This window comes from Copadichromis virginalis, linkage group LG1, assembly GCF_057382275.1.
Source record: "Copadichromis virginalis isolate Kocher_CV1m ecotype Utaka linkage group LG1, C_Virginalis_male_GT1.1, whole genome shotgun sequence".
Lineage (NCBI taxonomy): Eukaryota > Metazoa > Chordata > Actinopteri > Cichliformes > Cichlidae > Copadichromis > Copadichromis virginalis.
In genome coordinates, this window is record NC_140618.1 from 32,642,398 (window position 1) to 32,930,755 (window position 288,358).

Genomic DNA, 288,358 nt, shown 5'->3' on the forward strand with positions numbered 1-288,358 from the left:
ATTAATATGAATAGACATCTGACTATTTTACAGGATAGACAATATAAACATATTTAAAATTAAAGGAATTTGAAATGTACATTGTGCCTTGGTTTCGTGTCTGGAAGAGTCCTGTCTCAGTCAATTATAGATGATGTGAGAGGGCGGGTGTGTGTGTTTAGGGCACGGATGGACGGATGGCTTGGGGATAGAAGCTCCTCTTGAGTCTCTCTGTCCTTGCCCGGAAGATGCGGAACCTTCTACCAGATTGCAGAAGTTGGAACAGTTTGTTGCCAGGATGGGACGGGTCCTTCAGTATCTGCGCTGCTCTAGTCCGGCATCTCCTGGTGTAGGTGTCCTGAAGCGGGGGGAGAGCAATCCTGCAGCAGCGTTCTGCTGTACGGATCACTCTCTGGAGAGCTTTTTGGTCCTTCACACAGCTGTTCCCAAACCACGATGTCATGTTCTGTGTGAGGATGCTCTCCACAGCGCCTGTATAGAAAATCCTGAGGATCTTTGGAGAGACCCTGAACTTCCTCAGTTGTCGTAGGTGATACAGGCGCTGCCTAGCCTTTTTGGTCGGGACCTGAATGTGGGCAGCCCATGTCAGGTCTGAGGAGATGTGGACACCAAGATACTTGAAGGACTGCACCCTCTCCACTGGAGCTCCATTGATGATAATGGGCTTGTAGTCTCTGTGCTGACTCCTTCTGAAGTCCACCACCAGCTCCTTGGTCTTGCCGACGTTCAGCTGGAGGTGGTTGTCCTGGCACCACGATGCCAGATTCTTCACTTCATCCATGTAGGCCGCCTCATCGTTGTTGGATATGGCACCCAACACCACTGTGTCGTCAGCAAACTTCACAATGGTGTTGGAGCCATGGGTGGCCACACAGTCTGAAGTGTAGAGGGAGTAGAGCAGTGGCGAGAGGACACATCCCTGAGGTGCTCCTGTGTTGATGGTGATGCTGTTGGAGAAGCACCTGCCCACCCTCACCACCTGAGTTCTGCCAGTGAGGAAGTCCAACACCCATGCACACAGACGGCTGTTAAGTCCCAGATCCCTGAGCTTTGTGAACAGTCTGCAGGGCACTATTGTGTTAAACGCTGAACTGTAATCAACAAACAGCATTCGCACATAGTTACCCTGTTTCTTGTCCACGTGGCTGAGAGTGGTGTGTAGGACGTGGGCGATGGCATCCTCTGTGGATCTGTTGGATCTGTAGGCGAACTGCAGCGGATCTGTGGTGTCTGGGATGGAGGAGGAGATGATGTTCTTCAGCAGCCTCTCAAACACCTTCATTACTACCGAGGTCAGTGCAACTGGCCGGTAATCGTTCAGGGATGAGGGTTTGCTGTTCTTGGGCACAGGGATGATGGTGGATCTTTTGAAGCATGTGGGGACCACAGACTTCGCCAGGGACTCGTTGAAGATGTAAGTGAACACACCTGCTAGCTGGTCAGCACAGCAGCACAGCAGACGGCCGGTGATGCCGTTTGGCCCCGCCGCTTTCCTTGTGTTCACTCTCCTCAGTGCCGCTCGGACGTCATGCTCCGCGATGCTGGTCACCGGTCTCTCGCTGATGACATCACCGTCCTCGGTAGTCAGGCGGTAGATAGCATTAGCCGCCTGGCTAACCTCGAAACGGGCGTAGAACTGATTCAGCTCGTTGGTGAATGCAGAGTCAGCGTTGATCAGCGCAGTGTCCCTGGCTTTGTAGTCCGTAATGGTGCGTAGTCCATGCCACATACTCCGTGTGTCGCCCTGGTGGAAGTGGGACTCCACACGTTCCCGGTACCGGCGTTTGGCATCTCTCACCGCACGCCGTATGAGGCCGCTTTGTAGGCGCTCATATCGCCAGTGGCGAGACCCGCGTTGTAGGAGGCGGTCCTGGCGTTTACTGCAGTGCGGATTGATCTGTCCATCCACGGTTTCTGGTTTGGGAATGTGGTGACTCTCGCAGTGGGGATAATCTCCTCCGCTAGCATATTGACGAAGCATACTGCTACTTCCGTAAACTCGTTGATGTCGACTGCGCATGCTCTGAACATGTCCCAGTCGACGTCGTTGAGTGCGTCCTGTAGCGTAGCTTCTGATTGGGCAGTCCACCATTTTACCTCCCTCGTGGTCACGTCCTCCCTCCGTATGCTTTGTTTATACTGGGGGATGAGGAAGATGGCGTTGTGGTCAGACTTCCCAAAAGCTGGGTGTGAGACAGCTTTGTAGCCCTGCTTGTATGGCGTGTAGCAGTGATCCAAAATTCGATCCCCTCTCGTTGGACACGAGACATGCTGGTAAAAGTTTGGCATGGCTTGTCTGAGGTTCGCTTTGTTAAAGTCTCCTGCTACAATGAGGGCTGCGCCCGGGTCCTTGTTTTGAAGCGAGCTCAGCACATCATGTAATTCGGACAAAGCCATACCTGTGTCCGCTTGGGGTGGGATGTAGACCGCCGTGGCGATGACCGAGGTGAACTCACGGGGCAGATAGAAAGGGCGGCACTTAATGCTCAGGAACTCCAGATGTGGCGAGCAGCCGCTGGAGAGAGTAGAAATGCTCCTGGCATCACACCACTTTCTGTTTACCATGAAACACACTCCCCCACCTTTGGTTTTGTTCGACTCTGCCGTTCTGTCAGCGCGGAGCACAAAGAATGAATCCGACGGAGTTACGGCCTGGTCCGGCACGGTGGGGGTCAGCCATGTCTCCGTGAAGCACAGAATGTTGCAGTCCCTCATGTCACGTTGGAAGGTGACCCTTGCTCTTAGGTCGTCGAGCTTGTTCTCCATGGATTGTACATTGGCCAGTAGGATACTGGGCAGTGGTGCGCGATGCGCCTGCTGTCTCAGTCTGTTCCTAATACCAACGCGTTTCCCCCGGCGCTTCTTTGTTCTGCGCCTCGGATGAGCGGCCCGTCCTTTGTTGTTCTCCGCGCCGCGTAGAATCTCTGACGGCCAGGAAGGGTCAGGTTTAAAAGTGTCCAAGATTAGATGTGCAACCTTGGCACCGATGTTTACAAGTGATCCGCTGTCATAAACTATAAGACTAGAGGATTTTGGGATGAAAACCAGAGCAAAAAATAGGTAAAAAACAAGAAAAGTAGATAGTCGGAGCGGAGTGGTCAGGAAGGCGTCTGGACGTGGCCACGCCATCTCTGTCCAAAATGTGAACGTTGGCATCCTCGAAAGAGTGTCCTTTATCCTTAAGATGCAGATGAACAGCTGAGTCTTATCCTGTGGAGGTGGCTCTTCTGTGTTGTGCCATGCGCTTGTGAAGTGGCTGTTTGGTTTCTCCAATGTAGAGGTCTGGGCATTCCTCGCTGCACTGTACAGCATACACCACATTGTTAAGTCTGTGTTTTGGCGTTTTGTCTTTCGGGTGAACCAGTTTTTGTCTGAGCGTGTTGCTGGGTCTGAAATACACCGGGATGTCATGCTTGGAGAAAACCCTCCTGAGTTTTTCTGAGACACCAGCTACATAGGGGATGACAATGATCTCAGGCCCTTTTGTTTCAACTGTAACTAAGCATCTATAGTTGTATATTTTATAAAGCCCAGATCATTTCCTGCTGTGCACTGCAGTTCTGTTCAAATATTAGTCACACCAAAGTAAATAATGCATATAATATGGTGCATTTTCAGCCATGGATTACAAAAGTGCTTGGTATATTTACAGCAGCAGGCTGTACTAACTAAGTGAAAATAAATTTCAAGGAGACTTCTTATGACGTGTGCTGACACTAAGGAAAATACATTGTGGAATATATCTGGTTTTGTCCTTTAATCTGACCAAAATTATCCCTGCATGTGTGTTGTATATACTGTTAACATGTCAATGTTTAATCATTTTCCAGCAGTTGAAGCCATTTCTGATGCTCTAACTACACACAGTCATACACAAGATCAAATCATTTTCTTTCAATATGTCTCTACAGCTGCCGTCTATCTTGAAACCATCTTAAATGGAAGTTGCTTTTGCTACCTCTCTGTAGGCGACACAGCACATGTGTCATGGAGAGCACCAGCACCCGGAGGACACAACAGGAGCAATTACACTTAACTCTTGGCATTTGAGTGACAAGGAAACTGATTCAGAAATAACTCGTAGCACAGAGCGCTGTGAAGTACAAATATCTTTGCTTAAAGGCAGTTTTAAGGTAGCTGAGCCAAAACAACAAGCATGTTGAGTTACTATTTTACACAGAAACTCTTCTTGTTAAAGAATTTCAGTGGGCTTCAATACAACAGTCTGCTTTCTAAGACCAACACAGCATGCTAACTGGATAAGATCAGACAGTTCTGCTTTAATATTGTACCAACTTTTCATTGCATGTTCTGCTGATGAGACCGTATTGTAAACAATGGATTTGAAAAATGGATTATATATAATCTCGCTCTCACCCCTGCTGCAGAGGCTGGTATGCGCATGTTCCTCAAGCTCTGGTTCTTTACCAGAGGCCTGGGAGTTTGAGTGTTCTGTACAGTATCTTAGCTGAAGCCACTCTTCAGGTTTCTGGATTTCACCTCCTAATACTCCTATTACCACTGGGATCACTTTGGACTTTACCTTCTACATGTGCTCCAGTTGTTCCTTCAGCCCCTGTTATTTCTCTTTTTTCTTGTGCTCCTTCTTCCACATCTATCAAAACTGTGTCAGTGGTCATCTTCTCCTTGCCAACCAGCGCTATGTCTGGTTGGATCAGCTACTACTGTCTAGAACTTGAAGTCCGACAGGATCTTATTGCTGTTGTTCTCAACCACCTTTGGTCTCGTCTCGTCTCCCATTGGGACTTGGGGACTTCTGGTCCATATGCAGCACAGATATTTCTGTACATTACCCCTACAACTATGTTGTGTGTCTCAGTGTATGCAGTCCCTGCTTGCATTTTACATCCTGCTGTGTGTTGGATAATCTCCAGGGAACCTCTGCACAGTCTGAAACTTGGGTCCTGTCAGCTGTGGTGATCTGGTACTTAGGGGCTGTTCTTGTGCTGCCCCAGAGTCTCTGTGCTGTCCTTTAAGCTTGCCTTTTCTAGCCACTGATAGGATTTCTTGATATTAGCTACTTCCTCTATCTGTTGATGGGGCCCCATGTAAGGGTTGGTTGTCCATGATTAGTCTCTCATCTTCCTGTTCAAAATCACCATCTGTCTTCAGCTGCCTGAGGCATTTTTGAGGCAGCTTATCCCAGGAGGATATCTTTTATCATAATGTATTTACAGAAGCTCCAGATCTGGGATTTTGGATTTTTGGACAATCGCTAATTTTCATTCCCTTTCTTTCTGCTGATCATAGAACCTCAGGGTGTTGGACTCTGGGTGAAGATCTTTGTACACCATGAGGAGTTTTTGTGTCATAACATCAGTGGCATCTATCTCCTCCTGCAGCCAGCTTCTTATTCCAGCTGTCTGTCTGCTGACAGCTAGGGCATACGTATTGATACCTTGGATCTTCCTACTGTTCAGCCAGCTTCTCAGCACCTGCTTTAATTTCTGGGGGTATTTGACTGTGGCAGACCTTCACAAATTTTTGTGTTCCTGTTGATTTGCAGGATACCCAGGCAGTACTAGTTGTTCCTTATATCTGCTATTCTGCCTTCTGGTAGCACCACCCATTCATTCATTCTCACCATACCTCTCTTTACAATCATTCAGCTACACTTATCCAGTTGAAGTGACATCCCAATTTTCTGATCCTGGTGAGGTGGAGCTGTGAGTCAATGTTTTGCTCAATCCAGAAATACAGGTTGATGGCATCCATGTACCAGGGGTGGCTGATGGTCACTCCTGTATCGGTATCGTTATCCACTATTAGTGTTGGACTGGCTTAGAAGGGTTGTTTATTTGTGTTTAAGGGTTATTTGTGCTACCATGGATCATGGAGCGCTGTCAGCTTCTTCACCCAGTAATAATGGATTATTTCTGCCATCTTTCAGTATTGCTTAGTTTCAGTTCTTGGTGTGTCTGTCCTTTTGCTGTGCATCCCTTTGTAGCTGAGAGTATACCCTGGATGGATCTGAAAGTACCGGGACATTTATCCTCTTGGCCTCTGCTTCTCTTGTACATCTAGTCTAGTGACCAGACGTATGAGTCTTTGTTTGGCAGTTTCTAAAGCCTCAGTAGTAGACATCTGAGTGTATTTGTTTTTCATCCAGGATCTCTATCTCTCATGCTACTCTTCTGCATCTCACTTAACTGACTAACGTCCTTCCGAGTTTTACTGATTTTGGCTTCAGGCCTTCTTCTTCACAGGGGGCTTCCTCTGCCTGAATCCTTAATCTTATACTCAAGGGCTTCTGGGATTACTGTTAGAGTGGTATTTATGAGCTCACTGGTTTCAGTGATACTGGTATTGGGGATTGTGCATCGCTTCTGAAGGGACTGTCAGTGAGTGCAGAGTCCTGCACTTGTTTGGGTGGCTACCTTGAGTCTGACCACAATCTGCATTTGTCATTGCAGGTAGTTGAGCATTGTGTAATTCAGTTCCACTGCGCTCTTCTTCCAGGGTTGGCACATTATTTCAGAACTTCTCGCTGTTGTTGCCACTGTACTGTATCACAGTTTTATCTTGACATTACTGCACTGAGCTATCCGATATCAAACAAAATTAGAAGCAGCCCCCTTCTCTGGTGGCAGCACACAGAAACAAATACAGTAAAAACTTTAAATTATGAATAACAATAAAAACAACTCTAAAAATACCAAAGTATACAAGTATACAAAGTTTGCTTTGTATTATTGCACTCAGTACTTGAAGGTAAAGACTTGTTAACATACTGGACAGGCAACAATCACAATCAACACGCAAAATTATAATTTCCTTGTCTTTTGAAAGTTTTTAAAACATGTTTAATATCATAATTATGTGAACTGGTACTCTAAGCACTACAGTATTTACACAAAAGTCAACATACATACACGCAGACATGCTAGTATACATAATTTGGCCTGAAGTCACAATAAGCCATTGTGTTTCCACAACACAGTTACACATTTTTTGTTTGTCCCAGCTGTTCTGGTGTCAGTTTTATTCCCTGCTTCCCTTTGTGTGTGTATGTCTCTTTTTCAGATGCTGACATTTCCCACCTGTCCACCAGCCACCCCCATTGTGTTTTCTCTTGTGCCTGACTTCCCGCACAGCTGGTACCCCTCTCCTCTGCTGTGTCTCAATCACTTATTATATGCTAATCCTAAATGTGTTTAGATTAGGTAGTGGTTAGCATGGGATAAAATGGTGGAAAAACAGAAGGATGTTAAGCTCTCTGCCAAAGAGTAACGAGTGTGTATTTGTGACCATGTTGCGTTTAGTAGTACAATTGAGAAATGGAGTAAGAGTTCTTATCTTTCTTTTTTTTATTGCATAAAAATCTGTCATTTGTTTATATTCCTGAATTTTAATTTTGATTCAGAGGAGGCTCAGGTGTATGGTGTTTCATAAATAAAAGCGAGCAACAGAGCAAGGCTACAATATCAAAGTGCTCAAAACAATAATCATCAAAGGAATCTTGACTCATGATAGTAAAAATCTGTATTGCATATCCTGAATACCACAGCATCGCTCAGCATTGTTGCAATACAGAAGCATCCGCTCATGGTCACATTTTTTGCCCTTTTCCAAATGAATGCTTCCTTGAAGAAAATATAACATGACATTGACTTACATTTACTCCAACAGCCGCCACAGTGACTGCATTCAAAGCCAGCAGAGAACCTGAGTTACAATAGGTTAAAACATTTGCAGGAAATATGTGATAGCATCATCAAGAAGAATGTTTCATGTTTACATGGTGGGTGATTGTTCAGTTATGGCAAAATGCAAATATTCAATATTTGTTTTCACTCTTTCATTTACTGTTAGAAGATAATGTTTGGTGGGTAATGTAGCCGGTCTGCCATTAAGTTGTAATGTTATCAAGCTGCTCGAAGCAGTTAATGTTTTGTTTGTTTGTTTTTTAAACAATTTAGGCTGTCAGTTTAATAGACTCGTTCATATGAATTTTCTTGTAACAACCTCTTGCATCAGAGTCATATACAGCAAATATGTTGCTACTTTCTGGTTTCCTGTACCTCTGTCCAGAAGGTGATATTTTAGGTAATGCTTGCAAGCGTATCTGTCATTCTGGGGGGTCATGTTAACAATCCATAATCTGGGTTACGTCCGCCACGGTCTTCAAGGTGACCTTAACATGATTACTTGGTTGACAAGTAACAAAAAAACTTTTAAACTATGATTCTTACAATTATAAATATTACCAATATATAGAAATTCCCTTCTAAAAATTTGAAATAGCATGTTGATATGAAGGTCAAAGTGATTATAGTGCAATATAGAACTATTTCAATCTATGTTTCTATTGACATTTATGTTTGTAATGACAACATTTAGGGCATCAAGGGAATGTTATATGGGGATTCTAAGGTTCACGTTACTTTGGACCCCTGACCTCTTCAACGTCAAATAACCTTTCATTAAGTCATTTCATTTGCATCCAATGTTTCACATCTGCCTTTCTTTCAAGTTAACCTCAAAATGCATTCTATCTTCAAAGAAAGTATTCCCAAGAGAAATTCAACGAGCTGCTAAGTTTATTCTAAATATACTGTAGTGTTGTTTAATGAGCTCAAGTCTTTCATGTTCAGGTACTTATAGTAAATACTTATTATTCATAAACATCCTGTCATGCTACTGGATTTTTACAGTAAATTATTTAAAGTATGTACAAAAAGAACAAACAAAACAATACTATTAAATAGGGCTGCACGATTTTGCATAAAATGAGAATCACGATTTTTTGGCTTAGAATTGAGATCACGATTCTCTTTTCCAGTATAAATATTTATTGCACTTATTAACTGCACATCAACTTCGTAACAGTTGAGACTGAACATAAAAACAATAAATAAACATAAAAACAACAAATGTCTCACGTTTTGTCGTTACCGCAAAATGTTGTACTGCTTGAAATTCCGTCTCCACCGTTGCTCGACGCTGCGTGTATAGAGCAGGTAGTGCAACAATAAAAAAATAGTTGCGGGACGGCACTGTGTAGCGTTTGTCTAGGGTGTTCATCATTTTCCTAAATCCCTCGTTTTGCACAGTGTTGATGGGAGCCATATATTTGGTCAGGTGATAAGTAATAGCCTCCGTAATTTCTTTGTGCCTGTGGGAGTTCGACGGGTATAGGGAAGCGCTGTATAAGGTTCCCGTTATTGATGTTTGGGTGGTTGACCGGGATGGATTTTCTCCTGTCACTTTCTCGTCATCCCTGACGTGCTCTCCGTTGTTTTTTCCCTGCTAATTTTAGCATCACACGGCACAGCTTCTGTATCACGTGGTATAAGGCTCCGCCCTTGTCATTTGTTGAGCAGTAAGCGTGAGCGCTTGTTTTCATGCAGATTACGTCCCGGATCAAAATGCGGTACAATCGTCGTCATCTTTTTTTTTTTTTTTTAATCGTTGTCATTTGGAAATGAGATCGCACATAAGTATGAATCGAGATCGTGATTTTCTAAAGATTAATCGTGCAGCCCTACTATTAAAAGTGAATATTGGTGGAAGAGTGAGCTTGGCAGAGGTTTGCACTCTCAAAGTGGTTCTTGTTTGGTATGAAATAAGGAGGGACAAGCCTCATCTGGCCATAAAACTGCCTGCCAGTCAACTGTCCAATTTTGTCTGAGCCTCTGAAAATGGGGTATTAAGTATTGAATTTCTGTAATTCCTAATCACCTTATGCAATGCTCTTGCCAAAACCCTTAAATAAAGCTAAAATTCTGCACTTCAGTCACATGTTGAGTGTTTTCTTTAATAACCACTGTGGTGGTGTACAGAGGCAAAATCACTAAAAATGTGTAAATATTCAGAAACTTATGGACGAGACTGTAGCTACTTACCAACAAGCTAGCTATGAAGATGATAAAGCCACCTCATACAAGTATTCAAATGCCTCCATGGGCAATGGCAAATGGCACAGAATGGCACAACACCAACGTTTGCTATCAACATTTTGGTAAAGGTGTTTACAGTACATCCTTTTACTGTCACATTTGCAATACTGTATTGTATTCTATCTGTAAAAGCTGCATTTCTCTATGTTGTTATGAGTGGATGGGGTTGAAAATAGGATCCAAAATAAAGAACAGCAGGCAGACAGCCAGAATGAATAAACAAAAGTAAACTTTAATAAAAACTTACTTGGGAAGTTATAAAAGGAGATGGCAGGAAAAACAACTATAAGTCCAAAAGAAAGAAAGAAGTAGTAATCTGATGAATAAAGAGCATAAGTCCGAAAGGTTAACCAAACACTCCAGCAGAGAGTAAAGAGACTATGAGACGCAATAGCATGTCGAGATGAGCTGACAAATGAAAAAGGATAAAGTTTAGAGTATATACACAGATAAAAAGGTTAACGACGGATAAAAAGGTTAACCACAGATAAAAAGGTTAACGACAGAACAAAATTTGAGCAAAAAGAAGCAAAAATAATAAACCAAAGTAAAACAAAGTGCCAACAAAGAGTGAGACCTCACACACAGAAAAACAGGGTTTTCTGTTTTGAATTTATAGGTGCCAACATCCCCTGAATTGGATAAGTAGTTAAGAAAATGAATGGATGGATGTATTGCAAAATTCTTGGACATGGTAATAAATCTACAATGAATGAAAACTGAATAATTTATAATAAACTACATGTCTAAATTATCTCGGATAAAGATCATTTACACCCATGTTGAAAGTAAGCTGTACTGAGATGTTTTGCACAGCAGAATTTTGTTCACTTCCTGGCATGCACACAGATTTACGACAGAGACATGGGGAACATGGGGAGATACAGTATCTCCAGAGCTGGGATGCAGTTCATCACGTCGCAGAGAGCCTAGAGAGCCTGATAATGGGGAGATGTATGGGTCTGTATATGTGGGAAGTTTTGTGTCTGTGTGTAAGAATGAGAGAAGATGAGGCAGAACTAAAACATGGTGTTCTGATGAACTGTGGGAATAACAATGGAAGAATTATATTTGTGACCGTGATGCCGTGTCTGGCTCTGCTCACAGTTAAGTCTGATTAACCCCTGTTACTTTCTTTTCTCTCTCTTTCTTTGTCTTTTTTTGATCTTGAGATCGAAGCGCAGACCCTTCATGATCTGCGGGTCCTCTGCAATCTTAAATAATAACAGCCCTCTGAAACGATGGCAGATCGGTTACAATCAGTTTGTCACTTTTATTGTTAAAGATTGAACATCAAATTTAGACCATTCCTGCAGAAAGTTGGTTAAATGGAGCTGTTTTTACTTTTGTTGTTGTAGCTTGGTATGGTACTTTACTAAATGTAGAATGTCTGCAACTAAGAAAATTATAACATTGATTTGTTTTTTCTTTTCTCTCTTTTTTTTTTTGCCAGGCTGCCTCTTTGGCCACTTGGACACCTCAGTGCTCTTTGGCATTGGTCCTGCTTTGCCTGTGTCACAGCAATAGTGAGATTAAACCTATCCAAACAGTGACTAAACGCAAAACTAAACCAGGAACAACAAACGCAAACAGTGCGAGGAAAAAACAACAGAAAAGATCACAGCCATGCAAATTACCCCGCAGTCGCTCCATCTGCCTTCATATGTGTGCTTAAATCAAGTATTTTAAACATGAGTTCTCATTATACAGCAAACACCGGAATAATGTTCATAGATGCACTCGAGGAAGAGCAATGTAGCTTCTCTTGTTATAATTTTACCGCATGTGACGACAGTAACTAAAGCTAATCAGGTAATGTTTCGAGTCATTCCCGTACCCTTTAGTGCTTTGACTGTTTGATCTTGTCACCCCATTGTTGTTTGCCAGAGTCCTTGATCTCATCATTATTAGTGCCTGCATGCAAATCACACGCAACCCACTTCCTCTTGTGTGGTGGGGGTGGCAGTCTGTACAAATGTGATAACTTCCGGTTGGTGGGTCTTACATACATAATAGTTTAATTTTTTTTATGTGTTCCAGTGCTGTTCCCTCACTGGCGTATGCACACTGCGAGGGATACACCAACTTTTGTTCTTCAATTGCAGGCAAAAGCGACAAGCATTTCTCAGGCTGCATTCAGGAGAGCCTTTGGAAGGGGACAGCCTTGTCATATCTGGTAAAGAAACACAGACTTCAAAGGATGCAGCCCTGAATGGGGCCACAGACAGCATGTGTACGAGAGCATCAGTGCACAGTGACGCACGCGGTGTAGACATTATTAATTGGGTTACATCATAAAACGTACAACACGAACACGTCTTCACGCATTATATGTTGTGGCTTCATTACTAAGGTCTTTACATGAATGGGCTTTGTCACTGATCATTTGTTTATAAAGCCATCGAGGGATGGAGCCCATTTTCTTTATGTGTTTATATTACTCATAAATATGGAGGACAATAAAGTCTGAGATCCCATGACTAATTTCAACTGACTGGGCTGAACGCTTGGACAGACTGTTTGGAAAGACTATCTGTGGAGTACCCTGCGGAGACATTTCAACCTTATGTAACTACTTCTAAGTTCAACATATTTATGACCAGGAAGATGAGTCTACTGGAAACTGTTTGTATTCCACTGGTAATCTTTTTAAATGTTCTCTCTGTTCTCGCTCTCCCCCCCACACACACACACACACACTTTTTTGTGTGTGTGTATTTGTGATCATTAGTTGGTTACAGTGCAATATTATTTCTTGTCTTCTCACTGCAAACTAAATTACCAGTTGCTGTTTTCTCAGCTGGGTGCCTGGGACAACAACAAAAAAAGAATCCCCTTTTCTAATCTGGATATGCCTGAGTGAATAACAATAGCTTTCTGACTGCCCTCTGGTGTCAACTTCAGTAGGAGGAGGGTGTCTTTTCTTTGAGGGGATTCAGTCTTCCAAATTGGTTGTTGAACATGAGTAACAATAACCAAAATTTTAATATTATTTGCTCACAAGAGTACAAAAAAGAAATAAAAATTAAAAGAAATTATGCAACATGACTGCATTAGGTGATGTGGAGTTGGAGTGTCCTCCGTTGATCATGTTGAATTCAGGTTGTTATTTACATTCAAAAATGCAAGTAGGTGTTATATTTTTTTAATGCAGCAAAATCTTTTGTCTTTTTCGCTTAAAAAATGATTTTGCTGACTAATTGATAATCCAGATCTCATTACTTTTGCAATGACTAAGCATCTCTAAGTGTTGCCATTTTTGCTTTTAAATAGAAATTCAATATTTTATTTCCTCCGCACAATAAAATGCACATTGGAATGATGACATTTAGAATAATTGCCCTTTTTTATTATGAACAAAATCTCAAATGTAGCAGTGGCATCTAACAGCAAGACCCAGTTAGAATTGTTTTAATATCTACCTGTCAACAGATCCTGTCATCACGTGGATGCCACTGGACTCCTATTAAAATCTGCAGTGGGGGACTTGTTTCTTCCTCCTTGCACTTTCTTAGTCAAGGTCACAGCTAAAAATGAATGAGTAACAGGCTAACTTTGTCAAACTAAGCTCCATGTATAAGAGTTTTCAATTAGCCTAACACCAGTGTTATTTTAGCTCATGTAAAGCAAGTAACATCCACATGTTCATAGAAATTTTAAGCTGCAGTAGATCGTATTATTCCAGTTTAAGAAGGTGATAATAGTAATACGGTCTCTCTTGTCAGTTGTTAAAAGCTATTTCATATTTTGTGCACTCTGGTCTGAGTGGATGAAAGAAAGAGATAAGAAGAGGATATCAAAAGGTGAAAAACCTAATAAAAACACACACTGGTGCACACAGTGCAGCGATGTTTAGTAGTTTCAATGGTGGTGTGGGGAACAGGTGTGCAGAGGAGAGCTCTGTATAGCTCCCAAACACCAATGACTTTCACACAATGACTGCTAATGTTAAACTTCAAACTGGCAGTTTAATGATGGAAAATGACTGAGGCTGAATGCCTCTTCAAACAATGGAAGGAAATTCTACGCACTTCTTAACACATTAATTCAGCCAATCAAGTGGTTTCTTTGCAGAAAAGGGGTTGGAGACACGTTTCGCACACACTGCTCATTACACATTTGTTCCAGTAGGCGTCTGTGTGTATGTGTAATAAAACAGGTTACTGAGGTCACATCCTAACCTGCCAATATAGCAATCGCATCATATACTGACAATATGAAATGATTAGCGCTGAATGAGACCTCTGGCCTTTATATGATACTGAATGCTCACCCGCTGTCGATAGAGACATTTAGGGAATCTGCAAAAAAGAAGAAGCCATCACATACCCATCTATCTATTCTGCGGCTTATCCAATTCAAGGTCGTTGGGCGGCTGGAAGCTATCCCAGGCAAAAAAAACAAGGTACACCCTGGACAGGTCACAGAGCTAACTCAAAGAGACAGACAACCATTTGCATTCACACTAACACCTATGGCCAGTTTAGAGTTTAGGATCACCAACCTAACCCCACTCAGTGCATGTCTTTGGACTATGGAAAGAAGGCAGAGAGAACCCACGTAAATATGGCGGAGAACATGCGAACTCCGGCCAGATGATGGATTCAAACCCAGGAACTTCTAGCTGTGAGGCAACAGTGCTAACCTGCCCTAGCTTCCTACCCTCAACCCCAACTGGTCACAAATCACTGCCCCTCCCCTCCCCTGGTTTTGCTGGAAGTTCTCTTATGTCAAAAGGGAATTTTTCCTTCCCAGTGTCACCAAGTGCATGCTCACAGATGATTCTATGATTGCTGGGGTTTTCTTAGTATTATTGTAGGGTATTTACCTTACAATATAAAGTGCCTTGAAGCGACTGTTGAATTGAACGAAATATAAACAACAACTTTAGTTGCTGTCTAATAATTTAATATCGATATGAAAAGACCTTTGAATGAAACGGGTTCCTTCTAATTTATATCGTGTGGTCACCCTTTTGTTTACACATTTGTTCAGTCTCTGCTACTTAAAGTGATTTATTATGCAGAAGTGAAACTCCATTAACATGTAAACTTAAGGTGCGAGGTGTCCTGATGTGCTTTGTTAAGAAGTTCTGGCCCAGCTGGACACGCGCGCATAAATGAACAGTGGCAGTTTCATTAACGTCGTTATAAAGCCAACTCTACTTTTAATAGAAATGCGTGTCACTGTTTTGCAGAGATGGTTTAATCCAAAGCTCGTCGCGCGACTGTGATGGAGTTCGCCAGGTTCAGATTGTTTTAAGCAGTTCGCATTACAGTAAATAGTCTGAACAGCTGGCGGCTCGCAGCGCACCGCCTGGCGACAGCTCTCCAAGCTGATAAGTGCCCTGAAAGTAGCAAGGGAGGGGTTCCATTGAAGGCTGGGACTCGCCATATCCTCGACAACCCGGAGAGCTGTAAAGTTAAATTAAAGAAACCCCGCTGGTGATCTGGAGCATTAATAACTTAGTTTATGTTACAGTTTTATGTGCCTTGGTGCGATCGGGCGCGCAACAGAAGGTGAGCGCACATGGGCGAACATTTGTCCGTTTGAGTCAGTGACCGAAAAAAATAACTGTGAAAAAAAAAGTTAAGCCAGCGACAGAAGACTAACGGGAGGCTATAATGTCTAATTCTTCCGACCCTCGTCAGGAGAACACACGGAGGGGTTCTGGTTTGGCACGTGGAAAAAGACCACCGGATCTGGAGCTGTCAGAAATTACTTTTAGTGAGCCCGAAACAGGGACACCTGTGGGCAACAACACGTTTTGTGAAAGGGACAAAATGCCAGAGGACGGGTGTACCCCCAACGATATACCTCCCGTTCACCTCCACCCTTATTTTTCTCATCCCCGGATGTCTGTGCGGATGTCGGTGTACAGCACCGGGGTTCGTCCAGTCCTCACCCGAACCTACATCCAAGGGCGCGTGTATAATTTTCTGGAAAGGCCGTCTGGCTGGAAATGCTTCGTGTATCACTTCACAGTGTGAGTGTTTTTATTTTCCTAATCACCCAGATCCACTGGGTATTCAAGGGCATAATTGCAACTCTAAGATCCTAATTAAACAGGGAGTTAATTGCTCATGTAGAGCCTTGGAAGTCCTCACTACAAAGAACTGTTAATCCTATGAATTTTATAAAGATGCTACACAGATATCGCAGCACAACCGGAGGTCCCTTTAGGAACATTATATGGATATTTTAGTCTTACCGTGGCAGATTTTTAAAAAATGCATGTAATTCATCACAGACAAGAGAGTCTTGGACAAAACAAGCCTTCACAGGAGGAGTATAGGAATATTATACAGATCTTTCATTTGGGAGACTATTTTCCTCAGCACCAGTGGGCATTTAATTTTGCAGAACAGTTTATGTGCAGCAAAGAGGTGTTTTGTATTCAGCAAGCCTCTGACAAGAGAACTTTAAAAACCAATTCAGCCCAGCAGGAAATGTTTCAGTGTTTTCCCTTCCTGACAGCATGATCGGTATGAAGGACTACCTTTTATAAAAACATAAAAGTGGGGTTTATCAAGTGTGGCTCAGGTTATATGGGATAAAGTACCACTGTCATGAAAATTAGAAAACTGATACTTTGTCTTTCTTGGCAAATGAAATGTTGTTACTGAGGATAAATACTGTACACCACTGATATCATGCTATCTTTGTGTTTCTTTCGTTATTTTTCTAAGTGTAACCCATGTCCAGTAAACTCACAGTCTGATATATCCAAGATGGAGAGTTCAGGCCCAGGTTTAGGAATGTGGATCTCCGAGCACAACCCCACCGTGTGCTGTCTGTCCCCACTTGCTGGCACTGATAGCAGGCAGCTAAACTTGGCAGCATGTGTGCTTTAGAGGAGGTAGTGGCCCTGTCTGGCAGTGCCACCCGGTGACCCTGTGGTGTCGGAGGTGATGCAGGGGAACTCGGCCTGTCAGAGCGGCTTACTCTCAGTGGCTCAAAGGGAGCAAAGGCAAACACAGTGCAACTCAAACATGTTAAAACATTACTGAGAATGAGTTGACACTGTAAAGTTAGTACTGTACAATTATAGGAAAATCTTGCAATGGTGTCTCAAGAAGGCAAAATCACAGGGGTTTGATGAGATTAGGTTACATGTGCAGGTGATCATTTTGGAAAACTGGGTTACGAGGTTTCCGCTCTCCTGACATTTTTTTTTCAAATTGAGAAATTCTTATTTGTTGGGTTTTTTTGTTGTTGTTGTCTGGGTTTTCTTTTTGCATGTAAAAGAAAAGATGTAAAAGTAAATGCAGGGCATCATAATACTCTGGGGATCACTGCGAGAGTCACACTGTACTTTGTATTCTGAAATTTGTACTAAATATAGTGATGTGCAAGCAGAATAATCACTTTCACCTTTCTAACTGTGTCCCTGTTAGCAGTGTACATGGTCAAAGGTAAACAAAGGAGAAACTGCCACGATTGGGAGATGGAGGGAGTCTTTTTTTCAGGACATAAAGGCAATTCGATGGCACCCTTTAATGGCAAAAATATTCTTAGTGCCGCACATACAGATTCAGCTTTTTGAAAAATGGAGTACATTTGAAGATATTCAAAACGATTAGATTAGATTAGATTAGATCATTAGGTTTAATATGGTGGCGTATTGTTGTGCATTTAAGACAGAGCTTTATTGCTACTATGAGAGCAGCAGGTGCTTGCTGTAAGTATAGTGTGTAACCATGCAGCAGGTTTTTAGTGTCAGCTTAGTACCTTGTTTTGCAAATGTTTGAGTGGGAGAAAGGCAGTTAGGAACAAGTACCGCCTTATCACTGACCCAGAACTCAAACACCAGAGTGACCCAAAGCCTTATCAGAAGCGCGTGTGTGTGTGTGCGCGTGCGCGCAGGTGAATGCATATGTAAGTCAGTTTAGTGATATAGCATGCTTTAAGGGTCTGAGGAATGTTTCATTATGTTTAAAAAGAAAGGGCCCATGCATTTCCTTTGAAATGATCATAAAATATACTTAGCTATTGGAAAGAAAGCCTCGCTCCACATATTGCTTTTCTTGTAGCACCACATTTAAAACGAGTCTTGAGTGCCACAGTAAACTCAGCATTGTGTTATGAAGCCATTCCACATGCTGGTGATGGATCAATCAACTGGGAAATGAAGAGAAAAATCAAATGAAAAGTGTTTGTTTTTTCAGACTAACTAGCAGAGGATGTTCAGTCAAAGACAACTTTAATAAGAAGATTTAATAAGAAGAGACATCAAGTTATTCTTTTCAATTAAGCAACTTTTTTTCCCTCCAGTTTAGATGGAGCTAAGATCTAAGTTACCCAGTGAAGCACATACACAAGACTACTCATCATCTAGGAGCTGGTATCTCTGAACTATTAACCCTAACCCGATATCGGCCAAAGTTTTGGCTGAGTTTTCTTTATAGTTTTCTTTTTCTTTTGATTGATTTATCTCTGTTTTATTGCGGGGGGTTTCATGGTACGTGACAGCTGAATGAAAGAGCTAGTTATATGGTCAGCAGCATTGCTACTCTTATCCTTTCCCCCACTTTGTCTCTACACTCGCTGCACAACAGACTGCAAGTGAATGTGTCCATCAATAATAGATAGGAGCAAAGCTTTGAGCTTTTGTTTAGAGTTCAGTGGTGCCTATGTAGCTTAGCCGATGTATTATTTTGTCCGTTGCTACACCAAGCCCACGGGTGCCAGACAGCAACACAGAGCCTGTATTATCTATAGGCCTGGAGGTCAAGGAAGTGAAATATGATGGTGCAGTTATAGTGGAGAGGGACTGACAAGTTAGATAGTCTCCGATGAATATAAAGAAAGCAGAAGTGTATGCTCAGCATACCGAGTGTGTATGTTTACAGGGATTTCAAATGCTCTGAAATAATTTAAGCGGCGCTTCACTGACAAATTACAACCATTAGCATAACAGAGTGTATGGTTTGGAAAGTTTGATGTTCAGCTGTGTTTCTTTTGATCTTCTCTTTAACTGCCTCTGTCACAGATTAGCATAAAGTCTGACAAATTACACTATGTTCTTACCGGTGAACATTTTGACCTTTTTTGTGTAATGTGGCTCGCTCTTCCTCGATGTATTTACTTCCATTTTTACAGGCAGCAGTCTGAAGATGTCGTTTTGAAGAGTCAGCTTACTGTGCTGCATTATCTACTTGTTCGGTCCTTTCAGACAAGACAAGCTGCTTTAGCTGTGTTATGCACCAGCCCTGAGCAGGTTTCTCCTCAGTCTTTTATCTGTGTTGATGTGTGGCGTGCACATTCATGCCTGTGTGTGCGTGTGTGTCTGTGTCTGTGTTTAAGCTAAACACAGACACACACAGGGGGTTATTTCGATTCCTGGCCAGTCTTCAATGAACTGAAGCTGTAGCGTGTGGCGATAAGGGTTTTCGTGGTGCAAACACTGACTGGAAACTGTAACTCTCCACATGTAAAGTTTCCATACAGGAGTGTTTTCACATTGGAACAAGACAATGAATATTTAGGGCTGTGGTGGCTTTGGAGGTGATGGGGTGAGTTCATGTAGCTTCAGGTTTCACTCGCCACTAAAGCTGCAGTGTCCCTGATATGAGTCTGGATTGTACTTAGTGCCAACTTTGGCACCTAAAGTAGATTAGACTAATAAAATTGGGGTTTTTTTCTTTTCCTTTTCTTTCTTTTTTTGTTGGTCGTTTTATTTTACATTTTTCAATCATCTAAGCATTTTACAGCTCCAGCTGTCACCATATTTGTGTACAGTTAAATTAGTTACAGCTGTCATTCTTATATAGCCGGGAGTATAGAAACAACTGAGGTGTTGTTTTTCTCGCACATACGTACACACACATACACAGTGTCTATGTGTGCACTGCAGTGATACAACAGATGGACTCTCTGCAGTAAATGTAGTTAGCATTGTAATTTCCAAACTCTACAGCATTATAGCTGCTGAAGGTTCTCTATGTCGAAGAGCAGCAACTCATTTAGAAGAAGACTCACTTATTCACAGATGTTGTCACCGAGGTCAGCGTTGGTAACATTATACAGTGATATTTCCTTAGTAAACAAGAGAAATTTCAGTGGGGTCCTGCAATTAATCCTGGAACTTGGAGCTATGTGAAGGTTAATCAGCTGAAAGTAACGTCATCCAAATAACCTGATAATGTTATCTCTCTAAATGTCACAGGACTAGCTGCATGTTTGCAGGTTGTCTCGGTTTTGGTTTAATTTGTAGATTAGGTAGCTCATATGTCACTTTCATCCAAGTGGTAACTTCAAACAGCATTACTCTTAGCCCTCCTCCGAAAGAAAGAAACACTTACTACATTTGCAGTTTGCCTTAAATAAATAATTAAATTAAACTTTTTCTTTTTATCTTTGAAAGATTTTTATTTCACCTGTTTAGTTATATAAAAAGTAAATTTTTTAAGTGATGTTGTTTGTATTCATGTTGCTTTCCGTGTGAAAAACGGGTAATTATTCACTATAATTCTGTAGCTGTTTGGTTAAGTAACATACACATATCCACTTGTAAATCTGCTTTTCCCAAAAGAAACAAAAATCACACATAATCTGGTGTTCTTTAACATGTGTACAATGTAGATATGTTAAAGATATGTGCAAAGCTTTTTTGTTTTATTGGGGTTTTTTGATCAGTGAGCCACTTAACACTGACCTATGATTCATTCAGGTATAACCTAACTCACTGGATCAAGCAGTTTTGAGTTTACACACACGTTAGCAGACAGCCCATTTTAAAATGTATCTTTAGGCACTCTCTTACTTGCAGCCTGTCACAAAAGCACAGATAATTCTTTCCTTGAATCTAAAATAAATAAATAAATAAATAAAATGCCAAGAACAGCACAGTTTGACAGGCATAAAATAGCATTTTTGTACCAACAGGGTGATTCCCAAAGAGCTATTGGCCAAAATCTTGGCACATCTCAGCATTGTGTACAGAGTGTCCTTCAAAAAATCAAAGGAAACTGGACAAGTGGAGGACAAAAGAAGAGGCAGCCCTCAAAGAAACCATCTGCAACAGATGAACATTATAAGAAAGTCGTGTACTTGGAAAAATTGAGAAAAAAAAAATCTAGCAATGACCTGACACAAGACCTGAGAGATGTATCTGGCCCTTCATTTGATCCATTTGAAGCCTCATCAGAAATAGTCTCATTGGAAAAGCAGCTGTCAAGAAGCTATTCTTAAAGAAAGAAAACAGGGAGAAAAGGCTGAGGTACACGAAAACTGGACTGAAAATCAGTGGCAATAGGGCTTAAGGAGGGATGAACACTATCAGTCATGGATAGGCTTCCTCAGAGCCCAGAGCTAAACAATACTTGAAGCAGTGTTGGGTTGTCTTGAGAGAGAATGGAACAAAAGGCACCCAACGTCCAAAGAATAGCTTTGAATGTCCTTCAAGAAGCCTGGAGAGGTATTCCTGAACACTAAGAAATTGCAAAAAAAAACTTGCTTAAGAGAGTTCAGGCTGTGTTTAAGATTAAAGGTAATCATAACTCTGTTGACTTCCAGGCTTGTTAGAATTGTACAAACTCTGTTTTTCCCATGTATGTTTGCAGAGACACAGCAATACATTTGTGTCTGAGTTAGTCGTCAAAGTTTTCTTCTGTCTGACGGCAGGCAAAAACACTGACATTGAAACAAGAATCCATTCAGAAGTTTTGCCCTTTATCAGCAACATTCCATTCCCAAGGTAACGGAAATGAAAAGCCAATCATTTTAACCTTGGCCCTCCTGGCAACTTTTCGGCGAAGTATCGCATGACAGTTCTGTTAAGCTGCCAAAGTGCGAGTACACTGCTCGGTAACACGGCCGTGGCATCACTGGTGACATCATAATGAAGTGAAAGAGGACAGTAAAATACTATCTTAACTGTGGTGTCATATGGGATCAGAGATATGACTAGAAACTGTGTTTAACTCTGGTTCTCAGCAATGCACCCTGTGATTTAAAAGTAGATCATATGTGATGAGCAGCTGTTGAATTATTGGCTAAAGAATTGCAATGCTTAACACTAGCATTACTTGAGCTCTGTAAGCTGAGGTTACTGCAGTACTGCAATGATAAAAATTTAAAACACGAACGTCTGTCTTGTTGGACTGAAGCACATGTGAGAAGGTTATGGGTTTGAAAATGGTTTATCACTTATATTACAGTTAGTCCTGCTTTTCCACCTTCCTTTAATGTCGTCAAATTAAACAAAACCTTTCCCTTTGACTTTTATGAACAGCAGAGGGAAAAAATCAATAAAATTGATGTTATGTTACAAGGTACTGTGTAGACTTTTTAAATAAAGTCTGCTCTTTTCTTTCAAATAACAAAAACATTGTTAGAATTTAATCTCAAGGTCACATGGGTAGTAGGTTTTTGGTTTAGTGTCACAGCAGTTTAAAGCTTTATATCAACAATATATATTACTCAAGTAGTATGAGGAGTTTCAGACATCTCATTGTTTCTGCATTTGAAATGCTTGTGACCTTGAGAGGGATAAGGAGAATGTTAAAGAGCAATTTCATGTTTGTTGATACTGCTTGTGGGTTGTGTGCAAACCAGTGTTCCTATTATTTGACAAGTTTATCATGTGCTTTGCATTCATATGGTTGAGTTCAAAAGGTTCCTACTATTTCCTCCAGAGGGCTGTCCTTGAATGTTTTCTCAGATTCAATCAAATACTTTTCATGGTAAAAATACAACATAATGCCATGCTGTCTGGAACCTTCTTTTTTTTTGTAAGGTTGTTCAGAAGCTTAAACCCAAAGCAGACACCAAAGCTGACTGAATTTTTGCAGCTTAAATCAAAGTGTGAACTGCTGACATAAATATGAGGTGAGGTATTGAAAAATGGAGTGAGGATTTTGCAGTTACATGTCTTGACTGACAATTTATGCAAACTTTTGACTTAGGGAAAATAAAACTGATTGATAGTGAATATCCATTTGGCTAGTAGTATGCAATTGGATGTTATAAAAAATTATGGTGCTATGTATGAACTGTATTGTAAAACTTCATAAAACCTTTTAATCAAGATTAATGTATGTTCTCTTTCATTCTCTGCAGATTTCTGATAGTTTTGGCCTGTTTGATCCTCAGTGTTCTCTCTACCATTCAGCAGTACCAGGCCCTGGCGCATACAACACTCTTCTGGGTGGTGAGTGTTCAATTTTAAAATTAAGAAAAGGAACAACTGAGATTTTCTTAAAGAACATTGGTTTGTGCCTGGTTTGTTGTTATTTGGGTTTTTTCTTGTGTATAGAGCTTTACATAGCGTGGACAACAAATTTTACAATAGCTTTAATATTTCATCCAGAAGGTACCCCTGTCCGATGCTGGAACCGCCTCAACTGTTTAGACAAACAGTGGCTTTACTCTGAGCTCCTCCAAAATGACCAAGCGTCTCACCCTATCTCCAAGCAATGGTCAAGACATCCGATTCTTGTATCTCAGATATTATTTTTTTGGTCATAGCTCACAGCTTATGCCCATAGGCAAGGATAGGAATGTTACCAAGTAGATGAGTTAAAGTATCTCTGTGTAGACTGTGTAGACATTAACATCTTTAAATATACCTTGTCATTATATAAAATTTTAGTGATACTGACAAGAAATTTTCATAATTACGTGACATTTTTTTATATTGTGTCTGTTTATGTAAAAGCAAAAAAGGTCCTTTAGTAGCCATTGTGATTATGACAATAGAGACAGACTGAGTCAGATACTGTATTCTGCAGGTGATTAGTTGTTTGCTGTTCTTTTCCCTTTTATCAGTTAATGTTTATTTCATCTAACCATGGCCATTCCATGACCTTAGCTTAGAGTGAGGCCTATAAATAATGCAGCATTCTCATGCTGTAATCTCCTCTGAAGTGCTGAAGGCTCAGTTACCACCTTTTAATACATAATCAAACCAACCAGGACACAGTGACTGAAGATACCACGGGGGAAGAAAGAATTAATACTATGGATTCCAAAAAAAGATCTGTTTGCACATAATCATAAAGAAGGTGTTTGCTAGATGCTCAGTGACCCAGCGAGTACTAGAGGGACTACTCTCTCTAGAGGTACCAAAGTTTATGACATAAAAACAATCTGATTTTGTTCCTGATGGTCTGCTGTAAGCTTCAAGTAGGCATACAAGGAATAAAAAAGGAGTCACTGTGGAACAGGAGGTCCTGCTACCGTACCTCATGTTGTGCTATAATAACCACACACATCCACAGGTACAGTCACGGCCACAATTCACATTTCATTTGACAACAGAAATGAGTCATTGGGCTCATAAGCAGGGGGCTACGAAACAGGTTTGCAATTATTTTATGAATATATTGTTTGCTGTATTGAATTCACTGACAGTTTCCAAGGTCCTCGTGTCAAATCTGCTGTGCCGTATGACCAGACAAACTACCAAATACACGTCACAACAACACTTTCAAGCAATTACTGACAGTATCGGGATCTTCATGCTTGATGGTTGCAGTGATCCACGAAAGGTAGCAATGTGCGAGTACAAGATAAGGAAAAGAAGACAGTTCTAAAAAAATGTATGGATATATTTTTTAAGGTTGTAGACTTACTTGTTAGGCTGTAAAGATATGCAGGGTGCGTTTGCCAAGAAATGCTGAATCTAAACTGGTTTTGTGTATTTTTAATTATCCTGATCAGCAGTCTGTGACCCACTTGTTTCTGAAAGACGGAAGAAGTGTGACCGAGGTTTAAAAGAATACAAATCAAAAGCAAGATTCACCTCTTTTTCTCACAGCCTGTCCTCCCTTTTGAGTCTCCTCATCCGATCTTTTATATGACTTCTATCATCTGCTCGGCACCTTTGTTTTGTCTCTTTGTGTTGGCCTACGTAACACAAACAAGCCCAATTGGGATGCAGAAGGCTTCTGTTCTTTGCTAAACAGCTGTCTTTAAATCAGTTTTTAAAAATGATGATGGTGCAATTAACAGTAAATGGTAAATGGCCTGTATTTATATAGCGCTTTACTAGTCCCTAAGGACCCCAAAGCGCTTTACATATCCAGTCATCCACCCATTCACGCACACATTCACACACTGGTGATGGCAAGCTACATTGTAGCCACAGCCACCCTGGGGCGCACTGACAGAGGCGAGGCTGCTGGACACTGGCGCCACCGGGCCCTCTGACCACCACCAGTAGGGAACGGGTGAGGTGTCTTGCCCAAGGACACAACGACCGAGACTGTCCAAGCCGGGGCTCGAACCGGCAACCTTCCGATTACAAGGCGAACTCCCAACTCTTGAGCCACGATCACCCTCAGTGACCGAGTTACGATGTATATTTTGATTTTGTCTGTGCGATGTGATACGTGGATAAAGCACTGTCTAAATGTCAAGCTTGATGCTTGCGGCTAAACTAACGGTTCGTTCTGTTTCTCACCCACTCCACGCACCAATTGATTCAGGTGCAGAGCAGAATTTCATTGATGAGTCCCTCGCTCAAGAATTAAAACTAAACACTAAACCACTGCCACACTCACTCCAAGTTACCGCCCTCAGTGGGCAGCGTCTCCCGGATATCACCCGTATTACTGAGCCAATATCATTAACCCTCTCTGGTAATCATTCTGAGATGTTGCAGTTATTTGTGTTTAAGGCTAGTCACCACTAGTCTTAGGGTTCCCCTGGTTATGCCAACACAACCCAGTCCTGGATTGGAGGAAGTAAAGCATTCTAGGGTGGGGAGAGGAATGTCATATGTCTTGTCTAAAAGCCGCAACTCCACCCGCGAACCCTCAGAGTAACCCCCCACCATCAGAGTCACCCGATCTCTCATCTGTGCCCTCAGTCTATCACGATCTTAAGCAGGTTTTTTGTAAAGATAGAGCACGTTCTCATTCCCCTCACCGGCCGTACGACTGCGGAATTGATCTTCTCCCAGACGCCCCATTTCCTACCAGCCGATTATACAGTCTTTCACAGCCTGAACGGAACAGCATGGAAAAGTACATTAACGAGTCGCTCGCCGCAGGTCTGATTCGCCCGTCATCATCCCCTGTTGCGGCGGGGTTCTTTTTTGTTGCTAAGAAGGACAAGAGCTTACGGCTGTGCATAGATTATCGAGGCCTCAACAATATCACCACCAAAAACAAATACCCAATACCACTACTGATATCACCCTATGAACTGCTCCAAGGGGCCACAGTTTTTACAAAGCTGGATCTGCGTAACGCGTACCATCTGGTTAGGATACAAGAGGGGGATGAATGGAAGACGGCTTTTAACACATACTTGGGCCATTTTGAGTACCTCGTTATGCCGTTTGGTCTAACCAATGCCCCAGCTGTGTTCCAGGCTTTTGTCAATGACGTGCTCCGAAACGTCCTTAACCACTTTGTGTTCATCTAACTTGACGACATTCTCATCTTTTCACGCTCCGTCTCTGAACATGAACGTCCGGCTGGTTTTGCAACGTCTTCTCAAGAACTGTCTCTTCATGAAAGGTGAGAAGTGTGAATTTCATGTGACCACCGTTTCATTCCTGGGCTACATCATTGAACAGGGTAATCTCAGGCCCGACCCAGCTAAGGTCCAAGCTGTCAATAATTGGCCCGTCCCGACAAACCGCAAGCAAATCCAAAGTTTCCTGGGTTTTGCTCATTTCTACAGACGATTCATCCGTGACTACAGTAAGCTTGCTCTCCCACTAACTCGTCTCACATCTCCCAAGGTTCCCTTCTGCTGGAAGGAGTCAGCACAAAGGGATTTCAGCCTCCTGAAGGCTCGTTTCTCCTCCACACCCATCCTGGTTCAACCTGACCTCGGCCTGCAGTTTGTCGTGGAGGTGGATGCCTCGGACACAGGGGTGGGGGCCATTCTATCCCAGCAACAGAAGGGTAAGCTCCATCCCTGTGCCTTCTACTCTCGCCGTCTCTCATCTACTGAACAAAATTATGACGTTGGGGACAGGGAACTGTTAGCCATTAAGCTCGCTCTAGAGGAATGGCGTCCCTGGCTGGAGGGTGCTGCCCAGCCGTTTGTAGTTTGGACAGACCATAAAAATTTGGAATATATCCGTTCAGCGAAGCGGCTTAATGCCCACCAGGCTAGGTGGGCCCTGTTTTTCACAAGATTTCAGTTTACTATAACCTACAGGCCAGGTTCCCGCAACACCAAACCCGACGCTCTCTCTCGTCAATTCACTGCCTCTGAGGAGACTGCTCGAGACTCTCCCATCATTCCCCCCTCGTGTGTCATTGGGGCCCTGACGTAGGAGGTTAGGAGGTTGAACCAGCCATTAGGGGGGCCCAACGAACAGAACCAGACCCAGGAACTGGTCCTCCTGGACTACTCTTTGTGCCCTTCAAGAAGCCTGGAGAGGTGTTAATCAGTCAACCTCTGGTCTCCTTCAGCCCCTGCCTACGCCAAGCCGCCCCTGGTCCCACATCGCTGTCGATTTCATCACGGGATTGCCACCTTCGTCAGGTAACTCTGTCATTCTATCATTGATCGTTTTTCTAAAGCAGCTCACTTTGTTGCCCTTCCCAAGCTTCCCACGGCCCTGGAAACCGCCCAGCTCCTGATGAACCACGTCTTCCGTCTCCATGGAATTCCGGTGGATATAATCTCAGACAACGGTCCGCAATTCACGTCTCGTGTGTGGAAGGAGTTCTGTTCCTCCCTGGGAGCTCAGGTCAGTCTTTCCTCTGGCTTTCACCCGCAGACTAAGGGTCAAACAGAGCGAGCCAATCAGGAGCTTGAGGCGGCCCTCCGATGCGTGGCCTCCACCCATCAGACCACCTGGAGCAAGCAGCTCCTTTGGATTGAGTACTCCCACAATAGCCTCACCTCCTCGGCCACCAGAGTGTCCCCTTTTGAGGCGTCTCTGGGTTTCCACCACCTCTGTTTGCCGCTGTAGAGGGTGAGCATTTCGTACCTTCTGTCCAGCAGCACATCCAAAGGTGTTGGCGCGCTTGGAGGACCACACGGGCTGCCCTTCTCCGCACAGCTGAGCAGAACAAGTGCCTGGCGGACCGCCATGGGACCCCGGCACCAGTTTATGCACCCAGACAAAAGGTTTGGCTGTCGACCAGATTCATTCCGCTTAGAGCTGAGTCTAAGAAACTGTCTCCTATCTTTATTGGTCCCTTTGTGATTGACTCTCTGGTGAACCCGGTGTCGGTCCATCTTAAGCTGCCCTGAAACATGCGGATCCACAATGTTTTTCACGTCTCTCAAGTGAAGCCCTGTCTTTCCAGCCCCCTGTGCCCTCCTTCCAGGCCCGCCCGGGTCATCGATGGCCATCTGGCCTTCACCATCTCGCGCATCATAGATGTCAAGCGCAGGGTGCGTGGTTTGCAGTACCTTGTGGATTGGGAGGGCTACGGAATGGAGGAGCGGTCTTGGATCCCACGTGCGGCCCTTCTGGACAGGAACATGGTGCGGGCGTTCCATGACGCTCATCCTGAGAAGCCTGGGGGTCGCGGGGAGGCTCCCGTTGGGGGGGAGGGGGGTACTGTCACGGCCTGGAGGTTCAGCTGGTCGCTGATTCTCTCCCCCCCAGGGCGGAACTTGTTATGGGTTCACCCCCTCGGAGGAGGAAACACCTGTGCCTCATCAGTGTGGATGGCATTTAAGCCAGGAAGCAACGGCTGTTCTTCGCTGGATCGTTGTGAGAATCGCGTCAGTGAAAGTCGAGCGTCTAGCAAGTGTTTTTCCATGTAGTTGTGTGTTTGGGATCTAACGAGCATTTCTTTGTGTGCAGACCCTCTGGACTATTTTCCCTGGTGTCCCCTGAGTGACGAGTGTCCGAGTGGATTCATGTTTGGAGAGAGACAAGAGTATTCACCTGGATTTCCCCCGGAGCCCTGCCCCTCTCACCTTTTGTAGATAGCACTGCCTCACACCTTTTGTATATACACTCATTGGACATTGCTCATTAATAAATTCTCTTGTGTGCATCAATCCCTGGAGTCCAGTGCGTGAGTCCACCTTGTACACCGTGACAGTTAGAGTAAACAGATGTTTCATTTTGACCATTTTTTTGTTTTGAAACCCCAAATGTCAGTGTGTGCTGTTTAAAAAACAACAACAATCTATTTCATTTATTGATGGCCCTGACCGCTGCATTACAAAAAAAACAACAACAAAAAACATTTTAGGGACAGTTTTGCTCATACTTGTGATGGCTGCACTTACAGCCACACAGTGGTAATATCACCATGTTAGTGTAGAGGCTTATAAGTAATATTGCATTCACATTTCTTTCTTTAAATATAGGAATTTATTTACAGGACAATAAATAACTGGTTTTGGTTTAGAATTCATTCACATATCCACATAACGCTGCATTCTAAAATAAGTGCGCACATTTTAGTTTACACTGTTATGTATGATTAATCTTTTGTTTTCTGAGTTACCTTAGTTGCAGCTGTTCCAGTCCCTTGATTAAGGAGCCAAGAGGTGGAAAAGGGGCGGAGCGAGCTTTAAAGGAAGGCTACAAATTGGTTCACGCCATAACTCGGGACCATGGGGGGGAATTGGAGTTCATTATGTTTGGTTTAGTTAGGTTTTGTGTGTTTTACCCCTTTTCCTGTTTTTGTGGGCTGATCAGCCACTATTTAAGTTTCTCCTTTGTCTCGTTAAGTTAGGTCAGTTTGTTTGAGTTATCAGTTGTGTTGTCAACTTTGAGTAGAGTTTTGTTAGTTTGACCTCTTTTATGGGCCCAAGATTTTGATTCTTTTTGCATGAGTTAACCAATTATGTTTTTTGGGTTAAATAAAAAAATCATTTTTTGGACTTTAACCTGTGCCTAAGTTTCCTTCACTGCTCGGTCCATCACAAGTGGTGTCAGGAGTGGGATCAGCAGTTGAAGGCACAGGATTTTTTTTTTCTCTTTTTTTTTCCCCTCTTCACTCATCAAGCCATGCACAGAATGGGAAGGAGTGGCAGAGGAGCAAAAGGAGATTGTCAAAACCAGCCAGTTGGAGTTGTAGAGCAAGTAGAAGGAGGAGAGGAAAATGGAGCCTCTGGAGGGGTGGATAGTACTGAGAGCCAAGGTAAGGAGCCGACAATGTCAGAACTGATTTCCATGCTTCGTTCTCATATGGGTCAGCAGGAGGCCCAGGAAGCAAGAAGAAGGGAGGAGTTTACCCGCCAGGAACAGCGCTTTAGAGCACTGCAACATCAGTTTCAGCTGTTGCAGGTAGAAGTGCAAGCTCGTACCTCCCTGGTCCCTGAGCCTCAAATGGAGGTCTCTGAGCCTCAAATGGAGGAACCTGAACAACCAGAGGTAGAGTCCTTTGAAGAGGAGGATCCTCCCTGTGCTGGCTCCAGTAATGAGCAAATACATCCTCAGTCAGGTCAGTCTCGCTTTTATGAACCCAGGCTGGAAAAATTGACAGAGGAGGATGATATTGAACATTTTTTAACAACATTTGAACGCATGGCTGTAGTTTGCCGGTGGCAAAAAATGGACTGGGTTTTTCATCTGATTCCTTTACTCACTGGCAAAGCAAGAGGTGCGTATGTTCATATGGATATGGATGACTCTCTAGACTATGACAAAGTGAAAGCAGCTATCCTTCAAAAATATGACATTAATCCTGAGACATATAGACTGAGATTCCGTTCACTGGAGGTAAAACCTGATGAGAATCCAAAAGAACTATATGCAAGATTGAAAGAGTTATATGAGAAGTGGGTGAAGCCAAAAGGAAAAACGGTGCATGAGGTTAGTGAAATATTAATTTTAGAACAATACTTGAGAATGCTGTCTCCTGAGTTACAGATATGGATTAAAGAACGCAATCCAAACTCTGCAGCGGCGGCTGCAGAGCTAGCTGATGTGTTTGTGGCAGCACGGAGAAAAGGACAGCCATGGAGCCACACAGCATGGAAAATGAGAGATGGTTCAAAATCTGTCCCTCACTACCAGAAAGCAGGGGTGAGTAAACCTCCAAAGAGCCAGTCTGTCAATATGCCGTCAAGACCTCCACCCAAGACTGTGATTTGTTATTTGTGTGGGATGGAGGGCCACACAAAACCTATGTGCCCAAAGAATGCTACAAAAATAACGCAGATGTGTTTTGTGCCCCGACAAAGTGTGGAGCCTAAAGTGGAGTTTGAGAATGGTTTCAAAATGACCTTAGTTGAGGTTGATGGGAAACCATTAAAGGCCCTTGTTGACTCAGGAAGTACTCAGACTCTTGTGCACCAAGACTTTGTACCCGCAAATAAAGTTAATGTGGAGACAATCCCTGTTCGCTGCATTCATGGAGATGAGAGATCATATCCAACAGCAGATCTGTACATCAAGGTACAAGGACAAACGTATATTCTAAATATTGGTGTTGCAGAGAATCTGCCATTTCCAGTAGTGCTGGGTCGAGATCTGCCTGTGTTGTTTGACTTGCTGAATCCTAGTTATACATGCAATGTTGCAGTAACAAGAGCTCAAGCTAAGAAGAAAGAGGAGTCCCTACACCCACTCCGTGCCTTGCCCTTCTATGATGCGGACATAGAGACTGCACCCGGGAAGTCTCGTAAGTCACGTGGACAGAGAAGGCAAGAGAAGTTTCTACATACTGCTGTTCGAGAAGCTCCTAGCACAGAGCCTGAGTTACCTTTGGGTTTCAAAATCCCTGTTAATATTATTGAAATGCAACATGACGATCCATCTCTAACATCTCTGTTCCAGAAAGCTGCAGAGAGGAACCAAGGAACTAAGCAAGATTTGAACAGCAGGGGGGAGTTTCTGCTGAAAGATGGCATTCTGTATCGTCAGCAGGGTTCAGCATTGCAGTTGGTGGTTCCTACAGCAGTCCAGAAGGTGGTGCTCTCCTTGGGACACTCCATTCCATGGGCTGGCCACTTGGGAAAGCACAAAACCATGGCCCGCATTAGAAAATATTTTTATTGGCCTGGTGTGCGCTCGGATGTAACACTGTTCTGTAAAAGCTGCCCTCAGTGCCAGAAGTCTTCTCTTAAAATCCCCTCCAGAGCTCCTCTCCAGTCTCTACCAATTATCAGCACTCCATTTGAACGGCTAGGAATGGACATTGTTGGTCCTCTAGAAAGGAGCAAGGCAGGCAACCGTTACATGCTGGTTGTGACAGATTACGCTACAAAGTATCCAGAGGTCTTTCCTTTGAGATCAATAAAAGCCAAAGCAGTCGCCCTCTGTCTCATACAGTTCTTCTCAAGGGTTGGTTTTCCTCGTGAGATTCTTACTGACCGTGGCACTAACTTTATGTCCACTTTGTTGAAGCAGGTGTACCAGCTCCTTGGGATTAAGAGCCTGAGGACAACGCCATACCACCCTCAGACAGATGGCCTAACAGAGCGCTTCAATCAGACTCTGAAACAAATGTTACGCAAATTTGTCAATGAAACTGGTACAGACTGGGATCAGTGGCTGCCCTACCTCCTCTTTGCATATAGAGAAGTACCCCAGGCTTCTACAGGTTTTTCACCTTTCGAACTATTGTATGGCCATGAGGTACGAGGCCCCTTGTCTCTTCTAAGGGAGACTTGGGAGGGTGACCAAGAAAGATCACAGGCTGTCAATGTTGTCTCTTATGTTGTCCAGATGCGGGAACGGTTGGAGAAGATGACGGAGCTGGCCCAAGCCCACAAAGCGGAAGCACAGCAGCACCAGAAGGCCTGGTACGACCAGTCAGCTCGGCAAAGATCCTTCAGTCCTGGTGAGAAGGTGCTGGTGCTTCTTCCAAGTGATGACAGTAAGCTGTTAGCAAAGTGGCAAGGGCCATATGAGGTCCAAAAGAAACTTGGACAAACAACCTATAAGGTCGCTATTCCAGATCAGCCCCGCTCCAGCAGAGTACTGCACATTAACCTGCTTAAGGAATGGGTGGAGAGACCAAAAGCAGATGTCTTTCTGATCCGGGAGGTTTCGGAGGAGGAGGAAGTGGATGATCAGTATCTGCCAAAACCCACTCCTCAGGACCTGGATCTAAACCATCTTCCTGAGGAAAGACAGGCTCAGGTGAGAAACCTGTGTAAATTAGATGTGTTCAGTGAAAATCCTGGTAGAACGGACATTGTGGAACATGACATTGTGTTGAAAGATGGAGCTTCTGTGAGGAGAATGAGTTACAGGATACCTGAGCGTCTACTGATCCCGTTGAAAGAGGAGATCGACCTGATGTTCTCACTAGGAATCATTGAAGCCTCGAAGAGCGAGTGGTGCCACCCGGTGGTCCTGGTGCCAAAGAAGGATGGCAGTATCCGTTTCTGCATAGACTTCAGGTACCTGAATGCAATATCACAATTTGATTCATATCCAACTCCCCGCATTGATGACATGGTTGAGCGTCTTGGGAAGGCCAGATACCTGACAACAATAGACCTCTGCAAGGGTTATTGGCAGGTACCACTGACTAAGCGCTCAAAAGAGCTGACTGCTTTCCGGACCCCGTGGGGCTTGTTCCAGTTTAAAGTCATGCCCTTTGGACTGCATGGTGCCCCGGCAACATTCCAGAGACTGATGGACCAGATACTGTCTGACATGTCTGATTTTGCTGCAGCCTACCTTGATGACATAGTGATTTTTAGTTCTACCTGGGAAGAACACCTGAAACACCTGGAGAAGGTATTGGGGCGTCTTCAGTCTGCAGGGTTGACTGTTAATCCAGCTAAGTGTGCCATTGCCAAGGCTGAAACTGAGTACCTTGGGTTTGTGATTGGAAATGGAGTAATAAAACCTCAAGTCAATAAGGTCACCGCCATAGAATCCTGTCCTTTGCCAGAGACCAGAAAACAGCTGAGATCATTTTTAGGTATGGCAGGATTCTATCATCGGTTTATCCCTCATTTCTCCGCCAGGGCAGCTCTTCTGACGGATCTGACTGGTGCCCGAAGTCCCAATAAGATCACCTGGACAGAGGAGGCTAAGATGGCTTTTCAGGACCTACGACAATCTCTGAGTAAGAGCCCAGTCTTGCACAGCCCTGATTTTGAGAGAAATTTCATTCTTCAGACTGATGCCTCAGAGAGAGGATTGGGAGCTGTTCTGTTACAGGGACCGCCTGGAGAGCGTCATCCAGTGGCCTTCATCAGCCGAAAGCTGTTTCCGAGGGAAGTGCGATACTCAACCATCGAGAAGGAGGGACTTGCCATCAAATGGGCCCTGGACTCCTTTAGGTATTATCTTCTCGGACGGGAGTTCATATTGGAAACAGACCACAAGGCTCTTCAATGGATAGAGAGAATGAAGGACACAAATGGAAGGATCACGCGATGGTACCTTGCAATCCAGCCATTCCGGTTCACCATCAACCACATCCCCGGCAAGGATAACTGCACTGCAGACTGTCTCTCTCGCTGTCCCAGGGAGAGATCTGAAGAGGGGGAGTGTGTGATGGCTGCACTTACAGCCACACAGTGGTAATATCACCATGTTAGTGTAGAGGCTTATAAGTAATATTGCATTCACATTTCTTTCTTTAAATATAGGAATTTATTTACAGGACAATAAATAACTGGTTTTGGTTTAGAATTCATTCACATATCCACATAACGCTGCATTCTAAAATAAGTGCGCACATTTTAGTTTACACTGTTATGTATGATTAATCTTTTGTTTTCTGAGTTACCTTAGTTGCAGCTGTTCCAGTCCCTTGATTAAGGAGCCAAGAGGTGGAAAAGGGGTGGAGCGAGCTTTAAAGGAAGGCTACAAATTGGTTCACGCCATAACTCGGGACCATGGGGGGGAATTGGAGTTCATTATGTTTGGTTTAGTTAGGTTTTGTGTGTTTTACCCCTTTTCCTGTTTTTGTGGGCTGATCAGCCACTATTTAAGTTTCTCCTTTGTCTCGTTAAGTTAGGTCAGTTTGTTTGAGTTATCAGTTGTGTTGTCAACTTTGAGTAGAGTTTTGTTAGTTTGACCTCTTTTATGGGCCCAAGATTTTGATTCTTTTTGCATGAGTTAACCAATTATGTTTTTTGGGTTAAATAAAAAAATCATTTTTTGGACTTTAACCTGTGCCTAAGTTTCCTTCACTGCTCGGTCCATCACATACTATATAAGTGACTTTTCTACAAACAATTTCAGTGTGTCCCGCTGGCCTAAGAGGGCAAAAGCGCCTCCTCTAAAATCAATAGTAAATGAGATCAACTTAACCCCGAGACACCAGCAGCTGAGCACAGAGGAGCTGTCTGGGTGATGAGTGAGTCACTCAAGCTTGGATAAAAGAAAACCTAAAGAAAGGATAAAAAGGATTTTGAGGAGGACTGGAGCGTGCCACATGTGACAAGTTCACCTTGGCCTGAGGATAATGGGATAAAATAGTCATGGTGGGTCATGAGTCGGCACATCTCAAATCCTACAGGTTTATTTTCTGCTTCATATACAGGGCTGCTGTGTGTTCTTCTGTTTAAAAGTCAGACTTGTAATTTAAAAAAGAAACCAAAAAAGTCTGAAAGTCTTTTATTAATAAATACTATGGTATCATCAAATATACATGCATTTTATTGCAACCTGTTTTTCTGCCTTAGGTTCACCCTCTGGAGATATTTAATCTTCTTATTCTTCTCTTCTACACAGATAATGAATAATTAATATTTGCTGCTAAAATCTCAAACATTCATCTCTTCCATCCTGCATCCCTGAGGGACTGTTTTGTACTTTGTGCTTTCTAGTTTAGAGATTTGCTCTGACCCTGCTACTCTTTCATTCTTTCCTCCCCCACCACTGAAGCCTCTCCTTTGTCTTGTTTCTTTCTTCCTGTATGCTCAAGGTTAACAGAAACCTCTCTGTTCTTTAGTTGGAGATGGAGCTTTGGCTGGCACTGTGTAGTAGTGTTTTTGGCCAGATGCTTGGCGGTTTGCCCAAAGGATTCACATTCTCAAAAGAATTTGTTTATTTCTTTTTGGATCCAGAGCACCGTGACCTATTTAAAGTATAGCTGCATTGTTTTTGAGTGTGTCAAAGTGCAAAGGAATTCAGGCAATCTAAGCTGGCTGACCTGGAATTTCACTAATGGAGACCAGTAACTCATCCTTCAGTGTAGATTACTATTAAATAGATTTGGGGGGGGGGGGGGGGGTGGACACCAAAGGGTGGGATCTCAGCCTGGTTGGGGGGCTCCTTGGCCTCCCTCCTGCTGTGTGCCCAGCCCGGAGGCTGCGGTCTGTGACCGGCTCCCGGTGCAGACGGCTCTCTGTTATAATGTTTCCTCACTTGGCTCATGCGAGCCCAGCCCAATTTTTACTCTTTAAGTGTGCGCGTGTGTGTATGTGTGTGTGGGTGGGGGTGGGGGGATATATGTGTATTGAGAGTGTGGGGAGTGAGTTGGAGGGTGGGGTGGGCTGCTTTTAACTATGTAAAGCACTTTGTGCTACATTTTTTCTGTATGAAAAGTGCTTTATAAATAAAGATTGATTGATTGATTGATTGATTGATATAGTGAGAGTCTAACATAAGGGAACGAGGCAGGAATGAGAATCAGTGATTTGTCTCGGTCAAAAGAAATCTTGCATTGAGGACTTCAGGGAAGGACCCTCAGCGTGGAGACAATGATTTCAGGAGGTGTTTTCGATTTGTTGTCACCCCCCCTTGTGGTTCTCATAATAAGACAAAAAGGATGGAAGAAGCAGAGTTGGGTGGGTTTGTAGGGGTGAGGGATTTGAGAGGAGTGAGATCTAGCGTAGCAGCGGGGCTAGGCACGAGAAGCTGGATGAGAATGAGGATTGATCTTTGCCACCTTTTTTTCGCTTGTTCACCCCCCCCCCCCCCCCCCCCATTTCCCCATTTTCCCTTCTGTAAATAGCTTCCTTGTCAAAATGTGCTGCATTGTTTTCTTCTAAATAAAAAACAGACAGCTGTGTTTAGGTTCGATTTCTGACCAAAGGACGCATCCTTAAGGTCTTGTAAACAAAAAACGATAAATTCCTAATCTTAACTAATAATTGTTTGCAAAATTATTTTTCTCTCTAAATTCCGAAAACCACATCGTCTTAGCTCACGTCTTATCTACTCTGTGACTGATGGCATGTTGTCACCTGTCAGTGAAATAGAGTAAAACCACTGTCAGTATTCTGTGCACACTGAAAAAAATGCAATAGGGTGGTTGTTGAATTTGCATAGAATTACTTCATATATCCAGCATGACTAATTTAAATTTCACATCTAAACATATTTTTGTCTTTTAATTTTCACATATTCTTTAAGAATATTCATTCTTTTAGAACAAATCATGTTGAAAAGAAACAAGTTAGTCGTGTTTTATCCTCAAGCTCCGCCCCCTGGAAAGGAAAAATCGGCTGCACTGTCCGCCATTTTTGTCTCTCGCTTTGGAAAATCTACTACCATCTGGAGTTTTACACTTGAAGGTAAATAAGATTTTAAAGCTAACACACCAGTGAGAAAGAGTGTAGACCCTTTATATATGTGGACTTTTACTGGGGTGTTGTTATTTTACAGGTATGTGGGCTGTTTATCGAAAACCATGAAAGGCTAATGTTAGGCTCCAGTTAGCTAATGGTAACCGAAATTATGCGATAAGCAAATTAGTAATTAACATATATAATGTGAGTTAATATTGTTTGTATATTCTTTCAGTCTAAATTAACAGACTATTACAAACTTGCATCGGTGTCTGTAGTAAGTGGTGGTACCTGCAGTGTCTTAACCATTAAACAAGCTAATGTAGGGCTGGGATATGACTAGTTTGTTGAAACATGTCTGCTGCCAATGTGACTGCTCACACACGGTAACATTACCAGCACATAGCCACAGCCGCTATAAACATGCTGAAAGGTCAATCTAGCTTCTGTAGTCAGCAGCTGGAAGACTCAACACAGACCCAAGATTCAGTGTAACGGTTATCTAAATGTTGTGTGTCCTGTTTGTAAGCCCAGAAAAAGAAAGTAAATAAAATGACGACCTTGAGCTTCAAGCTAATGTAAGCGTAATGCTATAGCATAAAGCGACTAATGCAATGATGACGTTGTTAAATTAGTAAAAATACAGTAAATATATCCAACATAAATCATTTATCTTTTTGGTCTAAACATAATTAAGTGTCACGCCTTTCACTTGTTTTAGAAGGATGTTCAGTCTTTTAAAACCAGTCATATCAAAATAACAGAAAATAGTTATGTTTTCTGTTGAAACTCCACCCCCCCCCCCAGGGTGTGTTCTGCGAGGGAAAATTCACTGTGGCGGTCCGCCATTTTTTGTCTTCGCTTAGTTTACGTTTGGTGCTGAGCTTTACTTTGTCGCGGTAAACTGAAAACTACATGTTTGAGAGGAAACGAAGAGAACATCCATTAGATGGGGAAGTTTTTCTCATGAATTGCTGTTGAGCAACATAATGTAAAAAACAAGTCATTCCTTAAGTTAACTAACGATAATGCTAGCTTAAGCTGCGGGACAATATTATGTGCATTAGCTTTTTTTCAGTGTGTGCCCAGTCACATTCGCTTGTTTTTTCTCAGTGAATACAGACTAACAAACTCGTGTCCATTTAGTTAACTGGTTGTACCTAAAATGTTTTAGTTAAACAGTTAAATAAGCTAGTTTGCCATGGGGTGGGCTGTGTTGGGGGGGGGGGGGGGGGGTCTTCACTAAAGTCGGTTTATTTAGGGCATGACACCTATGCAGTACTCATTAGGAGAGGAAGTGCATGACGTGGGGCTTTATTTCATGTTCTGGGGCAGTGAATGTAATGTACTGATAACATGTTAAAGACACACAAAAACCCAACAAATTGTTTTAACTGATTTATAGAGAGACTGAGAGGAGGGCTTAAAGAGATAAAAATAATGACGATAGAAATATGTTAAATTTATTTTTTCTGTATCGATATATGGTGCTTATCCCTGCTGAAGGGCAGATTGGTGTTGCTTCAGAACAATTCTCTAGCGCTGTTACGTAGAGGTGTTACAGTTAAGGTTTTAATAACATTATTTTATTTACTAGTGAAGATTTGCATATGTTATCTCACATTCTGTAAGGTAAATTTTCTGGAGAAGTCAAATTAACTAATTTAACTAAGTATTAATGAAAGACCTTGATGTGTATATGACAATAATAGATGTAGTTTCTGGGTCATTTGGCAGAACTGCAAAATGGCCAGAAGGAGGCAACTGCTGTGGTTGCAAACAGGCTTTGGGTGGTATGGAAGTAAGGGCAACTATGGAACTGCTCAGCAACATGGGACCCATAGCTAATAAATAGTAATATGACAAAAAATAACAACTTTGTGTGGATGTAACCTTGTGAGATTTGAGATTTTGACAGCATTTTTATGTGACAACTTCTCTTTTTAGATAAATGCAGAGTTTAAGCGCATTACCACCATGCCACTGCAGTCCAGATTACTCTCGCAGATAGATGTGCTATCTGACAAACTAATAAAGGTCTTCAAAAGGCGAGGAGGACAAATAGGAAGAAGACTTCAGAACATTCTGGAGCCCACGGCCCAGGTAAGAAAAAAATTAATTTGTGTATACACTTTAGGGAAAATAATAATTTTAACAAAATGCTGCTTGTCACTCTATGCCAGGAGTATGTTGAAAATCACCTGGGATTTTCACAATTTACCATGGGTGCGTTTTTTTTTTTCTTCTTTTACCTGCATTAGAACTATGTGTGGAGTTCATAGTTGAACACCTCTCTATGCTCTGACAGTATTCTGCTTCTTTGCATGGAGATTTCACTTCAGAAATGCATTACCTTTTTGAGCATTCTGAGGACTCAAATCACATGCTGTAATGAATCCATTTTTGTTCACCTAATGTGTTAATGTTAACATTTTTTGGAATAGTGACACAGATTAAAATAAGATTTGGTATAATGTTCTTTGACCAGTGTTCTGTTTAATTAAATTTTGGAATTCTGCATTTTCTAGGCCACAGATGAAGCCATTATCCAACGATCTAATAAGGAAACAACCATGGGAATTTACATCATAAAGTCAAGAGATGTCAATAGCAGCCCTGAGGACATCCGGATAGTCCTTGAAGGCCAGAGAGTCTGGCAGGATTTGGATAACTATACCCTAGCAGCTGCAATGCTGTTTGGACTAATGTACACTTTGAACCTCACCTACCCACTGGAAAAGTATACCTTCGAGGTATTATAGAAACTGGTTATGGAGCTCAAAAGGAACAGCCTTTCAAAGAAGGCCCAGGTTTTCAGGACCAGACTGTACGATTGAACAGTTTTCCAGTTATGATGTGGGAACAACATGTTTACCTCTTCGAATATGTACCATCCTTTCTTTTAAGCCAGCACTAGTAAAGTTGCAGTACATAGTGAAACTTATTTTTCTGGCACTTTTCAACTCGGGGCCTTTATTACTGCAGTTTTCACTTTTCAAGCCATGGCTCTTTTAAAAAAAAATTAAAACTTTGAATGTCCATTTTTCTCAATGGAAATGGTGCCTTGCACCAATTTCACCAGTTTGCAATTTTTTTCCCAAGGTGCACCACTACAAACAGATTGCATCGTCTAGTATTAGTGATTGTGATGTTTAGTGATAGAAGCAAGCCAATACTAATCAGTTTAGGTCTCTTGGTTGTGTGCCTGTGGGTTATAATGTTATTTTAAGTCTCTTCTTTGTGTCATTTTAATAATTACACCCCTGTTGCCATATTACCTTATGGCTCTTACATTTAAAAAACTATTTTTTACATAAGCGCGATGTCATAAGGCCCCACAATGTTGAATTCAACTTACAGAAGATAACTTTGAGGAATGTTGTGGAATGTTTTTCAAGAGATGCATTGTACAAATATGACTCATGTATATTTTGGAAGCCTGAATTGAAAGTCCGTTGTTACAACTGTGTAGTATTTTCAAAAATACAGGTCATTGTTCAAAAATGTTTTGCTTATTTCTTTGATTGAAGACAAAGTGTACAGTACATACAGTAAGATCAGCCTTAATTTAGTTTTATTTATTGAACACTCAATTATATATTAGATTATATATTATATATTAGAAATTTGTTATAAAATAAAATAAGCTTACCATAAAATAATCTTGTCAATATAACATATAGTAGTCCAGTACAATTAACACAAAAAGTTCATGTCTGATAAACAAGTGGTTTCTACTGTATAAATATTTGACCGGAATGAAAAACATAACAACAACATAAAAAAGTCATGTTCATGTTACCAGAAAAATGTGTGCAGGTATAACATAAAAAACTAAGGTTAACCAAACATAGCTTAATTTCGTGCAACCGATTACAATAATTTTTTTACGTTTATCCCACTGATTATTTTTTTCAGTGCATCTATCAGCTGTCTATAACACTGTTGTCACGTGCAGACACAAGACACAAACACTAAAAAAAATTGCTCTGCAGTACCCGAGGTAAAGAAAACTTTTAACTCAAGCTCCACGATTCACACCAGAGCTTTTGATGTAGAAATCCTTGCTGCAAAATTAAATACTTTAACATTTTACATATTAGCTTCCAGGAACACACTTTAGCATATTAATAATCCAATTTTCATTTTACAAGGTTTACATTTTTAGCTCAAATAATGAAAACAGCTCCAAAAGCTCTGAGATTTCGCCCTTAAAACACAATTTGCTCATCCAAAAAAAAAGAAAAGGAAAAAAAAAACTAAGGAAAGGTTAGTGATTTACTGTCAGACAGCTGCTATCCTGAGACGTGGAGTTTATTGTTGCCCCATCAGTGCCGTCCACATAGTCTGAGAACCGCTGGGTTACACAAGCAATGTAGCTTTTAATGATAAGTATATCTTAAATATGTTGATAGGCTGCTTTTAGGCTTTGCTAGCTTTAGACCAGATTAGTTCCTACAATAGATGGTAAAAAGTTACCATTGTTATACGCCCCACTGCTTTTTGCGCCACCATTTTGAAGCCTTTAAGTTTGCAACTTCCGTTTTAGCATCTTGATTTTTTTAAACTGGGTGAACCACATTTGACAAGGAAATGTGGCTAAGAGTAGCACTGGCTGCTAATTTGGTTAGCAAGGTGCATTGACAGGCTAATACTCAAAGATCTTAAAGAAATTTGGACTTACCTATCACATAAAGGTACTAGGACACTAAACAAGCATAACTTTAAGCCATAATACATTTTAAATGGGTTATTAAACTATAACTGCTTTGCTATTATCACAAAGAGGGAACTTAGCTTAAGAGAACGCAATAGTAAACATTTTTCTGACACAATGTGACAAGAGGCGCAGGTCTGACTGTGGGATAGGACTTCTAACTGAAAATTCCTTAGCCAGTGAGCCAGTGTCATACTATAGCTAATCACCATTTTAAAACATAGTATGACTGAGAGTTACAAAACAGACTGAACCTGTTATTCTGTAACACCCATAATCACTGACTGAGAACATCAGCTCAACAGCAAAGTGTATACAGTAGTGCGGTCAGAAAGCTGTTTTCAGTTAGTGTTCAGATACAGTATGACTTTAAGGCATTTTCACATTGGCTATTTTTCTAGCTCTGAAACTGTGTCAATGCTTGGATTTAATTATTTGGGGCAAGCTGCAAATTATATTCACGAAACTTTCACATTGGCTAATTAGTCAGTATAACCTAAGAAACTGTCACTGGGCTACCAGCTGCTATGAGTTTTCTCTCCTCTACACTGTCATTGTAGACAACTAAGCTAGGCTAACAAGCTGCTGGCTGTAGCTTCACTGTACAGAAAAATGAGTGGAACTTCAGATAAAATCAAATATCTTTTCTAGAATGTTTAAGTTTTTGTTCTATTAAAAGAAAAATATCAAAATGGATAGTTTGCCTTCCTCTTTAAAACCACCTTAATCCTTGGGTAACATTTGCATGTGAGCAGCTAATGTAGCTTCAAGCTGCCACAATCAGCAGTAATGGGTGGGCTACAGAGGTCTTATAACCTACTTTTTTTCTCACTGTACACCTCCAGATTTTCATCAAATCCCAGCTGATGCTGACTCAAGTACTCAAGTCACTCTGAAATATATCAGATCTTATACGACTCTCTCCGGAGATAGAAAGACTTTATGTAACATTGCTCACATATATATTCTTCAAGATTTAATAACTTGGATGCGTAAAATAATCAAAATCCAGTTTCAAAATCAACTAAATAGAGATAAAGATTATTGAACCACCTGTCAGAAAGCACACATACCTTATTTTATCGGGTACATTAAATTATTTTAACAGCTGACTCAAATCAATGATGTGATACAAATAGGAAGTAGCAAATGGAGTATGCACAGAATGAAAATGAATATTTGACAAATTGGAAGTGTTATCAGGTTTATCTTGGTCATTAATAAAATTTTATCCATATTATTTGTAACACAAACATTGTTTTAGTCAAAGCAGCTGTTCAGCCGTTTTTGGACCGAACATCCTGCAGCAGCATCTGATGTTTGTTTTTTTCTGCCTCCCTCCCTCTCCCTCATTTGTCTGACAGGAGATTGTCCTTGTGGTGTTCTTCGGTGTGGAATATTTTGTCCGCCTTTGGTCAGCAGGCTGCCGCAGTAAATATGTTGGCATCTGGGGCCGACTACGCTTTGCCAGGAAGCCAATATCTGTTATAGGTAGCAACACAACCCCCGTGCACACACACACACACACACACACACACACACACACACACACACACACACACACATATCTTTACACATGCATGCTGACAGACGTATCACTCCCCACCCACGCACAAAATTTAAACAATATCTGTAATATACCCTGAGCTTTATCCCAAAATGAGATATTTAAGACAAATTCAGCATGAAATTAAAACTGTCACTGCAATATTTCTTCCACCTTCAGCTTGTTATTCTTAAATTTGATGCCTCCAGGTGTTTTTTTTTAATATGTTGCAACGAAAATTAGTATTAATAATGTTTGTAACCCGTCTAAGCTAAATTGATTAATAGAATCATTCTGAAATGAAAACTGATGATAATTTCCTAAAATAACACTTTCTGTACTTTCTTCTTTGACCCCCACCGTCCCACCCCACCCCCATATGGAGAACAACACTTCTTCATTTCTTGTTGTATTAACATCATAATCATGAGTGTAAAATTATTCACATTATATACGTTATTGGTTATGGCATATGTAGGCTTAAGACCCCTCATTCTCTATTAATGCAGATCTGATTGTAGTTGTTGCTTCGATAATTGTGCTGTCAGTGGGCTCCAAAGGCCAGGTCTTTGCAACCTCTGCTGTAAGGTAAGAGACTGTGTCTAGTATGTACAAGCAGAAACTTTGTGGCTATAAGTATGAAGATGCTTTCTGTACCTCTGGCCTCGATAACATAACTATGTGCCCCTGCACAAAGCCAGATCCATAATGAATGATTTCATCAGTTTGGGGTGAAAGTTTGTAGCCATGACTGTAAGAACGCACTACACCTCTGGGATTAATCGCTGAACTGCAAGCCAGGCCTATTGCTCACTGCTCTGATAGGGAGAAAATTAGACGAGTTTGCTCTAACATTTGTAAACGTCGAAAGTCTTTACATAGGAATGGAGACCATTTATGATATATGTGATAAAGATGCACACATGCTTTAGGTATCCAAATATTTCTAGCCTTATTGTGTGTACATGAATATTAACATTCAATTGCTGTGCAGAATAATATCTGCATATAAACACTTTCTCTTTTCCTTTTCCTTTTTTTAATTGACCAGAGGGATTCGCTTTCTGCAAATCCTGCGTATGCTCCACGTTGACCGACAGGGAGGAACGTGGCGTCTCCTGGGCTCAGTTGTCTTCATCCATCGGCAGGTACACAATCACTCCTTTAAAGGCTTCAAATTAGATTTTACGTCCAGAACTATTACCACCACCAGAGCTTCGGAGCATTATTAGTTATCTGCCAGCTTTCTGTCAGGGGATTATGCCAAGGATAGTCTGTCCTCTTCATGTTTTATTTTTCCTTTCTATGCGGTATAAAGAGAAGGTCCTCACATGGGAATACCTCATACAGTTAAATGAGTATTCAGCCGAGAACCACAACAAAAGCGCCACTGCGTAATAGCTTGGGTTTTTGGGATATAGGCTCATCTGCTGGAGAGGGCCATGTCTTTCTCTAGGGTATCATTCAGCTGAGACACAGAGGTGGACATGATTAGCCCCAGTGGTCACAGTAGTTGTCCTTAGTGTCAGTATAAAAAGAGAGAGTGATGAGCAGGGGATCAAGGATGTTACTCATCCAGTACCACCTACCATGCTTTCTTGTATTGGCCTTGGCTGATTTTGCTTGCAGCTGAAGCTGGTTATCATCAGCCACTGACCTCTGCTATGAATGTCAGCACAGGGACATATTGGGGCATTTTCAAATCTGATTTCTGACTGGCTGTAGAAAGCACTTTAGCTTGAAGGTAAAAAAAAAAATGGTGAAGTTTGGAATGTACTTGTTATTGAAGGAGATTGCAGTATCTATCACAGCTGATATGGCTAGGGGATGAGTTCTTGTTAATCTGCTAAGTTCTGTTTCCTTAGAAACCTCCTTTGTGTTGCATGCTGTGCTCCTAATTAACCGATTGTTTTAAAAGGTCATATTCACCTTCTCATGGTTAGCTCAGCTAAATTACTATTGAATAAAAACAAATATACACACAAATATACCATCTGCAGTGAAAACTTCAACCCAAGAGTGTTGTGCTGCATCTGACTAATTTTGAGGAAGTAACATTTCTTACAAAGCAAGAAAAGGTTTACAGAGATAATGAACATAGTTTATGCAGTCCATCTACAGTTACTTAGGGGGACTGAGACAATGGGATAGTTTGTTTGTTTGTTTTCAAATGTATGCAATCAAGATGTTATTGTTTTTGGTTTATTTCAAGGGTTTAACAAAAGTGTTGCATTAACCTTCTAGCAATTAAAGTCAAGTATACAGAATTATATATATTTCTAAACAGTTCCTAACAGACAAGCAGTTTCATGGTCAAGTCAGGATACTTTCCTGATTATTCTATGGCAAATTATGCAGATGAAAGATCTGGACTTGATTTCAAGTGATGAAATCAGCTGTCCACTGGAACATTCAGAGATCCTATTTTTTTTTTTTTTTTTTTTTTTTGGAGGCTTTTGCTATTTAATTTTTTAATAAACAACCTATATGAACACAAATAAACCAAAATAAACAAATAATCAAAAATAAACAAACGGGTGAACCATCTAGTGTGTGTATATATATATATATATATATATATACACATAACAGTTCAAAAATATGGCATACATAATTACAGAGATTCAAACAAAATCGGGTCTCCTTGACAAAATGTAATGTTTCCATTTATCCCAAATATCACTAAATATGTCATATTGGAGTCTATTAATGAAGGTAATTCTTTCCATTTTAAACATCCCATAAACAATCTCATACCAGTCATTTAGTGATGGAATTTTCACACTAAGCCATTTCTTGGTAATAGTCTTACGGGCAGCCAGACTCAGAATACCATACAACAGCTTGGACATTTTATCTACATTCACTGAGTATAAATATCCAAACAAAAGTTCATCCCAATTAAAAGGAAGTTGCATACTAAAAATAATCTGTAACTCAGAATGAATCGATACCCAAAAAGTGTTGATCAATGGGCAAGACCAAAACAAGGAAGTGTTTTATTTCTTAGGCCCCACAGTTTCTCCAGCAGCTAGAGTGATTAGAATAATGTTTACTTTGTGCAGGAGTAATAAAAAAGGAACATTCAGAGATCCAAGGATCAAAAGTGGTGCATTCTTTAAAAGAATGAATGCATCGGCCAGCTCAGCAATAACAAAGTGCCAGGACGACAACGGAAGACGACTAAAGTAGACGATCACAGTATTCTTTCCACCTTCACAACATCTGGCCAAAATGCCTTCATGACTGCACATTTTTATATCAAAAGTTTCTAACAAAGTGCAAACCGCTGGTTGCAATCCAAAAAAGGAAAGTCAGATTAGACTTCTAAAGGAAATTGACAAGATCTGGGGAAAAATAAATCCTTGGACAGATGAAACTAAGATTAACTGGTATCAGAATGATGGCAAGAGAAACAAATTGAGAAATAAGTGAACAGCTCAGAAGCTTATTACAAATCTGAAAGATATCACATCATCTGTCAAACATGGGTGAAGGTAATATTGCACAGGCATGTGTGGCTGTCAGTGGAACCAAGTCAGTGTTTATCAATGATGTAACTGGTGAAAGAAGCGCTTGCAAATGTTCTCTACTCAGCTAAATCCTGCAAATTGATTGTATGGCACGTGAGACTACAAATAGACAACAACCCAAAGAAAGCTGCAAAACTTTCTCAAGACAAAGAAATTCAACTGACAGGTGAGTCACCTGATCTCGACCGAACACAGCATGCTTTTCACTTACTGAAGGCAAAACTGAAAGCAGAGAGATCCACAAACAAATAGGAACTGAAGACTGCTGCAGTAAAGGCCCGACAGGGCATCTCAAGGGAGGAAACAGCATTTAGTGATGTTCATGGGTTTTAGACTTCAAGCCGTCATTCAAAGGATTTTCATCCGTGTACTGAAAACAATCACGAGATTTAAAATTACCCATGTTCATTTGACCAATTAGTTTTGAGCCCTGAAAATAGAAAACTGTGTATAAAAATGACAGTAATTTCTAAACAGTTAATGCAAATGTTTTGTTATGCCCCCTGAACTAAAGCTGAAAGACTGCACTTGAATCCCATCTTGATTGTTTGATTTAAAGTCCAGTGTGATGGTGTTCAGAGGGAAAACTACAAAAAAATGTGTCACTGTGGACCTAACTATAAATCGTGGCTTTCTTTGTCTTTCTTAATCCTTTTAATCATCTTGTAACTTCCCCACCCCCCAAATTTGCATAGAATACACCTACAGCACGCAAAACCATGTGGGACTTATTTCAGGTTTTCTCAATTTTCCAAACCCTGCTAGCTGAGAGTGACAAGCCTTCACTGATGTAGACCATTTAAGGGTTTCACTGCCCAATTCCACTCACACACTGGCTGGGCTGTTCCTAAATAGACTCTGAAAGGAGAGGATGAGTGTGAGACTGACTCTAGGAGAGGCCTGGCTAAATTCAGTCCTGATTGCAGGCATCAGAAGTCATCATGTGTAACATAGAGGGAGCTGTTCCATGAGAACCACACTCATCACATCCATGCTTTATTTTTGTTTCACCTCGCACTGCAGCCACTGTTGGTATAGTTCTCATATCTTCTGCTAAGGCTCTACACAACTCCAACAGCCGTGAGGGAAATACATTGTGTACTCTCACAACAGCCAGTGCAGTAGGGTTCAAGTTGCCATCAACCAGCTGGTCTCTGGTGTATTGTATATAATATATGTTCCTTTGTGAGTTTCTTGGTGTTATACAGAGCAGGAATATTTTGCTCCGCTAGACTCTCGCATAAACGCATGAAAGTGCAGCCCCCTCTGTGTTAACAGCTGGAGTTTTTAAAGTCAATGGAGTTTCATTCACTCCAATCAGTATCCAATCCTTGTGTTATAACGGCATTTACATACACACACAGTGGCATTCTAGTGCCTGTGGCTCTAAACACAATTTGCACAGTTGCTCCTGGCTGATACTGGCAGATGGGAGGCACACATCTCGTGAATGTGTTTGCCAGGTCACAGTGACAGCAACACATCTACTAAACCTCAGGTAGCAGCTCAAGGAAAATGTACCTGAATGCGTTAAAAGCTGTTATTTCCAAGAATCAAGTTGCTAGCAGTACGGATGACTTGAAGGTGTTATAGAGGCTCTGTCAGGTGTTTACTAGCAAAGGTCTGATGCCCAGAAACATTCCCAAAAACAATGTGTGATGAAATGAGGAAATGCAGGTGCAAATGTGGACTACTGGGAGATTGTAAGCACCGTTTGTTTAGAGCAATGTAAGGCTAGGATGCTTACATCTGCTGCTGCTTCTCTGTGTCGCAATCTCAGAGTGACAGTTTTGGGCTGAGACACGAATAAAATTTTCACTTATCAGGTAGCGCTCTGGCACTTTGAGTAGTTAAACCCAGTTTAAAATCACGTAGTAGGTGAGTGCACTTAGAGAGCTTTTTCACAAAGCAGTAGTCTAATTACACTCAGACAGGATGAGAGCCCCAAACCCAAGTAGACCTCCTGAGCAAAGTGTAGACAGTTGCTTATTGAATCTGCAACACGATGCTTTATATATATGATAAATACACTGGAAGACATCAGACGTCTGGGTTTCAAAGTAATTTATGATGATTTACCGCACATCTGAATTCAATCAACACCCCTGCGGTGATTACTGATTATTACTGAATTTACTTTCAGTTTAAACTCATTAGCACTTATGGCCCCTTTAAAACTCAAGACATTTTAGTGTTTGCTCCGGCCAAGAATACCATGAGCATTTTAATGGCTTTTCACTTGATCAAAAAAAAAAAAAAAAAAAACACTTATTCTGAATAGAGTCGCACAGTTTTGGTTGAGATAGAGCGTCATAATCAAATTTCAGATGGCAGTTTTCAAATAAGATCCCATCCAATAGATGTTCGATTGAAAGAACTGGTGCCGAAAATTAGCGGCAAAATGACAGGTTGCATGATTAAGAACAGCTTTGCATTCACTTTTGGTTATTGAATGACACAAGCCCGCACAGGCAGCAAAATGCTCCAATGGAAAAGTTTAATCATCATATTTACCCAGCACTCTTACATGAATATTCACATCCATATGTCATGTTATTAGCAAACACAGCCACATCGAGCTACAGGCAGCTGACTGGTAAGCTAGCTGATGCATTTTGCCAGAAAGTATACATAAATTCACACCTCATATTACTTAATATTTTCTCTAACATGGTCACATGTCCGAGTTTGAAATATGTAATGTCTTTGTGCATGTGTATTTCAGGAGCTGATCACAACCTTATACATTGGCTTTTTGAGCCTGATCTTCTCGTCGTACTTTGTCTACCTGGCAGAGAAAGATGCTGTTGACAGCAGTGGCACCACTGGTTTTGGGAACTATGCTGATGCCCTGTGGTGGGGAGTGGTAAGCATTTGTATTACTTATAGTGTATGGCCATAAATCATTGTACACACATTTTTGGGACTCCTGGGACAAAAAGGGAAATGATAATGTCAATTGAAAAAATGAACTGTGAAAGCATATATATGGAGAGAGAGAGAGACTGGCGAGCAGTCATGTTGAAACAGGAAGGGGCCATCCCGTTCCCACAAATTTGTTAACAGTTGGAGCTAAGGGGCTGAGCCCAACTCTTAAAAAACAAAACCTACTTGAGCCAAGTGCACAGACTCATCACTCCAGAGAACACATCTGCACTGCTCTAGGTTCCAGTGGTGGTGTGCTTTACATCGCTGCATCCGACACTTAGAAGCTAAGGCTCAGACTAAGGCATGGATGCAGCTGCTCAGCCATGGAAACCCATTCCCTCTACGCTCCGTTCTTGAGCTAAACGAAGTCCACATGAAGTTTAGAAGGTCTGTAGTAACTGCCTGCAGAAAGTTGGTGACCTCTATGCACTATGCGCGTTCACTGACCTCGCTCTGTGATTTTACGTGGCCTACCACTTTGTGGCTCAGTTGCTGTTGTTGTTGACTGTAGTAGCAAGGAATTTTCATGACTATGACTATTACAGTACCATCCTGAAAATCACTGAGCTCCTGAGTGCGACCCACTCGCTCACAAATGTTTGTAAAAGAAGTCTGTATGTCTTGCTGCTTGATTTTATACACCTGTGGCCGTGCAAGTGATTGGAACACCTAGATTCAATAATTTAGATGGGTGAGTGAATACTTTTGGCAATATAGTGTATGACACACAAAAAAAGGAAAATTATAATAGTCTCTTTGTTGAGTCTTGGGATTTGGCAAGCAGTTATGATGGTTGAAGAAAGTCTCCAGAAAATGAAAGTAAGTTATTGAAATGTTCTCTAAAATGACAGAAACATGAGCAGAGTTTGCCTGGGGCTCTGAGGAAAATTCTGCTAAGGGGGCCCTCCTAATTTACCCATAAGCCATGCACGCTGTGTGAGATTGCCACACAGTCCCACCTGTCAGCACAGTGCAAACAATTTGCTCAATCTGTTCATCTACAATTGAGTATACTTATACAGAAAAGTATGAGCTAAACAAACACGATTTTTTTCACACAGTATATTCTTTACAATCTCAAGATGACACATGAGAATGAAATGCTGCACGAATGACTTTTTGTTTTGTTGTTTTTGTTATCATTTCATATGCACAGCTAAGGAGAATTTATATTCTAATACTGAATCAATTGTAATTGTCAGTCACTGGCTTTGCAAAGAGTTTCCTTTTTTACATGATCACTGTCGAGTTCAGGGTGCTTTTGTGGAGTGCAATCATACTCCTACATTGTATTTTCTGGACTGGCCCTTGCAGAGGCTGCTGCTGTAAAGCATATGTTTCATTTCACGAATGTGCATACGAAGCCATATGGTCACATATGAACACATGTGAAGTGTGAATTGCAGTTTCTAAGCCTTGTCACTTTAGTCAGCCACAAAGACAAAGAACCCAGCCATGGAAATGGTTAACAAGCAACACACAGACATACCAAGAGATGCTCTGTCCAGCTATGTTAGTAAGACAGACAGGCTAGAGGGATTTGCACTACAAGCAAGCACATCAACTTAATGTTAAGGTTATTTGCTGACATTTTTCTTTCTTTCTTTCTTTTTGGAGAAAAACTGGAGAAGCTATGTTATGGAATATTTCAAGCGCTCTTGGGGGCCCTCTGCTGTCCATGGAGCCCTAAGCAAACACTCAGTGTGCTTGTGACCTGATTCAAGCCAGCTCTGTGTGTGCATGTGTGTGTGTGTGGGGGGGGGAGACCTACCAGATTCACCTGTGAATAAGTATCTTTTCGCTGATCTGTGTTATGAGTTATCCCAGTTTTAATCATGTTTGGGATTGTGGTATAAAACATAACCAGAGTGTTCACATCCCTATATGATTCTAACATTATCTCTATGAGTTCTATACTGAGAAACTATAACAGAAGTCATTAATATGAGAATGTCACTGCTTTGCTTTATGGTTCACTTTGCCCCATTATATGCCGTACAGTTCAATATTCAACCCTATGTCAAATTTAGTGATGCAGTTTAGCTGTTTTACAACTGAATAGGATTAAGGACATAAAGTATTCCTTATAATGTAATATATATTATATATAATGTCATAATATTTCCCAAATACAAGAAGATCTGCCAAAGACTTAGATAGACACTCATAAAACTGTGAATTAGCTAAAATACAGCAGCACTTTAGAACATTTGTTCGACTCCACAATGTCACTGAAAGATACATAAAAGGCCTGCTGTAGGACATATCTGGGCATGTAGTATTATCTGTCCGGATTATGATTTTTCCCAATGAGGATGAAATTGTAATGTTTGCATAGAACGTAAAGAACGTGTTTACTCATGTCTGATACACAAAGCCGTGTGAGCAAATAATCTGCACGGTTGCAAAAGCAGCAGCCGGCAGGTTATATCAGCAAGAGTCAGGCCCCAGTAGAGAGCCTTTCAACAGTCTGTCTAGCTGGTGTTGAGAGCACAGTGACCAGTATTTGTTCAAAGTAAGGTGTGCTTTAGATGTTTAAAATTAATTACAAAATATTTTGTCCTTACCTGAGGTGTCCTGGGGTCCTGGGCAACTGCCCAGCGCCCTTTAACTAGAACAGAAACCCGTGTAAAATGTTAGTGAAATTATCCTTAGAAATAACTGTCAAACTGAAATGATCCGAAACAATTCAATTATGATTGTCTTCTGAATTCTGAGATTTGACATTTCTATCCCGGCACAAATAAGATTTTGCAGAAAACCATGACTTGTTGTAAGCTGCTTTTTACCAAGTGAAAGGTCAAATATAGACTGTTTTATCTGTACTACTGATGTTACAGTAGGAGTTGTGTGAAGCCCCTTGGGCAAATCCAGTGGGCTGCTAATACAAACAGCAAAACAAATAGTGCAGAAAACACGGGATGAAAATTTATTTTCAGACAATAAGTCACCACCCACTCGGCCTCATGGAAACTTCAGGGACTCTGATATTAAAAAATGCACGCACACACACATTCTCACACATACACAGCAAAGTCAATAACTTGTCTCAGTATGAAATGAAAGTTGTTGTTGTACACATTAGATCCCATGATTTATTTTTTTTTAAATCTGATTTGGGTCTGCTGTCACACACGCTGAGAGTCAGTTTGGGGTATTTCAGCACATGAAGATGTTATTAAGAGTCCAAGAGGTGAAAAGATCAGAGTTGTAGTTGGAGGATTGGGAAATCAAGGGTCTAATGCACTAAAGACTCAAAGCAGAGAAAGTATTTGGTCAAGTAAAGTCAATAGATAATTGTGGGTTCAGCTGTGGATGTGATGATACAGTTTTTAAACTGTTTGCTAGCAGTACTTTCACTGTTTTTTTGCAACCACACTAGCAAAATGTCTGTACTCTAAAACGACTACTACTGTTTTTGGATCAAGTCAGTGTTGGATACTTTAATGATTTTCTGTACAAATCTAATAACCCCTGTCAGTACCAAGTCATTAGCCCAAACTATCAAGTTAATGCTAATGCTAATGCTAAAGTAAGCTCTGAGCACATGCATGGAAATAGATGTGCAATGAGTAACTCGGTCGATTAGAAAGATTAGAATTTATTAGATTAGATTAGAAAGTGTTGCCCTGGTGCCTGTGTGCCTGAGCTATCCACTCTAATTGGTAGTGTTTAGAGTGTTTATAGCAGTTTGTAGCCTAAGCTTTTTAGGGTTACTTTACACATTGTTCTTTAAAACTTTAGCAGTGTTAAATATTAGCACTCCAGCCTTGATAACACTATGTATATATGTGATAGAAAATAAGGAAAAGCATAATAGGTCCCCTTTAATGATAGGGTAGTGGTTAGAATTAGGGATGCAGTGATAATAAGTCTCCAGAAAGTGCATACAAGTTATAATACTATCCACTGAAATGACTGGAATATGAGCATTGCAGTTTCACAAGAGACATCTGGAGCTCAGCTGTGTTTCCAAAAAAAGTATTATTAGCAGCCTAGTTACTGAAGAGCGAGGAAAAGACGGTATCAAATTGGTATTTGAGTCAGCAGATACTCAAGAGTGTGGTATCAGCAACTGCTCTAGCCTATCTGCAGGGACCACGGATGTACTACTGACTTTGATGATCCCCAGATTTTTCAATCAGTGATGATGATATGTAGTAATGGCGGCCATGTCTCAGGGGACCAGTGGTGTCCTTAAGCAAAATATATGAACCCCAAAATCCAGCTGTGTGTCCAATATAAATACAGAACATAGCACAAAGCAGTTTGTGATACAAACAAACAAAAACAAACAAACAACCTTTATTTGTCACATACACAATTATACAGAGTACAACATGTAGTGAAATTCTTGTGTCCGAGCTGCAGACAGTCTGCAGACATAGTCGCGCCATTCCAGGACTTTTTAGCATGGGGGGTCTAGCCAGGACCTTTACTGGATACCGGGTGGGAATCGAACTTGTGACTCCCGCTCCGAAGGTGTGTAGTTCCCATTTAACTTTTCATCTAGTGCCTCAGGTAATTATTTAAGCTGTCCTATACTTTGGTTTATTAAAAACACATACCCTAGCTGTATATTTTGATGAACGCTAATTATAAAATGCTACTGTCGTCATTATCTTGTCTGTGTTTTTTTTCCCTTTAGGTCACAGTGACAACTATTGGCTATGGAGACAAAGTGCCACAAACCTGGATTGGAAAGACTATTGCTTCCTGTTTCTCAGTCTTTGCCATTTCATTCTTTGCCCTGCCTGCAGTAAGTGCAGTGAGAAATTTCCATCTAACCATATCACTGAGTTGTGCCGTGAGGATTACAGAACAGCAGTGACTTTGCTGAGAAACATAGTAAGTCAGTGAACCCAGTAAAACTGGGTGAAAAATTGGATTAGACAAGTATAGTTTTCCTCATCACTTTTTATATTACCCTTGGTTCAATATTCATAATAAGGTTTATGAAATGTCTCAAATACTTAGAGCCCCAATTATTTACGTTTAGTTCAAGAAATAAAAACGCTTAATCTCCCCATTTAAATCTGCTAATTCCGTGTTTATGAAGGTTAATGGGAAAAAATAAATTATTCTCAACCGAATAGAATCATGAAGGATCTCTCTTTGTTTCTTCCTTCTTTCTCTATCTTTCGGATCGTGCAGCTGCCTGAAAGTGTGTGGTTAAAACTGAATAATGAGAAAAAACTCTGCTATGCTGTTCTTCGCAGGGAATCTTGGGCTCAGGCTTCGCCCTGAAGGTGCAGCAGAAGCAAAGACAAAAACACTTCAACCGACAAATCCCTGCAGCTGCCTGTCTCATTCAGGTATTTGACCAAGAAAATACTCCCAACAGTAGCTCAGTACAGCCGGGGGATTATGCTGTCTCAGAGCTACAGTCTTATTATGGAGACCATCCTTTCATGTAACCTTTTCTTTCTTTTCTTATATGGCAGACATGTTGGCATGAAATTTGTCCTGTCCAACCAACGTATTGCTATTTTTATGCCCCTCCAGACATCGTGGAGATGTTTTGCGGTGGAGAACTTTGATTCTGCCACATTCAAGATGTTTTTGAGAAAAAGATCAAACATCCCTGCCTCTTCTCTATCCACCCCCAAGCCCAAGAAATCGGTTAGTAATCATTTTATAGATTTCTCTGTAACTGCTTCATACACCCGGTTTCCCGTTTATTAGACACAGGCAAAGTGCAACTAATGTAGTCTGAAGCAACACCCCTGCAATACTGTAAATCCTAAATTTACAAAGGTTTCCATGAAGGTTTATGTAGGCTGTTTTTGTTTTTCAGTTATTATGTGCTCACTGTCAAGGCTGTAGTCTGCTGTGCTGCATTGTGTTGCTTTATACTGCAACTTGTTTCTGATGTTTAGACTGCACTCAATGATGCAAATCTGATATCTGATATCGATGCAAAAATACTGGAAACACCATAGTTCTTATGAGAGAGGTCAGTCTTTTCCGACTAGTAATGGCTAACAAATAATAGTAATAATAGAAAAAAATAATAGAAACAAATAAACAGAATTATTGTAAATAATTTCATAAATTAATGTCAGATTGGGTTTCAACCCCCTCACTCACTCTCTACTATCAGACAGGCTTAATCAACTAGTTAGATTTAAGAAAATCATCCATTACTGTAGCATAACAGAATCACAAGACTGGATATCAGATTTTGAAAAGATACACATAAAAACAAACAAGAAACGCCTGACAAGGGGAAAAAAGTCAGCAAGTAAGACAGCCAGAGGCAATTTAATAATGATATTGATTATTCAGCATCTTTGCAACCAACCATACATCTACTAATGCATCTGTTTTTAAATGTTGCTTATGTGCAGTCAGTAACAGTGTTTATTTTGGCCCTCTTTTTAGACTCTGATCCTCCTACTGTATTTCCATGTAATTATCATCAACAGAAATGATAAATTATTTAAATGCTTGACAGCTCCACACTTTTTAAAACAGAGAGTGGCGGTAGAGAAAGGTAGGCAGATTATGAAGATCATTACATCACGTAATTTGGCGACTGATATGCCTTTATGTTTACGAAGGTTTGTTGGCTGCTAAATCTAATTCCGTTTGACAGTTGAGACTTTGGCTGCAAAATCAAAATGTAACTCCAAATGTTTTTCCCACATGGTGAACACGGTTACCTTTTTGTGTCACTCAAGTTGCAGCCAAACACTTCATTGAGCTGTTTGCATTTTCTCGAACAGGTGAAGTTGAGGAAGAAGTTGAAGAGCAGTGACAAGGATAATGGTCCAACTTCCCCCACAGTTCCGAGCATCACCTTCGACTCTGTGTTTGACAGCGGGAGGGAGATGAGTTCAGATGTTTACAGCACTGTTGGCACAGGTACTAAAACCTATTGAAAGAGTGAAGAACAGTTTCTAGAAGAAAACAGACTGATGTTTGTTGCAAGTGTGTAGATATATGGAGTGGTGCCTGTTCTTTCCTTCAAATCAGAATCAATACTCACAGCATCACTTAATGAGTAAAGATTTCATTAGCGCTGCTCAGGTGTCAAACCAAAAATTCTTTCATGATACAGAAAATAGAGAATGTTGAATTTAAACTGCAGATATAAGGCTGTCCACAGCAGGTGAAGAGGACAAAGTCCAAACATTAAAAATAGATGAGCGCATTGCAGGAATATAACGTGAGGTTGCATTGATGAGTATGAACTGCAAGGGTCCTCTGCTGAACTTGTAAAAATCTGCACAACAAACAGTGCTGCTGATTCAATGATGAAGAACTAGGAGTCAAATAAAGAAGGTATTCAAATCAATACTGCATCCTGTCAGTGTCACTTAAGATTATGTTGTGTACTCCAACTACTTTGATGAGTTCACTTTAAATACTTCAAATCAAACCTTTTCTAATAGCTCAGGAGTAGTGCCACCAGCAGGTCAAAGTTTTCCCTTTTCCTTTTCACTGACACTGAATGACTTTTTTACATTATTTTACTTTAATGTATAAATGATAGAAATGTTCCTGAAAACAGCCTGAATCACGAGCTAGACAGTACAATGAAACACTGTCCTTGCATTAGTATTTAAGAGCCATTTGAAACTACTCAACACATCTAACATTAGTCAAATTGAACTAAATGTATTGTGGAGCATGTGGAGCATGCACACTGCATAGCATTGCACAGACACAATTTAATATGCAATTAGATTGTGGCCAACTTTAGCAATCAGCAGTCACCTTAAACCCTTTAATGTTAACGCTCCCATTCTTGTGGTCAGTGTAGTCACAGATTTTCTCATTCAAGGGACTATGTGGCCTTTTAAAGCCTACATACAAACAAATCAGAATGTGAGTTACTTTTCCAAAATATCATATGCCCCACTTTCTAACTTCCTGGTTTACAACATCCTGTCATGGAGAGTGGGGGCTGCAGCCTTTTGGGGCTGAGAATATTTGAGCTGTTCTCATCAAAAAACAAGCTGTGGAACTTTTGCTGAAGTAACATATACTGACTAATTCAATATCATCCTTGAAAATGCCTCTTTCATTTTTTTTCCCCTGTCAGTTCATTTTCCATGTTCATTCATTTCTCTCAGAGTGTATTCCCTAATGTTGTTCTGCTCACCGAGTAGCCTATTTTATACCTTTTCAAAAGATCATCATTATTACTCCTCTCACTGCTGTATGAAGGACATTAATGGATAGCCTGATCTAGTAGACTGACCAACCAAGACACAGGAGAGGATCATCTGTTTACTTTTTCAAGAAGATAAATATGGATAGTTTTAGCACATCCATAATATATAAACATCTAATTGGATGCTACTCTTTTCAGGCCCTCATTATATAACCTCTTTCTTTAACACAATCTGGTAATGTGAAAAGCTGCTTACATGGGTGACTGCAGCACCACCAACACAACAGTGCCAATGGTTTTGCTTTGCACTCACTTCTCAGTACAAGGGGAGAATTTAATTTGCACCATTGTACGGTTCTATGCATGTCTGTGCACTTCACGATCTCTGATGCTACAGGTCTACTGCACATCTTACATTTACAGCATGGTGCTTTTAACACGTCCATTTTTTACTAAGTTGCTACATTGCCATCTGTTGTATGCTTGGGGTGAGGGGATGCAGGCACTGATGCTGGCTCAAGTGCTTAGCTCCTTACAGAGTTGTCAGCTTACACTAAAAGCGTATCCTGTCTTCTGCATTGAACAATTTCATCCCTGCGTTAACCTTGTTGGTTATCTCTGCTGTGTGGGCATTTATTCCTCATAATTCTGTTCACTGGGTATGTGGTTACATAAAATAGATACAAGTCATTATAATTTTGATTGCAAGAGTGGAAAAACTGAAGGAAAGTAATTTTCCATCAGTGTTTTTCAGTTCATAATAAACGGAACTATCAGGTGTATTGCAGATGTGGTATTTCTTTTTACATTTTAAGTCTTTCTGCCTCTTTTTAATTCTCATTGTGCTTCTTCCATTCAACTTAACTGCCTACTTCCTTGCTTGTGTCTTTTTTCTCTTTGTGTTTATGCCTGATTTAGCAGGACTCTACACTCTGGGAGGATGTGGTGAGCTGCATGTTAGTGTCCACATCCTGGTCACGTCCTCTGCCCACTCGCTATCCTCTCCTAATGCTTGTTTTTAACAGCCCATCAAGTCACTTTTTGTCATTGTCAAGTTTTATAACAGCATGCTTTCTTAGTCAGGCACCCATGAGGTAATGAAATGTTGTGTTGTTTTCTTAATGACTAATGACTATGAAAAAGGATTCCAAGTGCCACATTCATTTTTCAGGATAATTAAAGTTAATAATTTATGCTTGTGTTTTCCATCATGTATTCTTCAGATCGCCAGCAGTCCTGGACATCTTTGTCCTCTCTTCAGTTCAGCTCACCACCTCCAGGTAACTTCAGAGCTTAATGTTGTTTTTATGTTACTTTGTTTCCCTTGAAGATACAGTCTGGCGTTCATATAAAAAGTGCACATGGCCAAAGAGATGGCACTCATGAGGTTGTGGATTATTGTTTTGGAGCCTTGAGTTTAGTATTCTGACCTTCGCCATCTTTACTGCTGCTTTCTTGTTAGATTGATGTTAATTATGACCACCAAAAAAAAAGGTTGTGCACAAAATGGACACCTGAGAAAATACACAGCCTACAGAATAGTCGATTCATGGCACCTTCCTGTCTCTCAAAGTGTCCAGGCCCCTAATAATGCAAATAATGCTAATGCCTTAACAATTTAAACCCCTCTACAAATGTCATAAGAAGGAAAATTAGCTAGTGAGGTTTTGTGGTCCTACAACTGCTAACCACGTGATGTTAAGTGGTCCACCATTTTTGATGTGTGACTATGTATAATCAATTCAGCAAGACCTCAGTCACGATGCCCTAGAGACGGTGCACAATAATCTGGCAAGGGAAAAATATGTATTACCAAATAGATCTTGGAGGTTCCTAGCTGTTGCTAGGTCGCAAAGAAGATGCCTGTATGTGATTGCTTTGGTTCCTAACTCCAGTTGCCCACAGTTCGTAGGAAACATGGCAAGTTGTCTGAGACTGCAAACATTTGCCAACTACTCTTCAAATGGGGATGAAACTATAAAAGTGTGACACAAGTGAGGCACAACTCTTACTTTGAAGGGAAATGCCCTCAATTTCCAGTTTGTGTCGAGTTTGTGTTGCACTTTTATAAGTTTTCTTATAAAAGCGAAGGTTTATAGAAAAAATTAGTATCTTTGATGTAAAAGCTGCAGCAATCTTCAACCACACCAAGGAGGTTTTTGGTGCAGCACCTTCTTTATGACCAACTTCACCCAGTGGCATGAAAGCAGCTTCCAGGAACCACTCATCAACTGGATTACACATTTTTCCCTTGTGGTTCCCTTATGATGGAGGAGGCCAACGGTGTGCATATGATGTCATTTGAGAATCCTCTGTAGAGATTGAAGCCTTTTCCCAGAAGAAAAAAATGCATATTTCTGTTGTAAAGTTAGAAATTTGAACATGGATGTCTATTAAGAACTTTTGAAATCGACTTCAAGTGGTCATTCCAGGAACTGCAGATTTTTGGCACTGGGGTGCTGGCTTCATTTTTCAGTTTTAGTTGCAACAAGTTTTGGTTTCATCATGTGTGATGTTACATACAGTTTGAAGTGTTGTTGCCAAGAGGACTAAAGGTCTGATGTGTTTAGATGATATGCAAAGTAATGTTTGGCATTTCATCTAAAAAGCTGCCCAGCAGGGAGTTAAAACATTTTCCTGCATTCTGTTATTGAGAAATATCAGTGTGCTGGTCAGGGCAAGTCTTGTCACCAGATGACAACACCACTTAAGATCATTTGATTTACAGTGCATTTCAAGCAGTGCCATTTAACACCTTTTTTTAATTTTTTTTAATTTCACACATCAAAATCATGAACCTGTTGTGTCATACGTCTCTTAATGGTGCAGTTTCAAAACACTCCAGCGGCAGATTTGGATAATTGAGGGGTTACATTTTGTCTTTCATTTTTTTTAAATTAAATTTTACCATTTTAAAAGACACAAAAAAGTCTCTTTATCCAAGTTTATGTGGCAAAGAACAGAAAGTGCCACCCTGCTGGCATGTTGCATTTGAGAACATCTACATAAAAAAAAAAAAACCCATCTGTGTCTATCCAAACGGAGTTGTTTCCTCTCTTCCCTGTTTTTGCAAGATGACTGTAGCTGTAAATTCAGATCTCTTTTCCCATCTAAATACAGCACTTTTATCATCCTAAACAGAGCTCTGGAGAGTCAAGATCCCAGGTCACATGAGGCCTAATTTTCCCACAGTTCACAAGCCCTCACTAAATCACTAGCGATTCTGAAAGCTACCATAGGAATGTCTTTTTCCCCCCTTTCCACTGTCTTCAGATAATGTTACTTTTAATGCAACATATGGGCATATTATTTTTGTTGTTGGTTATATCAGCATACACAACATTAGTGCATTAAGAGAAATTAGAATACATTTAAATGTGTAAGTAAGTGTAAATCGCAAAACCTGTTTGAACAGGATGTACACAGCGAAACTTTATCTGCAGTGTCACTGCAGACACATATTAATAGCTAAAGTCTAATGAGTGTGTTTCTGGGTGTCTGTGGGTGAACGTGCAGTGAAAAGAAGCCCTGGCCTTTTAGAAGTCCACTCGCCCAGCGCGCTCCAGAGGAACTGCAGCTTTGCAGACGACATGGAGCTGGAGCCAGAGAGAGAGAATGAACTGGCCCCAGCCTCCTCAGTGTCACAGTGAGTTTACCACCATAGGATTCTGTGTTTATGTGTACGTTCGTTTTAATGACCATGACAGGGAAGGTTTTTATGCATTTTGTTTTAGGGTTGTTGTTTTTTTCCCGCTATTTGTAATTAACCTTTGAAATATGCCAAACCCCAGAGGGCTCGTGTCTCTACTGTGTAATGAGTGTGTATCAGGAAAAAAAAATCACTTGCATTTGCCGAGGCACTTGCACAGCTAGAGACTGAGAGTGATATGAGGAAATGAGTGTTAAGTAACTGCAGTGCAATGTGAGTGCACAGTAAGTGAAACAAATGGAGCGACAGTTTTGACCCGTGGGACTTCTTTCTAAACGGAGGAGTAATGATGCAGAGTGGGAAATGCATGCAGCAGCGTTGTTGGCAAAGATCACTCTGTGCTCTGCTGACTTCAAAATACGTAACCAGCTGTTCTCATAGAGCAGCGCCACATCAAATCCCATGCTGCATTGTGCCATTATAAGATACTACTCTTTGTGTTATCCATGACGAGACAACACCAAAAATATGAGAGAAAAAAAACCCCTTGAAGAATGTGTTTCTCTTCACCAGGTTTGTCTTTGATTACACGCTTTGTTACATATTTAACACCAATTTGTCAGTTTTATTTTATTTATAAGACCGGAGAATAGCTCAGTTTAGTCATTGGTACAAATCGTGGTGTATAGATTCTCGCTATGGAATACTTCCCAGGAGTCATATTTCTGCAGCTGCCAGTTCTGACTTTGCAGTGCTATGTTTTGGCAAATTGATAATAATCGAGGTACTGAGACTTTCAACAAAACTGCCAAACATTTGTCCCAAACAAACGAAAATTACACACCCAGTTACCCAGAAGATGGAGCTTTTAAAGTCATAATAAAAGAAAAAAAGTGTGTGAGGCAAAAATGTAAAGCTCAATAGAAACTTTTTTGAAAATCTTTTTCACATTGCATTTTTGTTTATACCAATCACATGAAGCATTTGGAACAGGGGCGATTCTAGGATCAGAGCTTTGGGGGTGCTGAGCACCCAGAGAGCTGCCCAGCCAAGCAAGATAAACTGTACTCGTCACGATGAGACTTCTTCCCTGTCTCTGTCAGTCCCTGCATCCTTAAATGTCTCCAGTTGTCCTGAGTCCTCTCTGACTGTCTCCTTGGTGCATTTAACCCCTGTTCCTCCCTGTCCTCGTCCTCTGTTGTCTTTGTTTCCGTTATCAGTCATCATAATTTTACCATCTCTGTGCAAGTCTGCAAATTTCTTTATTAAATCATAAGATTCTTAAATTCATCAAGTCTCTCTGTGCCTGGGTCCTCGTCACAAAACATGACATCACTGTTTTGTATATTTTAACACAATTGAATCCCCACATTTGTAAAAGAAAAGAAAAACCACTTTTTTAAAGTCTGTAACAAAACCATCAAATCAGATAAAGGTTATTTAAATGCTGCAAATAAAGAATGGATTGGAATAAAAAAAAAAACAACGTTTTAATATCAGTCATTTTCGACATTTCAGCATAAAAATGTCGACAGTACAAAAAGCGGAGTTCATGTGCCTTTAGACCTTTCAAAAAAGCCACAAAAAGCACTCGAGGAATGTTCAACAACCATTATTTGCTTGGGTTTCATATTTTTTAAAGCACAAATTTCTATGATGAAGACAGACTCTGTGGGCTACATTATTGATCACTACTACTAATAAATATAAGGCAGGGGTTTGAAGATACACAAAGTGTAGATTTCAGCTGTTTTTGGAAGTCTTCTCTCTGAGTTCATTACATACCTCGCAGAAGCAGACAGCAGCAAAATGAGTTTTTCCAAAGTTAAAGAATTGCATGTATTATTGCATGTAACCCACCTGTATTTACTTATATGTTATATTATCAATTATTCTCAATGTAGAGACACAGTCAGTCAGAATCCATGTCACCTTAAAAATTTTTATGGATGTTTGCCCCTATTTGAAAAGTCTCCTCATAACTCATAGTGATAATAAAACCATTGGTACAATACTGATCGTAAGAGTAACTTTTTGAACTGTCAAAGCATGACAGCTAATAATAATGAATTATTCATATCAACACTTTACCGAGTTCTTTTGATTCCTCAGAGGCATCCGATGGAAGACAAAACACTGCTCAGTAGACCATTCTAAAAGAATATATGGCACTAATAGTAATCAAAATGCCTTTACTGCATTAAATAGCACATTTAGGTGCTATTTAAATAGCACTGTATATATTAAATAGCACAATCAAGTATCCCCTAACGGCTCCAAAGACATCCTTCTAATCTTGCTAAGGCTTTAATCCGTGGGATTTCATTCCACTTATCAAATTTAGGGTTGTAGATGGTCACCAGTCCATCTACAGGGCTGCCGCAGAGAGAGACAGACAATCATTCATTCTCACAATCATGGCTAATAGGGAATTTAGAAATTCCAATCAACCTAAACCACACGTCTTTGAGAGATGTGATGTACTCAGAAAGAACCTACACATGCATGAGGAGAACATGCAAACGCCACACAGAAACACTCCAGTCAGCTGGTGGATTTGAATTCTGATGTTGACTTAAAAAACTGCCCAACATGTTGCCTGGTGACTCCAGTGGAGTAAAGATCAAAACTTTTGCATCTGCAACACACATATATATGCAGACTAAATGATTGATGTACTCAGACCATGATAATGATCAACATTAATAAAGTTCACTGATGGCTGTTACTACAAAAAAATGAGAGTGAAAAATATGCTTACTCACTTCCTTCAAGCCCTGTAGAATCTCACTTCTCAACACATCAGGTACTTATTTTGAAGCACTGAATATCTAATGTCACCAGGACATTAAAAACTGCATTTATAAAATCACCCATTAAATCTGATAAAAGAAATGAAAAAAATGTTTGCTGACTTTCCCCAAACAGGATTTAAAAAATCTTTTTCCTTTGGGTGCGTTAAGCGTCATGTTTGTCTCGAACCACTAATGTAGCTGACTATTCGTTAAGATCTCTGTTGAACATAAAATGATCATAGTGACTTTGGTTTCTACTGAGGAAGCCTAGAATACGTAGTCCAGCACATAATCCCCTTTAAATCTGTACAGAGTTAATTACTAAGCTTGCTAATAGGTAGACTTGGATGCTTTAGATAGAGCAAGGCTAAGCTCCTCTTTTTATTCTTTGTGCTACGTAAAACAAACTGTCTCTTAATTCCAGTCTTAGATCTCCTCTTTTTAAGTTTAATAAGCTCCATTTCCAAAATATTTAACAATTTCTTTAAGGATTATAACCTTACAGATCCCTAGGATGTTCACATCACAGTGTTCATTGATGGTAGATGAAAATATTAAAGAAACATCTTTGATATTCAAATGCTTCCTTTTTTTCTGAAGAAGTCACAATTTGCCATTAGAGCTAAAAGAAATTTGTCTCACTGCCTGGCTTCTGCTTATATCACTACCACATAATCCTTTTATGATGTAAAATGGATTCTATAATAGTTCAGGAACACATTATTGACGTTTCATAGTGCTAATTTGACAAAATGTTATGAAAGCTGTATGTGAAAATCAGCCCATTGCATTGCCTCTGAAAAGTCCATTATGAGACTCTCACCTACCTTGTTATACACCGGACTTAACAAAGAACTCGCTGCGCTCCCACCTCACATACTCGCTCACTGCTTTTCCAGGGTAATGAGCCTGTTAAGTAATACCTATTTAATAATTCCCACAACATAATAATGGAGGCTAAATGCCCGACAATCACTCTAAGCTTTGTGCTAATGATTTTTCGAGAAATGTGCAGACCTTGAAAATTACCCGCCTTTGTTCTTTCTGTAACTCACCTTCATCACATTCAAAGGAAGACAAGTAATAGAGGAGAGGCTTTTGATGTAGATGGAGCAGTAATAATGAAACTTAATATTTTTGCCTATACTGATAAGAGTTCAGGTATGAAGGTTAATGTCTGCCACGTTCATTCAATTCAGTGAAAGAAGGGGTGTAAACAAGTGTAACAGGTTGAAGTCGACCAACCTTGATGCAAATGTGTTTTTCACAGACTCACAGAGTCTCACCGAAAAGCCATCCGGGTGATCCAGAGAATGCGTTATTTTGTGGCCAAGAGAAATTTCCAGGTAATTATTACAATTTTTTTTAATAGCAAAAAAGAATAATATTCACACATTGGGAAATAATTGATGTTTATGTGCTCTACTTAAAATTGCGTAACCTATCTGCATACTCTGAACACCTGCTAACAGCTTGGTTTCACTAAGCAGTATTTATTCATTTCTAACATTTCAGTAGTTATTAACTAAGTACTGTACTGTTATTTACTGTCACACTGTCACTGTGCAAACATCAAACACAACAAAAGAGATTGGGGAGCAACAATAATACACTTTGCTCCAGGGTCACAGCAAGCAGTGATTCAGCTGAGTTTGCAAATGAGCAGTGGTTCAGCTGAGTTTGCAGATCAGCAGCATCATTATAGTAATAGGTTTTTGAATTGGATGTGGAAAAAAGATGAGTACATCTGGATATGAGTCCTATACTGTATGTTTTTTTTTCTTTTAGATGATGTTAGTAACGCTTTTATGACTTCTCTAATTCTAATCAAAAGCTCAAGCCATGAAACGCTAGCTGTGCCACAAGAAAAAGCTTGTATTGGATTGTTTCTAATGAACAAAAACTGAAGAGACAATCTCAGGATTTTTTTTATTCTGTTTCGGTTGTAAGTTAATGTGGCAGCTATGGCATTTTTGCTTTGCTTTCAAGTATAAAAAAAATTAATTCCACTTCACTTTATGTCCAGCTAACCTCTGTTCAGTGGTTTGTTTGTTTTTTGTTTTTGTACAGGCTTTGTTCTTTATCAGTCAGTCACAATAACATTTCCATGATATTAAATTAATAAAAATTACTGTGTATACAGGATTTACTTTATATCTGGTTTCTAAACCTCACCAAACATCTGTGGAAGAGAAGGAGCACTCTCTTTCTGTTCTAAACTTTTACATTTTGGGGCATAATTTAAAAGAAAATCGTCTGGGCCTTACCAGATCTTTAAATGATTCGAATATAACTTCAGGGGGGAAAAGTGTGACATACCAAACTTTATGATTATTTATTTAACAAAGAACCAAGCCAAAGAAGAAGCCGTGGATGAGAAACTAAGTATACCTCATGATTCAGTACGCTGTAGAACCACCTTCAGCAGCAATAACTTGAAGTAATTGTTTTCTACATGACTTATCAGTCTCTCATGTCATTGTGGGGGAACTTTACAGCATTTTTTACGTCTTTACAACATTTGCAGGCATTCATTCATGCACAGCTCTCTTAAGGCCCCTTTTTTTCTCTGCAATTTCTCTGAGCATTGCACAGCCTGACCTTGGAGTGAATTTGCTGACATGTCCATTCATAGTAACTCTAGAAATTATTTTGTATGTTGTCCATGTGTGAATAATCTTTCTCCCTGTGGAACGATGGACTTAAAATTGTTTTAAAGTGGCCTTGTAACACTTCCCAGATTAATGAGCAGCAACAATTACTTATCTAAGATAAGATCGTTGCTATGGTCTTTCCTCGCTGGCTTCGTATTAACACACTGCTGAATGCTCCAGGGGAGTCATCAAACTTGCTGATGAGCAATAAGACTAGTGCACTAATGTTACCCTTTTAGTTTCTATGAAAGCAGTAAGTGTGTACTTAGATTTTCACACACTGTCTCCTGAATTTTGGCTTAGTTTTTGTTAAAGAAATAATAACAAACATGTCATGTCATGTGTTGTTGTTCACCCGAGACTTGACTTAACTAATTTATTATTTCTATGCCATGAGTAAAACCTTTCTTTTTTTACATAAGTTTCTTTGACAGAATAATTTTCTAAAGAATATCCAGTTTCTGGCATGTAAAGACATTCGTACGGGTTTGATCCTGACAAGACATTTGTAATAAAAGAGATGACGTTTTGATTAAACAATCTGAAACTCTCTGTTGTAGCAAGCTCGTAAACCGTATGATGTGCGAGATGTGATTGAACAGTACTCCCAGGGTCACCTCAATCTCATGGTGCGCATCAAGGAGCTTCAGAGACGGTAAATGGTTTAAATAAGATGAGCTTCATGTGAATTATATCCCCTGAGTACAGCATGGATATATGTGTACAATACTGTCAAAGGCAAAGAGATAAATTTAAAAAAAAAAAAAGAATGGAGAAGATCTAGGAAGATGAAAGGGGAAGTAGAGAGAGTGTGTAAATATTCCTCTAACTTAAGGCTCCCATTGTTTCCCCCAGACTGGACCAGTCTTTAGGGAAGATAACTTTGTTTCAGACAGGTTCAGGTAATGAATCACTCCACTGACTTCTCGAAATACATTACAGCAGCTATGGTACAAACCACAGACCTAATCCTTCTGTCTTGTTATTTACTTGACTGTTGTCTGCCTCTGAAGACCGAGCCAAAGACAAAGGCAACAACTCTATCGGATCCAGACTCAACAGGATGGAGGACAAGGTGGGATTTGTGCAACCTCAGTGGAAAAATACAGTAACACTCACAAGCCTTGTAGAGTTTGAGATTCTTTCTTTTCTTTGTACAAGAGAAAAGTCAAATATTTAATTCCGTCTCCATTTATCTTGCACTATAATTTGAGCTTTTATAGCCATTCACAAGGGTTATCCCAAGAGGATGTTTACAATGACAATTTACAATTCAGTGAACCCTTGAAAATAAACTGCATTTGGGAATTTTCTGGGTAATGCAACAAGAGCTGTCTTTGTTTACTGTAATGTAACATGAGCCACTATGTATGTGTGCACATGTGGCCTCGTTTTTGTTGATTCAAATATAAAACTTTAAGAGCCTGTTCCAGTTCTGTGGCATAAAAAGAGGAACTGTTTGCTTTCATGTATTTCAAAGATGCATCAAAAAAAAGAAAAGAAAAAGGAACACAATGTGCAATTCCCTCCCTGAGTTTTTATATACATCTGTGATTTTTTTCTCTTTGTTATTTGTGATTGGATGAAAAAAAGATCAAACTGCGTCTAAAGCTTTTAAAGAATTTTCATCTCATAATCCTGTAATAAACATCACTTTAGTTTGTGTTTCATAACTGACCATGAAAACTACAATCATTAAAATAATTGGCCCAAACTAACGATGCTGTTTGTGCCACACGGGTTAATTAAAACTTTATGAACAACGTAACCGTAGCTCCTTCGTTTAACAAGTAAACAAACCTAATTTAATTTTAATTACTAAGAGGCACTGTTGGTGTCATAGCTGTCACTTAAATGAATATTTGATTGAACTCTTACAGATAACACACATGGACCAGACTTTGAATCGCATTGTGGAGTCCCTCGCATATCTGCTGGAACAGAAGGATGCTGGTGGCGACGGTGGGGGCGGGTCAAGGCTCGGACCGACCTGTAAAGTCCTCCCCAGCCAGGACAGCCTGCCAAGCTATGACCAGCTATCTTCACCCTCTTTGTATGCCTCCTCCAACACCGCCAGCACAGTGGTCTGCCCCAACCCGCCCCCGAGCACCACTGGCAGTCAGGATGAGAGCTGATGAAACCAATAAGCAAACACCAAGTTTTTCTTCTTTTAGTATAATATAAGATATTTATGATGAATGTCCCAGCAGACCATGGGGAATATGGACATCTGTGAGAGAAAAACAATAATTCAACACTGCAATATCTCTTAAAGATTGCTATTAGATCTTTGTAATTGCCAGGTTTGAGTATTGTACTTAACATTTATTCAGGTTAATGCCAAAAACCCTGCAACTTCAACCTCCATTCTTCCTGTTTAGCATATGCATATGTAGAAATTATAATAATTTGCAGTAACTTTATTACTCTTAGGGGCCTTACATTTCTATATATCACTTGAAAATCCCAAATGAAAGGCTGTTTTCACTGTTTTCCACTTTTTCACTTTTTTGTTAATGTGAAGATTTCCTTTCTCTTTTGACAATAAAATAATGCAGTAATCATAATCATGCCTGTGTGATGTGAAGCAAAAAACTTTCAATGGTTCATGTTTTTATGAGCCAATCCTGTTACAGTCTGAGTTACTTTTTTTCTCAAGCATTATCCTGCAATAGCATATGATTTATTTCAGTAAATCATTTGATTAGGTAGAGGATCAACAGGGGGTTCTCACCCCCTTGGGGGACACACCCCTAGGACTTAAATATGGGGCTCTCCACCCTTTGACCTTATAACTGAAGAAGCTTCTTGAATGAGAGGTCAAACATCTTCAAGCAACTTGAAGAAGTCCAGACGCTTTTCTTTCCAAGCTCTTTAGACTATGTCAGTAGTCTCTCTTCCCCCCAGTGGATGGTAATGGTACTTCAGGTGGGCTGTTGTTGAAAGTGAATTTGTATGCTATGATATGATATGATTACTTTTCTGGCTGATTTCTGATCCTGAATTTGCCTTATATATCCATAATAATGGGGGAAAGTATGTAGAAAGAAAGGGGCTATGACGTGTCATAAGCAATGAGCTAAATTGCAACTAAGGAAAAACATGACCTTTGGCTTATATTATGACCAAAGCTCTAATGAGAGGTTTGGGTGAGCCACAGAAAACATCCAGGTTTCTGAACTGATCATGGGAGTCTTAAATTTAGGAAGTGCTGATTTACATTGTAGCTGACCTTTTTACAGACTTTTTAATCTGCATTAGTTTTTTAATCCGTAAAAGCTTAAGGTGCATATATTGCTTTAGAATCAATTATTATATTATTTTAATTACTATATTGATTACTGAAATTTCAAAGCAAGATCGAATTATTGAGAAAGAAAAATGCAAATAAACTTCCCAAATCTGGAATAAATAAAATATCTTAAAGTCATCACTACCAAGCCTTCTTTGAAATAATACATTAAACTGCATTCATCTTTGAGATTGTTCTTATACATTAATAGGTTTTACTTAAATATATGCCATTATTTACTATACAGTTTCAGTTACTATTTGTTGTTTAGCACAACTTTTGCGTAGCAATAAAAGATTGAACTAATTATTACTGAGTGTCTATGTATTGAGTCTGCTGGCCTCGAGCAATCTCTCACTAAAACCAGTGAGATAAATATTTGAGTTACAGAAAGACATTTTTCTTTTGTAATAGGTATTTTGAAGGAAAAGCAAACAAAAAAAGTCAGTATTTCACACTAAAAATGAAAGCAAATAATCCAACTAAGAGTCCTTGTCTTGAATGTCTGGAGCACCGTTCAAGTCACTGCTTCCACAAGTATTTTGCATCACTCATGTTTTAACACAATGAGGTGGAGCTGTGTGTCGTGTCCTCGCCAGCTTATTGAAACAGTCAAAAGCATGGCTAATACCATGCTCTTTAGACAGCTGACCTTTGAGCGGCAGATGGTGACCTTTTCCCTGCTGACCATCCGTGGGGTGTCCAGGCATTCCTTCATACAAGTACCCATGTGGAGAAAGGGCCCAAATGACCATCTGCCTCTGGTGTGGACAACAATGGGCTGCACCCTCCTAAAGTGTGCTGAGGGTGCTTGGCCTTTGTGGCGATCAGGAAGAGGGTGAGGGGAGAGTTTCATTACAGGGAGGGCGTGGATTGTTTGGGATATTGGAGTAATCTGCGTTATAAACAATCAAACAATACAGAAAGTCATTATGTCCTAAAGCTACAATGAACTGATTTTTTTTTCATGTTTCTTTAGCATCTGCTTAGGTGAGGCAATTTGTAAGGCACATTTCATACAGAAAGAAAAAAGAAATAAAACACTAACATGCTAATTTTGCCAGCAGTTTGCTTCACATCAAAGGATACAATTTCCTCAGATTGTATTTGTTGAGTGATCAAACACAAGTGGAAGTCCTAATGCGTGTCTTTTCTGCAATTTCTTCTACTTTGGACAATTTAATGAAATCCCAATCAGCCAAAAACAAAGCAGTACTCTTTGCAGGATGCTTTTTGTTTTTTGTTTGTTTGTTTTTTAATCAACCTATGGGTCATTATGAAGGAACAGTTCTTATTCTCTCAGCAAAATCACTCTAGAATTGCATGAAACAATCATTGCAGGCTTGTTAGTGACAGTTAAATTCACAGATAATGTACTGATGCTTGTAATGCTTCTCTTTCAGGAATGTAATTACTGCTGGAGTTGGAAACCTGGGAATCCTCTATCCTATGGGAACCTATGGACCCATGGGACAGTTTGCTATTTATTTTTGACACGTTTATTTGAAAAATAAATCCACTGGAACAAAGTGAATGATCATTTGTCTCCCATTCAGAAATAACACAGTTAGCAACGTCACCGAGCCTTTTAAAAGTGTTATTGTCTTTCTTTTTTCTTGCTTGTGTAGCAAGTATGAACAGGTGGCCTTTGGGAAAGTGACATTTGAGCAATCGTAAGGCAAAGTAAGAATAAGCGTAAGTGGTATTGCTTCAGGCACTTGTCAAGGATGATAGCAACTTTGACTATGAACAGGGACTAAGTGAAAATAGAAAAGCCGAGGGAAGACCTGGGGGTGGGGGGGTCGAGGAGTGCCAAAGGCTGATTTGCAGGTGAAATAGATGGCACGCTCTGCTTTGTTGCTATTATCCTGCTCTCAGGCCAGATGGCCTCTTGAAGTTCTTTAGAGCTGAAACCCCAACACTGCAGGAGTGCACATACTTATGCGGGATTTGGCTTTTCTAATGGGCTAATTTGGCAATTACAGTTTATATTAATGGATATAATTTAAAGCCTGACGGCACATTTCTTACAATTGTGATTATGAAATATCTCATAATAGAACCCAGAAAATGCAATTACTCTGAAACAATTTTCTTCTTTGAATTGCTAAACTTACAACCCGAATAGTTTTTTTCTTCTTCTATGACTTCAGAGAGAGAGCGAAAGAGAGAGACTTATTAACCTACTCATCTGTGTCTGCTGCAAAGACAGCAAAAAAACACTAAAGATGTACTCTCTCATAAGACTGCAGTCATATTGAAAAACCAATAATTTAGAAATCTGTTCACCAAAGGGCACGGCTATAAATAGATGAACATTTTAGTGTAAGAAAAAGCAGTCTCGGTGTCTTGCATATAAAGACAAGACTGACAACACGTTTGACAGCCGGAGGATAAAAAGATTAAGCTCTATTCAGTGTCAGCAAACTGTCACAGTGCAAAATGTGGTGGACATTGTTTTGGATATTACCAATCTGTAGTTTTTACATTGTGTATTATTGATGTGCTGCAGTTCTCAATGTATGTCTTAGACAAGTATAGATCTGTAAAGTATTGACTGGCAATCATGCATGAGCTTCTGAATGGCTATGTCTGATTTTATCAAAGAAAGAGTTTTTAGAGATAAAATTCACATTAAAAAGGTTTGATATAGGAGATGATTTGTTACTTTACACGAAAAGTTTCCTGGTGTTAAAAAAAGTCAACAGGCATAAAATGTAATGATCAATAATCACAGTTTATTAAAACTGTAATATGCACAGAAATGTGCTACATATTCATTTTATATAACAATAATGACCTAACAAAATAGTGCTTTTTTTAGAACAAGTTAGATTAGCAGCACGAGTGTATAACAGATTTTTTTAAATGCCAGTGAAGAACATTCATAACATCCATAAATAGAATAAATATTCTAATAAGAGATGCAATCTAAAAAAAAAACAAAAAAACTGCTAAAGAAAAAAAAAGAATAAATAAAATCCACCAACATACAATAAAATAAAATAAAATAATTTGTTGTGGGGATCAAGTCCATGAAAACAAATAGTCATTTTCAGCTGCATGTTCATCTTAAAGTCTTGCGCAGAGCTGCTTCATTAGAACCGACGTGAAAATGATTCGGGATGCTCTTGGCTCTTGTTGTTGTCCTCCTTCTCTTTGCGAAATAATCTGAAAATCGGAGCGCGAGATTGGTCAATATCTTGGCATTACATTTGTCGATAAGCCAACAAACAAAAGCCAACGGGACTCATTTTCCTGTACCTGTGATCCGTGCATTGTCTTTGAGACTGGCTGCCGGTTTGGAGAGCCTGTGGAGCATCTCTTCAGTGGGACTCTTGCGCTTGTTGGTGATGTTGGAGCAGTTCTCCTGGTCGGTCCCTGCGCCGTCTTCGCCGTCGCTCGGCCTGTCCCCACCTGAACGGTGGGCAGCGTCCTTCGGCCGTGCGGCTTCCTCCCACTGAAACCGGCCGGGCAGCGGGGTTTCACACTCGAAGTTAAAATTCCAGCGCCGCCTGTCCTGCTCAATGATCTCCTTAAGCTTCAGCTTCAAGTCCCGGCGCAGCTGGCTGTGGTCCACCGGGCCAAACAAGCTCCTGCAAACAGACTCCCTGCGCCTGGTGGGCTCCATCCTTCAAATGGTTAAGTTTTTGGTGGAGATAGTGGTGGTGCACTCTGCTCTGCTCGATACTTGACGGCAGGTTGATTTAAAGGCTGCAGGGCGCAAAACTTTTTTGTTTGTACACAATGACAAGACTTCTGATTGGCTGTTGGAGAGGGACAGCTGTGGTGTGGGGGTTGCTGGTGGTGATCCAATCATTGTGTGACGAACTCAGCTGAAACACTGGATAAAAGCTCCTGATTGTGTTTGTTAGTCTGTCCTGTCTAGTGGTCACAGAAGAATTTCTTCTTACTCAGCATAATCCAGTTCAGTTATGTTTTATTTATTTTGAATCACAACAAAAGTTACCTCAACGCACTTTAAATTTTAAGGTAAAGACCTCACAATAAAACAGAGAAAAGCCTAACCATCAGATGACCCCCTATGAAAAAGCACTTGGTGACAGGAAAAACTCCCTTTTAACAGCAAGAAACCTGCAGCAGATCCAGGCTCAGGAAACCGATCATACTGTGGAAGAGAACAACAATAAATTTATTAAAATATGAGACCTCTTGCCTCAGTGAGATTTACCTACCTTTATACATGTGAAATAACATTTTTTAAAATTAATAATAACTAGTGATTAAATGCAAACTGGTGTATAAACACATAGAGACTGAAGAAAAACACTCAGTGAATCACAGGAAGTCTCCAGCAGCCTACACCTATTTTAGTGTAACTAAGACATTGAGGATCACCTTAGCCAGTCTGATCTATAAGCTTTATAAATAAAAAATATTAAAAATTAAAAGAAGAAAAGCTTAGAGCTTAATCTTAAAAGTAGAGAGGGTGTCTGTCTCCCAAATCCAAACTGGGAGCTGGCTCCAATGAGGGGGGGCAAGCTGAAGTCTCTGCCTCAAGTTCTACTTTTAAATACCCTAGGATGCCCCAGCATGAATGCACACAAGCACATTTATAACCCATGCATGGCTGCAAACTGTCAAGAAGTACAAACCAACACTAAATTGTTTGCAATTATTTCTGTTTATAAAATGTTTTTGTTTGTCACACCAGATGGCAAAATGCAGTTCAGTCCCCACGAGCTGTGATTAAGTGGTCTGTGAAGCTAAGTTGGGAGACTAGCTTGAAGGAGATTTTAAATTTAAATCAGGTACGGTTTTGCTTTTTTGCAGGCCTATTCTAAGACTGAATGTAAAAAGATGGCGGTAGCCACATGTTTGGTGACAAGGAGCACACAATAAAACAATAAAACACTCAGCCTCAAGCTGAGTGTTTTATTGTCGGTATCTTGATGTCTTGAAAGCAGAACTGATGAGTTGGGGGTTGATCTGACAGTGAAACCTCATGTTAGTAACAAGCTTGGCCTACCGTGAATTACACCCTGCCATCCTTCGTCAAAAAAGAGAACATTATCTTGTTATTTCTTTAGCTGACATTGGAAAAACAGGAACTTTTCTCTCATGTAATTGTTTATCTAATAGTTAATTACTTTAGTGTAGTATGAATGGCTGTGTGTGTGTGTGTGGGGGGGGGGGGGGGGGGTAGTGAGGGGCAGTCTTTATCAATTGGAAACGTTGGAAAACTTATACAAATACAGTTACATTTCTGAAAACTATGCACTCCTTCACATTTTCTGAAGCTGTCCAGGGGACTGGATTAGAGTCTTTGCTAAACTGGGGGCAGCATTCTGGCTCCCAGGCCTTGTATTTGACCCCCCTGCCTGGGGCTCTGCTTTTCTCATGGACATTATCTATTCTGCTTTCCTGGGTGTTCAGCTAGTCTGTTCTTTACATCACTTTCACTTTCCCAGTACTGACATCACTGCCTGCCTCCTCCCCGTCTCCGCCTCATCCGAGTTGGTCAGAGCTACATCAATCTTCAGCTTCCAGCTTCATCTTCACCACCACCAGTGTCTAGACTCGGAAGAGTCCTGTCCTAAATCCTATCACCACTGGGATTCTGTTCTTCCATGATGGATCATCAGAGTCTGATCACTAAATGTGTTAATTTATTTCTTTTTCTCAATAAATCATGTCCAGTTCTTCCGAATGATCTCTCCTCATTGAACCTCTTTCAGAAGCCTGAGGAGGCACTTCTGTTTTGGCTTTACTTTTCAGAAAATGGAGCCCATGCTCATTTTTAATATGCAACCTGTACTTGAGTTAGTTGTATTGCATTAGTTGTATTTTGGTGAGAAATCTTCACAAATACACTTCAAGTGGACCAGCAAGAGAGGACCACACATGTAATTTCCTGTTCACTCAGGAACTCTGCTAGAGAAACTGTGGGTAATGGACCTTGCACTGCAAGATCAGAATAGTAATGATAAAGAAGGAACGATTCGCACTCCTCATATGACTTTTCCCGATCAGTCTGGTGACCTTTGAGCCCCTCTTCTCTAAACTTGAGTCTGCCACTGACCGGTAGGCATTTTGAGTTACACCTCTGATAAACTGAAGCAAGTGAGCACAATACAGAGCACCAAAATGAAGGAAATACACTGAACCTTCGTGTCCATTCGTTTTATATACAACACACACCATTCACTGACCATGTCAAACATGTGGAAAGTTTCCATATGGAAATGTTAAGCCTATAATTCTTAAGCTGTCCAAGAACATTGCCCTGCAGTGTAGAGAAACTAGACACAAGGCTGTTCCATTTTGCAAGTAAAGGTGTGGTCCAGATGAGGGTGATGTGCAACGGCTGACCAACATGCAAAGTGATGGTGCACGCCAGTGTCTGGGATTGGCTGGAGGGAGGGCCCCACCTTTGCGCTACTTCCTAATAGCCCAGGAGGTTCACCTGAGGCTTGTGGAAGGACACCCGCTGAGCTCTCACAGGTGTGGTTCTGCAGGGGAACAAGAGGGGAACATCTATTTCAGCCATGCAGGAGGGACAAGACACACCTCTGGTGAGTATCTAAATTGCAGCTCATTTCTTTTCTCTTCTTCTTCCTTTTGTTGTCTTTTTTTGTCTGAAAAGCATCATCTCACACACGTTAAGACATGTAATGATGACCACTGGATCACCATTGTGTGTCTGTGTGTGTGTCTCAAGCTACATAAAGATACACTAGTTAATAATAAAGTAGATAATTAAGGTTTTAAAGTCAAACAACAGATCAGAGAACAAAAAGTTAAAATAGCTCAAATTTGAATCTTCAGATTTTACATTTTAGGGTTTTTTTTAAAAACAGAATATATTTATTAGCCATTCACCAAATCACTAAACTTGGTGAAATGGCAAAGTGTGAGGAAAAAAGGTGCTAAAAATATTGCTTATGGAACATTATTGTTAGTTTAAATGACAACAAATGCATAAGCATTTAAAAGAGGCCCCACATATGAGCCCTAACAAAGTTCATTTAAATACTAGACTTCAAGCTAGAAGTGCGTGTGTGTGTGTGTGTGTGTGTGTGTGTGTGTGTGTGTGTGTGTGCATGGAAGAGTGTGTGTGTCCTTGAGATACCCACTCCAGCACACATACACACAGCTGCTTGTCCTTTCCTCTACCTTTGCATGTAAATCGTCCTGTTTGCATGCCCAGTAGTCTTCTCCCTCCCAGACCCAGACCTGTAGTCAAATAAAAGCCTCCACAACAAGCTGCTCTCTCCCATTAAAACAGATGGCTGAACACAAATTGACTCGCCGCCTGTATATTAACCATTGAACCACAGTTGCTTTAAAACGCATGTTCTTTACTCAAAGTAAATGGGGAGGCTACTGCTGTCGGTCACAGGAATTTGCACTACTATTATTTTTTTGTTTGTTTTAATCGTCTTTCACAAAGCTGCTCAAGCGCCCATGCAAATAAGGCTGGCTGATAAAAGTGTCTGTTTACTGAGGCAAATGGGTAATCTTATCAATATTAAATGAGCCTTCTTTCTGAGCTCAGTGTATTTTGGTTCCTATGAAAAGACTCATCCCGAGATAAACTGAACTGTAAAACAATAGCTCCGTATAAAGAAGGTCACGATGTCAAAAGCAGATCCCCTCCCCATTTTTCTCAAGGTTCTTTCCAGGTTAGGTTGTTCCAGGTGCCTTAAAGAATTTGCCACATTTTTTTCTGCTGATTTATGCTGTCTTAGTTGCATATTCCTCTTCATATAATCCCAGACTGACTCCATGATGCTAAGATCAGGGCTCTGTGTCTACCATGCCATCTGTCGCAAGACTCCTTGTTCTTCTAGCTCAAAACAGTCTGTTATGAGGCTTTAAGTATGTTTGGTGCTGTTGTAATGCTGCACAATAAATGCTGGTCTGATCTGATGCATTGACTGATGTACACAGTCCTAAATATCTAAAGCACCTAAAATTTTGCACAGGGCTAGCAAATGTCCTCATTTCACAACTTATAAGGGGGCTTACATTTAGAGGTTCAGATGCATCTCTGTTTCCCTGCTTCGTGCATACCAGCAAAAAAGAGGGTTTTGTGCATTTGTAGTTCAAACATGGGGCACGAAGCACTTTGCATATGAAGCGAGAATGAAAATTCTGCCAGCTTTGCATTGACCACATGTACTTCTAAGAAGCTTTCCGTCTGTAGAGCCAGCGGTGAGTGAGTCATAATGGATTTATCGTTAAAGCGAGCTAATATCTGGGTATTCATTTGTTTACAGGGGACGCTGCAACCACAGACGCGATGCCTGCAATGTGGGGACACGCTGGAGTGGTCAGAGGAACATGGGTGTGTGTGTTTGTGTGTGCAGCACTCTGAAACAAGAGAAACTTTTTTTTTCTTCTACAGTAGAATTATCGGCTCTGACAGAAGCTTTTTTCTCAAACGAGTGTTCAGAAGCATTCGTGATGAGGACGTCATCATCAGAGCAGCTGAAAAGGCCAACGCTTAAGAGGCCTCACGGGCAAGAGTGCCACAGGATGAAACCATTTGCACTGGACTAACAAACATTAACTAAATCCAAGTACAGTTTTCTTTTTAAATTATTCATGAGAGCCGGTCCATTCCTGGCTGTGGAGAAATGAATGCTTTCTCCGATATTAAATAAGAAGAAAAGCACAGAGCTACATTTTTCATTTAGCTAATACTGGACGAAGCAGATAAACCATAAAGCATTTAAATCATCTAAATGAGTTCAATTAATGAAATAACCTCCCAATTTTTTATTCCATCTATGCATCTTGATCAAATTAAAAAAAAATGGTACTGCAGGAAGCTTCAACCCTGTCTGGAAATATTAGGCTTCTACTCAAGTGAAAATTAAAGTGAGAGTTAATGGAATAGCATTAATTACTGATTTCAGTCCACTTATGTTAAAAAAAAAAAAAAAAGGAAAAATGCTATGGGGTGGCTGTAGCTCAGGTGGTAGAGCAGGTCACCTCGGAAGGTTGGTGGTTCGATTCCTGGCTTCCCCTAGTCTGCATGCCAAATATCCTTGGGCAAGATACTAACCCCAAATTGCTCTCCGATGCATCCATCGGAGTATGAATGTGTGTGAATGTTAGCTAAAGAAAAAAAAAAGCACTTAGACAAATGTGCTTGTGTAAATGGGTGAATGCACAAGTTGTATAAAGCGCTTTGAGTGCTCAGAAGAGTAGAAAAGCACTATATAAGAACCAGTCCATTTACCATATGGGAAAGAAAACAAAAAGAGTGTATGTTAGGGATATTTAAAATATCGTTAATAATCAATTCAATGTACAAAAAAATAGAAATGAGTGTGGTACATATGGAGAATTTCCATAATATAATATTATGTCTGATCAGAATCGGAATCATTGTTATTTGGCAAAGTTTGTGCATACAAACATGGAATGCATACAAAAAGAAAGAAAGAAATAGGCAATATATATAAATATGCAAATATACACAAGAAAAACACAAGTTGCAGAAAGCCTTTAGAAACTATACAAAATGCAGCAAACTACAAATGGGCAGCAATGATAAATATAAATAGGCTGAACACAGTGCAACCTGGATGAATCTTAGATATGAATTTTAATAGTGCTTTAATGTCAACGTTAAGGTGTTTTTGTTGAACTTTGACAAGCTTTTTTTTATATTAAAAAAATACATAAACACACACGGTAATAAGAAGCAAACCAAATCAGCAAAGAGAACAGTGTAACAGCCTTGGCAGGTGAAATTAACTGTCCTTTTGTAATTGCAACAGCACAGAAAAGTGTTGCTGCATGTTTATGAGGAGCTTTGTGGGCAGGATAGTCTAGATAAAAATTGAATCTGATTCTTTTTCATACCTTTTCTGTGCTGCAGAAGACTGATGCATATAACAATTTCACACTTTTTTGCTGTCAGTGTCCTGCTGGGCTGTTCCTGCTGCTCTACAGTAGATGAGACTCTAGAGAATGTAGCCAGAAGATTCGGCAGCAGAATGAAGAAAGAGAAGAGCCACTGGGCAGCTGGCAGAGTTGGTGACATTGACTTTCTCGGTCCGACTAAAACGAGAGGAAAGGTGAGACTGGATGTCATAACGAGTAAGGAAAGTAACATAACAAGAGTGTGCAGTTCAACCGGTATACTGACGCATCACTTTCCCCCTTGCCTTCAATCAGTTTGTGAGGGTGCGCAGCAACACAGACCCAGTGCTGATCTACCAGATGCTGACAGAAGAGTGGGGTCTTGCTCCTCCACACCTGGTGGTTGCAGTAGTGGGAGGCGATGAGGTGGCTCAGATGAGGCCCTGGCTTAGGGACACACTGAGAAAGGGACTTGTGAAGGCTGCACAAAGCACAGGTTATAATCAAGGGTACAAACTGGCCCTGGCTTTTGAAATCACAGAAATGGAATCTTTTTAGGCTGCTATACTGGCAAGAGAGTGCCTTTTATTTGATATATAAAGTGTTGTTTTTTTCTGTGATATTATGTGGTTTTCATTAATAAATGATATGATTAATTTCAGAATAACTAGCTTTATGATTATATTGGCAGCTACAATAGTTTAATATGCAATCTTGGATCCAACTTTCCAGTTTGATACTCATCAGAATTACAACTTTGCAGAGAGATCATGTAAAATTAGACATCAAACGTTCAAAACCTCATATGTACATATACAACTGCATTGCTGTTCTCTAGGGGCATGGATTTTGACTAATGGCCTTCGCTTTGGCATCACCAAGCACTTAGGCCAGGCGGTACGAGATCACTCCTTGGCCAGCACCTCTTCTAAAGTTCGTGTTGTGGCCATTGGCATTGCTCCCTGGAACATGATCCACAACCGAGAGGCACTACTCACAGCCAAGGTTCCTGTTCACACAAAGGGAGCACAAGGCCAATATTAGTATCCTCCATGAACTAATATTTACATCTCTCGTGTTAATGTGTTGTCGCTGTCCTCTTTCCTGCTGAGTATCCCTTCATATTTTCTTAAGGTTGATGAACCCGCAGCATACAAGCCTCAAGACCTGCCCCATGGATCAGTGTATTCCCTGGACAGTCACCACTCTCACTTTGTTCTGGTTGAGGAAGATCCCAACAGACCTGGAGCCACCAGTGAAATGAGGGTGAAGCTGCTCAAGCATATCTCTCTTCAGCGCACAGGTTACGGAGGTAAAAATCTTTTAGGTCATTGCTGGGAACCAATCTTTGACTTAAGCAGTATGCCGTATGTTAACGTTGCTTCATTAAAAGTTTATATCGTTCCTTTACATGTACCTATGTAAAAATGACACTGGAATGTACTTACGAGAATTCATTGTGACAAATGGTAGCTTTTATGGATTTCAATTATGGATGCATTTTGGCATTGTTTCATTGTGGTGTTGCACATAGTACATGTGGCTGCTTCATATATAAATAGCTTCTTTTTTTTAAAAAACAAAAAAGGAAAAAAAAAGCATATTCATATTTTATGATGTTTATGAATTCTTGAATTACTTCACAAGCACAATAGCAGTGAATCTAATGGAGTCTATTTTTACCATTTTAATTGTAAATTAAAATTTCCATTGTAATTGTAAATTGTAAAGCATTTTGTGACTTTTGTTCTTGAAAAGAACGATATAAATAAGCCTTACTTAATTGCTTACTTACTACTTTTACTGCATATTCAAAAGTAGCCTGTTTCCATAAATAGTGTTTCAGTCATTTTCCTTTTCGGGTTTCCAAAGCTGTTCACATTTAATATCAGAGCAAAAATAAAAACAACATTTGGTTCAACTATCCACAACTTAGAGACAAAGGGAACACATCACAGAGATATTTTTACATATAGAGCATGCACAACCAATGTAGGTAACACTTCCTGTTAGTGAACCTCTTATATTTAACTTGCTTTAGCCTGCCCAGAGCTACTAATGCTACCCCTGTAAGCTTCTTTGCAACCCACCATCACCCCAGCTTCTCCTTTTTCTGCATTTCATTCTGTGAATATTCTTCTAGGTGCAGGAAGTTTTGAGATCCCTGTTCTGTGTCTCTTGGTCCACGGAGAACCCAGGATCCTAAAAGTAAGCTTTTTTTTTTTCATTGTGCTACATTAGCTTCTCAAGAACTTTAAAGGCGAAACCATGAAGAAACCCTCTGAAAGGCAGATTTGTTTTGTCATTCAAATGTGCACATTCTCAGTTTGAACGCTGGCTAAGGCTTGAAAATTAGGCTCTGAGTCAAATTTTGGTGGTGCCATCTCCTGAGGCAGCAGACCAAAGCCAGACTGAGAAACAAATTCTTTCTGTTTTCACAAAACTAATCTCTTCAACCAAAAAGCCCATCAAAGTCACCAATGCATTTGCATAAATAGAGCCATTACTGAGGAGATTATAGACTACAGCTTACACTGAGAAATATAATTCTTGTTGATGTTTAGTTGGGAAGTTATCATCTTTAAAAAAAAAATCATATCAACTGAAAATTCATCAGAACACTGTGTCCCTTCTTGCAGAGAATGTATAAAGGCATTGGCAATTCGACACCATGGCTGATCCTGGCAGGCTCTGGAGGTGTGGCTGACATCCTTGTCACACTGATGAATAGGGGCTGCTGGGATACGGACAGTGTTCATGAGCTGCTGCTGGACACCTTTCCAAATGCCCACCACAGCACAGACATCAGTAACTGGGTCAAGCTGGTAAGAGCGATGTGCACAGCGTGGAGCAGGCACATATACAGATATGCACATCACAAGACTTGAACATTGGCAGAAAAATAGGGCACACTGGGGAAGATTGTGAAGGAAGCTAATGTAGGATTTTCATCATTATCGTCAACATTTGTATGTGATGACCTAATTAAGAACACAAGGAGGGAAGGCAAGACAACAATTTCGTAACATATTTTTTTCTGAGCTGATACACATAATAAAGGTACTTTGTATACAACACATTAAATTCTCTTTAATAAATTGCGTCACTCAAATGATATTTCCATAATTACTGACTGTCGCCCTGACAATCAGATTCAGAAGATACTTGATCACGAGCATCTCCTCACTGTCCATGACCCGGAACAAGAGAGCTCTGAGCTGGATACAGTCATTCTCAAAGCTCTAGTCAAAGGTAAAATATTTTTCTTGTGAGAGATATGTTTAAGAAACTTGCAATTTCCTAAGGCTGCACAATTACAGGTTTCCTGACATGACAGTTGCAATAAGAAAGAGCTTTGACATTTTGAGCGCTTGATAGATTGTAAATCTGTTGACATTTTGTGTGTGTGTGTGTGTGTGTTTATCAGCTTGCAAGAGCCAAAGTCAAGAAGCCCAAGACTTTCTGGATGAGCTGAAGCTGGCAGTGGCCTGGAACAGAGTGGACATTGCAAAGAGTGACATTTTTAATGGAGATGTGGAGTGGAAGGTGAGACAAAAGGATCTGATCAAGGTTTGACAAATTTTGGTAATTAACCTCCTAGGACCGGCCGTCCACATATGTGGACATCACATTTTGGGTTATTTAGACCAAAATACTCAATTCTGCTCTACATGGGCCTGATATCCACTTATGAGGACATTATACTGCTACTGTTCTATCAAAATTTAAAATGAATATCCTCATTTGTGGCTCTCACTTTTCTTAAAAACAAAAATGAGGTAAAAAAAAATAAAAATCTGGTAATTCTTTGTTTTTACATTCATCGGGCCCCAATATGCCCAAATATCAAAGAGAAATTAAAAATGCATGTCGTGGAAGAGTTCGGGTCTTAGGAGGTTAAACCTGGCGTGCCTGCTAAAGCAACATAAAAAGGGAGTGGGAATTTTTCGAGTACAATCAGTGAGAGTCTGGGCTATTTAAGGTAATTAAAACAAAAGCTAGCCCAGTTGTGAATATGCTAGTATTCTAATATGCTCACAATGATATCAATAATATATTTCATCAGATATAATATTTTTCATTATCACTATTATAGCCAAATGTGCTGGTTTCATAGTCTGTATATAAAAGATGGATGCAGCTAGCGTGACATTGCCCACTGATTTGTGGACTTCTATTTTGAAGGCTGAAGCCTGACATTTTGGCAGTTGCCATGTTTTGCTGACATGAGATGTCATGACTGAAAAGTGGAGACTGAGTGAGAAACCCATGATAACTGCACATAGACAGGCAGCAACAGTCCGAATTATACCCTGCTTTGTCATCTATTTTTGTCTAAATAAAAGCAAAATGTACAAACTGCGCACCATTCTCTGCTAGATATGATTTAAAAGTAGTGAATGACACCATGAAATCATCATTATAGTGTTCACTGAGATCATAAATAAAGTGGAAAGTTGGGTTGTTTTTTATACATCTTTATACAATCTGACCTCTTTTTGCAACCAGCCCACGCCCTCTACTGGCCGTTAGGAAGAAGGCAGGATTTGAAAGAATTTAAGAACCAAAGAAAAAAGTTTTGACACACTTCTATGCTGGAATTCAAACCTAGAGGCTATGTCCACCTTTTTTGTAGAGGCTGTTATCATTTTGATATATTAGCCTGCTAACATAGCCTAATTAATAGATGTTAGCAATTAACACCAACCTCAAAGCACCAGCTGTGCCAGTAGGATTCACCTTCAGAGGATCATGGATGTGTGTGCAAAATTACACAGCAGACCACCTAATAGCTACCCTCTTAGACCTCTACAGAGCATGTTTTTAAAGCTGTTTAGCATGTGCAATTTGCAATATTCACATTTGGATTAAATCTGCAAGAAAGGGATTTATTGAATAGTATTATAGTAATAACAATAAGAGTACCAATCAAGACTGGTAAGGCTCTTCATAATAACAGAAAAGAATATTTTTACAGCTGTGAAGAAGAGAGGTCATGAGTGAGTCACTGTAATAAGTCTACTGATCTTTGCAGGCTTGCGATCTTGAAGAGGTGATGATGGATGCACTGATCAATGACAAGCCAGACTTTGTACGCCTTTTCGTGGACAATGGCGTGAACCTGGGAGAGTTCCTTACCTATGGCCGTCTTCAGGAGCTTTACTGGTCTGTCTCAGAGAAAAGCCTTCTTCACAACCTGCTCCTCAAAAAGTACGAGGAGAAGCAGCTTCTGCTCGGAGCTGCCAGGACACATGGTCCACCCGGGCACCATCCTTCCGAGCAAGGAGACCGAAAACCCCGCTTCACCCTCTATGAGGTCGCCAAAGTGCTGAAAGACTTTCTCCACGACTCTTGTAAAGGCTTTTACCAGAAGACTCCCACGGTAGGTGATGTACTCTTCTTTGAAAGTTCCAAACAAGCAATATGTTGTCTGTGTTAGGTTTCTCATCCCTTTTGGTCTGCCAACTTAAAATGAAGCAGTGTCTCTGTGAAACCACATAAAGGTTTGCATTCATCTATGAGATGTGAGCAGCGAGTGAGAGAGTTTACCTCTAACCTACTCAGGCAGCTATATTCGCAACATTTAAGCGCCTGAAAGATGCAATGAACCAGAAAATATATAGACTTTGTGGTAAACTGACTTCCCGGAAGACAGTGAATCTTTAATGGCGACTTTAATAGCAACTCATCCTACCTACACTAATAGCAGAAAAAAACATCAAATCTACCCAATAAAGCCAAAGTGCTCTTTTCAGGGCAGCCAGCCCTTTTGTTACTCCTATCACATCATCATTTTTTTCTCTCTAACTGCAGCAAAAAAGAGATGGATCATCGTGGAAAATCACACCTGCTGCTGCACTCTAAAAATCCCTATATTTTCTCTAATTATGCTGTCAGGTTTTGTGCTACTCACTGTTGTAAGGCTGGTTGTCTCAAAGAAAAACACAGCCACAGTCAAATGTTTTCTTGGCTGAAGGTCTGCTTGGCTAAATTCATTACATATTCCAGTTGACAACCAAGCAGCTATGACTTCTTTACAGCGGAGCGAGGGAAATTGGTTTTGCGGTAAAAGGACTGTCGTAGATTGACTTATGTAAGCACTGCCTGTTCTGTAAACTGTGTGCGGCTGCCTCATCTACTATACATATTAAATACATTAAGCGTTCTCTCTGTGTGCTCCAGGAGAAGCCAGCAAAGGGTCGACTGTTCCACACCCAGAAGAATCTGGCTGAGTTAGAGGAGCGCTGCGAGCATCCTTGGCGAGATCTCTTCCTCTGGGCGGCCCTTCAGAACCGGCAGCAGATGGCTAACTACTTTTGGGCCATGGTCAGTCTTGTCAGCTTCTTTAGTCGGTTGAGCTACAGCTCGTACTATCTCAGCACTGTGCGGCTCGATAAATAACTAAATGTGCCTGGCTTTGGAAAATTCTACTCAAAGCAAAGTGAAGTGAGCAGAATTATGCTGTGATAGTTTGCGTTCTGCTTTGGGTGTGATGAGCGATGCGGGCCAGCCCAGTGCAGGTGTAGGTCAGTCCTGCCATATGAAAATGTCACTCGAGATTAAAAAAAAAAAAAAAAGAGCCCGGCAAACGGCGTATTTATCAAGAACTGAGGTGAACTAAAAAGCTATCTTATCTCCAAGAACATTATTCAAATGAAGGTCAGGCTGCTTGCTGAGGCAGCCAACCAGCGGTGAGCCAGCGCATGCGTGTCTAACGTCCTGATGAAGGTAATGAGACATATAGGCCGACAAGGGATTGATGTCCCACGAATAGTTTAAATGACACTCATCAATGATAATTGCTCTTTGTTTTCAACGTCTTTTCAAAGCACCTTTCATTTCTTTATTGCCATTCCCTGAACTGAGGCAACCAATTGTTGTAATCTCACACGCGGTCATCATTATGTGCTCTTTTCCAACGTCTTATATTTCAAACATTATCTGAAATTATGGTAATTGCGTTCAGTGTGTGCCCATCCCCCACCTCTAGCGCCTCAGCACTCAGGCTCTGGCCTGGACTCTGGCATTCGTAATTTGATTGTTTGAAGTATTTCCCACGTTGAAGGCGACAATTATTCTTGCAGGCTAGCAAAATCTCACATATTTATTATGTGCATATACAGTATGTCGACCCAGGAGCGTGAAGAAAATGCAGCATAATCAACACAAATCATTGATCCTTTAAACAAAAATGGGAAGAGCCCTCTGCTGCAATATGCTGCTCTTCCTCACAGTCCAGTGCATGAGTATTAGCATTACTGGTGACTTTAAACGGACCATAGATCTGCTTGTAAGCATGAATATCTCTTGAACATCTCATAAATATGTCTTTTCGTTAACCCTGGACTGATGTTCCATCCAGCATCTACCCAGCCTTCCAACCATTATACTCCAAGCTATCAGAGCCCTAGTTGGATAAGTGGTTAAGAAAAGAGTGAATCTGGCTGTTATCTATATGTAATACTTGCTTTCCTTGTCTTCCCAAGACCTGTAAGAAGTTAGAAAATGTCCATTTTTATATGTACAACAGACAGGTTTATAATGTCAGCTATATATAGATATGTTGTAAAGAATCTTTCAGTTCATGAAACATTCAGGGGAACTATCTAGCCACACTGTGAAAACAGTCATTCTTTACTTTACACAATCCATGCAGTTCATATACAACCTAAAGCAAGCAGCTTCCTTCTGGGTTATTCAATAGATCAAACTACAGAGACTGAAAATAAAACAACCATTCAAATATGCCTTACATTCAAGGTCAGATGGTTAAAGCCCTTCAAGAGCCTGCTATCATACCCAAACTGGCTGACTAGTTATTTTGGCCGATAACAACGGTGTCGCACGACATGTAAGGAAGTGCCTTTGAATGCAGATACAACTTGTAGGAAAAAACCTACAAGTTGTATCTGTAGTAGCCCCATGCACACAATAGAAGCATTTAGATGCAAAAGATGCAGCTCTCAAAAATTCAAATCCCCCTTTCAGACCCATTTCTTGGATACAGCTCTCTTGTAATCTTTCAGGGCCCTGAGGCGGTTGCGGCAGCCCTGGCGGGTTGTAAGATTCTGAAAGAGATGGCACGACTGGAATCTGAGGCTGAGTCCGCACGTAGCATGAAGGAGGCCAAGTATGAGCAGTTTGCCCTTGGTGAGTACATAAACTGTTTAATGACAGGAGCTGATAATGCAATGGTCAAACATAGCAAGAGGTAAAACCTCTAACTTCAAGCCAGCAGTGTTTTGCTTTGCTTTTTTTTTGTTATCCACAAGCACAAACAGATTCCACTTGAGGGACTAAAATATAAATCTGGATGTAATCTAACTGAGCGGTTGACACTGTGTAACTACTGTTCTTATTGTGGCAGATGTCTTTGGAGAGTGTTACTCCAACAGTGAAGACAGGGCTTATGCTTTGTTAGTGAGGAGAACACACTGCTGGAGCAAATCTACAGTCCTTAACTTGGCAACTGAGGCAGATGCCAAATCCTTCTTTGCCCACGACGGAGTTCAGGTGACAAGAAGACACATGCGGTGCTCCGTTTTAAAATTTATACGTTTCATCCTACAGATTAAGTATTGGGAAGCCGACAGATAAGTCTGGTTCTTTGCCACCATCTCTGCTGATATACTGGGTTTCCATAGCAGTTATTAAACATTTCCCTCTGCACTGTATGCCATTAGATACTTAGAAGCCACTTTATGCACAGTTTTGTCTAAATATGCCTCCAACAGATGCCCTTGCTATTAGAAAGTCATCAGTGAGAGTTAATTGGTATTCAGTGTCAGTAGGGAAGGTTAGCACATGGGAATGATATATTTTATTCATAGCACACAGTCGGAATTACCTTTTTAATGGGATGCCGTTAATTACAATCCAGTACATGTGTAATGTTTCAAGAGAAAGTGGGTTTCCCTGGTCTCAGGCAAAGTAGCTGCTGGTTAATGAAATGGTTCGACTGGGGGAGAAGCATTTTGATTTTGATTTTTTTTTCTGTCTGTCTATCTGAGATAACTCCACATATGTTTCTTCTGTGAATATGGGCTCCAAGCTGCAAAGTAGAAATTTTGTAAGGCCTCTGGTGCCCCCTTGTGGTAACCTGAATTTACACACTCTGCTAGTTTGCCAATGTTGTATGAGAAACTGATTCTGTTCTGCAGGCTCTGCTCACAAAGATTTGGTGGGGGTCTATGAAAACAGACACAGCCATCTCCAAACTCGTGGCGTCTTTCTTCTGTGCACCGCTCATATGGACCAACCTCATAAAGTTCAGGTGATCAGTCTGTTGATGAACTCCACCTTTTGTCTTTGCCATGCTGATGAGCTCTGTGTCACTCGGTTGTGTGCATTATCTGGGTTTTGGGGTTTTCTTTTCAGTGATGAAGAACTTGACAATCGTAATGCTGGCAAGCAGTTTGTGGAGCTGGACAGTCTGGACACAGAAAAGGCTTTACTTCTAAGCGATGATGATGATGACCCTCTGTGAGTTTGCTCTCTTGTTTAATTTAGAGTTCATAGACTTCAGCGTGAGTGCACACTGATCTGCTTTTTGCCAAAATGATTAAGCTAAAAATGTAATTTCAGTTGTTGTTTATATTTTCTATTCAGCAAGACTGTTTTTTGTGACAACAAATTAGCTACTTAATGTTTTCTTTCCATTTTTGATTATTTGCTTTTAATTCGATTTACTTTGAGTTCGTTTCCAGAGTGGATTTTCTTGTTTCAGTTGGTTTTTACTGTTTTAAAAATCTTTATTACTTCAAGCGTTAGGTCTACACTTTTTAATTTTTACTATATGAAGGGTAATTTGTCAGAGGCAAAATTTAAGGAAAGTCAGTACAGGTATTGCATTAAAAGCACTTAACTATTTGAATGCTGTTGACTTACAGACTTGTAGACATCCAGAGTGTCGATACACAGATCCATCAATGCTTCACAATGTTTGTTTGTTTTTTCACATCTAATTGTGGTTTTGTTTTTAGTTTAGTTTTAGTTATCTATAATAACCTTGGTGCTAAAACCCTATAAACACAAATGAGCTGCAGTGTGAATAATAATGCGAATAAAACACTTCCTGATGTCCGTCATACCATCTCAGACTTATAACATCAGTAAACATGTTTGAATTTTAGAATCCTGGCTGTTAATCTCCATTTACATGATTATATCTATAGTTAGATATAGATTTGTCTTTACATATTAATGTGGTGTCTTTTTTTTCCAGGGACTCTTCACCTGGAGGTCAAGCAGATCAGAGCTGCGCCTCTGTTTGGTGGCGTTTCTTACTGCGTCGCTGGCGTCGCTTTTGGAGCGCTCCTGTAACGGTGTTCCTCGGCAATGTCATCATGTATTTTGCTTTCCTCTGCCTCTTCACTTACGTGCTGCTGCTAGACTTCCGCCCGCCGCCGCCTCTTGGCCCTGGAGCGCCAGAGATAATGCTCTACTTCTGGGTCTTCACAATGGTGCTGGAGGAACTTCGACAGGTGATCATCTAATCATGCTGGCACCTATATAATGCCAAGAATCAGCATCTTTCTCTCTAGGCAGCGTGACACCTTTTTCGAAGCAGTGGCATTTCTATTAGACGTGTTAGGCTCTGACACATCTGAGTAGGAGGTGATGTGAATCGCTACAGTGAGCTCATTGTCTCAGGGGTTTTAAGCCTTTCGCCTCTTTAGTGAGCCAGGTCAGACAAGCATGATCCCTTATTGCACCGATCCCACTGAGCTCTCTTCCCTTGGGCACAAAAATGCCCAGATGACAAAGTCCTTCACCACTCTATTTTTCAATGTGTAATTCAGACAGAATTATGGTAGAGATTTCCAAAATAAGAACCACACTGCTGCAGGCAACTCTGGCATGCTACCATGCCCAGCAGGGCCCCTGTGCATTCAAAAGGATGGCTCTAAGGTGCATGCCTTTTCCTAAATGAAGATAACGCCACAGGGGCCTTGTTATCATACTTTTTTACAAAAAAAAAAAAAAAACTTCAACAGCCTAGTTCTACCAGCTTTTTAATAAACGAGTAGTCCCAGTCTGCTCCCTCTCATAGAGTTATGCCAGTAGTGCATTTTGCTCATTTTACCATCTTTTACTGCAGATTTATTAAAATAATTAATTGCTGAGTGTAAGCTAGGTTTACCTTAAGTGTTTAAATCTACAGCTTGTACCTGGGGACAGTTGAAAGTATTTGGATGTCATGTAGACATCTGTCGAATGGCACTCAAAGCTTTCGCACAGCAGACTGTGACTTTGTGAAAGCACACATGCTGCCCTCAGCTTATTGACAAACCAACTGCGCCATCAAGGGACCAAGCAGTGGTTCTTAAGGCACGTTCAGGTAACCTGTTCAAGTCACAGGAGAAAAGTCAACCTCACACTCTAAGTATAAAAGACATTTGACAGGACTCACCATTTGGTTGCACTGAAGGTCCCCTCTAAAGCAGCAGAGCTGTGGGGACTGCTGTGCAATGCCACACATTTAGGCATCAAGCTGATGCCAGGTAAAAGACCACTATTAATGATACAAATACCAATGCTTTTAAACTACAAAGGCAGCCTGTGTAGGGGACAGCAGTCTATCATGATTTATGACATGAATCATCATCAATTTGAAAATTCTGAACACATTTTAATGAGCACTAAATCACTGTGATTAGTATTTTCCACAATAATTAGCTAACACAACAAAACACACCTTTCAGCTTTTCAGAGTGAAATATCGATCTGATACCAATACCAGCGTTGGTATCAGTGCTATTGATTTTGGGATCGACCTTTAGCTGTGGGCCCTGGAGGTGTGTTTGAATGTCGTTCTAGTATTTGATCTGAAAGAAGTCAAGACAGGCTCAGATTTTCTGATGAACAGTTTTACAAAAATATTCACATGTAAAAAAAAAAAGATATATCTCTTTATTAATCTTTATGACAACAGAGCTTCTTCACTGATGAAGAGATGAGCATCTTAAAGAAGTTTAAACTCTACGTGGAGGACAACTGGAACAAGTGTGACATGGTTGCCATCTCACTCTTTGTTGTTGGGGTCTCCTGCAGGTAAATCTAAATCTAATGTGAGCACTTAGGCTTTAGTATGTGTCGTGGTGATGATTGTGGCTAAAGCATCAAAATAAGTAAGCAAGTGGTTAAATGAATGAATGGCTGAATGCAAAAAAAGAAAAGTGTTGCTACAGGGTGTGATTTATTTTTTTTCTCTCAGGATGGTGAATGACACCTACGAGGCGGGAAGGACAGTTCTGGCCATTGATTTCATGGTGTTTACTCTGCGTCTCATCCATATCTTTGCCATTCACAAGCAGCTGGGACCCAAGATCATCATTGTGGAAAGAATGGTGACCAAAACAAAATCATGACTTTAAGTTGTGCTCTTGCTAATAGAAGAAGACGCCTAAAAAGAAGATTAAGACGGAGATCTTTTGCTCTCTCTCTCTTTTTTTTTTAAACAGATGAAGGATGTCTTCTTCTTCCTGTTTTTCTTGTGTGTCTGGCTCATTGCATACGGAGTTGCCACCCAGGCTCTCCTCCACCCCAATGACCAAAGGATTGACTGGGTGTTTCGCAGAGCGCTGTATCGTCCCTACCTGCACATTTTTGGCCAGATCCCTTTGGAGGAGATAGACAGTACGATACATCCTTTAACTGTTTATCTGTTTGTGAAAAAATGCAAAATACTTTGCCAAGATGTGTAATTAATGTTTTGCTTATGCTTGCCATTGGGGTTGTAATCTGTTTGCCCTAGATTTTTTTGTTCCCCCCCTTCTAATTTTATCGTATCTTGTTCTTACATCTAATGGAGCGCAGCTGCTCGCATGCCTGAAATGAACTGCACCGATGACTCAGACGAGATTATCGAGGGCCTGCGGCCACCATGTCCCAACGTCTATGCCAACTGGCTGGTCATCCTGCTGCTGGTTATCTACCTCCTCGTCACCAATGTCCTGCTGATGAACCTCCTCATTGCCATGTTCAGGTCAGGGGATGAGAATCCAGGAAAACGTGCATACATTTGCCCGTCTGATCACATGAGATGAGCCAGTGGCTTATTGAAATTATAAAATTAAAAAGAAAAACACACATACACAAACTGGTTTACTTGCTTCTTCCCCCATTTGCAGCTACACATTCCAGGTAGTGCAAGGCAACACAGATATCTTCTGGAAGTTCCAAAGATATAACCTGATCGTGGAATACCACAGCCGTCCAGCACTGGCCCCACCCTTCATCATCATCAGCCACCTCTCTCAGCTCTTCCTCAGCCTAATTAAGCAGCCTGAGTCCAAGCAGGAACGTCTTGGTATGAAGGCTCTATATACACTTTTCCATTAGGGGCTATTAAGCCGTTATTTGAAACAGACATTGAAAGAGTCCTCTGCGGCTTAGGTGGCTAAACAAAAACCAAATCAAACACAGGCAAACACATGGCGGGCTTATCTTTGTCTCTCACCCACCAAGTGGAACTTTTTTAGGTTAATTGGTTACTCACTTCCTTGCTTTTGTGTGTTGCCAGAGAGGGAGTTGCCGGCGGGGCTGGACCAGAGGCTGATAACATGGGAGACTGTGCAGAAAGAGAATTACCTGGCCAAAGTAGAGCGTCAGCACTGGGAAAGCAGCGAGGAGAGACTCAAGAGCACCTCCTCAAAGTAACGGTCACTTCATAATTCTTTTGCAAAAGTTTGCATGCTATTCTCAAAGCAATTAAGTTAGAAACTCTTGTAGTACCTGCACAGCACCAATCTGTGTCTCTTAAGGTTAAAATGTTCTAAATGACTTTGTTTGGGATCAAGGGTTCAAAGCTTGCTGAAGACTGTCGGTGGATTTAAGGACCAAGAGAGACGACTGGCATCCATGGAAAGTCAGGTAAACGGTATACTGAGCTCAATAGCACCATCCAGGGATGCATTTTCCCAAATCTATTTCAAGTTTAAAGTCTAGTGCAGAAGTAGTTTATAAGTTAAAAATAGTGACCTCTGACCTTTTTTTTCTCCAGGTCAGATATTGCGGAGAGGTGCTGTCCTGGATGGCTGAGTGCTTTGCTCAGAGCACACTCAAATGTGGGAAGGACGCGCCGAGAGTTCCGAGTGAGTCAAAAATCAGCGAGAAGAATGACAGTAATTATGCAAAAAGATTCAAACACAGTGCTTTGTGCCTTTTCGATGTAGTCCAAGCAATAATATGTCATTCTCTAGCGTCTCTTGCAGGCGACAAGACAGATGGCGCCGCTGCAGATGCATCTCAAAGTCAAACAGCGAATGAAGCGAAGCAAGAAGAAAAAACAAAACCGGGACATCCAGGATATGGGGCCAACAAAAAATTTCCTTACATTGATGAATAAAAGTGATAATGGCTGCATACAGACAGCTGAAGAATATTGAGAGAGATGAAAAATATTTTTTTAAATCCAATAAGGGGAAAATGGACTTTAAATGAGTGAAATGGTGTTTTATTTATAAAAATATTGGGTCCTTTAGAGGAAAACATTAAATGTTCCACTGTGGTAACTGTGTTTAGGAGGACAGCTTTCATTAGCTAAAACATTAATCCAATCAATTATTAGCATTTCATGGAGCGTGACAAAGTTGCATTCACATTTACACTTCAATTATTTAAGGTTACATTAGTTAGGAGCTTGAGTAAAAGGCACTTTGAGTAATCCGTCCATCATTTCTGCTGTTTGTGCCACAGTGATGCCTCAAAAATCAGGATGGGCAGAAGCAGTGACGCTTGAAATGCGGCATTTGGAATGGACAATAAGTTTTTGCTGATTCTGTTCCACACAATGACCTTTCTCACAAGATACCCCCGTGGAGCTTTTGTGTTACTGCTGTGTTTCTCATCAAAATTCTCTGTGTGAGATCCTGGCGTGCCCAAATGTGGCAAATGCATCACTTTCTTTGTAAAACATCTGAAAGGGAATTTTGAACGTTACCACCCCCAAATGCCCTTTGTCCTACAGTGGAACAGAGAGATTGTTCCTGATTAAAAGGAAAAATGGCCAGGGTTAGTTCACTGCTTGGAATTCAGTTTCACCTGTTCAGGTTCATTTGCATCTATTCTAAGATAAATAGCACCTCCAGTGTTTCCAATATATGCTGTTTACCCAGAATATACAAGGATGGAGGAGGAGGGGGAGGGGGCCTCTAGGCTTCCATTGGTTTGGCTTGCCAAGGTGAGTCAGTAGACTAAGCACACATAAGGGGAATGAAAATAAGATTGTGTCTATGCTAATAATTATAAGCGTTTAACTTTCCATTGTTACCTAGTGACCCTTTTTTTTGGTTCATGATTCAATATTAGATAACATATGATCGACTGTGGTTACAACAAATTCCCACAACTGATTCTAGGGATTTAAGCCTGTTCACTTAATTGAGCATTTTATAAAAACCTGTCATTTTCATCCTCTGCTGTTAAGAATATGTAATACATTATCCACATATCCTGTACACACTTGCAGATGACAAGGGAAAAAAAACCCAAAAAAGGCATCTGCTCTTTAAACAATGATTGAAAAATGACACTAGAGGTAAAAAATAAAAACCCAAAACCAAAAAGTCCTCATGCTGTGTTCTACAACAATAGCAAGAGAGCCTGTGGTGCTGAGCTGATTAGATACAGTTCACATGGTCTTAACAGCGTAGATTTAAAGTACATATCTCTCATAATGATCTAAATGAATTCTGCTGTACATGTATTACAACAAACATTGAGATCTTGAAAAAAAATAAATACTAGCTATTTTAAAAGGTTGTTAATGTCAATTTTTCTTCCACTTGATCACCATCAATTAAAAATGAACTTTACTGAATTACTAAAACACTGGTAGAGGTACCATAAATGTCAGCTTGTGGAAGATCCCACACGAAGGAGTGCGACTTTAGTCTCTTGAAGCAAATGCCTCAGGTCCTCTTGGCTGTACAGCTGGTCCCTCACGGTGAAGGATATTGTCAAAACGCGGCGTCACCTCGCAGCGGATGAGCAGAGTGTCGTCTTTAACATAAGCTCTCTGACTCAGCTGAGACAGGTGCATGAAGGTGACATAGCCAAATCCTTTCGGATTGCGCTGAATTGTCGGCTTCTGGAAGGCCTGTAGATCTGGTTTAGTCTCCATTGCCTCCATGTGATGCTGACCCTCAGGGCCCTGGTCTAGGATGGCGAGCCGGATGGTTCCTTGAAATGGCCAGGTAAGCTGCCCATCAAAAGCTCCTTGCATGGTGTGCACAAATAGGGAGATGTAGTTGGAGCAGCGAGGGGCATTGGGGGTCTGCAGGTGTAAGCGCAGGCACAGCTTGTAGCCTGGGCGGCCTGTGTAAAAGCCGGGGCTGTGCTCAACCACTGGCTGGCCCGCTTCTTGGTTCCGCAGGTGGACTGAAAAACCTTTGAGGCGCCAGATGAAGATACCATTGCAATGTTGGGCCTCCAGCTCTTTTACTGTATCCTCCAGCATGGACACTCTACGCCTGAGCTCTGCTAGCTGGCCTGCCTGTGAAAATGAAATGGGAAAATATTTGAGAGAAAATGAAAGAATAGAGGCTTTGAGACTAATCTAAAAGAAACTAATCTAAAAGAACAAAAACAAACCAAAAACCCAAAAGGTCAAAATACACTTGGATATCACTTACTTGGGTGTCTTTTAAGATGATGAGTTCACGGAGCTGGTGATCCTGCTTCACCAATCGTCCATCCATCTCACGGAGCCTCTGCTGCATCTCTTCACTAGACGGACCTGGAGCACAACTGCTACTGCAGCTCAGAGCTGCAGCCCCTCTGGGCCCACTACAGGCCGGTACTGATGGTGCAGCTCCTTGATCCTCAGAGGAAAGTGAAGGTCCTAAAGTCCTCAGGGGTTTGGGTGTAGTACCATTGAGGCTAAGGCCACGCAGAAATTCAGCCATGTAGCGCATATGCATCTGTGTGAACTCCTGCATGTGCTGAGCCAGGTTGTGGCGCTGCATCTGCAGAGTCAAACCAGCTTTAAAACTTGTGTCGCAAACTACAAAACCTATTAACCCAGACCTTCCCAAAGTGTGCCATTGCAGGGGGGGCGCGGTATGAAAAGGGGGAAAAAAAACAAAACGCTTGTACACTGCTAGCACGGGGCACCCACACAAACGCAAAGCAGGAGATGAAGCATCGCTGAATATGTTTCCAAACCAACTTCATTCTAAGCCAGAGACTAGAAAATATCCCTTTGGCTTCACCTGCACAAGTGCCAAGGTAGGTCTCCCCTGCAGAATTGGTTTTCCCTTGTTGGGAGCAGCGCTGGGCTGTTTAAATCACGGACAAACAGTAGCCCACATTTTTGATTTTTAGTTCACAAACACTTCTTGTAATGACTAACTACTCCTGACATTTTGGAGATGTTAGCTCTTTATACAGTAAAGTTACAGTGGGATACAAATAATATCAGGCTGATCCTGCTACAGTTTCCATCATCAAATGTGAGATTTACAAGGAGGGAAAACAGTACACCTCTCTGAACAGTGTCTGGGAGGCTGTGGTTGCTGCTGCACGCAATGTTGATGGTGAACAGATCAAAACACTGACAGAATCCATGGATGGCAGGCTTTTGAGTGTCCTTGCAAAGAAAGGTGGCTATATTGGTCGCCGATTTGTTTTTGTTTTGTTTTTGAACGTCAGAAATGTATATTTGTGAATGTGGAGATGTTATATTGGTTTCACTGGTAAAAATAAATAATTGAAATGGGTATATATTTGTATTTTGTTAAGTTGCCTAATAATTATGCACAGTAATAGTCACCTGCACACACAGATATCCCCCTAAAATAGCTAAAACTAAAAACAAACTAAAAACTACTTCCAAAAACATTCAGCTTTGATATTAATGAGTTTTTTGGGTTCATTGAGAACATGGTTGTTGTTCAATAATAAAATTATTCCTCAAAAATACAACTTGCCTAATAATTCTGCACTCCCTGTACACTGTGACGCCTCTGCCTTTCTAAATAGAGGGACAGTAACTGTGTGTTTATATGTAAGCGTGTAAAACCTGAAGATAGAGACAAAATACTGTTTATCTGCCATTCTGCAATTCATCACATGTAAACAATAACGTGGCGCACAGCTGACGTGAAAAAAGGCACATACCTTTGACGTGATGAACTCTGTATTCCTTGTCCACACGTAAACGCAAAAAAGGAGTTTTAAAAATCTCAGTTTTCGGTGATTCGAAACGCCGTTTACGTGTGGACCAAACAGCTGCGTTTTTTAAAAAAATACCGGTGTAGGTGCGGCATAGCGTAAAAGAGTTAGTAGTTTATTTCCTTACTACCTGTAATTTATTGCAGATTACTTGTATTTGCTTAATTGTTTACTAAATGTTTGAGGTGTGAAATAAACCGCAACGGAGCAAAATATGGGTGTGTGTGGTTGGAGGATGTGTTTATGCCTCCCTGTGCGCGCGCGCGGGGGGCATTTTTCTTGTAAAACAAAGGGGGGGCCAGCAAAAAAAGTTTGGGAACCACTGTATTAACCTATTAAGAATGTGCTGTATGAGAGCTGAAAGAATGGAAATCTAGAAATTGATCACCTACCCTTTCTTTACATCCAAAGATGCTAAAGTTACAGGCAATAGGTGCTTTTGGGCAATCTGTGTCACAGTGAGACTCCATCTGGGGGGGAAAAAAGAAAAAGAAAAAAAAAATTCATTAGTAAATTAGCTTCAGTCATATTCAGATTGGGTTTTTTTAAGCATTTCAAAGAGATTGCTTATTGCTGAAAATGACAGACAAAGGGAACAAGGGAACAGGAATAACAGACAACAATTAAAACAGAAGTGGTTCCACTTTCTACTGCTGAAATGGTGACTGTCCTTCTGCACTGTAACATGTGATGTGACCGAGTTTGGAATGGTTCCCCATTGCTTAAACAAGAGAGTAGTTCCTGTTTTGATCACCACTTCCTAACCCTTCATTCACCTGAGGCCTCTTCTTCATGGCAGACTCTTAAGAGACTCACCTGGTCTCTGACGAGCTCCAGCTCACAGTACTGACACTTCACACTGGCAAAGGGACACTGTTGCTGATGAAGCTGAAGGAGCAAATGAAAGGAGACTATTAGGAAAATTTCCTCACAGACACACAAAACATCACTGTAACTCTGCCATGAGATCTGTTCTTGAAAAGTGATTCAATGGTACCTCTCTCTCCTCATAAAGAAAGCATGCCACACAGTCTGGACATGACATGGGTCTTTTTTGGCACTGAACAGTTATGTGCTCTTCTAGGTGGCTCTTTTTCACAGACTGCTGGCACTGTGGACAAGGCACAGTGGCAAACTCACAATGCACCAAATGATCCTGGAAGTTAAAACAATAAAATGAAAAAATAAATACAAAAAACATTTAATTTGCTTCTGTAGCAGGAAAGTCTTCATCTTTAATCATATAGCACATTTAAAAGACATCAAGTGTCGGCCAAAGTGCTGAACAAAGGGATAATATAATCAAATAAAAAGAATTAAAATAGATAAGATGAAAACAGAAAACATTGTGAGACATCCATATGTTTGTAAAGATATGTGTACATGCAAATATGCACATACATATACAAAAATGTACATTCAGCACACATACATGAACATAAAATACATGTATACGTATACACATGCAAACATCATCCAATGAGATAAAAGACCAGAATAGCTAAAACAGAATAAAAGTGGTGTCAGGAAAGCTGTAACAAGTCCTCTGTCCACACCAGAGAAAGACACAAACTGGGGGATGAACTGTTATTTATGTGCCAAGAAAAAAAAAAAAGTGTAGTTGTGGTGGTGTTCTCTGAAGTCATTTTATTGTGTTGACAAACGTGTTCTACAGCAATCTCAAAAATGTCTACAAGCCGCTGACACCTGTCCATTTTATGAAGTTGGCAGTCAGCAGTAGTGAGAGGTTTATAATCACACTGACAAGCAAAAAGCTTTAAAAAAAAAAAAAAAAACCCAAAACAAAGTGATCACAATCATAAATATGTCTTTGAAATGTTCACGTGCAAAGCAACTGCATCTTCAAACACCAGCCTGTTAACATCCCTGACTTCGTGTTCTGTGTTTGGATCAAACATGTCTGTCACAGTTTTTTTTACCTCCAAATGCCGGAGCTCCATCTTGTCGGCACAGCCCAAGTTTGGACAGCGAACAGTTAGCGACAGAATTTCCCTTTTGGCAAAGTTATCAGGGAACAGTTGGTCTTCTGACAACATTTCGTTGTCCACTGGGCACCTCTGTCCCGTATCACTGATTTGCAAGAAGAAGAACAGAAATCGTTGGTCCCTTTTGTCTACTTCACTATTAAAACAAGTACCAGTGAATTTTTGGATCATTCGGAATTTGCCAGATTGCCCTGATGCTAATAAAGAACTAACAAGGATTCAAAACTGGCCTGTGAAACTTGTGATGATAAATGAAATAGAAACCTAAGTGCTCATTGCTGATTAAAAAGATGCACAATAGCATACCGGATGGATTTCTCAATGCAGCTCTTGCAGAAGCGGTGACCACAGCGTGTTTGAATGGCGTTCCTCAAAGCCATGAGACAAATGGGGCACTCGTATTTACTCTCCAGCGGTGGATCAAACTCCACATCGTAGCCCTGCAGGGGGGCAGCCTGAAAGCTGCTGCTGCTCATGAAGGCACTAGGGTTCTCTGAAGGGCTAAGAATGGACTCCTGTTCTTTTTCCAGCATAGCCAGAGCACAGTCAGACAGCACTCCACCAACAGCTCCATCATAGCTGTCCTCCTCTAAACCCCCCTTATTGCTTTCACAGCAGGCCATTTGTAGCAGGTGGCAAAGTCTGAAAGAGGTAAGGAAGCATGAAATAAATTCAAACTCTATTAACTTTAAAATAGACATGTGCATTTTTCTGCTTTTAAAATGGGGATATTTTTACTTCAGCCGCACAAAAGAGATTTTCTTTTTGTATGAAGCTGCTAAAAAGGTTTTGTAGAGTTACACAATGATATGATGTTCAAGAAATATCCTCCTACAACCATCTTTATAATTTCCTCCAATCAACTTCCTCCCTTCTTTTAGAAAAAACCTAAAGCAAATCAGCTCATTTATCATGAAAACAGGATCCCTATGGGAAGGTTTTAGGGTTATTTCTAATGATCTTTTTCTTTAATGAGCAATCAGACAATTTATTTTTCACATAATCGCATTACCAATTCATTATTTGGCCTTCCCTTACTCTTCCACATCTAATCTGTGGGTTTGTATAGCAAATCCTATACCAGAAGAGTTAACACACACACACACACACACACGTGGGAATTCACTTCAGAGAAGATTCTTGGATTCTTGCAACAAACCAAAATAAATAGAGAAATCTTCACAAACCCGAGTATGAACTAATGAAATATGCAGTGTAGTCTTTGGTTGGTTATTAAACTATAATACTGAACAACACATTTTGTGACAACTGGAATTAATCTTAAAGACTCAGTCTTGAATTTAGATTGTAAGATTAGTACCATTTATCGTTACTCCTTATATCCCACCTAGCTTAACAAACCAAATAAGCTAATCATCCTTGACTATATGCAGCTTTGTACATAAAAACATGCCAACCAGACTGTCAACCTGTACAGTGAGTCATGTACAAGCTATGGGCGTCGTAAACCTCCTCCTTGAATCTACTATTCCTCTACATGGGGCGTAACTTTTACTTTTCATTAGTCAGCATCAGTCAGTCGATAAGGTTCTGCCTAAACTCCAACATTCGGTATCAAATCTTTTTTTACATAAAACACGTTACAGCTAGCTAACAGTCTGCATACAACGACTGGAAGTGTTGGCACTTGACGAACCAGCCATGCCCCTGGATACGGAACTACAAATGCGAATCTGGTTGCAGTCAAAAGTAAAGTATTAAAAGAAAACCACTGACCAAAACAACGGGCAGCGAAATCACGTCCCTCACATCGGTGACAAAAGCGTTATAAGCTCCGAATGTGTCCGTGAACGCAGGTTTTTATTCTCGTAGCACACCCACCTTTGCCTTGAAAACGTCTCGAACTTTTGGTATCTACAGAATTTCCTGTTTTTTTCTTTTTCCAAACGTCATTACATTTTTTTCGCGCTTTGCAGACGCGAGCGCCATCTCCTGGTGGGAGTCTATTGTTGCCGCAGGAAAAAAATAGAAAAAGAAAAAGGGAGATAGAAAAATGGCGGACCTCAGGAAAATCTGCCCGGAGTCTTTGCCCTGCCGTGTCAACTATTCGCGGAAAACGTCGCTACATGGAAAGCTTTTCATCCTCCTGTGTATACTTGCAGTGGACTCCGGAGGGGCTACGACCCACTGGGTTGTCACAGAGGACGGAAAAATTCAGCAGCAAGTATGACAGCTCATTGACCTGCTAACGCTTACGTTTGGCTGCTAGCTTATGAAGCTAACTATTTTTCATAGCACCGACTGTAACGTAACTGTAGTACTTATAATAATTTAACTCGGTGCGACTCATTTGTCAGCTTGAGCAACTGTGGATTTAGAAAGAAAGTTCCGTGGATATTAAAATCCCGCTTGTTTGACCAAGTGGTTTAGCTTTATCAGACTAGTTCCTTTATCTTTTGGTTAACCGGGTCAAGATAAACACTTATATTTTTATGACAGTGTGTATGCCTCCATTGGAAGGCGCTTGCAGATATGCCAGAACGTCAGTGGTGTTTGGTGCCGACTATAGACAGGGACATTACGTATTTATGTGTATTAGGAGCGTCTGACAAGACGAGTGTGCGTGTGTGAAATTAACAATCGGGCGCACTAGTTAAATCAATGACTCCACACTATCTGAATGTTGTCATATCAGAGATTAATCAACTGCCCAAGTCTTTTTCGGCCTAAGTAAGCGAAGCTAAGCACGTCGGTCACGATCGCGCTGTTTGCTTTTCAGGTGGACTCCCCTTTAAATCTGAAACACCCGCACGATGTTGTAATCTTCATGAGGCAAGAAACCCGCGTTAACTACCTCAAGAAGCTGGAGGTGGGTTTACCCATTTATTCTTTCATTCATGCTGGTCATTCGCCGTAGTTTGTGTCACTACATTATTAAATTAAATTCAGTCGTTTAATTTAAGATCCAATTCCAGTTTGTCATGCCTCACTGCTGCCTTCTTTTCTGATTGTTGAGCAGAAGCAGCTAGTGGCACAGAAGATTCATATTGAGGAGAATGAGGACCGAGATACGGGTTTGGAGCAGAGGCATTACAAGGAGGATGCAGACTGTGTAATGGCTAAGGTACCCCTGGGAGACCTGGATCTGTATGATGGCACTTATGTCTCATTGGAAAGCAAAGACATCAGGTCTGTGCCATTATTTTGCTTTTAAATATGCATTTATGGTTTCTGCTCCTAAATAACTTCACGGCCTCTGTGTGATTATGATGAAATTGTCATCTTTTCTTCTCCTCTTTTCTTTCTAGCCCTGAAGACTACATTGATTCCAGGTCTGCTCTACCCCCAGATCTAGAGAAGCCAGACTGTGGAAAAGTGTTTGAACTACCTTATAGTATCCATGCTTTCCAGCACCTCAGGGTGAGTAGACACCAGGCTCATCATCTGTTGTGAGGATATAGGGCCGCTTGATGACAAGTATTATCTGCATGGCTTTTTTATTTCCCAACAAATATTTTGAAATGTTATCCTGAACCTAACCTCTGGAACTGAATTGCAGAGTTGCATGGAATTACATGGCAGTTCTTGTTTAATTAGGCTTTAAGCCAATTTTACACTTAATTACTAGAAATGGACCAACTGACCAGCCAGGGACTGGAATCTGCTGTTTTCCGACATGCTCATCCCAGATCAGCCAGTCTGTCTCATGTGGGTCTGATTATGAGCCGGTCTGTTACACAGATGGGTAACGTGAGCAGGTAGTCATGCCCACACTTGCAGCCTTGTGCTAACATGTCTTTAACTAGAATTTATTTACTGTGAGTGAAGACGCAGAGTTTGCTAAAATAAACAACAGACCTTATTAGACACTTAAAACACCCTCGCCCAGCTGTACTTAAACATTTTAAAGAAGCTAACAAAGGCAAAGAGGCTAAAGTTAAAGCCATCGAGAGCTCAGAGCCAGCCAGCCACAAGGCAGCAGCCTCAGTATGAGCAAAAGATCATAGGAGCTATGAGGGAAACTATGCTGATGAGTAAAAAGGTTCAAGGTCCTGGTGATTTTCTAAGCACAGTAGAAAACAATGTAACTAAATGGCATTAGATTTGTTATATATATTTATTGCAGCTGCTTTTGTTTGGGTAGGTCAAGCTTGCCAGGTATAAGTGGATGTTGATGCCACTGTTGTTTGTTTGTTTTAAACCAACCCCTTGTTGCAGTTTATCTACAAACTTACTTGTATGATGTTTGAATTTAAATTTCTCCTTGAATCCAATGTCAAGAAATTTATCATTAATTAGGTACACACCGATCCACGTTTTTCTAGTTCCAATACTATTCCCATACATTGGAAAAGAGGATTTGTACTGATACCAGTGTTAAATTAATAAGCTGTATTCCACACTGCAAAGAGTAGACTAGGAGTCCTTTTTTATGCGTAAGGAGACGGTAGTAAATGAATAAGAAACAACAGGACCAATTTAAATGACATGGAAAACATGTATTTATATTCAATCTGTCTATTTTCTTAACTACTTTTCCAATTCATTGTCGTGGAGTGGATGTAGGTTATCCCATTTGTGAGAGAGCAAAAGACAGGGTACAGCTTGGCCAGTCCATCACAGGGAGACTGATAATCATTCACATCACGTTAATCACCACTGTCCTGTACCCGAATATGAAAACTTCACACAGAAAGGCCTCATCCGGCTGGCGGATTCGGGCCCTCTTGCTGTAATGTGAAGGTCATAACCACTGCACTGTGTCAAGCTTGTATTTATGTTATTCACTTTATTTGTTTTTACAAGTCTCATTTTAGGTAATTGTGAGAGTCTTTACTGCAGACTGCTGTCAAATGGGGTCACAATAGTAGGGCTGGGCGATATGGCCTAAAATCCATATCACGGTATAATTTGAAGCATGTGCAGTAACGCTATATATCGCGATAAATTCTTTTCTTCTGTATCATGTATTTTACACACTATAAGGCACACATAAAATCCTTTAATTTTCTCAAAAATCGACAGTGTGCCTTATGTATATGGATGGGTACCGGTGTCGTTCTGACATAAACGGTAGTAACCAGACCGAAAAGCAGCGCACATTTCGGTGCTTTATTTCGGTGCTTTTTTTTCCTGAGCTGTGATACACTTTTAGCCAATTGTTTTACGTTTCCGAGGATAGTAGGTGGGGCCAGGTACGTACGTTCTGTTAGCGCAGAGCTACAGATTAAAAATGTCCAAGGCGAAGCGGTTAAAAGTCTGGCTGTACTTCACAGCAAAATATGCAAACTCAGCAGCAACAAGTGCTTTAAGCTGATACTGTGATACTGTCTCGAATCTCATGAAACACCTGGCGACGCATAGCGTTTTTTTAAAAGCCGAGAAATGCGCCGTATTTGATGGCAGCAGCAGCCGTTCTTCTCTGCGTGAGTAGCTTAATGTTGTTCGTGTGTAATTTACGTTGAGTAGGCTAACCACGTTATTACATTAATGCATGTAAGGTGAACTAGCAAACATCATCATAGCTACATGCGGCTGTCTTCTTGTTTGATGGCAGATACTCTCTTCACCCTGGCCAAAAAGGCTAAAATGACCAAAGAAGAAGTGGAAAACAGTTAAACATGAGAGGTTTTTGGACAAAGTTTGTGTTTTTTCCATTGATTAAGCACTGCTTCCAGCCATGAGTGATACCATATATGCCCCATAGCTGCAGAAAAGGCTAACATTGTTATCTTTTTACAAAAAAAAACAGCTGAACATGAGAGGTTTTTGGACAAAGTTTGTGTTCTCCATTCTTTAAGCACCGGTTTGAGCACCGTTTGAGCACTGGCACCGTTTCAAAAGTACCGATTTGGCACTGGTATCGGATAAAACCTAAACGATACCCATCCCTACTTATGTATGAATTCTGGTTGTGCTTACTCACCTCGAATCAATTTTATGTGGTACACGGCGCGCAGAAATCTGTTCAAAAATGTTTTAGTACGACTTTGGTAGACTATGAAGGCGCACTGCTTGATGGATTGCCGGAGCATTACAGCTGCCATAGTCAGGAGCCCTGCGGAGTAATCTGGGTCCAAAACTCCCTCTTCTTCAGGTCCCAAAGTCAAACAAACACTGCGGCATCACTGAGCGTTAAAAACTGTCTAAATTATTTTATCTTTAATAAAATGATCAGTGTTGATATAGCATGTTCTGACTGAGAGACTTCTCAAAAAATTAAAACGTACAGCTCTGCTATCACTTCCAACATAAATGAAGACAGAAAACTAAACAGCAGTGACGTTTTGTAGGGTTACTGAAGTCGGACTAGCTGGTATATAATGATGTGCTACGTGATTGCTAGCAAAAGTTAGCATAACATTAGCACAGTGAAGCTAAAGGACGAACGCTAACTTTTTTCCACTCGATAAAAGTTAACGTGAGGGTTTCTGGTGGTTAGAGACAAATGCAATTGCATGGCAGGATGCTGTAAACGGACCAAACTTCACTCAGGAGAACAACTGAGATAATCCATCCATAATATGAGGTTAGTCATTAATATACTGCAACAATGTGGGAAGAGCAGCTGCGAGAGAATTCAGCATTAATGAATCAATGGTATGGAAGTGGAGGTAGTGCAGTTTTGGGCTTTCCCCATGTCACTACCCGATCTGTACCGGAAACCCGATCGGTACCACGCATATGCGAAAGGTGTCTACTTCCGGCCGTTACGGGTCAGAGTATCTGTTAAGATGTTAACAATAATAATTATCTCTTAAAATGGTTGCAATAATGAAACATTTCAATATAATGTAGACAAAAATGAAAAATAAAAAGATAGTTACGGATCAGTACTCCCCGATCCTTACTGCACATGTGCAAAGTCTACCCGATCTGTACTGCGCATGTGCAGATTTTTTTTTCTTCTTCTTCTGTTTCATTTAATGGCAGTTTACTCCCCAGTGTACGAGGATACCGCCACCTGCTGACTAAGTGAATGAACTGTATTGTAAACTGAAGTAGCGCCATTACAAATGCATGTTTAATTTGATTTAGTGATAGTCAAGTGTGTTTATGCTTCTCTGTGCGGAGAGGATTGTTGGAATAGTCATGATGATGTCAATTGTCAGTAAACACTTAATCTGGCTGATGAATCTTCACGTGACACATTCTGCGCCATTCTTCTTATTTTACGACGCTGTTGTTAAAATGGGGGACGCTCTCTGTTGAGGAGAAAAGCATGAATTTGTTTGTAAACGGATTATCCATTGTTTAAATGTCTCGGGCAGTTGAAAAGGAGGCAGAGCTGTTGAGAAATTCTAGGAGCTAACTGGGCGCTAACCGTGTCACTCAAACACATTAACTGGGGGGCTGAGCAAGATGGCGACGTGAAGAGGAGTATTTTTTTCGAGCTCTCAGCACTAGAATGTTATAAAGCAGTTTTATAGCACCTATTTGACGTCTTTCTAGCTTCCAAGACTTTTTTGAAGATCAGCGCAATAAAACCTGCTAAATCTGAATCCAAATTTAATAACAACAACATGTCGAAATCTGTTCAGAAAAGGCTGAGTAACTCGGGCAAACCACATGCAACTAGCATGCTAGCTAGCGACCATAGCTACATGAAAGAAATGGATTGTCAGCAGATGGTTGAAGAAGAATTTCCACCACTACCAGTTACGCCTTCCAAGCCTCCAGTGGCTAAAAAAACCAACATTGTCTACCAGTCACTCTGATGGCGACTCCCTGAAAGCTGATGCAGTCAACACTTTGATCAATCTGATCAACACCAGAAGTGACGCCATTGAAGAAATGGTAGGAACAGTTCGTACGGAATGAAAGGACACAAGTGATAAGATTATGGTCATTGAGAAAAACGAGTGGCTTACACAGAAATGTGACGAATGCATCTCTGAAATTGAACGCTACAACCGCCGTTGGAACCTGAGACTGTATTGGGTACCGGAGTTGGAGAAAGAAGATGTGTGCGCAAAAGTGATTGAGATATGCCAAACGGTTCTGCCAGCAGAAAAGGAAAAGCTTCCAGAGGTCTTAGACATCGCTCATCGAGTGGGGAAACCAAAACAAAATGACCCAAGACCCAGAGGGATCATCATCCAGTTCATCTCAAGGAGAATTCGTGATGCTGTGTGGAAAGCTGCCAAGAACAATACTTTCCTTCAATATAATCATCTGCGGTTCACTGAAGACCTGACGAGAGAGGACAAAGAAAACAGACTGAAGCTGTGGCCCATTATAAAGAAAGCATGTGAAGAAGGGAAATCTGCTTACTTTGTTGGAGGTCGAGGCTTTGTAAATGGTGCTGAAATTCACACAAACTCTTCAATATTCCCTGACCCTCATTTCTTCTGCAGGTCATTACATATGTCAAGTCATAAAATATAATGATTTAGTTTTAATTGTAACTAACATATATGGGTTTAACACGAAGCTAGAAAATGATCATTTATTTTTGACGATTGGAAAAAAAAATCTAGCTGGTTAAATAAATTTCCAGAATTCATACATAAGGCGCACTGTCAATTTTTGAGAAAATGAAAGGATTTTAGGCGTCAACGCGTTAGCCCAGTTAGCTCGTTAATGCCATCCCGCCCCACCCACAGGGCGATCCGCGGTAACTCGTTAACAGAGATTTATGTTAACGTTACTGCAGTTATGGCGTTAACATTACGCTGACAGCACTGAAATATCCATCCCATCCATCCATTCGCTTCCGTTTATCCTTTTCAGGGTCGCGGGGGGCGCTGGAGCCTATCCCAGCTGTCATAGGGCGAGAGGCGGGGTACACCATGGACAGTTCGCCAGTCTGTCGCAGGGCCAACACACAGGGACAAACAACCATTCACACTCACATTCATTCGCACATTCACACCTAGTGACAATTTGGATTATCCAATTAACCTATCCCCACAAGCTGCATGTCTTTGGACGGTGGGAGGAAGCCGGAGTACCCGGAGAGAACCCACGCAAACACGGGGAGAACATGCAAACTCCACACAGAAAGACCTCGGCCTGGTGTTGGAATTGAACTCAGGACCTTCTTGCTGTGCGGCAACAGTGCTAACCACCGTGCCAGCACTGAAATAGTGATCTCCAAATGTTTTCTTTTTACCGACCAGCTCCTCTTTGATAGCTGCCGTGTCCATCCTGTCTTTGCCTGCAGGTGAAGCGATGGGGGAGGGGGAGTTTTGTTCAGTGAAGGAGAGGCCGAGTAACGTTGCGTAGAGACAAAAGTGGACGAAAGAGAGGCAAACTTGCGGCTCCACGAGTAAAATTATAGCGTAACATAGACTATATCGATATAAACGATATTGTCACATCTAGGGCTGCACGATTAATCGTTAGAAAATCGCAATCTCAATTCATACTTATGTGCGATCTCATTTCCAAATGACAATGATTTTTTTAAAAAAAGAGAGAGAGAAAAGACGACGACGATTGTACCGCATTTTGATCCGGGACGTAATCTGCATGAAAACAAGCGCTCACTCTTCCTGCTCAACAAATGACGAGTGCGGAGCCTTATACCACGTGATACAGAAGCTGGCTGCTAAAATTGGCAGGGAAAAAACAACAGAGAGCACGTCAGGGATGAGGAGAAAGTGACAGGAGAAAATCCGTCCCGGTCAACCACCCAAACATCAATAACGGGAACCTTATACAGCGCTTCCCTATACACGTCGAACTCCCGCAGGCACAAAGAAATTACGGAGGCTATCACTTATCACCTGACCAAATATATGGCTCCCATCAACACTGTGCAAAACGAGGGATTTAGGAAAATGATGAACACCCTAGACAAACGCTACACAGTGCCGTCCCGCAACTATTTTTCTATTGTTGCACTACCTGCTCTATACACGCAGCGTCGAGCAACGGTGGAGACGGAATTTCAAGCAGTACAACATTTTGCGGCAACGACAAAACGTGAGACATTTGTTGTTTTTATGTTTATTTATTGTTTTTATGTTCAGTCTCAACTGTTACGAAGTTGATGTGCAGTTAATAAGTGCAATAAATATTTATACTGGAAAAGAAAATCGTGAGAGAATCGTGATCTCAATTCTAAGCAAAAAAATCGTGATTCTCATTTTATGCAAAATCGTGCAGCCCTAGTCACATCTCATATCTCGTATAAAAATATATCAATATTTTAAAAAAAATCGATATATCGCCCAGTCCTAGGTGTACAGCACCAAGGAGACTTCAGCCTTTTTGCTTGTTTGATCACCTGCTAAAATATGATCTAATTGTCTTCCCCTTCTCTCTCCTCTAGGGTGTACAGGAGAGGGCAAACCTGACCTCCCCACTTCTTTCTAAGGAGGATCCTATTTTTAGTTCATTGTCTCCTAAGCTGGGTCGGAGTGCTGATGAGGTGGGTCATCGCATCCATGAAGGCTTACTGAGGGTAAGGGTCTCTGTGAAACATTTACTCAGTATACTTAAAAACAAAAAAAGTGACTGTTTTTGTTTTTTTCCTTTGGAGTTGGTGTAGGAGTATGATATAAGTACTGGCAAATGGTCCAAATATAATTTTTGCATGTCTGCTTATCTAAATTTGTTCTGTTCAGATGATTGGTTTATGACACCCAAATATTGAAGCAATAGTCATTCTGAGTGCAAGGTCAGACACGTTCTGAAGCACAGATTATCAGTGAGTCTTAAGGTTACTGAGCTCTACTGTCCAACGCAACAATATGAAGGAGGAGGAAAAGCTAAAATTCTGTAGAACCTTAAAAGTTGGCAGTTTGTGTATTTCATAAGGCATAAAAAGACACATAACTTTAGGATTGTGTGTTTCAGAATTCGTCGTCCTGGGTGCTGTACAACATGGCGTCATTTTATTGGCGTATGAAGAATGAGCCTCAGAAGGCCGTGGACTGTGTTGTGCGCGCTCTGCATTTCTCCCCAAGGTACTGTGAGGCTCGTCAGACGAGTTTTGCGGTAATATTTAGTTTATTGCGTGCGAGTGGTTACAGGTGTATCTGTGTGTTTGTTGTTCCTGTAGGCAGCACAAGGATATAGCCCTGGTTAACATGGCCAACATCCTACATCGTGCCCATTTTTCAGCAGATGCTGCTATCCTCGCCCACGCTGCCCTCGACCTTACCTCAGACCTCTTCACCAGTCACTACACTTTAGGCAACATTTATGCTGTAAGTTAAAGGGAAACCTTCAAGCCACAGTGAATGTTTTATCACAGCATTTCCTGAATTTCACTGTAGTTAGGTTTCAGAGAGAATCAAAATCCAGCTATCAAAATCCTGTTTTCTTACGGACTAGTATTTTAGAAAATTTCTGACTATCAGTGGATTTACAAGCAAGGCCTGTAAAACAGTTTTCATATTTACGGGGAGTACCAGTATTTTACAAAATGTATTTTTATATAACACTTCTCTTTGTGTCCACCAGGCTTTCTATCAGTGTACTAGTCTGTACATATTTTTAGTCTGTTTATCGTTCTGTTGTGCTCGCAAAGCGTCGCTACATGAAACAGGTAAGTCTGACCTCTGCTGTATCTGTCGTGCTTTATGTTGCTGTCTGACTAGATGCTTGGGGAATACAACCACTCGGTGCTGTGTTACGAGCAGGCACTGCAGGCCCAGCCAGGCTATGAACAGGCCCTAAGGAGGAAGCATGCTGTGTTGTGTCAGCAAAAACTGGAGCAACGCCTGGAAGCCCAGCACAGGTACACAAGCATTTTAACACACTCTCTAAGTGATTTTGGTTGTGTTTTTGTTTTTACTGTACATTTCTGTTACTGATAATGCCAAAGAAAAGCCTTGCAATGAAAATATATTGTCATTTGCTGTATGTCGAGGTTGTTCAGTGATTACAAGAAATACACATAGACGTACCTGTAGGGAAGTCAAAATATGTGATTAAAATAAGTGCAGAGCTGGCAGCCAATGGACTATTTTTACACTTATCCATGTCTACCAACTGTCCTGTTTTTCCCCTCTTTGTTTTCCATATTTGTAGGTCCCTACAGCGGACACTGAATGAGCTGAAGGAGTACCAAAAGCAGCATGATCACTACCTTCGCCAGCAGGAGGCGCTGGACAAACACAAGCTGCTGCAGGAAGAACAAATCCTGCGCAACATTATCCATGAAACCCAGATGGCCAAAGAAGCCCAACTTGGTGAGATGCCACATACAGGAATTAAACGAGAACAGAACAGGAAAGAGAACATTTAGGATAGTCATGAGATTATTGCAAAGTAGTGTAATCGCACAGTTCAGTTAATGAGTTTTGCAGCAAATTACGTTCTACTTTGGAGAAAGCTAATTGCTTTACCAGGTCAAAAGATAATATGAGGAGCCTGGGCTGGCTGTGGTTTAGCTTGTTACATACTAAATTAATGTGCATTTTTTATAATTGTGAAAAAGAAGCGACTTGTTCAGCCAGTTGTTTTACTGCAAACTGATGTGTATCAGTTCTGAGGAGGGCAAAGTTTATTACTTGGTTTCACATAGCAGAAGTGGTAAAGCTGTCAAGGTGCAGTAGAGATGATTGTAAAGTTGTGAAACTCATAAATGAACTCAAGCATGAATAAGCAAATTCACAATATGAGCAACTCAACAAGATGTCAAGTCACATTAATCTAGGTTTACACATGGTCCCTTTAAAAAAACAAAAGTAGGGTTTAGTTGGGGTTAGGTGCAAAAACAGGTTTGGCTGTAACGTAGACTACGAGAAAACAAATTAAACAAAACTTTATCTCGATCACAATTTTGGCTCCACACAATCATTTGAATGCGATCGAACGATATTAAAAGTGTGTTCTCTGTCAGTACAACACCAAGAAAAAGTAAATTAAGCACTTGCTAAATTGTCTTGATGCATTCTCCATCATCCAGGTAAGTAAATCTCCAAAGGTTGATTCTGTTCATCTGGACGTAGCGTTTTCAGTGGGAGAAACGTTTCGTCACTCATCCAAGTGACTACTTCAGTCTCAGCTGCCTGCAGGTCAGCTGAGACTGGAGTCAAGGAGGCCATTTACGTGAAAAGGGAAAGACCATCTCTGAATCGAGGAGGGGGCCTAAGGGTACATCTTTCACCATCCTACAATGCTGTGATTGCAGCCATTCCCCAACTCTCTGTGAAGGGTACTCATGGCCATTGATCAGTGGTCTTTGATAAATGGTCATGAGAATTTGCATAATCATGATGAAGGAACTGACCTCCCAGCCCATTGTTCTTTCAGTGGGCTGGTTTCAGCTATTATTCAAAGGTACTGTTTATAAGATTGGGAAAACCTGCAGTCAGCTGAGACTGAAGAAGTCACTTGGATGAGTGACAAAATGTTTCTCCCACTGAAAACGCTACGTCCAGATGAACAGAATCAACCTTTGGACACTTGCTAAATCAGTGTCTTGCCATTTACCTGCATGTGCCACAGCTGTTTACTGCAGCTGACGGCTTGAAGTTTCCTGGATTATTCAGGAGAAGATTAAACAACATTAAAATATAGATTTAAAGCACCATGAAAATGTCTGACACTGCAGAAGCTGAAGAGCTTGTGCCTTAAAGCTGATCATCATCCCACTGCTCGGAAATACTTTGGAATTGGTGCCAGTCTGAACAAACGATTTGCCAAGAGAGCACTAGAGTTGTCTGTGAACCACAAAGCAACATAGTCATTTGCTGTATGTTGAGTTATCCGGCCACCTGCAGTATAATTAATGCATGTAGACCAAAAAAAATTGTGTAATTGTGAATCTTCCAAAATCAACTCCGATGTCAATAAAAGCGAGCCTTGCAGCGCATCAGCGTATCCAACCAGATCATAAAGACATTTGGTCAAAAAGTATATTTCCAATAAACACGGTGATTAATAAAGGCAGACAGTTGTCTTTCTACAGTGACAAAACCTGTGTTCTATGTAGAATGTCACAGAGGAATCTCACAGCTGTCGAGTATTTTACTCGAGTTTTACTAGAGTTATTTTACGTGTTATTCACACCCACCATGCAGGTACAATGAATGGAGTGAAAGATTTTGCTAGGTTAGGTGTTAGGTCAGGTGAATAAAAGCCAGATATTCTAATTAACAGGAATATAACGCAGTGTATAAAGTGAAAGCAGTGCCATGTTTGTTTAATTTTTATGTTTATTTTTCTTCAAAGAGATGCGCTTAATTCTGGCAAATTAGAAAGACCGGTTTTATTTTAGTCTGTACATTAGCAAGAGTGTCACACAATACGAATATGAAAATAGGATTTTGTTTACCTGACAGCAAAAAAGATTTCTGTCTCTAAAATCAATGAATAATCATGACAAATAATTGTGATCTCAATTTTTAACAGCATTTTGGTCATAGTCATCCAGCCCTAAAACAGTCCTTAGGCTCCTCTGAACAGTGACTTCAAATAAATAGTTTTCTGATAAGTTCATTTTCTAAATTGCTAGTTACGAGTCAGTTATTGACATTGTTGGCTTCAACACACTAAAATGCTTAGCTTTAGGTTCTAAGATGGGACTACGCTAACTCACTTCCCAGTGGCTCAGTCCCTCTTTTATAGTCTCCGAGTGTTTAGAATAGCATCTGAGACTTTTCCATCATGTGTGTTTCAGGGAACCATCAGATGTGTCGGCTGGGTCAGCAGCAGCACAGCCTCTACTGCCCGTTTGACCTGCCTGTCCGCTACCACCGGGGTGATCTGTTTGAACATGTTCAGTATGTCCAAGTGAGTCTTTGGAAAAACTGTTTATAAGAAAATGTAGACATCAAAATGATAAACGCTGACCGCCTTCTTGGCAGATGCGCACACTATTGAAAGTATGTTTAACAAGTTCATCACGAGAGGTTATTCTAGTCTAAAAGCAATGGCATAATCTCTTCTTTTCTGAATGACTTTAGGGATATCGCTTTTTTGCTATGAAAAATCAGTTCTAGTGTACAAAAATTGTTCTATTCAGTTGTAGTTGGTGTCCTTGCCAAAGTGACTGTTAGATGTGACAAAGAGAGAAGATGGTCTGTTAATATGTTAAGAACTGGTGGATCAGTCAGTCTGCCTTTTTTTAAAGTTTTTCTTTTCTTTCAAGTTAAGGCACAAAAACCATCAAACAGTAATGAAACTGGCTCTCAGGTTCTCATTTCCCCTGAAAGGAAAGACTAAGAATTACCTCTGCTGTACAGGAGATGTTCTCAGTCTCAGAAATTAACGGCACACTGTAATAGCTGCACACGACTACATCCCCCGATGATAAATTTACTTCAGTCACTCTGTAGAGAGCTCTTGCGTACAGGTAGATGTGAACACTCTAACACTGGCAAATGCATGTAAAACTCAAAACATAATTTGCATTTAAAACATTTTTTCACTTACTACATAAAATATGTCACAGTTTGAATGTCATCAGTATTTTTCTACAGTGTAGAGCATATCAAAACCAATGAACAATCCACGAATGAGCATGTGTGTTCAAACAGAAGGACAGTGTTTCTTAGCCCAGGGTTTTTGTTTGTGTTTTTATAGACAAACAATTTAAATGCAACGACACTGCTGTGTTCTTTCTACAAGAATAAAACAAACATTTATTTATTGAGTCATTATTTATGAAGAACCTTGTTTTGCTTTGTGTTTCTGTCTTTGTTCGTAGTTTGGAGAAGAGGTGTCAGTGGCATCCAGTGTGGCACTTGTGTCAGAGCGCAACTCAAACCAGACGGAAGCCAGCCTCCAGCTCCACCCCACCGTGTCTGGGGGCCAGGATCCCGCTGCCGCCCTCTGGGGCAGCCATCAGGATTACACAAAGGCAGGCTAAACCAATTACATGTTTTTTGTTTTTGTTTTTTGTTTTCTTTTAATTTTCTTGTTTTTCACAGGTGAAATCTGTGACTGTAAATAAAAACAAAATAAATAAATAAAACTAAATAAAACTCTTGCAGTGCTTAAACAAACTTTAAACAAATTGCTCGAAATGAACTTAAACTCACCATAGTACTTACAGCACTGTGTGGGAACTGGTGGTTTACATTTGGCAGACAAATTTAAATACTGAAGAGAAAATATTAGACTTGTAAAATAGTCACATATAGCCTGGATAAACTGGATAACTAGAGCGTGATCATGTTTTGAATAATTAGAGTTACAGGAAGTGTGTTTGTGATGTAGGACTTGCAGAGGATGTTGTGGCCTCAGAGGTCTGACTGTGCCCATGAGTATCCAAGTGTCCCCCCAGCTCACCTGCTGCCAACCTACTACCTTTCACCTGAATCACAGGGCATCAGGTCAGTACAGATTCCTGGATGGACACATTTCTAGTGGTAGCAGCATAGATGTATTAGTTTCACATTTCTCAGACGGATCTACAGGAATGCAAAAGAAACACATGTGTTCAAAGAGCTTTGCAAAAAAAAGAATAATGAGTGAAATATGTCTGCTTATGTTTATTCAGCCCAGTGGCAACTCTTCTTTATGGGACCAGCAGTCTTTCTGGGACAGTAGGTCTGCCAGACTGTGGTCCTGTCCCCCAACCATACCCAGCCCTTCTGCCTGCCTCACTAGAGTGGCCCCTGGAAGAAAAGGAGCTGCCAGATCCTTTTGCCTCTGAGGTATCTGTCTGTCTATTTGTACACGTGCGGGACATTTGCATATGAAAACAACCACTACAGTCCTCTTGTGTGTGTGTTTGTATTCTTTTTTTTTTTGTGGCAAAGACTATCCATATACACATATTTCTGTCTGTGTATATAGATACTGCAGTTACGTAGTGGAGGATTGATGCTGGACCAAATTGGCCATAGAATTGCTCAAGCCATGAAACAAGTAAGGGAGCTCCTCACACCCACACAGGTTCTGATCGTTGCTATGTATCTTACCATCTGGTGTATAAGCCTAAATCTGTATAGAGTGCTACAGAGTATGTTTATTTTTCTTTAAATATAGTTTAGATGAACCCTTTTCTGACTCAGTGTTCCTGCAGTCCAACTTAAGTTGTTGAGTTCACAAGACGTTTCCATTATATCTGAAGTCTGATTATGAATAACTCTAGTCACTCCAAATAGCTCCCAGCTCAAATTGTTTGAGGCCACCTTAAGCTAACCTAAGTTGTTTTGTATGTATAGGCCACTATACCCCGCTGGCAGGTCCACAATGAGGCAGCTCTATTTTGGCGAGCCAAAGGCAATGGTAGCCGTGCCCTGCAGTGCCTGCGCCAAGCCTTGAGCTCAACTTCGCCTTCCCATCGCCACCTCCCTCTCGCCAATGCTGCAAACCTGCTGCTACACCACGGCCTAAGCACCCACGCACAAACACTGCTGGAGTATGCATTGGCACTTAATGCGTCAGAGGTAAATAACCTGCTGGGTTATGCTATTTCAGTATGCTGTACAAGTAGTTTGTTTAGGTGTGCTTTATATTTTGTTTCGTGTTGGAGAAACGTATTTGCTAACACAAACGGTATTCATCACATCGCCTTGCGTCAAAGGAAACAAAAACACGCCTGTTATTGTCTTTGCAGCACGCTGCGTTGTACTGGACTGAAAATCCCAAATCAGCAGTAGTGGTTTTGTTTTTTTGTTTTTTATTGCCTGTGCTGAATGCGACTTAGCCAACAAACTTCTGATGAACTGCATTTTTGATGGCTTCACAGAGCACCACTTTTCAATTACTGGGATCAGTAGTGTCATTGTGCCATGTCTGAGCACTCATCAAGGTGGTTCCAGGAACAAATGTCCCAACCACTGGACAACACATTTCAACATGGCAGAGGAACCTAGGAAAATTTAAAACCTGAGTGTTTGCCTAAAAATGCGCAGCATCTAGATGTTAGACTCATTTTACATTCTGGGCCACATATAGCACGCTTTGATGTTAAGTGGGCCGGACCAGCAAAACTCTCCTTTCTGATAGTCTAAAGAAGTTTAATCACACATTTAATCCTTAAAATATTTTAATATATAAGAAGAAAATGCAGTTTCAAAAATATATCTCGAGTTTTATATATGATAAATAAATGCTGCTTTAAATTTCTTAAATTGCAAGAAATCAGTATGAAAAAACAGAAGCAGCTCAGTTAGGTCATTGCGCAGACTTATTTAATTAAAAACTGAAGTTTTTTGTTAATTGATGGGTTTTATAGTAAAGAATACAAAAATCTTGCATTTTTAGCACATGGTGAAAAAACAAATTTTGTATAATTTAATGGTTTATCTATTAGTTGTTTTAGTGTAGTATGAATGGTTACAGTGGAGGTGTTTATTAGAAGGAAAAGCTGTAAAAATGTGAAAATACAGTTAAAAGTCAGATATTTTGTGCCCTTATTCGTATTTTCCAAAACTGCCAGTGGGCCAGAATGGAGTCTTTGTCTTTGGCAGAGCTGGTTTTGGCCCTTGGGCGTTATGTTTTGACACACCCAATCAAGAAAATGCCATAGAGAAACCACAGACTAAATTTGATAGGGAAAATTTCCAATATCATTCTAAATCAAGCTTTGCGGGTAAAAGCTGGTTTATGCGTGTAGAGAATTCTCATGTTATAATAATTCAGGAACCGCAGGTCAATTGTGTTATATGTAAGCTGGAAACTGCAGAAGTGCTGTTTTACATGCATGATTTAAAAAATAAAAATAAGAAAAGCAGATCCTCCACAGATGACAGGAACAATGTTCATTATCATGCACATCATCCACCATCTAATTTCACCCGTCTTGTCTTGTTTTTGTGTTTTTTTCCTCCCTCAGCCTCACACCCTGCTCAGCCTGGTGAGCGTACACTTGGCCCAGGGCAATGTGACAGGTGCCCTGGCCCTGTTCCGCCACATCCTGGTCACGGCCCTTTCCTCCTCTTCCTTCACGTCCTTTTCTGGCTGTGAGCAGTGCCGCAACAGTCTACCTCTGCTGCGTTGTCTTCAGTTCTACCCCTCCCTTTACAATCTATCAAACCGACAGTCCTGCTCAAGTGAGTAACTTGGGGGGTGGGGAAAAAAATACCTGGTTTTGTTGTTTATTTGTGGGTCGTTTTTTGTTTTGTTTTGTTTTTTAGTATAATTTTCTGTTTTGCTATTTAGTTACGGAGTGTGTCTAAAATGATGGACTACAGTACAGATTCAGATGATCAGCAGTGACCTAGTTGAAAGTTTTGCATGACAAAATTCAAGTGGGAGTATTTTAAAGAAATCTTTGCATACTAAAAACAAGATAAATATTTATTCGAAACTAATAGTTGCAAAATGATAATGTTCTTAAGTTGCTGAAACCCTTAAATATCTGAAGTTTTGTAAAATGAAGAACTGTTGGGTAATCTCTTTTAAAAGCAGAGCTTTATTGGGCGACCAGAGAAACTCATTCTCTGCCCACTGGCTGTGTTTTTGTTTTGTTTTTTTTGTTTTTTTCCTGTGTTGGTTCACAGCACGCTGAAATGCTGTAACAGCCACTTGAGCAGAATCTGTCACATCTAATTTAAGGGTTTTAGTTTTATTCGGTTGAATACAGGATTAAACATTCCCAGTAATGTTTAATGCGGGAATGTTTGAATTAATCAGCAAATGTAATAGCATTTATTAAGAGTTGGTGAGTCTAAATGCATTTATTAGAGCTTTACAAATATTTATTTTTCTATCTCTATGAGCTGAAGTGAAATTTAGCCTCGGACTCATCTGCTTTGGGCCTTACACTCACAAACCACCTCGTGTTGCTCTGCCTGAAGCTGCAAGAGTTGCTGTGAAAAACTGCTTGTATGTTGGGTTTCTTTCCTGTATTCATATCAGTGGGAGTGGAGAGAACAGTGCTTTGAAGTGAAGAAATTTTTCCACTCAATAATTTAAGCTGCAGAAAATAGCTGATGCCAAATTTAGAAGGGACTATATTTTGCGCTCTAAAGTTGAAGGTTGCGTCCATAAAGCGCACACCAAATGTCTGAGGTTGCTTGAGCCCTTACAAAGCACATATCTACCATTTAGATTTTTCAATAAAAATCAAATGTACTAAAAAAAATAGACTTATAGTAAAAGTTTGGTGATGACTGCTGTCCTTGTGTTTTAGATCTTGTCAGGGGAAGAACTACAGTGAGCTAGAAAATAGTGGTGCAGAAACAGCTGAGGTCTCAAACTGGTGTCCCTGATAGATAAGATCCATCGGTTCTTCTGGCTCCCTGTTCTGGCTGTTGTCCATGCAAGGCCAGCACAATGTGTACATGTATGCACTTAAGCACCCAATGAAAAAATAACATTTGAATTATGTGAAAGATTTGAGGTAAAAGTCATAGCCAAACATTATATCAGTCAGTTTACAGTAGTTACCGAACGGCTGCCAAAGACCTACTAGTACAAGAAAGAGAACCATATAACGTGGGGGGAAACATGTAGGCTTCTTCAGGGGACAGTGAGACAGTAAATGGAGTCGATATGTAGATTTTGAACTGACTGATTTTTATTTTTTATTTTTATTTTTTTAAACCCAAAAACAAACACAGTAGCTGTGTTTTCACCGTTTGAAGTAAGTACAAGAGGAAATTGTTTCCAGTGAGCTGCAGTGTAAAATCTGTAAGGCTGTGAGCTAAGGTTGAACAATTATCACATGATATTCTGGATAAATGTTAAAAGAATAGCAAAAAATAACCAAAATTATTTCATAGTTCTCCACTCAAGTGGGGGAAAATACTTTTTAAAAAGTTGTATTAGCTAAAATTACTAAAGTATAATGTCTAAATTGATAAAAAAAAATAGTTGCAAATATGCAAAACCCTTACATAATAATCCATTCATCATTGTTTAATTAGTCTTTTTTTGTTTTTGTGCATTTGTGTCCATTTTTGTCAAACATTTTGTAGTTTCATTTTAATTGCATGCTTTTTTGTGGTAATTTATAGTTGATCCGGAGGGCACTGCCTGCATGGCTGAGGAGGACCTCGGCCTGCAACTGGAAGACTGGGAGGGCAGTGAAGAGAAGCAGGACGCACCGGCCATTTCAGCCATGGAAGACACTCTGCTCTTTGAGAGTAAGAATTTGATATGTGGCGTCTTCACTGGCACAATGAAGCAGTCAAGATATTATGTCTGTGGCACTTCAGCAAGGATGTATTTGGTCTAAATAATTCAGAACTTGAGATTCCGTCTTGTGCAGTTTGGCATGTGGCAAAAATGTGTAGTGTAAGTGTCACAGACAAGCGAGATTTAACAGCAGTGGAATACTTTACTACATTTTACTGGCTTTCAGGTTCCCATGGTCTACTTTGGGGTGTCCTATCGTTTTTTCTTGTTTGTTTGTTTTGGGGTTTACATGCCCTTTCTTTCCTGTTGAGCTAATGTTTCGTAATCCTATTCATTCCTTTCTCCGCACCATGCAGAGGTCATCGTGGACAGTAACGGCTCAGATGAGGCAGCCGGACAGCAGCAGGCTTCTCCTTCTGCATCGGCAGCGGCAAAAATGAGCGCTTCTTTTGGAGATGATGGAGAAAAGGAGGAGGAGGACTGGCAGCTGAAGGAGGATCTGATGGGAGCCTTTGAGGGTGCACTGGATGTCGGTGGGAAGCGAGGTGACCTGCGAGGTATCCGGGTGCTAAAGAACGACCGCGTCATGGGTGCTCGTCCTGGTAGTGGGCCCTGTTTTGGAAACTGTGAGGATGACGAGGGAGCAGAGTGGGTAAGTGTGGAAGTTCACTGGTTTTTAAATGGCAGAACTGAGTTTGAGTAATCCTTGCCAACATCTGTCAGATATTTGTGAGTACCTTAATTGAGTATTACTACTACTTCAGATCACTTTCCAAGTAAAGCGGGTCAGAAAGGCTAAAGTGGATGGGTCAGAAAGTGTTTCCACCTCTGATGACAGCCAGAATGGGGACTCACTGCCTGGGGGTCACTCTGTTTTGGAGATCAGCGGTCCAACTATCCCATCGCCCGGTCCTTCAGGTAACACATAAACCTTTAGTATTAACTGACAACATCACGCACAGAGAAAAAGCCTCTCAGAGAGGTGTCACTGTATTTTTCTTTTTCTTTATTCTTTGGACAGGCCGTTGGAGAGACTACACAAGTCTTGGCTGGCCAGGGCCAGAGGAGTGCCAGCGGATACGGAGGGTGGACCTCACCACTGTAGCTAGCACTTGGTTGGCTGTTTCTGCCAAGAACATTGAGTAAGGCTCTCACTGTCCTGAATACGTTTTTATCCTGTATTTATGAAGTTCTAAACAGATTCAAAGAGGATTTGTTTTATTACCATATCACTGTGAAAGCAGGTGGCAATTTCATTTTTAACAGAACTTAGAAATGTATTTATAAGAAATAGACAGCTGGATAATTTCTTTTTATTTTCTCTCCACTCCCTCCCATCAGCATCACAGAGCACATAGACTTTGCCACTCCACTCCAGGAGCCAGCTGTTGAACCTTTATGCAACGCCAACCTAGCTGCTAGTATGCACACCCTCGACCACCTGGCAGGGGTAGCCAATCGTGCCGCCATTCATTACACTGGGGAGAGCCAACTGCGTGAGGTATGCTGAGGCAGAAGCCGGAGATAACAAGAGGCAACATATAAAATAAATGCAAACAGCACAAGACTGGAAAAAAGTTCCATGTTAAGGTTTCCTTTACAGAAGGATTTTTCTAAGAGCAAATAAGATGAACTTAATCACATCAAAACTAATGTCACTACATTCTAGTCTTCTCATCCAAATTGTTGACAAGCTTGTATATCACTCTTTTTAAACTTAAAAGTTTCAAATTACCCTTAAGTGGGGGAAAACACACAACATTTAAAAACAATCTCAGAACCTTCTTAAGAAATAAAAACACAATTTTGTTGTGTTTAACTTGATTGACAGGATTTTTTTAAACCCATCTTTCTTACAGTAGCTCATAGTGTGATTTATGTCTCTTCTTTTCCAAACCCAAAGGTCCTGCAGAACCTCGGCAAAGATAAGTTTTCCCCACAGTCCTTTGAGCAGGTGGGCACCCGCATTGCTAAAGTCCTGGAGAAGGTAAGGGCTCTCTGATGGTCCAAGGCAATTTAAAAATAAGTTTTTGCTTTAGAATAATAGATTTTTCCACCTGTTATGACTTGAATGTACAGCAAGTCATGTTCATATATCAGGAGAATACTGTTTTACTGTGATTACCATTAGACTAGTATTTTAATAAAGGAAAGATGTCTAAAAATATATTCAGCTGTATAAACATCTGATCACTGGTCGTCTCCTTGGCGCTACAGCATGTTATTCAGAATATCCTTCGCTTTAAGTCAAAACTGAATCTAGCAAATATAAACACCCCACTGTGAAAGTCGGTACTGTGGTTTATTCACTTCTGGTGGTTTGTTTGTCCAGTCGGGCTTTATGATTAAACTCTCCAAAGTTTTTCTCTGAATATTATTGTACTTCTTTTGATAGCTGTACCATGCAACTCCAGTGCGACTAACACGGTTCATTGAGTTTTTCTCTTCTCTAATCCCTAAAACGGCAGAATCAGACTTCCTGGGTTTTATCCAGCATGGCTGCACTATACTGGAGAGTGAAAGGTCAAGGCAAGAGAGCCATCGACTGTCTACGACAAGCACTCAACTACGCTCCCCATCATATGAAGGCAAGTTAGGCAAAAGTTGTTCCCAACAGTGGTTTTCTTGTGAAAATGAAAAATAAATCTCTTTATATGTTGTTTTGTTTTTTTTGTTTTTTTCTCCCTCTCGTGACTTTTAAACCAGGATGTGCCACTTATCAGCCTGGCCAACATCTTCCAGAACGCCCGGCTATGGGAGGACGCGCTTACAGTGGCTCGCATGGCAGTAGAAATTGCTCCGCACTTCGTCGTGAACCACTTTACCCTTGCCAATGTCTATATAGCAATGGTAACAGCCACAGTCACACTTTTTTCTAATAATCCATCAATATTTACTGAGAGCTGCTCACCAGCATCATAGGTGCATCATACCACATCAAGTGTCTTTGTTTTCCTCGTCACCAGGAGGAGTTTGAGAAAGCCATGCGCTGGTACGAGTCTACTTTGAAGCTGCAGCCAGAGTTCGCTCCTGCCAAAGATCGACTGAGAACCATTCAGTGTTACCTGCTCACCAAGAGGGAACGTCGTCAGCCCTAAACCACTCAGCCAGTTTAATCCCAGTAGTACCCACTGGCCATGCACACATCAGATAAACACTCACACACATACATGCAGACAGAATACACATCAGAAGATTGCAACAAACTTGCACAAAGTAAAAGTGTAGGAAAAATGAACTAAGTCAAACATGAGGTGTCGAGCTTTATAATCGGCTGAATCTTGAGTCCTTGTTTGTTTTTGTTTTTTGGTTTGTTTGTTTTTTGTGGGGGTGGGGATTGTTTTTATTTAATTTTTTTTTTTAAAAAGGTCTAACCAATACCAAGAATTAAGTTTGAACTGTCATACAGTAAAACTGTAGATAATCTTGGCCCACTACTTGCAGGATTTTTGTTATGTCTCAAAATCAAAAGGCTCAGACTCATTTTTGCAAATCAATTTTTGCATGATTTGCAATAAAAGTTGGACAAAACTAATGACCACAGAACCCACCTAATTCGCTTACATTATTTTATTTAAATTGAAGAAAAGCTTAAACTGTCTTTCTTGAAGACATTTTACTGCTGTTTAATATGAGGAAGTGGGATCTATAACAAAAACAAAAAAAAGTATATTGCTCTATTACGCTGAAGGATAATGAGATACTACCGCCTGAAAATGGTACATTTTAATCTAAAGTAATTGGGGATGATACAGTATTTGCTTTTGCTGACACGGTATGGAATGTGCTTTTCAACTCGAGTTTAAATGAGGTTGACTCGATTAATATATTCCCTCACTATTTCTGCTTCTTAAAATGGATGGGGACATTCAGTTCTTTTGCACTTTTTTTTTCTTTTCTTAAAGCATTCCTATTTATATGGGACCTAAACGATTAGATTTTTGCGCCAAGCTACAAAAGACAGAAAATAAACTATGCTATTACATTTGCTTCTTAACTTATGGAAATCATCTGGCAGAAAAATGATATCTCATTGCCCATCTATAAAAAGAAAAAATAATGATAAAAAAAACTGGAATCTGTATTAAATGTACAGTATTAAAGGCAGTGTGTGGATTTCACTTTGTTTCTGTGTCATTTCTTTGTTTCACTGGAAAATAAAAGCATAGGGGAGATTTCACGATTGAAAACTATGATCATAAAGACAAGCTCAGCATTCTTTTCTTTTTTTTTCCACTCATGTAATCTTAAAAAATTGCCAAGTGGTGGCGCTGTTTGAATTTTTTTTTAACCAACTTTATTTCCCAACATTGTCCTAATGGGATTCGCAAAGAGAGAGACAAAGTTAAAAGTGTATTTTGCAGTCAAAAAGAAGTTGTATTAGCAGTCATTTATTCTATATTGCCAGATCTGCTACTCAAATACCCAAACCTGTTCCTTGGTTATCGTACCAAAACATGAAAATACATGAAAAATGATAAGTTAAAGTTAAATGCCTCTTGTATTCCAAAGGCTGTTATCAGCAGAGACTGACAAAGACTTCCCACCCACCCTCAGCTTGTTCAGATAATGTGGTTTTTATGCAGCATTCACCTGTTTTACTACTACTATGAAGAATGAACCTCTTTCAAAGGATGTTGTATTGGCATTGTGTGAGTTGAAGATAATAACAGATTTTCACACATTAGGACAGCAGAGCTGTACAATGAGTGTGTTATAGCAAAACTAAGATTGCCACAACATCACATCAATATTACCATAAGTTATTTTTTAAATAATATATGTGTTTTAATTATTTTGTGTGTGTATAACAAGTGCAAAAACAAAACTGAGTTTGCTCCCACTGAAAAGCACCAATTGTTTATGTGATGTGATTGTGAATATGGGCTTTAACAGTACTTAAATGACTAAAGCTGCCAGCAGTGATAAGGACGCCAAGCAGGTCAGCAGAGCACAGCTGTCACATTAGAAGCGTGGTTGTATGTACTCTATGCACCGACAGGAAAACCCTGCTTCTGCTTACAGCACCCCTGTGGTCAAGCAACAGATTTTCAGCCTGACCCAGTGGAGTCCATACGCCACATTTGGTGCAAATACAATCAAGGATTGCTGGTGTACGGTGCTTAGCAAATTCATTAGACCACATGTCATGAAAACGGAAATAGTCTGGACAGAAATCTGTCCATAAATAAATTCATCTGGACTTTTCTGAGAAGTCGGCAATGAATCAAGCATAGGATATATAAACTGATTTTTCTGCAGAGCAAATAACTTTTCTCTCACCTTAATCAAAATAAAGTGTTTGAATATTATTTTCTGCTTTTTTGTAAAACAATACATTTGAACATTTATGGCTAACAACAACAATATTATTTTAGCATTAAAAATATAAAGAGCTTGCACATACTGACAGATTAACCATTACAGAAACCTAAAAAAATGATAATTCTGGTAATTACCAATACTGTTAATTTAGGTCAGCTGTGGCAGAAACCTTATAATGCTCTAATACATTTGTTAGGCATCGTAGCTATGATCTCACTTCCTGTTTGGTGGCTTTGCTCCGATTGGCTAATGATCCATCTGATAACATGAGACTAGGTCTGACAATCATCTGTCCCAATTCTAATTGAGATTGAGAGGGAAAAAGGCGACCTGTGAAAATGCTTAAACTTTTTAGAGCAGCAGCAGACATCACAGTTCACTTTGAATGTGTCTTAATCCAAGAAGCCAAATGTCATGTATGTGGTTCAAAAGTTTTTTGTGCAAAAACGCAGCTCTAGCTTGACCCATGGTGGCGCTAGAACGCTCTGGGCACAGATGTGACACTGGATGCAGTTTTCTTCTTCTCCAGTGAAAGAAGAAACAGATGATGCACTGTGAGAAACGCTAGAAAATAACTGGATTTCTAAAGCTTTACACGTGTGAAACAATTCATATAGGCCTCATGAATTGAAACCTGGCTGTGTTAAGAATTGTTTACTTGTACACAATGTTGCCAGTGCAGCATGGAGTGCCTTAGAACAAATATGGAACGGTGTGTTCATTCACATAAACAACAGTATCTTTTTCTGCCGCCTTGTTCTTTTTTTTTCCATTTCATTTCCAGGATCTAAAAATGGCACACAAACACACAAACACACACACACACACAATGCAGCCTGCTATTTTTAGAACCCTGGAAAGGAACAAGATGGTTGCAGAGAAGCTGAAGTGTATGCACAGACTCCTATAAATACAAGCACAACACATGGGGGGATTTGCAGCTGCACATTTGCTGCCCTTTGGATTCAGCACCACTGAGGACAAATGAGCTGCTGCATTGCTAATGGATGTTGTTTATTGTTAGCCCCCTCACCCACCCCCCAGCCTGTGCAGACGAACTCATTCTCCTCTGTGTTTTGGAATGTTTCTCAATGAATAATTGACTGGAGTGGTATTTTTGACCATCCCTGTCTTGGGTGCTGTATATAAATAGTTCATGTGCAGCAAAGCGTGCGTGTATTTATCAGGGGCGTCAGGCCTGGGAGTAGGAGCCCTGTTATGTAATAGGCATGTGAGTTGGCACACCACAGAGACGCTGCATTGAATGAGTGTGTGTGATGCTCTGTTCCCATTGAGTGTTTTCAGAGTGATAGTATACTCACTGGGAGTCCTTTGTCAAGTTTGCTGCAGCTGAGGCAGCTAATTTTGTTACTGCGATTGGTAAACATGAACTTGCATGCACCATGGCCTTTAAATAATGCACTTTGTTTGATGCATACGTTTATGCATTATAAATCAGCTGTAGCTCACTTATCCATGTTAGGTATTGATTTGGCCTTTTCACAGTATCGACACTGACCTTGTAAGTGTAATAACATGCAGCTGCTGTTGTTTTTTTTTTAATAGTGGGGACGGAGATATATATTTTGTGCAACACTGTGTTGCATTTCTACTGATGCAAATTTGAAAATTAACATTCAGAATAATTTTTGCAACTCTCTGTTTATATTCTGCCAAAATTGTCTGCTATATAGATGTAAAAAGGCACTTGAGGTTGAGAAACAGTGGAACAAATGGCCAATGTTCTAAGATTCTAATTTGTTCTCATGCAAAACTTTTTGATGCCACGCTGAAATTTGTTATCACAGCTGATGGTATGTAGTTATATTTAGCTCGCTACTGCTGAATATAGTAACAGTGAATGGATGTTGCTGTAAGATATTACATAATAATAGTGAGTTTCCTACATGGACATGAAAGGAGATGACTGTTTTAAAGGCACAGTGATAACGAGAGGAAGGAGATTTCAACACGCGAGGAAGAATGCTGTTTTATTTGAACGTCTTCTCTGTAGCTGTTGTCCAGTGTGTGAACTGATTTCCAACAGAGTCTGTAGATACGGTCATTTTTATTTCATATATTCAACATTTAAAATTGTTTTTAAAAAATATAATAGAACCACACAACTGGATTATAAAAATACCAATAAATACGTACATTACATTCACATAAAAGTGAATGGGCAATGTTTGCTTTGGTACACTATGCACATAGAGTCCACACATCATAGTACACACCATTGACCTTTTATTTCACAAAAAACTCCAAACATCAGTTGTGAGTCTGCTTACAGACAGAGGAATGGTTTATTTGAAGAGTTTCAGCCAGGATTTAGAGTGCATCATGACACTTCTTATGGCCTCTTGATGATGGACTCATCTTTGTGCTTCTCCTTCTAGACCTCAGTGCAGGATTTAATACAGGGAATAGCAGAATTTTTCTCCAGAGACTGCAAAGACTATTAAAATGTATTAAAATGTCCTTCATTGGTTTGAGTTGTATTTATCTTATATATTTCAATTTGTCCTTGAAAATGAGGAATGTCTCTAACACAATTGGAGATAAAGTATCTGAATTTCAGGAGCGGGACCCCGCCTCTAAACACGTTACTTCCGGTTCTTATCTATGTTCCCTCAGTTCTACAAGCTGTTCATTCTCGTTTACGTCCCCCACCCTCCCTCCCCTTTTCAATTCTTTCACTTCTTCACTTCTATTTAGTACATGGGGATCTGCCAGGCCCAGGAGCTGCTTTCAGTCCCCTTCGAGGCCTTCCCCAAACCGCAGCTCAATTCATTTCTAAGCCATTCACCTGTATCTACTAAAACGCTGTCAACTGCTTCCCTCATTCGATATGCATACATTTCCATTATCCCTTTTATTGGAATGGCCATTATTCCAGGGTGTACCATGCCCTTTGCTGAATGATACCTGGTTCAAGCCCTCGCCATGAACCTGATGTGAATAAGTGGTTAATAAAATGCATGGATGGATGCATACATTTCCTTTGCTATGCAGATGACAAACAGCTATATTTATCCATGAACCAGATGACCCTGGACAGGTCGCCAGTCTCTCGCAGGGTTAACACATAGACAGAGACAACCAATCGCACTCACATCCACAGGCAATTTAGTGTTTCCAGTTAACCTATCCCCACTAACTGTACGTCTTTGCTATTGTCAGATAATTCCCTGAAAAGCATTCATCTAAAATGCAGCAGCAAGAGTCCTGACAAAGACCAGAAAAAGAGCTCATATTTCCTGTATTAGCTTCTCTTCACGAGCTTTCTGTAAAATCCTAATTGATTGTAAAATCCTTCTTCCCACATACAATTCCTGAAATATCAGGCCACATCATATATAAAAACTTCATAGAATCATATTATCCCAGTAGAGCACTTTATTCTCAGACTGCAAGCTTACTCGAGGTTTTCAGAGATTTTGAAAGTAGAATAGGGGGACAACCATCCATCCATCTATCAGGCCCCTCTCTTGTGCAACCAACTCTCAGTTTGGTTTCAAGATGAGAAAACCTCCGCTATTTTTAGATTGAGCTTAAAATTTTCCTTCTTAATAAAGGTTATAATTAGGGCCAGATCAGGTAATCCTGTGTGCACCCTCAATTGATCGCAGCAGATGGCTGCCCCTCCATGAACCTGGTTCTTCTGGAGATTTCTTCTTGTTAAAAGGGAGTTTTTTCCCCATTGTTGCCAGAGCACTTTGGGAAGGGTTGTCATATGATAGTTGGGGCTTTCCTTGCTTTCTTTGTATAGTTGTATGGTCTTTACTTTACAAAATAAAGCACCTTGAGGCAACTGTTCTAGTGCCATACAAATAAATCTGAATTGAATTAAATTGCATCATAGGGCACTTTCCATGATGAATTGAGCAGATCTTCTCCATTTGTTTACATAATATAACCAAAAGTATTTACTCATCTGCCCTCACATGAATATGAACTTCAGTGACATCCCATTCTTAGTCTATAAGGTTTAATATGAGCGGGCAGCCGATGAGGGAAAGTAACAAAAAGTGTCCGGGTCGGAAAAAGGAGACAGGGAAGCAAAAGGGTTAAATTAAGGAGTTTTATTAACGTTTTTATTAATAACTCAACTAATAGAGACGGACAAGCCGCTATCACCATTTAAAGAAACAAACAAAAACTCAGGCATCGGTCAGTAAACTGAAAAGTAAGTAAAAAAAAGTTTAGTCACCAATCACTCCTCTCCACAGAGTGGGAGTAAACAATCACCGAACACAGCTCACTAGCTGCACCCACCAACATGGCTTGCTGATGGGAGTCAGCTGTCCAAAAGAAAAAGGTGGCACCTAGGGCAGGAGAGATGGTAGGACACGCCCACATAGGCAACTTCAGGAGAAGGCCCTGCTAGGTCCGTAACACCATTACTTCAGAAATGTATTTGTGAAGTCACACACAGATGTTGGATGGAGAAGGCATGGGTCAGAGTCTCTGCTAGTCTCTGATCGGGTTGAAGTCAGGCCAGTGAAGTTCTTCGGCATGAAACTCGCTCATCCATGTCTTTATGGACCTTGTTTTGCCATCCCAAAATTGTTACCACAAAGTTTGGAGCATAAAATTGACAAAATGTCCTGGCATGTTGAAGCATTACAAATACCAAGACATCCTTCATGGGCGCTGGTTAAGCTCAGTGCGTTGAGTGGGCGACCACATGCCATACGGCTGAGAGCAGCCCGCCCGGGTTTGAGTCGCACCCGCGGCCCTTTGCCTCATGTTTTCCCTCCCTCTCTGTCCCCACTTTGCTGTCCTCTCTCCACTGTGACTATCGAATAAAGATGAAAAAGGATAATGTTTTTAATAAAAAATGATAAAAATGTTTTTAAAAAAGACATTATTTGACTGGACCTAAGAGGCCGAGCCCAACTCCTAAAAAAACTACCTGACATCACCAGAGACTGTAAGCTGAACCTCCCACCCCTGTTTGTTTTGATACCATGGACAGCTCCTGAGAAACCTTGTCACAGTCTTTCCTTGGCATGCTGTTCCCCTACAGATCTATTCGTCGAGGTAGTCAAAAAAGGAGCAGAAAACAAGTGTTTTATTTAAATCACAATTAACGCAAAATAATTTACACTGAGCTATTTTCTGTCTTCTCTCTCAGAAGAGATTTCTGCAACTGTTTTTCAGATTATACTTTAGGTTTTGGATTTAACATCCTGAACTTTTTGTCTGTTCTGTTACACTAATAGCTTAGTCCCATTGCCACTGTGCCAGAGCTAGCTCTGTGTATTTTGTGATGTGAGAACTGAATATAACTGAATTTGGACTGTGTTAAGCAACTTTATTGTGTTACATTTTTTTTAACAAAACTATATCTAGGTTGGGCAACTATCTGGAAAGGTATGAGATTTTTTTTTTTTTTACCTGTTTACTGAAACATATTCCAATTATAGTTATATAGTGAACATGGACAGAATGTGTAAGATCAGCTATCATTTGAAGGTATCCACATTCAAATTTGATGAAGTGTTTAGGAGTTCCTGCTTCTTAACGTGTGCCACCCTCTTTTTAAAGGGAGCCAAAGTAATTGGACAGTTGACTCAAAGGCTATTTTATGGGCAGGTGTGAGCAATTCCTTCGTTATGTCATTATCAGTTAAGCAGTTAAAGGCGTGGAGTTTATCTGAGGTGTGGTGAACTCATCAATGCAAAAAGACCTGAATGTCCATGGAAGACAACAGTGGTGGATAATTGTAGAATCATTTCCATGGTGAAGAGAACCCCTTTCACAACAGCCAACCAAGTGAACAACACTCTCACGGAGGTAGGCCCATAAATATCCAAGTGTACCATAAAGAGAAGACTGGTTGAGTTCAATGCAAGGTACAAACCACTCATAAGCCTCAAGAATAGAAAGTCTAGTCTAGACTTTACTTAAAAAAATGATGTGACACAGGATGGAAGCAGCTGAATGAATTCTGAGGTGTTCAGAGACATACTGTCTGCTCAAATCCAGCTAAACGCAGTCAAATTGATTGGGTGGTGTTTCATAATACAGCTGGACAATGATCCAGAACATACAGCCAAAGTAACCCAGGAGTTTATTAAAGCAAAGAAGTGGAATATTCTTTACTGGCCACCTGGTCTTAGCAGCTGAGTTTGCATTTTACTTGGTGAAGACTAAACTTCGGACAGAAAGGCCCACAAACAAACAGCAACTGAAAGTCGCTGCAGTAAAGGTCTGACAGAGCATTGAAAAGAAGGAAACCCAGTATCTGGTGATGTCCATGACTTAAGGACTTCAGGCTGTCATTGGCAGCAAAGGGTTTTCAACTAAGTATTAGAAATTAACATTTTCACTTATTTAATTTGTCCAATTACTTTTGAGCCTCTGAAATGAAGATAGTGTTTAAAAAAATGCTTCAATTCCTCACATTTTTATACAGTCTTTTTGTTCAAGCCACTGAATTAAAGCTGAAAGTCTGTATGTCAACTGCATCTGAGTTGTTGCATTTAAAATTCAATGTGGTAATGTACAGAACCAAAATTAGAAAAAAAAGTTGTCTCTGTCCAAATATTTATGGACATAACTGTAGATGCCTTAGTTATACAAAAAAGAAAAGCATTTTTGTTCTGATGCATCAAGTTTGCATATAATAAAATCCTACAGGTTGCAGCTTTAATGAATAACAAGGTGCTTCATTCATAAAGGGATAAATTGATAATCCAAAAAAAACCCTATAATTTGCTTAGGAGTGCCCCCCCCCCCCCCCCCCCCCCCCCCCCAAACTAGAGAAACCAGATCTCGCCCGCTTTTCTTTCCCGTGTTTATATTTTGCCTCTCATACAGTATAGTAAGCTACCTTGAGCAGAGAAACCCGCAGCGCCAGGCATGTTGAGTATGGGAGTTAAAAATAGCATCATCGGTCGGCCAAGCGCCGCTCCGTTACTACGCGTTTCAGCATTCTGCCCTGTGCAGTGAGAATCTGCAGGACTCAGACCGCGGCAGCAGGCTTGCACCGTGTGTGTGTGTGTGTGTGTGTGTAGTCCAGCTCCGCATGATCACACCGAGGGCCACTTGTAGTTGTGCTGAAAGGGTAAAACCAACCCACAGTCGTTTTAAGGACCTTTACCACCTTCACGGGCCTTGTGCTGTAAAATAAGAGCCGACAAGACGCATCTGACGGCTGGTGTTGTCTCAAGTTGACCAACCGAGCTCATGTTTTAGGCAACTCACCGTTTTTATTGTCGTGCAGCAGGCTTTTACTCCCAGTGACACTACACAGAGCTCTGACATTACATTAGACCGTGGCCTTTCCGTATCACCCGCTGGTATTTTACATTTGCAGAGCTTCGCTGGTCTTTAGGCTCAACGTAGGCAATGGAGGCTCCTGCTTCCACCTTCAAAGTAGGAGATTCTCCACCTGACGTCAATGCCGAGTGACTGACGCAGCCCACAGGAGAAGGAAGTCTGCTTTATAACTAAATTTGTTATTGGCGTTAAACATAAAGCGGGCTGCATAAAAAAATGACCTCTTGTGCTAAAGCTAAAGCCTGGTTAGCGCGTTTTTAACCACATTATTTTATAGTCACATTTGATAGGCTGTGGGGCGTCCGCGCGTGTGTGTTGTGGATGGCGGGGCGCGCGGGGGGTTACAGGAACCGTGCTTCCAGCGGCAACACCATGAATTAATAAAAAATAAAATCAAAAGCCTATTTCTGCCTTCTTTCGCCATTCGGTTTAAATCAAATCGCATCCCCCCAGTGTCTTCTTTTTCTTTTCTTTCCTTTTTTCTCCACAGTGTATATTAGGGAAGACATGCGGGCGTGCTCGCGCGCGTGGCAGTGCAACAAGGAGGGAGAAGCGGGAGCTCGCGCCAGTTCTCAAACAGCCCGCACGCGCTCGAAATTCCTCCAAGGAACCTCTGCGAGCTTTTCTTTTTTCATCACGCGCGAGTTAAAAATAGAAACGGGGTTGGATCGTGATCCAGAAATAGATAGGGGGCATCACTCCTATAAAAGGCACACCATTCAAGAGTACAGTGAAGAAGCGGAAAGCCGGAGCACATTTTATGGTTAATAAAAAGAAGAAGAAGAAGAAAAGAGGCGTTTTATTTGGGGGGCCTCTTTTTACGCCACTTTTCGTATTTTTAAAGGAGGCTCCGCTGCTACAATGGTGAGTTGTAGGCTATATACTTTTCTGTACCTGCCTGATCTTTTTTTTCTCTGTTTTAAATGCTTTGCAAAAAAAAGAAAGCCGTTTGCTACAATGTTTCTATTCACAGTGCTGTAAAAGACGAGGGAACCACAAATGTTTGAAAAAACAAACAAACAAAAAACGCCGTGTCACGAGTGTTTTGTGTGGATTTCTGCTATTTTTGCCGCATGCTTGAAGGGATATCAAAGCAGTCCGCGTTTGCAGCTACGCGGGGATCACCCTCAGCTATGCTTAAAAAAGGGGGTGGATGTGTCTTTTTGTCGGTCTGCTCGAAATAATGTTGCCATTGTTGCTCTTATTAGCGGCACTTCGTGACGTTAATCTCAAGCCTTTCGCGGTAGACGAAGGCTGTTAGAGCGAGTGGGGAGCTGTCCCCGTGTTGGTGGTGCTGGAGTGTTTTAAGACTGGCTTTTGCTTCTTTTTACACTCTAGTTGTAGCTTGGTGCACTACGTTTTTCACAGTGGGCTTTTAGGGTGATTACTTCTCTCTGCTTGCTTTTTCCTCTTTTTTGTCTTTAATTGGTAGTGGAAAGCTCTATTATATTTTCGCTATTCTTTCTCCAACCCCCCATTCCCATTGCTTACGCTGCAGGGTGAGCAGCTCAAGCAGCAATCCGCCTCAGATACTCAAATATAGCGCAACCTTTACAATTTGATCCTTCTTTGCAGATTCCCCCCCTCTTCCGTGCACGATGAGTCTCGAGTCGTGACTGCTGAAAGTGAGTAAGGCGCGTGCTGCGTCAGTGGCGTCTGGCTTCGGTGCGCTCGAGACAGATGGGGGGAATCGTGACCGGCTGGGAGAGGCGTCCACGAATGAACGGCTGGACGGCCCAATGAAAACGAAGCGAGGGTAGGGCCCCTTGGTTCGGCAGCTGGAGGTCTGGAGCCAAATTAAGCGTTTGCAAATAAAGAAAACTTTATTATTAATGGGACTGAATGGGAGGGGGTATGATAGTGTTTTTTTTTTTCTTTTGCAGCATCACTGAAAGGGATCCACAAGTGGTGCAATCACATCACGACGTTTTCTCGCGCGCTTTCAGCTGATGTGATGGATTAAAAAAAAATATATATATATATATATATATATAATTTTTTGGACTGGGTGTCACACTAATGTCCGTAGTGAACGTTGTTTGGGAGGGGGTGTTTCGGAGGCGGTGGGGTGAGGGGTGGTCATGAAAAACTGTCAGGTGCCTCGGCCTCCTGCTTAGGTGCTCCTTTCCTTTACGTCGCTATTGGTCGATGGCGACTCGTCCTGTCCAATCAGCTCGCTGCCATCCTCTGCTGCGTGTTAAAGTCTATAACGGCAATGAGATGCCGCCTCTCTTCGTCGCCGCTCTTTTTTAATAACAAGGATTCGCGCTGTTGCGAAGCTATGCCGATCCAGCGGATTCGAGCTCAATTTAGCTAGATACGTCTTCGCTGGGAAGTCATCTAAGCTCGTGATCATGTGCAAAAATCGCCCTAATGAGCAACGTTTCTTTTCTTCTCCATTTTTTTCTTTCTTTCTAAAATCTGAAAACACTTTGAGGATGAAGACCCCGAGGAATCGATGACTGGAGTTTTTTTTTTCTTTTTCTTTCTTTCTTCTTTTTTCTGAAGCTGTTGCAGTTGTCCGTCACGAATCTTTTTGCGGTCTGGGCTTGCTGTGCATACATGAACCTGGGAAGCCCTTACCCCAAAAAGCATTTGTGGAGGATCCAAACATCGTTCGTGTTGTTGAGACTGAGAAGTCACATTGCTGCTGTCAGGCTCTGTGGTGTGTTGGAAGAATGAGATTTGGGATCACAAAGTGTACAAGTGTGACCCATGCTTTCAATACACACACACACACACACACACACACACACACACACACACACACACACACACACACACACACACAGTGATCAGTTGTAACAAGGTGTCTTTACACATTTCATTTAGATTTAATTTTTAAACACACGAATCTCTTGCACCTCTTGCTTTGATGCAGCACTGAGTGAACAGAGGGAAGGAAAACAAAACAATCAGGAGTGCTGTCTTGCACCTCAGAACCCCTATCTAAACTCTCACACAGCATAATTATGCAGTTTTTTTTTCTGTTGTGCTATAAATAAACAATTTATCCTCTACTAATATTTTTTTTAAATTAATGATTTAGTTATTCTCCATAAACATTACATCTCCATCTGAATGCATTTCTTTCTTTCTTTCTTTCTTTCTTTCTTTCTTTCTTTCTTCTTATATTTGGAAAAGGTTGGAGCAATTCCAGTGAGCTCAAAATCTCTATCTTGATGTTTTCCAAAGCCATGTCTGACGCTCGTTTAAAAGACAGGTCCAGACAAACAAAAGTGGTCTAATCTAACAACACACAGACACACACATTTTTGTGTCTCCTTTAAACACTCTGAGTTTTGGTTAACGTGTGCAGCTTTGCCAAAACTTACTTGGAGTCCTGTGTTTAAGATAGCAAGATGAGATTTACAGTGTGAGTTACAGAGGCACCCCTTCCTATTAAGAACACATGCATTCTGCTTATTTATAAAAGAACTATCTTCTCAAAAAGAATGTGCTGGTGTGAAATACATTCACATGTCATTAGAAATAGAATTGTAAATAAACACGAAGGCTAGAAAAGCAGTTCTAAAGACTACAGAAAATAAGATAAGATCAAGCACATTCAGTATTGGTGCTGCTCTCTGTAGGACCTCAAATGAACCCTCAGTGTCATTAAAACACCTGCACCTTAAGTTTGGATGTTCCACGACATGAATGTACAGGAGGGGAAAAAAGGTCACAGCACACAAAGCAGTAAAACCTCATCCAACCTTATATGAGTTACTAAATTAAATTCAAATTCAAAAATTGCAGCCTGCGCTGTGAGGTATTACTCGGTGGGTTCCATAAAGACATAAAGAGAAACCCCCCACAAATAAGCATCTGGTATATAAACTGAAAACTGGACAGACACATGTCCAGATGAAGGAGGTAAAAATGAGCTCAAAATTCTGTGAGTAATGAATATATGAAAGAAAATTTTCAACATTTCTGCAGCTGGAAAAAGACACGTAAATCTGCCAACTTAAATAATTTGTCTAGGGTTGTGAGGTGTGCGCATAGATGTCAAAGCGAAGATGTCCAGTGTGTGCTTCGTTTCTCATTTTATTTCTTTGTTGAATAGTTTGCTTGTTTAAAACATCTTTTCTCTATTCCTTGCTTATGGTTCTGTGAAATAAACTGGCTGCTGTAAACTGCATCACAGGGCACTTCCTGACCATTTCTTTTTCCACTCCCCTGTTTTGACTTCTGATGCATTTTCATTGTTAAAATTACAGCTTACTGGGCGTGGATATTCATACTAGTATCACCCTGTGTGCTTCTACTCCTTTATATCTGTATATATCTGTACATTTACCCCGTTACTCTTCACAAGCACCTGTACGCCATTGTGTCAATTCTGGCACAAAGAATGAAAGAAAATGTCTTTATTATGGCAATAATGTTGCCTCGGCATACTATTATTATTATTATTATTATTATTATTATTATTATCATTAATTCGCTTTTTGTCATTGTTCTTGGGTTTTTTTTTTGCCTTTTGTACTCGCAGGTTTGTCACATCACACATTGGACAATGAGACACAGCAGCAGTGACCAAAGCACAATGAGGTCAGAAGGTGGAAGCACGTGAGGGAATCTGTAAAAGGGAAGTAAAGAGTAAAGTCTTTCATTTTATTTATTTTTTATTTTTTATTTTGCAAAATCAGCTGGTAATGTTCTCATGGTGTGAGGATGTAATCCTCACCTTCAACACGTACACAGACACACTCGCTGCGTTTATCTTGCATGCCCTTCTTTTTCATTCATCTTCTTCTTTTGTTCTCCGTCTGTTATTGTGGATCAAAACGCATTACGATCATTCCAAGAAGGAAACTGATTCGGCTTAAGCAAATTTTCTTTTACTCTTTTTTGTTAAATACTGGACTATTTAACAAAGGCACAAGGGGCACATTTAACGTGTTGACAATCAAATATTCATAATGTGTTTATGACATGCCAATACACAGTCCTGTGTAGGGTGCCTGTTTTTTCCAACCCACACTGCCGTGCATACACAGTCAGATCTCCACACATATGAGTGTTCAGATTATTGCACAATGTTATGATGATTGTGTGATTGTTCCATGATTTTTGGTAAACTTTTTAAATCTGCCTTAATCAGGATCAAATTCTGAGGTCACACACAGGCTGAAAGAAGCAGGAAGTGACCCCCCACGCCCCCCACCACCATGCCCTAAACCCCTCTCCCTTAGCTCCAGCATCTCATGAAGTCATGAGCTCCTGGTTTAGAAGAATATGTCCAACTCTCCCTATCAGCACCTCCTCTCCAGGACATCTCTTAAATCATCATAGCTCCGAAATATACACACACTGGTTAGAAGGCAGTCTTTTGTCATTGTGTGTTGATGGAGGTTTGGGGAAAGGACAGGGACAAGGTAGAAATACTTAAAAGGGTCTTTTCAACAGTGAAGGACACTATACTAAAAAAAAAAGCCTTTCACAAACCAAATAAATAATTTAAGGAAAACAGAGGGATTCTGAAATTTTATACTGGAAAATATACAAAAATGTAGATTAATGATGTGGTGTATGTGTGTTCCTCTCTTTTTCTACAGGGCTGTACTGCATGCGTCATTGCTGACATATGGGACCGCAAATGAGAAGCTGATTTGTAGTTTTAAATGTGTTAAACACGTCTGCGTCAAGCTCCACAGGAGATATCCCATGGAAATAATGTTTGTAAACGTATTAAGTGATGCCAGCTTTTTTGTTTTGCAGTGCTTTTCCTGCTTAGACGTAAAATCACTGTTAATTCACGACAGCGGGCAGAATGAAATTTTCGTTACGAGTTAATGTCCGTCTGTGCTGTAGTGCTGGCTTTTCAGACGTAAGAGTGGATGTCTGCATGCCTGGATTCGAGACACTGCCATTATGTGCAAACGTGCAGTGAAGAAAACGTGCAAAGTTTCCCACAGCATCCTGAGATTTATATGATTACTTTGTTGAGATTTTGCATATACACTGTTATGCAAATGTCACTAAATACTTGAAAGCTACACGCACGTGTTCTGCACCTACGTTTGTGTATCAGGCAGAAAGTCTTCAGATAAGCACAACAAGAATTACATAGAAACTATACAATTTTACAGTTCGCAGAGAAACTCACTTAGCATGGAGTAAGTTAAAATAAAAATAAGAGAAGTGAACTTTTCCAAAAAATATGTCAATAAATAGATACACTCCCTTGTAAAGGGTGCCCTAATAAATGCATTCAAATACGAGTTACCTTGAACATATAACATTTAACTCAGGTGTAGATTTTCTCCATGATAACAGACTTCTGTTTCCCTTAATGTAACAACAGGTAAGATAAGACACACATAGCATGTGAACAAACTGTATCCAGTTATTACTGAGGTGTGTGCGTGTGTGTGTTTTGCTATACAATCCTGTTTTCTTCTTCAAGATTCTTTGCTTTGCTATGTAATTAATTTCTTTTAAAATTAATATTACATTTCAGCTCAGTCTCTTTCTTTCTTGTTTTCTCTTTCAGGTGTTTAAAAAGTCAATGATATGTAAAACTTAAACAGATTTCCCAACTGTGATTTCATTTTCTCCTTTCCCCTTAATATACACCGAATTTCAATTTTGTGGTACATCATTAACTGTGTGTATTATTATCATTATTATTGTCTTTAAATAAAGTTATTTCAAGTCTCTATGCAACAACATGGATGATTAATAAAAGCCTTGAAAAATCCTGCATCGTGTGTCTTCATTAAGTTTGCATGTTTGATTTGAGGAGATACGTGTTGTAAAGAATTAGGTATTCACACATCAATGTGATTCTTTGCTGTAAAGACGCACATGGAACTACACAATAATAAAAGCCGGTAGATATGACGTATTGCAGTGTGTGTGTGTGTGTGTGTGTGTGTGTGTGTGTGTGTGCATGTGTAAGCTGAATCTGACAGACGTAAAGATTCAGAATAAAATCTATACTGATCTCCTGTAAAATCCTTGTAAAGAAAAAAAGGAAAATATAAAAGTTGATGAAAGAATGCGATGTTTGTGTGTTGTACAAAAACTAGTCAGTGTCTTAGAGTGCACGGACACAAATCTCATCATCTTGTCACACTTTTCTGTATCAAAAATAACAAACACAATGACATGTCTCTAAACATGTGGTGTTAAATTACTACGGTCCAGCACATTGCGTTATTAAAAGAAGTCTGTGTGCTTCTTATAAACATATTTTACTCATCAGGAGCTTAAAAAAAATAATGAAAGAAAAAAGTCAGATATATTTCTCGATTATTTATCAGCGCTGTAGGTTTGAGTTTCACTTTTTACCCACTCACTATCATGCCAGCCGTACTCACCATCAGACTCACGGTCACCACTTTAGGCACTTTACATGCGGGATGCTGGGTTAATCTAACTTTCATTCAGACTCCTTTGAAAGCTTAAAGCCAACAGTTCAGATCCATGTTTACAGTTGCTGCATTTCTATTTTTAGATGTCATGCGCTTATATAACGCTCACACTCACATTATGGACCACTCATGTCTGCTCCACTTGGCTGAACTGTGTACTCCGTATGTGTGTGTCTGTATATTAAGTTTGATTCAATTACACACATCGTGTCTATGAAACAAAGAGGAGTTACAATCAGAATAATCACGGCAATAAAACAAATAATCAAACCATTTGTTTTTTTTTAAAGAAAGCAGAGTTAAGACTAAATATCTATCACAAGTGGATTTGTGGACACACATCTTTGAAATTAAAACACAGGATTCTGCATGGTGTCAATTTATTATTTACACCTCCATCTGGGATGCTAAAAAATAATTTCCCACAAATTCAAAACAATTGTTTTTCAAAATGTTTTGGGTGGAAATGTTGTAAAAGAGTTTTGTTTTGTTTTGTTTTGTTTTTTTTTACAAGATTTCTTACTATATTTCAAAAACATGACACGTATATTTGCTAAACCCAGAAAACTCCAAAAAAAATGTAAGTTCTACTATTGCCATTAAATTGCCTTTAAAAACAGTAAGGTGTAGACAAAAGCAAGCATAATGATAAAATGTAAGTATTTTTATAAAAGAAAACAGGGAGAAAAAAAATACACACACTTCGGGTGTAAAATTGAAATGGGTGTTTCATATTGCATTTTCAGTCTACAGTATTTCAAACAATATGAAAACACAGGTAAAAAGAATGTGTGTTTTCATTGACTACTGAAAACTGATCAAATCACTGTCCTCATTAAAGCTTTCTACGGTGTAATCAAGACACCGTGTTGAGCACTTTTGAAATTGCTGCCAGTGGACATAACAGTATATACAGTACATGTATATATGTAGTCTTAAGATGGGAGAACATTAAACATTAACATCTACAATACAAGCATTTTCCCCACACAAGAGATTAGAAACACAACTGGCACATTTAGTGTACTACGAGAAAATACATGAAATACAGAAAAGAATATGAAAACAAGAAAAAGAAAAGATGGGCAAATTTGAGCAATTAATAGAACAATGCAAGCAGGTTCAGCTTCAGCCTGAAAAAAGAAATGTTTGTTTAAAGTGACACTTGGAGAAAAGGTATGTGCAAGCGCATATACAGCTATTAAACAAACAGAGAAAACACGTGAAATAACACAAGCATGGTATGGCTTGGAATACTGAAGGTGTAGTATTAGTGTTATTATTTGTGGGAAGAAAAAAAATATTCAGTATTTTTAACCAAAGAAGGCAAAGCACACTAAGGGCAAATGAGAGGTAGAGTTAGGGCACTATAACGCTTACAATATTAAGGGATGAAACGTAAAATAAAAAAGTAAGATTATAAACATTAGAAGGACGTAAAAGTAGAAACTGATATGATGTTACCAAGTTAGTAAATCCTTAAACCGTAATGCTTCATAGAGTGAAAACGGTCCCTTTTGAAATGTGATTTTTTTTTTTAAATTAAAGTTGTTACTTTACACCAACATAACAGGTAGGAAGTTAAGATGTTATATAGAAGAATTTAACGCGTATATTTTGCAAAACATTGTAGCCGCATGACGGTCGTTTTGGGTCCAGCCTGTGCTGGAACAGTAGGTGGTAGTAACGAGTAGATTTGTTGCGATGGGGGTTTTAAAAGCATTAAAAGAAGAAGAAGAGAACGGGCCAATCACAGGCAGTCAAACACTGATGCGGAAGTGTCCAACAGAGGAAGGGTTCTGGCTGACGCATGTATGTGCACTTTGAGCACTTTGTCATCACGTTAATATAGATACAATAAATTCAGGCACTAGTATAGATACGCAGTTCAGACACAGAAGTGTGTAGTGCAGCTATGTCGTTCAGCGGAGAAGCCGTGTTTCGGGCCGTGGAGGCACCGCTGTTCTGGCTCGGTGCTCTGACCGCGGCCTGGTTGTCTCTGTGCACCGTGTACCGATTGCTGTCCGGGTTCAGGGTGTGGGTGCTGGGCAACGGACGGCTCCTGTCACCCGCCAAACTAGGAAAGTGGGCAGGTGAGAAACTAATTGGGGAGACTACCAGCTAGTTTTATTTATTCAAGTAGTAATGGTACAATATAAAGGGACCTGTCCTGTCGGTTGTATTAAGTATTAAGTAGCTATTCTTTGTCTGAACATAACACCCCACCCCACTATATATATATATATATATATATATATATATATATATATATATATATATATAAATATATATATATAAATAATTGAAATGTGCAAAATGATAGTTTTTCTGATATGTAAACAGAATTAAACAGTGGAGCATTAATCTTTTTTCTGTTTAACTTTGTTACAGTGTTATTCTGTAGTATAAGTATTATAAGTCACTTCCATAATAAATTCTTTTATAACTCAGTACTGTTTGACACATTAGTTGGTAACATTGCAGGGAATGTATTGTCATCATTATTACAGCTTATGCGTCAGCTTATTTGACCATCGTTTGAAATCATAGAGGAAAGACGAAAAAACACCCCCTCCCCCCCACACACATTTTATTGATTGGTCTGATGTCATGATACCTGGTCTATCTTTTTGATTTTGGATTGAAATTATATCTGATCCATATGTGGTTTCTGTGTATCTCTAGTTCCAGGGTTGAATTTCTTTAAGGTCTCACATGTGCTAAAAAAATCTTATTTGACTGAGATTATCAGAACACCAGCTACAGCTAACAAACCGATGAACAGTGAGAGTAACTCCACTGAGGCAGAACACATGGCTTGTATTAGATGAGGTCCTATGCAAAAGCCCTGCTACTGCCCTTATAAAAGCAATTTATATTTGCCAGTGCCACTATCCCGAGTCAGGTCAGGTCTTTGTTTGTTAGTCTGAGAGTCTGACCACTTTTTTTGTTTGTTTTTTCTCTTGTAAAATCCTTCGGCGTCTTAGGGAGAATATTTAGCACAAATGACCTAAAGTATGGCACGTACCATTGCCTGATGTCCATGAAAAATGAACATTTTTCTCACCAGATTTGGTGCCGTGCAACTTTGGCCTTTTAATAAAATGTAGCTGGTGCCTTTCACTGTAAGATACAATCCAAATTCAAAGCAGGTGCAGGTTTTTGCATTTTATAGATGCAATAGTTTAACATTTCTAATCACACCTCGTGTCTCTGTAGTTTATTTGTTTCTTAGGGTGAACTGGATTGCACTGGGCTGTGATGGTGCACCTAACATAATACAGAATGTACAGTGGACTACAAGCACACACGGTGCTCTCTAATGGACTCTCCTATTCTTGAAACCACTGGGAACGACTCATGCTGGGGTTGTTGCGGTGTGTCACAGCTGTGGCTGCTCTGTTTAATGTTTCACTCTGGTGGGGTGATTGTGACGTATCCAGTCGTCCCATATTGCTTCAGCATATACTTGTTACACACTAAGACTTCTTTAGTAAAGCAGCAGAAAATCCTTTGATGCCTTTTTTGTTTAAAAGGAATACATAGTGTTGAAGGGATGATCAGCCCTTTTGTCATCACTTGTAAAACAGTTGCAAGTCTTATCGTTGGATTATGGCTCAAGGGGATTATCAAGTTAGATTGAATGCTGTCCATCTGTCCTACCTGCTTACTGATTGAACCTTGAAATTTGAACAGACTGGCCTGCCGGGATTGCTTTGGTGTTGGCAAGTCTGGTGTACAAAGTTCACACCAACATCAGAGTTGGTAGCTCACAAATCTCAGAAGTTTTTTACATAATGATTCATTTAGGCACCCCAGAAGAGCCCAGGACCTGTAGGGCCTGTCAGTAAAAAAACTACATAGTCAATGAAAATCCAAACCTGAAATTAAATTGCTTATAAGGCATCATAGAAGTATTATCAATGCCTTTCCAATCTCTATTTGCTGATTCCACAATCTTTTGATTGCATATTTATATTGTATATTTCTCTTTTTGTCTTGGACACGTTCTCCTGACTCCTTTACCATTTCCAACAATTCAAGATTCAAGGCTAAAATCAGAGGACTCTACATCTTTCTCAGCCTTTGCAGCTCCAGTCACATCAGTGTGTTAGAGAGGAGCCAAATGTTCGGGGGATGTGAACCGACGACGCCTTTGATCTTTTTTTTTGTGCACGGCTAAAAATGGAAACGCAGAAGGGGAGGGAGGATATTTTTGGATTCCAGATGCAAAATGATTCAGAATATGCAATGAGGCAAAGGGAGCCCGTTAGCCTCGGCTACTACTTTCATTCACAAACTTTGTCTCACTGAAGTGGACTTGATTGAGGATGGCCCGATTATATAACGGGACTACAGCCATTCATAAGTTAGCTTTACATGAGACGCAGGATCCTCGTGATTCTGGTTCAGCGGTGCCTGCATTTCACTGGTGTGTGAGAGAGAGAGCAGGAGACTGTGAGGGAGAGAGAAAAGGGAAGCTGTGATGGTATTACACATTCTAATCATACGTTATCTGAGACAATGACTTATAAAAAATACAGCTGCCTTAATGCATTGTGTGACACTTGCTGAGCATTTTATTAGGAAGGTAAGCTATTTCTCAAACATTGCTTCAAATGACATAGTTGTGACACGTGTGACATACCAATACTGGATACAGTTTTGTTTCCACCCTAAACTTTTGATGGTTGCAGACTTTTATACAGTGCCGTCTGATTTCACAGACGGCACAGTTTTGTTGCTTAATGGTGATTGGCAAACTGCTTATAGGTTTACCTCACTCCGATCTGCCGGCATCAGATTCTGCTCCACATCAGTGCGATTCAATTCACAATTTGTGCAGATTTGCAACTTGCACATTTGCACTTCAAGCCACCTGTCTTGCTTGGTGAATCCAGCAGAATGCCAACTGGGGAGGTTCCTGAAGTCTGCTGAACTAATTCTCAGCTGTATGAAAAACATTTAGACTTTTGTTTTGCATTATGGTGCATTACCCTGCTGGAAATAGCCATAAAAACATGGGGAAATCATGACAATAAGGGGTCACTACTCCACATTTAATCAATAGTTAATTATCTTTGCCTCACTTCGGCAGTGTTTACTGTCTTGTCTCTCTCCCATAACCGTCCCTCCCTGTGCCTGGTTCTGCTGGAGGTTTCTTCCTGTTAAAAGGGAGCTTTTCCTTCCCATTGTTGCCAAGTGCTTGCTCATAGGCAGTCATTTGATTGTTGGGGTTTTCTCTGTGTTGTTGTAGGGTCTTTACTAATGGTAAATGGCCTGTATTTATATAGCGCTTTACTAGTCCCTAAGGACCCCAAAGCGCTTTACACATCCAGTCATCCATTCATTCACGCACACATTCACACACTGGTGATGGCAAGCTACATTGTAGCCACAGCCACCCTGGGGCGCACTGACAGAGGCGAGGCACTGGACACTGGCGCCACCGGACCCTCTGACCACCACCAGTAGGCAACGGGTGAAGTGTCTTGCCCAAGGACACAACAACACAACATTCAACCTTCCGATTACAAGGCGAACTCTCAACTCTTGAGCCACGATCGCCCCAATATAAATTGCCCTGATGTGACTGCTTTTGCACTATATAAATAAAATTGAATTGAATTAATTGAAAGGGGATATACATGGTCAGTAACTATTCTGAACTTGATTGTGTGATTCATACTTTAATTGACTGGTTTTCTGGCCACAAAAGGTGCCAAGAAAACGCTGTTTCACCTCTAGCAGCATCCTGGACAGTCGAGTCCATGAGTTCATGCGTCATTTTAACCCTGCTTTCTGTCTGATAACTTTTTATCCTCTTGTCCCAATTTCGGCACAAGATGGTTGACTTTCAAAATGCTGAAGTTGAGGCGTTAAAATAAGAGTGGTTGGTAAAATTCTCATTTTGTTTAACTTTTCTGTGAAAACAGTTTTGTTAAAAAAACAAAAATCAGTTATTGTCCTTATATCTTGTAAGTTGTCATGAAATCCTGCGCCCCAATGTTGTTCACATAGTAGCACTATCATTGGAACACCTAGCCAGTCTAACCTAGATTTGCCAGAGACTGCAGTTCCTAAAATAGATCTTGTTTTATTTGAGTGAAGGGAACATGCACTCAGCTGTAAAATGTTTTTCCTTTTTTTCCCTGTTCTGACTGCAAATCACTTCATTCTTAAAACAACTAAAAATAACCCAGCCTACGTTTTCCTCATCATTGTGCCTCCAGACTCCCCCTGCACTCTCCTCTCCTTTTCCCTGTACTATTTTTAGTTGCCCTCAGGATCCCCTGTGCTCGTGTTTGTCATTTTCTCTTCTCTTTTGCTCCTCCACTCCTCCCTTCTGTTTGGCTCTGCTGCAGCCCTAGAGGATGCTTGGCATCCCGGCATCATCTGCACTCAAGACAATCACACAAAGAGGAAAATGGGCACAGCAAAGGGCAGATAGATGGATGAGCACAAGAACAAATGAAGAGTAGTGTTAAAATAGCAAAAACATTTGCTTAAAATAAACTCTTTTAAGGTGGTATTTGTATTAGACATTCCAGAAAGAGCACAGAGAGCATTTGAACATGTACAAATTGAAAATTGCTGCAGCCGTTGTGCATAAGTCGTTGTGTTAAAATCAAGAATTCATCCTGTTTTAAAAATGGGTTGAATTTCAATGGTCCTTGCTTCTGGTAAAACAGTAAATAGAAAATCCAAAATCTGTAACTTGTGTCTCACAGGGTGATGTCAGCGACTCTTCTTAAATCTTAAGGTACACTGAGCATAGCTTATTATTAGGACATTGTAATAAAGGTAATATATGGAGAGAATTTCAAAAAATTAACTGATGACTTGCTTTTAAAAAGCAATTGCACTAAATGGTTGTATCACAGAGTCTTGCGTTGGTGCATTCCATGATGTTGTCCGACATATAAGATGTCCTTAGAGTAAGAGTATACATACTGGGGACATTAAAGTTTAAAATATTTAAATTCTTTCTGCACTGTTTATTTTACCTTGTGCCACCTGTACCACCAGAAGGAGGCAGTAAAGACCATAGAATATCTTCCAGACCACCATGACCTGTTGGACCACCAGTCCAACATGATCGAAAAATCAGGTCGGATATCCCTGTGTTGTGCGTTGTTCTTGGATCAACATTTTAATCAATCAACTATTCATCGAGGATCAACATTGCATCAGACCAATCACGCTGTTATGATGTCATAGCTTTGCAACGTGGGAAAACACCTGCTGATGTCCACTCAGGAAGAAATCCAAAAAAGGGGCCGTTAGGATTGGGGGTTGGGATGTGATCGCGGTTAGGGTTACAGGGCTATAGGTAGGGTGCGTCCATGTTGCAAAACTATAACTTTACTACAATGTAATTGGTCACTTGTGTTCTTGAACCTGGACCAACATTAGTTTTGGTGATCCAGGAACTATACCAACATGATGATATCAGTTTGAGCAAAAAAGACTCCACAGTTTTGCTGATGGCCACTTACAGCTGTTTTTAAGGCAAGCCGAACTAAATAGATTCCCATGCTATGGGGCTGAAATGTTTTAAATTGAGACTTTAACATATAGTGTTCAAAACCAATGGGCACCATTATGATGTAACATTAGCTACATACATCCATTTTTATGCAGCGCATGGTTACTAACAGGTGTTGTAACCAGGATTGCTAGATGTGAAAATTATACAAAAGGGGATTATGCACCTCAGATCCCTCTTTAACTGTGGACTGTTGAAAGTGCAGTTGGGTGGAAGATGGTTAGTTTTGTCGACCTATAATATTTGTCTCAGTTTTTGTCAACGACCTTTATCTTTTGTCTGACAAAAACAAGTCAATAACTAAATAAAAACTAATGCACGAGTAGGGCTGCTCAATTAATCGAATTTTAATCACGATTACGATCTGGGCTTTCAACGATCATTAAAAATGACTGAGCCGATTATTAGCCCCTCCCTCGTTTATCCGCGACACCTTAAAGGCCGGTCCGTGAAAATATTGTCGGGCATAAACCGGTCCGTGGTGCAAAAAAGGTTGGAGACCGCTGATTAAGAGGACCCGAGGGAAGCTCGGAAAGCTAAGCAGAAGTTATTTGGAGAGGAGAGTGACTGCCGTTGGTTGAAAAGAGAGGTAAAAAAAAAAAAAAAACTTCAGTGGTGTTGCACACTATTTTATATTATTTTTTAAAGTCATTGTTAACCCTTTAAAGCCGTCAGAGCAGCACGCTCCGTTTTGTGTAACTATTTTTAAATCCCTGTAGAACCTGGACCATGTAAGCTAGCACAATAATTTGTTTTGCATATGAAACCAGAGGAGTTGTACTTACATCTCATACCATCAGCTTGTCCTCGGTCACGGTTTCCTTCCACATAAAGCTTTGCAAAAATTGCATAAAAAGCGCTTGCAGGAACAAAAACATAATATTCCAGAAACACGCTTCGCTGATCCGATCAGCTGTTCGTAACACTTCCCACAGTGAAACAGGCGTCAGCGCGAACTATCACATGTCCGCCATTTCCTGGCCGAAACCGGAAGTGACGTCATTTTCGCGGAAATGTAGTTTTTTTTACTTGTAGGCCTTAAAGGCCTATACTGGTCATGTTTGACTTTTCTGAATAGTTTCTGGGATGCTTAGAACTCGAATTGCACTGCTGGAAATAGTTTATTTTGATGCACCTGCTGTTTTCTTTGAAAATTTGCATCATAGGATTGTTTTTTTGTTTTTCCTGCAGTATATAAAAATTGGTGTATCTCCAAAATAAAACTATGAACACACTCAAAATAAGTTTCCTGTTGTTGTAAACTATTTTTTGCAACTTTTTTGTATTTAAAGTTTTGAGGGATAAACCTCTTAAATTTCTCCAAGTAGAAATATATGTAAAAAAACAAACAAAAACGATTTTCAATTTTTTTTTGTAGTTTATTGCACTTTTTTGCAATTAATGTAGTTACTATGGACTTAATTCATACATATTATTAAAATATGGGCTATAACAGTTGTATAGCAACTTGAAATGCTCCCATAAATGGCACTACAACATGTAAAAAAATAATATAAGCTCTGGCGGACTTGGTTCTATAGTAGGTCTTAAAGGGTTAAATAAATATCGTCAAATAATCGAGATCTCAATTTCAGTGAAAATAATCGTGATTATCATTTTTTCCATAATCGAGCAGCCCTATGCACGAGGATCAGAAACTCTGATGAAATCTATTGACACTTTCATCAAATGAAAACAGGATGAAAATATTCTAGAGAGATGAGACTTAGAACTAATTAAGTTGTGTAGTAAGGCCGAAAAAGTTTGGAAGTGATCCAGTGAGAAGAAATTAGCTGTGCGGCGAGTTAGATGCCCACATTTGATCTGCCCCCAACAAACAGGGAGTGGGTCCTATGCTTCTGGGAGAAGAAGATTGGACATATTTTGCATTTGATGTCAAGGGAAATAAAACGCTTTGTAAACCGTGTGGAGCAACCAGTAAAAACATACCAAACTTTTACACTTGATATGATATTTAAATAACTAAAACTGAAAGAACTTAGATGCCTAAATTATGTCTAAAACTAAATGATGTTTTAGTCAAAAGACTGTAACTAAAACGAAATCAAAATTTGCCATCAAAATGAACACTGGTGGAACACACTGGAGGGACAGTCAGACAGTTCCCAGTGGAGCAGTACTTAGGCTTAAAATGCTCAACCCCCCTTTTTTAATCTTTAACTCGTAAGCTAAATCATCAGTGTGCATTCTCGTGAATAGTGAGAGTAGTTTGAGTACTGGAATTGCAATGAGGAACAGAACATGACTCATTCTTTAGTTTTAAACATTTCCTTTCCACAAACCTTTGTTGACTATTGTTTTTTGATGGTACCGTGCATATCTTTTGTTGACTATGAATGGTCCCAGGTAGTGAAGTTTGTTCTGAACAGACTGCACTTATGTCGGTGCACCTTGCATGTAGTATTTAATGAGCCTAAGCGTCCTAAAAGCCCTAGTAGCAGACCCTAGAGGCTGAACTGCTCAGTGCACCCAACCACACTGATGTGGTTTGACCTAACCCACACAGCAGCATTCCCATCTTAAGTGCACTTTACTTTCAGAAGTCTAATGCAAAAAAAAAAAAGTAAGAAGGGACTAAATGACAAAACAATAGGAATATAAAATATAATGGACAGTTTCTGAAAACACAAGAATGATATTGTACTCAAAGATGAGGCAAGTATTCCTCTCTAAGTAGGGCCTGGCAGGTCATTCAGGGACATATTGTAACATTTCGACTCACCACGCAACTCCCCATCCGCTTTTTTGTTATATTTAGCCAGAGGTGTGATGAATGGTTCCTTCTGAAAGATGGGAATTGCTAAAAATAGGATCCTGCTGCCGCTGCTGTTTGTGCCAGGCAGTTCCAGGGCATCTGCTCGCTCGACTGCCACTGATGACAGAGAGGACCTCTTTCCCCTCACCCTCCCTCACTCTCTTTTTGTCCTCCTTAGTCACCTCAGCTGCTCCCTGTCAACCGTGTCCTTCACTGCATCTAAAAGTAAATCCCTTTTATTGTGCTCAAGCTTTTTGCGCTGGGTCATAATTAGCCTTTCTACACAGCAATTTCTTGACATCACTTGTCAGTTAAGTATTGTGTCATGCTTCGAAGTAGATCTCTGTGCTGATAAAGTTCCTGTAGGTGGCACTCTTTAGCTGTTCATCTGTGGTGGCTAGCACCGCTCGGGTTTTCTGCAGTATGTTTTTTTGCTTCTACGTTTTGACAAACAAAGACAAAACAAGTCTAAAGTGGAAGAGGCAGAAAGGCTTCAGGTCCTCAAACTGACAGTGTGCATCTAAAGTATCTCTGATTGTGAAGTGGTCACTCACTGGAATCCTTCACAACAGGACAGTCCTCTAGTACTTTTGAACGAGAGTTCAATTCTGAAAAATGTGTAAATTCCTTTTTTACGTAGTGTTATAATTTCAGCTCCTTAGTACCAATAAATGAAACATTACTGCTACAATAAGCGACCTTGCTGTAAGGTTCTGTTTAATAGCGTGGCTATACATGTCTGGCAACAGTTTGAGGAAAGCCCCTTCCTGCCTAAGCTTGACGTTGACCCCTTAGATATATCTAGGCTCATTAAGAAATAGTTCTTTTTTGTTGTTGTTTTAAGCCAACTTGACTGACCTGCTCTTAGCCTCCAGAATCCCTGGGATGAACACAAAAGCTGAGTGTGAGCATCAGCTGGTTGACCGCCCTGCACCGATGCTCTTGTGGTGGAAATGGAGCAAATCCCAGGACCTAAGTTCCGAAATCTCCCTCAGCTTTGGAGGTTGTTAGAGAAGTGGATTAACCTCATTACTTGGCCCTGGGATGACATCAGTTCCATTCATATGCCCATATATTTGGCTACATAGCACATGTCTTCTTTGGTCTGTTTAAATATGTTTTGCTTGCAACGCTCTGTTATAACAGAAGTCAAAGCTACGGCCCGTAGAGATTAATGTGATTAAGTCGTAATGGGTCAGTCTGTGATATATTTTCAATATGTTTTTCATATGTTTATCCAGTGTAATTGAGCATAAGGGAAAGGCTGTATATTTTTACATGTGTACAAAGGATCTTATTAAGGTGCGAGTAATGGTAATATAGTTTCCTTGCTAATTAAGTCTCTCTCTGTTTGTAGTTGTGACAGGAGCCACAGATGGGATTGGGAAAGCATATGCAGAAGAGGTAAGGGTCTCCCAGAGGTGTTGAGTTATGAACTTGTACTTGAAAATAGTATGTGCCTGTAATAGTAGATCTATAAACATGTAACACCTGATGGTGAGTACGGTTAAAAAAAATATTTTTAATTTTTTTTTTTCATTTTTATACAGAAAGTAACACATGGAGAGCCACACAAATGAGACAAAAGCATGGTCACTGAAATTTATTTATTTAGGAAAATGACCCAATATGATGCATGTGAGTTGCAAAGATTGATCTGTAACTGGTGTGAACATCTTGCACAGCAATAACTGCAACTAAATGTTGAGAGCCGGGGTGTGAAACACCAGGCTGGGGGGCCAGAATCGGCCTGGCAAAGACCCCAATCTGATCGACTATATGGCTTTGGAAAATGGGAAGAAAGAAACTTTAGGATTCTGTATTTTCAAGTTCTACAGCTTTTCCTTCTGATAAAGACCTCCTCCATCCTTAATCATATTACACCAGAGTAATTCAGTAATAAATAAAACAATTAGATTACAGAAAAGTTCCTTTTTTTTCAGTATCTACTATAGAAGTGTTTTTTTGTTTTTTTACAATGAGTAGTTAAACTTCATTAGACTAACAGGCCACTTAAGATCAAGGTGGGTTGTACGTGGCCCACGGTGTAATATGAGTTTAGAGTAACTGCTGATCAGTCCTTCACATCACTTTGGATGAGTGAGTTGAATTAAATGTTCAAAACATATTTAACTCGATGACAGGTATCCTCACATGAAGCGCTCGCTTCAGGCCATTCCACAATATCTTTTGATGAGTGAGACCTCGGCCATTCAAAACATATTTATTCCTCTTGTTCGTTTTTTGTTTTTTTGTAGAATGACTAGTTTTCAGGACATCTTTTATCTTGATGCACTGTGTGACCCAGTTTCTCTTGAGATTCCATTCACGGATGTCCTTGAATTGCACTTTCGAATTTGCTGCTGTATTTAAAAATTTACTGTTCCATTAATGACGGCAAGCTGTCGTGGCCCACATGCAGCAAAACAGGCCTAATCTGTGATGTTTCAGAGATGGAATAAGGTCCTGACACTCGAATGCAGCGATTTTCCCTTCTTCTAAACCAAACGCCTCTCGTATACACAATGAAGTTTTTCTTTGCTCTTAGCTGCCCACAGAGCTCTGTTCAAACAGCCTTCTGGCTTGCTAGTGTGATCTTTAGCAAACTGGCTCTGGGCAGCAGCGTTGGTTTTTGGAGTGCAGTGACTTTCCTCTTGTGACCCTGCCATCCATGCCATTGTTGCTTAGTGTTAAGGCACACACTGGGTCTATTTGTTGGCAGGCAGACCACTGCTGTGAACAAGAGCAGTGTTCTTGATTTGAAGTCTGGTTCAAAGTGAATCAATGGAGTCCAAACACTTATTGTCTGTTTTGCATCAAGTTTATGAGTTTTTGAGATACTACCTCACCTCAGAGACATGTGGTATAGAATCATTTTCAACAAGAATCTCTTATATTTCCCATTAAATTTATTTACTTGAGTTTCCATTTTTAGAAACCAAATGACAAAAATAAAATCTACAAACTTTGCTTTTTAAAAGCTTTTTCATCTGCATTTGGTTCACAAAGTTGCATTTTCAGTTTTCAATATTAATTTGGTATTAATTCAAAGTAATAACTTTGACGTCGTCATAATATTGCAGGATAGCCTAGTGCCAAAATGTAAAAGTCGATCAAAGAACCAGTTAAATGTTGATCATCAGTATGGATGTAAGTGCAGTGCGCATGTGTTTTACTTTGTTGACATATTTCATTTTTGTATTTGCAGCTCGCCCGCAAAGGATTTGCCATTGTGCTGATCAGCCGCTCTCAGGAGAAGCTGGATGATGTATCCAAGGCTATTGGTGAGATATGCACATGTTTATATTATTTCAAAATTGTTTCACCCCTGTAAAATTTTGGACATGGTTAAATATTCCTCTCCTTATTGCATCGGTCACCCTGATTGGTGCAATGTCTGTGTGCCTTGGTGATTTGTGAGAATCGCTGCAGGAAGTAGTTCAGCGTATTGCAGCCAGTCAGTCTGCACCCTGCTTATCAGAATGATTTGAAGTAAACAAAAACGCAGCTAAGGACAACATCTCACACGGATTCAGCTGAAATTATCTTCAGTTTATGTGTGAAAACATCTTTAGAGTCAGATTAAAACCTACCTGTGTTCCAGAGGCACCAGACTAATTTAGTTCATGTGTATGACCGCGACTTTTAGAGCCTCATTTGTCCCGAATCTGAAATCTTACAGCTTGCATAATAATACACTAGGGCTCAGTAACAAAAGAATAAATTATACTGCACTGAATTTAGTGTTTTAGCACAAGTGATCTCTTACTGAGTAGCCCTTTGCTGGACTCTTATGCTTTTGGTTATGAGGTAGTAAAATCTTTTACTGGAGCTGAAAGTGAATATGTCCAGTTAAATGAAAGCGTCCTCTTAAGGGAGGGATAACCTCACTGATGATTAATTTAGGGTTTAATACTTTGTTCCCCTTCCTTCCCTTTCTAAATCACTATTTAATAGTCATTTTTGCCATTCCTGAATGCTATTTGTGAGTATTGTTTTCTGGTATCTTTCATTGTGACTCAGATATAGTAAATTAAAATGCATACTTCTGTCCTCAGCCAGTAAATGTGGTGTGGAGACAAAAACAATTCAAGCAGACTTCAGTGCTGTTGACATCTACTCTAAGATTGAAGGAGGACTCACAGGACTGGAGATTGGAGTACTGGGTAAGACTGCAGGAGGTGCTGAGGCCAGTTCCCTTTTCACGAGTGTTAATCAGCCTGTCACACGATATGTCAAATCTTATCTCAACCACATCTGACAAACAATGAATGCTGTGAAATCCACTGTGTTTTTCATGTATTCGGAAGGGTTAATTTATAAGCCTTTTACTGCCCCCTGAAGACTGAAATGAGGAATAACAGAGTCAATCCTGTATTCATAAAATACTTAATCTCTTTGAATAATTTGGCAATTCTGAATTTTTTTTGTCTTGTTAACAGTGAACAATGTTGGGATCTCCTACCCTTACCCTGAGTTCTTCCTCAGCGTCCCCAATCTCGACACTGTAAGTTCCAAGTTTTCTGATTATTGTATTTCACATTCAAATTATAGTTAGTATGAAAATACATGAATGTTTGCCCTTGATGTTTCTCCAGCGACTGCATATTCCACAGCATATATCGGCCCTCTGCTCTATTTCTGTAAACTGCTGTAGCGTTGAAGGAAATCTAAATTTTTTATTACTATTTAAAGTTAAGTAGATTAGGTCGCTTCACCTGCATTAGACAGCAGTCCAGTTTCCGTCAGTCTCACTCTCCTTAAATGGAGATCGGTATAGGTGGGACAGTTTTACACTCAGAGCAGTATTCTGCCTCTTAAAAGTGTTAAGTAGAAGAAAGGAAATTTGTTATTCATGAAGTCTTTAAGCTTTGTAAGTCATAAAGTCAGTAATGGCTGTTGCTCAGGAATTTCTAGCTGAAAGCAGGTGTAAAAGAATTTGTAGAAGAATGCGCGTGGTATTTCTTCCATGTGAATAGTCCTTTTACTGTTACAGAATACATTTTTTACGATTCCACCCTATCATGTTATCATTTACAGCAGTGGCTCCTAAGTGATTTGCTGCACAACTTGGGATTTTGTGTCAGCCATGCAGTGCTTTTTGTAAAACGAATCGATTACATCACTGCTATCTTAGCCACTCAGGCAAATTCTATAGCCTAACAAAAAATGAGAGGGATCCCAGGTATGCAGTTCCATTAACCGTTTAAAGCCGGTCGGAGCGGGCACGCTCCGTTTTGTGTAACTATTTTTAAATCCCAGTAGCACTGCAACCACGTAAGCTAGCGCAATAATTTTTTTTGCATATGAAACCAGAGGAGTTGTACTTACATCTTATGCCATCAGCTTGTCCTCGGTCACGGTTTCCTTCCACATATAGCTTTGCAAAAACTGCATAAAAAGTGCTTGCAGCAACAAAAACATAATATTCCAGAAACAGGCTTTGCCGATCTGATCAGCTGTTCATAACACTTCCTACATTGGAATAGACGTCAGCGTGAACTATCGCATGTCCGCCATTACCTGCCCGAAACTGGAAGTGACGTCATTTTCGCGAAAATTTTGTTTTTTACCTTCAGGGCCTCATGAGCCTATACTGGTGTTTTTAAAGGTTATGTTTGACTTTATGACTTTCTGTGTCGTTTCTGGGATGCTTAGGACTCATATTGCACTGCTGGAAATAGTTGATAGTTGATAGTTGCTGGAAATTTTGATGCACATGCTGTTTTTTTGCAAATTTGCATTATAATATTTATTTTCATTTTTCCTGCAGTATATAAAAATTGGTGTATTTAAAAAAATAAAACTATGAAGACACTCAAAATAAATTTCCTGTGGTGGGAAACTATTTTGTGCAACTTTTTTGTATTTACAGTTTTGAGGGATAAGCCTCTTAAATTACTCTAACTAGAAATATATGTTAAAAAAACAAAAACGATTTTCAATTTTTTTGTAGTTTATTGCACTTTTTTGCCATTTATGTATTTACTATGCACTTAATGAATACATATTATTAAAATTTGGGCTATAACGGTTGTATTGATGTATAGAAACTTGAAATGCTCCCAAAAATGGCACTACAGCATGTAAAAATATAATGATAAGCTCTGGCGGACTTGATTCTATGGTAGGTCTTAAAGGGTTAATGGTCACATTTCTTATAGCATGATGCATCAAAGGCCGTGATTGACAGTAAGGAGGAAAACAAAACAAAACAGTTAGCTAACAGGTAACCTTACATCTATAAAAAGAGATCCAATTTAAATAAATAAAAACCTTTTACTAGAAAATATCACGTAAGCTAGCTATCTTTTGGATTTATTCAGATCAGGGATATCAACAGCCTTCAGCCCGAGTGTGTCATCTGTCAGGAAAAGTTTGCTAGTGTTAACACTGTGCCAAGCGAGTGCAGGGCCCGTTTGGAAACTACACGGCCCTTCTGAAAGAAACTTGGCTTGTTTCAAAAGATTGCTGGATGTGACCCAAAAGCAACACGATTGTTGGATTGTGTGAATGTGTCTGATGAGCTGACAGAGGCGAGTCAGTTACACTAGATGTAAACGCACACACAGAGACTTTTTCTTTTTTACTTAAAAAGGCTTAAAAATGACAAAACAAACCTCATTTGCCAATGTTTACAATTCTACTTACAAGTACGTGCACCAGTGCAAAATGTAACCATCTGTACTAATCCACGTGTTCTTCTTGTTTCAGTTCATTGACACCCTGGTCAACATTAACATAACATCAGTGTGCCAGGTGAGTGTTGCTATATTCAAGTAATTACGTTTTTTTTCCCCTTAACAGGTTATCAGAGAGAGAAAAGAACCTTAAAATGTCAGTGTGAAAACAAATTAAATCTACTAAAGAAATTCCTGATTGCACTGCAGGTATTTCCACCTGCAAGCTAATACTTAGTAAAGCCACCTTTAGCGGTAATTACAGCATTGAATTTGTGTGGATCAATACAGCTACTTGGGACATAGCTCAGATTTTTTTTCTCCTCCAGTTTTTACTGAAAGGCACATGTGTTCAAACAAATGAAAAATAGCATTCAGGCATGTTCACAGAATTTCAGGGTGCTTTTTGATAGTCAGCATGAATGCCTGCTGCAGACCGCTCATCTTAAATGTCTGGCTCAGTCCCAAACTGCACACTGAGGACTCGTGATGCATAAATGTTTGTCATCCGTTTCCCCGTGGTGCGCTCTCTGTGGAATGAGTAATTAAAGCCGTCAAGGTGGATTCAGGTGTTTAGGATGGTTGGTAAGATAGATCCACAGTCAGGAAGTCCCACAGACCACCGAAGACCTCCACACATACACACACACACACACACACACACTGGCACAACACAGTGACTTATACCATAAGAAGTCACTTCTGTCCCAGTTCTCCATGTTCAGCAGTTCCCAGAGCAACAGCTACAGTCGACCCTCTCTCTTAACACTTAATTTATATTGTTCAATATTTCTTTAAACGGCTCCCTCTGCTATCATTATCATTTCTTTTCTCTTGTCTCTCCGACCAGCTCTTCACACAACACCCACACGCACACACACATTTACGAATGTGGATGAACTCCTCCACGTACAACCCACAAACAATAGCCGTTTTTGTCTGTCTCATGCTTTTATTCTGCATCACCCACTTCTAACCTTTTCTCTTTCTGTCTTTTTCCCCCATTATCATTGTTTTCTGTTTCCAGATGACACGTCTTGTTTTACCACAAATGGTGGAGAGGTAAGTTGTGTTTATACATCACCGTTGTCTGCGAATCTATAAAAGGTTCAACGCAGTGAATCCTGATCATTCATATGCACCTGTTTTGGAACCCGCTGCGAGATACGTGGGAGGCCGGTACGGTGGGATTGTGTAACAGGGCGCTGTGTTTGCCAACCAGCAGTGTGGTCAGTGAAAGATTAAACTGGGATTTCTGTGGTAGTGGTGAATGGATATTTAAAATATTAGATCTGGAAGATTCAGGATTTTTGGGAAACTTCTTCCTTGCAGCAAAAGAAGATATTGAAGCAAATCCCAGTCAACATCATTAGTATACAATCATAGACAGAAGAAATGTGGCAGAATGCTGGAATTTTCTGAAAAGATGTTGAACTTTATTATTATTTGACTACACAGTGGGTCAAACGTGTCGTCAAATGACACGGGAATATTAGGTTTTCGATAAGTGAATTGTTCTTTTTCTGGGGCTGTGAGATCATGTAACATACACATTCGTGCATGGAAGAAAAGATTTTTTGTTAAAGTTATATTCCTAAAACACCCATTTGAGTGTCCTAATGGTTTGAGGTAATGCAAAAAAATTCTGAGGTAGTCTGTTTCCTTCATTATTGCATCCACTCTGTACCAGTTCAACTAGCAGCAAAACAGCCGCACAGCAACTTTCTACCCCGACCACAATGCTTGACAGTTTATGCTGTTTTCTTTAGCTTGAGTATCTCAGCATTGCTCCAAAACATATTTTTATAATTGTGGCAAAACAGCTCAATCTTTTAGTCTCATCGGACCATTAAATGTTCCTCCAGCAGGCGTTTTCTTGTCTATGTGGTCAGCTGCAACCTGTAGTTAGACTCTAGCCTCTTAGTCCATAGTGATTTAAAACACAATGCTGTTCCAGCAGATTCCAGAAACCACCGAGTCAGTGCCTGTGTCTGAGTTACGTCTGACCATCTCACCTAATTTTGTCTTAGCTGAGTGTGACGGCAAAGAGGTGTCACTTCCTGCTGACTTGTATGTGTAGAACTGATTGAACTCATGATCTTGGACTTTTCAGTTTTTCAAGAGAAGTTCCTAACTTTTGTAACTCTGTGATCCTCTTTCTCATATCTGCACTGAGCTCCTTTTATTTTTCTGTTTTACTGTGTTTTGGACAGTCCAGTGGGTGTAGTCAAGTAAACCTCTTCTTTTCTTTATACGTCTCAGCTGTAAGAGGCTGATGGGGTATTGCAGTCACCCTCCAGGGAGATGTGGAAAACCAAGTTTGTGAATGCGATACCTTGAAAATAGACAATTCAAATAGACACCATGGGTGTGTCTACTAAAACACTTTGATGAATTCAAACCTGACTTTGACATCAAAGTTAGAGGTCGGAGGTGGATGTGATAACATGGAAACAAAAAAAAGGGCATAGTAGGATTTTGAAATTGATACCATAGTGTATCTACTAGGAGGGCGAGGGGTGCCACTGGCAGCCGCCAGTATTTTTATCTTGGTAAAGAGAAGCTACCAGCTGCAGTAAAACAGGAACTGAAGAGATCTTGGGCTTTTCATGTTAAGACATTTTTGGAAACTTTAGCACCAGTGAATTCATATATTTACTTCTGTTACTTACTGTTCACAATAGAACATAGAAAATATTTGAATGTTTAAGCAAGGAAAATGTAATATTGAAACAAAAACAGGCTTTTGATGCCAACAGACCTCAAAAAAGTTGTGGTGGGGCAGCAAAATACTGAAAAAGTAAGTGACACTGTAAAGAAACAGCTGGAGGAATTGATGGGGTTAACAGGCAACAGGTCAGTAACATGATTGATTGTATATTTAAAAAAACAGAGCATATTACTCAGAGTCTCTCTGAAGTGAAGCTGGACAGAGGAATAAGAATAATGTTTCCCAGTGTAAAATTGTACAGACTTTGAATATCTCATCATCTGTACCACATAACATCAAAAGATTCTGAGAAGCTGGAGAAATATCTGTGCAAGGTACAAGGCTGAAAATTAATATTGGATTCCCGTGATCTTCGGGCCCTCGGGCATCACGGGAATAAAAACAGACATGATTCTGTCATGGAAATCCCTGCATGGGCTCAGGAACACTTCCAGAAATCAATGTGTGAGCACAGGTCACCGTGCCATCCACAAATGCAGGTTAAAGCTCTATCAAGAAGCCATATATGAACATGATCCAGAAACACTTCTGTCTTCTCTGGGCCAAAGCTTATTTAACATGGACAGAGGCAAAGTGGAAAACACAGAAGTTCTGTTTTGAAATCACGGAAGCTGTATCCTCTGGATCTAGGAAGAGAGGGACCATCCGGCGTGTCATCAGTGCTCAGTTCAAAAGCCTTTCTCTCTCTGATGGTACGGGTGTGCATTAGTGCCTATTGAATTAGCAGCTTTCACCATTGAAGCTGAACGATATATACACATTTGCTTCCATCCAGACAATGCTGGTATATTTCATCAAGACAAAGTCAAATCACCTCTTGCATCCATAACAGCATCATGGCCTCATAGTAGACGAGTTCAGGTGCTGTGATGGTTTGTCTGCAGTCCACGACTTTCACCATAACAAAAAGAATTTGGAATCATGAAAACCAAAATGTGACAAAGAAGACTCGGGACTGTTGAGCAGCTGGAATCCAGTATTAAATGAGAGTGGGACAACATTCTTCTCTAAAGATCCAGCAGATGATCTCCTCTGTTTCCAGATGTTTACATTATGTTAAAATATGAGGGGATGTCTAATAATGGTAAACATAGCCCGAGCTCAACTTTTTTGAGATGTGCTGCATTCATTTTAAGATAAGATAAGACCTTATTGATCCCACAACGGGGAAATTTTTGCATCACCTCAGCTCAGGTACAGATATCAGAAGGAAATACAAAAATACAAATAAGTACAATCAGTGAAAAAAAAGTAAGATAATACACTATATACAATGGTAGCATACACAGTATGTGATTATGGATATGGTTGGAAATATGGAAGACATAAACTATATAGCTTGACATAACTATTGTACCACTACTATTCCTATTTATAGACATGTACACACACCCACATGTACACACTAAATATACATATGTATACATATACATACATATATACCAACTGTAAACAGCATTAACATTAGAATGAGCTGATAATTTTCATGAAGCAGGAAAATGCCTCAGTTTAAACCTTGAACATATTTTCTGTCTCCTCAAGTGAACATACCGGTAGCTAAAAAGCCAGTGAACAGTGAACAGCCAGTGAACTCCTCATTACAGACAGGTTCTGTAATGAGGAGTGGATCAAAATCCATCAATTACAACATCATGTTTGGCTTGCTGATCAAATACTTTTCACTCAGTGACATGCAGAACAATTCATAATTTTTATGCAATGTGGGGTTTTTAATTTCTAAATGAAACTACCATTAAAAGAGAGTTTTGATTTCTTTGGAAGTGACCATAGCTAAAAATTCAGCAGGCGATCAAATGATTTCCCCTTCTGTGTGTCATATAGTCATTCAGCTCCAGGAAAAAGATCAGTTCACAGAAGTATATGACAACTTGGATTTCCTCTTTCGTTCTTTGGAAATAGAAGTCATGATAGATGTATCCTAATAAATGTGGCTCTGTGTTGAGGCATATTGGTTTGTTTTCTGTTTTCAAATAAGTCCTGGCACACTTGGTGTATGCTAATGTGTCGTGCAGTTATAAGCCGGTGGGCCGCATGCTTGATCGTAGGCTGTTGTTGACTAATGTGGCTGAATAATTCCACAAGGGATGGGTCACGCAAACTGCCAGATATTATAATAGAAAGATGATTCCTTCATTGGTCTTTTTCTTTTTTTGTTAAATGAAATGTATGCAAGCACCGCAGGCTAGAGTTGAACTATTCCCCACATTGTAAACATTTAGGTATCTTGATGAAATCTTTGATCCTATCTGTATCTACCAGTTCCACTTTGATGTACAGCAAGAGCAGTTTTGGCTCAGCATGCAAGTACACATACTACCGTCTTCTTTTTGTTACCTGGGGATTGAAGTGTTTGTTGCACATCTTTCTTTTCACTCGTAATTTGCTTCTTTAAAAAAAAAGCACCGGCTTGTCTTGCTGTTTTTAGGAAGAAGGGAGCCATCCTCAACATCTCGTCTGCCAGCGGCATGTACCCTGTTCCTCTTCTTACTGTCTATTCTGCCTCCAAGGTAATTGCGCTACATGGTTTATGACCTTTTCATAAAGTGTTAACTGAAGTTGGACTCAGCTTACCATGTACTGAAGAGGAATCCATCTCATCTTATGAATTATTCTAATTGAACAGCGTACTGATAATTTATTGACGATGGTGATTGAAGTTTGTCCAATATTTATTTAGAAGAAGGGATGAAGTGGGTTTTTTTTTGTTGTTTTGTTTTTTAATTTTGCTGTTTTTATTCAAAATAAATGAGCCGGTGAGTAACTCGGGTCCTGAGGTAGTGTACCAATTAAATGTTTATAGGAACATGTGGCATCATAATGTTTTATCACGGTCTCATGTGCATTTGTTATCTTAAATACAGCCTGCTGTTCACAGTTTTCCTGGTTAATTTACTGCTGTCTTAATCCTGGGTCCCGTCCTGGCTGCTGTTTTTAAATAAGCAGCTAAAATTAGCCTTTGCAACATCTTGAGTTTGTCGTCCAGTTTGCTGATAATTTCGTCTGCTGGTACCATTGATACAGTCACTCATTGATTTCGTTTTTAATATGTTTTTAATAAATTTTGACAGTTTAAAGGATCTTTTCAGTGTCACCTTTTTGCCACCTTTCTAGATCTTTGTGATTTAATGAGCTACATTTATTTCATGTAGGCATTTGTGGACTTCTTTTCACGAGGACTGCAGGCTGAATACAAGAATAAGGGGATCATTATTCAGGTAAAGTTTATACCACTGCGAAAGACCCACATATTTAATATAGACATAACTGTAGTTATTAATGCAAATTTCATAGGACTTCAGGCCAAAAAAACACGTTTCTGAATACTGTATTGATACATTAGAGTTACACAATTTGACACATTGTAACTTATAATCTCATTGTTCTCTTCTTCCAGAGTGTTTTGCCATTTTTTGTTGCGACTAAGCTGAGTAAAATCCGACGGGCTACACTGGACAAGCCCAGCCCAGAGCGCTATGTTGCATCTCAGCTCAACACTGTGGGGCTACAGACCCAGACCAATGGCTATCTGCCTCATGCCATAATGGTAGGTTCTCATGTGTAAATTGGAGCATCATTTATTCAGCCTTGGTATCATCTTTTTGCAGCGTGGACACCAAAGTTTGCACAGACATTAACAAGGCGTTGTAGGATTTTCAAATTGATTTCATAGATTCATTTACTAAAAATCCAGGACAAGTTTGACTTTGACGTATCATGTGACATATCATGCTTCTCTGTCGGGCAATGCGATGGATGAGTCTGGGTTTGGCGGTTGCTAGGAGAACGGTACTTGTCTGCCTGCATTGTGCCAAGTGTAAAGTTTGGTGGAGAGGGGATTATGGTGTGGGGATGAGAGAGTTTAGTGTGGAAGAATTTGACTGTCTTGCACAGAGTCCTGACTTCAACCTCATATAAAACCTTTGGGATGAATTAGAGCGGAGACTGCGAGCCAGGCCTTCTCGTCCAATCAGTGTGAGACCTCACAAATATGCGTCTGGAAGAATGGCAAAAAATTCCCATAAACAATCCTTAAACCTTGTGGAAAGCCTGTCTGTGATAGGTTGGCCCACATCATATTAAACCATATAGACTAGGAATGAGATGTCAGTCAAGGTCATATATGGGTGAAGGCAGATGAGCGAATATTTTGGGAGTATAATGTGTTTTGAAAACACCTTTAGTTGGTGTAGGAGCCAAGATTTGTGTAACCAATTTAACAACAAAATCAAATACATTTCATTTGCACAGTACATAATCCTGACTGTATCTGCAGATGGATAAGCTTTTAACGGCTGGCAGTAACTAACCATGACTAACAATATTGGGATGCTATAGCTGCTTTGACATTTGTGTGTACAATAAACCTGCTGCTGACAGTGACTCGAGCTCCGCTGAAAGTGCTTCAGTTAGTTGGAACTTAAAATGACTCGACAGGCCAGTTCTTACTCGGCAAATGGTAGTCTTAATGACAATAAAAGATAGGGGAGCACATAAAAGCAATGCTATTTTAACACAACTGGTTTCTCTGTAGTAGTAATGGATCTGCTGCAGCGTAACACTCACGATAACGAGCGAGAATCGTACTGCAGGTAGTCAAGGTATGTGATGGCAACAGGACTGAAACCCCATCAGGCGGCAGTTTCACTTTATACAAAATAGCCTCCTACAGGCTCATCTCCATTCACTGAATTAATGTTGTGTCAACAGTTGCTAAAGCATCTGTCAAAAGGTAAACATCCTCTGAAATAATGGAGTGGGATGCTCAGCTATCTTTTCAGTATTGTCTGCATCCTAACACTGCAATTACTCTGCAGAGAAATGAGCATCAGAAATGAGATGGAAACACAAACATAGTTTTGCTTTTCTTTTTTTTCGGAGGCGTCTTCGTTTTTAGCAGAGGTCACTGAGAGCAGCAGTCATTTTCTCTTTACAGTTCCTTCATGCTGTGCTGTACACCAGTGAACTGTGTGACATGAATATCAATGATCTTGTTTATTGATGTGCATATAAATAAGAATAGGGTCTATTAAGAGCATACAGGTGGTCAATACATTCTAATCAGCATAAGTAAGCTTTATTCGAGAATAAAAAAAGAATTCTTTTTTCTTTTTTGTGGATAAGATAAAGTCAGCACTCTTTCCTGCCTCCAGCCTCTGTATGAGGTGCAGAGAAAAGGTTTGCGTGTGCAGAATCAAAGCCTGTACCCGAGTTATACTCGCTTCAATGTTGTCTCATTACAGCTCCCTCTTGGTAGCCCTGTTCTGACCATTTGCAGGTTTGCAGTTGTTATTTCACCGTGAGCCTTGAACTTAAATTGTATCGGCTCGCCCAACTTTCACATCTAGTGTCATCACTCTTGGTGAGCCAGGTCTCCGGCTACAATCGAGGGCGAAGAGCCCACATTCCAGAAACTAGAGATGGCACGATACCACTTTTTTATGTCCGATACCGATATCATAAATTTGGATATCTGCCGATACCGATATGAATCCGATATAGTGTGTTTTTTTTAATCAATAAAACTGTTTTTTTAATATCTTGCTGCATTTTGTATAAGTTCATACTCAAGTTTAAAAAAACAACAACACTAAAGCTATTCTGTTATACCTGTATGCAAAAAAAATATTTCATAGTTCAGCAATACTGATCAATCTAATAAACTTAAACCTACACCATCCTCCCTATTCTGGTATTTTAAAGAGTACTTAGCGTAAATATTAAGCAACCTAACTAATAGGGTTCCAACTCCCAGCAACAACAACAACAAAAAAATAAAAAATAGGGAACCACCCCTCACCCTCCACCTCATGATGCTTAATCGACGTAATCAACCTTAATTTGATGCAGTGTGAAAAAAAATGCACAGAAATCAATTATTTTTCAAGAAATATTAAATAGATTCAACATCTTTCTTTAACAGAATTGCAGACTGCACAGATGGTGCCTTCCCAAAGGAAAAAGTAAAAGCTTACTAGGGTATATATATTAGACTTAATAGTTACTATATACAGTTATGGACTTCTATTCATTTTACATCAAATTAAAACTTCGGGTGTGAGATTCAGATAATTATTTATTAAAAGCTAGACATTTTAAATGAGAATAAGAAAGAAAAGTATGTCTTTGTGCCCCCTTTTCCCTGTTAATGCCCTATCGGCCCCCCTGGCTAAACTTTGCTAGATCCGCCCCTGCACAGTTACCAGCCGTCAGCTACGTAGAAAAGGATCCTGGTGTAATATTAAATAAATTCTAACAACAGATTATCAAGCTTAAACGTGCTGCTGTTGTTCAGCCGCTGGTTTCCTCTTTCTGGTGCAAAGTGGGCCAAAAACAAACAAGAGAGACGGAGTCGCGACAGAAAAGCCGATCAGCTGATCATTAAGCAGTTTCATGATTGAAGTAGCAGCAGGAGAGAGAGAGAAGAGGCAGTCGCTCCATAAATCGGTTGTTAAGCTTAACGTGGGAATGCTTTACAAACATTCAGAGATGGACTTACACACTTGCTTTACTTCTCTCGGGGATAACTTTGTCGGAGATGAAATGCCGGGTTGCTAGCGAAGCTCCAAATGCTCAACCATACCACCAACAGGTCTCGCACACCACAGCCACTCTATCACGTGATGCATACTGCTCCAACGTGCTACGGTTCTGAGGCGAGTTACGGCGTGTCGCAAGTTTTGTGAGGTGCTTTCGTGATATTTAATGGATCGGATTACATTTTTTATTTCTCTCCGATATCCGATCCAGTAATTTAGGTCAGTATCGGACCGATACCGACACGTACTATCGGATCGGTCCATCTCTACCAGAAACTGTAACTGAAGTTACCAGGGCTTGCCAGTATTACAGTGTATCATAGTGCTTCCTCTTGTAGCACAGTTATTGATACGCTGGTGCCAAATAACAGTGTTTTTGATAATACATCAAACCCAGTCATTTACACTTACCCGTGTTATGACTGTGTGACTCTTCACTTAACTAGTAAATGAGGGAGAGTGAACAAAAGTTGGACTGGGCAGCAAGGAAAAGCTGAAACTGAAAACTATTAGAGATACTGACATAACAAAGCAGTGCATAATACAGTAAATGCAGTCCCAGTCAGAAGTTTGGACACACTCGTGTAATCCTACTTATAGTGACGTCACCTGGGTGATTGTCTTGCAGCAGTGCATCAACATGTTAATCAAAGGCAATGTATCGTAATGATAAGCACTTGGAAGTAGGGCTGGGCCATATCATACCGTTCACGGTAATACCAGTATAATGTTGGGCAACGATAAGAAAATGAAATCTCGCAATAGAATATGGGTAAAACGCGCATGCGCGGTGCCTTTGTTTTCATACGCACATGGCGGAAAAAGCATGACGACGACGGAGAATGAGAAGGGCGAAAGTGGATCGTTGAATGAAACAGATGAACCAGAATTGGTTTGTAAAAATGCTGCAACTTCAGTGGTGTGGGACTGGTTTAGCTTTCATCCGTCAGATAAACAACAAAGCACTATTTTTGGTAGAGCGTGCTAGCGGGCCGTCGTTATTACCGTGTTTTTTGGAAAATACGGCACACTTAAAATCAATCCTTTGATGTTTCTGAAAATCGACAGTGCCCCTTATAATCCCGTGCGCCTCATGTATGAATTCTGGTTGTGTTTACTGACCTCAAAACGATTTTATGTACACGGCGCTCGAAAATCTGTCAAATGTTTTAGTACGACTTTGCTAAGCTAGGAACCCGCACCGCTTGATGGATTGTCGGAGCATTACGGCTGTCGTAGGCAGGAGCCTCTGCGGAGTGATACGTACTGTGCTTCAACATAATATTACCATATTGTGTGTAATTAAGTTTTGTGGATATTATACATGGTTATGCTGAGGATTTGTTGGCCAATATTCACTGGAAATGCCTTTTGGTTAAACTGTCAGCAAGGAATTTGTATTTGCACTGTTAGATTTTTAGATAACTTTAATGCACATAAAAAACAGCTGCTCGTTTAAGTGAAAATACATTGATGTGGGGTTTTTTTTGCACTAATAAAGTTGTGGAGTTGTAAAGTATTTTGTCTAGTGTCAGTTATATCGTCAGTTATATCGTTATCGCAAATTTTCAAATGGATATAGTGATAAATATTTTTGGTCATATCGCCCGGCTGTACTTGAATGATTCCCATCCCTACTGCGAAGTGTGAATCCTTCCCTCGGGATCAGAATGTAAGCATGATGTTTTGTGGCAGCGGCGGTGACTGAACTGTTGTGTATGCCCGCTTAAAAGGGACATCAACGCAGTCGTTTTCACCCGACGTATTTGCCAGATCGGTCTCTCTGCAACTCATTCATCCTCCTCACACAAGTTGAGGGTTTGTCTTTGTCACACAGTGGAGGAGGTCCAGTACACGCTGCTCACTGGCACATACAGATGGCCGTAGTGTGATTTTCTTTGTCCTAAAGCTGACACAAAAAGTCACACTGGCTTTCCACGATTACAACCCCCTCGGTTTTAATAATATGTTATTTTAGATAAGAAATGAATTTCAGCTTTAAAGTAAATAAAGCATGAAAAATGAAAAGGGGAAAAAAGGAAATTACTAGTAATTATCTGGATGTGTTTCTAAGTCTCTGAAATGCTCTATTACTTAAACTGTTCCTTGATTGTAAAATAAGTTTACTGTAATCATAATTGAAATCAGTGTGATACTGTTGTCTTTAAAGGTAAGGTAACAGACTTTTTGGCTAAAGCGGAAACGTTTAATTTGAGCTGCCTGTTAGTATATGATGTATAGCATGCAAATTAGATGAATTTACCCATAGAGTCAAAGGGGAGAGAGATAGAATTTTACAACTGGCTATAAAGGAACCATGGGATTGTCTGTGTAGCGTTTGATGACATCAGTGAGAAAAGATTTGCATAATGCTGAAATGGTTTTATGATCTTTATGCAAAATACACAGTTATTGCAGGGACTTGTACTAAAAGGCGTGTAGTTCAAGCATAATTTGAAAAGGGCACAGGCATTAAAACGGCACAATTGCCGGAATTTTCCTGCGCGCAAACGTGCTCGCCACATTTGTTGCTCCTGTGGGTTGGAAATTAATAATGAATGCTAATCTGTTATTTGTAAATGCCACCAGCTGACCATGTAATTTCCCTCTGTAGGGTTGGGTGACTACAGCTCTGCTCCCAGCCAAGATCCTCAACAGCCACGTGATGGGGATGGGTTTGTCCCAGCGCGCTCGTTACCTCAAGAAGCAGAAGCAGGGGTAGACGGATCGGTGGAGGCCAAGACAGAGGGATTAACGACTCGTCCGACTACCATCATCATCATCACGGACCCGAGCAGATGAACGTGACAGTTTCTGGGCAAACATCTCAGTTTTGTCTCCCTCTGATATTTGCTAGCTCATAGATGATGTGAGGCAGTATCTGGCCACATTAAAAGCATTCAATCCAAACAGTTGTGCAAACAATATTGATTAAAGCGTTGCTCTTTACTAAGTGAACAGCTTTAATGAATGGGACACTAATGTTAAAACTAAAACCAACAACAACAACAAAAAAATAACCCTCTGTCTGCAAAGCGTAATCAAAAAATGAACCCCGCGGGAGAAGATTTAAAAGATTTGGACGTGTCTGTTGTTTCAGACCTCCTGTGAGTTTGTGGACTAGCTTCAAGCTGCTTAATAAAAACTGGAGGCGCTTACTGTTTTGAAAGCACTTAGTGAGTTATCAAGACTTATGAAAAGTTTATTTTTTCAACCATTTCTACTGTGATGTTAAAAACTTCCTTAATTCCATCATTGTTGTCGTCTGCAAACGCACAACTTTCTGTTGAAAAGTACCACATGCTTATTCAAAAACATCCTTTTTTTTTTAAACTTCCTCTACTGTTGATGGGTTAGCGAAGGTGCTGCTTGTGTCATTTAACCCAACTATACATTGCGTGTATAAACATGAAGAGCATAGAGGGAGAGTTTGTGATGGTTAGAATACTAAAAATGTGTTTTGTTTACAGTCATGATTGAGTTTCCGTGTCATTCTCACAGCACACTTGACATTCCAAAAATGTATTTTATTCCACGATAAATGAGTGGGTGGCTTGTTTTTTTTTCTATGCAGTAAGTGGGTCACATCAACATTTATCTCCATCTTTACAGACGTTTTATTTTTATTTTTTCTCAAGTCTTGGATTCGCTGAAATGTTGTACCCCATGTACAGATGAAGTGAAGCAGAAAACAAATTCTAATCTGACATTTGTTTGACATTCTTTTGTGACTTTTGACTTCATCCAGTATGGCAGTAGTGGTCTCACACATTACTTGCTTTGTTTGGAGTAATCTAAATGTTGTTAAGGTGTACTGTCGTTGCAGACATCAATAAAAATGCTTTTCAACTAACTTCATCCAGTCGTTTGTCCACATGTCCTGTGTTCAGTCACCTTTTTTACCCCTCAGCCATAAAAGGCTCATAGGGCATTGTTGTCATCCCGCTGGGCAGGCAACGTGGACACGCAAGTTTGTGAATATGATAAATCAAGAAGAAGATGATGTAGGATTTTCAAATTGATACCATAGGTGTATTTACTAAAAATCTTGGGTGCATTTGAATCTCAGTGACCTGGATGTCATGTTTCTGAAAATCACCTAGGATTTTCACATTTATAGCCATCGGTGTATCTAGTAGGAAGCTGAGGGGTAGTAATGGTAGCCACCAGTATTTTTCGTAACTGGCATTTTGAATTGTGTATTTTAGCCAACTAGCCATTCTCTTCCACTTATTCTTATCATGGTCGTAGGGAGGCAGGAGCCTATCCTAGCCACCAAAGGGCGAGAGGCGGATTAAACCCTGAACAGGTTGCCAATCTGATGCAGGGCTTAACACAGCAAGACAGACAACCATTCGCGTTCACATTTACACCTAGGGGCAATTAAGGCTCACCAGTTAACCTAACCCCACTAATTGCATGTGTTTGGACTGTGGGAGGAAGCCGGAGCTCCCACGGAAATACCAGGAGAACATGAAAACTCCACACAGATAGGCCCTGGCCAGATTGCAGACTCAAACTCGGGACCTCCTTGCTGTGAAGCGACAGCCGACTACAGTATGCCTCATGTATTTTAAACTATATTAATCAAATGTGTCAGTTAGGTCTTTGTAGTTTTAAAAATTTTATTCTTTAGGATTTATAGTTGGTTAAAATATAAATTAGCTTTGTAGACAGTCATCAGTTACCAAAAAATTGCAGTTCCTGAAATGCCCACTTAAGGCTGCCTTGAAAAGAGAGTCGACCGCACTGATTCCTATGTTAAAATGCCAAACTTTACATCATGTTCAGACCCTGGAACGTAAAACAAGTTTGGTCTCTATAACTGAACACCTGCACACTTGTGCAGATAGTGATTTATTTAGTTATATATATATTTTTTAAAGAGAGGAAAGTCTAAGATGTTTTGTACATATGCAGAGGAAGGATATAGTGAACAAAGTATGGCAACCGTGGCAACCCCTAAATGGAACAGAAGAAGAAGATAAATTGCTACATTTTTATTAAAGCTTTAACTCTGCATCATGTTCGCACAAGTGGACCTTTCAGCTGTGGTTATCGTGTATTTCCTTGCTGTGTGGTTTATTTCACTGTCCAATAAGTCTGAGGTGCCTCGGTGGAATTCTACTATCTTATTAGTGTGGTATCTGTGCATGAATTAGCAGGCGTTTGTGCACACAGCCTAAGGATGTACCCTGCCTACAAGGCTTACTAGTATTAATCTGATAATTTTCAAATCCATCATCTTGTCTAAATGTGGTCACTTCTGGCTCCAAAAAGCCAACCACAAATCAGTTGGTAATGTCACTACGTTTTATGTACAGCCTGTGGTTAACGTGTGTGTCTATCACATACCATCACACCTAAATGCTAAGTGTAAAAACTCTGTAAACTCTACTGTGTAATGAATTTGTCTTACATACCTATATTTAACACTGTGCGTGCTAATTACCAGCTCACATAGCTTCCTAAAGTGGCTTTTTACCATTTTTGTCATTTTCACAGTCCATACCAATGTGCTGCTTTTTCACTGTTCTGCCTCTTCCCTCCCAAACATCACTGTCCGGTTCCCATGCCAACAGTTTCTGGGAGATTATTCCGGTGCACTGGTATGGAAGCTGCGGAAATGTGTCATCACAGAGAATGTAGGAGGGGAGAGGAGCTCTGTGTGGAGGGATGCCCAAAGGAAGAAGCGAGTGGGCTGCGGAGATGTATATAAAGAAGATCTCAGTGGCGATCAGACTCCACTGCTTACTCGCACTTTGTAATTTCACTGCAGAGTTTTAAGAACGACGAGCAGATTGGAAAAGGAGCAAAACAGGATCTCTCACATCATCTTATCAAGCAGAACCTTCAGAGAGATGTCAGCCAGCTTTTGCTGATTGACTACTTCATATTGTTATAAATTTTACTCTTTTTTGTTTTAATTTATTTTTGTATTTTCTGTCCCAAAACAGTCCAGGCTGATTTGACACTCAAGAATTTTTAAAACAAAACCTTTAAAGTCGTACATGCTACGCTTCCGTCTCCCTTAAGAGCTTCACTGTCTACAGCTCATCATCCTCACATTTGGGCCACTGTTCACCATGGCGACCAGCATGGACACGCTCCCTGCCCATCTGCTGCCTTTGGTGATGGAGGAGTTTCCCCAGTCTCTGGCCACAGCTTGTGTCTGCAGGGCAGGACAACGTGAGCCCCGCCTCCGCTGCGTGCAGTGTGGCATCATCGAGGAGGAGGAGGAGGACTGCTCCACCCTAGAGGAGGACCAGGCCCTGCGCTCGTTCCTGCAGACCGTGGAGAGCCTGAGGAGGAGTACCAGATGAGCTGATCCAAAGGGAGTTCTAGCACGACTGTGACATGTTTGACCTATTTGGCTCTCCTACAACCCGTTTGGACCAACAGATGTCTACAGTGTTATGGATGCAGACTGTGCTGACATGAAACCTCTGTGGGTGGTGGTTTTTTCACCATCATTGTTGGAGAACATACAGTACATGCCAACTTGGCAGCAGAGACTGCACTGAGTGAAGACATTGAGAACTCTTTGTTATCATAGAGCCAGTTCAAAGGTACTGGCATATACATATATTTTATCTACACTGTCAGAACAAATGACCTTTATTGTATTCAATATGTGCACAGCTTTACCATCACCCTGCCGCACTGCTATTTGTCATGAACACGATTAGCTTCCTTGTTGTTTGTGTTCATACTGCCTGCTGTTAAGATTTTGAATTTCATATAAAAACTTTGTGTTTGAACCTTTATTTTGTTGCCTGTCTGTAATTAATATATAAAATTTCCAGTTAAAGCTGAGAAAAACGCTCAGTACATCAATATGCTACAATTATTCATACCTTATAGTAGAAGCTGTGTTTTGAGGAGGAATGTTGATTTACAAGCTATTAGATTTTTTCTTCAGGGCTAACCAGGCGGTGGCACTATTGACACACTTTCTTTGAGCTACAAAGCGCAGAGTATACTGTCCTACTCAACAGCCCAGCTTAACGCCATATTCACAGCTGAAATCTTTAAATTATCCGTGTCACTGCAGATATAACTCAACTTTATCTTTGAGAAATAAACAAAAGAAGCAATTGTGAAGAAAGAGCTACACTGCTGCAACACACACATAAAAAAGGTGATGAAGGATTTTCACCTCTTCTTTTTTCCCATCATGTGACTGATTTCTTCTCGCTTTGATTATCAAAAAGGTTCTCTGCACTATCAAGCTCCAGCTCTGCTTCATCTTTGCACTCTCATAAATGTGATAGTGTTTCAAAGGCAAAAACAAACCCTTAGTAAAGGAGCTGTTACACAGAATGAATGAATGAACAGTTGTTTGAATCACGCATGGGTTCACTTGCTGTTTCTCCATTTCTCAGTGATTTTTTAGAAAATAGTGAAGAAAAAAAATTGTTTTGTTTTTTTTTGGAAAAACACTCTGCAGATGTCTGCTGTATAAATGAATTCAATTACAGATACTGTATGCCATCTGGAGCCTGTTTAATTTTTGGTTGTTATGTAAATATCATTTCATTGTGGAGGAGCTTTTTCAGATTTCTGCATGCTGGAAAACAACTCTTTTAATTCCCTTTGCTCCGTCACTTAATGTTGCGATCACTGCAGTGGTGTTCAAGTCAGACGCTTCCTTCCCAACAAAACTTTTGCCACCAGACTGAAGGCCGCAAATATTTGGTTTTAAATCATTCATATTAAGAAAAAAGAATTACATTAAAATAATGAATATTTCCATTACTCATTCATTAAAAGCTATGTGCAGGAATGCCCTCAATAAACCCTTAGACTGTCATTGTAATTTGAAAAAGCAATGGAGGTAATTATATATACATACACAGGCTGAAAAAGAAAGGTTTCATGTGATTCTATAGAGTCCTGTGAAAAGGAAGAGAAGAGAACAGTTTAAGTTCGAAAAGTTGCAGGAGATGACCATAATCCAGAGCACTATATTTTGAGAAAAGCCTATCACAACACAAATAAACTCATACCAACTTTTAAGCACGGTGGTGGAGGGATGATGATTTTTTTTGGGCTTGTTGGTCACCTTGAAATTACCGTGTTGACCATGAATTCCTCTGTGTACCAAAGTATTCTAGAGCCAAATGTAACATCACCAGTCCAACAAATACAACTTGACTGAAAATGGGTCATGGAACAAGCGATCTAGATCTCCAATAGAATGACTGAAAAAGAATCATGGTGTTACAATGGCCTAGTAAAGGTTGCCTCAACCTGAACTTAAATGCTATGAGGGGGTCTTATAAGGGCAGTACATGAAATGAAACCTCAATGAACTGAAGCAATGCTGTAAAGAAGATTTTGGGCAAAATTCTGGAAAAATGTTCCAGTGGTCACTTTTTTTGCTAGGCTTGGAGATATACAAAGACTGACATTATGTGGAAAAGAGCTCAGCCTCTGTGCACTTCTGAGTCCACCTTAGGACAAATCACCAATCTGTTATAAGGCTAACACAGACAGACAACCACACTTACCCTGACATCTATAGGCAATTTGGAGTTGCTGACCTGTATGCAGTTGTGCCTCTGAGGAAGGAAACCCACACATGCAGTACAAAGGGTGAACATGTAAACGCTGCACAGACAGCTTCCTTCAAATTCAGACCTCCTTGTTGAGAGCTGACATGACAAATATTGAGTTTATTGAAGCATTTCTGAAATATTTTTGTCCAGTGTCCCAAGACACCCTGCCACAGCCAAGCTCAGCTTGTGAGACAAGAAGGACACTGCACAATCACACGTCATGGCTGGAAAAACATTCACCGACAGCACAGTGCAAGCTGCAGGGTTTTTAGAACTATTTGTCCCTGCGGAATTTCCTTGTTTAGGGTACTGAAAGAAAACTACAAAGTCCTCTGCTAGATTAGGGTTTTCCTCTAACTATAAAGTGGAATTAGGACAGAATGTACCAACAGCGTACCATTTTGTAAATGTAATAAATGGTATTCTTGATATATGAAGAAATTTGTTCACAGTAGGAATAAATGACCACACTGATACACCTGTATAAACATTAGGTGTACTAGAAAAATAAAAAGGTTTAAACATTTGAGTTTAAAGAATTAAAAACAATTAAATTCACCTTATTTGACCTTTTAATAAATAAAGAGAAAAAAACATTATTAGGATAAATGGAACAGATTTGTACTTTTTGTAATAACCCAATTTTGCATTTATTAAATTAGTTGCATACAACATTTCTATGGTTGCACTTAGATATGTTTTTGTTTTTTGTTTTTTTACCACTGTTGCTGTTTTTCTGGCATAGAGTGACTAATGGAGTTCATTTAGAGTAAACTAATGGTGACATTATTGTCTGTATTTTTCTTAACATCACTGGGTTCATGTTATGCCAGGTCATGTGTAATTGACCACTCTAATAGGATGCATTTCAAAGGCTAGTTTATCTGGTTTTAGCACACTACAGCACAAATGAAACTTAAACTAACACCGCAGCTTAAGTTTAAAAAGTTTTTATAGTTTGATTTATAGTCATAGATTGTGTGTGTGTCTGTGTGTGTGTGTGTTATGCTGTATTGTTAAGTTTGATTAATTATTATTCTTATTATTTTAAGCATCCATGTAGACACTATAAATGACTTCGACTATAAATACTGTGCTCTGTAGCATTCGTGCATGCTACATTCTTTACTTTTTCCCATATACTCTCACTTCATTAGGTATGCTTATTCAACTACTTGTACACACAAATATCAAATCAGCCAATCAGATGGCAGCAAGTCAGTGTATTTAAGCATGTAGACATAGTCAAGATGACCCGCCGAAGTTTAAACTGAGCATCAAAATCGGGAAGAAAGGTTTTTTTTACTGAGTTTGAATGTGGCATGGTGGTTGTTGGTGCAAGATGGGCTGGACTGAGGTTTACAGAGAATGCTCAAAAAACAGAAAATATCCAGTGATATTATCTGGGTCAGAGGAGAATGTCCGTGCAGAAGAGCCTCTCTGAAAGAACAACATGTCAAACCTTGAAGCAAGCAGAAGACCACTCGTATCAGCTAAGAACAGGAAACTGAGGCTACTAACCATAATTGGACAATGGAAGATTGGAAAAATGCTGCTGGGGCTAATGAGATTTCTGCATTTGAATGGTAGGGTAAATGTTACAGGCCCCACTATGATGGGCACGTAGCCAGATTACGATCCTGTAAAACAGGAGAGAAAGTGAACACAGGAGACACGCTGCCGTTCGCCTGGTCAGTCTTGCCAGAATTTATTCATACAACACAAGCATATCTGCTCCACTCTTTTGTTAACTCAATTTCACAATAACTGCTCATTCCCTCACATGGCTTGTTTTCCACCAGTACATTTCAATATTAGTCCACACTACTGGCATAAAACAACAAAGGGTTTAAATGACTGAAAGAAATGACAACTACACCTCATTTCCCATAAATGAGATAAACAAAATAACTCACATCATCATGGTAGTGTCTTATCATAGAAAGGAAACTCTACTTTCAACATTACTGCACTACTTTCCTTGCCAGCATTTTTGTTGGCCGTACTCTTATTAGCTCTCTCGCTTCATATGTCTTTTTCAGACCAGTTAGATTCTAACACTGAAACAGCAAGTTTACACATGACTTCAGGCGGGCTCAGAACACTTTACACACACGTTATACAAAACATTTGTCATGAACACAAAGCTACAAGTTTATCAGGAACTGTAAACCCAACTGGGTTGGTGCTTCTTATTATTATATGGAGTATTATACGCAGTTGCAACCGCTTGCTAGCGTTACCCAGGCATACAGCCTAGCTATAACATCCTACAGAGCTAAAGTAGCTCACATAGCGACAGTATAATACATCACATATCACAGACCCGTCTTATGTCATGAAAGTTTAAGTATCACAGTGTCCAGCTGTGTGTTTCTTTATGTTTTTGACCACATTACTGACCTGTAAAACAGGGGAGAAAGTGAACACAGGAGACACGCTGCCGCTCGCCTGGTCAGTCTTGCCAGAATGGAAAACTTGTGCACCCGACTCAGTTCCCAAAGCACGCTGCTGCCCCCTACTGTCCAAAGTGTTATACACTCTCCTGGCAACAGGGAACTTACATGACATTGTGGATTTAAATTACACCAATAAACCAGCAAAATAAAACATGCATAATAATCTCCATATATCACAACACTTAACTCACAATTGTGACCACATTTCTGTGTGGATCACATAAACATCAAGAAAGCATCGAAATAATAATAATAATGGATTGCATTTATATAGTGCTTTTCGAGACTCTCAAAGCGCTTTACAATTCCACCACTAATCTGTTGCAGACTTGTGGTGGAGGATATTTTCTTGGCACACTTTGAACCTCTTAATATCGACTGAACATCGTTATTATAGCTGCACAATAGCCTGTGTTTCTTCTTTTCTTCTTCTTTCAGCTGCTTTCTTTTGGGTCGTGACAGTGGATCACAGTGGATCTCTCCTTATCTCTAGCATCCCCTTTTGTCCTCCAGTCCAACCATGTCTTTTCTGTGGTCTTCATCTTTGTCTCCTGACTGGCAGCTCCATCTTCAACATCCTTTGTCCAATATATCCTCTATCCCTCCTCTGCACGTGGACAAACCATCTCAGCCTTGGCTCTCTTCACTTTGTCTCCAAAATACTCGTGCTGAGCTGTCCCTCTGATACACTCATCTCTAATCTTGTTTGTTCTATTTTTTTTCCAATGAAAATCTTCAACTCTGCCACCTCCAGTTACTTCCTGTCTTTCATCAGTGCCACTGTCTCCAAAATATACATCATAGCAGGTCTCACAACCTTCTCCTTTCACTCTTGCTGCTATCTGCTGGTACATTTCCATCTCTATCCTTAACCACCTGAACCTGCTGTACATCCTTTCCAGCTTGATTTGGAAAGCCAAACAGAACAAGTCCTTTTCTCCTAGTTTAGTATCCTACCTCACATAAAACTCACTATAACCTTTTTACTTTGTCTCTGCCACCTTTCTCTTTGCTGTATGTCTAGCAACCCACTACTCCTGTCATACTTTCACCTTCCCGACTATCACTTTTTCTTGGCTAACCTCTTCTTTCCTGTGCTTCCTCTTTCCACCACCAAGTCTCCTTGCCCTCTTTCCTTATTAGTAGTTTCTCTTGTCTCCCACAGCTGCACTGTCCCAGTCATCCGGTGAGGTTTCCCTACCACCCAGAGCCTGTCTCTACTCCTCCCTGGGCTCTCTGCAACATTCTTTCTTGGTTCTACCTTCACTCGCTTCCTCTTCTTGGTTTCCACAGCCATCCAACAAATTATTGTCCAGTGGTGCTTAGCTATATTCTCCCCTGACACAACACCTTACAAGCTCCTATCTCTTTCAGACTGCACCTTCTGCATAAGATGCAGCCCACTTGTGTGCAGCAACCTACATGCAACCATTTTCACTCTTTTCACAGAATCCACCATCATCTGTCTTGCTGTATTTCTCTCAACACCACACCTACCCAACACCTCTGCTCCCTTCAACTAAATGTCCACTGAAGTCTGCTCCAATCACCAAAATTCCCCTTTGCTTTTATCTGACATCCAACCTGTGGGGCATACACACTGACAACATTCATCATTACCCCTTTGATTCCCAGTTTCAAACTCACAGTCCTCTCTGACACTCTCTTCACCTCAGAAAAACTATTCACAGAGTCTTCAAGATAGCCTATACTCTATTTCTCTTCCTATCTATACATTGGTACAGATAGGAGTCCACCCCTGCCTTGCTTCTCTTCCACATGGTCTCCTGAACACACTACATATCTACCTTCTTACTTTCCATCACATCATCCAGCTCTCTCCTTTTACCAGCCATAGCTCTTACATTTAAAGTCTCTTCCCTTACCTCCAAACTCCTTTCCTTCTCTCTCGCTGCCCCTTTCTTCTTTCTTTGTTTTTGGCCAGCAGTAGCACAGTTTCCATGGCACCCTGTCAGCCAGCAGCACCAGAAGCAATCGTCGTTAACCCGGGCCTCAACTGATCCGGTATGGAAATCTCATTCTTTATGCCAAGATTTCAAGCCAGATGCCCTTCCTGATGCAACCCTCTCTTTTTATCTGGTCTTGCGTCTAGAACTATGAGTGCACTGGCCCTTAGCTCCCCTTGGCTAGGTTTACAATAGCTATAGTAGGCCATTTTATTTTTACTCTTTTTATTTGCAGGATTTTTTTTTGGCCGAGTTTAATGTTATTAGAGCTCTAATTGTTTGTAATGTGCATTAGAATGCACTGCTGATTCAGCTTAGTAATTATACATAAATAGGCTAATTATGTTGGGGGTAGAAATGATTTTGCACAGCTTTCCCCCTAACCTGCTTCTTACTGTTGTTTGAGGAGGATTTCCTTTTTTGCTCATTGTAAACTTGAACGCTGTGTAGAGATTAATATTGTACATTGGTTTTAGGGATGTGGGCATACTGCTGTCTTGGACTCTGATCATTATCACAGTTTGCACAAACCAACTAAAAGGTAATTGTATGTGAGGATCAAATACAAGATCTAAAAAGTGGATCTGGACCTTCCTTTGATCCATCTACTATTTGCCAAATTGTCATCAGAAATGGTCTCAGTGGGTGGCTGTTAAGAAGACATTTTTAAGAAAGGCAAACAGGAAGAGGCATGCCAAAGTCAGTATTCCAGGTACTATAATGTAATAAATATCAATATCGAAACAGCAGGTCAGAAGAGAGGTACAGTGAGTGTCTACAGCCATCTGTAAAACACGATGAAGGCTCTGTAATGACCTGGGGCTCATTTTTAACAAGCATTGTTGGGGATCTTGTCAAAACTGATGGAATTATCAATGGAGAAAAATACCATTAGATGTTGATGAATCATGCAATACCATCTGGAAAGCATCTTCTATTTGATTGGAAACAAGAAAAATATATAGTACAATAAAAAAAAAAACATTCCCAACAGTCAAACTGCCAGTGTGAAAGACTATCAGTCATGGATTGACCTTCCCAGAATCTCAAGACTACTTAAAGAAATAACAAGACAATTGTCTAAGAGAGTTCAAGATAATGTGAATGAATTGTATTTCCATGTTTCCAAGAAATGAGCAGAGCTCATGACTTTTGAAGATTAATGTATTTAAAAATGACAGAAAGACTTGGTAAAATAAGCAGTAACATCTATGGGAATACACATTTCCTATTTACAGTGTACTGTAATGTGGTTTTAATGTCTCTGCACTCCTCATACTTACTGACCAGTAAAACTACTTGAACTCAGTGAAACTCGCTTATGTGATGCATTTCTATACTATTCTTCATATCTTAATTACATCTTGGCTGCAGTGTGCTGCTTTGACCTTTTCGCTGCTCCTTCATTCAACTGCAGTCATTGTCAACTTTGTATCTGTCTATTGGTGGTCATCAGCTGCTTATAGCTATATTTCATGAGGAGATTGCCAGCTCCAAGCCTGAGGTTTTGTGATTTTAATATGTATAAGCTCATAATAATCAGCTGCATAACTGATGTGTCTCAGCCTGCCTGCTACATATCAGGTGGTAGGCTAGATTTAGAGTTGTCCTTCTTGTTTCACTAAAAAGTATATTCCCTTGTGGTTTTAGACACCCAGAAAGGGAATGGCGGTTGTTGCCTCTGGCTAATTCTCTAACTGTGCTGCAAAAAAAAAAAAAAAAAAAAAAAAATTGCAGCAGCCACAGCTGCTCTCTTGTTGCATTTCATAAACCACCACATAAACCCACCTTCACCTCAGCATCCACCTGTAGGCTCTAAGTCTAAGTTTCCCTAGGGGGATTTTATTATCGTCACTCCCCAGTTGCTGCTACGCTGAGACTTGCTTTCGCTTGCAGTGAATGACAAGCTCAGTCACCAAATATCAACTCTCAACATGCTCTCTTTTTTCTACTTGAGCTGGCTGCCTGAAAAAAATTATACATCTTAGAGAGGGAATAAATATGACCTTTTTTCTATTTCTTTCACAGTTTTGATGAAGAGTTGCACAACAGCTGCTCACAAATCCCACTTTACACTGGCTATTTTGGTGATATCCTGTTCTGATGCCCATTTTTTTAAGCGCTCAGAAACACTTGTTTTAAATGGCCAGTAGCATACAGTTTGGTTGAATGTTGAGGAAAATCAACAAATGATGGTGAAGGAAGTCAGTAGCACTCAAACATTTCACTACAGTGCTCTATCTAATGCTTTTTCCTCACAATTTAAGGTAGCACATAAAGGCAAGATTTTTTTTTAATATTTCCAAATTGTAAATAGATTTTATTTAGATTACCATCTCTACTGAATCAACTTACACACATTCACAATTTACTCTTCTGTACTTTGCGGCTCATAGCCACACCACAAGAGTGATTTGATCTCAGAAGCTAAGCATCAGGCGAAGTTAACGCTTGGGACACCACCTGCTGTAAATTAGTGGATCAGTGGTGTAGAGTTTAGCTCTCAAGGGTTCACGGCCTTCTTGCATGGAGTTTTAATGTTCTCCCTGTGCCTGTTTGGGTTTCTCCAGGGTACTCAGACTTCTCTCCACAGCCCAAACAAATGTTAGCTGGTTAGCTAGTTGGCAGAGATGGGACCAAAGAAATAACTTTAGAGAGCCGACTAACCCGGAGAAGCGTCTAGTTGCTGTCTGAGATAATGCCAATGCAGTGGGCTCATTGGTCAGATCTGTTTATTTGGATCTGAAAGAATCGAAAAATCCTGCTTGGTCCAAAGCCACAAATTCGTTCAGTGAGAATAGCTGCATTAAAAAATAGGTGAGTCCAAAAAATATTTTTAATGCACAAAAAAACCACACATCCGGTGTGTAAAGACCTTAAATTGCCCATGTTAGGTACATAAAGGGCTTGATGGTTTCTGATTATGATCAAAACTTTCTGCCCCTTTACCCCTTGCCCCCATAAATATGACATTTGACAACCTCCTCTTAATCCTGAGTTTTGGCACCTCTCGGAGGGCTGGAATATGCTCCAGGTTTTTCCAAAGGTATTCCTAGTAAACTGGGCAGTCGAAACTGCTCAGTTGAGGAGAGAGAAGCAAGGGTTACCCCTAATAAGCATCCAGTTAAAAGACACATTCCTGTGTTTAATAAGGTGCCACATTAATGAAGTTCACTGGAAACAAAAAAGAGAAGGGAATATTGCCTCAAGAATAATTAGCAAAATATTTACCAATACCTATCATCTTCCCATCCCATGTCCAAAAATCAAACCTCCTTTTCCTCCTTTCCTGGCTCCAGTTTGCCTGTGTACACAGCAGACCTAAGCTGAGTAGGGGAATAGATACAGTGCTACTCACTGCACTGTGTGTGAGTGTGTGCGTGTCTGTGTGTGTAGTGCGAGTAATTACATTTCCAACAAAAGGTTCTGTGGTTGTATTATAGCTGAATATCGGAGGCATTGATTCAGCATTATAGCAATTTTTCAAGAGGTCTTCTGTGGTTCTCTAAACATTGAGAGGTATGCATCCCCTGTATCCTTCCCCAAAACCCAGTCTACGAATTCAATCCTTCTGAGAGCCTGCCTTCTCATACTATTATAAATCTCCAATTAATTATGTCTTGACAGAATCATGGGGTCAAATAGAAGTGCAGAATTGATTTTTGTCACCACAGGCACAATTTGTGCCATTCTCCCACGCTAACTGCATGCGATTGTGTTGGCTGTGGGGATGACGAGCTGAAAATAACGACAAACAAATAGACATTGTACAAACTTGTGTGTTATGGGCATCGATCCTCATTATCCAAGCGTAGTTTGCTGGCTGAGCGCATGTACGTACATGATTGGCCTTGCCCTTCCATTTCACTTGCAATGCTGCAAATCGGTGCCATGTTGGTGGGTTCACTTTCAGGCATGGCATGCTATTAAGGGGTTATTTGTATAATTTACCACTTCTAATTCCAAGGCTCAGCCATATTGGCAGGAACATTCAAGACTAAATTGAGTGTGAAGATTGAGAGGAATTAATGTCTGCTGGACTGTGAGCCGAATGCGTGCCTTCAGTGGGCCCTTGGCCACCACAAGGACAAGAGTCTGAGCAAGATTTGTACGTTAAAGGTTGACTTAGCAAAGTCAATAATTGAGCTACTCTGTGGGACTTTGCCCGCCCCAAAGCAATCAGCCATTCTTTTTTGTTAGATGAGAAGAGAGAGGCGAGCAATCTAATAGGACTATAAGGCTTGTAAGTGGAACATAACAAAAACTAAAAAAGAGATTTATTTTTAAAGGAACAGAAGTTTTAACCGTGTTCCAGACTGCTAAAAAGGGCTTTGAAGCCAGATATTACTAGTCAATGCTGTTTTTTTTTCTTTTTTTGCTTTCCCATTTGAAACACTCCCATGTGACGTTTTCCTTTGTAACAATGCATAATAGAGTTAGAGCTTCTTGAGAATAAAATACAGGAGCTGAATAGTGCTTAAACAGGCGGCGCAAACAACATATCTGCTTCAGCTGCAATAAAGATATGTAGAGATAGTAGAGATACTCTACAGTCTTTCTGTGTGATTCAGCTCAGCAGGTGATATTATAAACCCTTTAAGACCTACCATAGAACCAAGTCCGCCAGAGCTTATATTATATTTTTACATGCTGTGGAGCCATTTTTGGGAGCATTTCAAGTTTCTATACATCAATACAACCGTTATAGCCCAAATTTTAATAATATGTATGCATTAAGTGCATAGAAATTACATAAATTGTAAGAAAGTGCAATAAACTACAAAAAAATTGAAAATCGTTTTTGTTTTTTTTAACATATATTTCTAGTTAGAGTAGTTTAAGAGGCTTATCCCTCAAAACTGTAAATACAAAAAAGTTGCACAAAATAGTTTCCCACCACAGGAAATTTATTTTGAGTGTCTTCATAGTTTTATTTTTGACATACACCAATTTTTATATACTGCAGGAAAAACGAAAATAAATATTATAATGCAAATTTGCAAAAAAGCAGCATATGCATCAAAATAAACTATTTCCAGCAGTGCAATTTGAGTTCTAAGCATCCCAGAAACGACACAGAAAGTCATAAAGTCAAACATAACTTTTAAAAACACCAGTATAGGCTCATGAGGCCCTGATGGTAAAAAACTACATTTCCGCAAAAATGACGTCACTTCCGGTTTCGGGCAGGTAATGGCGGACATGCGAAAGTTCACGCTGACGTCTATTCTACCGTAGGAAGTGTTATGAACAGCTGATCGAATCGGCAAAGCCTGTTTCTGGAATATTATGTTTTTGTTGCTGCAAGCGCTTTTTATGCAGTTTTTGCAAAGCTTTATGTGGAAGGAAACCGTGACTTAGGACAAGCTGATGGCATAAGATGCAAGTACAACTCCTCTGGTTTCATATGCAGAAAAAATTATTGCGCTAGCTTACGTGGTTGCATTTCTACAAGGATTTAAAAGTAGTTGCGCAAAACGGAGCGTGCCCACTCTGACCGGTTTTAAAGGGTTAAAAGAGAAAAACTGAATAAAATAAAGATAAATGGTTCAATCCGTCACGGTCAGTTAGATAGATTCACACAGCAGGCCAACACTGAAGTCTGCATTGAATTGAAGTTAGTTTAAGGTAATACTGCACAGCTAGATATTTGTTTTGTTTGTATCAGGGACTCTGAATAGATCAAAATAAACTTAGCTTGAGGTGTTTATTTAAAGTGACCTCATTAACTGCAAGATGAATTTTGAGCATTCCTGTCCACTGTGAGTATCTATCTATCAATCTATCTATTTATTGTAAACTTGGTGGAAGGGGTTACATGAATAGGATGAGGGACCTATTAAAATCTTTCATACCAACTATCCACATTGACGGTTAAACAACTGTAGCTCAGTGTTCCAACATTTGGAAGAAGGGACTGCTCTCACAGCTAGAGATTGATGAGGTACAACACACATGCTATGGCAAGGGGGAGCCAGGACGACAGGTCAGGGGGGAGATGTCATCACCCCCACCCGAGATTGGGTACCAAGCCCCACGTGTGAATGAAGAAGGATCACATTGAGTGTGAGAGGATCTGACCTGAAAGACAGAATCTTGACGAAGCTTGAAACCTGGATCCACTGTAGCCAGTTACCAAGACTATGTGAAGTAATAATAATGGATTGGATTTATATAGCGCTTTTCAAGGCACCCAAAGCGCTTTACAATGCCACTATTCATTCACATTAAGACACTGCTGGAGGCAACAGCTGCCCTGGGGCAGACTGACAGAAGCGAGGCTGCCATATCGCGCCATCGGCCCCTCTGGCCAACACCAGTAGGCAAGTAGGGTAAAGTGTCTTGCCCAAGGATACAACGACCAGGACAGAGAGCCCGGGAATCGAACCGGCGACCTTCCGGTTACAGATGTGCTTCCCAACCCACCATTACTGAGACTAACAAGCTGTGTCACAGCCTTGGGCAGCTGCTTGAAGAGGTACACTAGAGATCAAAGGCAGGACAATAAACCAGCTGTTCTCCACGGAACCAGCCAAGGTGTACTCTCAGTGGCAGGGGAACAATATGAGAACAGCAGCACCAAGGCTGGAGACAGAGCAATACTGGAAGAGCATATGGGAGAAGGACGCAACCAATAACAGCAATGCTCAGTGGCTAGTGGATTTGAGAGCAGACCACAGCAACCTCCCTGAACAGGGTCCATCCCAGTAACCATCACAGTGGCAAACATCCAAGAAAGGGTCTCTAGTATGAAGAGTTGGATAGCACCAGGCCCTGACATGGTTCATGCCTACTGGCTGAAGAAGCTGACTGCCTCCATGAGTGTTTGGCAGTAGAAATAAACCACCATCAAGTGCAGGATCTACCAAAGAGATGCGCTGTTCCCACTGCTGTTCTGCATAAGCCTGAACCCCCTCAGTGAGATCATTGCCAAGACTGGCTACGGATACCAACTACGGAACGGAGCAGTTGTCAGCCACCCCCCAACCATACATAGTGGTGGTAGACAAACAGAAGATGATGGCCTAGTGATAGATGTAGTGGTTCTGAATGACAGCGACATAAGGAAGAAGGAACATGAGAAGCTTGAGAAATACCATGCTCTCAGAGAAGAGCTCGAGAAGATGTGGAGGGTTAAGGTAACAGTGGTCCCAGTGATAATTGGAGCACTTGGTGTGGTGACTCCCACGCTAGGCGACTGGCTCCAGCAGACCCCAGGATGAACATTGGAGATCTCTGTCCAGAAAAGTGCAGTCCTAGGAACAGCTAAGATAATGCGCAGAACCCTCAAGGTTGAGGTAGAGGACCCAAGCTTCAAGGGGCGAGAGGAGAATTCCCCATATATATACAGGGTGTTGTGGCCATTTTTGTTTAATGTTTATAAAATGCAATTTGTATTCATTTTTTTTTCTTTAAAGGTGTAAGAATATTCTGACCTGGTTTTGTTATGTAAATTTGTAATTAATTTTATTGGAGAAGCTTTTGGAAAGTGATTGGTTTATTAGCTTATGGACCCTCCCATTAATCAAGAGATTAAGAGCACCCTGGATGGGTGTGGTAAAGAGGTTTTTCGTCTTTTGTTTGCCAAATGTCAGATGGGAAGACGGGAGGGTTAGAAAATGATTTTTTGAACACTTTTGAAGTTGTTAAAGCAAATTAAGTTAACTTTCGTTTAATTTTAAGTTTTAAGAAGTTATTTGGTTGATTTTTGTTTATAATTTTGCACAAAATAAACCACATATGATTTTTAAACAATGGAGTCAGAAGTGCGTTCTAAAACAAACCTCCCGTTGCCACCCACGGCCTTTGCTTGGACTTTTTTGGTGTTTGGAAAGTAAAAGGCCGCGACATTTAAGTCAAAAAATCATTTTCTAAGCTGAATTATTAGGCAAATGAGTATTTTGTCCACATCATCCTCTTCATGCATGTTGTCTTACTCCAAGCTGTATAGGCTCGAAAGCCTACTACCAATTAAGCATATTAGGTGATGTGCATCTCTGTAATGAGAAGGGGTGTGGTCTAATGACATCAACACCCTATATCAGGTGTGCATAATTATTAGGCAACGTCCTTTCCTTTGGCAAAATGAGTCAAAAGAAGGACTTGACAGGCTCAGAAAAGTCAAAAATAGTGAGATATCTTGCAGAGGGATGCAGCAGTCTCAAAATTGCAAAGCTTCTGAAGCATGATCATCGAACAATCAAGCGTTTCATTCAAAATAGTCAACAGGGTCGCAAGAAGCGTGTGGAAAAACCAAGGCGCAAAATAACTGCCCATGAACTGAGAAAAGTCAAGCGTGCAGCTGCCAAGATGCCACTTGCCACCAGTTTGGCCATATTTCAGAGCTGCAACATCACTGGAGTGCCCAAAAGCACAAGGTGTACAATACTCAGAGACATGGCCAAGGTAAGAAAGGCTGAAAGACGACCACCACTGAACAAGACACACAAGCTGAAACGTCAAGACTGGGCCAAGAAATATCTCAAGACTGGTTTTTCTAAGGTTTTATGGACTGATGAAATGAGAGTGAGTCTTGATGGGCCAGATGGATGGGCCCGTGGCTGGATTGGTAAAGGGCAGAGAGCTCCAGTCCGACTCAGACGCCAGCAAGGTGGAGGTGGAGTACTGGTTTGGGCTGGTATCATCAAAGATTAGCTTGTGGGGCCTTTTCGGGTTGAGGATGGAGTCAAGCTCAACTCCCAGTCCTACTGCCAGTTTCTGGAAGACACCTTCTTCAAGCAGTGGTACAGGAAGAAGTCTGCATCCTTCAAGAAAAACATGATTTTCATGCAGGACAATGCTCCATCACACGCGTCCAAGTACTCCACAGCGTGGCTGGCAAGAAAGGGTATGAAAGAAGAAAAACTAATGACATGGCCTCCTTGTTCACCTGATCTGAACCCCATTGAGAGCCTGTGGTCCATCATCAAATGTGAGATTTACAAGGAGGGAAAACAGTACACCTCTCTGAACAGTGTCTGGGAGGCTGTGGTTGCTGCTGCACGCAATGTTGATGGTGAACAGATCAAAACACTGACAGAATCCATGGATGGCAGGCTTTTGAGTGTCCTTGCAAAGAAAGGTGGCTATATTGGTCGCTGATTTGTTTTTGTTTTGTTTTTGAATGTCAGAAATGTATATTTGTGAATGTGGAGATGTTATATTGGTTTCACTGGTAAAAATAAATAATTGAAATGGGTATATATTTGTTTTTTGTTAAGTTGCCTAATAATTATGCACAGTAATAGTCACCTGCACACACAGATATCCCCCTAAAATAGCTAAAACTAAAAACAAACTAAAAACTACTTCCAAAAACATTCAGCTTTGATATTAATGAGTTTTTTGGGTTCATTGAGAACATGGTTGTTGTTCAATAATAAAATTATTCCTCAAAAATACAACTTGCCTAATAATTCTGCACTCCCTGTATATACATATTCACTGCCGACATTCTTAGGTACACCTGTTCAACTGATTGTTAATGCAGATATCTATTTAAGCAATCCTCTGGCAGCAGCTCAATTAGTCAAATAAGTGATGAAATAAGTGATTTTGTGAGTGGAATGGGCATTGGTGCCAAAACTGAGAAGCTGTTGATATACTGGGATTTTCCTGCAACCACACCATACAGTATAAAACTTAAATAACCACTCAGTACAAGCAAGATCATCACTGAATGCACAATATGTCAGCTGTGAAGCAGTTACAGTGGCAGGAGACAACACTGAACAGGGAAACAGGTTCAATTCATATAGGGTCACCAAAATGGAAAAATGTGGTCTGGTCTGATAAGTCTTGATTGCTGTTCCTCCTTTGTTTGAGTGGTGCAAGTTGTTGTTGCAGCAGTGGTGGGAGATAATCTCTTGGCACACTTTGGGCCCCTTCCAACTGATCTTCATGCATACACGACACCACACCTTCATGACCACAGTGTATCCATCTTCTGATGGTTGCTTCCAGCAGCATAAAGCTCAAAGTCACAAACATCAAATCATCTCAAACTGGTTTCTTGAACATGAGAATGAGTTCATTGTACTCACGTGGCCTCATCAGTCTATTTCAATGTAGTGATGCTTTCATGTTAATATGGACCAGAATCTCTGACAAACGTTTCTAGCACCTTGTTAAATCTATGTCATAAAGAATAAAGGCAGATTAAAATGCAAAAAAAGAGGGGGCAGGGGTTTAATCCAGTTCTTGCAAAGGTGTAACTTATAAAGTGGTTGGTGAGTGCATATTTAGACATCAGCAGAGTGCATCACTAAGATAACTTATAATGCAAACGGCTTTGTGCAAATTCCAGTAAAATCAGCCACAAAAACATGCACTGTTCCCACAAGGATCCCCTAAACTTGTTGATGTTACTTTACCACTACATCTCAGTTTTGATATAACCCCCCTGCCTCCTTCCCCCCCAAAAAATCAAAGAAATAAAATCAGACTGGTGCAACAATCCTTTGAAATAAGAGAAAATGAGGAGAAGCGCTGCAGCGTTTAGAAACGAGTACACTCACTTTGCTTTCTATAATGAAAGATGCCTTACATCATGCATCTTTATAGTCATCCCGAGCTGTTTTCTGAATCTTAGCCATAAAAGAGATGAGTGAAAGTCAAAGTGAACAGATACCTCTTCCTATTTTAGTCATGTTGACATGCTGAGTATTGTGGAATGTAATTGTTCATTAACCTATTGTTTTTTTACTTTAAATTAGTAGTCCCATTTCCTCAAACTATATGCATATTGCCTCTAATTCGATCTGGTTTTTTCTCCTCCAGCTTTAACAGCCTGAACTTCCCCCAAGAGATAAGCAGTTTTATCTTGCAGAACAGGTGTAAAAATGGAGGCTTAAAAGCCAGAAATATCAGCCTCTGCACAGAAACTGTTGAGTCATCAATGTTGATCATATCTGTCATATCCTCCCAGGTAAATTATGGTTATTATGTGCTATGTGACAGGAAAAAATCGTGACCGCTGCAGTTATACACTTTGACTTCAGCTTGTATAATCTCCAGTGTAATGTCCAGTGTCATCGGTTGGTTGCTCATTTCAAAATGCGTCTGCAACCGAACACAACTGGATCCTGATACACGAGTTTGGGTCTTTTTGAGCCTAAAAGCGTTGTTGGTGCAATCACAAGCACCTGATTGAGCAACCCAAGGCAACGCCAGATCAGCTCACTGGCTATGCAAATGAAAATTCCCATGCTTATTTTTAAATGGTTGGAAGGGACTTTTACACAAAAAAGACATTGACAACAAGAAAAATAACTGTTAGTGATGTAAATTAGGCAGATCCTGAGTTAAGCTTCTCTCTACTTTGAGGCAAGTGGCCTGGGTCAGCACCAGAGCATATGAACTGGCTGGATGTACAACCCAGGGATATCTGCCCCTCCTACCAGGTTGTCTATCAACTCATTGTGCTATTTTTAAAAGAACAAAAGATAGAGAGTTCATTAATACTGACACTAGTGTGCACAGTTGTGCTTGCAGTCACATAATTATTAAGTAATGCACAGTAAAAAAAAAAAAAAAAAGCAAACAAAGGAATTCGAAACAGTACTGCAAAAAGAAATGAAAACACTAAATTCAATCATAAGCAAGCTATTCTGAACTACATCATAACCTGATATGCACAATAAAAATCATATACGCATGGTACAGCTTTATGTAGCTAAAAGTATAAAAATATCTGTCTGAAAGTGTTTCTCAAACCAGGAGAGAGGTCCTCTCTGTGTGCAGAAGTCTTAGTCCGCTGGGACAACTGGGGTCAGTGACTGTGAGTGCAGAATGTCCTCGGCACATTTCTATTTGTTTTGCAATTTGTGAGTGAAATTGTGTTTTCAGGGGCCGATAGTGCCCCAGAGACATACGGGGTACTTCCCAAAATCTGACTTACATAGACCCATATGCTCATAAATCAGTATCCTCCTCAGCCATGCTTACCAGGATTGCTGGAGATATATGGGGCTATTATTACAGCAAAACTATTTGTGTTTCACAATCTGCATGCACATGCTTAGATGTGTGTGGAGAGTTGTGTGTGTGTTTCTGTGATCTGTGTGTGCATAATCCGATCTAACCCATCAAGTCTGTCACACAGATATTCCAGCTTCAGTTTTATTTTCTCCCTTCTACTGCAATTGTGACACTGAAAGGATGTGAACAGCTGAACATGATCAGATCAGCTACAGTGGGGTTTCATGCAAACTAGCACTATAATTAAACATGTAAATCCTAATGCAGTTTTTCCACAGCATAAAAGACTGTACATTGATGTCAGCACAGCATGCAAGAACCACTGGCTTTGACAAGGAAGCAAAAGATAAAAGGTAACATGTGTTTGTGATTTTTTTTTTCTATTGACACTGGGTTTTATTCAACTTTTTCACTGTTATTTTTTTTTGTACTTCTTTTGTTTTGTGTGCATTTTTCGACACGTTTGTGTTTTCGTAACCTTTTCTTAACTCTTTCATGGTATGCATTTTTAATTTATCTTTGCTATTTGGGCTGATTGGGACCCGATGAATGTAAAAACGAAGAATTTCGTGATTTTTTTTTTACTTGATTTTTGTTTCTGAGAAAAATTAGATCCACATATGAGGACATTCACTTTAAATTTCAATAGAACAGTGACAGTATAATGTCCTCGTAAGTCGATATCAGGCCCTTGTAGGCAAAAGTTAGTATTTTGGTCTAGACAACCCAAAATGTGATGTGGACCCCAGGAGGTTAGGTTGCAGTAGGTTTTACCTCACAGGTCCACCGTACACATCACTGTCACAAAGTGCATGACTGAGGACCCAAATGCAGATTCTTGACACAAACTGCGTAAAGTCCACGCACACACAAAAAAATCTAAGCACAATCCAGGCAGGTAACAAACACAGAGACAACGAATCACTATTTATACAAAATAAGGGAAATCAGGGAACAGAATGCAGGAGGGTAGTAAGACACAGGTGAAGATAATCTAAAACAATGAGACAAAAGAGAAAATAAAACTAAACATTAAAGCGGAAAAGGCAAAGGGCCACCAAAATAAAACAAAGTGAGAAACAATAACTAAACAGAAACACAAAAACATGAATTACTTTAACATAGGCAGAATGACAGGAAGGAACAAATAAACACAAACAGAAACTGGAACAAAGAACTAAATACTCAGAAGGAAAAGCAAGTACAGGAAGATCAAAACATAGATAAGGACCAAACACAGAACACATGATAAACACAGATGATGGTCACATTCCTATATTCATCAAGTGTCCTACTGTGTCCCGTTGTGTTAAGCTAAAATATGCAGTAGTCTGTGAAAACAGCTTTTAGCCATGTTATGCAAACATGAACACAAATGGTAAGAGAAAACCAGGAAAGCTTTCTTTCTAAAGACCCACTGTCACAGTAAACGAGACAGTCATAATCACCTGTAACTGGACAGTTCTAAAAATAAAAGATTACACTCCCTAAGAAGTTTGAAGATTCACGTTCACACTCCTTCGGTATAACCTGCCAGTCCAGCTGAAACTGTAGCAGATTCTCCAAATGCACTTCAGAGCATGGTGAAGGATACTGCATACATGTGAGAGAGATCCTCTACACCCAGTCTTCACACTTAAACTTTTAGTGTTTTACATTGTTATTAATGCGAAACACAGAGAACGAAGAGCAGAGTCTTACTCACGATGTTCCATTTCTGGATCTGAAATTCTACCAAACTGTTCAATGTCCTTTGTAAACACTGCAGTCCTACCAAAATGACTTTCAGAAGATGATTCACTTTTCCAAACTCTCTATTAATTTACTGTTAAGGAGAGTAGCTCAGTTAGGCCAAACGTAGATATAATATCAACCTATGAGAAACAACAATGTGCTATTTATTTTTAAAAATTCTGAAAAAAATTATGAGAAATAAAAGTTTTTCATGATGTTGGTGGAAGCATTCGAATCAGATTATGCCCACATGCATCTCAACATGCAAGTGTGGCATGGATCACATTACGCACATATGGATATAATATGCACGAATGGATTTTGGATATGAATACACTCTCCACACACATGTAAATACAATGAAATACCCCCCACCCCCAAACTTCGATGCAGGAGCCAAACTTTTTGAAAAAAAAAAAAGTCTAACCGTATGTTAGGAAAAATCTGCTGAGGGGGCAAGTGACCTTTTTGAGCAGGACTGAACCTTTCACTTCATCTGTAATGTTTACGCTGCAAGCGATTAAAGCATCAACCAGTGGAAGTGAAGGACACTGCTGACTGACATAGAACAGGATGGTAAATATATCAGAAGTTTACTTGTGGAACCTGAGACTGGAATGTGGCTAGCAACAAAATCATTAGATGAGTGGCTTTTGGCTTTAGGTCTTATTGTAGCCAACAAAATTATTAAGATATATATGTGTGTGTGTGTGTGTGTGTGTGTGTGTGTGTGTGTGTGTGTGTATTAGACATTACTCATTGTTTTTCTTGAAAGTAATGTAGTATGTTACTTAATTACTCACCAGAGCAAGTAATTCATTACACTACTTGTTACATTACTTTCTCGTTACTCTGTAAAATGACCTGAAACGCCACATGTCACATAACTATTATTAAACAATATAAACCTGATGCTACAGTCCCACACCAACAAAAATGTGTAGCCTAATGAGGACAAACATACAAGCGTTCTTTCAGTGTTTATGGGTGAACACAAAGCTGACAACACAAAGCAAGGCTGAGAACGAGCTCAACAGCACCTGTTCATGTTTCTGTGATCGCTCATCTGTTTGTTACATGTTGAAGTTCAGGTTCTGACTGCTGGGCTGGGCTTTAACATCACTCTGGGTTCTCGGTTAGCTTTGTGTTAGCATGCTGTCTGTGCAGATGCTTGCGAAGAGCCAAAATTGTGTGTTAGCAGTATAATGCTGTTGTGTCTGTCCTGCGCCCACTTTGGACTTTACCATCACGCTGTTGTTCTTTTGTGCAATAAAAATAAAAGTAATGACCATATCTCCACTTGTCAAAAGCCTTCTCACTGCACTGCTCCACCACTTTCCTCCTTGCACACTAACTAAACTTAGCAGATTGTTACTGAAGTGCACAGGAGGTAAAACAAAATGTTTTCTTGTGATCCACCTGGCATGCAGATAACTGAAGTACCAGTGTAACTATAATGAGATTACTGAATTTAGAACAGTAACATGTTACGTGGCTGCATTACTGAAAAATGTAAAATGATTACAGTAACGCATCACTCTGTAACGCAAGACTGTATGTTTATCAAGCTTCATACAATGTATTTCCCAAGCACAATTGTTACTTTATTAAGTAAAGTGAAACACTGTGATGGAAAAGATCACAACGCAATGCTGATTCTGCCAGTAAATGAATTTACTGCTGCCTCCTCCATGTATCCTGCCGATGTCAATAATCCCACATGTACACTTTGTTGTACTGTTTTTTTTTTTTTTACTTTGCAATACAGTCAAATATATATATACAATGACTCTCTGTGATGCAGAGGTTACATAAAGATATGGTGCAGAGCAGAAACTGTCCACCTGCCAAACTGATATGAATCACACAACATGCTCAAGCTCTACATTTGGCAAGGATTTACACAGCAGCTGTTTTGTTTTTTTATTATTTTCTTCGTCCTATTTGGTGACAAAGATAATCTGCATAATTTGAATATATTTCCATGGTAAATGAAGACAAACAAATGTTTTGTTTTTTATTTTTTTCTGTTTTTTCAGGAGGTTACACTTAAGCTTAGAGTAATTTGTCAAGACTTTGAAAATGCCCTCCTTCTTAGCTAAAGCTGTCTTTAGAATTACTTTTGTTTTCACGGGATGCAAACTGTATTCACATTTTTCACGCTCTCTGCATTGTTTTTGTTTCTTTTATCGTAAAAAAAACCAAACAAAACAAAAAACATTCCCTTTGGGATAATTTTCTATTTTTGTCTGAACTACATATTCCGCTGATTCCAGCTACTTTTGTAACTTTGTTTGAAATATATCTATAAAGAACGATCCCAAACTGGAGGTGCTATTTTTATTAGCTGCATTACATAACCATTTTAAATGATATGCATATGTGCGTGTATATGCGTGCATGTGCGTGTCAAAAAGCACAGTGCTTTTATGCATCATGTAACAGTGTGGATTGTCTTGCCTTCAATATCAAAACCCACTGTTACCCTACAGAGCTCTTTGTGTCTACATGACAGCAGCCTATTCATCAGAGGTTGCGTGTTTCTGCTGAGTTTTGTTTCAAGGAGATTATAATAATACCTACAAAGAATGTCTATTGATAGTGTGATTGTACAAGTACAGTAAACAAACTGTAATGCCATTCAAATAGCACACTCCCGGGTTTGCTAGTTTTGTCTCTAAAGAGGGAACATTTGTGATGACTGACAAAAGCCACTACTGTTTCTCCCCTCTTTTGCCAGCTCTCTCTTCCTCTTTATGCTTTGGTGACAAATAACCTTTTCTGCTTCTCACACTTCACCCAGGACATGCACCCCCGCACACTCCGAGCCCAGTCAACACACTCTGTTGTCAGTCACCGTGAGTCCTGACATACACGCATCTCTCTACGCTTCCATGTCTTTCCTCTTCGTTATTAAAATACAGACTGCGCAAAGTGACACTTTCTCTGCTTTTGGCATGATTGGTTATGTTGAGTTCTTGGAAGAAAGGAAACAGACCCATTCATCTACATTTTAATCAAGAGCATACATGCTTTAAATATTAAAGCCTGCAGGGGAAGGTGAGTCCCCAGCTGTCTTATGCAGACCTGACAGGAGGCTAAAAACCTGTGCCCTAAAAGCACTATCGCGAAAGTTCTACTTATGATCGGACTTTCTTTTTTCTTTAGAGCACTGATTCCATTCAGACATGGCATGGGACATGGTTTATTTAATAAAGTGGATTTTTGTATTAGATTAGACGGCCAATTTTGAATGATGCTGTGCTGGCACAGTCACAGTCTGTCGTTTAGCATGAATTACAATGCAGAGATGTTGACAAAAGCCATTTTGCAAGGTCACTTGTCACAAAGGATTTAAAGGAAACTCAAAGTGATTGATTGACCTCCCAGAGTATGGAGACGGAAAGAAAGAGGCACATATCCCACTCTGCCTGTGCTGTTAAACTACGCTGTGTGTGTAAATGAGTCGCTGATAAATTAATAGTTATTTGTCATTCAACAAAAGTGACTCATTGGCTACTTTACTAAGCAAATCAAAGATGGCATTTTTATTAACATGCCCAATCTGTAAACTCTCGATTGTAACTTTGCTGCTCAAATCAAATATCGCATTTTGAATTTCATGTTTTTCGCTGTTTAACGATAATGAAAAGTTGAGTTCTGAGAGGTTATCTTTGAATTTATAGATTTGGCTTTTCGTTATTATGTCATTAAGAAAATATTGATAAGATTAATACAAAACAAACCAAAAAACAGGATCTGTTACTTACAATTATGTATTCATTACTTACATCACTTACATTTCCCATGTACCACAGAACATGGAACAAAAAGAGAACAAATATAGCCAATGTGAACAAAAAGAAAGGCAAAAGAATGAATTCAGGCCAGTTAATTTGCACTATGTGGTCTGACTGTCAGGGATGGGGGCACAAATAAGACTCAAGCCAGCAAATTAAGCCGATTTTACTTACTTTGGTTCCTTCCTACACTTGGCTAACCCCTCTTTTTTACAAGACTAGTTTTTCCCTGGCTCTTGTCAAGCTCGCCCCTTATCCTTTTCAGCAAAGCATGGGCGCTATTCATCAAGGACACTGTAAGCGTTCATCACACGACCGATTATTCCTGCATTCTCCCATTCCTGTCCTTCTCATTTGATCTCCATCAACGAGGTCTTGTTCTCTCTCTCTCTCTCTCTGTCCCCTCTTAATAATTAGCCTCCATGCAGACACACACACACACACACACACACACACACACACACGCACACACGCTCACACACACAGAATGTGATAATGAAGCAAGGAGGAGAGAGATTCCAATTTGGAGTACAGCTAACCCTTCAGAGATGCACTATTTAATTCTTAATTCATCCTCTAAAGGCCACACTGGAAGTTTCAGTGTAACATCAGTGTACAGTATAACATTGGACAGCCAATCTGCAACCAAGTAAATAAAAAAAAAAAATCAGGGACAGACGGAAAAAAAAGGTACTTATTCAATACAATTATAAAGGTGTAAACTCTTGACTTCATTAACAGCTTGACAATTAAAAAAAAACTCAACAAATAGAAAAGTTAACTGGGAGCCCTAAAAACACAGTGCACAGATCACTTCATTAGGTACACCACTTCAGTTGCTCGTTTACGCAAACATCTCAACAGCCAGTAACATAATCAGTGTATTTAGGCAAGTAGACATGGTTCAGATGACATGCTCAAATTCAAACTCAGCATCAGAATCGGGAAGAAAGGTGATTTCATTGACGCTGAATGTGCCAGACAGGCTGGTCTGAGTATTTCAGAAACTGCTGATCTACTGGGATTTTCCTGCACAACCATCTCTAGGGTTTACAGACGCTGGTCCAGTGTGAAAAAGAGAGAGCGAGAAAAAAATCCAGTTCTCTTGACTTGTTAAAGTAAGAGGTAGGAGGAAAACCACCCTAGTGCTTCGAGCGGAGGGGAAGGCAAAAACAACCCAAATAACCACTTGTTACAATCAAGACATGCAGAATAGCTTCTCTGTATGCACAGTACGTCCAACCTTAAAGCAGATTGGCTAGAGCAGCAGAAGACCTTACCAGGTGCTTCTCCTATAAGATAAGAAGAGGAATCTGTGGCTGCAGTTCACACGAAATTGCCAAAATTGGACAATAGAGGACTGGAAAAATGTTGCCTGGTCCAGTGAGTCTCGATTTCTGCAGTGAAATATTTGGATGTAAGCCACATAAACGCATGGATCCATCCTGCCTTGTATCAGTGGTTCAGGTAAGTGGCAGTGTTGTAATGGTTTGGAGAATATTTTCATTGTTTACATGTGACATCAGTTGCTAAGCCTGACTACCCCTTTATGACCTTAATGTCACCCTCTTCTGTTGGCTTCGAGCAGGATAACGCAGCATGTTACGAAGCTCAAATAATCTCAAACTGGCTCCTTGAACAAGACAATCAGTTCACTGTACTCAAGTGGGCTCTGTAGTCAACAGATTTCAATCCAGCTGAGCATCCTGAGATCAGAGATGGGCGGTAATACGTTACGTGTTGCTGTAATCCGATTACTTTTTTCAAGTAACGAGTAAAGTAAGCGATTACTATTGCAAAAAAGTAATTAGATTACTGTTACTTTCCCATAAGCACGCTGCGTTACTGCGTTACTAAACCATGATTTTGTTTGTGAGAGTGTCTCATGACAATGACTTAAGCGTGTGCAACGTTCGTGGTAACAGGAGTGCGAAGATCAACAACAGATAATATATCGAGTGTGGGAGAGAGTATGACTGTGCAGTGTTTAAAGCGTGGAAGTACTGACCTTACTTTGAGTTTGATTCAGTAAAAATTGACAAAAACATTAGCATCTGCTGTTCACTGCGTGGGAAGAAAACTTCTTTTTCCAGCAAAAAAAAGCCTAAACTTCTGAGCAAGTACCTAGCACGCTGCCACAGGAATGTGAAATTCACAGAGAAACCCCCGGATCCCTCCCACCGACGTGACCGCTGCGGTACCGGGCAAACATCCGCCTGCTGTACTCCTGCTAAACAGGTGAAAATAGATTTACGTGCGACAGGACTGCGTGCCGCTGAGTCTTTGATTTTATTTATTTGCTGTGTGTTTTACTTGCATCTCTTTGAAAGAGTGAGTGTAAATGCAAAAAAATATTTTATTTTATGTGCTGGATTATGCAGAAAATAGGTTTAAATGTTAAACAAATTTCTTCCAGTCAGAGAATGTTGCATGTAATTAAATTTTTTGCTTCATGCATAAAGTTAAAAGATTAAAACTAATAAAACAAGTTTTAAAAAGAGACTTTTCCATTTGATTACATTTTGTATGATGGATTATGCAGAAAAAATAGAATTGGGCTGAAAGGTCTATTGCTTTATTACCTATTCAGGTTGTGTATTGTTTTTAAGCTAAGTAACTAAGTAATTACTTTTGAAAATAAGTAATCAGTAAAGTAACGGAATTACTTTTTTGGAGAAGTAATCAGTAATTAGTTATTAATTACTTTTTTCAAGTAACTTGACCAGCACTGCCTGGTATGTGGTGAAATGTAAGCTTGGTATCATGGATGTGCAGTTAGCAAATCTGCAGCAAATGTGTGAAGCTATCATGTCAATATGGACAAAAATCCAAGAGTGTGTACCTGATCTGCCTTCTCAGTTATTTTCAAGAAAAACTTATTTTGTCCCAGATTAAGTTTCTATGATGATTGAGAGACATTTTAAAATTACTCTAAGTGACGTATTATCTTCCTCTCTTCCTACAAAAGAAGTTGAAAGAGTCATCACCCTGGTAAGCTACTTAAATGAGGGTAACACCATTGTCAAAGGATGCATTTTCCTTTCCTAATCCTAACCAAATAGTGATTGAAAAAATGTCTTAAAAAGTCCTAAAAAACTGGGCCTAAATCTTATTCTCGTGGGTGAAAATCCACAGTCTGGCATATGGCACTACAATTGTCTTCTCTTTCCAACTGTGGCCTTTATCTTTATTCTGTCTTATACTGTAGCCATGTTGCTACTACGTCAAAGCATATTTGAGAATCTAGTTCACTTTCATGGGACTGTTATTGTTGGAAAATAGGGTAAGCCTAAATTCTATTTATATCAAAACATTACAAAAACAAGACAAAAGAAATGACATACTGAACTGAAGGCTTCGTTGTTTATATCACTGTAACTGTCTGGTAAAGGAAAGGGCAGTTTTAAACTCTTACTGCTTCTTCACTTTTATCTCTAGTCAAGCATTTAGTTCAGAATATCGCTCTCATTTGAATTAATCCTTCTACAAACATGCTGCATGCATGGATCAACCACAGTGCACTTACATTCTCCCTGGGGGAGACAAACTGATAGGATTGATTGACAGACCAGGAGGGTGTTGCAGTGGCATAATTTATCTCTGAATGGCTGCTACGGAGTTCGCATTGTGGAAGATAATGTCATTTTGCGCCTAATAAGCTAATGGATCCTAAATCCATTTTTTAGCGTGCATATGAGCTGAACGCCATTACCGTAATGGTGATGCACGTAGGGATGGAGAGAATGGCAGCAAATGTTATTTGAGTTTAAATCCACTCAAACCTCTAACATGTGGTGGATGGATTATGACAGATGAAGAGACAGAGGCAGCGTTAGCTCTCCAGTTAACTCTGCCCGTGTGTTCAGCTTTTGCTTTTTTCAGAGGGATTAGAATGTATGGAATTATTGGAATTAAGGAACTATATAGTTGATTGCTTATAAAATCCCGTATCACTTATTAATATGAATGCACAATACTGAAATTAAAATTGATGATATTCCTATATAGCATATCATAACAAAAACCATGTGATATAAACAGTTGCTCTAATGACCTTTCCCAAAAATGCTTTGTCTTAATCAGATTTAAACTCTGTCATGTCCAAGAGGCCATGTATCAAATGGCCATTTACATTGTTATCATATTGCAAAATGTTATCTGAGTCTTGACATTTTATAGGTTCTGACCTATTCCTATGCAGCTTATATATCAGACATTTTGGATCATACTGATATGATAGCACCATGATGCAAATCCTCTTTTCCCACCACATCCCAAAGGTGGATTGAGATCTGGTGACTGTGGAGGTCAGGATTTCAAACTCCCCCACTCTGACCTGCTCTGCACTGACTCAATATCCCATTCTCAGCCCTGCAGTAATGACTTTTGTTTTCATCTAACTACAGTCTATACAATCCTATATATTTATTTATCAATCACAACCAGCTAGCTCTGACTCATGTTAGAGCAGGTTAAAATTTGTGTAAACAATTATGTTGCTAGGCATCCCAGCATGCCGCAGTCGTTGTTTTATATTAGTTTTATGTACTTGGTGGTTCTACCCATATGGAAAAGATATACGGTATATAAATCTTATAAAGTTTGTATCTGTCTTGTATGAAAAGCATATAAGAGTGAAAACAGATATAAGATCCCTTGAAAAATTATATAATGAAACTTGTATGTTTTGGATACTTACTAAAACAATGTATGAAAGTAATGAGAAAGTGGCCACTTTCATGAGTAATCACATATAAGTTTTTACTATTTCTTTTCCATATGGGTAGGTAAGAGTGGCTTTTTGATTGTTCACCCCCCACCCCCTACACACACACCGAAATCCAGTATTTGATGAATAAGCCCATTTTACTTAAAGTCATGAAAGATGAGATGATTTGGTTCTACTTTAAAACAGATGCCAAAAGATCAAAATAATCCTGTTGGCTGTTCTAATCTTAACTAAGCATCTGTATCATAGAGTGCTAGAATAGAAAGCCTAGGAACATATACATAGATTAGAATTGGATGGTTTAGGATATGTTAGCTTGGTGCCAGGACTTGACAACACCTTCCATAAATGATTTTAGTCTTGAAAGATTTCAGAAGTTGACTCGTCTGTTTCAGTTGTTGACTAGAACACTAAACACAGTGCGCTAAGCACAGAATTTTGGTAGCTATTTATTGGCAGAATTTCTATAAATGTAATAAAATTATAATTAATTCTTTTCATAAACAAACTGAGTAGCTCAGCCATTTTCATGCCAAACATCCACTGATTCCATCTCTTCAACGCTGATGGCTTTCTGCTTGTCTTGATAGTAAATTGAATAAGCAATGATTTGAAGAGTTTGAAGGAAATTCTAATAACAGTTTTCACTGTTTTATACGATTACACAATTAATCAAGAAAATAATCAGCAGATTAGTTTCAGCCCTAATTTTTAGATTTTCACACTAGATTGGCTAACTGGCACACAGACTGTTAAAGCTGATGAGACTTGACCAAGAAGAATTTGTTTGTCACTGTGCAAGAGAGAATAATTAAAGAAAATTATGTTTCTCATAGGCCATGACAAATGTGACTAATTCACTCTAGTATTTTGAGAAATGTGTGCAGAACCTTCTAAAAACACAATTATCATGGTTAATCTTCCTAATTTCATGAATTGCCACTAAAGTCATGCAACCATGATTACCAGCTGCGACAGAAAGCCTGCCATTGTTTTCATCGTGTGTGTATGGTAGTGTGTGTCATCATGGCAATATGCAGTCTTGGAGACTCCTATTGTAGAAGGAGCTAGCACAAAGGCAGCTTTGACTTTGACAGCAGCACAGCGTTGCAACCATGCAAAATGCAGTTATAAAATGTTTGACTGCTTCACTTTTAAGATCAATATTAAGGATGAGCTTGAAGGTGGGTGTAGTCAACTCATTGGTGCTGCTTGTATTCTGTGGTGTAACTGAGCACAGCACCACTTGTGTTTTTTTTTTTTTCTGGCTGGGTGATGAGGTGTCCTTTTTTCCTCCAAACATGATGCTTGGCATTCAGGCCACAGAGTGCAATCTTTGGGTTATCAGACAGGAGAATTTTGTTTTTCATGGTCTGAGAGTAATTCAGGTGCTTTTTTTTTGTAAACTGTAGAAATGGAGTGCTGCAGAAATGCTTATCCTTGTAGAAAATTCCTCTCTCTCCACAGAGCAATGCTGGAGCTCTGTCAGAGTGACCTTTGCGCTCTTCGTCACCTCCCTTACTAAGACCCTTCTACTCTGACTGCTCAGATTGGCAAAGGAAGCCAGTTTAAGGAAAAGTTCTACTCTTGAGTCATTTACAGATGATGGAGGCCACTGAGTTTTTGGGAGTCTTCTGACATTCAACTATGGGACCTTATGTAGACATCTATGTGCCTTTCCAAATGATGTCCAACAAATGTATTTACCACAGCTGGACTCGAATCAAGTTGTAGAAATATGTAACAGATGATCAGTGGACAAAGGATCCACCTGAGCTTCATTTTGAGTGTCATAACAAAGGCTTTTAATGCACTATATATATGTATATGGCATGCAGAATTTGTAGGTTAAAAATTACTTTAATCCATCCATCCATTCGCTACCGCTTATCCTTTTCAGGGTCACGGGGGGTGCTGGAGCCTATCCCAGCTGTCATAGGGCGAGAGGCGGGGTACACCCTGGACAGGTCGCCAGTCTGTCGCAGGGCTAACACACAAGGACAGACAACCATTCATACTCACATTCACTCGCACATTCACACCTAGTGGCAATTTGGATTATCCAATTAACCTATCCCCACAAACTGCATGTCTTTGGACGGTGGGAGGAAGCCGGAGTACCCGGAGGGAACCCACGCAGACACAGGGAGAACATGCAAACTCCACACAGAAAGACCCCGGCCTGATGGTGGAATTGAACTCAGGACCTTCTTGCTGTGCGGCAACAGTGCTAACCACCGTGCCACCGTGCTGCCCTACTTTAATCCATTTTGAAATAAGGCTGTAATAAGAGAGAATGTAGAACAAGTGAAGTGCTTGAATGCTTTCCAAAGCAATATCCACAGGCCTGTATTATGAAGGCATAAGTTGGGTAATTTTAGATTTAACCAAAGTTTCTAAGTTAATAAAAGTGGTTCACATTTTAGCAGGGTGACTTATGCTGCCCACCTGTTCAAGATTAGAGAACCACAGATACGAAATGCTTTTGCAATCATGCAATCAAGCTTGTGCAAGATCTCTCGACCTCGCAAAGACACACAGTGTCTAAAAATTTTAACAGAGTCTAAACTCTTTTTATTTCCCTAATGAGAATCTGTGAGTAATATAGATTCTTAGAAGCAGCTTTATTCTTACATTTCTGTTGGCTGCAAGCAATTTTAAACAATTTAATGTTCGATAAGCTTTAATATATGATCGTAAAACAGAAAAGCTATTTGCACTTCTTGACCCTATCAAATTTGCAAGGGCCAAGCTTACATTTCAATTCTGTTTTTAATATTTATTCTTTAGTTGCTCTCAGACTGTTAAACGCCACAGTGGCTGCAGCTGAAAGAATAAGGCTAAAATAGTCCTACACACATTTAAACCTTAATTTAATGGAATATGCAATTGTAACGTGTCAGATTCTCCCGTGTCTTAATGATAAAGCTGTAATACTGATAAGTCTATTAACTTGCAGTCGGCATTTTTGCTGGCTTTCCTTTCCGGCTTCAAATAGGCTAGACTTTATTAATATAGTACTTACCAAAGTGCTTAAAGCACACACAAAATCACACAGCACTTTTAATAGCCTATCATACTTTTCCTCTCACACACTGACACAGCTGTGTTGTCTGTAGTGAATGCATTGCTTTAACTTCTCCATATTTTTCTGATATTAGAATTTTTATCTTAATTTATAAAATCAGTTGCTACACTGCCAGTAGACAGGTTTCATTCACATGAAACCTGTCGATATGACCAATCACAGTCATATCGACAGGTTTCATGTGAATGGTTGACTTTCCTTGTGGGATGGTCAGCGTTGGGAAAGACATCCTGGGTATGATGAACTTCGAGATTCCCTCAGCCAACTGCTTCTGCAATGCACTGTCTTCCTCTCCAAGGAGATCAACTCTAAGGGCTGCAGCCAAACATCCTGATAAGTTCATTCATCTGCTATCGCTCACATTCTTGTACTAACACATTCTGTCACAAAGCAAATATTTGTTTTTGTTCAGGTCTTTTGATTGAACACCTCGGAGACTGCTGCTTTCCAAACCAAACACCACCAATATCTCGACAGTGTTCATAGCTACCCTCCTGACACCCTTGAACATGATAATATCTTTTATGAAGCCCATTCTCACATCTGTTGCTGTTCACCTTGTTTGGTGTGAAATCAAAGGAAGTGTCTTTTGTCGCAGTGGTACGCAGCGTATGCAAAATCCTAAAGGGCTTATAAAAACCTAGCACGTTGAAACAAATGTGGAAAGACACAAAAAGACTTCCAGATAAACAAAAAATGCAAATGAATTTGATAAAGGATTAAGTTACAATTAATACACTCAGCCACCCATACCCTCAATACACATTCACCAACACTCACACACTGTCACAAAAGCGATGATTTCATTTTCTGCATCAGAGACTTTCAAATTTGTCTAACCTCACATGACATTTTATGTAATTTGTTGTCATCATACTAACCTTAAATATGCTGCGGTCTTTTGTCATTTGGATTCTACTGTCCCTTTTAATCATGTTGGTTTCTTAATTAATTATTAGTGCTTCATTTTGTGTCCGAGTCCTGTTTAATAATGTGTGCTGCATTTCCTCAGAGTGTTTTCCAGCGTTTCTCATCAATGTTTAGCTGATCAGCTGTTTTTTTGTGTCCAGACAAACTGCATATGGCCTGTGACAGCTACAGTCCATTCATTTTGTGTTTTGTGTGTGTGGTTGAGAGGTGGTCCTTTGCTTATGACATTAAATTATGAATTGCAGCACATTTTTTCATGCTCTTCTCATATCCCGTTCCTCATATGTTGGAGCAAAGATGGCACATTACATATAAACATTTGTGTGCTACCTGCGTACAAATACTTTGATATTTGGACCGAAATTGAGTTTCACCACCAGAATGCATTTAGTCCTTGTGTCTCATTAAACATGCCGTCGGATATGTAATAGTTTTTATATGAACAGCCATTTGGCTTGGCTCATTATCATCATGCATAATAATTTCTCTCTGTATGGCTGTATAATGCCAGCAACTATGAGGGCATGCTGCAGGAGCATGACAACACATTGATGCCATGATATAACGTGCAGATGAATTGCCACTGGATTTTGTTCTTATTGTTTTTTAGATCATCTTTCAACATCAATATATTTTTCACACTGTAATAAAACATTTTAAACCATGACTGGGCAATTTTGAAGGGAACCTTTAGAAAATAGACTCAGAGGGCAACTCCCTCCTCCCTTTGGAATATTTTAGCGATCATCATCTCATCATTATCTGACCTGCCCCATAGCTTTTATACTTATCTGTATTTGTATTGATGCTCTTGTCATATTAGCCAGTTGACTACCTTTTAGGGGGGCATACTAATGCATCCCTGTGAAAGAGTACTGTCCTATTCATGCAGGATTAGCTTTACTGGAGGAACAAAAGCGATTCACCAGCCTAAAAATAAAAACAAACATAATGAAGAAGAAGCACAGTGAAAGCGCAAACCTCCGCCAAGGCAGCTCATTCTCTGGGCAGTATTTACTTTTATGGGAACAGTATTGTATTTCGTATATGCTCATTTTGTTTCCTTTATTCTTTTTAAACATACTTTAGGAAGTTTGTAGTGCAGTAAGAGTAACTTGAAGAGGTAAATGTGAAAGAAAGGGAGATGTGAAATATAAAAGTGAGCTTGGAGATCAAATGTGATATGACATTTGGATACAAACTATATGTGATATTTCTAACCCTCATATACCAATGAAAACAAAGACAGAGTTTTAAGCATAATTTGTTCTATCAAAGTTTGACTTTCTAGATCTTCTAGAAGAGGTCAGAGGTAAAACAACAACAACAAAAAACAAACAAACCCTGTCATAGTGCTACATATTCCCTATATGGCTGTATGTTGTCAATACAAACAATTGGAGTAAGAAATATACCTTTACATAGTTTAAAAGAAGGAACACACGAGAAGCTTGAGAAGTACGAAGGGCTCAGAGAAGAGCTGGAGAAGATGTGGAGGGTGAAGGTAACAGTGGTCTCAGTGGTAATCGGAGCACTAGGTGCGGTGACTCCCAAGCTAGGCAAGTGGCTCCAGCAGATCCCAGGATCAACATTGGAGATCTCTGTCCAGAAGAGCACAGTCCTAGGAAGAGCTGAGATGCGCAGTACCCTCAAGCTCCCAGGCCTCTGGTAGACAGACCACCCGCAGGGGCGAGAGGGGAATTTATATTTATGTGGTGGGGCGTGGTTTGTGGCACAGCCGCAGGGGAGGCTGACACACTGGCGTTCCATCAGTTTATCATGCCTCCCCTGCATAAGACTTGCCGGGATCTGAGCTTGGGGTTGTTGTGTGTGTGTTTGGGACGCAGCTGAAAAGCTGGATAGAACCAGCAACCAAATGAAAAGTGTAATGTGGTCGGGTCTGTCATCATCCCTATGACACAATATATATTTATAGCATTATTATCACTTTAGACCAATCTAATAATCTTGAAAAAGAGGTCAGAGGACAACCGTGGTATAATATTGGCTTCATTGGGTATTTCTATAATTTGCAAATGTTGCAACAGTATTCTCTGCAACTCCCACCTTTCTTCTGACCTGAGATTTGCTGCGATGGCAATTCTACAGGTCTGTGAAAGAAGGTTTTTGTCACGGTTTGCGGGGCAAGCCGTGTGGAGTTGAAATAGGACCCAAAATGCGGCAGCTCTGGTGCAGATGAGTGTTTATTTGACAACCGAAAATACAAACAGCAACGGTGTGGGTACCATGAAACAGGAAAACCTAAACTGGGTAGAACTAATAACACAAACCAGAAACAAGGATGCAGGGAGGTCCGGGGAAATACATATGGGAAGACGCAGGGAGACCGAGGGGAAACAACACAGACGAACCAGCAACTACCATGACAGAAGACACAACTTAAATACACTCAGAGAACACAGGGAGATTACACACAGGTGGGGAACACAGGTGACACTGATAAACATAATGAGACAGGGCAGGAGTGAACACAACATGACGCATACTGACGAGAGACTGTCAAAGTAAAACAGGAAGTACACAGAAGTTCAGACAGGAGGAGAGAGAGCACGGGGAGAACACAGACATAACAGGCTGGGGGAAACATGGACTAAACACAAAGAGAGACGAGAGCTCATAAATACACAGAGGGGCACAAAGGGGGTAAGAGTCACAAAGGGAAAACACTTAGGGAACACCACAACAGGACACCTCAGAAAACATGGCCTAAATAAGGAGTGAAAATACAAGGAACCAAGTATACTGGGCCAACATGGCCCAGGACCATGACAGTTTTAACAGGACTCAATGCAGTCCTGTAGTCTGGACCTTGATTCTTTCCTTTTTCAGCCACTCCGTTGTAGATTTAATGGTATGCCTGGGATCATTGTCCTGATGGATGACCCACTTTCAGCTTTATCTGTTGAACAGGTGGCCTCACATTTGACTCAGGAATACTTTGGTGTACAAAGGGGTTCGTGTTTGATTCAATGAGTGTAAAATGTCCAGGTCCTCTGGGTGCAAATCAATCCCAAATCATCACCTCTCCACCACCGTGCCAGATGGTATGAGGCATTTTTCCTGGTGCGCTGTGTTTGGTTTTCACCAGATCTAGCACTGTGTGTTATAGACATATACTTTTTAATTGGTCTCCTCTGTTTACATGACAAAAGTCTTGTCAGATGCAATTTTGCAAACCTAAGCTGTGCTACCATGTTCATTTTAGAGAGAAGAATCTTTCTCATGGCAATGTGTCTTGTTCTAATTCATGCTGTCATGAACTGTAGCATTTAGCATCCTAACTGAGGCCTGTAGAGTGTGAGATGCAGCTCTTGGTTTTTTTTTTTCAGCTTCTCTGACCTTGAGAGAAAAGGGCTTGGATATCTATTCCTGGGAATATTGTGTTAACACAGCTGAATGCTCCAGACCAGCAAACTCCCACAACGTCTGTTTTTTATAGAGGTGCTTACACGCTGATGATCAATTGAATGTATTTGATTAGGAACCCTTTTAAAAACATTCTGTCTGCTGCCAACAGATGATCTGCTTTATCTTCTCTCTATGTACCGTCTCTGTGTTTGTGCTCAAACACAAGCTGGGCAGTGGGCAAAGCTGAAGGAAGGCTGTATTTTAATCGACTGCAGGTCTGGCAATGAACAGATCAGATTCTGATTTTCTTCATTACTAAAAAAATGAATAGTTGCCAATAAGGTGAAAAAGCCACAAGCTATTAACAACCCACTGTCTGAATACTCACATTAAATTAAACTCGATTTTCTTTAGATGATAGTCAGCCAGCATGCGACTGAAAGGACACTCGTAAACTAAAGAGACATTTTCTTCACTGTCATGCTGAGCTTACACTATGTGATTTTTGGCCCATTTTGATCCGATTTTTGAGTCATGCGACCGTTTTGGCGATCAGAGAAATGGCTCTTTCCAAAATAAAAGCTATACTATACGCTTCTTCTGGGCTATATTCTCAGCAGCATATTAAACATATCAGGTCCCCATAAGGAGAATCATGTGCTAACGGCTGTCTAAATGACTCGGGTAAAGTTTGTAGCATGCGTACTTGTTGTTTTTGTCTGCTTCCACTTGTCTTTGCACTAGGATGATGTCGGCGTAAATGTGCAGTCATATTCGTTGTGTTCCCACTAGTGCTGTCAGCATAAATCTCGTTGAAATGACGTTAACGCCACAACACGGCAAATCTCCGTTAACGAGCTACCGCGGATCGCCCGTGCATGGAGCTGGACGGCCAACACGTTAACGAGCTAACTGCGCTAACACACTAGCTCCCACCCATGTAATTGAGCATTGCGTGGCACATCCAACATACTGTTTTACTTTAGTCCATGACGCGCTTACCTTCAGGGTCATACTTCACATGAAAACCAAAATAGTTCCAAACACCACATCTGAATGAGGGGAGGGGAGGTTCAATTTGCCATGTTGAAGAAGAGCTTAACTTCTGTCTCGCTAGCTTGCCCTGCACTCTGTATAATGTATTTTCCACACTATAAGGCACACTTAAAATTTTCTCAAAAATCGAGAGTGTGCCTTGTGTATGAATTCTGTGCTTACTGACCTCGAACCGATTTGGGCGTGCAGAAATCTGTTAAAAAATGTTTTAGTACAACTTTGGTAAGCCGCACGGCTTAATGGATTGTCAGAGCATTACGGCTGCCGTAGTGAGGAGCTTCGCGGAGTAATCTGAGTCCAAAAACTCCGTCCACTTCAGGTCCCAAAGTCAAACGAACACGGTCTAAATTCTTTCACCTTTAATTACATCAGCATTGCTGCTTTATCGGGTGTAACAATTGAGTTTTACATCCATGCATCCATGAAAACAGAATTTATTAAATTTAACGGAGTTAGAAGTTAACAGGAAGTTAGCTTGCTAGTTTACACCTAAACATTTCATACCATGTTCTGACTGAGAGATTTTTGAAACTAAAACGTACAGCTCTGCTACCACTTCCAACATAAATGAAGACAGAAAACTAAACAGCAGTGATGTTTGCAGGGTTACTGAAGTTGGACTACCTGGTAATGTTGTGCTATGTGATTGCTAGCAACACAGCTATGTTAGCATAACATTAGCACAGTGACGCTGGAGGATGAACACAAACTTTTTTTCCACTCAATAAAAGTTAACGTGAGGGATTCTGGTGGTTAGGGACAAATGCAATCGCATAGCAGCAGGAACAACATGGGAATAGAGCAGCTGTGAGAGAATTCAACATTAATGAATCAATGTTACGGATGTGGAGGAAGCACAGTTTTTGGCTTTCCCCATATTTCAAAAGTGCTTCATCTCTTTGCTATGACTGTCGCCCGCCATAATTTGCAGATGATAATGGTTTTAGCCGCTGCGATGCTTCCGACCAAAACAGGCGCAGCATGATGAAATCATCAACATGCGCTATCGCGATATAGTCAAAATCTCTATCGTTGGCCAAATTTATATAGTTTCTATCGTATATCGTTTATATCGTATATCGTTTATATCGCCCACCCCTATTTGCATGCTTTTTTTTTTTTACATCACATTGTGTCCTGCGTCCTGATTGCTGCAGACGATCTCCTCCGTGACGTCTCTCCTGTACAGTACAGAATCGCTGCACTGATCGCTAGCAGTGTGACTCTGAAGTGCAGTACTGTATGTCCACGATGTCCACGAAATGTTTTGCACCGTCAAAAAATTAAATTGGCTACTTGATTTCACCTATCGCTGGTTATTTTTAGAACATAACACCCGCGATAAACGAGGGGCCGCTGTTTACAGATACTGAGAAATATAACGTTTGAATCCCTTTTCTCTTTTGCTCTGAGGCGCGGGGTAAAGATATCGACAAGTCGATGAACATCATTTACAGATATATTGGGTAAATGCCCAAGACAGCTATAGAAATGTAAATCACTGCTTGATTCATTCATTTGCTTAACTTGTTTTGGACCGTAAACAGGGCGCGAATAGGACACCGGAAACAAAGCTCCCCACAGGAGTTTCCGCACCGGAAGTAGCATATGCTAACGTGCACATAGTCTATGAGCCAAGGCCGACATAAATGTGTTTTATCTACTTTATCATAAATGTAACAAAGTGTTTAGAAAGTTAGCACATACATGTCATTTTTCATATTTTTATGTATCCATCTATAGAACGCTGCATGTTATATTCTAAATCTGCCTGTTCTCTCTCAGAAACCTGCCTGCAGAAAATGAACCTAATGTATGTAATGCAAGGATGTAATCACTTTCAAGATGGAGAAAGAATAAAGTGACAATTATGAATCACTTAAATATGATAAGGAGATTCTGCAGGTCATTAATCAATGTATAAAACTAAAATAAAATGTATTTTTAGTGACACAGGATACAAACATGGAAGCAAGATGTATAATTAGGATTATTTATAATAAATATGAATAAATTATTGCAACTTCTTTAACCATAAAGAATAACTAAATCCTTCAGGACAATGTCTCATCAATGCACTGAACTCACTATGTTATCCCTCTAACAGCCTCCACATGTTCTCACTGTAATTTCCCCCTCATGAATGAATTTATGCTTGCACTAATCTGAATGTTTGGGGGAAAATCAAACGCATTTTACTCGCAGTAGTCAAGCTGACTTACCTTTGTTTGAATGACGACTTGTATGCGCTGACTCCACAGACAAGGTACGAAAAAATATCAGGCTACGTCAGTCTGTCTTCAGGGTTTCTACTCCACGGCCGTATTTCATACGGGTCCACATTTCCAATGCACGCTATTTTCTGCAAGTACCGCCACTTCGCCTCTGAACGCAATCGGTCTCTATACAGTCCATTCTCTTTTAAGCTGCTTTTAAGCATCTTTCTTGTAGTCGTCGTTCCAACACAGTGTGTTTGTTTTGATTCGTAGACCCCGAAAATGGTGCCACGCTCCCACAATGCATTGCGGCGTGACGTCAACTCCAAAGCCCTATAGGAGCACAGGGGTGTGTTTAAATGAGACACAGAGACAAGAATGTAACTCAAAAGAACCAGCCAACTTTAGTGAAATAAACCTTAAGGTTGACAAGCACAAGTTAAAGACACTTTACAATGGTAAAAATGAAACTTACAAAAAATGAAAGAAAACTAAAACACATAAACTACTAAGACAATGACTTGGTCAAGTGTTACTTTTGGTTTTCAATGTTTGGGTTTCAATGCTCGGGTGCACCCTAGTAACCTGACTCCTTAACTCTTATAGAAACAGATTAGACAAATCCAATGTACATTCAAATGAAAATCTCACACTCTTTTCACATGTGGAGAATGTTCTACACAACAGCTTATTATTCAGAGTCCCAAATAAAAAATGTCCAAGGGGTGAAAGAAAATAGGGGTGAGAGAATGTCAGTCAGTGGTCTCATGTACAACCAGCTGTGTGTGAAAGTGTGAGTGATACAGTCCTACCACACCGCAAGGTGCAGATCATCATCAAGTGGAAAAGAAGCAAATCTCAGTCTCTCTAAGTCCAGGTGGGAAGGCTCGCCATCTATTTCACTGGAGGAATCCACCTCAGGAACAATTCAGCATACAAAAAAAAAACCTTACCTGTCAACAGACAGGGTCAGAAGAGCAATTCAATTATTAATTATGCTGTTCTAGCTATAATTCACCATTTAGGATTTTGCTGACATCATACTCGACATCAATTTGCAATTAAAATACTCAAATTTGCAAAAATAAAACATCTCTCTTACACAAACTATGCATTAAACCAAGTAAAGTCAGTGCATATGCAACAATTATTAATCAAACAATTGAGATTAATTCAGTTTCGCAACGATAAAATGCAAAGCAGACTTAACTGAGACACACAATATGTGTTCACCGATCTCAGTGCATCACGGCCGAAGACAATGGTATGGTGTCTCTCGGTCGGAACATGCAGGGCTCTAAATAACGTAACAGGACATGTTGTTTTTCTCTTTAATAACAGTAATACGACATGAAGGAAAATAAACATAAGTTGCGATTCAAGTGTTACCTTACTTCTGGAAGCAGATTGAGATGAACTTTCAGGCAGTTGATAGCAACCAGAGCTAACAAAGGCTAACAGTTTAGCTCCACGCGGTACTTTCCAAAGTCGCCAGAAAACTGCGGCATTCGCCTGTTTACTCACTTTGGCTACTTTTAACATGGAAGGTAGCTGATAACCAGCGAACTTATGTGCAGCACAGTTAGCTGCAACTTATATCGAATACTTTTTCCAGTTTCTCAGGGATCAAAGTTTTGCAGCGCAGCTCTCTTTTTCTCCTGCCGGTGTTCTGACTAAACGTCCTACTTTGACAAAACGTCCTACAGTAAGTAGTTTATGTACATTTCTGCTGTCACAGAGTAATTCCAGCACAAATGTAAGTAGGTATGATGGTTTGCCACTTAACTTTGCCCATCAGAGTATGCTTGTAGCTAAAATTCATAAAGCCAGGGAGGTTTGCCACTTCATTTTACCCGTTAAAGTATGCTTGTAGGTCACATTCAGAAAGGTAGCATGGTTTGGCATGTAATTTTACCCATCAGAGTATGTTTCTAGCTCTTATTATCAAATGTAAGATGATTTGCCACTGAATTCTAGCTGTAAAATTATGCTTCTAGCTCATATTCACAAAGGTAGGACGATTTGCCACTTAATTATAGCTGTTAAAGTATGCTTGTACGTCACATTTACAAAGGTAGGACGGTTTGGCACTTAATCCTACCCATCAGAGTATGTTTGTAGCTTATATTCACAAAGGTAGGCCGGTTCGCCACTGAATTTCTTGTTGTGCGCATGCGTAGAAACAACGGGTAGGATGGTTTGTCAGGTAGGATGGATTCCCAGAACACCGGCACGCGACTACTTCCACACATAGCAGCGAACACAGAGCAGGTGGGTGGGACACACAGCGGCAGGATGCTTTCCGATTGGCCAAAGCATACTGGGACTTGTGCATTTCGATTGGTTGAGCAGGCTGTCCATCTCTCCTCATATCTATCACTCCTTAAAGTGGTACCCTAATTATATGTGGGTTACACATGAATACATAAATATGGAACATTCTGAAACTTGATCGTTAGTGCTAAGGACACAAAATAGAGCGGGTGAGTATCACATCAGCTAGACAACAGTTGTACAGAAGTTGATGAGCAAGTCTCTAGAAAGTCTCCTTGACTAAGCAATCAGTGTACTGAGCAAGAAAAGTCAATGGGCAGCTTTATAGTTGCCGTCTCATTATAAGAGCAGACTTTTTAGGCTTGAGTGGGCTCGTCCTTTTTAACCGAGTACAGAGTGTACATGCAAACTCTTTAAAATTTAGAGCACAGAAATGCAGAAATGAGTGGCTGGAACTTTTCAGAGAAAATGTCATTATAAAATAGAATATTTTCAATAAGCTTTATATTCTCATTTAAAAAGATTTTTATGAAAAAGTGACATAGCAACTTTTTTCATCCTTGAGTAATAAGTTGTAAAGCAGAAGTTGCATCTGCTGTGTTTAAGCCAGACGCTGTTAGATTAGTGATTTTAATGTCTTTTTAAATGGAAGCTATGATTAAAGAGCACATATTGTAACAGTTTTGCAGGCCTCTCTTTGGTCTTAAGACTCTACTAATTTATCTTTATGTGATGCAGATGCCAAAAGATTCTTTAGTTGTCTTAAACTAGACCTTTTCCCAGCTTGTCAGTTTGAACTGAGAACGTTTACCAACTTGTCGCTTCTCAGTCAACAGCTTTCTTCTGATTGGCTCCCTCTGTCAAACAGAAGATTTGAACAGCAGGTGAGTGGGGCCTCTGTTCTCACATCGAAAGCTGTTTGCTTGAGATGACCGAATTCAGGAAATCAACTGTTTGCTTATTATACAGATCCAAGATAAAAAAAAAAACACTTATCTATTGGCTCAAAAGATTTACTTGCAAATACAGGAACTTAAAGCTGCCTTCAGCCACTCCTTTATTCACAAGGGCCAAGTGGGTAGCTCTGCATGTTTCATTTGGCAGATTTTTATGCGTAATGTCCTTCCTTGATGTAATCCCCGAGGGATTTGTGTCTCCTCCTGACCTTGTTATTTAAGCTTTCACAAGGTTTATTATGAGCATCCGCTATTTCAAGGGTTACAGATCCAATTTGAATGCTGTGGTCAAAAGGTTACTTGCACTTTATAAAGGAAATCTGGGACATTTCTTGGAGGCAGCTCATAACTGACGATAGAGAATAAATAATTTTCCAATTTATCTTCTTGACAGGGAAAAAAGCGAACCAGTGGGACACTCGAATTCTTACTTCATTCCATTACCTCCTGGCATCGCTTTGTAATACATGCTCCACAGCCTTTAAGATAAAACAGGTAGCTTTTTAAGATGTATGTAGTTAGTAAGAAGCCATGGATCAAGTGAGGTTCCTTTTTCGAAGAGAAAGACTTGCCTTCTTTAAATAATCTGGAATGCCATTGCTGTGGAGTAATCCATTCACAATAGAGAGCGTGCAAGAGCCCATAGTTCTTTTAACCTCTTTGAGAACTTTAGTGTGAATAATATCTAAAGGAATGTGGGTGAGTTGAAAGATAAATGGAAAGAGCAGGTTCAGCATTGATAATTTTACGCATCAGCACCACAGGGCCAGAGCATTCAGCAACAGAAGTAGATTTACTGTGTTAAAAAATGCCTTTAAAGAAATCACCATGACCTAAGACCTGGCAAAAAAAAAAGTAATTTTGTGTTGTAATAGGGGCAACGGAGATGTGATTGAAACTCTATAGGAAAATGATGTCAGGGTTCCTGGGTCGGTGACCCAGTGTTTTCAGTTTTGTTCATGTTCAGTTTATTTTGCCACTTCCATGTTCTCACTTCCTGCTTTTCCTGTGTCAGCTCGTCTCGTGTCATTGGCCAGATTATGTTCAGCTGTGTTCTCACCGGTCTCTCACTATCATCCTCATCAGTCTATGCATTTAAAACACTTAGAGCCCTCTCTTCCCTTCAGCCCTTGTCGTGTCATTGATGTTCGTGTGATGTTATGTTGTCGTTTCCGCCTGCGTTCAGTCAGTCAGTCAGCCAGCCATTCAGTCAGTCCTTTGTTCATTCAGTCAGCCGTCCAGCCAGCCATTTCCTACCTCTGTTCTGTTTGTTCACTCGATCGGCAATAAACACCCACCTTCACCTACCTACCTGTGAGTCCAGCATTTGGGTCCTCCTTCTCTCATCCACGACACTACTCCTGACAAATGATTAGTTTAGTCAAACATCAAAAGGTTTTTATCAGGTTTTGCAGGATAATTTTTTTTTTTTATTAAATCACATGGAGAGAGAGATTAAGGGGAACAACATTCAGTGCAAAGTCTGGCTGAAAAAGGGAATGTCAGGCTGTACTGTGTTCACATGCATACGATAAAACATTAAAAATATCCAACTACACTGAAGCCTATTCTTGTAACTAGGGTAGAACCAGTCTAACATTTTTGCTCTCAGTACAAGGATAGTTTATCTCTTTGTATTGGCGAGGGATCATTTATGATTCATTAAAATATCAAATTAATAATTTGCATTCCTCACGTGAAGAAAGGAACTGGGGATATATATATTTTTTTTACATATAAGATATTAATAGTTTTATTATCCACCTTCATTTTCTATGGAAATGCTTCATTTCACCATGTGTCACTACAATAGGTTTTGTACATCTCCACAGTGGAAATTGTCAAAATGTGACAGAAATATAGGCATTGCACTTGTACTTGTATTCAAACTGTTTAATAAAAGGATTAATGCATTAACTGTTGACTGATTGAGGAATTACAGTCATTTTATGCATAGCCTTTCATTCTGAAAAGTAATTGATCAGGATGGGAATTGATAAAATGTCAATATCAGCTCCTTATTGATTCTCTTATCTCTGATCTTATCATAGCTCTGCTTTGAGCCACGTGATCTTTAAGCAGCAAATCAAAGACATTGCATTTGTACAAATTAATTGCATGCTGTGAGGTCAAATGTTTGTGCACGATGGAAGTATTTCCCCTCTTTTTTGTGATTAGTGTTTGTGTCATTACCCAGAAAAAAAGTCACATGTTACACAGAACACTTTTCTTTAAAGTAATTACTCACCAGGGAAAGTAATTTGTCACACTACTTGTAACATTGCTTTCGCGTTTCTCTGTAAAATGACGTGAAACGTATTGTCTCATAATTGCCAGCTAACTATATAAAATATAGGCTACAGTCCCTCACACTAATACAAATCCCTATCCCCTGACAAAGTAAAGTTGAAAACAACGACGAGACTTTAAAGTCATCATCATGGCAATTCTGCTTTAAAAACATGAACAAGTAGAAACGGAGACTTTAAGCCTGACTGCTCATCATTGCCTTTGTTACCTGTTGAAGCTCAGGGTCTGGCTGCTGGGCTGGGGTTAGCATTCACTCAGCTAACATCACTCCCGGTTCTTGGCTAGCTTAGTGTTGCATGCTGTCTATGCAGATGCTTGCAAGGAGCCAAAGTTTTCTTAATGTAATGCGGTTGTTTCTGTCCTGGACGAAGGTTGGGCCATCACGCTCTTGTCCGTTGGTGCAATCCAAATCATGTATCTTAGTGTGAGATTTGGTTTTTCTTGCTTGGTGGGAGAAAGACTGTTTTTGTCTTTACTCAAGTATAACCTGTTCCACCTCAGTGATGCTTGTCTTTTTCTCTGATGGTGTGAGGAAAGATGTCACTCCTATAAACATGCAGTTACATGGAGAAGGAAAGCAGGAAGTATTTTGCTGGCAGAAGAAGCTGCTGGATTCATTTTGTTGGATACTAAAGGTTTTTGTTTGTTTTTTAAGAGTGCAAGCTGGTCATGTAAAATAAAGCTGGCTGATCACACTGCTTATACTGTCTCCTTGGTGCCAAACGTTGTGAGCCAAAATCAACCAACTATCAAATTTGAAACTTGCTTAATTACATACCCAACAGTCAAGAAGGTTACACCATTGTTCACCCTGAGTTTTAAACTCTAATATTCCATCTATTGTGTTTTAGGTTTGCACCAGCTTATCATGGAAACAACTGCTACTGCCACTTTAGCTGCTAAATGATCCACCATGAGGGGTGTGCGTGTCCTGTATTGTGTATTTACTCACTATTTAAACGTTTTTAGCTGTACAGCTGTCAAAACCAATTTAAAAAAAGGATGAGCTGAAACTTGATATGAAGGTCTATAGAGCAGGTATAGATTTGACTAAATTAGTTCTAGAGCCAGCACTTATAGCAACAGGACAGATTCCATAGTCTGTAGCTTATCCCAGCTGTCACTGGGCGAAATAGTCTAGGGACTCATCCAGGGTCACTAGAGTATCAAATGGCTAACACAGAAAGACAACCATTAAAACTCACAGTTACACCTATGGTCAATTTTTGTGGGTTTACTGTTTACTCTGGCTTCCTCCCACAAATTTAATCTTTGTGCTATTTTTTTTCTAACAAAAGAAAATACTCTGTAGTATGACTAAATGAAATTACTTGTAACAGTACCGGCCAAATATTTGTTGCAGTACTTCACTTCATTTGAAGACTCTGAATGCCTCTTGACTTTTCTCGCTGCCAAATGCATCTCAAGTGGAAAATGCCTTATAGCAATAGCAGAACAGAGTTTTTTTTCACATATTTTAATAATGTTTAGTTTGGCTAAAAAACAGCCCTCCCTCACTCCACACAAATTGATACTTGCTCTCACAAATTACAGTGGTTAAAGGATAATTCCAGTTAATTTTAACCTGGCATGTGTCCCATGTTTTTACATGAATCATTTCAACCACTCACGGCAGTGACCTTGAAAAACCATTGTGGCTAAATTGTCAAGGCCTCTGTGTTGTCTGAGCTGCCATCCCCTGAAATACTAACAAAAAATTTATGCAATAAAAGCAAAGAAAATGACTGTATAAAAAATACGCAAGGTGTTTATATTTTCTTGTGTAACAACTGTCTTAAGAATTTAACACAGTTCTATATTCTGTGTGAAATTTTCTTGATTAATGTATAAGTATACATGTATAAATCCTAACAAACTTTATTTTTAATGGGCTTATTATGGGGTTAGCTATTTAATCTCCCATTTCTTCATTCATCCATAAAGATATTAATGAAGCAAAATAGGAAATGGCTTGCTTTATTGCACAAAACTCACTCAAATGTTGACATAGAAATAATTACCTAACTGATGCATTTGGTATCTGTGGGTATAATGGTCGACAGTATTCAAAAAGTGCCTAATTGGCCATAATACCTACAGTTAAGACACTCAAACACTGCATGCTGTCAATAAGAAAATAGATGAGCTAAGTTTACTTTCAAGGATAAAATAAATAAAGAAAAAGTTCATTAAGACAAGTGGAGCATAATCCTAATTAAATTTACCCATTAAACCCTGCAGCTCAATTTCAGCTTTAAAAACTCCACAATAATGCTGTGTTTCTGTATGAATATGGATTTATAACTTGTTTTACCTATTATATTTGCTATGTAATTTAGTTATCAAGAAGAAGAAGAAGAAAAATATATATTATTTGGGGTGCTCATAAGTAAAATACAAGATTAGATTTTGTCACAGCGCAAGTGTAATTTACACGATAAATGTATGATTTAGTATTTTTGTGTATGGATCATTTTCTGTTATTATTTCTGTCTTACAGTAATGCTAAAAACCTGGTTCATGCATTTATTACTTCTGCGCTGGACCATTGTAATTCATTTCCTAAAAACGTCCTGAAAAGCCAGTTCAGTTGATCTAAAATGTTACAGCAAGAGTACTGACAGGGACTAGGCAAGGCAAGGCAAGGCAAGGCAAATTTATTTGTATAGCACAATTCAACAACAAGGTGATTCAAAGTGCTTTACAGAGACATTAGAAACAAAAACAAATAAAAAGCATGATTTAAAATTGATTAAAACAAGCAAACAAACAAACTAACTAAACACACACATTTCACACCTGTTCGCGCGATCTGAACCCTTATCGTAAGGGGAGCTACCAGTCCTTCTGTGGACGAGCTACTTTCTATTTTAAATTCCCTGAATTTAAAATACTCTCTAGACCCAGTCTAGGCCCAGCTGGGGAGCTACCCAGAGCTCTAAACCCACTTAACAAACAAACAAACAAACAAACAAACAAACAAACAAACAAACAAACAAACAAACAAACAAAACAGTATATAAAATCAAAACAGATAAAATCAGAAATAGATAAGATCAGTAGTTAGTGTAAGTTTTGAAATTTAAGCTTAAAAGTGTGGATTTGGTGTTTTATTCAAATGCAGCTGAGAACAGGTGAGTCTTCAACCTGGATTTAAATAAACTGAGTGTTTCAGCTGATCTGAGGCTTTCTGGGAGTTTGTTCCAGATATAAGGAGCATAAAAGCTGAATGCAGCTTCTCCGTGTCTGGTTCTGACTCTGGGAACTGATAAAAGACCGGATCCAGATGACCTGAGGGATCTGGAAGGTTCATACTGGGTCAGGAGGTCACTGATGTATTTTGGTCCTAAGCCATTCAGAGCTTTATAGGCCAGCATCAGAACTTTAAAGTCTATCCTCTGACGGACTAGCTGATATCGACATAACGGGAAACATCTGGTTTGACTATTCTTCACCTGTAGTTTGAATGCTGAACATTTGCCTGTTTAAATCATAAGACCAGTCAGTATACAGAGATGTGCTTCTGAATGTGGATGATGTGTCTTCTGCTGCAGTAATGCAGTTCTGCTTGTGTTGAGTGATGTAAACAACTGATCGATCTAAACTCTTTAAACGTCAAAATTGATCATTAGATTTTTTATGACACAACAGTGGTGAGTGTTCCCACCTTCTGCTCTTTGTAACTTAACGCGATCTTTCCGTTTTCGAGTTTTGGACATGATTTTGGAGGATATTTTCGCAGTAGCTGTCATGGTCCTGGGTCGTGTGACCCAGTGTGTTATGCTTAGCCTATTTTGATGTTTATTATTTGTTTAGGTTCTCTAAGGTAGTCCAGCCATTTGTATATATCACCCCTGCATTACGTCTCCCTTGCCCTTCATGTGTTTATGTCTGTGTGTCTTGTACTGTCAAGTTCATGCTGTCAGTTATGTCACCTCCCCCTGTACTACGTCTCCCCGGTTCATGTCTCATGTTTCCTGTTTTACTTTGAAGGCCTGCATTCACTGTCAGTGTATTCAGTTTTACTCCTCCTGTCCTGTCGTTAAGTTCATGTGTGTCAGCTGCGTTCTCATGTGTGGTCACTTCCCCTGATCATCCCTCATGTGTATTTAGTCTCTGTGTTTCATACAGTCTGCGTCGCGTCGTCTGTGTTCCCACCCTCCGTGTTTCCATGCCTGGTCTGTTGTCTTCCAAGCCATAGCCTCACCATCGTTTGTTCCCAGTTCAGGTTTCTGTTTAGCCACGTTATCCCTGCTGTATTTGTACACCTTGTTTTCAGCCATATTAAAGGCTCGCCTTCTGTTAAAGCTCACTCCCGTCTGCTCACTCGTGTACGCACCTGGGTCCATTACACGCATTCTCCACTCGGTCCGTCACAGCGGACCGTGACAGTACGACGCGACCATGCCGGACCCAGCGACGCATGAGAGGGAGATCATCCAGACGGTGGAGTCGCTCTGTGGTAAATGGCTGCGGTGCTCCGAAGAGGAGGAACGGGAGGAGTTAGCCCGCCAAGTGGGAGTATGCATGTCTGTGTTTCCCTGGCTATGGGAGGCACTACACCCGCTGATCACTGACCTTCTCGTCACCGCTCTCCAACTCCGTCCGCAGCCACGGCTGCCCAGTGTGCGGGCTGTGCCGCCAGAGCCCTGCTGTTGTCCCGTTTCCCCGCTGCTTCGCGAGCCGGAAGCAGTTGCAGTCGGAACGGTGAGGCTCGCCACCGACACACCTTCCGCTCGCGCCCCGTCGGCGTCGGCGTCTTCACCACGGTCTGGCCGCACGGCGTGGCGCACGGAGACAACGGAGGGCATAGACTTTGGCGAGGAAGAGCGGCAGCAGGTGTTACGGGCTTATCGGGAGGATGAGCTCCGGTGGAAGCCCTGGCTCCACCCGGAGGAGGACCTCTCACCTGCTGCACAGCCTACCAGCCGCTCGCCGTCTCCAATCCGCTTAGACTTCACTTCGCCTGCCTCATTTCTGGCAAGGATGTGGGCGGAAGACGGGGAGACCGCCGCTACGCCACCCTCTGCATTGGTGCCATCAGCGCCCATCGTGCCAGCTACCAGAAGGGGGCGGCGCCGGCGCCGCCGTTGCACCGCATTAACTCCGGTGAGTGACTGCGTTTTCGTGCCTCACGTCCCTTCTATGAAGCAGAGTGAGACAAGCATTGATTTGCCGAGGCCGGAGACTATAACGGAATTGGGCTCCAGAGCTGAAAGACCTGTGTGTGACTGCTTTGAAGGAGCACACAACGAAACCATAGACCATATTCCTGACTCTGTAGGATCCAGGATTTTTTCTAGCGTTGCTCTCACAGTCGCGCCACACGAAGCCCAGGTTCACGAGACAGCGAAAGGGGACCACACGTCTGCCGTACAGGCTGCTTCTCAGCCTGCTAGGAATGGCGTGAGCTTTCTCTCCGCCTCAGACTGCCTTCTGCTTCAGCCGTCTCTTCCAGCTGGAGGGCCCGAGGAGCCCGTTCAGCCTCACGCCATGTCAGCCGGAGGGCCCGAGGAGCCCGTTCAGCCTCACGCCATGTCGGCCGGAGGGCCCGAGGAGCCCGTCCGGCCTCACGCCACGTCGGCTGGAGGGCCCGAGGAGCCCATCCGGCCTAACGCCACGTCGGCTGGAGGGCCCGAGGAGCCCATCCGGCCTCACGCCACGTCGGCTGGAGGGCCCGAGGAGCCCGTCCAGCAACCTTCCTTGTCAGCTGGGGGTTCAGGAGAACCGCACCAGCCTCACGCCACGTCGGCTGGAGGGCCCGAGGAGCCCATCCGGCCTCAAGCCACGTCAGCTGGAGGGCCCGAGGAGCCCGTCCAGCAACCTTCCTTGTCAGCTGGGGGTTCAGGAGAACCGCACCAGCCTCATGCCTCGTCAGCTGGAGGGCCCAAGGAGCCCGTCCAGCAACCTTCCTTGTCAGCTGGGGGTTCAGGAGAACCACACCAGCCTCATGCCTCGTCAGCTGGAGGGCCCGAGGAGCCCGTCCAGCAACCTTCCTTGTCAGCTGGGGGTTCAGGAGAACCGCACCAGCCTCATGCCTCGTCAGCTGGAGGGCCCGAGGAGCCCGTCCAGCCTCATGCCACGTCTGCTGGGGGGCCCGAGGAGCCCGTCCAGCCTCATGCCACGTCTGCTGGGGGGCCCGAGGAGCCCGTCCAGCACCATGCCACGTCTGCTGGGGGGTCCGAGCCGCCTGTCCAGCACTATGCCACGTCTGCTGGGGGGCCCGAGCCGCCCATCCAGCCATCTTCTGCTTCTGCTACGCCTGGTCCGGCCTCTGCTTCTGCCTGTGCTTCGCCTGGTCCTGCCTCGCCTGGTCCTGCCTCGCCTGGTCCGGCCCCGCCATCGCCTGATCCGGCTTCGGCTTCGCCTGGTCCAGCTTCGGCTCCTGCTCCTGCTTCGCCTGGTCCAGCTTCGGCTCCTGCTCCTGCTTCGCCTGGCCCAGCCTCGGCGCCTGCTTCGCCGTCGCCTGGTCCAACCTCTGCGTCAGCTCCTGCTTCGCCGTCGCCTGGTCCAACCTCTGCGTCAGCTCCTGCTTCGCCGTCGCCTGGTCCAGCCTCTGCCTCAGCTCCTGCTTCGCCGTCGCCTGGTCCGGCTCCGTCGCCTGTGGCTGCCACGCCACCGCCTGGTCCGGCTCCGTTGCCTGTGGCTGCCACGCCACCGCCTGGTCCGGCTCCGTCGCCTGTGGCTGGCACGCCACCGCCTGGTCCGGCTCCGTCGCCTGTGGCTGGCACGCCACCGCCTGGTCCTGCCTCGTCTGGTCCTGCCTCGTTTGGTCCTGCCTCGACTGGTCCTGTGCCCACCGGGCCTCGGCCAGTGCGCCTGACACTGGAGAGCCACCGCTGCCTGCCGCGCGGTCGGCCCCCTGAGCTGCTTCGTCGTACCCTTCGCCGCCGCCGTTGCCTTCCGCACGGCTGGCCTCCTGACCGGCTCTGTCACCTGTGGCGCCCGCCTGGTCGGCCCCCCGACCGTGTGACCCTTGAACTCTTGTGCCCGTGGGCTCCGGGTCGGCCTCCTGAACTGCACCGCCACTGCCTCCCGCATGGACAGCCTCCTGATGGGAGATGGCGTGGCCTGTTGGATTGCCAACCCCCGGGTCGGCCGCCTGAACTCATAAACTGTGGGCTGGTGTGTTGCCGCCCTCCGGGCCGACCCCCTGAGCTATGTTTGGACTGTTGTCACGTGCTCCAGTGTTTTTTGTTGGCTGTTTTTTCTTTCTTGTTCTGGTCCCTCCGTCCTGGTCCCCCGCCGCCCGCCCGGGCTCGGTGGTCTGTTTCTTTTGGTTTAGGGCTGTCTGGAGCCAGCCCTTGGTGGGGGGGTGGTGTCATGGTCCTGGGTCATGTGACCCAGTGTGTTATGCTTAGCCTATTTTGATGTTTATTATTTGTTTAGGTTCTCTAAGGTAGTCCAGTCATTTGTATATATCACCCCTGCATTACGTCTCCCTTGCCCTTCGTGTGTTTATGTCTGTGTGTCTTGTACTGTCAAGTTCATGCTGTCAGTTATGTCACCTCCCCCTGTACTACGTCTCCCCGGTTCATGTCTCATGTTTCCTGTTTTACTTTGAAGGCCTGCATTCACTGTCAGTGTATTCAGTTTTACTCCTCCTGTCCTGTTGTTAAGTTCATGTGTGTCAGCTGCGTTCTCATGTGTGGTCACTTCCCCTGATCATCCCTCATGTGTATTTAGTCTCTGTGTTTCATACAGTCTGCGTCGCGTCGTCTGTGTTCCCACCCTCCGTGTTTCCATGCCTGGTCTGTTGTCTTCCAAGCCATAGCCTCACCATCGTTTGTTCCCAGTTCAGGTTTCTGTTTAGCCATGTTATCCCTGCTGTATTTGTACACCTTGTTTTCAGCCATATTAAAGGCTCGCCTTCTGTTAAAGCTCACTCCCGTCTGCTCACTCATGTACGCACCTGGGTCCATTACACGCATTCTCCACTCGGTCCGTCACAGCGGACCGTGACAGTAGCGATTGACCGCAACGTAAAGCTACCGGAAATGTACAACCCCACATCCGGTCTCAAACCAGGAAGTTAGCATTTTCTCGTGCATAGGGTCAATTGTGTCGATGGGCCACGTAAAACCAGAGTTATGATAAAAAATACACGCGATGTTTTTTTTCTGAACAAAACAGTGCTGTTTACAGCGGGAAGAACAGTAAAAACAGAATTTTCTACAGACAGCGCTAGCTAACACTCTCCGCTTGCCAGTGAAAAGAGAAAAAGAAAAAACACCCCTTCCCTATTGGTGTTAGAGTGTACCATGTCAGCCAATCAAAAAAATGATATGGCAACATGTGACATTTGGTTGTTTAGGGAGAGGGGGAAGTTTTTAGGAGTGACACCCGCAACATGAGAGCCAGAGGGAGAGCGAGTTTTCATATGTGAGACATTAGTGACGAGGCTAGAGTTAGTGTGTTGTGCAGTTATTGTTTTGTATTGTGTCTCAGTTATACTGCTGAATAATAATAATAATAATAATAATAAACTTTATTTATAAAGCACACTTAAAAACCAAGGGTATGCCAAGGTGCTTAACAAGTAAAATAGAGTATAGGAGAAGGATAATAGAAATAGGACCAAAGCAAGTACTAAATATGCAAGCAGATAACTGTCACTAATACACAGGAAAGCAACAGGTACAGAGCAAACAAGAATTTAAATGAGCATAAAAGTGCGTGATATAAAATCATAAAATAAATATTAACTAGAGGGAAAGGCAAGATTGAATAAGTGGGTTTTTAATCGTGATTTGAACAGTGCAATGGAATCAGATGCGCGGAGGTCGAGAGGAAGGGTGTTCCACAGTACCGGGGCAGCCAGAGCAAACGCACGGTCACCCCGAGACTTCAGTCGAGATCTGGGTTGGGTCAGAAGTAGTTGAGTGGCAGATCTGAGTGTTCTAGCAGGAGTATGTGGTTTGAGAAGTTCACTAAGATAACTTGGCGCTAATTTATTAATAGTTTTGAAAGTAAGAAGTAATATTTTAAATTGAATACGGTACTTTATGGGCAGCCAATGCAGGCTAGCTAGGACAGGGGTAATATGGCAAAATTTCCTGGTACCTGTTAAAAGGCGGGCTGCTGCATTTTGGACTGTTTGCAGTCTAAGAAGAAGAGAAGAGGGAAGACCATAGTACAAGGAGTTACAATAATCCAACCTGGAGGTCACAAAAGCGTGAATAAGCTTCTCCAGGTCCTCATGCCTAGCCTTAGAGATAAGGCGCAGTTGGTGGAAGCTAGATCTCACTACAGCAGACACTTGCTTATCGAGTTTGAGCGAGCTATCCAGCAGTACACCCAAGTTACTGACATAGTCACAAGAAAAACTAGCAAAGGAACCCAGGGCAGCACAGAGTTGGGCACGAGGGATTTTACTGTTGAACACCACAATCTCAGTCTTCTTATCATTTAAAACGAGGGAATTACTCAGGAACCATTCTTTGACCTCCCGCATGCATTCTTGAAAGTAGTGCAGGGACACAGCAAGGTCGTCAGTAAGTTCAAAATAAATCTGTATGTCATCGGCATAACAGTGGAAGGCGATATTGTATTTTTCAAAGATTGCACCTAGAGGGAGCAAATACAATGAGAAGAGAATAGGGCCTAAAGCTGATCCTTGAGGCACACCACAACAGACCGGAGCGGAGGAAGAGGAGAAGGTGCCTAAGTGAACTGATAAGGATCTATCAGCGAGGTATGATTTAAACCAGTCGAGGGCAGTGCCTCTAATACCCACAGTGTGCTCAAGTCTTAGTAATAAAATGTTATGGTCTACCATATCAAAGGCCGAAGAGAGGTCCAGTAAAACTAGGACCATAGAGCGTCCAGTATCAGTGATTACAAGAATATCATTAAGAACTCTAACCAATGCTGTTTCAGTGCTATGCAATGGCTTAAAGGCAGATTGAAATTTCTCAGCAATATTGTTCGTGTCCAAGTACGCCTGGAGCTGGGAGAGAACTAGTCTCTCCAGGATCTTGGACAAGAACGAAAGCTTAGAGATCGGTCTATAGTTTGAAAGGTCATAACAGTCAGAATTTCTTTTTTTAAGAATCGGGTGGACTACAGCATGCTTAAAGGACAAAGGAACACAGCCTGAGAGCAAGGAAAAGTTCATAAGAAATAGGATACTAGGTCCGATTACATCAAAACAGTCCTTAGCTAAACAAGATGGAAGAATGTCAAGCACAGTATTGGTGTTATTCATTTGAGCAACTAGCCGCTTAAGAGTCAAAAGTGACACAGGCTCAAACTGGTGGAAAGTTGAAATCCACTCAGGAATGGGGAGAGGATATAAAGCAGGGGGAAGGGAGGACTTAAGAGATGAGACCTTTTTTAAAAAGTGAGTTTGAAATCGCTCACAAAGACCCTGAGAATGAATTAAAGGCATGTCCGGAGAAGGGTTAACCACAGAGTTAAAAATTTTAAATAAGGTACGGGGGTTATGGTCATTGTCCAGGATGATTTTGGACAAGAAGGACGCTTTGGCCGTTTTAGCAGCACTTTGGAATTTTAAGCGGCTAGTCCGTAGCATGTCATGGGAAACCTGAAGTTTATCTTTTTTCCACCTTCTCTCAGCGCGCCGACACACGCGACGTAAGGCGCGCGTAGTGTCATTAAGCCAACACTGAGAGTAGGTTCTAGGGCGCTTCATCTTAATGGGGGCAACAGTATCAAGGATTGAAGAAATCAGCGATAGGAAGGAATTAGCACAGTCATCAACTGAGTGAAAAAAACAACAGTCGAGAGTGACAGATGCAGAATCCAAGAAAGACATAGAGAAGTTTGACATCGCTTCAGCATTAATTACACGTAGCGGGCGAAAGGGAGCCGCAGGATGTAGTTCATTAGTGCATAAGCCAGTATCAAATATAACTGGGAAATGATCCGGGATCCCAGCGTCACTTATATCCTTGATACAAATGTCCAGACCATATGAGAAAACCAAGTCCAAAGTATGTCCTTTAACATGCGTTGGGTCATTAACCCACTGAGCCAGGTTAAAAGAGTCCGTTAAGGCAAGGAAGTCTTTAGCAAATGAGTCATCCTTACAGCAAGTGTGTATGTTAAAATCACCGACAATGAGGACACAACCATATTTAAAAAGAACGGAGCCTAGGAGATCAGCAAAGTCCATGATAAAATATTTGCTATATTTAGGCGGTCGATAAACCACCACGCAGAGTGTGGTCGTGGATGCAGTCATCTCCAATAATTGGACTTCAAAGCTAGAGTAGGTAGGTGAGGGTAGCTGCCGAACTGCATACGAATTCTTAAAAACCGAGGCTACGCCGCCACCCCTACCAGTAAGCCTTGGTGAGCTAAAAGCAACACAGTCCGACGGAAGAAGTTCAGTAAAAGGGATGAACTCACCAGGACGAATCCAGGTTTCAGTCAGGAATAAGGCATCAATCCCATTAGTGGAGATGAAGTCATTTAGAAGAAAGGTCTTATTGACCAGCGACCTGACATTAAGCAATGCCATCCGTATCCTAGGGGCTAAGTCGCCACGGGTGGTGCGTCGTAGGACACTTAGGTTGTTTCGGCAAACGCCGCGTCGGAGCGATGTTATCCAAACCCGAGCAGGAGAACATGCCACAGGAATCGCAGGGTAGACTTCGTGGTCGGCCAAGCAGATCCAACAGTGGGTGAGCAACTTAGCATCAGAGCGCTCCTGGGAAGGAGGGAAAGAAGATAAAATATCCAGGCTGGCATGTGGGTAGCCAGTGGCTCTGGCTTTAAAGTAGAGCCTGAAGCGAACGCGACGGCCGCTCCTTCTACCGCGTTTCCTATAGCATTTCTTGTGTAGATTCGGAATAGGTCGATGGAGGAAGCCGGTCGGAGGGTCCGGTCGGGGCGCGGTGGCGTCACTCAGGTTCCAGCAAGGATCAGGCCGAGAGGAATGAGAGAGTCTTAGATTTAAAAGTGTTTGCCTGTCGTATGTAATCAGTGCACAGCCATTAGATGCGCATACAACTAAAAGGATAAAAAAATACAATGCCAAGGTCCATAAAGAGCGTAGAGAGGGTAAGCAGCAGCGAAGCAGATATAGCCGAGGACGGCAAGCCACGTACACCGGCGCCATCTTGCTCAGATAGTAGTTCAGTTCAGTTCAGTTCAGTTGAATCTCACATTTTCTCCAAAAAAAGCCGTCAAAGGCAGATTCCAGTGTAAACGCTGTTCCCACATGGAAAACTGGACTGATGCACCTCCTGCTGCATTCCTGATGCATTCTCCTCTGTCTTATACTGAACACAAACTACATTTTTTGGACTGGCACAAATAATTTGTGTGCCTTCTTATTTGATGCAGCACACCTGATTGTTCTGTAAATAGATTTAAATGGTTATATAAAAAACGCCTGAGGCCTTGGCTGCATTTTTAGGTAAATAGTACCATATAACTTTGTTGTTTGCAAAACTTGTGCATAATTTTTAGAAATGTACCATTTCTATTTGCATTTCAAGTTATGAAAATGATTTGTTAAACATGTTTGTGGGTTTTACAGTAGAAAATATAACTTTTTTCTATTCGGGTTTTGAATTTTTTGTCTGAATTTAGATCAACTGTGCTAATATAGTATACCAAAATGAAAAAATAACTCAAATTTCAGATATTTGAGGTTGTGCTGAAAATAATGATACCAAACAAGGTGAAATATAGAGGTAAAATCAAAAGTAGTCAAAAACGGCCAATTATACCCTGGACCCCAGAGGGTTAAAAAAACTGGACGGATGGCTGGAAGCATGATATTAAATAATACAAATTTTAAATAAGCTATTAGCAGTCATTTTGCTGTTTTGTTGACAGTCTTAATCATTAACCAAACTGTAATTGTCTTTGAGGTCAAAATATTATATAAACAGGAGACATTTTGAGACGTGTAATTAAGTCCAAAATGTCCCACGTATGAGAAAACATCACATACCCTTTTAAACATCATCATTATACTCATCCCCATTATGAGGCTTTCAAATTGTTTCATGAATAATAAAAAGTAAAAATACATAAAGCCATCAAGTCTAGCAAATCAACCAAATTGATTCATAATAATGTTCACTGCCAATGAAAACTAAATATCCAAGTATTCTATGCCTATAGCTCATAACAAATTAGAGGTGCTGTCATTCACACAGCAAACTTTATTTTCTGCTTTTCCCTCTAGAAGAATATTATGGTGCATTTAATTGTGCTCCCAAGCCATTGCTCCTTGTCTTTATTAGATAGCACAAAGGTAGAATGAGACAGATGCACTGGATGGCAGACTTTCTTCGATTGACTAGATTCTTTATTAGATTGTATACTTTAATTTCCTCTGTTGAAGCAAGAGCAAACAGCATCAGGCACTCCTTATCCACAGGAATAACACTGTATTGTATTTGTAGACATTAGTGCAAAAACATTGTCATATAACAGATGATTAAATGCACAGTACACGCCTGTGTGAGAAAGCAAGAGATTTTAGTGAGGAAAGATGTTTCAGAAGGAGCCCAGAATTTGTTCCTAGTACGTATTTTCATTCAGTGATGATATGCCATGGATACCTAGTGTTGTTGGGTGCAATTACACCGCTATTTGTTATTCATGTGTGATCATCCGGGTTTTGCTAGATGTGCAGTATTTACTAGACAATGACACACTGAATAAATGTGACTTTGCATACTGAATGGAGCAAGTGCATGTTTGGAGATTTTTGGAGGGTTATTACTGCAAAATATAAAAGTGAAGAAATGTTATTGCGAAGAATGTTCTTAACTAACCCATGATACACGCCAAAGTGGATTCAAGGACAGAAAGTATAAATCAAGCAGTGCCGTCTTGAATTCTAAATTAACTGTCAGCAGTGTCACTTGCAAAGTCGTGGCCCAAATATTCTGGTTTCTATGGGGCCAATTTAGATGTGACACACAGTGTTGACTCATAGGCAGTCTGGTTACATCAGTCCATTTTATATGGGCCAGATGTCAAGCGTGCCGTGACATTTAGGGCACACCTGGCAAACACAATACTTGTGTCAAGCTTCATTACTTTAAAGCCAAGTCTGGCCTACACAGCATTTGCAATTGTGAGGGTGAAAAGCAGCCAAGATTGGGCAATAATATGTCTGCTATCTGGGAAGCCCATCCCGACACCTTCCCTATGCTTCAAAAGAAAAAAAAAAATATTGTTGTTGACCTTTTCTGTATCTCAGAAAGACACAGTGGGTGAGACCAAACATCTCCAATTTGGACAGATCAGATCAAAGTCCAGCTTTCCACTGGTCTAATATCTATTCCTTGTGATGAATACACAGACTCAGTCTGTGGATTTATCAGGAAATGCGTGGAAGATTTCGTCCCATCCAGAACAGTCAAATCCTTCCCAAATCAAAAACCCCGGATTAACGGAGATGTTCGCGCGGCACTGGTGGCACGGAACACCGCCTTTGCCTCCGCGAACACATCGGACTACAAACACGCACATTACCAACTCCGGAAGACGATCAAAGCAGCCAAACGTGAGTACAGGGACAGGGTGGAGCAACAGTTTGACAAACCTCGGAGTATGTGGCAGGGACTAAACACGATCACAGACTTTAGAGGGAAAACCAGCACACCGCAGACCACGGCCTCTCTGTGTGAGGATCTAAACGTATTCTACGCTAGATTCGACACAGCGAACACCATGAGACCGGACAGTGTGCGCACCGCGGATGACGTCAGTGCGCACACTGTGTCTGAGGAGGATGTGCAGAAGTGCTTCAGGAAGGTGAACGCACGCAAAGCTACTGGTCCGGACGGGATTCCCGGCCGCGTCCTCAGGTCATGCGCGGCTCAGCTGGCTGGAGTGTTCACGCACATCTTCAACCTTTCCCTCTCTCTGTCTGTAGTCCCAGCCTGCTTCAAAATGGCCACCATCGTCCCTGTACCCAAATCCTCCACCATCTCCTCATTGAACGACTGGCGACCTGTAGCCCTGACCCCCATCGTAAGCAAATGCTTCGAGAAGCTGGTCAGGGACTTCATCTGCTCTGCACTACCCGACTCACTGGACCCTCTACAGTTTGCATACCGCCACAACAGGTCCACTTATGATGCCATAGCCCTGACACTACACACTGCCCTGTCACACCTGGAGAAGAGAGACACGTATGTGAGGATGCTGTTTGTAGATCACAGCTCAGCATTCAATACCATCGTTCCCTCGAAGCTGGACAGGAAACTGCAGGATCTAGGACTGAGCAGCTCCCTCTGCAGCTGGATCCTTAGCTTCCTGTCTGACAGACGCCAGGTGGTCAGACTGGGCAGCATCACCTCATCCCCCATCACACTGAACACTGGTGCTCCACAGGGGTGTGTACTGAGCCCTCTCCTGTACTCACTCTACACCTACGACTGCACAGCCACTAACAGCTCCAACATCATTGTGAAGTTTGCGGACGACACTACAGTGGTGGGTCTTATCACCAACGGTGATGAGACGGCTTACAGGGAGGAGGTCAGCGCCCTGACCCACTGGTGTCAAGACAACCATCTCACCCTCAACGTCGCAAAGACAAAGGAGTTGATAGTGGACTTCCGGAGGTGCAGAGAAGTACACACCCCCATCACCATCAACGGCGCTGCTGTGGAGAGAGTGAGCAGCTTCCGGTTCCTTGGCGTACACCTGGCTGAGGATCTTACGTGGTCAGTACACACAAACAAAACAGTGAAGAAGGCCCAGCAGCGCCTCTTCTTTCTCAGGAGACTGAAAAGATTCGGCATGAGCCCCCGCATCCTCAGGACCTTCTATCACTGTGCCATTGAGAGCATCCTCACTGGATGCATCACCACCTGGTATGGCAACAGCACCGCCTACAACTGCAAAGCTCTCCAGCGAGTAGTGTGGTGCTCTGAACGGATAATTGGAGGTGAGCTTCCCTCCCTCCAAGACATCTACAGGAAGCGGTGCCTGAGGAAAGCGGGGAGGATCATCAAGGACTCCAGTCACCCCAGCCATAAACTGTTCAGACTACTTCCATCAGGAAGGAGGTTCTGCAGCATCCGGTCCCGTACCAGCAGACTGAGAGACAGCTTTTTCCATCAGGCCATCAGACTGCTGAACACGTCATAGACACCTCAGCTTCACTACTGGAACTTCAACATTATGCACTCCACACTGTATATAAATGCCACTTGTTTTGCACATATTCAACTCTGTATATTTTATATATTTTATTATTATTATTATTATTATTATTTTATTTTATTTTTTTACTATTTAATTTGTAAAAATGTGTATACACACACACACACACACACACACACACACACACACACACACACACGTAGGAAAATATTTAGTATACACATCCAGAAATGCATACACTATTATATATTGTACATATATTTATTAGTTTCAGGTTGGCCATTCTTGTATTTTGCTCGTTTGTGTTGTTGTGTTTGCACATCTCTGTTGCTTGTGGGGCTCGCACACAAGAATTTCACTCGCATGTGCTGTGCCAGTGTGCCTGCACATGTGATGTGACAATAAAAAGTGATTTGATTTGATTTGATTTGTTTCTTCGTGCAAGCACTTCTCTTCTTATTATGGGGCTCCTTCTGCAGTGGTTACTCTGCAGCAGTTCAAACATGAAAGTGGGATTCACGCCGTCTCCTCCTAACACTCAGTGTTATTTGAACTCTGGGAAGCATTGATGTGGGCTCTATCTGAGGTGCCGTTAATTGGCAATTTCTGTGACTGGTAACTCTAAAGAACTTAACCTCTGCAGCAGAGGTACCTCCTGGTCTTTCTTTCCTTGGGCAGTCATCATGACAGCTGTGTTTTATCATTGCTTTTCATGGTTTCTGACACTCCTCTTTAAGAAACTTTCAAAAACTTTTTTTCTTCTTTTTCTTTAATCCTTTTCCCAAATTTCAGGAAAGACTGACCTGTCTTAAATGTCGTGACAGCCTTTTAGTTTTGTGGTTCTCACTGTTATGCGGATTATGAGGAGTATTTACTCTGTAATAATATTAGATTTCCACAATTCAGTGAGTCACAAATGCTTTAAGAGTGATAACCTCCAATAGTTAAAATATTTCGAAAGCTATTATCCGCTGAATCAGTAGGTAGATTTAAGAAACAGATGGTATGCCTTTTATTTTCCACATAATTCCCTGTGTAATGTCATAGTTCAACATTGTTTTATGATATAGAAAACAGCAATGATAAAAAAAAGGCTTTTCATAATGGTGTAGGCGTTGTATTTTTTTTCTATCATCAGATTTGTTTTGCTTCAGACTCTTCACCAACTTCATTATGGGAAATGCCAGGATCATTATTATAATTTAATTCTTTACCATTATAAAATGGTGTTCATATTCAGTGTACTGTAGCTTCCTGAGATTTTTTTAACACTTGGAGATGAAATCAGTTGTTGACTGTTTAATTTCACAACAAGTCATCATCACTTCCCTTACAGTAATGCCTCCCAAAAGAGGTGTTGATTAATCCATTAGCAAAGCTGCAATTACCTATTGTCCCTGCAGTTATTTGCCTCTGAAATGAGAAATCAGCCCTCATAGACTCCAACAGATATTTCTTTGAGATATTCACACCAGTTCGGGAGTTATATTCTGTGATGGTGTCTGAATCAAATTTGTAATTTAATTTTGTGGTGAGCAATGCTCCCCTTGACCTGTCTGATATATTTCTACTTCAGTTTGTGATTTTCTTTGTCACCAAAGATGACCTGGAAAGAAGGGGGCATGAACACATTACTTTCAATCAAAGGTAGGTGTGTAGGAATAATTGTCTCACTGACAGGTTCTTGAACACTGGAGCAAGTCTATGAGTGTGGCTGAGCCCCCTACTAGAAGATATACTGTATTAATATTATTAAGTATTACTATTAAAGCTAGTGTCAATGGAAAATGTGTCTCTCTGCTTTTTCTATTCTAGGTCCTTGTACTTTGATTGGTGGCTACAGCTGACTCCAAAACTTACTTGTGACAAAGTTAGAATTTTTTCCCACATTTTTAAAATTTGATGAAATTTCATATATGACCACTCTGTTAATCTTTGAGTGGTGTTTTCAATATTTTCCAAGAGAGAAAATATACATTTTTGATCATGTTAAACTCAGATTGACTGCCGCTGGCTTATTTTTTGTGAAGAATGTATAATTGTTTTTTACTTATATTAACTCTACTTCTCTTACTCTACACTCAAATGACTTTATAAAATATCCGCCATTTTCCCACCCATTCACATACACCTAAGTGCGTTCTATCTAATATTCACACATATTCATACACCAGAAAGAAACTGGGTTTAGTAGTTTGCCCAAGGGCACTTAGGCATGCAGACTGGGCCAACCCAGAATCAAACCACCAACCTTCTGATTAGTAGATGACCTGTTCTACCTCCTGACAACTCTGCATCTTTAGACTGTGGGTGAAAGCTGGAATACCCGGAGATATCCCATACAGACACATGGAGAACATGCAACCTCCATGCAGACAGGTCCTGGGTAGATAGTCATTGATTCAAACCCTGGACTTTCTTGCTCTGAGGCAACAGTGCTGACCACCATGCTACACGTGTATGGTTTTTTTTTTCCTGTCTTACAGGAACCACTATACATTTTATCATTATGTATTCTATGCAGTAAAAAAATAACAAATAGCATCACCTGTGTGGTTCTACACTGATGACAAAAAGGTCCTGCACAGCGTTTTCAGAAGTTGAGTCAACTGTCTTTACTGGACAGGACATGGGTCACCTTCTCAACCAGGAGCTATAGCAGCTCCATCACTTCAGAATTTTGCAGTGAGTTTGAAGATGAAGAGACTGAGACTGACCATTAGTCAGCAAAACAAGCCAGTCAGCAACTAGCAAGGGTATAAATATGGATGACAAAAAATGGTGAAAGTGAATGGGCTTCGTGCCCAAAAAATGAGCTAGTACACATCGCTGCCAACGTGGTGCTACCAGGGCCAAAACAAAAAGGTATTTACTGGACATGATTGGATCTGATTTTTTATTTTTTTATCCTAGACATCACCTAGAACAGTCCTCATCACGAGATGTTCTCTGATCTAAACTTTGTTCTTGATATAATAGCAACAAAAAGAAGTACTGCAATGTGTGTGTCCAAGATAGACAGGAAGACACAGAAGGCTATACTCCCGTGAAGCGCAAGAAGTATAGAAGACGTCTTCCCCTCGTGGGTTTTATAGGCTGGCGTGAATTTGCTATTTGTTCAGTGAAGCTGAAGTTGCGACAGACGAGAATTCGTGTTCAATATTAAATTAAGTTCAACAAAGTAAACACCAGTAGTGATCAAAAACGCTTCATTCGTACTTGTTCAAGATAAACAAGTCTTTTTTCCACTCTTTGTTGTGATTGATTTTTCTTTTCTTTTTTTATTACATTTTATCACAAAAAAGACAGTTTTATTCATAAAATGGCTCTAGCAGAGGTAAATACCAAACATGGGCTGGTTTGCTTGAAACTTGGATAAAGTAAACATCTGTTAAATATTTTCACAGATATTACTATGGCTGTACTGATTTAAAAACACAAGAATTGTGATGTGTCCATCAGACCCATAAACACGGGTCATGTGAACACCACAGAAAGGTTGCAAACTTGCATGTGTTACCCAGAAGAATAATTCCATTATCCATATTTTATATTAAAAAGCAGTGCCCATTGTGAGACGGGAGGTGCAATGCTGCATCTGATGTATTTGTGTTGGTTTTTTTGAATATCACAATTGTGACACCCTATTTACTGTGAACATATCTATAGATTTTTTTCTCCTCCTTTCTTTTGATAGAAAATGAGCAGGCTCCCGCTTCAATGCCATTTCACAAAAGCACTACTTCGCATTTATATTCGGTCTCATCTCCACACACAGCTCAGTGAAAAGAAAAGTGACACCCGTGGGGTTGCTTATGGCTCATTTCTTGGTCTTGTCTCACATTCACCGCACACAATTCCATTAAACTGTGAGGTCTTTTGAGAAAGAGAGCATGCTCCCTCATGTGCAACACAAACAAATTCACCCTCAGCCCGCCCGCCCGCACACACACACACACACACACACACACACACACACACACACACACACACACACAGTGCCAAAATACACACTTCAGATAAATACTATGTGGAAACCATCTGTCCTAAAATAGAATCTAATTCGATGCAATCTCTCGAGTGCCAATCAGTCTTAACAGCAAAGTGCCTGAACAGAGTTTTCTGTTAACATCAAACGTCCTCTCATTCCATAGCACAAGTTTCCCACTTGCTGACTTTCCAATCTTTGCACTGTGTCGCTATGCTAAGTGAGCACTCCCTTGCCAGGAAAAGAAGCCTGTAGCATGTGTGTAAATATATATATATATATATATATATGTGTGTGTGTGTGTGTGTGTGTCTGAAGATTGTTGAATCGCCTTTGGGTTTGGTTTGCATCACACTGGTAAGGTAAACTATGGCATTTAGAAATCCAAAGAGGTATGATTTTCAAACCCATCAAAAGCAAACACTCTGTGGGCTTAGGGCTGGGTAATATGACCCAAAATTCATATCTCGATATTTTTTAGCTGGATGGCGATATAAGATATATATCTCGATATTTTTTTTAAAGTTTTAAGTTAAGAACAAAAAGAGAGTTCTTAGTCACACTGTGTCCCAGATGTCACACGGGCACTTTTATTTACATACAGCGTAGATGTACATGAAGAAATTACTCAAAAATAAATTATCAGCATTTATTAAATAATCATGGTCCATAAATAAAAGAAAACAATGTTGTTTTTGTGCATAACAAAAAGCTCATAATTGTGCAGTCAAAATGTAAACTAATAGACGGTGAGCGTAATAACAAAGAGACAGATTTCACAGCTGCACCACGTCTCTGAACAGGTGCCATTTGTGGTCCTTATACACACACAGTATGGTAATATTACATTGAAGCACAGTACGTATCACTCCGCGAGGCTCCTCCTCGGTAGCCGTAATCCTCCGACAATCCATCAAGCGGTGCAGCTCCGTAGCTTAGCAAAGTCATATTAAAACATTTTTTGACAGATTGCTGAGCGCTGTGTACCACATAAAATCGGTTCGCGGTCAGTAAGCACAACCAGAATTCATACATAAGGCGCGCTGTCGATTTTTGAGAAAATGAAAGGATTTTAGGCCGTGCAGCCCCTCCGGGCTGCATGTCGTTAGCGCGGTTAGCTCGTTAGCGCGGTTAGCTCGCTAACACGTTGACACTGTCCAGCCCCATGCACGGGGCGATCCGCGGTAACTCACTAACGGAGATTTTCCTCTTTCATCTTGTCATTGCCTGCAGGTGAAGCTATGGGGGAGGGGGAGTTGTGTTCAGTGAAGGAGAGGCGAGGCCGAGTAACGTTGCGTAGAGACAAAAGTGGACGAAAGAGAGGCAAACCTGCGGCTCCACACGTATAATTATAACGTAACATAGACTATATCGATATAAACGATATTGTCACATCTTATATCTTGTATGAAAATATATCGATATTTTTAAAAAACTCGATATATCGCCCAGCCCTATGTGGGCTAATGAGTGTTTTGGTGTATTGTGCATAACTCCACCGGACATTTGTCATTATAACTTAGTGGCAAAACAGGCAGGAAGATAAGCTGGAAAAAATGTGAATTTTTGGAGGATGCAGGGAAAGGAAAATGATGGTCACACGTTATAGCATACTCTAAAATACCATCCTTTTTGTTTTCTCACGGGCATCAGTAGTCACTGAGACTATAAACTAAAGGAATGAGATCAGATTAGAAGAGTCGAGGATCATTTGTAGCTTATAGACAGCCTGGGCTTCTTTCTGTCAACACAGAGGTGACCTGCTGCAGGTTATTGGCAAGAATGCAGGTTCCACAGTGACTTCACTTCTCAGACATATAAGGTACATCCACCAGCGTATGGTCACCTCTAGAAGGTATGACCATATTACATCAGTAACAGAGCTCAAAGATTCTCAGATTATGGAGAGATGGTGACTTTGTAACAAGTTGAAAGATTAGATTTTTTTTTTTGTATGAAAAAATGCTTTATAAATAAAGATTGAACAAAATGCTGAAAAAACAAACAAACGCAGTAATCCACGTGCTTCCTGTTTTGACTTGTTCTACTATCAAATCTGCACTGATGTAACACCAGTTTAGTGTATCTTAGCACCAGCATAAACAGTGATCAGGCTATGGTGACATCACTGTTGGATTTCGATACTGTGGTCGTGTCCAAATTCATGGGCTGCATCCTCCTGAGGACCTGGCCTTTGCGGTCTACGTGGGCCGGGTCCTCAGAAGGTCGGGTAGGCCGTGAAGTTGGACGGTCTAGCCTTCTGATTAGCGTCACCGCTGTCTCGGTGGAGTTTATTAAACTCAGCCGTCTGCTCCTTGCTATCTAAAATATAACAGGACACTGGCGTAAATTCTCGACTGTCTCATACTTCTGTTTAATCAGTTTTCTGTTTGACGTTTAGTCAGCTGTGTAAAAACCAAGGAGGAACCCACCCGGGGGATTAATAAAGTTTTATTTTATCTAATCTAATAACTTTAATCTCAGCCAAACCGATTTACTCACGAACAAATAAAACACTGAAAAAAGCCCAACAATAACATTTTTAGGTTGTCTAAGTGACTTATATATTACGTTTAACCTGAGCAGCGAAAGTCTGCGGTGATCTGAAAATGATGTGCCGGGAGTTGTGCCGTCCTCGGCCGCATCAGTAACCCTCGAGCTCCCGGCTAGCTATCGAGCTGGTGGGTAGCAGACGTCTCCGAAAATGTCGAAGCACTTTTGCAAATATGCGATATCTTGATAAACCGAGCAGGTATTTGATGTTTGCACAGCTACTTTCTCCCCTGAAAATATGTTAAAAGTTTATTTTGTGACCCAGAAAGATTAGTATGAGTAATTTTAAAACTTAGTAGCGGCCGCCATTGTTGGAAACTGGAGTTTGGCTGGGCCGCGCTATGAATTCTGGGATATGGTGGGCCACGAAGGCCACACCCGACCCATCCTTCAAATTCGGGGAAAAGGAGGACGTATTTGTCGGCTGCATTCAGAGGAGTCTACGAATTTGGACAGCCTTTGGCGCGTCGCTGTGACGTAATCGGTCTACAAATACGGCCTCAGGAGGATGCAGCCCATGAATTTGGACACGACCTGTGGGTATATTTTCAAAAAGAAAGATCAGCTGGTTTAGCTCTGCCAGTTCTATCATGTTATTATTATTATTATTATTATTATTATTATTATTATCATTTTTATTTGAAAAATTTAAATTCCATATAAGCTTTCCTGATGACTGCTGTTTGCACATGTCTAAGCAAAGCTAATTCCCCACATCTTCCCATGTCATAGACACAAACCTACTACGGTAGTTTTTCTTTAAGCTGCATAATTTCCCATCTCTTCCTCTGATATGTCTGTGCTGCTGCCCTACATCCCTGCCTGCTGTTTCAAACCCTTCACCATCCCAGCATTCACCTGTAGACTCCAGGGGAACGTTAACTTATCACTTCCCAATTTCTATGTGTATCATGTGTGCAGGTAGGGAGCCTAGATGCCAAGTCCTAACTATTCTGCTGCTGTAAAACTCAAAATCAGCCATTTCAAATACAAGTTGTCTGACTAAACTACATATTTCGCCAATAAAGTGTTTATCAGCTAAACAGCTCTGCAGATTACACTAGCAATAGATTGCAATTTCTTAATTGGAAGTGCACCATGTAAACACTGTTTCTATTTCTCTTAACCTCCTAAGACCTGAACTCTTCCACGACATGCATTTTTAATTTCTCTTTGATATTTGGGCATATTGGGGCCTGATGAATGTAAAAACAAAGAATTACCAGATTTGTGTTTTTTTTTTTGTTTTTTTTTTTTTTTTACCTTATTTTTGTTTTTAAGAAAAATAAGAGCCACATATGAGGATATTCATGTAGAGCAAAATTAAGTATTTTAGTCTAAATAACCCAAAATGTGATGTCCATATATGTGGACAAGAGGTCCTATGAGGTTAAATTAGTTTCAAATGACCTTTGTTTTATGCAGAATGAATAGGCCTGGGTATTAAGTCTTAGTTCTTTTTAGTTTTCAACAGAAAAGATAGAGACTTGATGCATGCTCTCTTAAACTTGCTTTGAATCCAGGAAGCCTTGAGGTGTACTTGAGGATTAAAAGGTAACCATAATAAAAGGCTCTTCAGGCACTTTTAGGTAGAGCAGGGAGAGCAGATTTCTGAATATCTTTTCTTAGTTATGAATATTAGTAAAAAAATACTGACCAGTTTTGAACTCACAGGCACCAGATTTGGATAGAAATTGATTGTTTGAACCTGGTGGGTTCAAACAAAACACCACCGTGGAAATTAGTACTTTTGCAAAATATAATGAACTAGCAATTACATGGGTGTAGTGGTTAGCACCGTTGCTGCAAGAATCCACTGACCAGCTGGAGCCTTTCTCTGTGGAGTTTGAATGGTGTCCATGTGGCTTGTGTAGGTTCCCTCCTGGTACTCTGGCTTCCTCTCACAGTCCAAAGACACACTTGCTAGAATAACTAGTGAACTGGCTGTTGGTGTGAATTTTTGTCTGTCTCTATGACAGACTGGCCAGGGTGTACTTCTGAACTGGAAAAGCATAAGAAAGTGGATGGGTGGATAACAATTACATAATTTAAAAAAAAATAATCTAAGTGTGAAGTATAATTCTAAAAGTTGTTTATTCTTGCCTTTACTTCACTGGGGCCACTAACACCTTGTGAATTATCTTTCAGGAATTGCCAGTTTTTCAATGAGTCATTACACGGTTAATTTTAAGGAAAATTATATTTAAAATTCTATGGAAAGTTGATAGAGTGGCTTGAAGTGTCATCTCACAGCTAGAAGCTTTTGGGTTTAAACCTTCTAGTCATCAAATTCAAATTTTATTTGTCACGTACACAGTCATACACAGTACGATATGCAGTGAATTGCTTAGACAACTGCTCGTGACCTAAAAAAAAAGGCTATGAATAAGATAGGAAATAAATGTGAAAAATTAAAAAGGGTCAATTTAACTAGGAAGGAATAAAATATAAATTAAGGTTAAAAATGAAATAACTGTACAACACAATTTAGAATGAAGGGTAAATTTAACTGGGAAAGAATAAGATAAAATATATAAATTAAAGTTTAAAATAAGATAACTGTACAACAAAATACACAATACACAGTATAGAACTATATAAGAATGTATGAAGAAATATAAATATATATATACACAATAACAGCAGCTGTACAAGTATTAACTGGAAATGAAGAATATAATGTCCAGTGTTGTGCAATCCACATTATGTCTTGTGCAGTGCAAATATGCTTAAAGTGATTTAAGTGATGAAGTGAAAACAATGTCCAGAATGTCCGGTGTGTGTGTAAGAACTGTATGTGTGGGTCAGTACTGTGTGGTGGTGTGATTGAGAGACCGTATCGCCTGCGGGAAGAAGCTCCTCCTCAGTCTCTCTGTGTTGGTCTTCAGGGAGCGGAATCGCTTTCCTGACCTCAGCAGAGAGAACAGTCCGTTGTTGGGATGGCTGAGGTCCTTCACGATCTTCCTGGCCTTGGTCCAGCACCGCCTGCTGTAGACTGAGTGCAGGTCAGGGAGCTCGGAGCAGATGGTGCGCTCAGCTGACCGCACAACCCTCTGTAGAGCTCGTCTGTCCTGCATGGTGCTGTTCCCGAACCAGGTTAAGATGTTTCCCGTCAGGATGCTCTCTATGGTGCACGAGAAAAAGTTCCTGAGCACCTTGGAGGGCAGTTGGAAGTTTCTCAAGCGTCTGAGGTGGTAGAGACGCTGACGGGCCTTTTTCACCACGGTGTTGATGTGACAGGACCATGACAGGTCCTGCGTGATGTGAACTCCGAGGTATTTGAAGCTGTCCACTCTCTCCACTGGGCACTCGTGGATGACAGGGGTCTGATAGTTCCTCTCCTGCTTAGTGCTGAAGTCCACTATCAGCTCCTTTGTCTTACTGACGTTTAGAAGGAGGTTGTTCCTCTGGCACCAGTTCTCCAGATTCCTAATCTCCTTCAGGCCGTCTCGTTGTTATCAGAGATCAGGCCCACCACGACGGTGTCGTCAGCAAACTTGATGATGGTGGTGGAGCTGGTAGTGGCCACGCAGTCATATGTGTACAGAGAGTACAGCAGGGGGCTCAGAACACATCCCTGGGGGGCTCCAGTGCTGAGAGTGGTGGAGGCTTAGACATGTCCGCCCATCCTTACTGCCTGTGGTCTGCCAGGTAGGAAGTTGGAGATCCAGTGACACATAGATGAGCTGAGTCCCAGATGCTGCAGCTTGGTCCATCTGAGGTCTTTCTGTGTTGACCTGATTTGTTCTTAGTCTGTGGTGCTCTGGTTTCCTCCCACAGTGCAAACACACGCATATTAGTTCAGTTGAGTCTAATAAAGGGAAAAAAATTGCAGAAGGTCTCAATGTGAGTGTCTGTCTTTCTGGTAAATTTGAGATGGACTGGAGTCCTGATCAGGGTGCTCTGCACATCTTTCCTAGTGTGATCTGTATAAGGCTCCAGCCCTCCATGACTATAACGTAGATTAGTGTTTATGATTTTACATTGTTATAGTGTGGCCATTTAGTCCTTCAGGTGCTTCTTGATCCATCTAAAGTAGGAACCTTTACTTTTCCTGTTAACATATTAATACACATGCTCTCCTGTCGTGCTGAAGAATAGTAGGAGATCATTTTTCCATCTTTTCTTTGTTTGCAATTCTGTAGCACAAAGCGCTGAAAACAGCTGCTGAAGATGTGGTCAGATCCTAATCAGTCATAGACGTTTTTCTTTCATTAAAAATAGAATAAAAGTCTGCCGTACTTTTTATTTGTCCTCCACATTCCTGCAGCTCTACTAGCTCTGCAGCTGTGAGTCAGCAGACTCAAACAGACCACTAGGAAGTCACATAGAGATGCGGTTGCTAGTGCTCTTAATGCAGATTTAGGAGAGCAGCTGTGTGTTAGGTGCTGCAGTTGACTCATACTATTTGGGGGTGTAAGCAGGCATAGATGATGGAGAGTTTTGATTGGTTATAAAAAGCCAGCCCAAACACATTGTGGATTCTGTTTAAACCTACACAGGTTAAAGCTAATTTAAGCCTCAGTTTCAAGTTTTCACATAAAACCAATGGATATCTTGTCAGTACAATAGAAATGCCCTTTTTTCCTTTGCAATTTTAATGTGAATAATCTAGTACAGTAGGTTGATGCCACAGAAAACATCCTGCTAGCTCAGGTTGGCCTGCAATCTGGGTTAAAATCAAGGGTGAAAGGGTAAAAAAAACACTGTTTTGTAAAGTAGAAAGGCTGCAGGATTTTGAAAGATGAAACACTAAAGAACAGCTCAGATTGCTCTGAGAGAAGCTTTTACTGTCCTGCCTAACTATGAAGCAGCTCAGTGGCCTTGAAAAAAAGGCTCTGTAGCCTGGCTGCCCCTGGGTGGGTCCGGGATGGGCGTGAGGTTCTGGGGGCGCTCCGTCTCTGGGCTGGGACCTGGACCGGGCCTCGGGGGCTTGGGTCCTGGTTGGTGTGTTACCGGGGTTGTGGGCGGGTGGGTGCATGGGGGCCCAGCCCTGGAGCAGGGTGCCGCCGGTGCGTCGAGCCACCTGGGGGGCTCTTCAACTGGTGGGGGAGATTGTCACATCTTGCAGGAGCTTTCCTCTCCTCAGGAGCTCCCTCTGCAGGAGGGGGAGATACAGGAGAGGTGGAGGAAGATCTCAGCCTGGGTGTTTATTGTCTTATGTAGTCTGGAAGATGAGTGGATGGTGGGGTGGGTGCAGTTTTCTCTGTGGTGGGGTTGGGTGGACTGTCCCGGGCTCTGTGGGGCCGGGCGGCGCTGCTGCACTGGGCCCGGTCTGGATGGGCCTGGGCCCCCTTTCCCTGGCGGGTCGCGGAGTATGGGGGTGCCTACTGGGGTCAGCGGGGGAGCTGGCCCCAGGGAGGGGTCACTTGCCCCTCCCTTCCTTCCCTCCCCATCTCCAGCTGCCTCCCTCTTCCCGCTCCACCACAACCACCCACACATGCAGGGCCTTGGAGTAGGGGTATGTCACCAGGGTGCAGAGGAGGCTACTCCCCCCCCCCCCGCCCCCCCCCGTCCCCTTCTGGCTGCCTCTGCCTCAATTTTATCCCACAACTTAGACATTCACATTACTCACACTCTCATTACACATACATATAGGATCTTGGGGGTGGGCACGATACACGGAGTCCAAAGTACCATCAGGGTGTACACCCCACCCCTGGCATCGTTGCCCACCTCTCAATTTTAAATACACGTAGACATTGAGGGCTAGCAGGAGGGACCATGCGCTTACCTGCTGCTCTCTGGCAGGTAGCTCCAAGCCCTCCTGGGTTTTAAATGCACCTTAGAACACACATGCATCAACATTACAATGAGCGGGTGGAGGGAGGTTCGGAGTCTTCTCTCACCCCCGTTCTCTGCGACCTGCTGGAGCGGGGGGGCTAGGACTAGGAGGAGGAGTTGGCCGTCCGACTGCGGTCTGGAGTGTGGAGCCTTCCTGCTGCTGCGGAGTCGGGGCGGTCTGCCTCCCCCCACCGCAGGGAAAAGGGAAACACCACCTGGGTCTGGGTGCAGTTCCCCCCTCCAGGGGCGGGGGCACCTAGACCCGGTTTGTAGAGTACGCTTGGGGAGTGTGATCATGTGTACAATGTCTCTTTATGTCTGTCTCCACGTTGGTTGAGTGTGGAGTAAGTGCATATGAGAGCATGAGGGTGGGAATGGATGTTTGTATCTGTGTGTGCCTGTATGTCTGTGTCTATATGTCAGGTTGGGTGTCAGGCGCCACCTCTCTGGGGACATCTCAGGCCCTCCAAGGTTTGGAGGCCTATCTCCCCCTACCACCACTTCCCCTGCCAGTGGCGGACCCCCTCAGACATCGGTGCGTTGGTGGTTCTTTGTGTCCGGGGATGGGCGTCCAGGTACACACCGGCTCACTCATTGGCGGCCGCTTATCGGGGCCTGGAGCCTGGGGCTCGCTCGGGCCACTTCGGAGGTGGGGTGCCCCCGGCCTCTCGGCCTGGGGCTCGGTCACTCAGGCGCAGCTGGCTGCCGGCGGAGCTCACGGGCGCGTCACTGCAACTCCCCCTGGCTTCTGCTCCGCGGCTGCTGAGTGAGTCCTCATCTGGGACTCTCCTCAGCTCTTTCCGGGACAGTGGCGCAGCTGCCCCTCTGTTGGTCTTCCTTGGTCTCTTGTGTTCTGGGGGCCTCTGGATGTCTGGAGTTTTGATCTCCTCCACACCTGCTTCACGCCCTGGAGGACGGGGCTGTGGCCCCCCCACACCCTCTAGCAGATTATTACATGAAGGAACCTTTTAAAAAAACAAAAAACAAGCGCGTCCATGCTCACAGGTGTACACACGGGTGATCACACCCACAAACTACACCCTTTTTGGCTCCTACCTCAAAGCACACTGTGTTCTGTTGATCTTATGTGCTGCACAATAATGTTTAACATTTAGTATTTACTGTCATATTCCCATATATCATTGTGATGTTGTTTATTCTATTACTCTTGTTCTCTTCTGCTTGCTTTCTTTTTTCTTTCTCAGCAGGTGATCCAGGTGATTGATATATGCATTTTTTTTTCTCTGCCCGTTCTGTTGGTTTTTGTCTTTTGCCCTTCTCCCCCGTCCCTCTTCTCAGCTGTTTCTCTTTCCCTCTTTCTTTCTCCCCTTCTTTCCCCCAGTCAAGTCTGTCCCGTATTCATTAAGTGAAAATAAAATAAACAATAAAAGGTGAATCAAATGGACCATTACGGCAAGGCTGGGATGGTCAGTTTGGTAAAGTAAATCCGTTGGGCATCTTTCTTTGCCTTTAGACAACAATTCTGATGGCAAAAGAGCCAAACGGGACAGGCCAAAAAAAAAAAAAAAAAAAAGAAAAAGAAAAAAAGAAAAAAAGGCTCTGTCGTGGAGCTACTGGGCATGAGGTTAATGTGCCTTACTTTCAGAAGAGAAGCATTCAAAAAAGTATCCAGAATAAAGACTTTTTGATGAAGAAATTTGCCGCTCTCTTTTAATCTCCACTTATTTCAGCTGGAATACCTGTTGGTCTTGAAAACCAACATTTCATGTTTATGTTTTTGAAAAAACTAAAGCCTTTTTTTTGCTATATAAGCTAAAGATAGCAATTCCTTGTGAGTTCAATTAAACACAGTGCTTTATGTTTTAAGGTAAAGACTAGGGATGGGTATCGTTTAGGTTTTATCCGAAAACCAGTACCAAACCGGTACTTTTGAAACGGTGCCGGTGCTTAAACGGTGCTCAAACCGGTGCTTAAAGAAAGGAGAACACAAACTTTGTCCAAAAACCTCTCATGTTTAGCTGTTTTCCACTTTTTCTTTGGTCATTTTAGCTTTTTTGGCCAGGGTGAAGGTAGTGTCTGCCGTCAAACAAGAAGACCTTGGGCCTTGACTCTCATGTAAAATCTTTGTCTCGTTCCTGTTTCTATCATTTAAGAAACATATCTAAACTGCAACATATGGTTTCCTCAGCTGAACTGGAAAAACTCATTCATGCATTTGGGTCATCACGCTTAGATTACTGTAATTCCCTTTTTACTAGCTTGGATAAATCATCTCTCTCTCGCCTTCAGACAATACAAAACGCAGCAGTCAGACTACTAACTCGCTCTACCAAGCGTGTTCACATCACTCCCATCTTATATTCTTTACATTGGCTCCCAATAGAGTTTAGAATTCGCTTTAAAATTCTTGTTTTAACATACAGAGCACTAAATGGCCAGGCTCCAGATTACTTATCCAAGCTTCTTATAAAATACACTGCTGCTCGTCATCTCCGCTCGCAGACTCAGAATCTCTTAGTTGTTCCCCGTACACGACTGAAGACAAAAGGGGACAGAGCCTTTCAGTCTGTTGCACCAAGGCTGTGGAACAGTTTACCACTACAATTACGTTTGCTTGACTCTGTGGATTCTTTTAAAAAACAGTTAAAAACTCCTCTGTTCAAACAAGCCTTCTGTTGATCTACATATTTTATTTTATTTTTTTACATTATTTATATTTGATCTTTTACACTGCATATAATGTCTACTGATTTTATTGTTTATTTTAATATTTGTGTACAGCGCTTTGTGATTGTCTGTTTGTGAAAAGCGCTTAATAAATAAAGTTTACTTACTTACTTACTTACTAAGACAGCCGCATGTAACTATGACTGTGTGCGAGTTCACCTTACATGCATTAATTTAATAACGTGGTTAGCGTACTCAACGTAAATTACACAAGAACAACATTAAGCTACTCACGCAGAGAAGAACGGCTGCTGCTACTGTCATCATCCATCCATCATCATTTCAGCTACACTGGCAGGGCTAGGGGCCAGGACTCTCCTCTTCGGGTTCTTGGGGGATGTTGCTAACTCCGGGTCTGATAACAGGTACCACACCCGCAGTAGATGTGCTCGGTGCTCAGTCTTGCAGCAAGCTATCAAATACGGTGCATTTCTGGGCTTTTAAAAAAACACTATGCGTCGCCAGGTGTTTCATCAGATTCGAGGTGTTTCCTCCTTTGCACAGTATCACCTTAAAGCACTTGTTGCAGGCTGCTGAGTTTGCATCTTTTGCTGTTAAGTACAGCCAGACTTTTGACCGCTTCGCCTTGGGCATTTGTAATCTGTAGCTCTGCTCTAAAAGAACGAATGTACCTGGGCCCGCCTACTATCCTTGCAAAGTTAAAATGATTGGCTAGAATCCAAAGTTTATGACACATCAGGGAAAAAAAAAGCACCGAAATAAAGCACCGAAATGTGCGCTGCTTTTCGGTCTGGTTACTACCATTTATGTCAGAACCGGTGCCACCGGCACCCATCCCTAGTAAAGACCCTAAAATATTACAGAGAAAACCCCAACAATCAAACAACCCCTTTTAACAGGAAGAAACCTGAAGGCTCAGGGAGGGGCAGCCATCTGCCGCTACAGGTTGGGAAGGGGAGGTGGGAGGAGAGTCAGAGATTAATAATAACTGATAATTAAATGCCAAGTGATGTATAAACAAACATCCCCTATAGTACACTTTTAAAAATACATTGTACATGAAGAATTTCTCCATACATCTCTTTATACATATTTTAAATATACACAATCTGCACATGAGATTATTCCAACAGTGTGACACTGTTTTATGCATGAATAACTTCTCATTGCAAACCTTTGGATTTAACATTTACAACAAGGAAATCCTTTGCCTTGGAAGGAGAGCTGAGGTTGCCAACAGTTAAATCCTACTGTGTTAAGTCTTGCAGTTTGGCAGCTCCACTGGCTGTGGCATGTAACTGTTCTGTCATTTCTGCCTTCAGTTCCCAGACAATCCTCCCCTGACACTCAAGTGATAATGCTGATCGTTTCCTTTTCTTCTTTACAGTGTAAAGTGTTACTGTACACACACTTCATTCAGATCCTTACACCTAGGGCTGGGCGATATGGCCTAAATTTCATATCGCGATATAATTTGAAGCACGTGCGGTAACGATATAGATCGCGATATATTCCTTTGTTCTGTATAACGTATTTTCCGCACTATAAGGCACACTTAAAATCAATCCTTTAATTTTCTCAAAAATCGAGAGTATGAATTCTGGTTGTGCTTACTGACCTCGAACCAATTTGGGTGTGCAGAAATCTGTTAAAAAATGTTTTAGTACAACTTTGGTAAGCCGCACTGCTTAATGGATTGTCAGAGCATAACGGCTGCCGTAGTGAGGAGCTTCGTGGAGTAATCTGGGTCCAAAACTCCGTCCACTTCAGGTCCCAAAGTCAAACGAACACGGTCTAAATTCTTTCATCTTTAATTAAATCATCAGTGTTTCTGCTTTATCGGGTGTAACAATTAAGTTTTACATCCATGCATCCATGAAAACAGAATTTATTAAATTTAACGGAGTTAGAAGGTAACAGGAAGTTAGCTCGCTAGTTTACAACTAAACATTTCATACCATGTTCTGACTCAGAGAGTTTTGAAACGAATTAAAACGTATAGCTCTGCTATCACTTCCAACATAAATGAAGACAGAAAACTAAACAGCAGTGGCGTTTGCAGGGTTACTGAAGTTGGACTACCTGGTATATAATGTTGTGCTATGTGATTGCTAGCAACACAGCTATGTTAGCATAACATTAGCACAGTGAAGCTGGAGGATGAATGCCAACTTTTTTCCACTCGATAAAAGTTAACGTGAGGGATTCTGGTGGTTAGGGACAAATGCAATCGCATAGCAGGATGCTATACACAGGCCAAACTTCAGTCAGGAGAACAACTGAGATAATCCATCCACAATACAAGGTTAGTCATTAATATACTGCAACAACATGGGAATAGAGCAGCTGCGAGAGAATTCAACATTAATGAATCAATGTTACGGAAGTGGAGGAAGCACAGTTTTTGGCTTTCCCCATATTTCAAAAGTGCTTCATCTCTTTGCTATGACTGTCGCCCGGCATAATTTGCAGATGATAATGGTTTTAGCCGCTGCGATGCTTCAGACCAAAACAAGCGCAGCATGATGACATCATCAACATGCGCTATCGCGATAGAGCGATACAGTCAAAATCTCTATCGTTGGCCAAATTTATATCGTTTCTATCGTATATCGTTTATATCGCCCACCCCTACTTACACCCAACAAAAATGTCCATTTGTTTTTATAAAAAGGATAGGCAACATGAATTTGTTTAGTGTGAAGGGGTTCTTCAAGTAGTGTACTTAAATATAAAGAACACCTTAGCAATTTCAGTTCTATTTTATATGACCATCATCAGGTTATTGCTTCTTGCTGCTTAGGGTTTATCCAATTAAAAAACACACACACGAAGCAAGGAACTATAAAATTATTTCAGAGAGTTTAACAGAGGAAAAAAGGACAGTAAATATTATATTTCAACCGAGGGCCACAAACTCTGAATTAATGCTAATGTTACAGGACATAAGCAGCCAAAAAATCAGTTAATGCATGCACTAGAAATGAACTCACTTTGCAAAGAGAACATTTTTGGACTACAAAACGCAGCTGCTACACGGTACCTGGTAGAATAATCAGATTGAAGACAAAAGCTTCTTCTATACATCCTTGTTAATAAATCATCTTCTGCTCCAATAGATGCCAAGCACGATACTGTACTTAATGACACAGACGAGAGGGGAAAAACAACTTTGTCTGAAAGAAAGAAAGATTTCTAAATTAGCGTTAATAACAACCGTTTTGCCCACATATCTGCTAGTATGCCACGATTTCCATATAGATTTAATTATATCAGACTTCAGTTTGATGACTGAAAGAGGAGGAAACCTATTATGCTAATTTCCTCTTCCATGGATTGATCGTTGGACTCTACCAGAGTAGCTTTGCATTATTCAGATTTCTAAATATTCTTTATTTATCTTACACGGAGCCTTGGTGCAGTCCCTCAATTCATCCTCTGCCTGAACCGAGCTGTTCCCTTCCCCCTCCCTTTTAAGTCATCCTTCTTCTTATTGGCTGCCCCTTGCAAACACAAGATTTGGAAAGGAGGGTTACAGCCATAGCTGTACATCTGACACGACCAAATTAGAAATATCTACCCTCTGACCTTGAGCCATCCATATTGCTTTTCCAGTATAGGCCCACTTCACCAACATTTCATTAAAAAAAAAAAAAAAAAGCAAAATGTTTCTGAAATCTCTCAATGTCTCCGGTTCATCAAGTGTAGGAAGAAAACCTTTGAAAATACAGTGCAGTTAAATGGTTCTGAGGAGGTTATAGAGTGACTGCTGAAAGCGAGGACAACCTATCTCTGAGATATGAAACATAAACCAATTAACAACTGTGTCTGCAATTTGCACAAAATCTCTAATACAATTAAGAATTAGCGATAACAGGACCAAAGGCAACACTTCTGGTGGGACAGTAGCAGATACACACTAGGATCGTCTGCTAGGAGGTCACTTGTGGCTAAATAGGCTTAGAACGAGTAGACGTGCAGCATTTCAGAGGCACAGAGCATATGCGGAAAGTCAAGTTGAATATTAAAGGTTTATGTTGTCATTTGTGATCAAAGCCTTATACCTGGTAGTGAATGAGACAGACTTTGATGCTTACAGGATGTACAGAGTGTACTGTGCAGCTATTAATTTCCATTTCTTGGTGTTCCTAGTGTTTTGAATGCATTAAGTCGTAGGTGTTTTGTTGTCTGGGTTGTGCTCTGTTTTACTAGAGACTCCAGATTCATAAATCTGCACTGTTCTGACCGTAATGGCTTGTGAGATCTGCTTTTAACTTGTTGTTCTCACTGAAAAAGCAGCTCTGCAGGATGTTTCAGTAATGGCAGTTTTATGAAAATAATTCGTGGTATTGTGAAACGGTGCTATGTGTCTGCAGCAGAACCTGTAAAATGGAAACTGAAATGCCATATTGCAATTTGCTAAATGCGTGCACACAAACCAGACTGCCAGTTAGAGTCCGCAAACAACTGTGTAGATTTTGCAAAACGAGTTGCGGAGCATGCAACTCTTCCTAGAGGAAACATCTGTAGCATAAACACGTCGGTGCGACAAAAATATGCATAGATTAAAAAAATAACAATAATAACATGCACACAGACAACTCATGTCATCATCTGCCCATATTAGAATAATCATTACATCTGCATAGAAAACATATATGCACATAGGCTTAATTTCATTCAGACACACATTAAGCCACTCAAGCAAGATTTCAAACCTGGAGAGTGTGTGGCAGCATGAAAATAAATCACAACGACAGTAAATAAGTCAGAATGAGCTGACTATAACAACCCGGCAGACACATTCATCATGGATTATCACATTGCACTCTATTTTGCATCTTTATTACTTCTTTCTCGTTGAAATGCGTATGTAAAATGTGCGGGCATGTGCTGCGAGTGAGAGAGGGATGGAGTGAGAGAGCAATGTAGAGAAATCAGGATATCCCCAGGGACACTGCTTACTCGTGGTGGAGCAACCTGTCTTAAATAAATCATTTCATTTCCGTGCCCAACCTCCCTATCTCCCTTTAATCCAGTGTGGGTGAGAGTGGAGAAAGATAGGGGAGTAAGCTGTTTGCCTTCCTCCTCTGCCTGTGTGTTGCTCTAAGCCTTTAGTAACTTGAGTTCCCCAAACTTTTTTGTTGACCCACTTAAATGTAACTGTAAACCCACAAACTAGGTTGTACAGTAGAAGGATTAAAAAAACAACAACATCACGCCAGTAAACTAGATTTCAATGGCAGTGCGTGTGTTCAAGCTGCATAAGTGAAAGCTGGTTGACTACACATGCTTTAATGATAAGATCAATTTTCTATGCACTTTGAAATATAATGCTGGATTTTCACTGAGGTCTATTTCATGAATTCCAACTCTAGGATTTAAAAAATTGAAAAATAAAAAGATGTCAGATTAAGATGTTAAGATGTCAGTAAACAGTGCCCTGGAAATATCTTGATTAGACATGCAGATATTTTAATCCATTAAATACAAGTCTACTTTTTTTTGCTGACTGTAAGTTTAAACCTGTGCACCAAACTGTGTTTAGTTACAGCATATATGGAATTTGCAGGAAAAGCAGATGAGATTTAGAGGTCATTGGCAGTCTTGTGAACAGCAAGGCTGTTCTTAAGCTACCCTTGGCACATCCCATGGGTCTGCCTGAAAAGTGCACATGCTGCATAACAGATCAGTTGACCCTGTCAGCTGTGCCTCACATTGATTGACGCACTCTTAGAAAGCTGCAGACTTTTACTGGTGCTGACAAGACAAGGTTTTCCCCTCACACACGTTCCTCCACCTCAGCGTGCCTGGATACCTTTCGGACTCGCGCATCGTGATCAAGAGCAGGAGATATTTGTGAACCCTGATTGACAAACTCCACATTCCTCTGTGGGCACTGGGCTGGAAAGCCAAAGCGCTACCTGCTAAAACGAGCAATCGTGAGCTATGAAATAAACAGCGATTCTGATATTGGGATAATAGAAATTTGATGTTCATTTCGCCACCCACATAAAAACATACCCTGTGGCCTGAATGTAGCCACTTTATAAACACTCAATTTGAGAAATACACAGCAGATAAAATTATGACTTTTATTTATTTATTTATTTATTTTTTACAGGGCAGATTAAAAAAATGTAATACACACTCTTTGGAAACCACTGCCCATGGGTAAATTAGTAATACAAAAGTAAAAAAAAAAGTAAAAAAAATCAACCAAAGGTTTTCATTGAGAAGAAATGGAACTTGATACAGCTTTGAGCAGCACAAATCTGCTCTGTCAAATCTGTTTTTAACCAATAATTTTAATGGCATGCAAATTGTCAAAGTGTGTCTGCACCCCATCGCGTGACAAAAACCATTATGTCCGGGTACCCTCGCCGTTCTCTGAGTGCAACAGTAATAGTCAGCCTTCTGAAAGAGTGACTCTCCGAGTTTCACACTTACCCGTTAAATCACATCTTCCGGCTCAGCTTACTTCACTCATCTCTTGGAAGTCAGCCATTTTCAACATTACATCCTTATCTTAGTTAGTGGAGCCCACCAGAAAAAGCTCAGGCTGTCTGTTTTAGGCAACTGAGGCTTTCAGTTGGATGTAAACTTTTCATTCAAAGAGCCCAAAACATCTTAGCTTCAAATACTTTGTTTGATCTTTTTTTTTTATTATTATTTATTTTATTTTATTTCAGTTTCAGCTCATGTCCTTTTAGCCCTTTGTTCCCCTCAGCTCTTATAAGTTTTATAATAAACTGTACCAAAATGGCGTCACTATGTCTCTCTGTAGTACGTGACAGGCACAAAAAATACTGAATTTGAGTGACTATAAGAGAGAAAGTATGTAGAAAAGTACAAAGTGCAGTAGCAGTCTTCAAATCATTTCTAAATGACAGCGCAATAAATGTTACCATCATAGTGCAAAGCAAAAGGCAGTCGCTTCTGCTTTATTCCTAAAGGGTTTTGAAGATTCTCTCTGTGTTATTATCTGATATATTAAAATAAATGCCACTCTGTATGGTGTTGCAACTGCAATGAGCTTGGAGAACAGGCTTTAATAATTTCATAGCCAGAAAAAAAAATACAACAAACTGTAGATAACAATAATAATTTAAAAAAAACATGATAAACAAACAATCCACACATTCTGATTCATATTTGAATTTCAATTTGAGCAACATATAGACCACTACGTGTTTACTGCCTGAAAGAACTACATTTGAGAAGATGGACTGAGGCTCTCATTACTGACACACAATTTGCCATCAATTGTAATAGTTTAAAAAAGTTATAATAATTGTTTCCCTAGAAAAATGTGAAGTTTCTAAGGCTGCCTTTCATGATTAGGAACACTAACACTGGTGGCTGTTAGCAGCTCTCCTGCATGCTTGTATGCAATGTACACTGTGTAGGTCAGAATCTGATATCCACTTGTTGGTGTTGTCATCATAATAATATTAGCAATTGTCTGTTCGTTCAATTAGCATTAGTCAAGAAGTTAGCTGTGCTAGTAAAAACTGTAACTTGCAAATCAACATGTCTAGCTAACTTTGGCTAAGAGGAAACCTAACTTGATGATATACAACTATTACTATTACTATGCTTACTATATATAAAATTATTTTATTTTATTTTAATTTTTCCTCCACATTCCAAAGCAAAGACATCACAACAACATGATTGGTCAGATGCAAAGTTGATCCTGGACAAACATAATTATGTCCACATAACACAACACCAAAACTGGTATGTCAGATACACCATAGGCAGTGTTGGGGTTGTTACTCTAGAAAAGTAATATATACTCTTGACTTTTCTTAAAAGTAATGCAGTATGTTAGTTAATTAAAGTAATTTGTTACACTACTTGTTACATTGCTTTCTGGTTACTCCATAAAATAGCCCGAAATGCACTGTCACAAAATTATCAGTTAACAATATAAACCTTCAGGCTACAGTACCACACACCAACACAAATCCCTATCTTAATGAGAACACATGTATGAGCTTTCTTTTAGTTTTTAGATAGGAAAACAAAGCCAACAACACAAAGCAATAATTAAAAGCAGGCCAAAGAGACTTCAAAGCTATCGCCAAGGTGATTCTACCTCAGAAACATGAAGAACAGAGGCTGCAGCCTGACTGCTCATCACTGCCTTTGAAGATCAGGGCCTGGCTGCTGGGCTGGGGTCATCATGCACTCAACTTTAAAAAGACTCTGTGTTCTTGGCTAACTTCTGCTAGCATGCTGTCTGTGCAGATGCAAAGAGCTAAAGTTGTGTTAGCAGTACAATGCAGAAGTTTCTGTCCTGGATGCAGTTTATACTTTCACTTTTATTATATTGTGCAACAAAAATAAAAGTAATTTCCACATCTCCACTCCTTAAAAAGTGTATCGCTGTATTGTTCCACCATTGTCCTCCTCCAGCACATGTTTTCAATCCACTTGGAACACTGATAGCTGAAGTAATGTTGCTGTTAGTTGCATTACAAATTGTAATTGTAATGTGATTACTGAATTTAGCACAGTAAAGCATTACATCACTGCGTTACTGAAACATAATTGCAGGAATGTGTTACACCCAACACTGACTGAAGGTAGGCACAGTCAGGCTGTGCACATGCAGACTATTGGATAAAATACTGACATAACATCCACAGAGTTAAATATCATGGACCAGTGTTATGTTGATAGATAAGATAATCAAAGTTACGCTATAATTCTACTCTGACTAAACACTGTAGTCAAGATTACGTATTATTTGTGAGTCTTAGCACAGCACAGGACATTATTGCTTTTTTAAATAATAATTGCAGATTGATATTATCCGTCATATCTAATATGCAATGCATTAAAAGTGCTTCACATGTGTAGTCAATTATAAATTCAAAAATTCACAGACTGCAGATGAACAGTATGTATATTCTCAGCAGTTAAAAATGCAGTGAATGTGTTCAAAAACATGCTCTTTTTGTTAAGAGAAGCTCGGGATGTTTTTACTGGCAAAGCATTAATGGAGGAACACAGACATATTGGCAAAGAAATTATAGTGTTTGTACTGAAAAGATTCAGATGGCTGTAATACCAGTGTGACTGTAATTAGATAACAGCAGCAGAGCAGGTATGTGTGAATCTTTAAACCACAGCTGTCCTTCTGCTGGCCTGTAAATGTGTCTTGGATCGATGGTACACTTCAACTTAGTGGCACAGCTAAAGTGTTAAGAAGAAACTGGAACTCTGGAACTGTTAACACCAGAGAAGTCGATTTTGTTACAGTGATAACAGTAGCACAGGAAAAAAAAGATACAGAATCACACAAAACACATACGACCCCCATCAAACATCAGTAAATACGTCCAAAGTTTAATCTAAAACCTGAGCTAGCATAAACTAGTTTTTAAATCTAGTTCACTTTAAAAGATATCCCCAAGGGACTTCTGTATTGTTCTGTCTGCAGGTGTATCTAAAAACATAGAGACTTACTGAGGAATACGCTAAGAACTATTAAAAATATGTCAGTAAGTGACTGATGTGGCTGACTTTTTTTTTTTTTATTATATAAGCACTTAATTTTGAGTCAGTGCTTAATCTGCCTTCATGTAATCTTTGCTAAAAGCCTCACTTTCCAGTTTTTAAAGGCAATTACTTTCGTTTTTAAAAAATTGATTATATTGTATATTATATAGGGCAGGGATAGCTCAGTAGGTAAAGTGGTCGCCCCATGATCGGAAGGTCGGCGGTTCGAATCCACTTAACGGCTACCCTGAGGTACCCCTGAGCAAGGTACCGTCCCTACACACTGCTCCCCGGGCGCCTGCTTAGTGGGCTGCCCACTGCTTCACTGAGTGAATGGGTCAAATGCAGAGAAAAAACAAGTAATTTCCCCATGGGGATCAATAAAGTATCCATTATTATTATGTCTTGATGCATGTTCAGTCTAGTGATGGTAAATTTGATTCTTTTTACTAAATCGAGTTTTAATGAGTCACTCACCAAAGTGAATTGGGTTTTTGAGTCATTCGCTTCACTGAGTCAGTTGACCAGAGAGTGCAAAAAATGTACATTTTCACTCAAACTTAGTTTCTCTTTTCATGTAAATCCTAGTGCTAAGATGAATGATTCTAAAAAAAACAAACTATTTTATAGAGCAAAAAAAGAGCAGAAACATTTCTAAAATTAAGCAATTTCCTATCAAAATTGCTTAATAAACATTTATTTTGTTTATTTTATTAGTATTTTCCTTAAATGTGTTAAATATATATTTCCTCATCTAAATGTCAACTGAAATGTGAGCCTGGGGCGGTAATGCGCCTTAACATTGGTTGCCAACCAAGAAGAAGAAGAAGCTGTGAGCCAGGAGGGAGGGGGTGAGTGAGTGATTCGTTCGCTCTATGATTCAGCACAGGAGGGAGAGGGTTAGTGAGTCCTGAGTGATTCGCTTACGCTTACGATTCAGCACAGGAGGGAGGGGGTTAGTGAGTGAGTGATTCGTTTGCTCTGATTCAGCACAGGAGGGAGGGGGTGAGCGAGTCCTGGGTGATTCGCTTACGCTTACGATTCAGCACAGGAAGGGAGGGGGTGAGTAGCTCAAATGTGCTGTTAGCATGTTAGCAGAGCGACGCTACTGTGAACCGAGGAGCTATTTTCTTGATGTGAGCTTCTACTCAGGGTTTTTTCTTCCAGTTCAGAGCAGAATTTTTTTTGTTAAGATACTGGATGTTGTGTTTTTCGCCACAATTTTAATTATAAGCTAGATACATTGCTGCTAACAGTAACAGGGATGAGTCAGTTGGGCTTGTGAATCATGATTCATGAGTCAGTAAAGTGATTCTCGGGTATTGAACGATTCGTTCATGATTCGCGCATCACTAGTTCAGTCATCCAGTTAAGGAAATCCCAAAAAGTTGATTCTGGCTATTTGGATGTAATGTTTTAAGTGGGTCAAATGTTTCATCACTCATCCAAGCGACTTCTTCAGTCTCAGCTTAATGCAGGTTTCCCCAACATTATAAACAGTATATTTGCATAGTGACTGAATCTAGCACCACTGAGGAGCAATGGGCTGTGAAGGTGAAAGATGTCATAATGGTGGAAGATGAAACCACAGTCTCATGAGATATTACACGTCTCTTTACTTGAGTTCCAGTCACTGAAGCAGGGGAGGTAGGAAATTACAGGACCTCAGCAATGTACCACGAGTTCCCCAGTTTCAGCCATTGGAGCCAACTTGTACATGGAGGAAGTGGAAAAGATGGCTCTGTTATCCCACCCTGGAATACCACTGAGTCATTGGTTCAGGTATGCGGATGATACCTGGGTGAAAATTTAATCACAGGATGTACCACAACTCGGTTGACCAACACACCAAGTATACCAGGGAGGATATGAAAAGTGGCCGGTTAACCTTCTTAGACTGTGAGATTTCCTTCAGTAATGGGGGACACTTAAAGTTGATATGTAAACCAATGCATATGGATCGGTATTTAAGGTTTTCACTCTCATCACCCACTGGAGCACAAACTGGGTGTCATCAGGACACTACAACAGAGAGTAGAGCTGGGCGATAGAACGATAACGATATGTATTGCGAAATAACTTTTTCTCGATAGAAAAGTTAAACTATTGCGATAGGCCTCATCTCTCTTGTCCATTTACCATAAAAAACAAAAAAAAACAGCCAATCCAAATTAAGTAGCGCAGAGCCGAACCAATCACAGCCGCAGCGTCACATCACGTGACTTGTTACGTACAGCACAAGTGCCAAGCCGCACATGTGTATTTGTTTGGGAAGCAGCCAGCTGCTGTGCCGCCTGGGTAATATGGAGGAAATGAGTGTGCCGACTAGAGAAAAATCAACCGAGAGCGTGACCGAAGGTTACCGAAGAGAAAAGAGATGATGGTTCCAATGCCGGAGAGATTGTCGAACGAAAGAGCCATAGAAGTTCCGTAGTGTGAAGGTATTTCGGCTATTTCAAGTCTGAAAAAAAAAACAGTAGCGCGCACTGTAAATTGTGCCGAAAGCAAGTCTGGAAATACAATAAACCGGTGCATGCTCAATCTCTGACTGAAAGTGCTAATTCGTCATTCAGCTTTTGTCAGACTAAAGTAACTGTTGAAACTGTTTGAAAAGCTAAGCTATACAACAAGGAGAGTGAGAATTTCCTTTTAGTTCTCAGTTTGTTTGATATTGACAAAAGTCAGTCAATTTTGTCGGTTTTTCTGTAAAAGAATTGAAGTGGAATTGACAATTTAGTAGCCTGTTTTGTTTGTTCTATTTTGAAACTTAAACACTTTAGCGTCTGCCTTTTGTGTAGTTTGCAATATTTGCCAATATTAGTCTCTTGTTCCTTAAGTACATCTACCCTGTTGAACTTATTATGGGAAATACATATTTAAATCAAAACAAGCTGCTTATTATTTCACATTTTACTTGTGAGCAACAGCACATTTAAATCTTACAAATATAGTTATTTGGCTTATATCGTGATATATCGTTATCGCCTGAAATGAAAAACATATCGTGATATGAAAAAAAAAAATTCTTATATCGCCCAGCTCCAGTGTTGGGACTAACGCGTTATTAAGTAACGCGTTACAGTAACTACGTTATTATTGTGGTAACGAGCACGGTAACTAGTTATTATGCCAAAATCAGGAACGCGTTAGTCGTTACTGGGATTTAGATAGGGTCGTTACTCATTACTTCGTGTGGTGGCTATCGCGGAGCTTCCACAGATTCAGTAACATTAGCAAGTGGTGGAGGCCAGCAGGTGGATGAAGGAAAGGGGACGCAGAAGGAAAAGAGACCCGAGGCGGCCGCCGGTCCAAGTGTGAACTGAACTTCAGGTAAGAAGTTATGACCTGCAGTCTCTCTGGGTCAGATATGAACCAAGTTTAGGTGGAGTTTATTTTCGTTATGCTGACTTTTCCCGTACTGCGTGCTAGCTAGCATGACGGAGTTTCTATACAGCTGGGTGGTGCTATAATGTTAATGATGTTGAACTTTATTTTGTTCATAAGTTATTAGAGTTGCCAACCGTCCCGTCTGGTATTCAGAGAAAATATTACGCGTTTCTTATTGAGGTGAAAAGGAACAGTTTGTCCCGTAATTCAGCTACAATGAAAAAGGCACAAAGCTGGAGTTATTCTGTGTCTTTGCTGCACAGCTGCCTCTTCTTCTTTCATTCTCCCCCCTCCCTCTCCCGTTTCTACTTCAGTCATGAAACTGATCAATGATCAGCTGATCGGCTCTCTTGTTTGTTTATCGCTCACTTTGCACCGAAAGAGGAAACCAGCGGATGTCGCGCTAAACAACAGCAGCATGTTTTAGCTTGATCAGCTGTTGTTAGAATTTATTTAATATTAATTTCTAGTATCAGCTGATGTTTGCTGGAGCCACAGCTGCAAAAAAGCTGCTGGTCATGATATGGTTTGGTTATCTGGTGAGAGGGAAACATGAAGATGAAACCAGGAGATGTCCTTACTGGATCATCAGAGCTGAACAGGTGATGGAGAAACAGGTTTACCTTTTAGGTGACATGAATGAGTTGAAGTGAAGTTATGAACTGTTTCTGAGAGACAAATAACCCCAGGATCCTTTTTTAGGTAGCTGACAGCTGGTAACTGTGCAGGTGCGGACCTAGCAAAGTGTTGCCAGGGGGCCAGGTAGGGCATTAACAGGGAGAGGGGGGCACAAAGAAATACTTTTCTTTCTTATTCTCATTTAAAATGTCTAGCTTTTAAAAAAATAATTATCTGAATCTTACAACAAACGATTGATAGATTGATGCATATATACCATCAAAACAGTGAACATCACTGTCACAACAGTGTTTATTTTCATTCAAAGGCTTTATGATTTTTCCTATAATGGTGGGCCGGTCTCTAGTCAAAATGTCCAGGCCAATTTTCTGTCCCAGTCCAGCCTGTATGCAGCTCATCTGCAGTCTGGTGTTACCTACATCTTCCTATTCAGAAGGCAGAATTTCCGAGTTCTGAGTACAATCGAAAGCACCACGACTGCAGTTTTTGTGTTGGATGTAAAAGGCGCACATGACGCTGTGACGTAGGCTAGAATCATGGCAGCAGTCAATGACGGTCCAGGCGTGGGATTTCTCTCGTGGAAATATGCACATTATCTTTTCCTTTCTATTGGTAGGTGGCACAGTGCACTTGTGGCAAGTAAGCAAGCTAGAAGACTGGCAAAGTTATGGAAGAAACACATTAACAAGAGAATTCTGAGTAAAACCAAAGTTACTTTCCCTAGTAACTAGTTACTTTGAAAGTAACGAGTAACTTGAAGTAACTGAGTTACTTTTGAGAGAAGTAACTAGTAATGTAACTAAGTTACTATTTTAAAGTAACTTACCCAACACTGCCCAGCTCTAACAGAGAGCACCATCCTCACAGATTTAGCAACCATGGAAGCAGAAGAACATCATATCATGAGGGCCCTGAGTAAATGTGGTTATCCCAATTGGACATTTTCCAAAGCTGGGAAGGCACCTAAAGAAAGCTCCAGCCGATCCAGGACAGAAGAACAAATGCTGCCTAAGTGAAAACCCTTATTGATCTCTTATGTGTCAGGAGTATGGGGACAGTTGGGACACATTTTCTTTAACAACCACATCTCTGTGGTTTTCAAACTCCAAAACATGCTGCACCAAAAATTGGTCCAACCCAACGATTCGGTCCCCTGTCACAAACAGAGTAATATAGTGTACGCTGTTAAGTGCCAGGAGGATTGCCAGGATTTATACATCAGGGAACCCAAACAACCTCTGCCCAAGTGGATGGCATTACACAAAAGAGCTACCTCATAAGGCCAGGACTCAGCAGTCTATTCACACCTACAGGCCAGTGGACACTCTTTCAATGATGAGGAAAGCTGGTTTGAGCGCGTAGTCAAGGAGGCCATTTATGTGAAAAGGGAAAGACCATCTCTGAATTGAGGAGGGGGCCTAAGGGTACATCTGTCACCATCTTACAATGCTGTGATTGCAGCCATTCCCCAACTCTCTGTGAAGGGTACTCATGGCCATTGATCAGTGGTCTTCGATTAATGGTTGCTGAGCAATACTAACAATAATCTGCATATTAATGATCACGAACCTGACCTCACAGCCCATCGTATGCAAGTAGTACTAGTTTCAGTCATTATGCAAACATACTGTTTATAAGGTTGGGAAAACCTGCAGTCAGCTGAAACTGAAGAAGTCACTTGTATAAGTGATGAAACATTTGACCTGCTGAAAACGTTACGTCCAAATGGCTTTCTCCCACTGAAAAAGGTATGTCTAGATGAACAGAATCAACTTTTTGGGATTGTACTATATATTTATGGTAAATAAATGGCCTGCATTTAAATAAATGGCCTGCATTTATTTACGAGGAGGAATGAGTACAGTTGGACTTTTTTTCCCCCCATATCTAGTTGGTTCTTTTAGATTTTAAACTGACATAAAATGTACCCTCAAGAATATAAATGTGATCAAAGAGGTTATATTTCTGTTTATCTCTGGACTCTCTGGGCCAGGCAGCTGCTATAACTTTCAGTGAACCTGTGGCCCAGTAATAAACAACAGATCACCTCCAGTGGTTCAAACAGTGACTCTTCAGCTTGATTTTCATTTATGGGTAGTGGATAAATTTGCAAGGATGCAAACTTCACCAGTGGCCCAGGCGTTGGGAAAAGATGTTTTGGTTTGGCCAAAAAGCTCTTGCATTTTCAGTGGGCTCACACCAAATAGCACACTGACATACAAATCATATTACATATCTACATTATTGTTAATATATATTGTAATATATCTATATCACTAAAGCACTTCTGGATGGATGCAAACTGCATTTCGTTGCCCTGTACCTGTGCAATGACAATAAAGTTGAATTCTATTCTATCATTTCAACTGCATTTTATCTCTCAGATAACTCATGATATTAAGAGTAGAACTTGACAGTCACACTCAGAGCAACAAAAATACAATGCACAGCCTGAGTCTCACCTGTTTCACTACTTTCTGGCTTTGAATCTATGCTCTTCAGCTGAAAACTGCTGAAGACAGCAGTCAGAGGCCCAGCTCTCGTCACATCCACTCGTCGATCAGCCACTCAAATTTGGGTCAGTTGGTAAAACTGCAGAGAGCAGCCACTCTGAAAGACGTCTGGACTAGTGATGTGCAGAGGTAGGTAGTAACAAGTTACATTTACTCCGTTACATTTACTTGAGTAAGTTTTTGAAAAAAACTTTACTTTTAAAGTACCTTTTTTTGCACGATACTTTTTACTTTTACTTGAGTACATTTGTGGAGAAGAAACTGTACTTTTACTCCGCTACATTTGCAAAATTTGCAAAATTTGACTCGTTACTTTTTAAAAAATAATTAGTTTAACACATTAGATAACATGCCGCCAGTGGAGTTTCCGGTAACTTTTTTACCAATCAGATGTGGCCACGCAGTCACATGACCAGTTTGAAATTGTGGCGGGCAGAGCGGCCCAAGTATTTCAAAATAGCGGACACACGGAAAGAAGAAACCCATAAAAACATGGCAGAGCCACTCGTCTACGCTAGAGCTGAAGAGGATGAACACCCTTGGCCTCACATACAAAGAATGTTTCGCTTAAAAGCAGTACAAAAGAACAGCTATGTCTTCAGCGTTGGTGTCTTCAGTGAGAGCCAAAACAAACAAACTTTTCAGCGTGAAACAACTCAACTCGTGTAACCTGAGGAAACGGTAAGTTTTCTCTAAATATCTTTTTAGCTGTGGTTAGCTGGATGACAGTCTTATGTTACAGCAGCTGTGTCGAGCTCAAGCTGCGAGTCATATTTCCGGCGCTACGTTGTAGTGAGACGTTTGTGGGTGTTTTGTGCAGCTTCAGCTGTCCTTTTAAGTGCTCGCTGGTTAGCTAGCATCAGCTATAAGCTAACAGCTAGCATGATTAATGACGCTAGAGTTCCACGCACATGCAAACAGCTCGTCTCTACTGCTTTAACTGTTAAAACAGAAGGCAATACTGCGGCTGATAGGGTTTATGTGAAACACCAGCTTGTTTAGTTTAAACAGTCTGCATTAAGCTGGGCAAACACTGTCACGGTTCTGGGTCCGTTGGACCCAGTATTTTGAGTTTATTGTGTTTTGATTTAAGTTTGCATCAGGGATTGTGTTCTTGTTCTCTTGTCGTGTTATGGTGATGATTATGATGTCTATTATTAGAGTTCCATGTTTCTGTTTATCTGGGTTTAAGATGTGGGTTTAGTTTCATATGTCATTTCCTGTCTGTCTCTCGATGTCTGTCACACGAGCCTGCGTGTGATGTTTTATTGTGAAGGTCTGCGTCTCATGTGAGTGTGTTCAGTTTTACCTCTGTCTCATCTTACTGATTCCTGTGTCCACCACCTGTGTGTAATGCCCGTGTTTCTCTGTGTGTATTTAAGTTGTGTCCTCCGTCATTGTAGCTGCTGGTCCGTCTGTGTAACCACCGTGTCTCGCTCGTGTGTTCACCCTGCTGTCTACCATCGTCTGCCTCTGCTCGCCCTGCTTGATGTTCATGTTCTGGTTTCTGCGCTATAGTTTAGTTGTATCCCAATATAGTTTAGTTCGAGCTCCATTTGCTGTTTGTCCTTATTTTGTGCTCAATAAACCACCCTCACTTCTCCACTACTGCCTGCGTTTGGATCCTCCTTCATTTCCTCCACACGGCTCATCCCACTCGCCGTGACAAACACTGATTTTTTTCAGTCGCTTTATTCAGCTCCTGCTCAAACTGTACAATTGAATAGCAGGGGTTAGAAGTTCATAGGCCACGATGCAGGGTCTCACACTATACGGCCTGATGCTCTGATGCGACCTGAGTGCTCAAACTGTGCGTCCATAACATGAAGCTTATCATACAAAATCTGTCTCTCCCTCTCTGTCTTACACACACACACCACCACCGTCAACTTTGCTAAATTACTAATGAAAAACATTGACCAGGCAGCTGCAATTGAGCAGCAATGTCCATCCAACTCTTTTCATGGTTGTTGTAGTCGTGATAATTTTCTGAGGTCACATTGAAAAGCCTTGGATACGGAAGCGTAGAGCTGCCACCCAGGCAAAAGAAAAATAGAAAAGTGAAAAGTATATTGTTCTATTAATATACCTTTCAAGTTTGAACAACAGAAATATTATATAGGCTACATCGCAGCTCCAGTCACGCTTCCATCACCGTCTTTCTAGTCTTTTCCCAGAGTAACAGCCAAACAGGAAGATCTATTGGCTAGCACTGCTTAGCCTTGCACGCATTCTTATTTTAAACTTAATCTGGAATTCATTGCAAACTGTTTGTGCGGGATATGAATGACAAGACTTTGTTTTTCTACAAGAGTTAGTAAAAAAATCTCTCTAGTGTGATCAAATCTTCTTGCCAAACATCTGCAGCTTTGCATTGTATACAGCACTATAATGACCAGACCTAATTCTTTTGAAAACCATATATCTTTCCACAGGTCTCAACTTCAGACATCACCTAGAAACAGAGCTGAATGAGGCCAGCGCAAACAGCAGCCTAACCGACAAAGATGATGGATCCATGGGGTCAGGAAAGCCAGAAGCAGGGGAGCTGGAGAGGTACCTTTCATGTCCATTCACTGGAGGTGTGGATCTATTGCATGGCGTTCCTCACATCAAGAAGCTGTTGATCAAAATCAATACAGCTCTTCCTGCATCTGGAGCTTGTGAAGGACTTCTCAGTCATGCAGGACTCCTGTTCACTGCTAAACAGTTACAGCTTCACAGAAAGAACCTTGAGAGCAAACTGCTGCTGAAGCTTAACCATCACCTCACTGAGTTAAGAAATGGTAAATTTTTGCTAAATATGCAGAAATAGATGCACACCCATACAATTTATGGTAAACTGAGCTGCCTTGTATGTACATGCGTTGAAGATGCCTCGTTCTGTTTTCTCTGTGGCTGCTGTGCCATTTGGAGCAAAAATGAATCTAAAGTTCACAGCATATCTTGTCACTGGAAATTGTTTGCACTGTTTATATATTTATTATTTACTGTAGGTATTGGTGAAAAAAAGCTTGTTTGAAAAATGTTGTGAAAATCTGATATTAGAATTGTTGTGCCTTATTTTGTTGACCTTTTTACATATATTCCTTTTGAAAATACTAAAATTTGTATATTTCTTTACTTTTGTTTGTCTGATAGCATTTATTTATAAAATAAATCGGACATTTCAAACGGTTACTCGCTACTTGAGTAGTCTTTTCATCAAGTATTTTTACTCTTACTCGAGTAACTTTTTTGAAGACTACTTTTCACTTTTACTTGAGTAATAATGTTTTAAAGTAATACTACTCTTACTTGAGTAAATTTTTTGGATACTCGACCCACCTCTGGTGATGTGTCAGTCGTGAACGAAGCGGCTCTTAGAGCCGACTCGTTGAAGTGAACAACGTGAGCCGGCTCCTTATTGGGAGCTGTGGGTTGTTGTTTTTTTTTTTTCCCCCTCTCTCACCCTCTCTCTTGCACTTCTTTTCGCTTCACTCCGCACGCCAGCCTTGTGCTTGCGCTGGGAAGAGAGGGGAGGGGCGGTAGTTACACACAGTAGCGCAGGAGCAGAGCCAGAGGGAATGAGAGAGAAAGAGAGCCAGGGACAAAAACATCACATTAGAAAGTTATTGTGATCATCCACAACTATTTTCAGTTGCAGATGATAAAGGATTCAGAAAGTTATGGGCTCAAAATGTGGTCATAAATATTTTGTACTTGTAAAAAAGATTTGTGTGTGTGTTACGGGTCCCAAGGATGAAGACCACGATGACAATATGTTACCTGTAAAAGCAGGTGAAGAGCGGAGTAAGGAAGACACGATGCGTCTCTGCTTTCCTCCAGAACGTGTCTGAGTCTGATTTATTTCACACAAATAAATGCTATAAAACACTAAACATGAGCTTTCAATATACTGTTCAGCCGGTTCCTCATTCACATCAATTACATTTACTTATTTCACAACATCAGTGAAATATACTCTTTTTAACTGGTTCAGTTTCTTAAGTTCACACTTCTTTCCATAACAACTACATTCTTTTATCATATCAATAAACACATCACATTGTCTTCTGCAGTGTCTTACTGGCTAAACAGTTATATTCAATAACAGCATTGGTAAATACATTACATTTGTTCCCTCCAGTAATTTACTGGCAAAATCACTATTTAGTGCATCATGAAACACAGCTTGTTTAATTAACCCGTGAATGCCTCTGTTAGCTACACAGAGTTGCTCAGAGTGCTTGTGTTACACTAGCTAACCTACTCAGTCACTTTCAACATAACTATTAACATTCACATCTCACAGAACTGATTCGATTGGAGCATTACAACACGTTTGCACCGAGCATAGGAGCGCACTGACTCTGCTTCACGAGCGCTCCACCTAACGAGCGGGCTCGCGGTGCGGTCGCACGAGACACTCCTCTGGTTTTCTCCCGCGTTTACATGTAATTAACTCGGGCGGACCGCCTTAACTCTCTCATTCACGTTAACGTGGGTAACCATGGTAACAATAAACAACATTTTCGGTTCGAGCACCATTTACCGACCTGTAAAAGCAGGTGAAGAGCGGAGTAAGGAAGACACGATGCGTCTCTGCTTTCCTCCAGAACGTGTCTGAGGAAGCAGCGGAAGGTGGGCTCCACTTACTGCACCCCCAAACCCCGGAGCAAGCACCAAAGTTCCGCCCTCACTGCTTTCTAACATAAAATGAATCCCTATTACATGGATTTTCTATCCTCTTAAAGAACTGAAGATAAATACATATAGCAATGAAAAATGTCCCGTTACATGAGTGTTTTACACAAAATAACATTAATGTGGTCATTCCCTCACAGGGGTGCCACACACTCCCCTACAACAAAAGTGGCTCCTGACACTTGAAACAAATTTACACTCCCAATCTCTGTATTCTCGTCAAATCTCGGACAGTGAATAATCAAACCCTTAAATTAAAACTTCAAGCACTTAGGAATGTTTGGTTCTCTAGGATTAAGCAACCACCATAGTTTAGGGCTTCTTCCTAATAACTACATATGGGGTAGAGAAGAGAGATATATGGGACCTGGACGACCGGTGGGCCTTGGAATGAAGATAGGCTTGGTTGTGGGGGCCACAGGGTGGCCGAAGGCACGAGGTAAGTATCTACCATGTTTACAGTGGGCCGTGACTGGTATGTTGGATGACCTAGAGATGAATAGGTGAGCATTTGGCCTGGACGCCTCTGTCGGGTGGATCGCCTCAGTGGGGCAGGTGAGCTAGACTGAGAGTCTCCTACCTGCTCATCACAGCACTCATGTCGAGGTAACTCAGGTTCCACTTCTGACTGAGGCAAGCTAAGGGCTGCCGAACTGTTACTCCCCTCGCGGTCACACTGGTGAGTCTCAACTTCATCTCCATTCTCAGGTGCCATGGGACCCCCTCTTCCTAATGGACCTCCTTCGTGGGCTCCAGCCACCTCTGACAGATTCTCAACAATGTCCTCGGCATCTATCACAGGTGTCCTTCGTCCTGGCTCTTCAAGATCTCTCGGGCTCAGAACAGATCCTCCTTCAAACTGAGCCTGCGTCTGCCTACCCGGTTCCAATCTGTCCTGGCTGACAGCCTGTTTCCCGGAAGGGACGGTTGTTCTGAACTCAGCCTGGATTGGTGGTACCCTCAGCCAGTAGCCACTACCTGGGTCATCATCTGAATCAGAGGTCTCAGCATTTTCTATCCGTCCTTCCCTGTCTTTACCCCTCACTCGAGCATTGGTCCGTTTGTGAGTCGATCTTAAGGTTAGTTTAGTTGGTTGTGGTGGGAACTCTACTGGCAAATCATTGACCAAGAGGAGCAAGTTCCGGTGCAGGGTCCGAGTCCTTCCCTGGTCATTACCCTCTGGATGGACGACATACACTGGGTTATCCGAAGCCTGTTCCTTGACCACATATATCCTGTTCTCCCAGTAGGAGCGTAATTTGCCAGGTCCACCCCGCTCGCCTAAGTTCCTCACCAACACTCTGTCCCCTGGTTTCAGTACCACTCCCCTCACCTTCTGATCATAGTACGACTTCCCCTTAGCACTAGCCGAAAGGCTATTTTTGGTGGCAACCTGATAGGCCTCTGTCATTCTCTTACGCCACTTTTCAGCATACCCCCCGTGCGACACTGGTTCAGTTTCCTCAACCAGGCCGAACAGCAGATCGACCGGAAGGCGGGGGTGACAGCCAAAAAGCAAGAAATGTGGGGAATAACCAGTGGACTCATGACGAGTACAGTTATATGCGTGTACAACCTGTGGGAGATGATCTTTCCATGTTTCCTTTTCTTTGTCTGTCAGGGTACGCAACATCTGCAGCAAGGTGCGGTTGAATCGTTCTGCAGGATTACCCTGGGGGTGGTATGGGGATGTCCGAGAATGACCAACCCCTGAGAGCTGCCCAAGAGTTCGGAAGAGCTCATTTTCGAACTCTCGCCCCTGATCGTGATGGAGTTTGTTGGGGAACCCGAAGCGAGGTATAAAATCATTGTAGATCCGCTCGGCTGCAGTCCGCCCGGATTTGTTCTTGGTCGGGTAGGCCTGAGCGAACCGTGTAAAGTGGTCGACCACCACCAAAATGTATTCATACCCGCCTTTGCTTTTCTCAAGATGTAGGTAGTCTATACAGACAAGTTCAAGTGGTGAGTTGGACTTCAGGTTGCCCATGGGTGCACGCACATGAACTGTGGGTTTCTTTTGTTTAATGCAACAGCATTTCTTAGTGACGTAGTCCTCTATGCACCTCTTCATGTGAGGCCAATAGAACCTCTCTCGTGCGAGATGAAGGACCCTCTCAGTACCGACATGACCCATCTGGTCATGAAGATGTTTCAAGACCATAGGCTGGTACAGGAGAGGTAGGACTAGTTGTTTCCGTTCGGGTGTTCGTCTGTACAAGATTCCACTTTCGAGGTGTAATCGGTCCCACTCGCGGAGGAGTTTACAAGCAGATCCTTCTAACGACCTCCTGATACTCTCACTGAGTCTGACATTAGACTCTTTAAGTCTGATGACCTCCTTCATCGTGGGGTCATCCCTTTGTGCCTGCATCAGGTCATCAGGTTTGACTTCCTGGAGCGCCGCGCCTGGCTGCAGCATGACATCCTGGGAGGAAGCTAAAAGGACAGCCGCCCACGCAACTTCTTTCTGCTGGGCTACTCTTGCTCCCTCCCAAGCCGCTCTCACCACCTCATGTGACAACTCTTCGGTGCACACTGACGCAAGGTTGTTCACATCCAGAGGAACGCGGGACAGCGTGTCGGCATCTATGTTTGTTTTTCCTGGCCTGTATTTGATGCTAAATCGGAAATCAGACAATTCCCCAACCCATCGATGACCAACTGCGTTCAGCTTAGCTGTGCTCATGATATACGTAAGCGGGTTATTGTCTGTGTAAATGGTGAAGTGTGGTGCATAGAACAGATAATCTCTGAACTTTTCACACACCGCCCATTTAAGAGCCAGGAACTCCAACTTGCCACTGTGCAGGTGGTAGTTCCGTTCAGCAGGCGACAGGGTTCGTGACCCATAGCCAATGGCGCGCAACTTCCCGCCCTGCTGTTGGTAGAGTACAGCGCCCAGTCCCTGCTCGGATGCATCAGTGTGCAAAACAAAGGGTTGGTCAAAGTCTGGATATGCTAGCACTGGAGGATGGACTAGCATGTCGACCAGTTGTTCCAGTACCCTCTGATGCTCAGGAGTCCAGTCTATGGGCGCCCTTGATGGCATTTGAGGCCCTTTGGTTTTACTCTGATGGCTACGAGTGGGCCGTTCTGAAGACTTGCTCTGGAGTAGCTCGTACAGTGGCTGAGCTATCCTCGAAAAGTTCTGTATGAAAGAGCGATAGTAGCTAAGGAAGCCCAGGACCCGCCTCAGATCACCCACCGTCTGCGGTGACTTGGTCTTCAGGGCCAAGACAGCCTCCAGATCCTTTGGGTCAATCCTGACGCCCTCAGCGCTAACTAAGCGCCCCACGTAACGAACTTCTGCTTTAAAAAGCTCACACTTCTCAGGCCGCAGCTTCACACCGTGGACCTGTAGGACCTGAAGAACTTTGCGGACCACCTCGACATGGGCTTCAAAAGACTGTGAGTAACAGAGGATGTCGTCAAGGTATGGTACGCAACAGTCATCCCTCAGCGAACCTAAGATCTCTTCCATACTTCTCTGGAAGGCGGCGGGTGCATTAGTGAGCCCAAACGGGATTCTCACCCATTCGTATAGGCCCCAGGGTGTGGTGAAGGCGGTGAGATGGCGGGAGCCTTCATCCACAAACCCCTGGTGGTAAGCCTTGCCTTGATCAAGGATGCTGAACCAGGAGTATCCCCCTAAGGTGTCAAGCAGGTCGCGTATCCGAGGTAGTGGGTGTCGGTCCGGAACAGTTTTCTGGTTCAATAGACGGTAGTCTATGCAAAGACGGAGTGAACCGTCTTTCTTCCGTACACACACGATGGGAGCAGCATAAGAGGACTTGGATCTTACTATCCATCCCTTCACCAGGAGGTCTTGCACGTACTCTTTAACCTCCCGTAGCAGCGGCTTAGGTATGGAAGTATATGCTCTCTGCACTGGTATGTCATCCTTTAGGTTTATCACCATTTTCAGATCAGGATTACAACCAATATCATTCCCATCCCTCGCAAAGGCCCTGCACTCGTCGAACAACATTCTCTCCACAATCTCTTTTTGTTCCTCCTCCAAATGTTCAAGGTTCACTGGCGGATGCCATGACGTTGGGAGAGGTTCAGCTGGCTCCACCGTTACCTCGCGAACTGTTACGGTAGGTTGGGACTCGTTTGGGGCCTCGGCCTCCACAATACGTTCAACCGGCTGTAGGGTGCCCAGGGCAGTCTTCCTCGTCAAGGTGATATCATGTTTGGTGTCGTTACTCAGTGCAATGGCGACGTACGGCTTAGCTGGATTCTGTATTTCAACTAACCCCGTCCAAACATCCAACTGCTCTAGGGCCTGATTACCCTCATCAGCCTCAAACAGCACCAAACAATCAGGTGGATTCATGAATGATGGAACCCGGCACTTTACCCAGGTGACCTGTCCAGCAGGGATAATCACATCCCTTTCACCTGTTCTCAAGCGCCCTTGCTTCATGTTTGGCTCTGCTGTCTGGATGAAGCTTACGACCACCTCAGCTTTCTCAGGGGGAAGACAGATGGCATTGCACAGCAAGGTAACAAGAGTAGGTATCAACCGCTCTGGTTGCCCCTCAATGATCTGTTCCAAGACATTGAAACCGATCAATGGTTTGTCCATTGGCAAAGTACTGACGAGGACCGGAGTACTGACGGAGAGGCTGGGGTCTTCACCCCCCGGTAAGTTGATCATGATGGGTACCCAGCCATCAAATGGTATGGTTTCCCCATTGACTGCGCACACTTTCAACTCATCAATTTCCTCGATGATCTCTGACAGAGGTCGCATGACTAAGTCAGGCAAGTATCTGTCTTTCCAATCTCGACTTATGATGCTAACTTGAGCACCTGTGTCAAGTAGTGCTTTCACTGCTAAGCCATTCAAATTACACTGTATGAGAGCTTTCTTACCGATTAGCTTAGCAACTGCCCCACGTTTAGTGTGGGGTGTCATAACACCAGACGTAGCGAGTGCCTCACCCTGCTGCCGGTTAACTCCTGATGTGACTGGTGAGGGGAGACTGGGTTTGCTACTGTTAAGGCTAGGTTGGGTCCTCACCTCCCTTAAGCGCTCACTGTGGGGCTCTCTTTTGGACTCGGTCACTGGGCGCCCCGCTGCAGAGACCGGTTCACGTTTCCCTGGTTCTTAGATTTTTTTAAGCAGCCAACCGCCCTGTGACCCTCTTCCCCACAGATGAAGCAATGGCAACAATCTGGACGGTTCTGTTCAACACAGTTTGGACACCCAAAGGTTTTGTCTTTTCTGTTTCTTGACCTGTTTTGTGAGTATGGGTTCGCTAGGTCTGAGGCTCGTGCTAGAGTCTGTTGTCTCATTGCCTCCACCAGCCCAGCGAGCTCATTAACTTTAGCTGTGAGTTCTTTAATCGGGTCAGTCTTAGTTATGTCAACTGGTCGGTCTTGCTTACTACATTCCTGGATGGTGTTGATCTCAGACTGAGCACTATGTGCGTTAGTTGTGTTCTGTCGACGGGACGAGCCTATTCTCTTTTGCCTCTCACTTTCCTCACTAGTGATTCTCATTATGTGGCGCAAAATTGTTTCATCACTCACCTCTCCGCTTGACAACAGAGGTTTTAACTCTCGCCTAATGTCACTGTGCTTATACCCAAGCCCCTGGTAGACTGAGTGCAAGAAAACATCCTGAACAGTAGCTGGACTGTACTTTATGCCTGCATCAGACATTTTGGAGGTGAAGAGGACCCGCTGCTTCAACCCTATCACCCGGTAGAGAAACTGCTGTGGTGTCTCACTCTCGTCTTGTCTGGCACACATTAATTCCTGAAAGAGTTCTGTACTATTTTTCTCTCTCAGGTGGGCCTGGAGGAACCCCTTCAGTTCAAGTACAGTCAAATCGTCTTTATTGATTAGCATATCTTTAAAAGTTCCAGGCTTTATTATCCTGAGCACTCCACGAACTATCTCTGCATCAGGGAAGCCTTCTCTAATCCCCTCATCCATCTGTTTGCAAATGTTGTTGTAGCTAATGTCGGATGAATGGTCACCAACTTGACCCCCTTGTACTCTAAATTCTCTTCTCTGGAGATAAGAGAGGTCTCTCAGAGAGATCATCCCCTCACGAGTGGGCTGGGCCCGTGACTGCCCGGGTGGGTTGGGTTGAAATGGGTCGCTCTGTGTTAGGTTAGCTTGAACTAGCAAACCTGTTGGCTGTCGAGGTGACTGTTCAGTGGGGACCATTACACTTTGTCTCAGTTTTTTACCAAGCGCCTCATAGCTATTTAACATCTCCTGCAGCTCAGTGTTAGTGATATCAGAGATAGAGCTACCTAGGCCAGTAAGACTAGTTGTACCTGCAACTGGCGGCCGGTTAACCATGTTAGCTATCGTGGTCACCGGAACAGGTTGCGTAGGACTATCACCCATGCCACTTGAGGGGTGAGCTGGTTGCAGAGTTTGTGTAAGTGTCTGTGTAACAGGTGAATCTGCGTACACACTATCATCACATACTTGTCGATTTTCAATCACATCATCAATGAAGTCCTTTAACATTAACAAGTCCACCATCCCACCATCTTCTGCCTCAAGCAGTGGCTTACTGTACATGAAAGAACTGATGTGGTCAAAGCAGCCCTCCTGGTCTGTTGCGTCGAGCTCTGGCTGACCCGGGTCCGCTGGACCCACCTTCTTAGCGATCTTGTAGAGTTCTCCCACTGACAGGGTGAGTAGGCTTCTCCTAATGTCCCACACTAGGCTCTTCCTCCCTCCCTCGGCCATGGCTGCAACTCCTTGCTGTCCCTCTCAATGGGCCACTCAGCACGACGATGGATCAGTCTCGGCTCCAACTCTCAGCTCGCTCAGCCAGCATCAGCTCGCGTCCTGGTCCCAGATGTCATTTATGGATCAGCCCCGACCACAAGGTGGCGCCGATCCCGGACGAGCCCCCAAGATTTGTTACGGGTCCCAAGGATGAAGACCACGATGACAATATGTTACCTGTAAAAGCAGGTGAAGAGCGGAGTAAGGAAGACACGATGCGTCTCTGCTTTCCTCCAGAACGTGTCTGAGTCTGATTTATTTCACACAAATAAATGCTATAAAACACTAAACATGAGCTTTCAATATACTGTTCAGCCGGTTCCTCATTCACATCAATTACATTTACTTATTTCACAACATCAGTGAAATATACTCTTTTTAACTGGTTCAGTTTCTTAAGTTCACACTTCTTTCCATAACAACTACATTCTTTTATCATATCAATAAACACATCACATTGTCTTCTGCAGTGTCTTACTGGCTAAACAGTTATATTCAATAACAGCATTGGTAAATACATTACATTTGTTCCCTCCAGTAATTTACTGGCAAAATCACTATTTAGTGCATCATGAAACACAGCTTGTTTAATTAACCCGTGAATGCCTCTGTTAGCTACACAGAGTTGCTCAGAGTGCTTGTGTTACACTAGCTAACCTACTCAGTCACTTTCAACATAACTATTAACATTCACATCTCACAGAACTGATTCGATTGGAGCATTACAACACGTTTGCACCGAGCATAGGAGCGCACTGACTCTGCTTCACGAGCGCTCCACCTAACGAGCGGGCTCGCGGTGCGGTCGCACGAGACACTCCTCTGGTTTTCTCCCGCGTTTACATGTAATTAACTCGGGCGGACCGCCTTAACTCTCTCATTCACGTTAACGTGGGTAACCATGGTAACAATAAACAACATTTTCGGTTCGAGCACCATTTACCGACCTGTAAAAGCAGGTGAAGAGCGGAGTAAGGAAGACACGATGCGTCTCTGCTTTCCTCCAGAACGTGTCTGAGGAAGCAGCGGAAGGTGGGCTCCACTTACTGCACCCCCAAACCCCGGAGCAAGCACCAAAGTTCCGCCCTCACTGCTTTCTAACATAAAATGAATCCCTATTACATGGATTTTCTATCCTCTTAAAGAACTGAAGATAAATACATATAGCAATGAAAAATGTCCCGTTACATGAGTGTTTTACACAAAATAACATTAATGTGGTCATTCCCTCACAGGGGTGCCACATGTGCGTAAAAAAGATTTGTATGTGTAAAAAGAATTTGTGTGTGCGTAAAAAAGATTTGTATGTGTAAAAAAGATTTGTGTGTGCGTAAAAAAGATTTGTATGTGTAAAAAAGATTTGTGTGTGCGTAAAAAAGATTTGTATGTGTAAAAAGAATTTGTGTGTGCGTAAAAAAGATTTGTATGTGTAAAAAGGATTTGTATGTGTAAAAAGAATTTGTGTGTGCGTAAAAAAGATTTGTATGTGTAAAAAAGATTTGTGTGTGCGTAAAAAAGATTTGTATGTGTAAAAAAGATTTGTGTGTGCGTAAAAAAGATTTGTGTGTGGACTTAGAAAAAAAACCCCTGCAAGTTACAAGTACGGATTTTTGACCCTATTTTTCTACCCTTCATCTGATTGGTCAATGTCATGTCAATCACAAATGTAACAATCCAATCAGAGAACAGATGGGTTTGGCTGTCGGAGGGGCGCTTTTTTGAACTGCAGGTCCTTGAAGGGTGATACCGTTTGAAGCTGGAGGATCGCTATATAAATATCCGATAGCAGCTAGGTCCCCTAACTTTCAGTAGCTGTTGAAAGGAAAAAGTTGTGGTATATCAGTGGTTAGAAATAACATTATTACTTTAGGATTAGTTTAACACAAAGTCAGGGCTGACCCAGGACCATTGCTGTGAGTCACAGTGCGCAGCATAAAAGTCCTTTCACATCGGATGCAGGATACGCTGCTAATGCTAACTGCTAACTAAAAGCAAAGGATCCAGAATTTGTTACGCTGGCTGCTGGGCTCTATGGGTTTTTGCAGCAGCTCTACCTGTACTAGATGCACCTGCTCCTTGTCTTTTCTATCTCTGACTTTATGTCCTCTACAAGAGTTTGTTTTTTTTGCTAGTTCTTCAAATGTTCAATAAAAACATGTATGCTAATTCATAACGAAGAAAGCTTTGTAATGAAGACTGTCATTTCCAAAACACTGCCCGCCCCCACCCCGCGGTCCGCAGCGCTGTTGAAAAGGCTGTGACATAAAAATCACCAAACTCGGACGACCACAGACTGTTTTCCTTCGTGGTGATAAAGGAAAACGCTGGGTTGGCATGTAAAAGGGCATTTATTCCCTTCAAAGACCTGCAGTTCAAAAAAAGCGCCCCTCCGACAGCCAAACCCATCTGTTCTCTGATTGGGTTGTTACATTTGTGATTGACATGACATTGACCTATCAGATGAAGGGAAGAAAAATAGGGTCAAAAATCCGTACTTGTAACTTGCAGGGTTTTTTTTTCTAAGTCCACACACAAATCTTTTTTACGCACACACAAATCTTTTTTACACATACAAATCTTTTTTACGCACACACAAATCTTTTTTACACATACAAATCTTTTTTACGCACACACAAATCTTTTTTACACATACAAATCTTTTTTACACATACAAATCTTTTTTACGCACACGCAAATTCTTTTTACACATACAAATCTTTTTTACGCACACACAAATCTTTTTTACACATACAAATCTTTTTTACAAGTACAAAATATTTATGACCACATTTTGAGCCCATAGAAAGTTAATTCATGCAGGCCTACATGACAGAATGTGCATCTTCCTCGTGCTTTCATATTTTAATTTATATTTAAATGTGTTGTGGTTTGCAGTGTTTTGTGTTGTTTCACTTTAAATTTGTTTAAAAGGAAAAAGTTGAAAATTTAAATAGTTAAAAGTTGAAATGTAAATACCTGTTTTTTTGTATTATATGATTTATTACATTTTATGTGGAGTGAATAAATAAAAGTATATTTACGATAGCCCCTAGAAACAAAGCACGTACAAACTCCAAAACATGTAAAAAAAAGTTTTGCTTGTGTGACCAAGTCGTCGGTGGGGTTACATAAAAGGAAATAATAAAATGACAATGCCACCTAGGGGAATTTCACACCCAGGAAATATATTTAAGAAAAATGGATCAAAGGAATAAAAGGAGGCCGCACAGATTCAAGGATGCACACTGAGGCAGGTTGGCTCCAATATTAAAAGTTTTATTTATAGTAAAAATAAATAAAATATTAAAAACCAAGATGTAGCACTCCTCCTTGAATCGCTACCTTATCGTGGTGGAGGGGTTTGTGTGTCCCAGGGATCCCAGGGGCTATGTTGTCTGGGGGCTTTTGCCCCCTGGTAGGGTCTCCCATGGCAAATTGGTCCTGGGTGAGGGACCAGACAAAGAGCGATTCAGAAGACCCTTATGAAAAGGATATCGAGGGAACAGTTTACCCTGCCCGGGATAGGGTTACCGGGGCCCTGCCCTGGAGCCAGGCCCGGGGAGGGTGCCCGAGGGCGAGCGTCTGGTGGCCGGGCCTTAGTCCATGGGGCCCGGCCGGGCACAGCCCGAAGAGGAGACATGGGCCCATCCTCCCGCAGGCCCACCACCCGCAGGAGGCGCCATAGGGGTCGGGTGCATTGTGTGTCGGGTGGCAGCCAGGAGCGGAGGCCCTGGCGGACTGACCCCCGGCTGCCAAGACTGGCAATAGGGACATGGAATGTCACCTCTCTGGTGGGGAAGGAGCCAGAGTTAGTGCGTGAGGTTGAGAGGTACCGGCTAGATATAGTCGGGCTCACCTCTACGCATGGCTTGGGCTCTGGAACCAGTCTCCTGGAGAGGGGCTGGACTCTGTCTCAGTCTGGAGTTGCCCCTGGTGAGAGGCGGCGGGCTGGGGTGGGTATTCTAATATCCCCTCGGCTTGCTGCCGGTACGTTGGGGTTTTTCCCGTTGGACGAGAGGGTTTGTTCCCTGCGCCTTAGGGTCGGGGAACGGGTCCTGACTGTCATCTGCGCTTATGCACCGAGTGGCAGTTCAGAGTACCCAGCCTTCCTAGAGTCCCTGGGGGGGGGTGCTGGAAGGTGCTCCACCTGGAGACTCTGTTGTCCTGCTGGGAGACTTCAATGCTCACGTGGGTAACGACAGCGAGACCTGGAGGGGCGTGATTGGGAGGAACGGCCTCCCTGATCTGAACCCGAGCGGTGCTTTGTTATTGGACTTCTGTGCTAATCACAGTTTGGCCATAACGAACACCCTGTTCGAACATAAGAGTGTCCATAAGTGCACGTGGCACCAGGACGCTCTAGGCCGTAGGTCGATGATCGATTTTGTAATCGTATCACCAGACCTGCGACCATATGTTCTGGACACTCGGGTAAAGAGAGGGGCTGAGCTGTCAACTGATCACCACCTGGTGGTGAGTTGGATCAGGTGGCAGGGGAAGACGCTGGACAGACCTGGTGCACCTAAACGCGTAGTGAGGGTGTGCTGGGAACGTCTAGCAGAGGCCCCAGTCCGCGAGATCTTCAACGTACACCTCCGGCAGAGCTTCAACAGCATTCCGAGGGAGACTGGGGACATTGAGTCCGAATGGACCATGTTCAGTGTCTCCATTGCCGAAGCTGCTGCATTGAGCTGCGGCCGCAAGGTGGTTGGTTCCTGCCGTGGTGGTAATCCCCGAACCAAATGGTGGACACCAGAGGTGAAGGGAGCCACCAGGCTGAAGAAGGAGTCCTATCGGGCTTGGTTAGCCTGTGGGACTCCGGAGGCAGCCGACAGGTATCGACAGGCCAAGCGGAATGCGGCTCGGGCAGTGGCTGAAGCAAAAACTCGGGTGTGGGAGGAGTTCGGAGAGGCCATGGAAAAAGACTTGCGGACTGCCTCGAAGAGATTCTGGCAAACCGTCAGGCGTCTCAGGAGGGGAAAGCGGTGCTCTACCTGCACTGTGTATAGTGCTGGCGGAGCGCTGCTGACGTCGACTGAGAAAATTGTCAGGCGGTGGAAGGAATACTTCGAGGACCTCCTTAATCCCACTGACACGTCTTCCGAGGAGGAAGCAGAGTCTGGGGATGAGGGGAATGACCCGCCAATTTCCGGCGGCGAGGTCACTGAGGCAGTTAAACAACTCTTTGGTGGCAGAGCCCCTGGTGTTGATGAGGTCCGCCCCGAGTTCCTGAAGGCTCTGGACGTTGTAGGGCTGTCCTGGTTGACACGCCTCTGCAATGTTGCGTGGAGATCAGGGGCAGTACCTGTGGACCGGAGGGTGTGTTCCAACTACAGGGGGATCACACTCCTCAGCCTCCCTGGGAAAGTCTATGCCAGGGTGCTGGAAAGGAGAGTTCGTTTGCTAGTCGAACCTCGGATACAGGAGGAACAATGCGGTTTTCGTCCTGGTCGCGGAACACTGGACCAGCTCTTTATCCTCTCGAGGATACTTGAGGGTGCATGGGAGTTCGCCCAACCAGTCTACATGTGTTTTGTGGACTTGGAGAAGGCATTCGACCGTGTCCCTCGGGGTGTCTTGTGGGAGGTGTTGCGGGAGTATGGGGTGTCTGGCCCATTGCTACGGGCCATTCGATCCCTATACAACCGTTGTAAGAGCTTGGTTCGCATTGCTGGCAATAAGTTGGACTCGTTCCCGGTGGGCGATGGGCTCCGCCAGGGCTGCCCTTTGTCTCCGGTTCTGTTCATAATTTTTATGGACAGGATTTCTAGGCGCAGCCAAGTGGCGGAGGGCTTTCGCTTTGGTGGCCTCAGAATCTCATCTCTGATTTTTGCGGATGATGTGGCAGAAATGAGCTTCCTCCAAAGGGTGGCTGGCCTCTCCCTTAGAGATAGGGTGAGAAGTTCGGCCATCCGGGAGGGGCTCAGAGTAGAGCAGCTGCTGCTCCACATCGAAAGGAGCCAGCTGAGGATGTTCGGGCATCTGACAAGGATGCCCCCTGGGCGCCTCCTGGGTGAGGTGTTCCAGGCATGTCCAACCGGGAGGAGGCCCCGGGGCAGACCCAGGACACGCTGGAGAGATTATATCTCTCGGCTGGCCTGGGAACGCCTTGGTATTCCCCCGGATAAGCTGGAGGTGGTGGCTGGGGAGAGGGAGGTCTGGGCCTCTTTGCTTAGGCTGCTGCCCCCACGACCCGGCCTCGGATAAAGCGGATGAAGATGGATGGATGGATGGAAGATGTAGCATCATTGTTGACAGTGTCCTAAAGTGAAAATAAAACAACCATGGAACTTGGACTTACCAGCAGCCGTGGAACCAAAAGAAAATCACAAAAAGAATCACTGCAGCCCACCCGGTGCTGTACAAAAGAAAGTGTGAAAACGACCCACCACCTGAAGTCCCAGGGCCACTGGCATGTCCTCCGTTCACTGAAATAAAACACAGAAAAATGTTAAAAAATAAAAGGACACCGAGCGTCAGGCTCGCTACAGATCAAAAAACTAAAACACACTTTAATAAAAGAAATCACACACTCAAACACCCACCTCATGGGTCAAACTACCACTCGTGCTGGTAGTAATTATTCTCAGTCGCAAGCCGGTCTGGCTCCCCACCGGCTAGGACCGGCAACCAAGGCGATTTAAAGTCCCAGCACGACACTCAGGCAGAGGGTTGCTTCAGCCCAATCACAGAAGCGTGGGTACGAGCAACAGTCCAGAATAAAATAGAATAAAACCAGGCGAACCAGAAAAAGGTAAGCCTACTTAATAAAAACAAGATAAGACAAGACAGGACAAGCAGGCTCCACCGAGGAGCCGATTTACAACCTGAAGAGGTGATAAAGCGATAGATCTTTCAGCCCAATTCTACTTTTTCTACATAATCCATCATACAAAATGTCATCAAATGGAAAAATCTCTTTTTTTTTAACTTGTTTTATCAGTTTTAATCTTTTAACTTTATGCATCAAGCAAAAATTTAATTATATGCAACATTCTCTGACTTGAATAAATTAGTTTAACATTTAAACCTATTTTCTGCACATTCCAGCACATAAAATAAAATATTTTTTGTGTTTACACTCACTCTTTCAAATAGATGCAAGTAAAATACAGCAGAACATAAATAAAGTCAAAGACTCAGCGGTCCTGTTGCTTTATTTTCACCTATTAAGCAGCACTGCGGTAGGCGGAGGTTTACCCTGGTGCAGGTGTGCCGCGGTCAGTTGAAGAATCCGCGACTTTCTCTGTGAGTTTCCCATTACGTCGGTGCGCACTCGGAGCTTGTTTGGAAGTTTAGGGTTTTTTTTCGTTGTAAAAAGAAGTTTTCTTCCCACGCACAACGGACGCTAATGTTTTTGTCACTTTTTATGGAATCAAACTCAAAGTAAGGTCAGTACTTCCACGCTTTAAACGCTGCACGCTCATACTCTCTCCCACAATCGATATGTGATCCATTGTTGATCTGCACACAGCTGTTGTCACAAACGGCGCACTCGCTTACATCACTGTCGTGAGACATTCTCGCAAAAAATCACGGTTTTAGTAACGCAGTAACGCAGTGTTCCTACGGGAAAGTAACGGTAATCCAATTACTGTTTTTGCAATAGTAATCCCTTACTTTACTCGTTACTCGAAAAAAGTAATCAGATTACAGTAACGCGTAACGCGTTACTGCCCATCTCTGCTTACAACTGGGCTCGTCAGGCACTCCTATTGGCTGCAGTGGTTATTATAATTATAGATTACCGTTACTTTCCTGTAGGATCGCTGCGTTACTAAAACCGTGATTTTTTTGCGTCTCATGACAGTGACGTAAGCGAGTGCAACGTTTGTGACAACAGCTGTGTACAGATCAACAATGGATCATATATCGAGTGCGGGAGAGAGTATGAGCGTGCAGCGTTTAAAGCGTGGAAGTACTGACCTTACTTTGAGTTTGATTCCATAAAAAGTGACCAAAACATTAGTGTCCATCGTGCGTGGGAAGAAAACTTCTTTTTACAGCGGAAAAAAACCCCCTAAACTTCCAAGCAAGCACCGAGTGCGCTACCACATAATGGGAAATTCCCAGAGAAACTCAAGGATTTTTCCACTGACCGCTGTGGCACACCTGCACCAGGGTAAACCTCCGCCTACCCAACTCCTGCTTTACAGGTGAAAATAGAGCAAAAGGACCGCTAGTCTTTGACTTTATTTCTTTTCTGCTGTGTTTTACTTGCATCTATTTGAAAGAGTGAGTGTTAACACAAAAAAAAAAAAATAATTTTTGTGCTGGAATGTGCAGAAAATAGGTTTAAATGTTAAACAAACAAAAACGCTCTAAAACAAAAGTTTCAGAGCGTTTCTCAAGTAAGAATGTGAAGATAAAATGGCCAAACACAATCTTGAAGTTGTACTGGGGAATATCGTGCTATATAACGAGTAAACCTTTTGAGATTTCTTAAAAGCGAGGAGGTCATCCTGCTAAGTACTGTTAAATTCATTTTGAGGTGCTGTAGATACCCCTGGTTTTACTTTGAAGCTTTAACATTGCAGCTTGTCTCACTTTAATGCAGCGTGTGTGTGGTTGCTGCCCACAGCAACACACTCAATTTAGTTTTCACCTTCAGTCTGAGTCTGGTGGCTAAGGACGGCATTCGTTACCGCTAATCATCAATATATTATTTTCACCAGCCGTGATCACGTAGCTGATATTGTTTTCACCTTGTGAGTCTGTCTGTCTGTATCTAAGTGTCTTCATGGAAAAAAATGTGATCCACGAATTTCCTAGTGTAGTGGGAAACATCACAAAGACCATTTTGAAAGGCTAATTTATAAGAACGGAGTACTAACCTAATAACTAATGACTACTGACCATTAATGGGTTGAAATATCAGCATTTTGATAAGCAGTGCAGCTGGTGTAACCCGGTTGGAAGATGCTCTCTAGTTGTGCCTCTTTTTAAGCTACCCAAACTAGGAGCTTACTGCATACTTATGGATGCTTAATGAACAATGTCCTTCAAACCATTTCTTTTTCTTTTTTTTCTTTTTTTTTGTGGGTGGGGGGGGGGGGGGTGATTAAACGTATATGCAAATTTTCACTATGGCTCAGCTGGGAAAAAACAAAACAATGATTTATAAGAATATTTAAAATTTAGTTAGTTCTTCCTTTGTTTTATTCTGTTTGTTTATTCATTTAAATGATAGTTGGTATTGTAATAATAAATAAACTCATAGAAACATATTCATTGTTTGAGGAAACAGAACCTCCCCGTTTGCACTAAAGTGATGTGTATTTTCAGCAGAAGGAGAGTCACAGTTTTTCCACTTAGGATACACTGCAGTTTGTTCTTGCACTTGGCAGAAGCATTTGGGGAGCCAGGCAGTTATGAAGGAGGCAGTGATTGATTGTATTATATTGGCTGTATAGAATTACACCTCTATAATATCCCTGAAGAGGGTGGACCTTAGTTTCTAAATGCGCAGTTTATCTACTTCAGGTTCTCCCTGCTTGTGGAGGTTACATTCAGGGAGGAATGGAGGAAGATGCAGAGGTTGTTCTTTGATGTGCATAAACCTGTCAGTAACTGATCTTTTAATTTATGCTGAAATTTACACTGTTCCAAAAAATAGTAATGTCAAAGTATCTTACTGTATATTTTACAGTTTTGTACTGTCTTTCTAGAATATCATGAAATTTACATAAGTAGACTGATTTTACATGTCAAAGGTAAAATAACATAACATCATTGTACATATAGTAAAACACAATTTACTTGTTTTTTTAAATATATTTTTTGGTACATATGCATATTTAGATTGTAAAAATACATTCAGAAATGTATCATAATTTCACAAATATTTGTCTGTTATGTGAGAGAATTATCTGTTAAATCCAAATGTAATACTATGGAAAAATATATAAAATGATCGAAAATTAATGAGAATAATCAATAATTAAAGGAGTATTTGAATTATAATTGTGCTGAAAATGTCATGTCATCTAGGTCTGATTCAATAATTCAGAGGTAACAAGTGAAAATATAATTAATAGGAATAAAAACTAAAAAAAAACATATAAAACATTGCACGGCCACGCTGTGCTAATTATACCCATACAGAAAAGAAATAGTAAAAACTTATATGTGATTACTCATGAAAGTGGCCACTTTCGCATTACTTTCAACTGTTAACTGTATATTTCTGTACATTTACGTATTATGATTCATATTGCCACATTCATTGACCTTGTTTATAGGAAATTTCATTGTTTGATCATGTTAAAATGTTCCTAAGGCAGAATCCCATGTAAAATTAGCACAACAAACTCTATTTTCATTACTGAAAATAACCGTATTTTTATGAGGAACTTGTTTTCTGTTATTTTATGGTAGTATTTTGGCGCCCCAGCTGCCGGAATATTACCGTTTTTTTAAGATGTTTTTTGTAACAGTGTAGCATATGCAAGCTGCACAAGTGTAACTTAAGATTTCTTAGAAACACGGGAAGGAAACAGCATTGAATACTAACATAGTTCCTTCTTAATTCTTAATTAGATGATCAAGCTGTGTTGCATAGGACCACAAAGACTTTTTATCTGCCCTGTTTTTTGAGTGCAAAAAACAGGCTGTAATGGGGCTGTGGTGTGATTTAACACCGCTTTTCTGAGTGTTACATCATA

The 288,358-nt window shown here is 41.0% G+C and overlaps 7 protein-coding genes and 1 long non-coding RNA gene across 11 annotated transcripts; 6 read left to right on the plus strand and 2 right to left on the minus strand.

The window, feature by feature from the left end:
• The first annotated feature begins 15,309 nt into the window (after positions 1-15,309).
• On the plus strand, positions 15,310-69,746 carry kcnq1.1 (potassium voltage-gated channel, KQT-like subfamily, member 1.1). Its single transcript, XM_085460185.1, has 17 exons — positions 15,310-15,906; positions 22,983-23,073; positions 43,314-43,440; positions 44,005-44,083; positions 44,547-44,643; positions 49,754-49,894; positions 54,605-54,715; positions 55,176-55,271; positions 55,462-55,578; positions 56,685-56,823; positions 59,302-59,358; positions 61,595-61,724; positions 65,793-65,868; positions 67,737-67,831; positions 68,032-68,078; positions 68,190-68,251; positions 69,057-69,746. The coding sequence occupies exons 1-17, from the start codon at positions 15,545-15,547 to the stop codon at positions 69,309-69,311; spliced, it is 2,082 nt and encodes a 693-aa protein (XP_085316311.1). The 5' UTR covers positions 15,310-15,544; the 3' UTR covers positions 69,312-69,746.
• LOC146719081 (uncharacterized) lies at positions 37,126-40,226 on the plus strand. The gene is made up of 3 exons (XM_085460173.1): positions 37,126-37,238; positions 39,180-39,335; positions 39,761-40,226. The coding sequence occupies exons 2-3, from the start codon at positions 39,210-39,212 to the stop codon at positions 39,992-39,994; spliced, it is 360 nt and encodes a 119-aa protein (XP_085316299.1). The 5' UTR covers positions 37,126-37,238; positions 39,180-39,209; the 3' UTR covers positions 39,995-40,226.
• A 3,783-nt stretch (positions 69,747-73,529) lies between the features above and the next one.
• On the minus strand, positions 73,530-74,133 carry cdkn1ca (cyclin dependent kinase inhibitor 1Ca). The gene is made up of 2 exons (XM_085453039.1): positions 73,733-74,133; positions 73,530-73,639 (listed from the first exon to the last, which is right to left on the minus strand). The coding sequence occupies exons 1-2, from the start codon at positions 74,097-74,099 to the stop codon at positions 73,536-73,538; spliced, it is 471 nt and encodes a 156-aa protein (XP_085309165.1). The 5' UTR covers positions 74,100-74,133; the 3' UTR covers positions 73,530-73,535.
• Positions 74,134-76,884: 2,751 nt separating this feature from the next.
• Positions 76,885-95,008, plus strand: trpm5 (transient receptor potential cation channel, subfamily M, member 5). Of its 2 annotated transcripts, XM_085460248.1 has the most exons (26): positions 76,885-77,004; positions 78,712-78,779; positions 80,367-80,523; positions 80,624-80,804; positions 81,147-81,313; positions 81,443-81,620; positions 82,452-82,516; positions 82,948-83,133; positions 83,461-83,560; positions 83,736-83,854; positions 85,344-85,691; positions 86,492-86,635; positions 88,336-88,459; positions 88,677-88,822; positions 89,470-89,582; positions 89,687-89,791; positions 90,534-90,792; positions 92,244-92,362; positions 92,526-92,658; positions 92,773-92,947; positions 93,128-93,296; positions 93,442-93,620; positions 93,834-93,966; positions 94,111-94,183; positions 94,314-94,404; positions 94,513-95,008. In XM_085460248.1, exons 1-26 carry the CDS (start codon positions 76,978-76,980, stop codon positions 94,656-94,658), a joined length of 3,705 nt encoding a protein of 1,234 aa, XP_085316374.1. In that variant the 5' UTR covers positions 76,885-76,977; the 3' UTR covers positions 94,659-95,008. The 2 variants fall into 2 exon arrangements, with proteins under 2 accessions (XP_085316374.1, XP_085316366.1); XM_085460240.1 differs by having other exon boundaries at positions 94,314-95,008.
• Positions 95,009-96,100: 1,092 nt separating this feature from the next.
• On the minus strand, positions 96,101-102,552 carry traf6 (TNF receptor-associated factor 6). Of its 3 annotated transcripts, none has more exons than XM_085460227.1 (8): positions 102,334-102,552; positions 100,798-101,133; positions 100,426-100,576; positions 99,483-99,641; positions 99,302-99,373; positions 98,878-98,955; positions 96,946-97,278; positions 96,101-96,806 (listed from the first exon to the last, which is right to left on the minus strand). In XM_085460227.1, the coding sequence occupies exons 2-8, from the start codon at positions 101,112-101,114 to the stop codon at positions 96,201-96,203; spliced, it is 1,716 nt and encodes a 571-aa protein (XP_085316353.1). In that variant the 5' UTR covers positions 101,115-101,133; positions 102,334-102,552; the 3' UTR covers positions 96,101-96,200. The 3 variants fall into 3 exon arrangements, with proteins under 3 accessions (XP_085316353.1, XP_085316344.1, XP_085316336.1); XM_085460218.1 differs by having other exon boundaries at positions 102,229-102,551; XM_085460210.1 differs by lacking the exon at positions 102,334-102,552 and adding an exon at positions 102,008-102,147.
• ttc17 (tetratricopeptide repeat domain 17) lies at positions 102,464-125,510 on the plus strand. The gene is made up of 25 exons (XM_085460196.1): positions 102,464-102,676; positions 103,232-103,321; positions 103,472-103,641; positions 103,761-103,872; positions 110,732-110,863; positions 111,259-111,368; positions 111,464-111,611; positions 112,005-112,144; positions 112,438-112,598; positions 115,034-115,146; positions 116,063-116,215; positions 116,575-116,690; positions 116,858-117,014; positions 117,157-117,228; positions 117,528-117,752; positions 119,144-119,360; positions 121,269-121,397; positions 121,746-122,041; positions 122,154-122,307; positions 122,411-122,531; positions 122,731-122,890; positions 123,293-123,376; positions 123,858-123,977; positions 124,096-124,239; positions 124,356-125,510. The coding sequence occupies exons 1-25, from the start codon at positions 102,506-102,508 to the stop codon at positions 124,485-124,487; spliced, it is 3,627 nt and encodes a 1,208-aa protein (XP_085316322.1). The 5' UTR covers positions 102,464-102,505; the 3' UTR covers positions 124,488-125,510.
• An 8,822-nt stretch (positions 125,511-134,332) lies between these two features.
• LOC146719086 (uncharacterized) lies at positions 134,333-140,716 on the plus strand. Its single transcript, XR_014920953.1, has 2 exons — positions 134,333-134,868; positions 138,503-140,716. It is a non-coding gene; the product is annotated as an uncharacterized LOC146719086 (long non-coding RNA).
• A 2,433-nt stretch (positions 140,717-143,149) lies between these two features.
• hsd17b12b (hydroxysteroid (17-beta) dehydrogenase 12b) lies at positions 143,150-171,540 on the plus strand. The gene is made up of 11 exons (XM_085460271.1): positions 143,150-143,482; positions 153,072-153,118; positions 154,923-154,998; positions 155,773-155,880; positions 156,157-156,221; positions 158,429-158,473; positions 159,422-159,456; positions 163,572-163,653; positions 164,296-164,361; positions 164,541-164,690; positions 170,297-171,540. The coding sequence occupies exons 1-11, from the start codon at positions 143,305-143,307 to the stop codon at positions 170,402-170,404; spliced, it is 960 nt and encodes a 319-aa protein (XP_085316397.1). The 5' UTR covers positions 143,150-143,304; the 3' UTR covers positions 170,405-171,540.
• The last annotated feature ends 116,818 nt before the right edge of the window (positions 171,541-288,358 follow it).

Excerpts from the sequence above, each read along its gene's own strand:
- kcnq1.1 (XM_085460185.1), top strand. The coding sequence starts at position 15,545 with ATGTCTAATTCTTCCGACCCTCGTCAGGAGAACACACGGAGGGGTTCT. Across the intron at positions 49,895-54,604 it reads ATGCCCTGTGGTGGGGAGTG|GTCACAGTGACAACTATTGG; the intron begins GTAAGCATTTGT and ends TTTTCCCTTTAG. Across the intron at positions 59,359-61,594 it reads GTTCAGCTCACCACCTCCAG|TGAAAAGAAGCCCTGGCCTT; the intron begins GTAACTTCAGAG and ends GTGAACGTGCAG.
- LOC146719081 (XM_085460173.1), top strand. The coding sequence starts at position 39,210 with ATGCCACTGCAGTCCAGATTACTCTCGCAGATAGATGTGCTATCTGAC. Across the intron at positions 39,336-39,760 it reads TTCTGGAGCCCACGGCCCAG|GCCACAGATGAAGCCATTAT; the intron begins GTAAGAAAAAAA and ends TGCATTTTCTAG.
- cdkn1ca (XM_085453039.1), bottom strand. The coding sequence starts at position 74,099 with ATGGAGCCCACCAGGCGCAGGGAGTCTGTTTGCAGGAGCTTGTTTGGC. Across the intron at positions 73,640-73,732 it reads AGACAATGCACGGATCACAG|ATTATTTCGCAAAGAGAAGG; the intron begins GTACAGGAAAAT and ends TCCGATTTTCAG.
- trpm5 (XM_085460240.1), top strand. The coding sequence starts at position 76,978 with ATGCAGGAGGGACAAGACACACCTCTG. Across the intron at positions 80,524-80,623 it reads CGACTAAAACGAGAGGAAAG|TTTGTGAGGGTGCGCAGCAA; the intron begins GTGAGACTGGAT and ends GCCTTCAATCAG. Across the intron at positions 93,297-93,441 it reads CTCCTCATTGCCATGTTCAG|CTACACATTCCAGGTAGTGC; the intron begins GTCAGGGGATGA and ends CCCCATTTGCAG.
- traf6 (XM_085460210.1), bottom strand. Across the intron at positions 99,374-99,482 it reads TTCTTTATGAGGAGAGAGAG|CTTCATCAGCAACAGTGTCC; the intron begins GTACCATTGAAT and ends TTGCTCCTTCAG. Across the intron at positions 96,807-96,945 it reads TCATCTTAAAAGACACCCAA|GCAGGCCAGCTAGCAGAGCT; the intron begins GTAAGTGATATC and ends TCATTTTCACAG.
- ttc17 (XM_085460196.1), top strand. The coding sequence starts at position 102,506 with ATGGCGGACCTCAGGAAAATCTGCCCGGAGTCTTTGCCCTGCCGTGTC. Across the intron at positions 103,322-103,471 it reads ACTACCTCAAGAAGCTGGAG|AAGCAGCTAGTGGCACAGAA; the intron begins GTGGGTTTACCC and ends ATTGTTGAGCAG. Across the intron at positions 110,864-111,258 it reads TCCATGAAGGCTTACTGAGG|AATTCGTCGTCCTGGGTGCT; the intron begins GTAAGGGTCTCT and ends TGTGTGTTTCAG.
- hsd17b12b (XM_085460271.1), top strand. The coding sequence starts at position 143,305 with ATGTCGTTCAGCGGAGAAGCCGTGTTTCGGGCCGTGGAGGCACCGCTG. Across the intron at positions 153,119-154,922 it reads GGAAAGCATATGCAGAAGAG|CTCGCCCGCAAAGGATTTGC; the intron begins GTAAGGGTCTCC and ends TTGTATTTGCAG. Across the intron at positions 156,222-158,428 it reads GCGTCCCCAATCTCGACACT|TTCATTGACACCCTGGTCAA; the intron begins GTAAGTTCCAAG and ends TTCTTGTTTCAG.